Source organism: Toxotes jaculatrix, chromosome 6 (assembly GCF_017976425.1).
Source record: "Toxotes jaculatrix isolate fToxJac2 chromosome 6, fToxJac2.pri, whole genome shotgun sequence".
In the NCBI taxonomy this organism is placed as follows: domain Eukaryota; kingdom Metazoa; phylum Chordata; class Actinopteri; family Toxotidae; genus Toxotes; species Toxotes jaculatrix.
Window position 1 is genome coordinate 28,377,015 of NC_054399.1, and position 288,358 is coordinate 28,665,372.

At 41.3% G+C, this 288,358-nt stretch overlaps 14 protein-coding genes across 26 annotated transcripts; 6 read left to right on the forward strand and 8 right to left on the reverse strand.

Moving 5' to 3' along the window:
• Positions 1-2,511: 2,511 nt before the first annotated feature.
• ect2 (epithelial cell transforming 2) lies at positions 2,512-42,695 on the reverse strand. 4 transcript variants are annotated; one of them, XM_041041212.1, is made up of 26 exons: positions 42,385-42,695; positions 41,485-41,651; positions 40,932-41,011; positions 37,557-37,649; positions 35,020-35,202; positions 34,311-34,400; positions 33,145-33,252; positions 31,398-31,471; positions 29,389-29,519; positions 28,204-28,319; positions 27,810-27,872; positions 26,959-27,184; positions 25,847-25,971; positions 24,109-24,228; positions 23,942-24,010; positions 23,249-23,359; positions 20,942-21,038; positions 20,601-20,682; positions 19,361-19,439; positions 17,813-17,932; positions 14,952-15,090; positions 13,139-13,293; positions 11,949-12,056; positions 9,604-9,738; positions 7,006-7,600; positions 2,512-4,103 (listed from the first exon to the last, which is right to left on the reverse strand). In XM_041041212.1, exons 2-25 carry the CDS (start codon positions 41,615-41,617, stop codon positions 7,037-7,039), a joined length of 3,201 nt encoding a protein of 1,066 aa, XP_040897146.1. In that variant the 5' UTR covers positions 41,618-41,651; positions 42,385-42,695; the 3' UTR covers positions 2,512-4,103; positions 7,006-7,036. The 4 variants fall into 4 exon arrangements, with proteins under 4 accessions (XP_040897146.1, XP_040897147.1, XP_040897148.1 ...); XM_041041213.1 differs by lacking the exon at positions 37,557-37,649; XM_041041214.1 differs by lacking the exon at positions 7,006-7,600.
• An 8,950-nt stretch (positions 42,696-51,645) lies between these two features.
• On the reverse strand, positions 51,646-151,662 carry mcf2l2 (MCF.2 cell line derived transforming sequence-like 2). Of its 3 annotated transcripts, none has more exons than XM_041040195.1 (31): positions 151,529-151,662; positions 135,033-135,116; positions 131,542-131,656; positions 130,575-130,665; positions 129,178-129,291; positions 128,749-128,865; positions 128,448-128,597; positions 127,698-127,822; positions 127,460-127,574; positions 126,874-126,993; positions 125,794-125,985; positions 124,296-124,487; positions 124,013-124,199; positions 123,718-123,821; positions 121,360-121,448; positions 103,567-103,633; positions 101,928-102,043; positions 98,374-98,443; positions 97,493-97,585; positions 97,018-97,110; positions 95,034-95,156; positions 90,671-90,751; positions 90,199-90,339; positions 86,668-86,760; positions 85,727-85,805; positions 82,733-82,769; positions 82,415-82,512; positions 66,343-66,452; positions 65,097-65,212; positions 57,420-57,493; positions 51,646-54,862 (listed from the first exon to the last, which is right to left on the reverse strand). In XM_041040195.1, the coding sequence occupies exons 1-31, from the start codon at positions 151,542-151,544 to the stop codon at positions 54,771-54,773; spliced, it is 3,294 nt and encodes a 1,097-aa protein (XP_040896129.1). In that variant the 5' UTR covers positions 151,545-151,662; the 3' UTR covers positions 51,646-54,770. The 3 variants fall into 3 exon arrangements, with proteins under 3 accessions (XP_040896129.1, XP_040896128.1, XP_040896130.1); XM_041040194.1 differs by lacking the exon at positions 151,529-151,662 and adding an exon at positions 141,505-141,701; XM_041040196.1 differs by lacking the exons at positions 57,420-57,493; positions 151,529-151,662 and adding an exon at positions 141,505-141,701 and having other exon boundaries at positions 54,744-54,862.
• b3gnt5a (UDP-GlcNAc:betaGal beta-1,3-N-acetylglucosaminyltransferase 5a) lies at positions 106,955-116,949 on the forward strand. Its single transcript, XM_041040198.1, has 2 exons — positions 106,955-107,206; positions 115,089-116,949. The coding sequence occupies exon 2, from the start codon at positions 115,618-115,620 to the stop codon at positions 116,803-116,805; it is 1,188 nt and encodes a 395-aa protein (XP_040896132.1). The 5' UTR covers positions 106,955-107,206; positions 115,089-115,617; the 3' UTR covers positions 116,806-116,949.
• Positions 151,663-166,019: 14,357 nt separating the features above from the next.
• On the forward strand, positions 166,020-171,388 carry rfc4 (replication factor C (activator 1) 4). 2 transcript variants are annotated; one of them, XM_041040476.1, is made up of 11 exons: positions 166,020-166,174; positions 166,907-167,034; positions 167,809-167,887; positions 168,908-168,987; positions 169,137-169,256; positions 169,419-169,562; positions 169,649-169,769; positions 170,197-170,322; positions 170,431-170,511; positions 170,632-170,745; positions 170,918-171,388. In XM_041040476.1, the coding sequence occupies exons 2-11, from the start codon at positions 166,919-166,921 to the stop codon at positions 171,014-171,016; spliced, it is 1,080 nt and encodes a 359-aa protein (XP_040896410.1). In that variant the 5' UTR covers positions 166,020-166,174; positions 166,907-166,918; the 3' UTR covers positions 171,017-171,388. The 2 variants fall into 2 exon arrangements, with proteins under 2 accessions (XP_040896410.1, XP_040896409.1); XM_041040475.1 differs by having other exon boundaries at positions 166,910-167,034.
• A 968-nt stretch (positions 171,389-172,356) lies between these two features.
• On the reverse strand, positions 172,357-185,833 carry slc5a9 (solute carrier family 5 member 9). 2 transcript variants are annotated; one of them, XM_041040535.1, is made up of 14 exons: positions 185,802-185,833; positions 183,751-183,817; positions 183,541-183,612; positions 180,977-181,081; positions 180,076-180,240; positions 179,873-179,978; positions 178,844-178,924; positions 178,523-178,728; positions 177,155-177,290; positions 175,192-175,299; positions 174,623-174,773; positions 174,244-174,412; positions 173,260-173,475; positions 172,357-172,668 (listed from the first exon to the last, which is right to left on the reverse strand). In XM_041040535.1, exons 1-14 carry the CDS (start codon positions 185,831-185,833, stop codon positions 172,357-172,359), a joined length of 1,926 nt encoding a protein of 641 aa, XP_040896469.1. The 2 variants fall into 2 exon arrangements, with proteins under 2 accessions (XP_040896469.1, XP_040896468.1); XM_041040534.1 differs by lacking the exon at positions 185,802-185,833 and adding an exon at positions 185,223-185,244 and having other exon boundaries at positions 183,751-183,869.
• A 1,618-nt stretch (positions 185,834-187,451) lies between these two features.
• On the reverse strand, positions 187,452-189,804 carry ndufa11 (NADH:ubiquinone oxidoreductase subunit A11). The gene is made up of 4 exons (XM_041040537.1): positions 189,681-189,804; positions 188,823-188,915; positions 188,531-188,653; positions 187,452-187,634 (listed from the first exon to the last, which is right to left on the reverse strand). Exons 1-4 carry the CDS (start codon positions 189,757-189,759, stop codon positions 187,522-187,524), a joined length of 408 nt encoding a protein of 135 aa, XP_040896471.1. The 5' UTR covers positions 189,760-189,804; the 3' UTR covers positions 187,452-187,521.
• A 213-nt stretch (positions 189,805-190,017) lies between these two features.
• mrpl55 (mitochondrial ribosomal protein L55) lies at positions 190,018-191,774 on the reverse strand. The gene is made up of 3 exons (XM_041040536.1): positions 191,646-191,774; positions 191,176-191,416; positions 190,018-190,485 (listed from the first exon to the last, which is right to left on the reverse strand). Exons 1-3 carry the CDS (start codon positions 191,699-191,701, stop codon positions 190,336-190,338), a joined length of 447 nt encoding a protein of 148 aa, XP_040896470.1. The 5' UTR covers positions 191,702-191,774; the 3' UTR covers positions 190,018-190,335.
• A 1,397-nt stretch (positions 191,775-193,171) lies between these two features.
• ctns (cystinosin, lysosomal cystine transporter) lies at positions 193,172-198,797 on the forward strand. 2 transcript variants are annotated; one of them, XM_041040110.1, is made up of 11 exons: positions 193,172-193,238; positions 194,164-194,266; positions 194,534-194,612; positions 195,625-195,715; positions 196,029-196,132; positions 196,382-196,519; positions 196,611-196,710; positions 196,963-197,082; positions 197,494-197,664; positions 197,944-198,061; positions 198,263-198,797. In XM_041040110.1, exons 2-11 carry the CDS (start codon positions 194,191-194,193, stop codon positions 198,406-198,408), a joined length of 1,143 nt encoding a protein of 380 aa, XP_040896044.1. In that variant the 5' UTR covers positions 193,172-193,238; positions 194,164-194,190; the 3' UTR covers positions 198,409-198,797. The 2 variants fall into 2 exon arrangements, with proteins under 2 accessions (XP_040896044.1, XP_040896045.1); XM_041040111.1 differs by having other exon boundaries at positions 196,385-196,519.
• Positions 198,798-199,264: 467 nt separating this feature from the next.
• On the reverse strand, positions 199,265-224,746 carry trappc8 (trafficking protein particle complex subunit 8). 2 transcript variants are annotated; one of them, XM_041040108.1, is made up of 30 exons: positions 224,427-224,746; positions 219,761-219,970; positions 217,152-217,235; positions 215,837-215,926; positions 215,543-215,717; positions 215,221-215,374; positions 214,465-214,555; positions 213,397-213,659; positions 212,835-212,950; positions 211,594-211,744; positions 211,346-211,446; positions 210,947-211,052; positions 210,377-210,508; positions 209,712-209,936; positions 208,811-208,916; positions 208,482-208,676; positions 208,053-208,225; positions 207,856-207,930; positions 207,418-207,523; positions 206,263-206,420; positions 205,595-206,028; positions 205,180-205,336; positions 204,981-205,077; positions 204,257-204,325; positions 204,101-204,159; positions 203,640-203,846; positions 203,135-203,236; positions 201,583-201,722; positions 201,358-201,447; positions 199,265-201,014 (listed from the first exon to the last, which is right to left on the reverse strand). In XM_041040108.1, the coding sequence occupies exons 1-30, from the start codon at positions 224,581-224,583 to the stop codon at positions 200,780-200,782; spliced, it is 4,458 nt and encodes a 1,485-aa protein (XP_040896042.1). In that variant the 5' UTR covers positions 224,584-224,746; the 3' UTR covers positions 199,265-200,779. The 2 variants fall into 2 exon arrangements, with proteins under 2 accessions (XP_040896042.1, XP_040896043.1); XM_041040109.1 differs by lacking the exon at positions 217,152-217,235 and having other exon boundaries at positions 224,427-224,745.
• Positions 224,747-227,196: 2,450 nt separating this feature from the next.
• On the reverse strand, positions 227,197-229,528 carry commd2 (COMM domain containing 2). The gene is made up of 6 exons (XM_041040500.1): positions 229,340-229,528; positions 228,766-228,843; positions 228,566-228,648; positions 228,023-228,097; positions 227,799-227,897; positions 227,197-227,645 (listed from the first exon to the last, which is right to left on the reverse strand). Exons 1-6 carry the CDS (start codon positions 229,404-229,406, stop codon positions 227,436-227,438), a joined length of 612 nt encoding a protein of 203 aa, XP_040896434.1. The 5' UTR covers positions 229,407-229,528; the 3' UTR covers positions 227,197-227,435.
• Positions 229,529-231,182: 1,654 nt separating this feature from the next.
• lmnb2 (lamin B2) lies at positions 231,183-242,506 on the reverse strand. Its single transcript, XM_041040228.1, has 13 exons — positions 242,094-242,506; positions 240,270-240,406; positions 239,956-240,112; positions 238,941-239,066; positions 238,411-238,509; positions 238,145-238,216; positions 237,930-238,055; positions 237,618-237,838; positions 236,991-237,222; positions 236,694-236,801; positions 235,854-235,973; positions 235,636-235,713; positions 231,183-234,341 (listed from the first exon to the last, which is right to left on the reverse strand). The coding sequence occupies exons 1-13, from the start codon at positions 242,304-242,306 to the stop codon at positions 234,306-234,308; spliced, it is 1,725 nt and encodes a 574-aa protein (XP_040896162.1). The 5' UTR covers positions 242,307-242,506; the 3' UTR covers positions 231,183-234,305.
• A 12,582-nt stretch (positions 242,507-255,088) lies between these two features.
• On the forward strand, positions 255,089-257,252 carry rpl36 (ribosomal protein L36). Its single transcript, XM_041039505.1, has 4 exons — positions 255,089-255,178; positions 256,071-256,165; positions 256,627-256,761; positions 257,128-257,252. Exons 2-4 carry the CDS (start codon positions 256,073-256,075, stop codon positions 257,215-257,217), a joined length of 318 nt encoding a protein of 105 aa, XP_040895439.1. The 5' UTR covers positions 255,089-255,178; positions 256,071-256,072; the 3' UTR covers positions 257,218-257,252.
• A 3,829-nt stretch (positions 257,253-261,081) lies between these two features.
• pde6d (phosphodiesterase 6D, cGMP-specific, rod, delta) lies at positions 261,082-272,611 on the forward strand. 4 transcript variants are annotated; one of them, XR_005894243.1, is made up of 6 exons: positions 261,082-261,324; positions 268,460-268,548; positions 269,100-269,225; positions 270,670-270,775; positions 271,085-271,230; positions 271,376-271,868. XR_005894243.1 is itself a non-coding variant. In XM_041041281.1 (6 exons), the coding sequence occupies exons 1-6, from the start codon at positions 261,275-261,277 to the stop codon at positions 271,897-271,899; spliced, it is 603 nt and encodes a 200-aa protein (XP_040897215.1). In that variant the 5' UTR covers positions 261,082-261,274; the 3' UTR covers positions 271,900-272,611. The 4 variants fall into 4 exon arrangements, 2 of the variants coding, with proteins under 2 accessions (XP_040897215.1, XP_040897216.1); XR_005894242.1 differs by having other exon boundaries at positions 271,729-271,865; XM_041041281.1 differs by having other exon boundaries at positions 271,085-271,145; positions 271,729-272,611.
• A 2,312-nt stretch (positions 272,612-274,923) lies between these two features.
• Positions 274,924-282,153, forward strand: LOC121183784 (prohibitin-2-like). Its single transcript, XM_041041030.1, has 10 exons — positions 274,924-274,990; positions 276,190-276,322; positions 276,600-276,684; positions 277,373-277,452; positions 278,654-278,838; positions 279,042-279,171; positions 279,718-279,821; positions 280,118-280,195; positions 280,379-280,458; positions 281,473-282,153. The coding sequence occupies exons 1-10, from the start codon at positions 274,970-274,972 to the stop codon at positions 281,495-281,497; spliced, it is 921 nt and encodes a 306-aa protein (XP_040896964.1). The 5' UTR covers positions 274,924-274,969; the 3' UTR covers positions 281,498-282,153.
• Positions 282,154-288,358: the final 6,205 nt, after the last annotated feature.

Genomic DNA, 288,358 nt, shown 5'->3' on the forward strand with positions numbered 1-288,358 from the left:
ACCCTCACTCCCCACTGAGGGATTTCAATGTCAGGCTGCCCTCTCTTTCTCGTCGTGTCTCCTCTGTGTAATCCGTTTGAGGAGGGGGAATGAATTTTTCTCATGCACAGAGTATCTGCATGAAGACATCTTCCTCAATTACAGTATTTAGTGAGAGTCTGCTGTATAATGCTGCTTCTCTTTACTTAGGTTGAATGTTTTTGGACTGTCCTTCTTCATGATGGTACTTTGGAGTCAGCAGACCCATACCGCTCCAGCTCCAGCCCCCCTACCTTCTCCTTTTAGCGCATTTCCCTTTTCATTTCACCCCTAAACAGCCAGTCAGAGGCACTTTGAAGTGAAGGCAAAGGCAAATATGAAAAGAGCGAGTGTCCTCCGTGAAGAGGTGCCTTTTCAGCGCGGCTATTCCCCAGTCTCGCCTTGCCTCGGGCCCGCATGCCACTCTACCTCCAGGTGCTAGCTGGCAGCCTGGCACGTCCTGTGCTACATCCAGGAGGCGTAGATTATTTTATAAAGCTTTGAAGGGGTTGCAAGTGAAGAGGACAACACAGGAGCGCTTCCCTTCCCAGCCAAGCCATGACACAAATACTAATGTGGCTCAAATTAATTACAGGCTCACCATTCAAAACACACCTTGACTCGATGTGAGGAAGTCAGCTGGCTCCGGGTTGGCTAATGTGATTATAGTTAAGCTAAGGGTAGGAGGACACAGAGCAGAGGTCTGGCTGTGCAGGAGGTGTATGAACTCACTGTACAGAAATTGAACTCCTTTATAATTACAGCTGTACCTCGTTTGACTCCTTTCAGTTGTGTCAAAGTTCAGAAAACAACTTTTTTTATTCTCCCCTATTTCATTTACCCCTAATTCCCCTAATTCTTTAGTAATTAAGTACATTTACTTAACAATAATCCAGGCAATTTACTTCAACTTACTTGACAGTTAATATGCTCAGATTATGACTGTACATACATTCACTCTCCAAGCACGTATCCATGCATGATCATGCAGTTATCCAATCATGAGGCAGCAGGGAAATGCATAAGATCCTGCAGATACAGGTCAGCTTCAGTTCACCAAACATCACTGTGAGAAACAAAATGTGATCTCAGAAAGGCTCCTGTAACTCAGACAACCACTCTGTACAACTGTGGTGAACAGAGAAGCTCCTCAGAATGAACAACACGTCCAACCATGAGGAGGATGGACGACAACAGCAGAGACCATGTCAGGTTCCAGTCCTGTCAGCCAAGAACAGAGACCTGAGGCTGCAGTGGACACAGACTCACCAACACTGAACAGTTGAAGAATTTGGAGTCAACAGCATGAATCCATGGACCCAACCTGAGAGCCTTAATACCAATCAGTCATGGTCTGAATGTCAGAGTCTGTTTGAGTATTGTTGCTGACCATGTTCATCCCTTCATGGCCACAGTTCACCATCTTCTAATGGCTACTTCCAGCAGGATAATGCTTCATGTCACAAAGCTAATGTCTCAAACTGGTTTCATGAACATGACAGTGAGTTCAGTGTCACCAAATCTGAATGCTAGGCAACTGATTTACATCAGCAACCAGTTTTTTAAATGAACTGGTCAAAAACACAACTTGATGGAACCTGTTTTTGCAGCAATAACCTAAAACAAGTTCTTCCATTAGACGCAGATCAGACCTGCACAGTATTCAGAAGGAATTTTGGACCATTGCTCCTGCACAACTACGTCAGCTCATCCATATTCTTCATGTCTGCTACTGAGAATTAATAGTAATATCTGATATACTGATAACTGGTACAATTACTTTTGTTAGCTGCACCAGTTCTCAGTACAAGCTTCCATGGTGAGAAACTTCTCTGCTCTGTGAATCACTCTGACCCCCCCCCCCCCCCCCCCCCCGAAGAGGGCAAGCTAAAGACTTTACTCTGCAGTGATCAATAAAAGATCACATTATAAAGAGATTCGCTCTGGTACCTTTGTGCTGCAGTCTGCTCTCATTGTTACGACATTATACAGGCAAAACTTATCCCAGTCAAAAGTTTGCCTTAAACCAAATAACAGCTGGTTACCCACTTTCTCTCATTTGTCAATTTTTCTCAACTGGGTTTTACGTTCTTCAAAGTCCCACGTGAGTCTGTTGGTTCAAAGGTGAATCTGAAACAGCAGCTCTGATTTATGAAGGAAGGGAAACTCACATGAGCACTGAGGATCATTCACAATCTCCTTTCAAAGCAAGATGCAAATTACAAAACGTGGACGCTCCAAGAATACTTAGCTAAATCAGACATTTCAGGCCCAAGTGACGCAGTTTAATTTGTTAATGATCGATTATTTGTAAGACTGAAAATAAAGCTCACTGTGGCAGAATTTCCATTTCCTTATATCACAGTGCACCTTTTGGCCTTTGGTTGTGTTTGACTTTGCACACACATACACACAAACACAACAGAAAACCTAACTCCAGGACGAAAAGAGGAAATGAAAGAATTTATTTTTACACAAATGACTTGGCACGTTTAGTCAGCTCCCCCCACAAATGAACAGAGTGAGTATATATATATATATTTTTTTTTAGATTTGATGAAAGACAAAGAGTCAAAAAAAAAAAAAAAAAGGCTTAAATCTTCAAGTGCATTTAATACAGAGATGAAAGCTCAATGAAAACAGCATTAGCTAAAGGACAGTTACAGAAGTGGGGAAAAAAACATAAATAACAAAAGAAAAAAGAAAACGGGTATAAAATGTATTCGTCAGGAATAAATATGTACAGTGGTGCAGCATCCCTTCTCCAACACAGACACAGACACACAGACACAAAGTGGACACACTGTAAAAACCTCTTTTAAAACATGGACGGGCGCACAGGAAACACTTTTATTCTTCTCAACCGAATCTCTTAAATGTTAAAATAGAAGCTTTATAAAAGCTGGAAGCTATCACAAGTTTACTTTAGGAAGGTGGGTTAATTAGTATTGTTATATAAGGTGAAATCAAGTCTACCCCCATTACAATAAAACAACATTAAATGTAAGTTAATATTAAGGTCTCTCACAAAGTAAATTAATTAAAGAAAACCATGACACAGTAAAGAGGAAGAGAAGTCAGTTTTAAGTAGTGCACCCAGCACACAGAGGTTAACAACCTGCCCGTGTTATCTGTCACCTTCACAGAAATACCTCAACATCTACAGTTAAACGTTAATTTACTTTACCACAGCACAGCGAAATAAAACGAGCGTCCAGGGCATCTGAGGACAGCATGAAGTCTCCATTTAATCCACAAGATGAGACATGCTGTTCACTTGGTCTATAGTTAGTGTTTAACATTCGACTGAACAATGGCGACAAATCGGGAATCTGAACAGACGACGTATGTACACACGTAAATAACAATGTGTGTCTGGTAAAGTATATCAGCTAAAAATGATTGATGATTGAAATAATCTATTAACGAATGCAGACAAAAAGCAGTAATTCCTTCATTTTTAAGGCAAACCTCCCCAGAACCAGTGTTAGCCACACACCTGTAGCCCCTGGTGTAGTACCGTTTCAGTTAGCTCAGTCTAAGTGCAAGCATTGTGTATGTATGTTTGGAAAGGCGCACCAATCCGCCCTCCTGTCAGATCAGGAACGGTTTGATCTTTACCTTGTGAGTTCTCAGTAACACAGACCAGTTTTAGCTGAATGCATCACATGATAGGCTTCAGGCTGATGAAAAGTCGGTTACTGTTTCAACCCTACGTGGCTGAAGTTCCAGTTAGGCAGCACTCTGAGCACGAGCTGCACTATTCTGATACTGCCACATATCAGATTCATGTCCCTTGCTTCAGTGCATTGTTCCAAACGTGGCTACATGTAGTTTCTTCTGGGTGTGTTTGTCAGAGCTTCTGTATGGACAAATACTACTTTGTCATACGCAACTTTAACTTTGTACACATAGGACTGTGCGGTCAGACCTTGCACTTAGCAGCAGTCAAGGCAAAGGAGGTGAAAAGATGGGCTGACCATGGCAGGTGCATCTCAGATGAGGTGGGTGGTGGAACGGCTGAATGTGTGGTACTTCCTCTCAAACATGGTCGGCAGATTGACCATGGAGGGGGAATGGTGCGCCTGTAAACAGAAAAGACAGGACAGAATAAGAGGAGGGAAACTGAAGGAGAAGTGAGATAAAATGTTAATACGCAGTTGTGTTGTTAAAGGATCATAACAGTTTATTAAAACGTGGTTCTCATTTATGTTTTTGGCCAGATAAAATCCAGTCAAGTTCAGTTCTGAAGATCCAGAGCTGCTGTGACATACACTACATTACTACAAGTAGTAATCACCACAAGTCTGATTTGGATGGAAACATGAGCAGTCCGATGATCACGTTAACGATCTTCTACATTTAGTTAAACACAGGTGAAGTGTAAAACTCTCCCCTGTAAATATCCACCCCAGTTTACAGATCCACTTCCTGCTTTGACAAGTGTAGGTGTTATACTAAATATACAATCTGAATAAATGTGAACTCACATATAACATATTGCATTTAAACAACGTAAACTTTAAATTCATAACATTATACACATTAACATTATGCACTGATGATGTGTACTTAGCAATCCGCTGCTATTATTTTAGATGTGCTTACCTTTGCTTTTATCTCCCAATAATCTGGCTAAACCTGTCTGACTGTGACTGCTCCTGTTTGCTGTCCCACCAGATTTGTTGTAACAACACTGCCATGTTTCCAGATCTCAGAGATTTTTTTGGTAATCAAAACTGAAAGCCAAAACAAACCAAAAGGAGATAAAAATAGCTTGTAATAAACTAAAATATCCTTTAAACAACCTTGAATTACACCCAAGCAGTTAGCAGGAGGACAAGGTTTTACTATTTGGAAAAGAGGGAAGAAGAAAGCACAGGTGCAAATGTGAATATATGTTTAGTAACTGTTCACTCAGCCATTCAACTCAGTACCAGCATCCCAACTACCAACCCATTCGGTGTGCACTTGTAGAAGCCCTGTGCAACAAGGTTGTGTATGGAGTGTGTATGTGTAAATGTGTTATGAAGGCATGTGAAGAACAAGGCTGGTTTATGTGCTTCAGCCTCCTTTTAATTACTGAGCGCACAAAGACAAACACTGTTACCAGCGCCTCCCTGCCTTTCAAGCCAAACCTTGGCAATGAACTAATCGAGACAAGCAACCTTTGCCAACACCATCACACTTCAGTAGCTTTCCACCTGGCTGTTACACACACACACACACACACACACACACACACCTTGAGTGCTCTCTATGAGCCTATGGACAGAGACACAGTTTTTCGCCTTCCCTCAGCAGATGAACAGTAACTAGTGAATGTTGGCCTTGATTACATGTTAGTAAGTGTTGCTGGAGGGCCTCACAAACAGAATGAGAGGGGTTGAATGAATCAAGGGATTAACAGGCTGTTTTCACTGAAGAGGAAAGCCAGGGTCAGGGTCAGCACTGGTTACAATGTAAACACATCTGACCCTCATCACACACTTTCCATTAACTAAACTCACAGCTAATGAACGCTCGTTTTGTGCATGAAAACACTCGCCTCAACAAACTGTCCCTGCTTCCAGTGATGTGCAGCCAGTGTACATCAAACCTGGGAGACTACAGGAGGAAAGCAGTGTGGAAATGCCATGTGAGAAGGAAGGTACGGCCCATGTGGCATCATTACCACAGTACCACCAGTTATGTTTTTGATTCTAGCACAGAGAAGCTGAGTGGAGCTCACATTTGTCGCTCACTGATTAGCAGCATCGGTCACTCACGGATGTATGCTGCACGACGACATGAAGCCAATGAAAACACTTCTCTCTACTTAACTGTGCAATAGTAATGGTGGTCCTACAGTACAATGCGCTTTACAGAAGAATTTGGACTGAAAACAGGAGGCACGAAACATGGAGTATAGCCAATTAAAATTTTTTTGAAGGGAGTCTTTTCTTTCCAAGTGACAAAGGAGTATATTACAGTTATTGTTTACTCTTTTTTTTATTCCCCCCTATTCTATTACATCAAACCCAATTTCTTATGAATGAATACCTTTAAGGCTGGTAGAGCAGTGTTCATATGACTGGGTGGTGGTTAAATGGCTGAGGTGCAACACAACCGTCACAAGTGGTTAAAATGGTGACAGGTGACATTGGAGCTCTGATGAGAAGCCAGCCTGATTCCCACAAATACACTAACATTTTCATTCTAGTGAGCTGTTTTTGTGTAAACGAGCCAAAACACACAAAGAGTAACCATCCTTAAAGGCATGCCTTGACATTTGGATTTTTACTACAACTGGCACTTAACATTATTCATTCAAGTTCTTTCTAAAAGGACTGCTTAGATTGAAACAAAGATCTCTAAAAGCTAAGTTAAATCTTTTAACACTTTAGAATAATTTGAATAATTAATAGTCAAAACAACACTTAATAATAATGTTCATGGATCAGCCCGTACTCACTACTGTGAGGAAAATAAAATATTCTATATGCGACGGCATGCTGTAAATGAGCCTTTTCCCCTGAGGAAAAGCAGGCTTCCACATGGACAAAACTCTTTTATGTCCCAGCTCTATCACACCCTTTTGCATACAGCCCACTATTAATAGCAGCCACCTTGTGAATATCCACATCCACCACCAGTTAGCAACCCGGGTGATTCACAGGAAAAGAGCTATTCCAAATCAACCCTTAAAATCTCTGCCCTTTACACTTCTGCCAATCTCAAGTGGGGAGAAGTATGACACCCCCAGCACTGCAGTGTGTCTAACTCCCCTTGTATCTAATCATTGGAGTTTAAAGTTCAGCTGCTGAGCAGACCTTTATTAATCTGATCTATCACTGTCGCAGAGTCTCAGCTTCTAAGGAGTTGATTTGGGACAAGAAATGCACCAGTGGTGTATGGATGTTAGGAGCAGGAAGGAAGGTTAAATTTAAATCAAAATGGTACTGCTGTACCCGTGGTTGAGACTAGACAACAATAATGTTTGCTCACATGAAGCTCCAGGATTGAGTTTAGTGAAGGTTTAGAGCAGAGTCTCCCTGCGATGACTGGTCAGGACAGCCTTGTGTGGGTCCAAGGGGACTTGGGGATCCCTGCATGACTCAGAAAAGGTCCTGCCTTTGACATTAACAGGCTGAGGAGCCAGAGACCCTAGCTGGATGCCTACTGAGGGTAGATGTCTAGACACATGTTGGGTAGATTTTGGCTGGGACTTTCTGGAGCTGAGCTGAGCAGAGTGTCGGGCAGCTGGAACGGAGGTGGAGGTATAGTGGGTAGAAAGGGTAGACGGCTGGGAAATGGGGAGGCTTGAATGAGGTTGTGCTGGTTGGGTCAGTAATGGAGCATGAAGGATGGACTTGGGTTCTTGGGTGCTAGGGCAGTGGTTGGGGCAGGGGTTTTGAATGAACTTGGGGGCGGTGCTGGGACCAGGGCTACGGGCAGGGTTTTGGCCTGGGCTGCAAGGGGTACGGATACAGACAGGGACCCTGGCTCTGACAGGAGGGTGGTCGAGAGAGTTTGAGCGCTGCACCGCAGCACTGCTCTTGGTCGAATCACTCAAACTGAACGTAGAGGCAGAGCGAGACATCTAGAGTATATAATAGAGGGCAGACACATAGCAGGGATTTTACATATCATGAAGAAAAACAAGATGAGCCAGAGAGAAAAGACATGCTGAAACACAAGGAGAGAGGAAATCCTCAGAAGGTAAAATAAAACACAAACACTTTATCATCATCTTCATCTGGAGGAAAGGGTCGCATAGTGAGACAGAAATGTCAGGGTTGACTGTCAAATAACAGTCTACACTGTTATAATGTTAAAGACAGGTTTAAAAGAAAGCTCTGATAATCAAATTAGCAAGTGTCTTGTTTCAGTTAGCAAGTGCTACTACTTTACTAAACCCTTCCCCCAAGCAGGCGTTTTCCACTCTGTGTACGTCCTTCCAATTTGTGTTCGTTTTTTTCTTTGCTAATGCCTGTAGTATCAGAGAGAGGGGCAAGAGCCTAACTACACGCAGTGTGTTAATGAAAAATTTAATAAGGGATTTGTTGAATCTTTCATTAAGAACCTTTGCTGCATGTCATTCTGGTCCCTGTCCTGAGAGGAAAAAGAGGAATGCATATGCTATTTCCCTTAATATAAACTAGTATGAGAGAAGTGAGGAGGTTTAAAAGCGGAAATGAAAGTAAAGCGAGAGATGGAATCAAACATTCATTAGCCAGTTTCACCAGCTGTGTATGCTTTCTGAGTCCTACACACCAATCGATGATGTGGTGATTGATTTTTAAATCAATTACTTTTGTATTTTCAGTTCTATTATTCTATTCCATTCTAGTCCATTTTCCACATTTTATCCTTTATCATGAAGTAGCCAGTAAAGTCTTCTTAGATATACACTCAGTAGGCAGTTCATTAGGTAAACCTGCAATAAATCCTACCCTCGGTTATAATGTTCAGTCTGTGTTGAAACTGTTCTGTTGATTCAACTTCATGGTCATTATGGAGGCTGCAGTTTGCGGTGCTGTTGAATCGTGTGGCATATTAAAAACAGGTGTTTCTATTATTTTGTCCACCCCATTTTTATCACTGAGGGGAAGCTAAATAACAGAAACACCCCTCTGTATAAGGCCCCATCACTCCCTAATCTTAACTGATATGGACAAAATGTTTATGATAAAATATGTGAAATAAAATGTTTAATATTTATTCTTAAATTAGTTTTTCCAATACTGCTGACACACTGCTTTTACATTCTGGAGCCACTGGCAGCAAGGAAATAAATTAACTGAGTGATTTCTCAAAAGTGTGTCAATATAATGAATATAATGGAATGATGTTGGAGTTTGATTTCTTCTTTTAGCATTTCCTCCTTCTCTCCTTCTTCACTCCCACTTATCACATGAAAATACAGTATTATGAAATAAACCATTCAAATATTAGCCACAACAGAAAAAGTGTGAGAAAAGAAGAAAATGGAATTTCTATAATAAAACAGTCCTACAAAAGAGCAGAAAAAGTCCCAGCACATTTAACCACACAAGCTTTTTTCTTGCTTTTTAAATCAAGTTAGATCAAAGCAACTGACACCAGCTGAAAGCTGTTCCGTCGTGGACTGATGGAGAAGTCAGCTGACTGTTTCTCAGCAAAAGGACAAAGAGATTGAGAGAATAGTAAGGGGATTAGGAACAGATGGACAGATAGATGGACAGAGAGACAGCCAATAGTCCCACAGTATTGTGTTATGCTGTTGAAATAAAGGAAACAACATAGACACACTGTGGAAACACATATGGAAATACTGGCAATCAATTATTGAAGATGGTATGTATGTTGTTATAAACCAAAACACACACTGGTTTTAAACCAAAAAGAATGAGTCATGTCATCATGTCCTTTTCTACAAAGTGTGAATGAGAAATCTAATATTAAATGTCACAGCAAAATACCTACATTTGTGTATTAGTTAGGTGCTAATCAAGACAAACAGATAAAAGAAATAAGACACTTTAACTTAGTGCGGCTATTTCATTTGAGCTCATGTTGTCTTGCCATTAACAAATGACGATTTCTTTAAGCAAATAGACTTACAGCCAGTGTGGAGCTGCTGCCGATACGGTTTTCACAACTCAGCCTCTGGGTTTTCTCATCTGGAGTACTGTTGGCCATGAACGCCCTCTGGATCGCACGCTTTGGGGTCTTTGTGAAGGAGAACGCCCTCGTCACCTAGCACACATATACCCAGGGAATGTCAGGAACTCACATGTTTCTGTTTTGTTTTGCAGTCTCTTTGTATCCATCACTGCTGAGGCCAATGACACATCTTTTACTTTACACAGTAAAATAACACATCACTTACAGCTCGTTTTGGCAGCAAACCATCATCTGTACCAGGCATTACATGATTAGAACAAGTTATGACATGTTGTGAGTATGAACATAAGAGATTATTTTAAATTAAAAAGTAACGTAGTTACCCTGTAGTTTACAGGACTGTTGTGGCTCGGGATGGTTATTTATTTAGCGAATCTACAGCTCAAATCTAAAAGAATGACCCTATGCACTGATCTGAAGTCTTGGTTGGTGTTCGTTGAAGAGATAATATCTCCAGTTTCGAGATGTGAAGCCACGGAAGTGGAGTGTACAGTGTGTGGACTCTTACTTTATTCGGTCTGTCCCTGCCACAGTGAACACTAGCTAACAGCTGTCTGGAGATATCAGGCTGCTGTCTTGTCAACACAAAGAGTGGAGATGAATTAGTGAGCAGACTTTCACTTTCTTTCCCGTCTGTGCACAAAGTGATAATTAAATCACTCACTCATCTGCTGCTGACAGTCCATGTGTAGCTGTATGGGACAGTATTTATATTATTTAAATATGCACCCTTATAAGTGGTGCAGGTTTTTCATTATTCTTCCTCAACTGTTTTGCAAATGTAGGCCTCAAACATATTGATGTGTCATGTTTTAGTCAGTCATTTGGCATTTGCTAAATGAAGTAAATCCTGGTCCACAGTTTCACGGTTGGTAAATGTGTTTACCAGCCTAATTTGCACTTTACAGAATTTTATACTCAGGGAAGCAAGTTTGCTCCTTTACTGAATGTCGAAGTTTAGGTTCTCAGTTTTCTTTGAAGACAACAGCTGCTGCCCCCCACCCACATGTGGCTGTTTTTTTAAAGTCACCAAACTGTGGATCAGAATAAGCAGATAACTTTGTAACATCACCAATAAGTCAAACTGGTAGCATGATTGGCAGGGAATCATGCCCCAAAGGCCTTCTTTAACTTCTTATACGTCACTGCACTCAGTTGTTGTTCCCTTAAATATTTCCTTAAGGAGCTGTAAAGTCAGATAAACACTGGCTGTTTGATAGCGTCATATCTTTATCTGCTTGTTCCAAAGATTCTTTCAGGCAGCAAGCATCACGCTTATATTCAGTTAAATATTCAAATCCTTTACCTGCCCTCTGTGGATAAGCTGGAAAGAGAAGCTAAAAAAAAAAAAAAAAAAAAAAAAATACTCTAAGGCAGATTTCAATCCCAGCACATTACTTTATGACTGCACAATCCCATCAAAGACAAAAGTCTACACTAGACGTTTTGTGAATAATTTCATTGACATTTCCGTGTGATTCAGCATGAAATTGTTTTCATATTTAGAAACCTAATGATCTGGACCACAATTTATGAAGTTCTGTCAGTCTGAATTAGGAATGTACCCAAATAAGGACATTCAGAGTCTACACAGAGTGAGCACTGTGGTTTTCCTTTACTTCTTATGTGCTTGTGGTTCATGCTCTTATTGACTTAATAGGTTTTATGTATTCATAAAGATTATTACTGATGTTTTTGATGAGTCTCCTCTGCATGGCAGCTCTGTCAGCTGAAGAGTCAGTCATACTGGACTGCTGCAGAGGCAGCTGTAACAACATCTGGTTTCATACTAGGTTAGCAGGCTTTGCTGTTTTCAGTGCCGGAGTTGAAAACATCGCAGCAGCGAACCAATCGAAAAAACAAGTCGTGCTGTTTTTCCATCACGCTGCCCTCCATTTTAATCACCCCTCCCCATTTCCTTCAGTTAGTTTTGTAGTTAAATAATTTTGAGACCTGATTTAATTTAATTAAAAGTTTACAGCTATCATTCTGCATTTCTCTGTGAGAAAATGACCCAGCTATACAATATATAAAACAAGAAAAAATATGTTTTTATTTCAATTTAATAATTTATGAAATACAGTGATTCAACTGACAGAATATGAGAGCGCTTGAGGGATTCTCCTCTGATGATTTGAATTGTCAATATTTAGGGGACACCGCTAATCTGAACAATACTTGGCTGCTCTTCTATATATATATATATATGGTATAATGACCAACCCCTGGAAGAGGTGCAGTTGGGAGGGTTAATCATGAGACATGGATTCGTCTGGATTTACCTTTTTAGAGGTCTTCTTAATGGCCCTGGAGGCTTTGCTCAGGGTGCTGTCCATATCCTTGGTGCTGACCTGTAGTGAGTCTGGGTCTGTGCACTGAATCATGTCCTCCTGGTCACAAACAGATACAGCCTCAAACTCAATATGATTAATCATGACCACAAGTGTGTAATCCATGTAATCAGCCACTATGCATACATTACACTTTACTGTCAAAACAGTTGCAGGAGGGGATGAGTAGGATTCACACACACAGTCTTTATTTCGCTCTCCTCCTCATCCTGCAGTTCTTTTTAACAAGCAGGGCTCTGTCTCGTTGGTATTCACATTGCAGCGCTGACCCAGTGAAAACAGCATTAGGAATGCAGCTGTGAGGCAGAGACCAGAGGCCTACGTCGCCCCCTGCTGCTGACTTCCCTAAATACAGCTTACAGCCTCACCTCCATGTCTTCCACTGGGCTCTATGATCATTAAGCTTAATCAACTCATAACAACTCAGCTTTCCATAATTTCCCTAAGCTATTTAAAGGTTAGCAATATTCTATGTTAGTCCTACTCTCAAGAAATCCCATAAAAAGACCAAAACCAATAAGGAACTGGTAAAACTAACAACTATTAAAACACATCAATGAGCTACACGGTCACAGTGTGACATGCACCTTTATTACCATGAACAAACACACTGTAGTTCACTTTGACTAAATCCTAAATACACCATCCTTCTACTGGAAACACTCACTCAAGCACAAGATGTATATTAATTCACAGCTGAAAACAGTCACCAATAAATAGATAGATAGGGATACTTTATTAATCCCCGTGGGGAAATTCGTTTAAGATTCGAACCCGACTCATGGTTTCCAACCCTCTACCTAACCGCCTGAGCTCACTCAAATGTACTATTTCCTCCTGCTTGAGCAATGTTTGCTAAAAAATACAGGAAAAATCTAAATCCACTTTTTTAACTAGATAAATAATACGCAGACTTACTATATTATTGTTAGTATTACTACCATGGTAGTGACTTACAGTGTTAATAATCAGACTGGACCAATCTGTTTGTGAGGAGGAAAAAAGTTTGATCTTCCAGTGTAAAAGTGAAGGGAGCGGAGCTGTCATGGCTTCCTTCACTGCCTGCTGATCTGTCAAACTACCTACTATTTTTCTTTGTGTGCGAGTGCGTGGCTTCTTACCGCATCAGCCCTGCAGATGGTGTTGGCAACATGGCGGCAAAGTGTTCGCAGCCAGGCGCTTTTAACCGTTTCCTCTCCGGCCAGTTGGAAGCTGAACAACAAGTTCTCCTGTTCAGTCGGAGGCCGAACCACCAAGGCAAATGCATTCACACACTCTGAAGGGAGGAAGTGTAAGAGCAAGAAGGACAGACAGTGAGAGAGAGGGAGAGGGAGAGAGAGGATAATGAAGAGTGACAAAAATAAGGGAGGAGGGAAATCAGCCAGTGGAGAGATTGAGATGAAGAGAAAGACAGAAAAGCATGAGGATGATTGAAGGAGGGTGTTGGATGGGGGAGAAAGGGAAGAGAAGCAGATGGAAAGAACAAAAAACACAGAAGAAAAATCAACTTCAGTGTTTTATCCAAACTCCTAATACATCAATCATTACTGTTGCCTGTGTAAAGACTCCATTTGTCTGTGAACAGTGTGTGCTCACTTGAAACTACGGGGATGGACAAAATAAAGGATTCACCAAAGTATGCAAGAAAGACTTGCTTTTGGACCTCCTTCACTTACTGCTGTCAGTGTGTCATACTCTATCCTGAAACGTGGGATCCCAGAGCTGTATTTAAGCAGGAAAAACTCTATGACTTAGCAGAGGAAAGGAGGGAGAAATGAGCTTGACAGAAATGTGTTACTATTTAACCTTGCAGATTAGGAAGTACATAATATCATCAAAATATTACCTCTGCCTCACTTTGGTTAGCTGTCCTGTGCCTTTTTGCAGATCCACTTATCCTCCCACTTATCATCAGTATTCATATTTCTGTTGTTGGTTATTCTATGATGCTGATGGGTTTTAGTAAAATATTGAGACAGAAGCACTATTATCCAGGCAGAAGGCAGTACATTAGAGATACGGTATATCTGAAACAAACTTAAATAAAATAAAAAAAACCAAAATCCGGCTAAAAAGGAAAACCAGATTTCTGTCAGGCCCTGCTTGTGGTTTAAGTTAAACAGGGAATGAGGGCTGTTCAGTGATTTTTATTGCTTAATATAATTCTAAGAGGAAACTAATATGATTGAGGGAATGAGAGGGAATGTGTGTGGATTTAAAGAGTATTATATTCATGAAGGTCTGAAATAAGTGTCTTTAGTATACAGAGAAGACAAGAAGTGTCCATACTACATACACTTCTTCCTGCTAACAATATGTCACTGCAATGTGTCACATTTTGCAGATGCTAAAGTGAATGAGGAAGTGATTCTGGACACAGTCCAAGGAGGTGGTCAGCTCAGTGTCATTCATTGTGTTCATCATGTGGAGGGATGCTTGTGTGAAATTTAAGTGACCACAAAGAAGTCAAAGGACACCAAATAGAAATTGGACAAAACTTGACCACTTTACCACTATTCTGTTGCCATGGCATTTGGAAATCAAAGCACAATAAATCAAGTCATGTTTGTGCCTCAGTCTCTAATAATTTGACCAGAATGAATGATTACAGTATGTAAAATCTGTTTCAATGTTCAAATGGGTACCAGACTTTAAAACTGTGATCTGACTCAGATCTTGTGTAGAGCATCCCTTAAAGAGCATACTGGGGAAACAGCATCTGCTGTTAACTGTGTTTAAATAGATGCATGAAGATCTTAGAGCTGGTTTGTCATTGTGCTAAATCACAGGGACACTCCAAAACTGTTCAGCCACTTTTGGGTATTACAATGGGGTACGGATTGAAACAATAAAAGACCCTCAAATGACATGCAAACAGAGTAATGAGCAGTAACTTGGTGAGTTTGCAGTGTGTGCATGTTGACACTGTGTTACCCTCTGTGTCCTGCAGGTCCAGCACTCTTCGAATCTGGGACAGCGGCATCAGTGCAATGTGTTTGAGTGGTGGCGGTGGTCTTGTCTGTCCCAGTGGACTCTTAAATGTATTGATCACCTTGTGCCGTTTCCTGGCAATCTGCAGAGACGCACACATACACGAGCACAAAATGAAACACCAGCTCTGGAAGTAAATGTGAACAAAAGCAACTTCCAAATCACATCCTGTGTGCATCTGTGTGTGTCCTTGTGATTTGGAGTTGTTGGTGCATTTTGCAGCGCGCAGGTGAAGCTGCTATCGTTTACTTGGCAATAAATCAATGAGGCATTCGTAGAGGTAAACGATGCAACTCATTAATGTCACATTAATTAGGAGCTGAGAAAGATGAAAGAGAAAGGCGGGAAGGAGGAAGAGCAAGAGATGGGAGAGAAGATAAAATAGGACACTACATTATAGGTCATTGTTATTTTGGCAGTGTGAGTGAAGAGGGTGAGTGTGATTATATGAATGTAAGAGTTAATCAATGACTACTGATGATGGAGGGGAATAATGAGGCCACCCACTCTAACACAACATTCACTCAATACACATAAAGGGCTGCATAGCAAACTGTCAGAAATCCATGTGTGTGTCTGTTCAGCACACACAGAGGCTCATTAGGAGGTGTCGCCAACACTCCTGAATCAGCGCTGCCACCCACCTCGCCTCCTTCATGATTGCCTGCCCTGTTCTTATGCTGCCCCGTTGCTAATTAACGCACACACTGACTGTGTCAGCAATGATAAACTGCACACACATGCACTGATCACCTTTTCAGTCTTGTTACTTCCCTAAAGGTTCCTTTCCTCCTCAATACTGAATGTGCACAAGAACCTCAGCATTTGTTTAAGAACGTGGTCCAAACTGAAACCTGTCATGGGATCTGTGCTGAGTTTCCCTTTACAGACAATGTCCAGAGAAAGAAAGACAGAGAAGATGGAGGATTTTACAGAGAACTTTTTCTAACATCACTGGTTCAATGATACCAGAGTTTAAAATAATGAAATTAGAAAGGTCTTTCAGGTTATGCAGCTATTTATGGTTAAACGTGATGGATGAACTCTTAATTCTAAATACCACACTGCAGCCAACATACCAAATTTGTATCATGTATACAAATTTGGGAACATTTTTTTTTAGGAACACCATACTTTGGCCTCCCTTTGTTCTTAAAACTGACTATGCTTTTTGCTGTCCTCTATAATTGTACATTTCTTGCTGTACATGGCTTTAAAGCGCACATCTACGGTAAATAGCAAGTAGTTGCTTAGATTACTGCTCTAGGGATTTGTTTATGTCACTGAATCTGTCCTTCCAAAGATCTGAAATTGCACTGAACACAGTTGTTCACTGGTCTCAAATATACTCAGCAAGCATTTGTTTAGAAACACCATACAAATACTGCGTAGTTCACCCATTTGCTCTCAAACAGCCTCTGTTCTTCCTGCACTGATTCCGCAGGATGTTAGAAACTTTCCTTTCAGACTCTGCTCCGTGTTGACATGATTGCATCACATCATGTCTTCAGATATGTCATGTGCACATTCAAGCTGCCAATCTCCTGTTCTACCACATCCCAAATGATTTCTGTTACGGTACAATGGTGAAAGTTACTGAGATTACATCTTTTCTCCATTCTGAGGTTTGACGTGAACATTAACTGAAGCTCCTGACCTGTATCTGCAGTATTTTATACACTGCACTGCTGTCACATGACTGGCTGATTGAATAATTGTATGAATAAGCAGTTGTACAGGTGTTCCTTATAAAGTGTTCGAGTTGAAGCGGACATAAAAGTATGACAGCTAAAAGTATTACTGGGTAACACTGAAACATGCTGGTATAACTTGGTAGTCAGTGGGTGTGGAGTTATGTACAAATGTGGATGCTTTCAAAAACCTTTAACTAAATAATGAATAATGAAAAATAAATGAAAAATGTTCATCTATGTTCACATATGACATGAAGACAACCTCTTAACTAGACATGCTGTATGGCTGGTAAGCTTTAATGCAACTCCGTTATTACAAACTGAGCTTAAAATGCAGAATTCAGGCATGGTCACACCAGAAAGTGGCACAGCAAAATTTATTTGGGTATGTTTGGAAAAGATGTCTCTAGAAGACTGGTAATGAAGAAGATGTAGCGACTACTCACAGAGCTATCTGGTGAACAAGCTTTGTGAACTATTAAGCTTACAAGTAGAAGAGGTCATATTTCTACTACTGTTTATGTCAGTTGCATGTTCGCAATCTTTCATACTCTATACTGTCCACACTGTGGACAGCTGATTGCTATGTTTATATGTCAGGGAATGGGGATGTGTAGGGTGTGTGAGGTTGCCCTGGATATGTCATAAATATTTCTCTGATTTTTATTTTTTTTTCTTGGGGGGCTAGAAGAAAGAATTGCTGGATTTTCTCTTGAAATTGCAATGAAGATCATTTAGCAACTCAAAAAAGTGGGTTTGGTATGAAGTTCTACCAAAGCATTCATTTCTTTTAGCATATAAGCTGTAATGGAAACTGAAATCTGAGGCTCGAAGATAACAAAGCTCAACTCACAGTGAGGGTGTCATTCACGTTTACTCTGTTCCTGTGAGTGGATCAATTAATTGATTTTGCAGTGAAGTCTGACTGTTTTAAATGTTGAGTGACCAGGTCTTCAAAGAACAACTTCATATTTATAGTTGAAAGAAGGTGAGGAATCAAGTAGAGGCTAAAGATCACATCACATGACTGTGGTAAAACAGGTGAGTTATGTGTAAATATATTCTGTGCCAGATGGTCAAAAGTTTATTAGTGTTCATGTGCATTCATACCTCAAGGCAGTCATTGAAGAGGAAGAGCGTGACATGTTCTCCGCGGTCACATGGCTGGTCTCCCAGGGCGATTGTTTCTACTCGGCAAACCAGACTGCGATGTGAGGACAGCAAGTTGGCCTGCACAGCAGAAAGCAGACAAAGCCAGTCATATTACGTTTTGCTGTTTCTAATGAAGTTAACACCTTTCTGTCAGTACTCAGTATGTCAACCCTTCCATTGTTCTGATGTTTCTCTGTGGGAAAAGTACATCAAATTATACTGATTATATATTTAATTTAAACTTGATTGTGCTGTTTATCCATATATTTGTAGTGTTGCTACATGATGTACATGAAAAAATTCTGCAAGATTTGATTTATTTTGATTGTTCTTTAGCCACAGACTCTCTTCTACTTCCAGGTGCCACAGAAACTTGTATATAATGTGATATGTTTTGCTCTTTAAGGTCTGGAGAAGGCGCACATGTTGAAAGGTCATCTCATGGAATAAAGTCTGTGCTGCGAAACTGTCAAAGTGCTCCCACATCTTTAGAAGTATTTTAGCTTGTTCTCTGACTAAAATGGCTTCAGAAAGTATTCAGACCCCTTCACCTTTCCCGAACATTCATCTGTTGTACATTTAATTGTAAATGGAAACAAATTTAATTCAATTTAATTTTAAAATCTACAAGCTCTGCACCCAGCTCTATCTGATTGCAGGGGAAGCACCTGTGTACTGCCTTCTTAAAGTCTCTGCACAGTGGGACTGTCACTTCTTATTCACACATTCATTCAAATGTGGGAGAGAAAAGTAAATTTTCAAACTTTGGAATTGTTTCTCTTGTGATCCAACAGAAGGTGCTCTGAAATCATTCCAATAAACTGTGTCATTTCAAATTTGTTGGAACTTAAATTTTGGAGACTGCCCTACTCCACAGATGTTCTATGGGGTTAAAATCTGGGCTTCAGCTGAGCCACTTCAAGGACAGTCAGAGACCTGTCTCCAAGCCACTCCACTGTTTTCTTGGCTTTGTGAACTGGGTCATTGTCATGCTGAAAGGTGAACAGTCGCCCCAGGCTCAGGTCAGAATGCGCTCTGGAGCAGATTTTCTTCAAGGACTTCTCTGTATTTGGAGAAGCACCCCCACTGCATGATGCTGCCACCACCATGGTTCATCAGAGGAATGGTATTAGCCAGGTGTTTCCCTGACAAAGTGCTTCACGCAGGACTTCACGGCCTTGTGTCCTGACATTCAGTGTGTGTGCCTTTCTAAACTATGTTCAATCATTTCAATTTGTCACAGGTGGACAAGGATAACTAAAGCAAAAAGGATGCCCCTGAGCACAGCAAGGGGTCTGAATACTGCTGTACAGATAAGATTTTAGTTTTCAACTATGGTATGACTGATCTGTAAACAGTCTATAGTAGGTCTATTTTAATGGACAACGTGCAGAGCCTTGTCATTTCAGTTAGTTTTGTCATGTAGGATAGCATGAATAAAACCTACACACACACATCTACACAACCACAGACAGCAGTTACAACAATTGTAGTCCTCAAACTTACAGGACAGCCATCAACTTCATAGACAACATCAAAGATCTGCTTCTGGCCTTCAGTCTTCCTCTTGTCTTCATTGATGTGACTGGTTGGGAAGAAAGGAGAGGGGACATTAGGGACTGGAAGAAAATAATGTTGTTGTTCATCTCAGTACTGCTGTTACAACTGGCCAATAAATCAGTTCATTGACCTACAAGAAAAACAACAACAATTTCAATAATAATAAGCGGCCTCAGTTGTTTGTAAACCACAGGGTTACTGCTGTTTATTACCCCTAACATATTTTATGTATTTCCAATGTGTTTAGTTATTTGAGATGTAATGCAGTGTTCATTATCAAACTTTTACACACACAGCACACAACCAGAGATTGTTTGTGAGAGACATGTTTACAGTTTGGTTTAGGAGAGGGGTGGTGCCTGGGTAGAGCATGCAGGAGGCAGGATAGTCATCAACACACCCCCTCACCTGCTATGAATTCTTCATGACAATAACCTGCTCTATTTACACACTGGTTCAATAAGACATTACATGGACTTCGCACTAAGGACCTGGTAGGGCAAAGTCCATTTAGTGTCCAGTTCAAGTGATTTGGACATTTGTGTTCACAAATACAGCTCCTCTGGGTAATATTTAGAAAGGTTCAGGGCACATGTGTGAAAGCATCAGCCTGTAACATTTTATACTGAGTCATGTAATTATCTGAAGATCATTAATGGAGCAAGTAGCCATTAGAAGATGGTGAACTGTGGCCATGAAGGGATGAACATGGTCAGCAACAATACTCAGACACACTGTGACATTCAGACCATGACTGATTGGTATTCAGGTCCAATGTGAACCAAGGAATCATTCCTCACACCATCACACCACCACCACCAGCCTGGACTGTTGACACAAGGCAGGTTGGGACCATGGATTCATGCTGTTGACTCCAAACTCTGACCCTACCATCTGCAGCCTCAGCAGAAATCTAGATCCATCAGACCAGGCTACGTTTTTCCAGTCTTCAACTGTCCAGAATAAGCAGGTGTTCGGGTTCGTGGTGAGTGTTTGACAAGCCTTAAAAATCCTTTTGCTAAATCTTGGCCCAACTCACTATGAATGTGTCAATCATTCCAAGTTGAACCCACATAATGGTCGAGGCTTAGGACGATGGGCGAGAGTTCACATGAAATGATCGTTTGATCATTTCCAACACCTGTTTGATCATCGCAATAGAAAGGGTAAGGTCACACCAACTCACGTCATGACTTCTTTCAGAGAATCAATTGCTTTCTCCAGTGTTATCTTGTCAGGGTTGTCATCTGATGTATGTTTCTTTATGTCTGCAATGGTGGAAGAAAGGGAAAGTTTGGAAGAAAGCACACAGGCGGGAAGAGATGAAAATCATGTAGAGAAAGGTGAGCAGAAAAGAAGAGAGGAGAGAGGAAATTACAGACATGTATTGACAGGACATAGGAGGCAGATATGGAAGGAGAAAGATAAGGAGAAAAAGACAAGGTGAGCTGTAATTAGAACAAGAAATGGTTTCTCTCTTTGCTGTTTTAACAATCGGGTGTGTGTGTGAGAGTAAGTGTGTGTTACCGTTAAGAAGAAGGGCCACACTAGGCAGTCTCTGTACTGGTCTGATGAGCAGCTCCACCAGTGTCTGCCTACCACACTCTGGCTTGGCTTGGTTGATCTGTAAAATGAAAGCATTGGTGTGAAGTGTTTGTGTTTGCACTGCATTCCCACCACTTTACTCACTTTATCACTACTTAATGCTAACCACTATCAGGAAAACCATACTAATACTGGGTAATTCCCCGTCTGCTTTCAGTTCTTCATGTCATTGATTCCAAGATGTTGGAAACCTTCCTTTGAGATTCTGCTGCATGTTGACATGATTCATCAGATCATTTCTGCAGATTCATCACCTGCACATTCAAGCTGCCAATCTCCTGTTGTACCACATCCCAAAGATGTTCTACTGGATTCTGGTCTGGAGACTGGGGGAGGTCACTGAAGTTCACTGAACTCACTGTCATGTTCATGAAACCAGTTTGAGACATTAGCTTTGTGCCATGGAGCATTATCCTGCTGGAAGTAGCCATTAGAAGATGGTGAACTGTGGCCATGAAGGGATGAACATGGCTGAGACTGTGGCATTCAGATAAACATGACCACATTACAGGTTTTTTTTTTTGTTTGTTTGTTTTGTTTTGTTTTTTTGCACCATTCTGAGTAAAATCAGAACAACATATAGTTGTGTGTGAAAATCTCAGGAGATCAGCAGTTTCAGAAAGACTCAAACCAAAACACCTGACACCAACAATCATGTCACGGCCAAAGTCTCCTGCCCTGTATCTGAATGACTGCACACACAGCACTGCTGTCACTGTTTATTGGCTAATTGGATAATTGCATAAATACGCAGGTGTGCCTAATAAAGTGCTTAGTGAGTGTATGATGAACAAAATACAGCATAACATATGGTACTGTATCAGCCCTGCAAAAGATGCTGTAAAACCGGGTTACTATGATTATGCAGGTAATTTGAGCAAACATTCACACGCACTGTAGTAACTTAGTTACTGTAAATATCAGTATACATGCAGCAGGTCAGTAGTCAGACCTACTGCATGTATACTGCAGCAGGTCAGTAATCAGATTTCCGCCCAACTCCAAGCCCATTAAGAACTTACTTCCTTCCATCCCACTGATCAGCTATCGCAGCATTACTCCCCCTGCCTGAAATCTTTTGTCCCACATATGCGAACTTATAAAAAGCCCATTACAAACCAAAGCCTAAAAATCAGCTTTCTCCAGGAGAAATCCAGTTGGGAAATCAGGTTCGTCCAACCCTTGCCCAGATTATGGAAACGAGGTTTCTTATTTACATGACATCTAAGAAATCCTCTTGCTTGAGTATGCTGACTGTACCACTGTATCTAAACTGCATGTAAAGGCACTGATGCATAAACTTTCCAATAGTAGAGGGCCAACAGTTCTGAACGCTGGGGTCATGACCCCCCAGGAGGAGATAAATGAGGGGTCACATAAAGCGATAAGAAAGAAAAACATATTTCTGTCACATACAACTAGGTTTATTGTTCTGACTTTAGCCATTTTTTTTGTAAAATACAGCTTAGATTCCCCTCTGAAAGGCCTTCAAATGAAATTCTGCCAAACTGTCCAAAGTAATGCCAAACCTGGGGCATAGGGATGTCACAAAAACTGATACTTGGGAACCAAGATGCCAAAAATCCGGAAAAAGAAAGTGTCATTAATTTTATATCAACACTATGTTGTCATAATTTTCAAATCCTGAAACGTTAACATTAGTGGCTGCGAAATGCGACAGCTGGCATCTGTTGTGACAATGTTCCCCAAACAATGTTCACAAAGACAAACATATCGAGTTCATGAGCTGGACAGGCGACAGGCATTACTGTTCAGTCTGTCAAAACAGAACGCTGACCTTTTAAATGAACACTTACAGTGTGTGTGCGTGTGTGTGTGTTAGCACATTGTGTGTGCAGCAGTCTGTTATTACCTGCCTTTATCTGTGGTGTCAGATTTGATTGAGAATCATGGAATATGAATAGCATCGGTAGCGACTACTAAATTTCTGTTATGGTGACATGCTTACTGCAACAAGTGAGTTATTTCATTTTTAAGGGATCAACCACTGTTCTAAACTGTGTCGCAGAGTTAATGTACATTGTCTTATGCTGACTGACAAAGCTGCAGTTTGTGGTGTTGCTGTGAAGTACTGTTATATTTCAAAAGGTTTTCCCGTTTTTGTTTTTCTTAGTCACCGCTTGCAGGTCTCTTATTAAAAATGTATCTGTGCGTGAAATTCAACAGCCAGGCAAACACACACATGCAGTAGAAATGCAAAGGTCATACCTTCAGAAAAGCATGAAAGCGTGGCTTTTGTTTCTCACACCGAACAACGGTCTCCTTGCTCATTTCAAAGAAGTTGATAAAGGGTGGGTAGGCCTTCACCAGCTCTTTAGACTGGAAAGAGAAGATGAAGACAGGTCAGAGGCATCAAGAGGAAGTTCCACACAGATAAAACACCCAGTCTTGTATAAATGGATGATAAATAAAAACAACCCAACCAATGATGATATTCAATAGAGCATAATGCAAAATGTCCCTGAAAACTGATCATAAGCCATTCAGGCACTGTTTTAGTCCTGCATGTAAAGACCTGCCCAGTTTAGTAATTTACATGTGCTGGTCAAAAAACTGTAGGCACAGAGACACATTTCAGTCCCCATAAGCATGTAGTGGTCCACTCAGGTAGACACAGGGATACCATACTTAATCAATGGCTTTGACCTACTACAGCTGTCAAAACTGACTACTTCTAATACTAATCTGACTCCACTTTTATGCTAATTTTATTTCAGCAAAGCAGAACAACTTCTAAATTACATACTGAACAACAGTGTTATCCTAAGAGTCTCCTACAGATAAGTGTGTAACAGCGACAGCATGAATAACCATGTATGTATGTACATTCTTGTATAAACATGCAAATATCTATGGAAAAAACATCAACAACTGCATATTAACGGATTTGTTTGAACTCACGTATTTGAGAATGATGTCTCCGACGCTCTTCTCCTCTAACCAGTCAGTCAGGAGTTCCTCAAGGTCACTCTGATGAACGAAGCATCATGCATAGAAAATAAGAGGTCAACAACACCAGTGCAAAAAAATTACGCCTACACAATCATTTGGTCATTTGGACATAATACCTTTATTCTGGTGTGAACCTCGTAGATGTCTGGGATGCTGCCAAATATCGTCTTAAGTTCTTCCTGAGCCAGGATGGGTCCGCCCACCTGCCCCTCCTTTTCCAGTGGATGTTTGAAGAGCTTCACATACAAACAGATATGAGAGAAGTGCACAAACATACATACAGACAGAACTAACATGTTACACAAAGTCGCACAAAAATCTAAACATTAAAAAGAAATACTCTCTAAATGCTTTCAAAGCGAGTTTGCTTAAACCAAAACAAACAGGTTAGATGTCAAAGCACCATAACGCAGAGCCACTTAAGAAGAAAAAAAAAATAAAACAGCTAAACTGAGACCATGACCTTAAACTACAAAGTACAGATCTTCACAGGTCCCATTAGCATATAGTAGTAACAGAGAACTAACCAGGGCCATGTCCAGATTCTATTCTAAATCATAATAAATTGGATCAGGCTCAGTCTACTACAGTGTGGTGAGTTAGTGTTTAAATCTTATTATTATTTGCATTTACAGATGCAAATCAATAAATAAAACAATGTCACATATAGTGTGGAAAACATGGATTATGTAAACCCAGGATTACACAAGTAATGATTATTTTTGCAAAAAGGAGTGAATTAACATGAATCATGATCACATACTGTACTATGTTAATATTCATAATGACAGGGAAATCTTTCAGGATATTCTGAATTTTTAACAGCATTTATTATACTATTAATATAAATAGCCGCTGCTACATAACTAGCCAAATAAATAGCCTATAAGTAGCCTAAAAATTATAAAAGTTTTTGGGCTCTTTTTCAACATCACAATTGATTATTTATTTTTGACAAGCACCATTTGTGGGAGAAAGCAGAAAAAGCCATAATACCACAATTTTAATTTAACCTAAATTCAACCTGCGTAATGTTGTGTCATGTTGAAAAATGAAGTCTAATTAATCTACCAAGTGCTGCCCATCTGAACATGGGCTGAAACTATCTGTGTAACTGTGAAAGTGATAAAGGAGCATGGATTGTCTATGAAATAGGCAGTAATCAACAGCACTACAGCTCATGCCAAGCAATGTCTGGTTTATGGAGTCAGCCTCAACTGTGTTTTCTTTTGATAAATGGCACAGTAGTGGACCCACAGCAGAATTATTAAGGTGATTTTAGCAGCATGCCATGAGGTAGTTTTTAGATTCAAGGCAGAGAGCACCAAGGAGCTAACCTTATATTCCCAGATTTAGTTAACCAGTCAGCTTTTTATGAGGACAAAGAACAGTTAAACCCAGTAGAATACAACAGAGAAGACAGATTACAAGAGAGGCAGATGGCAAAAAAAAGAGGAAAGATGTTTGAGGCAGAAAAAGACAGACAGGGAAAGAAAGAATGAATGACTGAATGAAGCAACAACAAAATGGAGGAAGCTTAAGAAAAACAGCAACGAAGAGAAGCAAAAAGAGTGAAAGACTTTGAAGGGGAGGGAGACAGAGAGAAATGGTCAGGCAGGTCGTTTTCTCCCTCACTGGTCAGCTGTCTGACTCTCTGCTGGGACCAACTGATAAGACGGGCCAAGTAAGAACAAGCTTGAGCACGCACACACACGCGCACACCCACACGCACACACCCTTAATGGTTGTAGCTTAGCCTGAGACTGATGTCAGAGGCAACCGACAGGCCAACCTGTGAGGGAGTGTTAGAAATGTGCACATCGTGCAAACACACACACAGACACACACAGCTACCTGTAGGATGGTGCTTAAAATGTCTACATAGTTGCACTCAGTCTGGTAGAGCTCCTTGGAGACCTGCCACCTGGCTGACTGCTTGGACACAACCGGAGTCGAGATCCTGGAAGGTTTCGCGCTCTCTGGAGTAACAAGACAGGCAGAGAAGACAGAGAGCTTTTAATACTGCATTGAAGCACGGGCACTGCCAGGTGTCCGTCAACAGGCTGAATCAAAACAGCTAACTATACTGAATTTTCTGGAGTCTTCCATCATCTGTGCAAGATGTAGGAAGACGTCGTCTGGGCTAAAATGGAACCATCAGAGCCCAACCCAAATCAACAGTCTCTCCTGTCTACTACGTCACTGTGGTAGACATTTTTAACATAAGGTCACAAGGAAAAACATAAAATAGGAAATAAAACATGTAGCATAGTGAGAAACAAAGAAAAACAACAACACCAGCTGCAAATGTCAGATATAACTAAAATTAAACAACAACAAAAAGTTACACAGAAATCCATGTTTTATATTAAGCCCCCTTTAGTAAGCATTTTCATAGTAGGCAAACGCGTAAATTATTTTCAAGGTGCTTCGTTTTCAGCACACTGAATACAGCACCTGTGCTGTCAGGACAGGTGACACTCTTGTCTGAACTAGTCCATGTTCATGCTTGAACTTCACAACACTCACAAAACAAAAACTAAATTGTGAAAGTTTCCTGGGTAAAACTGATGTGACTTAACAATATCAGCACACTCCTACTATTAAAGCAAACACTGACCTGCAGAAGTTCTTGGCTGCTGCTGCCCTTCGTCTGGCTGCTTAAGGGTTCTTGTACTCAGGTATGACCTTTTCCTCCACTCTTCCCTGTCTGTCCTAACCCTCCTTTTCCTGTTTTTCTTCCTGCTTACCATCCTGTTCCCGGTAACTGTATTGTCTCCTTCGCTCTCTGAACCATTTCCTATTCTGTGTTCTTGAATGAAGAAGGGTTAAACTTGTTACTATTCTCTTATAAAGAGGAGGGAATTAACCATAACACACTGCAGAAGAGAATATCCTTTAAGGAAAATGGGTTTTTTGGTTGTATCAAGCATGTGTTTTCCAGTCCCCCATTATTTTCCTCTCACCTGTCAAGGCCTTGCATGTCTCAGGCGTGTTAGAGATGTCAAGCAGAGAGCCCATGGACAGGGAGTGCTCTGCTGATGGCCTTTTGCGTGGTGGAGGGAAGGGGGAGATCTCTGTCTCTTTGGTGAGCTGAGCCAGAGTGTCCCTCAGACGCCGACGCTTACGATTACTGTTGGGGGTCGTGAGGGACAGGAGGGACACTGCCTTCTTCATGGCTGGACTGTCATTCTGAAGTACCAAGGGACAAAAAGAAATATATGAGGACAATATCAATACAAGATTTAAAAAAAAGGAAAAAAGAAAAACCTTTTGTTTAAAAGTGAGGAAGATACATTGGAAATGTCATACTATATTTATATACTGTATTGATATATAAATCTTGATGCCGGGTTGTGTGATACTGTTGCTCCGATTAAACTGGATCTTGAGCTCAAGTGTGCTGTGCAACAGATGCAGCAATTCCAAAATGTTTAAAATATGTTTTACGGGTACGGTAACTTGATAAAGACGTCCACTAGGAAAAGTCCCTCAAGGCACCTTTGGAAAACAACAATGATGGAGTGAGTTTACTGGAGAAGCAGGTTTTTCTTTTTGCCCGAGTTACACCAACTTTTTCTTTTCCTCCCGACACTTCCATCATTTTGGTCTGTGTGCACACACTGAGAATTGGTTCCTGTATTTCTGACACTGTCTGAATTTTGCTGCAGGCTGCTTTTGGTTCAAAGCTCAAAATCAGAATTCCCTGTTTGGAAACAGGGAGGACACTCCAAGAGAAACCTATCTCAGTTTTATTCAACACCTGAAATCAGTGTTTTTGATCATACTATACTGACATCACCCATCATACTCTCACCTTTTCGTAGAGGTACATGGACTCTCCAGCCCGAGCGTCCATCTGAATGCTTCCCCAGAACCACTGCCACAGAAAAGAGAAAGGTGTTTTCACTGACCACTGGACCAGAAAAAAAAAAGATTTCTGATAATATAATGGCTAAACCACCACTCCATCTTAGAGTTTATTCATATGCTAGAAGAGGAAATCTATAATTGATAGCCCTCTCTGACAGCACAGGGAGAAAGAGAGGGAGAGCAGAGACTGTATCGACTGAGGTTTAACCTAAAAGAAATCCTGATCAGATGATCATTAGGCATTCTGTTTAGGAGGAAAACACTGACAGGAATCATTATTTTTTCCTCTTGTACCCATTGTGTGTGAACAGAGAACATGAAAAAACCTGAAGGCCTACCTCCTGTTTGACCACAAAGAGTCTCTTGGAGGGAGTAAATGGCAGCTCCTTTACCGAGTTCTCCTCCACCACCATGTGTGTACAGCTTTCATCTCCAACCTCAAGATAACGGCCACCTTAGACACAGAAAGACAGGGAGATGATTTTCAAAAAACTACATATATATGCACACACATTCAGTCCAGACAGAAAGTGTTTAGTTACACATTTGTGTGAACTTCAGACTCAGTATGAAATTAAACAATGGATACTGTCCAGGTTAAGTAAATATAAACAGAGCAGTATGCAACCTTTTAAAACATAGTGCCTAAAGTTTAGGGGTTCACAAGTAGTTGAACAGTTACACATGAAGCGAATCAATATCATCACAGTTAATATTTAGAGGAAAATCCTCTGCAGTCAATAACTGCATAAAGTCACTGCATGCTTTATATCTTCCCCAGTGATGCTCTACCAGACCTTTACTGCAGCCACCTGCAGCTTTTTTTTTTTGTGGGGTCTCTGCTTTCAGTATGGTCTTCAGCAGGTGGAACACATGCTCAGTAAAACTGAGTATAACTGAGTATGACTTTTTTTGGTTTTGGTTGCCATGTGACACATGCAGACACAGCAGTATCTCATTTCCATTTTTCATCATTGCTGGGGACTTCAATCATGCAAATTTAGACTGTTTTGCCAAGAATTCCACCAACATATCAAGTTTGCTACAAGAGAAGAAAATAGGCTGTGTAACTGCCCAAATACTGGGTCTGGAATATATACACACACACACAACTATTTTCAAAATGGATCAGCTTTCCTTATGTCTGTGTTGAAGTGAGAATTGACCATTAACTAAACCCGTTCCCCAAACATCAACTGTCCAATTATAGCTTAGCAAACATAAGTGCAGAGCAGGTCAAACTGTGGGTTTCCCTGCATGATGAAACCATCCAATAGATCTCTAGTAAGAATGCTACTCATTATGTGGTGCTATTTTTTTTTTAACCACTGTTCTAAACCCACAAGAATTCAAGTGTAAACTCAATAAATAAACAGTGTCTCTGTCTGCTGTAGCATAAGTAGCCAGGTCTGCATGCGTGGCTAACTAGCTGACTACAGGTGATTTAAACCAAAACCAAATTAAGAAAAAAAAGAACTACAACAGAGATACTAAAACAGATCCCTGTGTGCTGCAGCACTGACCGTGTTTAAGAGTCCTCTCCTCCATGTTGGCCTTCTCTTCCTCTGAGAAACCCAGAAAACTGAGGATGCAGTCCTGGAAGGGAGGAACTTTGAACTCCATTCGAAATTCCTCTTCTCCTGCATGGAAGTGCCTTAACACATGAGGGTGAGAGAAACAAGGTTATCTCAAACCGCACCATCATTTCTACAACTGGGATTGTGTTGCTTTTAAGATTCCCACACACAAAAAACCCTGGTAAATATGCGAGGTCATACCATTGTTTGTAATTGTTGGATGCAAAATAAATATTATTTACTGTAATTTAATATTAAAGAGAAAACCTATAATTTAGTAAATATCCTAGAGGGAGTAAAAATGAACAAGCTATACAAAAACTATTAAATTGCAATTTAATAATAGTGTGCAATTGAATCAATAATTCTAAACATGTAATAACTCCAACAATAATAAAATGATCTAATGTTATCATGACTGAGAACCATATGAATTAAAACATCTTATGTATAACATGAAGATCCCTTCAATGTTTTACTTATGTAAAATTACCAGTTTGCCCCTCAAACTGTGCTCAATAATCCATAATGAAACAGTCAAAACATGTTTTTAGAATTTTTTCAAAATTTGTTAAAAATACAAAACTTAAATCTGTTACATAGAGACAAGTCAAAATATGTTCAGTGTCGTGGTCTAAACATGAAATATCTCAGCTCTTTTTTCACTTGAGGGACCTTTCACCCTGTAACGTGGGGCTTCACAAAAATTCATTAATAAGAATTACAACCTCGTGATTGTACACCCACACCAAGCAGTCATGTTGCAGTTTACATCCATGTCCGTCCAGACTTGTACAACATATCTAGTGAAAACTTTGAAGGAATTTAATAAAAGATTTAAAAAAAGGATTAAAAAAATCAAGACTATTTGGTCATACTCAGTGTATTAATTCTTTAGTTATGGCCAAGAGCATGTCCATGACCTCTGACCTCCAAAATCGTATCAGCTCATCCTTGAGTCCACATAAGTGTTTGAGCCAAATTTGAAGAAATTCCTTCAAGGCGTTACTGAAATACTGGAGCAAGCACAAGCCTAATGGTGGCAAAAAAACATTGTCCAGCCTCTTCAGAGTTTTTCTTTGGCTGTGTATGGAACCGTCTACTAACATACTACCTTCAATATACTGAGCGAGTATACACTACTTAGTGAGTACGTACTGCATTCTTCCTACTAAATGAAGGATTAAGTATGCCATTACCATGCTGCCCATTCACACTGAAGTATACAGCCAATATCCCAAAATGCATTTCACACCAACAACTGGCGGGGATTTTAAAGCAGGCTAAAAGCTGTTTTAATTTTTGCTCATTTTACATTTTGTAGCACAACTTACATTTACGTAGTAACAGAATATGTGTTAACTAGATCTATATTTGAAGCCTGCTAAATTCAGCACAAATTATTTTTCCTGAGGTACTTAGTCCGTGCATGAAAGTTCAGCTTCCATCACTGAAATCGACCTGTAACGGCGTTATCAGCTAAAGAGAAGACGTCTCACTCTGCTGGAGTTGCTGGAAGTACAGCTTGTGATTTTCCGCAGTCCACCTGCAGCTGCACAGCAGTGTTAGGTGTGAAGTTACTTTCCTCACAGACGATCTTTCACTGAATACAGATACTGTACACAAAGCACACAACAGCTAAGTTTGACTTTGGCATACAGCAACAGCTGATATAACCTGCTTCTGCTTGTCACTATGACGAGCAAGGCAGGTTAACAATGAGAAGCTGCTGCCTGAATGTTTTATTCACTGCTCTTTGCTAAAGATAAAGAGAGTTCAAGTCAGAGCTTAGAGAATCTCTGTATTTTGTTACCAACGTGGACATCAAAATTCCTCACACCGGTGCACCCAATTAACTTTTCACATTCACACACTCTAATTTTCATTTGCATATAAAACGCAAGTTTCAACAGCACAATGGTTCACAGACGTTCCTTAAAAGATTTTCAACTCACACGTCATCTCTTCTCTCCCAGGCCTTATGGATCCATGATGGAGTGAGGATGGGCGTCCCCAGGGACACTGCCAGCTGAGAGATGAGGGCACAATAAGACACAGCAAAGACAGAGGAGGGAAACAGAACACGAATGAGTAAATGTGCAACCAAGAGATGAGGTAGACAGAGGGAGACATAATAACACAAAGAAGGGCCTGACATTTATCTCAGCACAAATTTATCACAATAAGACCTTCAAATAGTTCCACTGTCAACACTCAGGCTGTTTTTATTACTCCTGATTACCCTGTCACTCACTACCAACAAACAGTTTCCACTTTAGACACAAACAGTGTGTAGGCTCCGTGGAAACAGATTCTCCTCTCTGCTTTTTTAGTCAGCATCACACTTTCAAATGGAAAACAGCCTTGACTGCATGTCACAAAGCCAACAAGTTCTTGCTGCTTTTTGTCTTGTTCTGCTAGAACAAAATATACACGCCACAAGACTCTGAGGAGGAAAAGGGGAGGAGGTGGTGAGGTGAAAAAAACTGAGAGAAGTGAAAGACTTCCACAAGACTTTCAAGAGGAAAAGGGGAGGTGGTGAGGTAAAAGAAAAAGGGAAGGCAGAGACTGAGAGGAGGGAGAGAGAAAGGGAAAAAAAATAGTGAATATCATTGCCATAGATGATTGAAAGAAGTACAGCATCAATCATCTGTTCATCCATGTGGAGAAAAGCCATGAGAAAGATGAGTGCCAATCCATTCATCCATCCATCCCTTTATCTCTATGTATCCATATGGATGAGGCCATGTGCCGAACCCAGTTTTAAAAAAAGATCCAACTGGGAATTAAATTACCCCTCATCACTAATAAATCACTGGGTTTGTGACGGAAACTTTCTTAACATGACAAAGTGCTGCTTCCCTATTGATTTGTTGTATTTTGAGTTGGTGATGTTTCAGGTTTTGGCATCTTCATTTCGGTTTCACACTGATCTCTGTTTCAACTTCTAGTATGTGTTTCTGCGTCAGCACTATTCTGATCTTGATGGATTGTTAAGATTTTGGGCAGTGCTGCCATTATTTTCTATACGCCGGCCTGCCACCAAGAGTGAATACAAACACGACAAACATTTATTTTGCTATTTTCCATTCTTTTTTTTCTGCCAGTGTCCTGATTAAGAGCTCTTTTTTGTATTTTAGCTGTCAAATGTACTGAATAGAAATGGAACACACACACACACACGCATGCACACATACACACAGACACTAGGATAAATGAATAATCCTGACAAAAGAGAAAGGGCTTTAATTATTCCACTAATTTCATAGAATATTGGACTATTCCTTCTCAGCAGTTGTCCACATTGGGGTTAGGGGAATAAATATCAAATATTGATGATTTATTCATGATAGTTTTGTTTGCCATACAAAAGCTGGAAACAATATTATGATTGCAATTATCTTCATATGTCGCAATGTGCATTTTAGGTCTTATGCCTTAATGTCTAAACATTTCCAGAGATTTAACAATTCAAAATAAAGTATTAATTAATTGCTATTATTACAATTACACATTCTATATAAAAGATTTAAAAACAGATATAAATATTGAACAATATTGCTCTGCCCTACTGCACCGTGGAAGTAATGTCAGATAAAGAGAGTACAATGACTGCAGGATCAGCATAAACAAACAAAATAAAACAAAGTAAAGTAAAGTAAAGTAAAGTAAAGTAAAGTAAAGTAAAGTGAGTAAACATACTTTGTATTTCTCCCCATGAGTGGAGTAGGCGATGAGATGAGTGACCTTGGTGCTGAAGTCTTTCCGGATGGTCCCACCCATGTGATGAACCAGATTCACCAAGTTCTTCTACATGAACAACAAGAAAGACCACACGTGAGCTCAGCGCAAACACAGAAAATAATTAGTCACTGTATACCTGATACTATAACAGTCCCTGATCAGATGATGTTAGCAAGCATGGTAGATGATTTCCACATACTATGTGTGCCATGTATATGAGGTATCACCTGTAAGTGTAACATTATACAGTAATAAGCAGCAGAAGTATGACCTGCACTGAGCTACTTTGTGCTGGCAGAAACATTCTGACTGTGTCCCCCATCGATAGTGGATTTTTAAGGCAGGTAACATTATATTGATATTTCAGACTTTGCAAAGTTTTTTTTTGTTTGTTTTTATATAAACAATTAACTTCTTATTATGGATTTGTGACCAAGAGACATACCGAGCAGAGCTGCATAATTATAGATAAAATGATATAGTGAATCATGGTCAGCATTGAGATCACAATTCTCTCATCATTCGTGAGCCACATATTCTTTTTTCTTCATGATTATAAGAGCATTACATGTTTTCTTTAGGAAGATGGAAAAGCACTGTGATCATTACTGAAATGTGAGGCCCATCAGCTTTGCACAGCCAGGGTACCTGTTTCTCACAATGTAAGTGATAAATGTAAACATTATGTAATATGCAGTATCATCTAACATGACAGTGCAGACTGAGGTCATTGTAAGCCTCGATTATAATCCTTTTTCAGTAGCCAGCTGTCTAATAAATCAACCTTTTGAGGCTTCAAACAGGAATGGAGGCGTGTTTATTTATTCCTCCCCCGGACTACAAAGACTGTGCTGCAACCAAAAATAAGCCGGAGACAGTAAAAGAAAAAAATGAGTGACAAACTGTTTAAAAGTTGCAGACAGCAGCTGCATTTCATAATCTATATGACTCATTTTGCTTTTTATTTTTACCAGGACACACACTTTAGATTTGTTTTCAAATCTTCCCTATCTTCCTGTGAACACACCACCATGTGGTGTAACGCAGTTCTGTCATTTGTCGAAACGGCTTATGGAGAAAAGGAAACACTTGGTTTAAGTTAATTATTAAGTTAACAAACTCACCATTTCCTCTTTGTTCCTGAAGCCGGTGAAACACAGCGACAGGTTGAGCATGGTGGTGGAATAGAGAGGACGGCATGAAAATTGCAGAGGCTGTGGTGAAGGGGAAGGCAAATTCAATAGCAATTAATATGCTGAAATAAATACAATTTTCCATTTTAATGTCATTTTGTCCTTTAAATACAACTGCAGTTTATGACATGTATTAATAACTTGTTGGCACACCATGATGCTCTGCATTATAAGTCTAAACCTGCATATATGTGTGTGCCGTCTTCAGCGGACAAGTATGCAGAGTGCTGTCTTGTTGATAGCATCCACAGTCAGGACATACTGTTCATGTCCAACATTAGCATCCTACGTGACGTCTCTATCAGACAGTTCAGCAGTCAAAGGCAGCTTCTCTTCAGCATCCCCTTCAGAGCCATAATGCATTTTCTGCATCCTGCTTTCTGAAATCAAGGTTCATCTCAGGCCTGCCTCTTGGTGGGTCCTCCCCACATGACAGACAGACAACCATATTTCCCTGAGCTAATAATTTCAGGGTGAAGCTAAAAATGTTGCTACTGAATTCCATGTTAAAAACACTGAGGAGGCCACACTTTGGAAAAAGGTGGAGAAATTTAATTACTTCTAAACTTCATAATTTCTGTGAATCTGGTCTGGGACAGACCTTGACTTAAAATAAATATGCTACGACTCAGTAACTTACTTCTTCCTTTGCAGCACAACGCAGAACAACCGGAGGTCCAATGATGCGATTGTCACGTTTGTAGAGGTAGCTGTAGTCAGGAGAATCAAAGTTCGTGAGGACAAACACTGTCTCAAAATCAGTGTTCTCTTCATCTCCAAACTCCTGGACGTTGTCTGTCATTATGCACGGGGTGTTGATGTCCTGAACAGGAAGAATACAACAACATGGAGTAATGGAGCAATGCAACATTTAGAAGTGCACAATTTTTACATTACAGAGGCTTTCTAGGCTTGTTAGAGAGGCTGTCAGTGATTAGTTAGTTAATTTCATTTTAAGTAGATTTTCTCTGTAATGAGAATAAAATAAAAAACTTTTTCCCCACTGAGACTCACAAATCTGTAGTTTTCATTTTCATTTTCAAAACTGCATTAGGCAGCCACTTTGAGGGAGAACTCTACCTCAATCAAACCATCACACACGTTTGATATATTAAGGCCTTACTGAGTTGTTATATTGGCAAACGCAAGTCCAATATTGACTTTGTTTCTGTTTTGATCCACAAGTGGAAACACTCCATGTTCTCCATGTGGATTTTCTAAAACCGCTGAGCACCACTTCCTGTAGTTCATTAAACAGTGCATATGTTGAGGACCATTGTCATCCATGAAATAGGCAAGTTAGTGTATTTGGGGTTGAGTCAGCATACAATAGCAATTGCAGTGTTTTTCAGACAATAATGGAGTTCTATGGAACAGAGAACTAAGATATATCAGGCCTTGAATACATAGTTCTGTACTTTTAAATAGGATCACCCTTGATATTTTCATAGCACTGTTGTCAATAAGAAAAATACTGAATCACCAAGTTTTCATGGTGTTCAAAACTATTTTAAAACCAAATATTTGTATCATTCTAATGACCTCGTTTCTCGCTGAAATGTAAGCCAGTAAATACACAAATATATACAAATCACAAGAGGCAGTAACCAAACCATGACTGATTCCAATTAGACAATTTGGCACCGGGAAGCTGCTTTTAAAGAATTTCAGTGAAGTGAATTTTCTCCCTGTCAGTGTACCGAGGTTGGGGGAGCTCTTAATACTGCAGACATCGAATATCCATGAAAAGAACTGCAGACAAAACTGCAGTACACAATTATTCACTCTTATATACAGTGAACACAATCATATTCTCTCTCTCTACCATACAGCAGAAAAATGCTCAGTGCTGCATGGAAACAATCACTTCTGCCCTCTCAGATGAGAAAACGTGTTACTCTGACTCGGGGTAGAGTTGTTTGAATAAATGGCTTTGATACCAGAGCGCAAAAAATGAAATCACAGACTAGCTGCTGGGCTGGAAGTGCAGGAGAAGTGAAATTACTGTAAACCCACCGTAAAAACAAACTACCTCAGAGAAATGTGTTCCAGGACACAGGTACAAGAAGTGAAGAGGCAACAACAGAGTGACACACACAGAGTTAGAAACCATGTTTGTTATTACAATGTTAGGATCCACACTGCTTTGGACACCTGTGTGTTAGAGGAATAATTTAACATTTTGGGAAATATTCTTATTTGCTTTCTTTCTAAAGAAGAGACAAGCAGACCAACACTAATATAAGGTCTGTGTTTTAAATTCAAAGCTGGAGTCACTGGCCTGAAGCGGGGGGGGGGGGGGGGGGGGGCAGCTTGTCTGTCCACAATTAAAAAAATACACCAATTCTACAGATCACGACTGAACGCATTAAATCTCATTTGTGCAACCCACCGTATTTCCTCATATAAACACTGGCAGTCAATTAAAAGCAAGATTGTGGCTTTTAATAGCTAGCTGCACAAAGGCCAGCCCCCATATACAAGCCTGGGAAAAAATAATGTGTCATATAATATGCATGCCAGTTAATAATATACATTTCTACCACTTTCATTTGATACATTCAACAATATTATCATGCTCTTTTCAACACTTTGTTGTTCTGGATTACTCATCTAAAGCACATACAGGTGTTGAATGTACTACAGGTGTATTTTTGAATTCTAAATTAAGACATAAGCCTTTACTGATCTTCTAATCTCACTCCCAGAGAGAAAGCAAATTTTAATATTCCACAAAATGTTCAACTATTTCTTTAAGAGGAAATGTCACTCAAAAATCAAAGCTTCTCAGATGCATTGCTATTGATCACACTTCAAGCCCTACTTAATGAACAAACAGATTTTAGTGGGACTGTTTGCAACTCTAACCTTGGTATTAGCAGCTGGAAGTTGGCCATTTTTAAATGCCATGAAATCCTTTGAAATGACTTTTAATATTACACCTCAGCCTAGAAAGCTGCATTGACATTTGAGTGCAAATCTCTGTTAAAGAGCGAGCATCAAGTATCACATCACTTAAATTCACATATTCACCCACAAATCAAGCCATCATCAGTGAGCTGGCCATGCACAGTAATTGAGTAAGTACCCAGAGTGAATTAAGACTCATGCAGCACCTCCCAAATTTTCTATCAAAGTGACAGACAGTCATACACACAGGCAGACACTGTACTGTACCATAATGACTATAGATTTTATCATCATTTTCTCTTCGGCACCCGCCTCGCCTTCTCTTATCTTTACCACCGGTACCTCCATTACTCTGATGGCCTGTAAAAACCAACCAGGATGAAGTTCATGTTAAACACTGGTAAGCAAAAGAGGATTGAGAGAGAATGAGAAACAAAGAAAGAGTAAAAAGAGAAAGCCAGAGACAAATTCATACAAGTTCACCTCACATGAGGACAGAAGTGAGGATGGCTAGGTTTAGGGATGAAGGAAGGAGGAGGCAAGGAAGAGATGGGGTGGGGCCGGTGTCCTTGCAAAGTCTAAAGACTGTGACTTCAAACAACTATCAGGCTCCAGAGGAGGTAGGCTGGGGAGGAGAAGAATTTTCTGTTAAAAATTAATATAAAAGTTCAAAGCTGTTGGGAAGGAGGAGAGGAGGAAAAGAACAGGACAGGACAAAAAGGCAAGGGGACGTGAAGAAATGGTGGGGGGGCCTCCTTTTCTGTGGGCTGACTGAGCGATGGCGGTGGGCGGTCAGGCAGACAATCGGGAGCTCTCTGATGGAGCTGTCGGCAGATGTCTTTGGATGTGGCTGTGCTGCAGATTGGCAGGGAGAAACAGATGATTTAAGCAGGAAGCCTTCAGAAGTGACAGGGGCTCAGGAGACCTGGGAAGGAAGTCATTCTAGCAGCACTTAATCTGCTGCCACACCTCCAAATCACCTTCACATGGCACCACTCAAAGACACAAAACTAGATGCTGCTTACTGGAGCACAAACACGAATGCACTGATAGATACGTAAATATCCTCATGAAAATGCAACACATTTTGACACAGTGTTATGCTGCGGGTTTCAACAGCCTGATCAGGTGCACTGTTGTTTGTTAAAAGGAAATATAATATTATCCCAGGGTTTTCTTGGTTCTATAGTGAGCTCCAGTCCTCACTAGCAGTGTTTTTTCTGTTCACAAAAAAAAAATACACAAATTTGCACCTGGGTTAACAATGATCATGGTATTAGCTCAAAATAAGAGTTGACAATTCTAAGAGAATAATAGTGGTCAATCAAAAACCCTAGACCTGTGTCCACTTATGGCCGATTTAAAGCTTTGGACAGGGAAGACAGCCTGTGTCAAAATCCTGACAGTGTCAATGTGAATACTGCTACAACTCAAATCTACGCACCACCAGTTACACCAGACCAGAAATAACACACACACTGGTGAGCTGGTGTAAATCTAAACATATTCAGCAGCTTGAAAAAGTGAGTCCGCTCGCAGTTTATTGGTTGGAGGTTCTATCCTGGGCTCCTTAGGCAAAACACCAGTGTGTGAGTGAAAAGCCAATTATAAAGCACTTTGTCCATTAAGGCAATAAAGTGCCACATAAGTGCAGTCCATTTACCATTTATATCAGTAATTCAATCTTAACTTGATAATTGTGAATTGGAGCCAGCAGTATTTGGATCAAGTATCTAATGAAAAAGAAGGTGCATCAGATTAAAAGATTCCCTTTGGAGTTTTCTTGTGAACAAACAGAAGTTACATTTACATTCAGTGTTGTTCACTACAACACATTGTGTGTCTCTAACAAATGTACTGCATGCGTTTCTTTCTCGCAAAACATTTGCTAAGCCAGTTTTTTGAAAGCCAGCATTGTTCTCATGTTTGTTTCGCTGCTTTTCCCCTGTCTTTGCTCAAGCAGTGCTACACATGTTGACGTGTTACCGCCAAAATGAATGTGAATCGCATCCCACGTGATGCCTGTGCTTGCATAGACCAAAGCTAGTGATGCATTCAGGCACCCCACAAGTTCTTTTTCCTCTCGGTTGTTAAACACATGCAAACAGTTTGTGAAAAGATCTCTAAGCTTTGTGGAGTTATGTAGAGAGCTCACAATTATGTTGCCGTTATGTTGTGTTGCTGATATCATAGTCAGGAAGGGGAGAATGGCTAGAATGTAAACACACCAGCCACAGCCAGCAGTTCACAAAAATCAGAAGTCACTTATTTCTGTGCAGAAGCTACACCTAAATAAGGTAGGTTGTGAGGGCAGCCAAATATTACGCCCAAACACCCCTGTATTAGCATGCCTTATCTCCACAGACAGACAGGTGTGTGTGTTTGAGAGAGAAAGAGATTAGAGGAAAGTGTGTGCACTTTTCCATTAAATAAACTTACTCGAGCACGCACCTTGACAATGTTACTAAATGAAGAAATAAAGCCTGGTTTCTTTTGTAGGCTTAACAAGCTTCCAAGTGCGGCAATTTATGTTGACTGGCTATTAACAGATTAATATGCATACACAATATGTATATACATTATAAATGAGAGGGAAAACCCCACATTTCCCCAAACATTTAACTGCAACTGGGTCTGGAAATGACTTAACAACAAACAAGCAGCTATGATGTCCGTGTGGAATTTCTCAATTGGAAACTGAAAAAAGCCCAATAACAATAGTTGCTGCAATCAAACATCTTGTTTTTTCCAAAATTCAATGGTGTTCACTTCAGTATCATATAAAACTAAGGAAAAGTAGCACATTAGCACAACTTAAAAGATAAGAGCCCAAGGCCATAACTCTTATTTTATTTTAGCAACAGTTAAAAAAACATAACTGAATAAATAAATGAATGAATAAATAAATAACTGATTATGTGGGGGTTATTGACTTTTCTTTTAACCGATCTGCTGACTAATTATCACAGCGCTGGTTTAAATAAATAAATATCTATTAATGTCTATGAATTATCTGTTTATTATTAGTGTTTTACTGTTTCACATCTGTGTTGCTATATTTGAATGAGCTCTTGCTGTTTATCTTTCATAGTTTTGATTGTTCATTGTGTAATGTACATGAAATGTCCATATTGTGGGGGAGGACGTCTTATCTGGAGAAACTAAAGACTGACTACTGACCAGTTAGTTCCTCTGACACAGGACCTTTTCTTAACATTAGCCATTGTCAGAAAATGAAAAAAACATAACATCATAATTTGTGTAACCATCCACCTCATTTCAGACATTGCAGCTGCCTGAGATAACAATCATGCTCTGAGATATACTACACTAAGTAGAAAGTCGTATTCTATAGACGCAATAGCCAAAAAAATGTGAAACAGAAACCATTCAACAATATCATCAATTTTCCAACCAGTCACAGGCACCCAGCTTTGTCAGTAATGTTTGTATGATTATATAAAAAAAAAATTAAATTAAATACATGTATACATTATTTTACTATCACAATTATTTGTATTCATGTCTTAGTTATCAAATGGAGAAAAGCAATGATGTTAACTTAGATTGTGGAGGCTTGCCACCTTAAAAGAAGCCAGTGGACCACAATGGACCTTCAGGGTTAGCAGAGGAATGATGTACCTGCAGTGCTTTGACCAGTGCTCCATTTCTGCCTGCTTCTCCCACCAGAACAACCCTGGTCTCCACTTTTGGCAGCATATCTGAGAAATCAACGGAGAGACAGAGTGAAAAAGGAGGAAAAGGGAGAAGGCAATGAGACAGAGGTACACAAAGAAGAATTGGGAAAGAGATAAATCAAGGAGCAAGTCATCTCCTGGAGGTGATGCAAGTTTTCTCATTTTTACTGATAGTCTGGGCTAACAGGCAGACAATACACCTTTAGACCTGATTAAGAGCAGAGTGGAAAAAAATGGTTGCATTGAAATTGGGTAATGAATACGCAGGTAACAGAAAAAGCCAATATATGAGCTAACTGAATAAAAAGTTCCTAGCTTTGTGGCTGATTTTTTTTTCACACAGGTATTACCTACACTGAAATTAAAAGTCACATATGGTATATCTGCATTTCTTTTTAGTAACAGAAGAAGCTTGTTTTGGGCATTTAGAGATTACACAGATTTAGAGAAGTAAGATGAAAGGACAGAACAAAAAACAGTGACCCCTGTAGACTGACCTTCCCCATCTTCACATGCCATGCCCAGAAATACATGGTCCTTGGTGGTTTCGGCGATCCTTGAATCATAAACCGAAGAATCCACCAACAGACTCCGGGTTGTCCCTGAAGTCACTATGCTGCTGTCAGCCATGGCAGGAACCTAAGGAGGCACCAAACTGTCCAAACTATCAAAAGTTACAGGGAATGAACAGAGAGAGAAACAGAGGGAGAACACGGTGAGAGGAGGGAGAACATATAGCAACAAGGAAGAAAAGGAGAAGGGTGACAACTGTCAAATAAAGGCAAGAGACAACACTTGGCATGACTTCAAACACAATACTGAGCCTGGCAATTCAACTGGAGAGAAAGCAACATGTTTGTGAGCTGTGAGAACTTTGGTAAAACTAGGCAAGGTGGATAAAAAGTTAACACTGAAACTTTCAAGTTGTTAGGTGGTTTACTTTGGCAGCTGCCATAAAACAGCTTCTGCAAGGCTCGATGAAAAGTAGTTGTCAGTGCAGATTAGTTGCATATGTACAAAAATCTCTGTGTAAACAAAAACAGTAAAACTGATGGGTACAGATTTTTAAAAAGAGCAGAGAAAAGTATAGTGGCAGACACGTCAAAGAAACAATGAACGACTATTTATCCTAACTAAACAAACTAATTAAGCTAGACGACTTATGGATACAAATGAAGTAATGTTACCTTTCTTTTTCTTATGTTGTCCTAGGCTTCGTAAATGTAAAACACTAAATTAATAAGTCAACTGGAGAATTAGCTTTAACGCTAGGTCAGTTAACGTTAGCTGTTTTCACCACGGCACCAAATTTCCTTTACATAACATCACCGGAGGTTAACTAACGTTAAGTGCTTAGTATGATACGGAAAAAGAAGCTTAAAGTAGAACAAACTTACCGACTGCTTTGGAGTCTAGTACTTAAAAGGATAAAATTGAAAAGAAAACGGAGCTATCGGAGCTAAACTGGCTTCTGGACCAGTCGAATTTAACAAGCACTCCAGCTAACTTAGCTAGCTACCGAGCTAGTAAGTCAACAGCACAATGAAGTTTTCCTGGTAATTCCTCTTCAGTCAGAACACTCTTCAAAAGTATGTAACATGTCCCCGTTAAATGTCAAGTCTGGTATCAATGCATGTTGCCCTCTATACGTGAAAACAGTCCAAATTCCCGAAATGTAGCTGCAGCTTTAGTTTGTTGATAGCAAACAACTTCATAATCGCAACGAGAAGGTGTCAGCCTGCTGTTAGAGCTCAATTCAAAAAGCAAGGACAACAACGGAGCCGCGCGCTGATTGGGCAAGAGTGACGGAAAGCCAGCGGCTTCCGCCCGTCGAGGCCGCTGATTGGTCCAGTTATTCAAATTTCAATGCACATTTGGTATGGGACCTTCAGGTACTGTCGGAAATATTTTATCACCTTGTAGGTAGACTGTGTTTATAAGACGAAAACAGCAACTCATATTTTTTTGGGCTGGGGGGCATTTTACTTTATTTTAATTCAATTCTGAGAGAATAATTTATTTAAAAATAGCCCAAGGATGTACAGAGAAGGATATTTTTTAGCTTCATCACTTCATTTATAATGCAACTCAAAGGTTTATTTTATTTAGGGTTTTATTTTGCCGCTGCCCCTGTGAAAGCAACATTTACCAAAAATGCTTATGTCCATTTTCTCTAACAAAAGCACCTGACCTGAGGAGGCTTGGCAAGTTGCATTTAGTTAAGTCATATGGTGTAATTGACAAGGAGTAAATGAAAGCAAGATATGTGCAACCTGGGTTCAGGCTACTTCACATAGAAAAAAAAGGACGTGTAAAAACCTACTGGTATTGTTTATTACTAAGAAAAGGCAGATTCCTGATTTCATTAGTCAGTCTGAATCACTGCTTTCCAAAAAAACAAAAAAAAAAAAAAAAAACGATATTTCCTCTGCAGACCCAAATCATTTCGTTTGTTCATTCCACTGTAGAACGAACCATGTATAATATTTCTAACACTGAAAATCAATCAATCAATAAAATATCATAACAAATATATCATAAATTTTCCAGTGATAATGCATACTTTTGGTTAATACGTTGAATACCTGCCTTTACGTTGATTTCATATTTGCACATTGTGCTACTGTATCTATAATATTCCTATAGAGACTTGTGGTGTTTAATGAGCATTATAATGCCTGTGCGGTACTTTAATCTTTTGTCTCCTAGTCGTCCTAAAATAGGAGGATGTATGTATATGTTTTTAAGTTCACTATGAACATTGAAATACACAACTTTGTTACAGAATCACTATAGTCTTTGCCTAATACTTACAAACCCCTTTTTTGCTGTTCCTGAAACGACACACCCAGTTACATTTGTGCAGGTGATGCTTCTTGGAAGCAGTTGTATCTGTACACTAACCTTATCCATAATAAAATATGCGTGAGATGTTTGGATTTCACCTCTCAGACAAAGGGGAGATGAAGAGCATATTTCCACAGGGGTTTTATTTGAAAGTGTAAAGCATGATTTCTAAAAGCCCTGGAGCTATGTGAACTGGCTTTTGTGTCTCCAGGATTGTAAAACAGAAGTGTGTTCAGCACACCAACCGATGATGAATTCCAGGCAGACAGCAGCCCCTCTGTTTTTGGTAAGGCACATACACATGCAGAACCCATCCTTTATATTGCCACATTAGGCAAACAAAATCCAACCTTTTCTCTCCAGATATTTTTTGTAATATTTATCAGTACAGGTACAAAAGTATGAACCAGTGCCTTGTACAACAGTACTTATAGCCTAAGCTACTTTGCAATGCCTGTCTGATATTGATAACCCAGGTCAGGCTATCTGCTGATATCAATTCCCAATCCAATACCAACACTCTCTTCTCCCCACATTTAATATCTGTATACCTGACTGCATGGACGTCATTCAAGCATTTTTAGAAAGTACTTAAATCTGAGTCAGCAGCCCCACATGACTGAATCATTTTTACACATGGACTTTATATGGGGAAACAAAATGTCATTCATCATGGACCAAAGTGTAACATAGAACAGACATTAAATATGAAGTATATTTTTTTAATAATCACAAAAAATGTGCATAATAGGACAAGTGGGAAAAAAAACCCCAAAATAACTGTAAACTAAAACTCAAAACTGTAAAGTTAAGTTATAAGAGATACAAATGTCCTTAGGGGAAGAGTGAACTGTAAAAGGCAGCTGGCTGAGTGGCGGAGGAAGGACATTTGGATGAAATTATCCACAGAATTGTGAAAACTAGTGTGTGCTATGTCCTAATTGGGCACGACTTAGCAACATGTCAAGCACTGTTACATTAGCAGCAACAGCTTGTCACATTAGCAGCTGACTCAGCTGTAAATAAGGTGCAACAAGGTGCTTGCTGTAAACATAACTTTAAACAAATGACTGGTAGTTTATTTTGCACAGTGCAGATTATTTAGCACAGGGGGTTAAAATGATGTGTACAGTTATAACTGTGCATGTGGTGGATGCAGGTCTAAGGTATTGTCTGTGGGAAATAATGACTTGGTCTGGGTGTTATAGTTCATGGGAGGGGATCAGGGGTGTTGGCCTGGATGTGCAAGCTGTTCTTCACAGCTTGAAGAAGCTATTGAAAAGCCTGTGCACAGCCTCTGCAGTGTGTTCACAGGTGTCTTGTATGGAGGGGAGAGAAGTATTGATGCTCTTTTCAGCTGTTTTCATTGTCCTTTGTGAGGCCTTACAGTCAGAAACCTTGCAGTTGAGATACCAGTGAATCAAGTAGTCAAGATGCTTTAAACAGCAAGTCTGTAGAATGTAGTGAGAATGGGGGGAGAAAGGCTCACCTTCTTCAACAATGCAAACTGAGTCTAATCCTTGGAGTGTTCCAAAATAAATTGCCTTATATGTTTTTACATGGTGGACAAACCCAGAGAAACTGACTGAATGAGTACTGAATGAATACATACTTCCACTTATCCAGAAGACGTCAGTCTGTAAGCTATTTCGTCACAGTCACTGATAAGGCCCACCACAGTTATGTTAAACCTAATAATGTAGTTGTAGCTGGATAATGAGGTGCAGTCGACTGTCAGCAGTGTGAACAGGAGTGGGCTGAACACACAGTCCTGGGGAGTGCTGATGATCAGAGTGGTGGTTCTGTCGGCGTAGAGGACTGACTGTGGCCTACCAGTGAGGAAAACTAGGAACTAGCTACAGAAGGAGGCGTTGAGGCCCAGCTGGGTCAGCTTCACAATGAGGTGTTGAGGGATGACTGTGTTGAAGGCTGAACTGAAGTCATTGTATTGCATCCTGACATAAGTGTTCTTCCTCTCTTAAGTGGGACATTGCTGGACCTGGAGGGCAGATGTTACCATATCATCAGTCTCTCTCTCTCAAATTGAATCGGACTAGTGCGGACTAGAAAGACCGATGCATAGGAACTGATGAAGCCCCTTGGATAAGAGGCGAAACGTCAGTTAGAGAAAGAGAGAACAATGACCTGGATGAATGAGAACATTCACAGACACATATCATCAGTAAATAAAAAAAAAAACTTTCTTTTGCAGTTAAATGCAAAAAGAGCAACATAAAATACATATTTTAAAAAATACTCTTATTACTAGGGGTGTTAAAACAAGGTTCTTGTTCCATTTACATCCCTCATGTACGAAAAGTACAACATGCAGGACAAGGGTGACCGGACTGACATGTTTGCTGTGCTGGCATTCCTGCCAACAAGTTTCTCCACTGGCTGATGACATTTTTTTTCTACAGTAGAGGTAGCATTTACCTAGCTGTCAAAACTCCCAAAATGTAGCTTACAGATGCCTTTGTGGGTTACATGGTCTCTCAAGAATGTCATGCTTCCTTTAACCTCAGATACATTGCATTTACAAGTGAACAATAATTTTATTAGTTATTAATACCAGATGTAATGAGGTCTTACTTTCACTGCAGCAACATACTACTCAGTAAACCATTAGGTTAACATGGTTGTGTACCAGTGGCTGGTTTAGGTACAATCATTATCTGATTTTCTATCTTCTGACTTAAGATTCTGTGAAAGCATGTGTGATCTTGTTACAATTTGCAATAAAATCCTGTTTCAACCACAAAAATGTCTAATTAGAGAAGCAAGACAGCATCAAAATGCTATGCCTGTATAAGACTTTGACCCTGATTTAATCTCAATTCTCAGACCAAACCTGAGGCCGAAGATAGCTGCATGATGATGCAACACCTGGCTGGAGTTTGGAGCATGTTCCTCAACTTTCTGTGCTTTGTGAAGGCATCGGTTTTAACAACAGAAATACAACAATCTGTCACGTTGTACGTTCAAACACACACAAAAGCATGTAGACACATACACAATGATGCAATCAGACAGACACAAAGTTAAAAAGACAAATACACACACACACACACACACACACACACACAGTGGCCTTTTGGGAAGCAGCATGCAGCCTGGAGGATAGCGAAGACATTCACTTCCAGCAATTCCTTTGTTTTTCTTCTTCAGTGTTGACTTTTGTTGTGAAATCCTTAGTATGCTTGTCGTATTCCTGGGGCTGTTGGACAGCTCCTCCACTCATCTTACTGACACACGCACACACAGTCTCTGTCTGTCTTTCTACATTCAGCCCTCAGGAGGTTCACTGTGTGGAACAAAGCTTTGTCAAGATATCATCCTTCTATCCAGGTTTGTCCTCTCTCACTTCCTCAAACCTTTATATTTCTCGCTCAGTCCTCTGCTCTTTGACGCTCAGTCACCAAACACACACAAACATGAATAGACACAAAGAGTGTGTGAGATGCAAGCAGGCCACCATGCAGATATAAAACCAACCTTGTAAAACTTATTTTTTACATGCCATTTATGAGGGTGTCTTTATGGTGTAAACTTTTAGTATACAGCAAAGTAAGAAAACTGATTTCCAAAATACAAATTTCAGGATGAAGATGTTCATGCTATAACTTCCATCTTGTAACATGTAAAATGTGAAAGTGAGAGAACACTAACCCTCACAGATGTTTATTCATCCATGAAAGATGGACCTTCAACTTACCCCTCAGTAGCATATTGTTTAGATGCTGCTGACTCATGGGATGCACCAGTTTGAAGCCATTTTGGAGTAGAAGCTGAATAAAATATTGCAAATGACTGCAATGCAGTACTGAATATATATTTGGAGTGAAAATTTGAGTAGACAGACAGTGTTCTGACCTCTGAATATGAAGTGGACAATCAGTGGATCAGTCCATGCTGATAGAAGTAGCCATTAACTGCACAACAAGCGAAGGCACTTGATGACCACTAAAAGGCACGAAAAGTTTCTAGCTAAGAGTTTACTTTTAAGATCTTTTCAGAACTGCCAGCAGAGAGTCTGTCACAGACTTCATACAAGAAACAAAGTAAAATATGAAATATATATACAAGGAATCGCACACAGCATCAAACACTATCTGCATGTTGAGGCTGTGATATTATTTTCCATTTGAACAGGCAAATTTTCATCCTGTGATGTGGTAATTCTGGTTTTAATGGCCATGAAATCAGGGTTATATATTTTAGTGATTATTAAAAATATACTTCAGTGTGCACAAGTGGCGTCTGAAGAGCACATTTATAGTTTGATGAGTAATTCTGTCAGAAGGCTGAGATATTCAAAGTAGCAGAACTGCAAACTGAACTTTTCCAGTGTCCAAGTTGTGGAGAGTTGTTGAAAACATAATGCCCTGTATTACTGGGTTGTTTTGATTCGAATCTCCTCTGGTCTACCTCTGACTTAGGCTAGTTTTAGTGCTACAATGATTTGTGAATTACTCTTACACCAAAAACATAGTCTGTAAAATAAAGATATGATGCAGAGCTTCTCTTAACTCTGCCAGTTCGGAAACACATTTAGCTTTAAGGCCACAGCCACACCAAAGAGGAGCACAAGTTAACTGCACATCTTTGTGGTGTCAGAAGCTTTGTTTTGTACAGTAGTGACTACTGGCGAGGCTATTCAACTACTGTAGCTGGTAAACTAAGCACAAACATGTTTGAGAACAGGGAACTCCTTAAAAAAATGTAAGGATGTCCTCAAAAATGCTCCTGTGGCATCCCTACAGTATGATGTTTCAGTACCACACAAAAATACTGTGCTAATGTATCACAGGCCCTGTGGTAATGTACCATAGATTTATCACAGACTTGATCTGTGATAAATCTATGTATCACACAGCCTTTACAATGATCTACCAGAGATGTAACACACACTGCAGCCTTTTAGATGATGCACCAGACTGTAAACTGTAGACCACCTAAGAGTAGAGTAAATGGTAAAAATATGATAATTGATACACACACATACAATCATTAACATAATGCAATCCCTTGCCCCTTAACCTTCAAACAGCCATTTAAACCTGTGGGCTCCAGCATTTTTTCCCCACAAGTACTGTAGGCTATAGTGGGCTCCTGGTTTTTGGAATCCACAAGTTTCAGCATGTTTGTGTCCTGTCCACAAAAGTCAGTGTGTACATATTCACACGAGCCACACTCTCTTCCGTGCAAACACTGACGATAACGGATTATCAGCGCATTTTGAATGGAGGAGGAGAGGGTGGTTGGGTCAGGGTTCCCACAGATGAATGAGCCAATCATCAACGAGGAACATCAGTGTGGTCATAAACCTTGTTTTTTTCGAATTTGATGAGGCAAACACTGGGCCCACAGACCAGCTGCAATTGTGCAAAGGTTTGTGGGTGTTTGCGCAGCCCATTGCAAGGAGCATATTCCGCTTTAGGGTTTTAGCATGCTAACGCGCTAAAGCACCATGGATATAAGAACTAAAGTATAGCTGAGGTTGATGGGAAAGTCATTATACTTGCAGTATTTAATCATAAACCAATGTATTGGATTAAAAAAAATTGACCTTATTACAGTTTATCTCGAGATAGATGGGAATGATGGGACAACCACAAGTGTCAACTCATTTGTGGCACTAGAGGAAAAGTCATGGGATTAACAACAACAGTAGGATTCATCCTAGCAGCATTCAGTAGATACTTCAGTCAAACCCAGAGTGGTGCACTGACAAATCCTCATTAAGTCTGAGCTAAGCTGCTAGCATGGCTAAAAATCTTTATTGTGCACAGGTTGTTAGCAGCAGACATTGAGAGGAAAACCAATAAAATATGTTGACACACTGCTTCGCAAATACTATAAGTTTAATATAAATGTTTCCTTTTCATCATAAAAGATGTAATTGGGGTGGACATAATTTTGAGGAGATGGTGTGAAAAGTAAGCAGCTGTGAGCATCCTGATACAAACGGCAGCCTTAACTCATCTTCACGTCAGCGTCTGAGGCCAGACAGACAATCTGGAACTTTTTAAGACTTTATAACACCCAAGTCCTCTCTTTAAATTATGGTTTCATCTGGGTTCAGTGGAAAGCAGATAAAAACGTTAGCACCAGTCACAGACAGAGAGAATACATTATGCTTTAAGTTTAACATTAATAGCCCTTTCTCTTCTCCTTGAGGGGGGGAGCAGAGGCCTGGCTGGAATGGTAATGACGCAGAGGCACCGCTGCATCATACCCAAGAAGCCATTGATCACTGACAAAATAACAGAAATACACCAGGGCTTTTCATGATGCCTGTATTTCATCACATACTTCAACGTAAGGAAAAGCTATTTGCACTTATCACCTTGATAGCCATGTCTGCAGCAAAAGCACACAGACGCACAACAGTTTCTACCAGCTCCCCTCCTATTTGTCTTTTTCACTATCCTACCTAGAATAATTACATTTGATTTTAATACACTTTAAATCAAAATAAAACAAACTCCAACAACATGCAGGATTCTTCACCACCTGCTGGCACAGACTGAAATAACATTTGAACACAGAGATAGAGAACACTGTGAGAGATGTTGGAAAAGCATCACCTCTTCCATTCTCTTTATGTTCTATGCACAGTATTCTCCCTCAGTCTCAGGGCTTCTGCTTGTTATGTGCTGTTACAACGCAAGTGAAATGCTTGTGTTTTCCTCTTGTTCGTGGTTCTGCAATGACTATAGATGCACAGAGAAAGTCAGGGATGATGTAAAGAAATTTTTGTGTGATTGTGTGTTTGATGACTGGAAAAGAAAGCCTGTAAAAAGAAAGATGAGTTTTTGCAGCAACCACATGAATGTTAATGATTTTAGCAGCATTTTCTCTTTTTTTTGTCAAGCAGCAAATGGATGTGACTGGGACTAGAAAAAGGTGATATCTTCACCACAAATAATAGTTTTCAAGAAGGGACAACAGACGGGAAACCATGATACTTTATTGCTCTGCTGAATGTGGATTTCCCAGTTGTACTAACTTGTCTCTAAGACATACAGAGCCTGGGGACTGAGCTTTGGGCTTAGAAGTAATCTGTACCCTTCAATTATCCTTGAGTTTGTATCAAAGGAAATAAAAGGCTTATTAACATTTGGGTTTCATATTTGTAGTTCTGTTCCTTTGTTCTGTTGGTTCTAATAATAATCTTGGATTTTTTTTAAATCTCTCACCTGTTGTTCTTATGGTTGTTCTGCTTCCTCTCCTTGTGTGCTTTCCCGCCTTTGTGATCGTCTGCCCCGCCCTGATTAGTTTCACCTGTGTCTCGTTGTCTTCACCTCACTAGAGGATTCAGCCTCTGTGTTCCCTTCACTCTGTCAGTTTGTCTGCGTTGTTCCTGGTAATGTTCCCTCATGCTCCTGGTGTGAAGACTCCTGTTGTTCCTGTTCCTGTTTGTTTGCCGACCAATGCATCGATCCATCTGCCTTCTGGCTCTTCCTCTGACCTGTAAACCTGCCATTTGTCATTAACAGTTACTTCACTGCATCAGCTGGCCTGTGTGTCTGCCTTTGGGTCCTCTGCCTGTGCATTCCCTGCACCTTTTTATCAGATTAGCTCAACTGGTTATTGGTTAGTGGCTGATATCAAAGCCTGTTGACTTCTTGCTTTGATAGGATCTTTCTTTTTTTCAGAAGGAAGTAACATGGTCTATAAGAACTGTGGTCTAAAATGCTACATCTAGCACTTCTATGTACCAAGTTACATGTATTTTTAAGCTTGGAATAATAAATAATAGAATAAAAAACAGAGTGACAAACATCATATTGTAAATGCATATTATTACAATGAAGCAATATGTACATTACAATGACAGATACAATATACAGACTTCATACATTCTATAATATTGGTAAATTGCAATTAAATTGCAGCAGGATGCAGTACAACTGAAATATTTTTCTTACAAAGATACAATATTTTTCATTTAACATAAGATAAACATAATATACAGCATGTTCAAGAGGAGTCTTCTTCTTTACAATTAGACTGATATCAATGTAAATGACCTTTAATAGAGTTCTGCCCTCTGTTACAGATGGTAACCCAGTTAGCATCAAAGATTTTATGTCAGTCCATCTGACCACCTATCCATCCATCCATCCATCCATCCATTCACCCATCCATCAACTACCCATATGCATCAATGCATCATTCATCCATCCATCCACCACCCATCAGTCTACCTAGCTATCCAGTCATCCATCCCTCTTCGACCAGCCAACCCCCATCAGTTGAATCATCCATGCATCCATTCATCCGTCCACGAATCCGGCATCCATCCATCCACCCTCCTAACCAATCACCAGTCCATCCATTCACCACCCACTTACCTACCTACTCATCCCCTTCCTCCCTCCATCCAGCCATACACCCAGCCATCCACTCATCCACTCATCCACTCTCTCATGTACCTATCCTTCTAAGCATCATCTAGCCATTCATTTTTTGATTACTGAATACAGAGCTCAGGGTGCTTAAACTCTGACTGATCACAGTTACTTTCTGTAGCTTTCTGACAGAGTAACTAAGTCTTACACTGAGACATGTATTCAGACATCAGATGAATCATTAGCCTTTTGATATCCTTTTGGTTTCCACTTTCCATTTCTAATAAGTACAGACTGATTGTATATCAAAGGAGCTGTCATTTAAACTGTAACGAATATGAACTGTCTGGGCTCCATCCTGTGATGACAGGCCATCTCTTTGTAAATACAGTGGTGCTGGATGTTTCAGTGAATAGTCCACAGAACTCCATATGTCAGTAGAAACGCAATACAATGGCAAAAAGCCTCTGACGGAGAATGATGTAAAACAATACAGCAGTGATACAGAAAAATGATCTTTACACAAACAAATATGCAATATTAGACTGCACTGCAAATGTAAATAAACACTGATGTTTATTTACATTTACCGTAATCCCCAGCTGGCATTCAGTGTACAGTGTTATTTCCCTCTTTGAACAGGTGAAGCCTATGCAACTGATGTTAGGAAACAACCCAGGTGCTGCTCGCTAAAGAGCATTTCCCTGAAAAATCACTTGCAGGAAATAGCCAAACAGTTCCCTGACTCACAACATATGTTCTCAAAAAGCTTGCTAGTGAATATCCCATTATGTGGAGATGAGTCCAAGTAGCATAAAATGTCAGAGAGATAAATCTGTTTCCTAAAACATGATTTACACCAGCACCCCATCCATCTAGAGAGAAGATGTGCTGCAGCGATGCTTAATTTGCATCAACAGCCATTTGGCTTCTTCCGTCTGCTATTCACATGTATAAAGAATAAACTGAAGACATTATGATGGATTTATCTCTCACGTGTATTTTCTGCTGGAAGGTAATTTAGCTGTCATAAGCTAATAAGGGAAATTCTTTTAGAATTCTATTTTCTCACCTTTTGCACCCCTGGTAACAAACTTTCTTTTTTGTTTGTATTTTTTTCCCAGCTGGACCAACCAATACATTTATATGAACAATGAGTTAAATGACTGTTTAATGTAAAAGGGTTGCTTGTAGTAACAACTCCACAGAGAATTAGCACCCTGCTCTACAGCTCAGCTCATCTCTACAGGTAATGCTAGCCTCTTTTAGCTCATTGTTTTGGTTGTTTTGGTCTTGTTATTCTCATCGGCCTTGTTTCTGGATGCAGCAGAAAGATGCTTTAGGCAAACAAGATACTATACACATGCTCCACAGTATCCTGTTTGGCACCAGAAGGCAGACAAACAAAGTTAGTAACTGTTGATTTTCTATGTCTCTACATAGAGAATTTACCCAGTTATATTTCTCATAAGTTGGTGAAGGCCAAAACCCAGCTAAGGAGAGTTAACATGAGACTTACACTGGTCAGGTTTCTAGAAACAAATTATTTCCAATGTAACACCATGTCTGCTTGTTGTCTACTGAGGCAAGTGTTTGCTAATGTGTTTAGATATGTTGCCATATCAACTTTATAAGGCAGTTTCTGCCCCATGTGACTACAAACAAATAAACAGGATATAATACAAGTTCATTCCAGTCAGAGCAAACTATATGTTGTTTCGCTCCTTCAGTGCACAGAGAAGAACATATGGATTATAAATTCATATATGAAAGGGAGATATCTTTCAGCCTTTTAGAGCAATTTATATAGATAATCTGCAGGTCTACAGGGTGTGAGAGCTGGCACATTGAGAGATTATATCTGATATGACGTAACATTATGCAGGTACTCTACCAGGGCGAGGAAAGGCAAGCAAGATAACTTCTAAGTTCTTCTGGAGACTACAGCTACTGCGGAGCGTCTGCAGCTTGAACCTGAAAAGCTGAAGCAGCTGAAACGAGGCAGCAGAGGCAGAAGCTGGTCTTTAAAAGTTTTGCTTCAGCGCAGTGTAGCAGCAAAACAGGGCACCTTATCAAGGCCTGCTCACAACCAGCACATGGAATTTATCACTTTTTTATCCTATGGTTATCCAAGTCAAAAATGGGATTTGAGTTCAGGTATCCAGCCCAACCACAATGGAATTCTATTTTCTACAGTATGGAATCTGAATTCACCCACCGTTGGAAGTTCAGTGTCCACATCTCCCAGTCTTCAGTTTCCCAGAGACGACAGCTGGCTGAATGTAAAGTTTTAGGGGATACGCCTTTCCCATGGTGGCATTCAGTCATGTTAAGGTTCCAGCTTTTTCCACAGGCTTCACTGAGAATCTTCAGTGAATCAGACGTGAAAAACTTTAAAAAACAGGAACAGGCCGTATTTGTAGTCCAACAGAAGAACTACAAGTAGAAAACTAATAGTCATGGATATTTAAAGTCCAGCTTAGGAAATTACAGTTGAAAAACTAGTTAGAGTTATCAGTTATTTTTGTGATCCAATAAAACTGTGGTCCAACATAATGAACCACAATGGTCAGCTATGTTTATCTGCTGTCCTGAGACACACTTCCCCACGTACTGGCCTCAGTTTCGTCCGAGTCGGAGAGAGCTGCTGTACACAAATCAGTGAAGATATCTGGAAAAACAAGAGAGATGCATGTCAGCTTCCACTTTAAATACAATCTCTTGTCTTAGATTATATATTATACAAAACAAGAACAGGGAAATATGGACAAACTGTGGCATTCAAGCACAGTGTTTAGGAACGGGGATGCACAGCCTGGACTACAGAGCCAATAAAACATCAAACACCAAACGACAAAGCGTACAGTATACAAGACATATAGTATACATCAAAGCTGAGTACTTGGATGAATGGATGCATGGTACACCTTACAATATTTGTATTACTTCAAAGATGAAGTGTAGGGTATTTGACCTACAGGCCCCCTGTAGGTAAAGTAAAACCTCAGTGCAACAAAGGTGAGCACACCTGTGATTCCCAATCAACTTTAACTGCATGAACAAGGCTGAATGAGTAAGAAACCAGACTGTGAGGCTTCACAAAGATCAGAGATGTTACGAGAGCATCAGCAGGCTACTGAGCATGAGCTGAAACACAGCTGCAGCAGTGTTCACGAGGTGGAGGTCAGGACCACCACAGTGATACAGATAATGATAAACATAGTGAAGCCGTGAAGCATAGAGGTGGGAGTGTGTTGATATGGAGCTGGATGAGTGCAAAAGGTGTCAGGGAGATGATATTTATTGATATACATTATTATACATTTAATGTGTCTAACAGAACAACTCTGGAGTATTTTAACACAGAAGGTAAACTACTCCAGCAAAGAGCCGCTGAAAGGAATCATCTCTCACAGATCTGTGCCAGACTGATATCATTAACAATAAACGATGGACATTCACAGTATGAAAAACATAAAAGAACTAAAGAGTGGAATCTCACTAATGAAGGATGTGCTGACTTTTGTTGCAGTTGGTTCTTTAATGTGGACCTTTCATTGGTCAAACAGGTTTGACAGGTTTTGTAATTACTCAACATTGTAGTTATATGGACGAGGCGTGTACTCAGTTTTGTGGGATACTGTAATAGTGAGGCGTTCAATAGCTGCAACAATGTCAGGCAGTGAAGTGCATGAAGAATTATAGGGAAGGCAGACATGGGCAATCACACAGACAGGTGAAGAGGGCTTTTCATAGATGGGCTCCACTTAAGCAAAATACTGAAGGGTAACTGCTAGCGTGTGGAAATCTGTTCTCCTCATGTATTAAACAAAAAAAACAAAAAAAGGAGAGCAAGTGAGGAGAAAGGACGGACAGTTGTTTCAAAGAGGGATGGACAGAGTTTCATTAAAAAAACAAGCAAGGCCATGACAAACACTTCAAGGATCAGCCGTCAAGCTGGCGTGAAAGGGAGGAGATGATGGAGAGATGGGCTGAGAATGGAGGGGGCAATGAAGAGAGAGAGAACAGAGAGGCAGAACCAGTACAGAGCCCAGGAGTGGCTGTCCTGTATGGAAAGGTAGATTTCGTGGCACCAGACCATTAACTCATCAACACAGTATTGTGATATAGAATCTGGGCTCAAGCTTCATGTAAGGTCCAGGTTTTGTTATTGTGTGTGAGTAGCTCTCAGTTATTTGAGGTCGTTTTGAAGAAGAAAAGAGTTTTGAGAAGAGCTGTGAAGTGAGAGGAGTCACAGGTTCAGTATTTTACCCACTGTGAATTCCTATTTTACAGCTGTTATTTTAAAGACATCCTCACAGAGTAACTGAGCTCCTACTCTATAAAAGTGAAAAAAGGACACTGGAGTAATGATGTGACAGAGCTTTAATCAGTTAGTATGTCAGTGGTAACACCGCATTCATGTCATATGGGATGGATGGTAGAGACAGGGGACATTCCCTGGGTGTCTGGGCTTGAATGCATTTTTTTTGTTTTCAATATGTGACTATTCAAGCTAAAATAAAGTGTTAAGTTACTCTCTGACTATACAATAGTTTTATGTCATGGTCACCAGTTAGAATTTTTACAGCTGTCTTTTCTGAGAAATCATAAAGGACGCCTACTGTCCTTATGTTTTACTAATATGGTTCTTATTTATTGTACTGATGATTAAACCAGGAAATCATTAATTTCATGTCATCCATCCACATCAGGGTCTTCCATTGATATGAGAAAATCATATTTTTGAGCACATTTTTTCAAAATGAAGAGAAGATGCATGACATGTACAATCTTGCACTACTTAGATAATAAATCTTATAAAAAATATTTTTCTTTCTTTCTACGTCCACTCCTAGGCATCTACAAGAGAGAGAGAGAGGAATCATGGGAGAGTGCAGTAAAGGGAACTTGCTGCAATCAGTGACATCATGCTCTGATTATTCAACTAAACAAGCCAAAGCTCTTCCAGCCCGATCCGTTCCATCCTTCCATCCAGCCTGAACCCTATCCAACAGTCCCTCCCTCTCCCAGAGCAGCAGCTCACCCGAACCCACCCAATCCCTTGGCACATGGACCAACGGCCAAGCGAGAGAGTGAGGGAGCGATTGACGAAGTTTGAGTAAAGGAGGGGAGGGAGGAGTGAGTGGGGTGGGTGAGCGAGTGTGTTACAGCGAGGCGGCCAGTGAGATAGTCAGAAGCATCAGCGTTGTAAGTTAATGAGTGACCTCTGTCAGCTGTTGTTTGCAGTATACTGGATGGGACCAGCCCTGTCTTCTCTGTTAAAAGGTTCTTGACTAACCTAGAACATGAGACACAATGCAGGGCAGGGTCTTCACTCACTCACAGGAGGAAAGTAAAAACAGTAACACTTTATTTTCCAGGTTACATAGGTTCTGTATTTTACTGGATGGGAACTGTGATGTAAAAAATTCAGTTCACATTAGCATTATTTGATAATTCAAGAAGCAAAAAATAAATAAATAAATAAATCAAGAAGACTGAATTTTTACATTCTTATTAGCTATAGAAACTTTTGAACAGCACGTATGAAATAACAGTAAAATACACGGAATAAGACAGAATCAAGAATACTGATGATACAGATTTCACTAAATCACCAAAGTATCTTTTGGTGATTGAAAGGTACACGTGTAAAAATACTAATTTCTTCTTCTGTCTAGCTGTAAATCACAGGCAGGCATACAATTCAAACAACAGGGAGAATAATGTTTCCAACAGATAAATGAACATTTGTATGAATGTAAAAGACTCCCCATCAGTCATTGTTTCCAGTCACTGAGGTTTTATGTAGCTGGGCTCCAGACTTCTGAATCAATACCCACATCTCAAATTTGTTCAGTGGATCAAAAACTATGGTTGCGGTGTTGAGCCAACTGACAGCTGTTTTAGCCGGTCGTTAAAACAACTAATCAATAGAAGGCCTGTAGGCTGGGTTAAGAATGAGAACTTCATCTTCCAAAAAAGTTTTTGTTTTTTATGCATCTTCTTTTTTTTACATTGTTATAATCCTTAATAGTGTTAAACATTGTTTCTAAATAATGTAAAGTTACTGTACTGGCTATATAAGTATAATGATGTCTGTGTGCTTCTGTTAGATTTTAAGGGGCCCCTGTGGAATAAAGATATGGGACTCACTTTCTATAAAAGTAAGCAAATCTGTCTTGATCTCCCTGGTAAAAATGCACGGTGTGCACCTGCCTAGATGCTGCGCAGGAATGTTGTGAGGAGATACCATCAAGACGAGTGAGAATAATGTCAGGCATCAATCGAATCGACATGGAGTTTGTGTAGTGTTCATAAATATAGAACAAGAAAAAAAGAAAGCATTAAATATGCATTTAAGAGTAGATGGAAGCTACAACTCTCAACTGCGGGAGATTGAAAGTAATTCTCCGTGCAACGCCCACATCTGCAGCTGGAACTTGATGTCATGTTAAATGAATGGAGTAAATGAAAATGGCAGTGATTACCGCCTCAGATAACCAGCTTCCTGTGGGAAAGCCTGATCTACACAACTATGTAATTACTTTATAACTTCTTTCATCAAAAAACTCTAATTAAGAAGTGGGTATATATAATATGTACTGTCTCAGAGCTTTGTCCCCCCCCGCCCCCCCCCCCCCCCCTCCTCCATTTCATTCATTCATCTGAGAGGCTTTGTTGGAAAATATCATACATTACAAGATAAAAGTATGAATAAAGTTTTGCTTTGAACTGCACACTTTCTGAAGAAGACAACAATATTTTAGGAATCTACATTACACAGCACTTTTGAGACCAGTAATCAGTGTTAGGCACGTTACCTGAAAACTGTAATCAGTTACTTATCACACATCACTAAGTGAAAAAGTAATTACTTCAGTAATCACAAAGCAGCAACATCACACCTTTTCTATTTAATACTTGTAGAAACAGAAATCAATGCAATGCAGTTTAACAAGCAGACAATACTGAGCAACACTGTCTGTAAAGAAGGTGACAATGTGCCATCACTTAGCTCATCTACTAATCTTGCAAAGTGATGAGTGCATTTCTCTGACACCGACAGATAACGGACTAAAGCTTCTTAAGTAGACTAAAAACATGAGACAGAATGTAAATAACTACCATCACAGCCTGAAACAGAGAACACATTTCTTTCTGGGGAGTGTGACAGAATAACCACCGGTTTTAAACGGTAAAATACAAGCCTGAGATAAGACAGGGAAATGTGTTTGTGACTGTTTTAGAGCATCTTAAATGAGCGTTCGTGTGAGTGGTTTGTCAGTTAGATGGTGGGAAGCATCTTATTGAGCGGCATAACTGGTTTTACAGAGCTGGGTTCCAGACCACACACAGTCAGGGAGAGAGAGGGAGTGAAGGGAACATTTGTCCAGTAACACAGAATGACAAAGTGAGAACGTGCTTTTAGAAATGTTTGAGTATTTAATAAAATCAAAAATTGAAATCTCTTATTTCCAAAAGTATTTAGACACTTAATTCAGTACTTTGTGGAAACCTCCTAACACACATACGTCCTGGTTATGAGCTGCTGAGTGTATATTTATAGGCAGTAAATGTAAATTTTATCTACTTTTCACCATCCTCTCTCTAACCACAGCCAACAGTGATGCCATGCTATCCTGGAATACACCTGTAAGCTACTGCAGCGAGGTGTGAGCAGCTGTTACACGCTGCTCTCAAGGCTGAGAAGCACATCTTGAACAACTGAGTAAATACACCGACAAAAATCAAACAAACAACAGGTGCACTCTTTACGGAGTCGCATCCCCAGAGAAGGCCCCGCAAAAATACAAAATCTCATGTGCGACTGTTCCAAAACACTAATTAACATCTTAAGATACAATTTGATTTACTGGCACTAAATATGTGGTGCCATCCTAGAAGCAGAGATCCTGACAAACCAGATTAGAAAACAGAATTCCCTAAAACTGCTTGACTGTTTCCTTCTCATTTTTCCCAAAAGCAAACAATTATAATTTAAACACATTTGCCAAGCAAAGAGTTAAAATGGGACAAGTCTCTGAAACTAAGGAATCACATTCAGTGACAACATGTTGTAATGTACGATACCAACGCTCATTCCAAACGTTTCTTATTATACTAAAGATAAGGTCATGGACAGTTGTTTGTCATCTCTGGTTATAAAGAGCTTGTGGTTCATTTGTTCATAACTTTAATTATTTTATACTTATTCACACATTATTACTGATGTCTTTACTAAATTCCACCTTATGTAGTGTCACTTCAGAGCCCCCACACCACTCTCCTCTGCATGACTCTCACGTTTTACATAAAAACACAGAGTCTGAGTCTAGTTTGAGTCTTTGTTCATCATCTGGGATGTGAACGCATCAGCTTTCCACTCACACAGACAAAGTTTACACTGGCGTCTTGGTCACACAGCTCAGCTATGGAATCCTACTGCACTGCGGTGTGTGTCTCCTGCCAGGGTACTGACAGCGCTTCAGCCGGATACTAGAGAGAGCTGAGAGTATTGGAGCAGCTGTTTTCCATCACCCGTCTCTACTTCAATTACACTTAGTTTAGTGATTCAGTCATTCGATCAGCTAATATGAGCACAACTCTTAGGTTGGTATGTTTGATCCCTTAACTTTATCAGCAGCAGTAGCTGTTGGCTCAGACTGGAATGGGCTCGGCTCTGTCCAGCTCTGTCTGTTCAGTCATGATTCCCAAACCTTACCTGTAATCTGCCTCTCTCTAGCTGAGCTGCCAGCACGACTTCACCTTCTGAAAAGTTGACTCTGAGGATGTAGCAGGTTGCTGCCAGACTCTGGCATTACACACCAGCATGATGTAATTCCTTCTTTATTCTGCTCGTACTGTGACTTGGTGTTGACAGGATGTGGCCGGATGTGCTAATGTGTTCTCAGCCCGTATACAAATATACCACACATTGCCAACAGTTAGCCCACAGGGGCTGGGACAGGGACAGTGTGTGTGTGTGTATGTGTGTGTGTTGTGGGTGTGAAATGAAAGCCTAAATCTGGAAAGGTGCAACACACTTGTGGGAGGGGTAAGCATATTACTGCTTGTGATGGGAAAAAGTCACACACACACACACACACACACGCACATGCACACGCACACACACACACACACACACACACACACACACACACACAAACTTCTCTGTCCCAGAAGTTGGTCTGTACACCTTAATCCACAAAGACATGCATGCATGAGCACACACCCATGCACATGCATCCAGCACACATGACATACACAGCAGCACACACTTCATCAGTCACATCCTGTAAAGCTCTGTGCGGCTGCACATTAACTTTGATCCAAAGAAAAAAGAGAGGACTTATAAATTCTTCATTTTCCTCAAGTGAGGCAGAGAGTCAACTTTGAGTGAGACTTTTTAGCAGCAAAAACCCATAGATGCAGTTGACGGGAGACTTTTTTAAGGACTGAAATATGTATGAGCTGATGAAAAATTTGAATATTCAAAGCAAGTCAAGCTTTTATCTAACAGAGTATTAGTCACTTCCAAATGTAGAGAGCTTGCACGAGATGAAAACACTCTTTCAGCGATGGATTCCAGGAAGCTGTTTCTCCGTAAAGGCAGAGGGCACTTTTTTTTTTTTTTTTTTTTTCTGGCAAGCCAAAAGGATAGATGGTGATGGTGTGGGGAATGAAACAGTGATGTATTATTCATCTGAAGCCATTGTGTTTTCAGCCGTCTCCCTTGATTTCGCAATAGGCCATTAGTCACACGTTTTGTTGTCGTATCTGCCGCTGCTTCATCAGGGTAATGTTAAAGTGAAAACAAACTTAATTCCAAATGAGCCACACTGAGCCTTTAATCCTTGTAGAAAGAGAACATAGCAGCAGAGGAGCAGCTGTTGCACTGGTCTCATTTCCTTTCTCTGGCCTGGTTGATTATTGTGGACAAAACTCAAGATAGATTTTTGACCAAGGAAGCCATGGTATGGGTAATAATTACAGATAATTACATAGTAATTACATATAGCAGCAGCGTAAGTAGACAAGCTTCCCTTATGCAACACTACATAATATCATTAACACTGATTTCAATCCAAAACAAATAACTGCCAACATAATAACTGTACCTTTCTGAAGCTCAGTGTTTCATATTTCTTGATGTATTGCTTCACATTGTATTGTAACATCCATCCACTTTCTATATCAGTTTTTGCTCTTCGGGGTCATGGGAGGCTGGAGTCCTGCTAGGAGCAGGATACACCATGGACAGGTTGGCACCCCCCACACCAATACACCAAAACCACCAGCCTGGACTGTTGACACAAGGCAGGTTGGGTCCATACATACTGTGGACACCTAATGAATCTAAACTAAACCTTGCTAAACAAGCTGTCCATCACAAAACAAAATAAAGACTACAAAATACTGTAACTGTAATAACAAATTGAAATAAATGTGTAATTGGCCCATGGTCAGTGCCATGGTCAGGTTAGAGTATGTTCATTCAAGAAAACAATAGGATTTAACAGTAAATCTTGATTTACTGGTTCTATTTATTTTAATTTAACTGTAAAATACTTGAAGTAACATTGACCTTGTTTTACCTAGAATTAGTCTTGTATATAAAAAAGAAACTGGTAAAACAGAAGGAGGCAGCAATGACAAAGACCAACTTACTCTGCCATCAGTGACAGTGAAAACCATAAGAAACATAATTACTGGCAAATCACCACTGCAGCCATAAAGTAAGAAAACATAGACCCAGGCAGTCCAAAGTCTGCTCTGCAAGGGTTCAGTCACGCTCCAAAAAACAGTGCTGGAGGATCAGAATGAACCTTAGGGAGACTTCTTCAGTCACATAGATGCAAATAAGTTTGCACATTTCATTCTTACAAATCGAATCATCCTGCAACGCTGACTGCTCTTGGTGCAGATAGTTTGACACCAAAAATTCATCCTGAATCAGGCACACAATCACATTTGTGTCAGTTCCTGCACAGACTACAGACAATCAAAGACAGCCATTGCTGAGGGAGGAAAAAAAAGCCTTAATGTCAGAATTTATGCTGGCATTGCTACAGTTTGTTCATTTTATTTCAAACTTAGTTATGTAGAAAAGGGTTGGCACCAAGATTGTTGGAATCCACTGCATCGTTTCAGTGCCAAATGCTGCATGAATAAAAACACACAATGATGCAGTTTTTCAGTGAGTTAATAGCTGAGTGATTAGCACATTGGAAACAGCAGAGCAGCAGGTAGCATACGGTACTATTAGGGTCATTTGAGAGGGGTTTGTGGTGAAACACTGACACCATCATGGTCCACTGAGATGTCCCATAGAGGAAAATGACCATAACAAAGCTGCAGGTGGTTGATAAGGCAGCCGATGAATGACAGGGAGTCAGTGATTACTGCGACCCGTGCAACTTTTAAAACGCGTGGCCTGTGCTTTCTTTTGGAACAACAGCTCACCCAACAATCAGCCACCTCCCCTTAGAAGTGGTAGGAAACTTGAACATAATCACAATTACAGCCCAGCTACTGGCATTTTTAGCAGCTCAGAAGAGGGCCTATTTTTCTGTGAGTGACAGACCAATATGCAGTGCTTTGCATGGTGATACGCACTTACTACCTCTCTGCATCAGATTTAAAGATCAAGCAATTCATCATTTCACTAGAGCACAAATAATGCACTTAAGTGAACTGTAAACCATCTTGAGGTACTAAACATTAATAATGCGCTGTGATGAACATTTTAGATACACGCATTTGCACAACTGCTGCGCCAGCTGTTCCAAGAATACACTCAAGTCATTGTTTCTGAGAATATGCAAAGGTCCCCGCAACCAAATCGTGATTCAGTTTCAGGGACCTGGTAATGTGCACGTTGTTATTATTATAAAACAAAATGTTTGCTGTGAAAAAGGCCTATCATGGTCACAAGAGCTCTCTGATCCACCTAACTTGCTAACTATCTGTTAATGGAATTCAACCATCTGCTGTGTCTGTGCTCTGTTCATTCAGTTTAAAACACACAGGTTCCTGTGCAGCCATGAATCGGGTTTACCACCAAAAAAATGCCACGCATGATGAACGGTAAAGATCTGGAGCTTTGATTGGGACTTAAAGTCCGTAAGCCTGCCTCTGGTGCCGCCTTTGCTTTCCAAGGGACAAACTTCGTCATGTCCAGAGCAGCTCTACAATTACATGATACTGGAATATTTGTGGATACTACAGCTCAGCGTAATACTACCTGAACACTACATTTTCCTGCTGCTCACAACTCTTGTTGTCTCTTGATCCACTCCATTTTCATAACAAGATATAAAACAATCATAAGAGTAAAGTATGCAGACATTAACAAGCCGAGTTTTTAAACAATGAAATGCTGAGCATTCAGGGATTTAAGAACTAATCTTAAAGTAAACAGAAAACACAATAAAAAGACTCAGTAATAGGCAAACTATGGTCCTTTTATTGCCGTGGAGAATGTGCTTCAACAATATAAGTCTTCTGCAAAGAATGCTGAGCCAAATTTCTAAACTCCTTAAGAGAAATGAAAAAAATCACATTCCACAAATGAGAGTGGAAACAAGGGATTTACACTGCAATTATAGTTTATTGAGGGCACACAGAGTGAATGAGATGCTCAGCACGAGTGCCCTAAATAAAGTATAATGCAATGTCAGTTTATTTTTGCCTCATTTGTGAGATTCTTGCTTTTGCACTGGGAGCAGACTGGTAAGTTTGTGTTCTCACACCTTTAAATGGGAACAAAACGTGTTTGAACTGGCAGATGGGGACCCACTTAGCCAGAGATTTCAAATACAGCGCTAAGTCACGAGGAGCGGGCAGGAACAAGCTGACTGATTTCCCACAGTGCAACAGTGCTGACAATTGGAACTCACCAGTGTCCGTTCTCTGCTTCCTCCAGAAACTGGACCAGGTCACCCGTCTCCAGCGAGAGGTCCCGTGCGTCACGGGACTCATAAGTCAGCTGCACCCGGAAACGACTGCTGTCAGCCTGCAGAAAGTAAACGACTGAGTCAAACTCTGAATTCAGCCAGTTCCAGTTTGGATATGGTGTGGAACTGTTAAACCTCAGTACTAACAAACAGCTCCTCAATGAAAGACAGATAGACCAGAGACAGATTATATGGGCTAACACTAATTAACGCTAATTAAGTAACCTTCTAATCAGCCACATATATATATATATATATTCACAAATATGGAATGGACTGGGTGTCTCTTTGTTTATATAAAAATACTGATCAATGCAACTTTAAGGGATTCAGAGGGATTTGTATACAACAGGCTACCTGCAAACTGACTGATGATTTTAGACTGTACTGTAGTCCTGAACAGTCTAGACGAGTATGAGGTTTTGATCACATCCAGACAAACCAAAGGGTGTCTCGCTTCTTCTTTGTTGTCTCCACAGGAATGAATCACACTTTTCTTCCTGCTGATAAATTGCCATCTATCGCATGGCGCAAAAATGTCAATTCCTTGAAAGAGTGTGTGCATGTGTGCACCACTAATAAGCTCAGTGTGTGTGTTGCTTGTGTGCCTGTGTGGCTTTCTACTGTACATCACACAGATTGTAATGAATCTGGAAAGCCTGCCATACCCAGTAGACCTGCGCAGCTATAATCCTCCCCCTCTTTTGTCTCTCCTCCCTTGCTTCTTAAATGTCAAGTCATCAGCGCCCGCTGCTAATGAGACACACGTCCATGGGACACAATTAAGCAGCGGAGGGGTCCTCTTTAAGGGGGATTGAGGGGGATTTAGTAGAAAAGAGCAGAAAGTGAAGAATGAGTGGAGTGGAAACGAAGGGTGAGAGGAGACCTGCCGGGGGATGGTGAGTGTTCGTAGACTGCCATGATTTATGCCAGAAGCTGATGTGACCCAGAAGGACGGGAATGGGTGGGGTCGAGCTGCAGTTTTCACTTGGGCCAAAGTTTGATAACGTTGACTGGGACTGAAACCATGTCTTGTTTTAAATCAAATTATTTGCAACTTTGGGTTTTGTTCAGTTTAACTATTAAATTCATTTTAGAAAGTAAGCCCAGTAATTCTCCAGGGGATATTAGGGTTACATTTTCTTACATGTCCTGGCCAAAGTGAGCTGCGATCTTGAGCTTTACCTACATTTTTATTGTTGCCTTCCTCCTCTGAAGAGTTGGAGGATTCCTCTGCACTGGAGGGGATCGTCTCAAAGTCCTCTGTGTCCATGGAAGGGAGACGTCGCTGTGTCCAGCCTGAGGAGGAGAATACATGCACATTATTCACCACTAAAATGTACTGTAAAACAGGGGGCTTCATCGGTCGTTTGATCAAAACAACCCATCTTATCATGACAAGTGACCTTTTGTGGTCATCTGAATCGAAAGCGGAAGTAGTGTGATGTAGTTTTCTGAAGGAGGAGCTCAGGGTTGATCAGTGGATGGTTTATAGCAGGGTCCAGTGGCAGAAGCACAGAATCAACGAGCTTGGTTTTTACTTTTGAAGCCTTTTGATGCAGCAGACATGGCTGCTGATACCCTTCCACTGACATAAGCTGAACCTGCAAAGAATAATTGTCGTCCACTATTCTATCTTTCAATATCACATATAATTTCAAACAATACAACAGATGAAAATGGCATGGACAAAAATGTTGAGACACTTAGCCTAATACTTTGTGGCACACCCCTTTAGGCAATCACTGCAATCAAATGCTTTGTGTAGCACCTTAATGAGACTTCTACACTTCTCAGCTGGGGGTTTAGTCCACTTTTCCTGAGCAAACTGCTCCACTTCTCTCAGGTCTGATGGGTGCCTTCTCCCCAGCTGTGAGTTTCACATCTTCCCATAGATGTTCAGTTGGATTAAGATCAGGACTCACAGCAGGACACTTCAGAACGCTCCAGGGTTTTCTTCTCATCCATTCTTGGGTGTTCATTATCCAGTTGGAGGAGCCATGACCTGCAGCTGAGACAGAGCTCTGCGGCGATGAGCAGTATGTTCCTCTCCAGAACGGTTTGATAATCCTCTGACTTCATTGGTCCCTGCACAGATTCAAGGCTCCCTGTGCCAGACGCTGCAAAGCAACCCCATAATATAACAAAGCCTCCTCCATGTTTCACAGTGGGGATGTAGGGTGTATTTTTTTCCTCTGAAAGCTTCATATTTTCCTCTGTGGCCATGGAGCTGATGTGACCAAAAAGCTCAAATTTTATTTCATCTGTCTAAAAGGACAGTGTTTTATGTTTCTCTTTCAAAAGTGGGGTCTTCCTGGGTCTTCGTACATGGAGATCACTGTCATTCAGAAAGCAACATGTGGTACAGACAGTGCTGTACCTTGATCTTGGAGGTCAGCTTGTGCGAAATTTCCCTTGGTTCTTTCTAAGCCAATTGAATTATTCCTCTGTTCAATCTGGGATCAATTTTCCACCTGCACCCACATCCAGACAGGTTGGCTGTGGTCCCACACACCTTAAACTTTTAAATAATATGAGCAGCTGTGATCACAGGAACATCGGGCTGGTTGGAGAAGATCTTGCAGCCTTTACCTTGACCATGTTTGGCTGTTATTTCCTACCGTATCTCCTCAGACTGCTCTCTTTTTTCTCTCGCCCATGTTTCAATGAGAACTTTTCTCCATTTAAAGAGGCTGAATGAGATGATTATAAGGTTGAAGACACCTGTGATAGTTTGTCTTCTTCCTGTTTACATCTGGCTGTAGTATGGTAGCCTTGTAGGACATACTTAAGTAGGAGTGGTCAAAAGCAAGATGGCATGGTAGGCTAAACCGTAGGCTGTTATCACTTTGTATATTCACTATTGCATATTTGCATTGCTGTAATTATCAAAGAAGCAGTAGACCTTAGAAGTAGTAGAAGTAGAAAAGCAGAAGATGACAAGTCAAGAGAATTTTTACTGTGATTATGGAAATCAATAATTAATGTATATTCAATCTTAAGTTTGAATTTAAATTCCACCCATCCATTCGGGGTGGTGGCCCTATGTAATTTTTTTTCGGGCAGTGTCTGACCACGCCCCATGGCTCAAGGCCCGACCACCCGATGCCCCTCCAAGGTCTGGCTCCAGGTAGGGGCCTTGGTTTCCCTGACATGCGTGAGGTGACATATTTCCGAAAACATCCATCAGGCCTGTATGAATGGGTTTGGGTCTGGACCCCCACCTGGGACCAATTTGCCTTGGGAGACCCTACAAGTGGCTGTTGCCCTTGACTACACCACTCCCACAATCATCAGGACATGCACACAAACCCCTCCACCACATTATGGTGTTTTTTTGTTGTTGTTGTTGTTCTTTTGTGGAGAACCCATCAGCTTGGTGAGAAAAGACACACATTAAGTCGTGAAGCTGAGCTGTTGGATGGAGCATGCTGTGTTTCTGATTAAACTGTTGAATAAGTGTAAGACTCTTGTAGTACAGTCTCAACTTAGCACACCCAGCTTGACAACAACATTACTAGTACTGTACTGTGCTCCTCAATCTGTATGGAGCCGTTTGAAGGACAAGGCTGGTAGAAGGCTGAGATGTTCTATTCCAGCTGAGTTTTTTGAGAACTACTTCTTTAAGACCAGTCTGTTGGGTAGAAATCAATGTGCTACAGACAGAATATGAAGTTGTACATCAGAAGCTCTGGTAAAATAAAACACATCAAATAAAAGACAGACCAAAACCAAATAACCAAGACAAAGTCAGTTTTCTCACCAACCTATCAACATATAACACAAGAACACAATCACACAAATCACTGTTAGAGAAGAGCCCTCCTCTTCAGTTACCTGGTTGGGAGGTGGATCTAGGGACAGCTGAGGTGCCGCCAGCAGCAGAAGCAGTGCTGCTAGTCATGCTCTGACGTTTCCCAGCTGCAGCCATAGCACCACGCAAAGTATCTGGAGGGAAGCCAAATGCTTTTTTACCATGCTCTTTATCATGATCACTCAACGACCACTCAACACTGTCAACGCCAACCAAAATTTAAAACGTGAAGGTCTTAAAAACTAAAACGTGAGATAAAATGAAATTCAGTCCATCTGGTCACAACATAGACTCATGCAGAAATCAACTAAATTAAATGGTCAGCAGGCCTACAAACCAACAAAGCCCCCACCACACCAAAACTACAGACACACACAACTAAATAAATATTCTATCTGATACACTTGTTTTTGTTTTGATTCACATGCATTTTGAACTTTCACGTCACAAATCACAACACAAGTCATTACAACAGGCAAGAAACGGAAATACAGAAAGTGAACAAGCACAAAAATGCGTGCAAACGTACCACACATCATCCAGAAATAAAGAAAAAAAGTCACAAAAATAAATCGGCCCTAATTAACCAAACAACAAGCTTAAGGGCCCAGCATGCTCAGAGCCTGTACAGTACATACAGCAGCTCCAGGAAGGAAGACCCCTTCACTTTTTGCAAACTTTGTTGTGTTGTAGATTTAATTTTAACTGCACAAAATCACTATTTTTGCTCATCAATCTACACTCAGTAACCCATAATGACAAACTGAAAATATGCTTTTAGAAATTTTTGCAAATTTATTAAAAATGAAAAATTGCAAACTGTCATTTACAAAAGAATTCAGAGCCTTGAATCAGTACTTTGTAGAAGCCCTTTCAACAGTTACAGCTTTGAGTCTTCCTGGGTGCATCTCTACACCTGCACACCTGGATTTGGACAGTTTATCACATTCTTCCTGACAGATCCTCTCAAGCTCCATCAGATCATATGGGAAGTGTCTATGAACTGCCATCCACAGGCTGTGGGTTATTGAGTGTAGGCTGACAGACAATAATGGCAATTTAATCCATTTAAAATTAAATCTACTCATGTCCAAAAAGTCGAGGGGTCTGAAGATACTTTCTGAAGCCACTGTACATGACATATCTTTGCATGTTCGTATACCTTCATAACCAAAAGGAGTGGGATCACTCTTTATCTCGTGTCTCTTGCTCTTGGTAGTAGAAAGGGGACCTGGTCAGGGAAAATAACATGCAGCCACAGGCTTAATTATATACTAACATTTTAAAAAGCAAAGCTGTCTCAAAAAAAAAAAAAAACTTTTATATACAACTAAATTGCAACAGCAAATATGTTTTTATAGAATGTAATTGTGACTGGATTGCATTTTCTATAAACAGAATGAAGATATGTTGTTAGAAACAAATACACTGACACATCAGTAAACTGTTCAGTATATTTGTTTTCTCCCAAAATATCTGACCTTGCAGTACAACATCTACTTGTAGGGATGACAGCATTATTTTTATACGTTTTATGGTTATATTTAAACTCTTGGATAAAGTCAGGAGGTTAGGTCAGATCTTGGTCTGTTCATTTACATTAAACCAAAAATCACATCTTTCGCTTACTTAAATCAAAGTGCTTTTGTGTCCTAGAGCATTGTCCTGGATGGGTCTCCGGATGTGAACACTGGTCTCTGGAGCAACAGTCGTGCCCCTTGTATGACCTATATCCACCCCAGCTCTACTCTCTTTAATAAATGTAGCGATTCACTCATTCACAAATGATGCTGCCTCTGAACATAATCCAGCCTGTCATTACATTTTGTACAAAGCATATTTTTTGCTGCAGTTTAGGTGTTTTGTTGTTGAAAAAAGAAATCTAAAGTAAAGGCTTTTAGTTCAGACGTAGCTGTCCATTTTGTGTGGTCAACATTTGTTATTATTTTATTCACACCCTTATGAAAAAAGCCACAGTGCTCACGCTTTAATTACCATCTGGTACACAGAGGAAATAGTGGCTCTGTAGGAGATTCAGTGAGGAGTGATTTTAAAACATGTCTGCATGATGATTTTACAGCTTGTCTCTGTGACTTACTTCACCACCACCAGAGGTGTTGGAAGACTGTAGCTCACCAGCAGTTCTCTAAGCAGCTCTATTCTGATTCCTCGCACAAAAAAAAATCTAAAATTAAAAATGTTTCTGATTTGATTGCATGTTAAATTGCACAGGAGGTGCTATGTATATATTCCTTGGTCCTACCTGTCATCACTTTTATGTGTAAGTGGCACAAGGTGTGTGTTTCACCAGTGTAGCATTACATTTCTTCCTGATATTAGTCCATAAGGTGGATGACCAATTAAAATCAGAGGCCTACAGCTGAAGCAGAAAACAGTGTGAAGTGGAAACAGTTGAGAGGAAACCTTCGGTATCTCTCCTCCAGTGTTTTTAATTCCTGCCATGCCTCTGCCTTGTTGAAAATGAACTTCTCATCTGTATTCCTACGGTAAATTGCACTTGTACTGCCACTTTGAATGTCACCCTACCGTTCCAAATGTCAGCTTATCAAAATTCTTATTTCCTGACGCTTTTTAAAAAAAGAATATGTATGTCTACTCATTTGCAGTTTTCTTCTCTCCTGTAACATTGTTTTGATTTTCAGCAAAGGCATGACTTTCTCTATGCATCTCATAAATTTCAAGTGAGCAGTAAATGGGGAGAAGGTAATAAGAAAATGGCTTTTTTTTTTTTTTTTTTTTTGCCCCCCATTCTATATATGTGCACACATACACACAATGCTCTCTCCTCACATTCAATTTGACTCTGTGTTATGGTCATGACTGACTTGAGAATTAATGAAATTGCTAACTTTTAAAAAAATGATAACCTGGGATGAAGTGAAGGGCAAACCCTCCAAAACACTGTTTTCTCATCGTATGTTTGGTTGTATCACATTGTTTTTCTACCTCAAACTTATTATGTATCAATTCTAAGCATCCAGCCCACTGAGGTGTACTGCATACAGTATACTGTACGAATGGAAACTGTATGAGGATGTCCTCTATAAAGAAAGGGAAAAAAATAGAGAAAGCGTTTTCGAAAGAAATATCAGAAATGCTCCTTTAACCTCCGATCCTCTAAGTGGGTGGGTCAATGTACTTTTGATTGACAGCTGAGACAGCAGGGGCCATAATATAAACAAACTTGCTGTTAGTTTACAGTCCAAGTGTGAAAAGAAAGACCACATCATTTACCATCTAAACTGGCTGATGCTGACATTTGGCTGTTTACCACCAGTGTTAGCACCAGTTACAACCAGCTAATTAGATATTTAGTCTGCAAAGTGACATTAGCAGTGCTCTTCTCCCCCCTGTGGATTGTTGTTTTGTTAGCTACGGTACAGGACAACACACTTGAGACATCAGAAAGAAAGCGAATGTGGGTTGAGGCTGAAAGTCTGCAGCTCTTCTTGTGTCTGGCTCAGTGCTTGTAGTATTGCCAGGTTTACGAATTCTTGTATTTGTGTGATAATTTTAAACCCGTTTCCGTTCTGAGACTCATGAAACAGCCACTGTCACCTCTCACAATTTTTCCACAGAGGCTGTATTTCACAACTTTGGTTTTCAAATGGTTTAACTATCAAACTGCTGTGTTTGTATGGATCTCCTCATATTTCATTCGTTTACAAAAAAGGACACACCTGCATACCTGTACCCTATTTTCTTACATGGCAGGATGCAGAGTGTGTCCTTTACCCTGCACAATAAACACTGGCCTTTAGCTTGAGTCCACTGCAGGCTGCTGGATGAACTGTTGGATTTATATTGTAGATTGAATGTACAATAGTTTACAATTAAACATAATAATTCAGGTACAGCTGGTGTGCAGAACCACTGGAACAACACCATTCTGGTACATGCACAGACATGGGATGTTGTCACGAAACCAAAACATGTAAAATATTTAATTTCTCCCTTTTGAATAAAGACTTTTACTTGCAGCGTGTAATTTACAGAGACGTGTCTGATGTAACAGAAAGAAAATATGCAATTTAATTACAGATGGATTTTAAAGTAACAGCACAGGATAATTCTGTTTATAATAATCTTTCTGAAGGTCTTAATTTGCCCACCTTTTCATTCAGCACTGAGCCACTTTATGAGCCTATAAAGCAATGCAGTGTAATAATTACACTTCCTCCTGCTGAGCTGCACAGCTCTGTGAATATGTACGTTCATTAGTTTGCTGTGTGACTGACTGTGTAAGAGTCGTGGATGTGAACACAAGAGAAAAATGATTGCAAAAGCAAGAAAAATACAGAAAGAGCAAAATGTGGAGGCAGGAACGCCTTGGACAGCTAATCAGGTACCTTTTGTACGTCGCGTCGCGAAGGAGGAGGAAGAGGAGGAGGCAAGAGAGGAGGTGAGAGAGAAGCGGCGGGGGACCTCTGCCTCCTTAGCAGCAGGCTCTACAGCCGGAGAGGGGTCAGGAAGCAGGGGGAGTCATGGAAAGAGACAAGCAAGAAGAGACAGAGACAGAGAGAGCAAAGTGGAATAAAGGGAGGGAGAGGAAGAAAAAATGAAGAAGCAGAGGAGGATGGATGGAGAGATGAGGGCGTAACAGAATATAGAGGTAAAAAAAAAAACAAGGTGACAGCGAGAATAGAATAAAAGAGGGGAAGAGGTTATTGGTTTAATATTCAACACCCAGTTTGTTGACACATCAAAACACATGGCTTTTAACCTCTTACTATAATTATAAAGATGATACTACCACTAACACTGTAAGCATCACATCAGTTACTTAGAACAACAATAAATCTGCTGAGCAGTTATCAAATGTCAAATCAAATGTTCTTTAAAAGAGTCTTACAAGTGAAATCCGTTAAAAGTGAGTTCAAGCAAATGGAAAGAGGGCGACAGATGAAATAATGTGAAGAAAAACACACAAAGACACAAACTGACCAAACTGACAAACTGACAAACTGAAAAAACAGGTGGTCAACAGGTGCTTTTCTGAAAGGAAGGCTGTATTGTGAAATCCAAAGCAAAACCAGTTGAAACGACAAGCGTCACATTTGGCCTCAGTACAGGATCAACACATGTGCCTGTGTTTGAACTTCACACTTTTCAACAAAGCAAACTGTGATGTTGTACTTTTAGTCTCGTAGATCACAGTATGTGTTTTACTTTGAATTTAAGAAAAAGGGTTAAAAGATTGGAACCAGACCGAATCAAGCAGATGACTGCATGAAGACAGCTCAAGAAAAATGACATTCTACCACAAACAACAATAACTGGCAGCAGTTGTTCAGATTTTACTTCCTGTGTGCCGTTCAGGAATGTCAAAGAATGAGTCACATTAGACTGACAAATTACGGGGCTTCACATAAACAGCTGTTTGCCATTGCAAACCGAATAAATGTCTTTTCAGTATGAACGTCTCATTATACCTGATGCAACACATCAGTGGAAAAACTTATTTCAAAAGAACGAACGAGCCATGTGCCTTGATGTCAGTGCCTTCAGTGTGGATGACTGAGGTTAACTGCAGGTTGAACTCCAACTCTTTCTCACTGCTGAGTTGGAGCACAGTGATAAAGTGTAATAAAACAGCCAAGGTATGGTGGGAGTGTCCGAGCGCTTGCAAGTCTCAGGACGCAGCAGGCAGAGTGGACCTCGAGTCTCAGTGATCTAACATGTTGGACTTAGTGAATGGACATACGACACAGTGAAGCACAGGAAGCTGCAGAGAGCACTCCTGTTAACGGTGAGTCTACTCAGCGGGGGGTGGGGGGGGGGACCACCTGCCATCGATTCAGCATTGATTTCCATCTCATACAGCAGACTGCACATTCATCACTGAGTGTAGACCTCAGGAGTGTGCATATGTTGTATGACTGTGTATGTGGCTATTGTACATGTTGTATGCAGTGTAAAATTAAAGACTGGGCATGAGCAGTACTCAGGTTTATATCCTCTGGTTATTGACTGTTATAGTACAACACCACCAGTAGATGGTAGTGTCGTGAATTATTTCTCTAGTCATTTAGGCCAGTATAAAAGGAGAGGGGCCTTGAAATCAGCCTTGCAGACCACATTTCCCATAAACCCACTGCTTCCTGCACAGGAGTCTGGTGTCATAAGCTGCTAGGATGCCATGACTAGACTATCTTTCCAAAACCATCAGCATTACTTTGCTCACATGTCCCTAATAAAAGCCATGTAAGAACCAGGGGAGGGTCAGGGACATTACCTGTACTCTAATGGCTCACATGATAAATTCAGCCTCATGTACATTTACATCAGTTCCATTAGTACAACAGTCATGTCACACCGCTAAACAGCCGCTAAACCATTCTGCAGATGATTCATAGAAAAACCAAGACAAAAGCAGGGGAGTCAGGGAGGGAGTCAGAACTAAACTGCAGATGTTAAGTTTACATGGTATGTGTCATATCCTACATAGTATTTCTAAAGAAACACTATATTTCCAAAGCAACTGAGCTTTTGCTTTGGTTGGAATGACGTAACTCAAAGCTGTGGTTATACTGACATAATTCATGGTGTGGAAATCACCTCACACGGAAAACAGCTAAATAAAACAGGAGCAGGTCGGACACAGGGAGGATTCTCACTAAAATATACTGATGAAACAGGAAGTCAGTGATAAAGGCCTGTAACATAAGCAAGATTCCAACAAAGGCCTGGTCTGTGTCTGAAATCACTTCCTGTGGACCATGCAGTGCATCACATTCACTGCCTGCTATCTTATATGAGTGTCTGAATTCAGAGTGTGCACATTTATCCACTGTATAATGCCCTCAAAACCCCACTTTCTGCTAACAATCCCACAATGCAGTGCATTTTGTAGAAAATTACAGTTGCATAACTCAACGGCTGTGAGCTGTAAAATCACACAGAATTTATGATGAGTCAACTTCCAATTTCTTAGGAGTAGTAGCAGCTAAAACACACTTCAACATTTGACTTTCACTTCCTCTGATTGCTGTGGGTTTTTCGGATGTCTCTGCTCGACTGGCTCCTGTACCTGACTCCCCACCTCACTAATCAGCCTCATTAGGCGCATGTGTGGCCTGAAGACTGACCGCTGCTGCTGCTGACATGGGAAAGCACATCCTGGAAGGTTCATCCTCCTCCAAAAATGTTAATACGCTTCCAAATGTCAAGAGGGCTCAAATATTACAGGGTGGCATTTAGCGCAGCGCTGCCCCACAGAATTTAGCCACTGCCTGTCTGTCTATCACATGCTGTCTCCCTGTCTTAAAATTCTGTCTCTTCCACAGTACACTGTCCCTCTCTTTCCTAAATCACAGTTTCCTTGTTGTTGTGTGGGCAGATGCAGATGATGCTGACATGAGCAGATAAAAGCAGAGAGAGCGGAGCAGAGGAAGATGACGTGGCCTTTATTATTCTGAAACACCGCAGGCGCTGGGAAGCGTGGAGAGATCCACCCGACAACGAGATACACACTGACACAGAAATTTATATAACATTTTGAGAAGAAAAAAAATAAGAGGAAAGGACAAGAGCAGTTGTGAGACAGAAAAGTGGAGAGTGAACTAAAAAAGGACTGAGGCAGAATAGACGCTGCTGCTGTCCAGGGTGATGATGACTGTCATCATGATGAAGATTATCGTGACAGCAGTAACAGATAAAGAGAACAAAGAACAGACAATGGGGACGATGGCGCTGACAAAAGATGCCGAGTCATGAAGGTGGCATAAGCGAGCACGCCGTGTGCCAAACGTCATACTGTTACCTGCTGGAAGAGACCTCCTGTTGGAAAGTCCCTGCAACGTGAAGCGTTTCCTAGCGTTAGCGACCGAGTGGCCTGATTGGCTGGAGGAAACATCAACTGAGTGGGAAAGCAAGAGGGAGCTGTAGTTAGTAAAGCAGGCAAAGGTGAATAAGAGCAGGCCTTGAGGGTTGTTTGAAAATGTTAAAATGCTTTATTGATAGAAATATGATAACTGAGTTTTGGTATCAACAACAAAATAAATAAATACCCCAGTTTTGTATGTTGTTGGTGTGTAGTTCACCATTTTGTCAGATTTAATATTGTAAAACTCACACTGTGAACTGTTTCCAGTCAGTGAGCTTCATGTCAGTAATCCGCTATTTCCTGGCTGTGTACTGGCACCACGTCTAGCATGTGTAATGTGTTTTTAACACAGGAAACAGAATTTAGTAAAGTTGCAGTCTGTTGCTGGAATGTTTCTCCGAGTGCCTCAGAGCTTGTTCCAGTGGATGGGTCTAATTACTGGTGTTACTGAAACTGTGAGAACGCACTCTGCATGCTTTATTGGGTGAGGTGATGAACTTATTTTGTGTTGTTTCAGATATTTACCGTTAAATGCCATCATCAGAGTTAGAGACACACATCACCACTTTGTTTCAGGTCAGATTTTAAGTAGCCTGAGTCTTATCCACTTTGTAGCCAAACAGTGCTTTTAGTAGCCACTCACCAAACCAGCAACGTTATGTTACCTTGTTCATGCACAACACTAACCTCTGAAGGAGCACTTCAGATCAGCCAACCCTGCTTTAGGGAAATCTGTTACTAACGAACTGCCATGTGTTTGATTTGAAATAGGAATAAAGAAAGTTTCTGTGAGCCGTTAACATTGTCCACCCCTAATAAAACACAGTCTTAAATTTGCAAGATTTCTCATTTAGATCAAGAAATATCTGATCAAAGAAAAAGTAAACAAGCTTGTTTGGATGCTCAGTGGTAAGAACACATTTTGGTTCCATATCAAGTCCTAAAGAAAAGGGAAACATAAGAAAAAAAAAAGAAAAAAAATCAGAAAAAAAACTTTATTCTCTATCTAATCTCTATTAAAAGTGCATTTACTAGATTTTCTGGCGTGAGTGGAGCTGCTCAATAATGGCCAACTGTTAAAGAATATGAGAAAGAATGAGCCAGGGCTTTGGTGGAAAAACAAAAAAAAACATATTATATAAAAAGGAATATATATGAAAAGAAGCAGAAGTAGCAGCCTGTCTCCAGAAAAAGTCAGCAGCTCAGAAGAGACATAATAACTCAAATCACTCATCCACTTAAACCTGTTCCCTCTGTTCATCCTTGAAAAAGTTATTTAATATGAAGCCACTGCAAAAAAAACAAAAAAAAAAAAACACTTTCTCAGCCTTCCAGTTTTCTGATCGGTGTATAAGAGAGAAACTCATCTGTTCCTGCTCCATCTCTACATCTACAGTGGCTTCAGAGAGACACGTGCACTTTATTGTGTTGTAAATTTCATTCTGAATTGATGAAATTGGGTTTTTTTCCCCATAAGTCTACAATCAATAAACAACAATGACACAGTTAGATATTTCTCATTTACTAAAGTATTCAGACCCTGTGCTTTGGGTTTGGACATAGTTTAGAAGGGCACACGCTTGTGTATATAAGGTCCTACATATCACATCTCATGTCAGGACAGAAACCAAACCATGAAGTGCAAGGAACTCTCTGTCCCCATGATAAAATTGTGGTGAAGTATAGATCAGGGCAAGGGTATAAAACCATCTCTCAAGCTTTGAGTATTTCCAGGCCTCAGTGATTGAGATGTGGAAGAAGTCTGGAACCACCTGAACTCTCGTAGACTAACAGGGAAAGAAGGACCTTGGAGAGGGACGTGACCAAGTGTCACTCTAACAGAGCTTCAGAAGTCCTCCGCAGACATGGGAGAAACTACTGAAAAGATGACCTTCTCAGCTGTACTCCATCAGTCAGACCTTTATGGTAGAGTGGATAGATGGAAACCACTTTGAGTAAAAGGCCTATGACAGCCTGATTGGAGTCTATCAAACGACATTTAAAGGTCTCTGAGAGCAGGAGGAAAACAATTCTCAGATCTGATGAGACAAAAATTGAAGCCTCTGGGGAGAACTCCAAACACTATGTCTGGTAAACACCGACCACTGCTCAACACCTTAGATAATAGCTTCCCTACAGTAAAGCATGGTGGCGGCAGCATCATGCTACGGGGGGTGTTCAGAGGCTGCAGGGGACAGGGAGACTGGTCAGAATTGCAGGAAGGGTGAATGCAGCCAAGACCTGAGACTGGGGCAACGGTTCACCTTTCAGCGAGACAATGACCTGAAGCAAACAGCTAAGAAAATGCTGGAGTCTGAGAGCTTAAAGTGTGTAAATAAGTGAAGGTGTCCGAATACTTTCTGAAGCCACTGTATGTGTCTGTGTGTCTGGGCTGAAGGGCACAGTGTTCAAGCAAGTTTTATCTGCCTTGTCCTTAGCCAAAGGCGCAAACACTCGCTCTCACACAGTCATGCATAGACAAATATGTTTGTCTATGCATGCGTGTCCATGTGTTCAGTGTCATTTCCCTTACAAAGAGGGGAGTGAGTAAACACAAGCCATATGTGTAAAAGTTAAGCATACTGCATGTCCAAGCCACAACTCCTCATTCTTTTCATCATGATGAAAGCCTACATGACAAGTTCACTACAGAGCAGTAGAGACCATAGACTGTTTATTACTGAGGGTTTGGATGGATTGAAGGCAGGACCAGGTAAAATCCAGGTAAGACCAGGTACAAACAGGCTATTGGAAGTTTAATGTCAGTTATTTGTCCCATTTGCATGGCAATGGCATGGTTCTGGCTTGGTAATGAACCAAGCCAGAACAACTGCATGGCTACGCATCACATTTGTGTGATTTCTGTTTGAGAAGGACGACACACGACAACACGCCATCACCATTAACTCACTAACACACACACACAGATTGTGTTAATGTTACTAATGTTTTCTGGGAGTTTTTCTCATCTGCTTAATAGAAGTATTGAAGGTTGTAATAAAATGTGAATTAAAGTGAAAAAGTAGGATACTGCATGAGCTGAGAGGGGCAGGTTCTTGGTTGTGCTCTAAAAACAACAGAAAAATTAGTAACTGTAATTTGTCCTGATTTGGTCTGTCTACTAATACAGCCAATAGCTGCAGCAGCAGTGTCTGTGACACACACACACAGCTCAGGGAGCTCACACCTCCTCTCAGAGCCATAACAGAGTCAAATCTGAACTCAAAGGCATGATACACATATGTTTAGATTCAGTTTGACTTATATTTTTAAAGGATGTCATCATCTCCAGCTACGAGATGTCCATCATGAATAAAAACATATAAATCATATTAAAAAGACTCTCCTTAAAACTCCTGAGAATTTTTTTTAAAGTTTTCTTTTGTTTCACAGTATTATAGTGAATCCATTGAATCCATGGCAACATTATACTTCCTGCTTACATCTCCCAAAGCTGGAGTTCCCAAACCTAAAGTAAGAGCCCCCATCCCACCCCCCTTCCATGTTGCGCTATAAATTGGAAATTAGGAGATTTATTTAAGGAGAGAATGACAAAGAGGAGAAATAGAAACACAGAGCAGTGGGTGAAGCAGAGAGAGAGAATGGGAAGAATAAAAGTGAGAAGAAGGGTGACAGAAGGAGAGGTAAACAAAGCACAACTGAAAGAGACAGAGGAGGAAGAGAAAAGAGTGGGAGGTGTGAATGGATGCCAGGAGACAGGTAAGAGTTTGGACAGTTGGTTCTGTAATAGCGGCCACACACTGATTCAGTGTGCCACATTCAAACGTCCCTAACCTTTACTTTTTATACTAGCTGTGGTGATTGACAGAGGGATGTGTGTGTGTGTGTGTGTATACCTTTAATTTTGATGGTTAAGTTTAGGTTAAGGGGCAGATCCGCATCCATTTTGAGAAATGTATGAATGAAAGTTTCTCCCGCCCAAAAACAGAGCTGCAGAGTGTATTAAGTCATAACCTGCTGGCTTGGAGGTAGTATTTGTGGGACATGATTAAATCACTCTTTCATACTTTGTTTCATTATCTGACAACAAAAACATGTAAATGGGAACAACTTCATCATGAACTGGGTTGTAATAAAACAGTAGAAGTGAACACAGAGAGCAAAAGGTGACTGATTAGTGACTAAACCACAGATAAAAAACATGTGACTGTGAGTTTTGAACCCGGTTCATGTCTGACCTTGACCTGACTTGTTTCCCATCTCTTTCATCCTCATTTCCTGCACGTCATCTCTCCACTGTTGCTATTCAGTAAAACTAAAACTGGTGTCTCTATGGTTGTGGACTTCTATATCTATATCTGTAATGACTGGTCAAGCCCTACTTTCACAAATTAGTCTCAGTTGGCCTTACAGTCTGTGCAGTTTATGACACCCTGTGTCTGGAGAAAAATCCCTTAAGGAATGATGAGAGAAAATAAAATGCTAGGAGACAAGGTGAATCCCTGGAGAGGACTGTGGAGGACTGCTTCCTGGTTCTTTGACTTAGTCTTGGACAACATATTCATTAAAAAGTTGCTATAGCTTCCACTGATCTGGACTCTCTAAGTTCAGCACTGTTATGACAGTTTGCTGTTGGTCAATGGGGCTAATTTGCAGGTCAGGGTTCACCAAAGTTAAACTTGATGCACAAAATTCACGTAGATTTAATTTGCCCATATACTATATATATATAATGTCACTGTGATTGCACTGGAATCAGTAGATTTTGCTGTGAAATTTGTTGCTGTGACCAGCATTAACCACAACATTAACTGAGAACAACTCTCTAATGATGAAAGTCACACAAACATAAGTGATTTCTAACTTGATTTTATGGGGGACAGTTGGGTGCAGGGGGGTTTGGGGGCCTGGGTCAAACTCTGCTAATAAAACTGGCAACTGTGTAAATTTTGGGGCTAAAGTATCCTTTGGCTTTCCTCTCATTATGCTAACTACATTAGCCCTAAAATAGTTTGCTGTCTCTGATGCCTGTGTGAAATAATGAAAATGTATTTGCAAAGCTCAAAGGTGTTTTAATCCTCTGGTAGCAGTAGCTAATGGGCTATTTCCAAATGTAACAAGGACCCATATCACCTTTTTTTATGTGGGCACTTAAATGAGCTCTTATGTTCTACTATGGGGAACATGTATTGGCTTCTTCTGTTACTTGTATATTAATTACCCCATTTCCATGCAACCTTTTTTTTCTTCACTCTTAATAAGTGATATAAGATGTATTGTCTGACTGTTACCTCCGGCCATTAGTCAAAAAAAGGAAAACACTCCACCTCCCAGTTCACCTCCCAGACTCTGTCCCAATTCTTCTTTCTGTGTGTGTGTGTGTGTGTGTGTGTGTGTGTGTGTGTGCTGTCTCATCTCACCTGGCCTTTTCTAACTTGTTACACTATGTTATCACAGTAAACTCAACAATCCTCAGCCTAAGCTTCACATTTCATTTCCCATTTACAGTTTATTTCATTTACCCCAGAAGGTTATAAGAGAAGAGATTTTTGCTTTTGCAGGACAAAAAAATAAAAATGATAAAGAATAAAAATTAATTTATTTTTGTTGTCTGTTCTAAGTCAACCAGTGAGTTCTCACCTCTCTTCTGTCTCATGTTGGGGCTGGGGTTGGTCCTCCTGAAGCCTGACTCTGGACTTGATGAATCCGACTGTCTCAGGGCCAGTTTCCGCACATTCCTGTTGGAGTCGAATAGACAGACCGGTGTAAGCTCATGAAGTCAGAAACTTCATTTCACACTATCCCCAACTCCTCCACCTGATGTTCTAATATTATGACTTTTCTCACAACACAGTGTAAGGCTTCAGATCTTGTGCACAATCTGTATTATGGTCTGTGTTTAATGCTTTAGCTCTTATTTTAGCTGTTGTGTGTGTCACTTCATAGCTGGCTGCTCACCTCATGGGTGCTCCATAGATGTTGTGCTGGCTGGCTTCTGTGAACACAACAGAGAAAAGTGAATTTTACTTTTCGAGTTACTTCCATGTTTAAAATCTCCCAAACTGCTGAATCAGCTGTGTGAGCTGCTTTTTATTGGCCTGACAGAAATCACTTTGTGACAGAGACAGAGACATCACAGCACTGAAGTCGCTGGGGATACAGATTCAGAGACCGATGCATATGTTGCCACAGGATTCTGCTGTGTGACGAGAAATCTCTGGAGGAGAATCTAGTGACATAACAGCAGACAGCGAGGCACAGACTTGCCCAAATGCACAGCTCACATAATTGAAAAACAGAGCTCAGTGAATGATCTGGCTTGACACCTCAATGTTTCAAGAAACCAATCAACCTGTTGCAGAAATGCAGAGTCAGCGTGGAACCATTCAACATGCTCCACATACTGTATTCAGCAAAAAGGATGTATGTTTTCATCATGGACCCAGTGATGTTTTATTTATAAAGGCTGCTCACACTGAGCCGTGTGCAGCTGCTTTCACTACACATTTTCTTGAAACAAATAGTGCTCACAGTTTCGTCTGTGTTGGGTGGCTCACCTGTATCATCACGTCTGAATCCCACCCCCCAAAAAAAACACACACAAAAAAAACTTATATCCTTCATTTAAAGTAAAAATTGAACTGTGCCTCTTATTTCAGTGTGTAATAACTTTGAATCTTGATTCATTACAAATACAGGAAGTTTCAAGTTGAAATTGTTTAATTATCACGTTTAGAACTAACAGTCATGAGCTCAGTGGACAAAATGTCGATGATGATTTAGAAACACTGTTCCCTTATTTGCATATACTTCCCAGCATGCATTTAGAAATTCTTCTGTTTTCTAATATGGAAAAAAAGGCACATGATGGAGGCTTCTACACGTGTGTTGGTCCTCTCACCTGCGTCACCATCTTTTTCAGCTCAGCTGTACTTTTTGACAAGTAGTATCCATTATTGTGTGTTATTCATAGTGATGCAAGAGTAAATAAATATATAAATAATAATGTTCTAATTCTGAACAACAGAATACACAATCTTCGGTGTGATCACAGTGCTCCAAGGGTCAGTTCACCAAACTTCCATAAAAACACACTGAGTGTTGTGTTGGGGGTTTAATTTGTTCTGATTTTAAGATGTCTGCATCTGAGATCTCTGCCTCTACCCCAACACAATGGAACTAAATGGTCCTATTTATATGAGACAGGCTGTCACAACTGAATCTCTGGGTTTCACCGTTTAGCATAGATGCTAGTTTGCTTTGGAGTTCCATACAATTAAGTGGTAAATCACAGAATTGCACAGAATTATATTAGAAGCTGAGATGGAGCACACAGAGCTGAAATGACCGCTGTTCCTCTTTGTCGTCCTTTCCTCCACCCTCCTCTCTCTTCACACTCACCCCTCCATCCTTTCATGTTCATCACTTCAAGCCTCCCTTCATTCCCTGTGTGCTGCCTCTCAGCCTCCATCTCCACCCTGAAAATCTCCTCTCCTCTCCTCTCCTCTCTGCCCATCAGGTCCAATCTCCTCCCTCTCCTTTTCCCAGTCCAATTTCATTCTCTCTCTCTCTCTGTCTTTCCTCTGCCCTCCTCACATGGAATCACAGTTGTAAATCACACTCTCACGCGCACACACACAGTCTAAGTACACACACACACACACACACTCACTGCACTGGACCATCAGAGCTTCCTACAGCCTCAGCTTTTGAGGCTTCATGACATGGCTGCTGTGTTATTAGTCAGTCTGCTCTCTCTCTCTCTCTCTCTCTCTCTCTCTCTCTCTCTCTCTCTCTCTCTCTCTCTCTCTCTCTCTCACACACACACACACACACACACACACACACACACACACACACACACACACACACACACACACACAGAGGGATGGGTTGTCAGGCAGAGTGTGTGGCGCACAGAGGGTGGTTTTCCTGTCAGTCAGGACCACAGAGTGGAACTGTGAACGACTGATGCTTGTTGGTCTCTGGCTCAGAGAGGTAGAGACACACAGAGGGAGAGAGGGTTACAGAAGCCAGAGGACACAGAGGGACATGCAGAAAGGTGTGTGCTGCTGTCTGTTTGTAAGTGCACACATGTTCCAGCATTTGTACACGTGTGTGTTTATGCATTATCTTCACATAGGGTGTAATAATTCTTTTCATCATTGGGAGGAAAAATTAACACACCTGACAGACAGCGTGTTTCATTCCTTCATCACCAAAATATCCAGTCTTGCAGCACAGTGTCCACTCATATCAGCCACAGCATTATTAAATGTTTTCATGGTTATTTAGTCATTCACAGCATTTGGTTAAGCTTAGGGCAAGATTGTGCTCTTGGTTTAATACAGAAAGTCTATGTGGACAGAAACCAGGCAGTGACTGCATTTCTTACACATCGTGACTGTTTAAATAAATTAATTCTATATAAATGTATTTTCTAAGAGATGGGGGTGGCTCCTGTACATGTTGTATACACTCATGTAGCAATATTGCAGAGTTGGAAATCTTCCTCCTGTCAGTGATTCTCTAAGTTCACTGTACATTAAAGTTACAATCAAAACAGAAATGTAAGTGCATCACTTCCTGCGTGTGGAACAGTGATTTGTGAGACCAGAACTCTAACAGAGAGACTGCTTCAAGGCACAGAGGGAAAGACTTTAAAGACTTTCTTAAACCTGTATACTGATGTTTGAGTTACAGTACATACTATGTACACTGTGTATGTACTGTAAGTACAAATTATACTGTGTATACTGGTTCTACCAGAAAATAAAGTCTGTCCTTCAGCTACAAATTGGAAGTGAAGTAAATTCAATAAAAGGGGTGAAAAATCCACAAGGAAGCATATATTCTCAAACACTTAGTGTGTGTGTGTGTGTGTGCGCATGGATGCATGTGTTTGTTTATGCGTTTGTTTGTGTCTCTGTGTGTGTTTGTGTTTGTGCATACCTCTGCATGCCTCTAGCTGGCCTGTAAGAACTTTACGAATCTCTGACACCCACATATTTTTCACATCCATGGAAGGAGCCTGGGGAAGAATACACACACAGACACGCAGACACGCAGACACACACACAGACACACACACACACACACAAATGAAGCAACATGTACAACAAAAGCATCCTAACACTTATGCAGTTTTTCTCAGTGAGAAAGTGCTCAGTGTGGAAGCTGTGTGGTGCAACACTGTCCCCGAGAGGAGAAGTGTGGAAAAGAGCACTCGTCTGCAACAATATGAAATATGAAGTGGATCTTCATACTAATATCATAGCAATGAAAATAATACGCTTACTCTTAAATAATGATGCTAATTTACCGTCATGTATCACCAGGCGTGATAAAAACATTTTTTTTCTGTTTTATTTGCATATGTAAAATAAATATATTACCACTGAGAGGAGCAGATTACAAATGACATTACAGATTTAATTACACAGGGACACAGCATAAGACTTTATCAGCAAAACATACTTAAAGCATCAAAACTAAGTGTATCCTGCTACTGACATATTACTACATATGTCAGATTGTAGTCGTTGATGTATCAGTGTATAAGCAGGTGTTGTTGTCACTGGTCATAGATTGTAGTTTTATCCAGTGGTTTCTAGAGGTCGGGCTCCTTCCAAAGCCCAGCTGATTTTTGACTTTTGCTGCCGAAGTAACAAGTAACGTTTTGAACATATCTGTCAATCTTGGTGGCTGCAGGTCGCATGGTTTATGAGACACTTTTAGTAGTAATAATGATAATGATAATGATAATCCTCACACTTCCAAAATAGTCAAAGCACCTGCTGTGTTTAGACCACTAATAATCCAAGAGGGAAAAGTAAAAAGGAAAGTGGGTGGAGTTGAAGATGAAGCACAGAGGAAAGGTTTGTCTGACATACCTGGATGATGTAGACCTCCTCTCTGCCGTTATACCACACTTCGAACTTCTTGTTGTCTCCTTTGACGTTCTCTGTGATTCCCACAGCGCTCATCTGGACAGACAGTAAAGACAGAGGTGTTGTGAGATGCAGCAGCAACTGAGGCTGTGTTTGAGATCATCATCAGCTACTGAAAGTATAAGAAATGAACACAATCCATGTGTTACTGGACACTCACTGACTTGACCAAAAACACACTTCAGAAGAAGATTAAACATGATCAATTATTTTCCAAACCCCAGGAACCAATCAGGAATGTGCAGACATACTCCCTACACCCTGGATGTGCTGTTTGTCAGATAATGTGTGGTAACATGTTGATCTTTAGTTAGGAACAGGTGAAAAAGAATATATCACACACAAAGTAATTGATCTTGCCAACAGCTATTACCTGTATGTCCAAAACACTTGAATGAACCACACTGGGTCACATGTTCCTTCATCGCCATGAGCAACCTCACTGAAGTTTATCTTGACTCATTCTCACATATACAGGAAATGACCACAACACCACTACATATGTATCAGTCCACTGCTGAATGGAATTTCTTGTATGGAAATTAGCAAAGCATCCAGGGCAGAAGCCTCTGCACGCAAACATATTTGTTTTTCATGTGCATGAAGCATCATGGCATCTGTTGGTATTTTTTGCTTTGGTACACAAGCAGCCACCGTGTTGGCTGATATGAAACTATAATAATAAAGCCCATGCATATACAAGAGAACAGCTTTTGAATAGCTGTCCACTGTAGTCACCACTATGCATGAAGGGGTTAAATGTGTAAAATAAGCTTTCACCAAACACTGTAAAGTCTTTTCCGATCTTATTTATGAGTCCTGCTCATTGTCATAACCAGCTCCACACTCAAACACAAGACGCTGCATTTTATTGAGTTGCTCTGCCTCCTCTCATTGACAAATATGACTGATTGTCAAAGAAAAACTGTATCATTTATCACAGGATGTAGTTTAGGGCAAAACAGAATCAGCCAACTCGAACGGGAGGTAAGAATGCGAAAGGAGCTTCACCAGACACTCAGCAGTTTCATTACTGCATCATTTGGGGCCATGCAGTGTGAATTACAGCCCATATGAACGAAATCCTGCTGATAGACATACAGGCATTTTGTCCTGAGCTGGTCTGCTGAGTGAGAAGGAAATGCCGAAACTTGCTTTCTGTGGACTTGTTTGGACAGGAACCTGACCAATATCAATACCAGAGAAATGCCAGCACGGCTGATGAAAAAGAAGATTTGTTTGCATGCCATAAGAAACAGCTCGTACTGCTCTGGGGAATCTAAATGTTTCTTCTTTTCTTTTTTTTTTTCTTTTTTTTGCTGGGCAGGCAGTGCAAAGTTGGTTTAACCATCGTTTTAACCACACTCACTTTCCGGAGGTGGCTTTTTTCCCTTTGTTGCTCACAGGAAGTGACAAAAGCTGAAACACAACATTGTCAACAACTTTAGCACCTGAGTTTTTGAGACTAAGGTGTTAGATGACAGTTGCCTATTTATACCATCCAGTTGACTCAGAACGACACTAGCAAGTTGTGTTTCTGTCCACCGTCCTTTCAGTTCTCCTGAGAAAAGATATCTGTCTCTCAACTGCTAAATATTTGACTTTCTTCACCAGTTAGCCACTGACTCTGTCTGTCTGCTGTTTGGAACTGGGCAGGTAGTGTCCTGCTGCTGGGAATGAGGAAGAGCAAATGAAACCAAAAGTCGAGTGACAGCTCTCTATGAATGTACCACTTCTAATAATGTACTTCACAATAAATACAGCAATTTTATCACTAGACAACATACCAGTACTGATAAGTACAGCTTTAACTCTCTGGCTGACAACACAGAGGAGATCTCAGACTCATCTGCCCAGTGATAACCATTTCTCAGGGATAACACACATTAATTAACATCAACATGATGTTAATGTGTTAGATTTTACCAAAAGATGAAACTTTTCCACATTGATATGACACAGTCACCTCACTCAGCAGCTCTGATGTGGCTGCTTTGTAATCTTCTTCACAGATTCAGTCAAAATGGAAGGAGCAAGGCCGTTCTATCTTCAACACTATCACTGCATCTACATATTTTACCAAATTCTCCCAACTTAAAAGTTCATGTCATATTGATTGTGACAATTGAAAAGGACCTTCGAGGCTTGCTTGCATACTCTCTCTTTAGGCTTGAGGATGGTTTTAAATATCTGAGACAAACTAGTCAAACAGTATGAAATATGAGGGAGAATCATTAATCATTAATTAAGCTGCATTAATAAAAATGCAGCTTCCATTGTCAAATGATTTCTTATGAACATAAAGTTGGCCAAGTTAAATTTGACAGAATTCACAACGTTGTTTTTTTTTTTTCTTGTTAAATAAAGCTGTGAATCCCAAGAATTTGAACTTGTCTTCAAATCTTTCTGGGTTTTTAGAAAGACAGAGTCTATTCCATGTGGACTCAGAAATAATATAGGTAAAGTTGTATTAATAGGTTCGACTGAACATTGTATTTCTAAGGCTTCTAAAAGCACACCTGTGTTCTAATCGGGATTTAAGATATCCTTTTAAAACATTGTCTCTTTTTGTTCATAAGGGACCATGTTTCCCCCTTTGACATAGGAAGAGAGTTTTATCAGTGAGATTTTACTTTCACTTTCCTCATAAACCCATTGGCATCATTCTCTGCACTGTCCTTGGAGGGAAACTCTGTCAAATTAATCTCCAAATGTTTTTTTTTCTAGTGGTGATGCTAAATCTTAGGTATTCTAAACTGATTAAAGGCTTAATTTGATGAACACTTTTTTCTTTTTTTTCTTTTTTTTTACTTTTTTCTTTTTTTCTTAGCTATGAGAGTTGAATTATAATCAGCCAGTCCAGTGACCATGTTCAAGGACTTTAATCAGGCTTATTGCTGAAAATCAGGTCAATCTGAATTTGAGAAGATCTGGTAATTCCTGTAGGGCCTTTAATAAGCTGTGTCAGACCAAGACTGTTTTTTGTTTTTTTTTAAGATTTTTCCTGTTTACTTAATTAAGCCAGTTTATGTTAAAATCAACCAACGGTCTCTCTGTCACACCCCTTGAACAAGCTATACGATTAATCATTAAGTACAATATTTGATGAAGGTGGAGGATGTACTCCAGTAATTACAAAAGGCAGCTGTGGTGACAGAGGAATATCCAGCATCCAGTCCAACACATGGTTCAACTGTAACTGTGCATTTAATACTGTCCTTGATTGTGTTAACTGTTTGAAACCATTTTAAATGTTACTGTTTGATTATTGCTGGATTCACAGTATGTAGTTTATATCAAGAAGTTGTTTTTAGACAGGTTTTTAAACACATTTCGGCTTGCAGACATTCTGAAAATGAGAAGATAGGAGTTTAGTACTTAGCTGAAAGACAAATTCTACTTTAGCTGTTGCTGTTACAGACCTTCAGATTACAGTGGGCTTTTTTTCCACATATGTCATCATCTGAGTCTGACCTTGAGCGAGTGTTTGAAGCTGTAGGATGGCGTCTTCTCGTGTCCGTCTGAAGTCTCCTCCCGCTTCTTACAAAACAGCAGCATCTTGTCGTACAGGAAGAGGTGCCTCTGCATGGGCTTAAACCTGGCCAGGTCCTTCACCTGGAACCAGGTCAGTCAGTCATTCTGTCTGTCTGTATGCTTGTCCAGCTATCATTCCACAGTTCAATTCTAATCTTCAGTCTGAAAAGTGCGACTGTATCGTTGTCAAATTGGAACAGCAGGAAAAACACTCAAACATCTAAAAATGTGCAGCATGCATCTGTATATGTGATTTGTAGCTGAGGAACTAAAACTTGGAAAAACACAGTTTCTTTAAAGCTGCTCTGATTGGCTGAGGGTAAGAAGGAAGGCATGGCATCCTAAAGTTTATCTTCAGCATCTCTCATGATGTAAGGACAGCAATGCTATCTGAGGGAGTGTGGGGTTTTACCTTGCTGTGGCCTTTCTTGTGGTCAGTCCACACATTGAAGGATCCCTGCATCAGCAGCTTCCCCAGTTCACTCAGGTTTCCCTGTGAACATCAACAAACACACTCAGACATTTCATTATAGTTACAGCAGCTTTTGACCAGAGAGGAGAGGGAGTCGTTTCAGCTGCACAGTCCTGCTTCAGTTTCTTCAGCTATCGCACATCAAGTAGGGTTAAAGAAGAAATAAAGGAATATCTGTAATTCATAAAAGAAGACAAAAGCTAAATATTTTGATATTTTTGTTAACAGAGCAGCTTCTTATCCACACAGCATTTATTATAGTATAGCAATAGTATCAGCTGTATTCAAAGATAGTTCTCAGGTTATATAGCACATTATATTCACCAGACATGATACGACAACAACAATTCATGAACATGAACACACAGTCAGACGAGCTGTCTCGTCTTAAACCAGGTGGCGTTTGATAAATTTTGTCACTGTCAACTGAAACACGTATCCTTTTATAAAAGACTTTGAGAAATAGGTTGCATGCTTTAAAATTTCATCAGACTGAAACCATCAAAATACTATAATGTTATGTCTCTCTCATGTACAGCAAACCTGCGTGCTCCTACATATCTCCATTTAATCGCTTTAATAATTGCATTCCTCCTCTCAGCTCAGTGTTTTTACTATCATCTGATAATAACTGTTACACTGAAAGATGATCTGACAATAAATCATCAGAGCTATGTCACGCCATGTGCAGCATTTGTATCTGTCTTAAAGTCATAAAAGGGAAAGAGTTATAACCAAACAGGGACCATTTATTTATAAAGTTTTATCAATTAGATTTTTTTTGTTTTGCTTGGTATATTTTGGGGGATTTTTCTGTCTTTTGTGTGCATGCAGATTTGGTTTGGATCCTGTTCCTGTAAATGAGGCCTCAGGGCTCTCTCAGCACAGGAGGTATTTCATGCCTTGCTTGCCTGAACCCATCCTCTGCTAAAACGGCTCCATTCATGATACAGTCACCACTACAGGTGGTCTTATTCCACACCTGAAAAACTCAGCAACAGCAGGTGCTTGGTGTGCAATCAGACTACAGCAGAGAGTGAGTTGAACAGAGTGGGTGTGGGAGTGGCAAACATTAGATTCCAAGGCTAAGGAGTAGGCGTAAATAACTGGTCAGGGTTAGAGGTAAGGTTAGGTTCAGGTTAAGATAAGGGGAAACACATATCGACAGATAAAATGACTTAACTTCCCTCAGAATGTACCCCCGAGCCTGACACCACATTCAAAGAGGCTGCCATAGTTACTCCTATGAAAGTTGGTCACTTTGCATGTACTCCATGTTTCCACAGGTTTCCCCATGCTTCATTGTTTTCTGGGGAGAACACTTGTTTAGGTAAAAAAATTATACCTTTGGCTGAAATTGGTATAATTACAAATCCAAAAACATGTTCACCATGGATGCCATAGTGTGATGTGTTTCATGGTTTGGCACTTTACTGGTTTGGCACGACAACTTATACAATTCAGCAACTGCTAGGAAAATAACCACACTCAGATTGCTGCAGGGCACCATCCAGGAGAACACCCTCTATTATAACATCTAACAATGTAAAATCACCTGGAACAGGTGCCACAGTCAGTACACTCATGTACTGTACGTCATTAGAGCTTCAGTAAAACTTGTTTTTGGCATCTTACTTCCTGTTGACCCATTTGTCCTTTATTTCTGTCTCTCTGTGGCTCTGTGATGACACAGTATTGATAAAAGTAGTAATAGTTTCACATTTTCTGCCTGTAGTACCACTGCCACTGTACCACCGAAACTTCCAACAGCTGGTCTTCAGTCCAGTACCACTGCTACTGTACCACTGAAACTTCCAACAGCTGGTCTTCAGTCTCTGCTGTGTTAAGTTCCTCTTTTTATTCCTGTGTGACATTTTTGGGAATGAAACTTGCCCTCGAACCATTAAGCTGAAACAAGCAAGTGAGGACAAGTTTGTCCAAATAGGCTGTTTTATCTGATTTGGAGCATTCATACAATGAAAAAAATTCCACATAGGAATATGAAAATATGCATGATGCCCAATATCTGCTGTTGTGATCACATGCAGTACATACACGCAGTCTCGTCCCCCACTTTACAACTCCTATATAGCCTATGTATATGTAATGATCTGATATTCAGCCCAGTGATACAAATTCTTGACACATGGGTTTGCATTGCAAATAAATGAAAATACCTGATTCCATCTGATCTAAACAGGAGACTGAATGTCACAGTGTGTCTGAGCATTGTTGCTGACCATGTTCATCCCTTCATGGCCACAGTTCACCATCTTCTAATGGCTACTTCCAGCAGGATAATGCTGCATGTCACAAAGCTAAAGTCTCACACTGGTTTCATGAACATGACAGTGAGTTCAGTGAACTTCAGTGACCTTCCCCAGTCTCCAGGCAATCATGTCAACTTGGAGCAGAATCTCAGGAATGTTGACCAAAGGGTCACAAATTCTTAAAACACAGGTTTACACTGAAAACAAATTAAAATATCTGATTCCTTTTTATCTAAACAGAAGAGTGGACATGTTAACATTCATATTTCTGCTGTGTGGTGTGGCTCCATAAATGAGGGAGCTTTTGTCCCTTTGGAAATCAGGAAACCATGTGACAGACTTTTCTAACATCTTGTGGAATCAAAGCCACAAAGAACTGAGGAGAGCAAAGGGAGGAACTACCCAGTGTTAGTGGGGTGTTCCTAATAGAGTGCTCAGTGAGTGTATTTTCACACACTTTAAATTCATGTAAGTTATTGCAATAAAGTAAATGTAGTAAATCAATTTTTCTAAAACAATCAGCTTCCTTTTGTGTCATGATGAAATCACAATCTTTCCTTAAAGTTTAAGCACATCTTTCCAACCAAACCTGAACCATGACACTGTCACATCATTAAACTGATTCGTTTTTCAACAATGATTTGAAACAGTTTAGGAAAAGCACAGAAGAGTGTGATGAAATCCTAGAAATGTTTGCATAGTAAGAAACATAAAATACACACACCCAAAACAAATTACAACCTCCCCTCACCTTCCCCTCCTCAACTTCCCCTCACCTTTCAATAATTTATTAACTGAGTATAGTTTCTGCTCGCTGACCTTCAGAAGAATGGCAGGTCACCTCTAAGACTGATGGTGGTTAATGAATTATCTGGAGCTGAGTTTAAGTTTTGTGGTCAGACTTTCTCAGTGTTTTCAAGGGATCCTTAGTTCAGTGGTTCTCAAACTGGGGCAGGCCCTCTTCAGGGGACCATAGAGCCACTGCAGGAGGGGTGAGGACAACTAGGGGGGAAATATGGAGTGAAACTAAGCTGGATGAATATTATTAAAAATCCGGATTCTTTTATTTTTGTTTTTGTTGTTAGAAAAAAAAAACAGCGTAGGTTTTCGAATATATGACACACCAAGACCAAGACTTTTCACTAATCATCAAAATCACACACCGGTGCCAAAAAACTCCTCACTCAAGACAGCACAAAGATAAAAATATTTTGTTTTTCAACAGAGTATGTCACGTCAAGTGCTCACATGCAGTCACAGAGTGGTGCAACAAAAATCAGTAATAAAACTGAAGACACTGCACCATGAGAAATTTAAATATGACACTGATGAAATGATTCCAACAACAAATCCTGTTTCAGTACAGCTGAGTGCACTAAATCTTATTCAAATGTAGGAAGATGTCATATCATATCAAGAAAATGTTTAGCATTAAAACCCTGAGGTTGTGAGCCAAAACACACACATCATGCACAAAAGTTTTGCCCTTGTCATTATAGATTACTGAGTGTAGACTGATGGTAAAAAAAAAAAATCTGCTTTCAGGTTCCAAATTATCTAAATTAAAAAGACATCAGTCGACTTAAGTTAGTTAAACCAAACTTCACTTATTGTGAGTTTATGACTTCTCACTAGTTCAGATATGTTTTTTTCTCTTCTTTTTATGTATATGTGGAAAATAATTTGATTACACACGTCACAGTCAATGATTGAGAGACACTCCCATGGGAGGATCATTGTCCCACACCTGTGCACACAAGAAGGGTGGAGGATTATCTATTTAAGATCGCTGTTGTAAAAATACTCTTGACAAAGTCCAGAGCGACTGATGCTGAGAAGGAGCAGTGTGAGGGATCATCTTTTTTTCAACACTGACGTCTGATAAAAAGTAGAACTTTTACACTGAGCAGACACAACTATCTGCACAACAGTTGGCTCATGTCAAAGAGACATTGCTGCCTGTTGCCTCTCAGCTTCTTTATTTTCATAGTACACACGATGATGATGATGATGAAGTAATTCTACACACTGACCTCAAAGCCAGTGATGGCTATCTGGTGCATGGAGTCATTGACAGACTTGATGATGTCCAGCATAGTAGCTAACGCCTCCTCCAGCTCAGCCATCCCCTCATTCTTACTGCATTTCAACATTTCCTGCAAAACATGAAGGAGGACGGGGGTTAGGAAAAAAGAAAGAAAGAAGGCAGAGTTAAGGGATCATGGGCTGACGATGTTAGAGTTAATCAGTAACACTGATGACTGGGGTAACAGGGTTATCAGGCTGAGGATACCAGGTTATCGTCCAGGCAACGGCTTCTCTACACTGTAAAACATCATAATGCAAGAAATTAGTGGAATCAACAAATCTTTTCACATTAATGTAAAGATTTTATCAATTTCAAGTTAATTCAACTTAGAATGTCTAGTTTTCATTTTCAGATCACTTTAGAATTTATAAACCTAAGATGTTCTTACTTGAGGTCTTTTGATTTGAAATGATGAGTTGAATAAGTGTCTTTAATACATGTTAAATTCAGTCATGGCTGTTTTTCCTAATGATAAACGCTATCCATGATGAAGGTTAATACTGAATTCAGTCCCTACCTCCGTACACAGCTCGTTTAACGAAGGCTGGTACAAAATGGCTTCTGTAGCTGCAGCTTTAAGTTCTTCATGTCAAATGAAGATACTCAGAAAATGTAAAAGGAAAGTAAATCTGTCTGTGTCGACTGTCACTGCAACCGACACTCGAGTCAACTTAAAATCAAATATCCGACATGTGGAACAGTGATCTGCTGAGGCGACATTTAACGGGACGACAGCAACAACGACAGCAACAATGATATAAGGATCTTCAACCAGCAGCCAAAATGAAGATTATGTCATAGCATTATAGCTGAGTGTCAGCACATTCAGCTGTGTCCTCAGACTTGTCTGTATGTAAACAGCTCATTCCTGGTGCTTTTTGGTTCTTTATGACCTCAACTGAAAAATTAGTTTAGTCCTACAGCCTTCATCTTTCTTTCTTTTTTTTTTCATTTTTTGTTCTGGGACACCTATCTTCCTTTATTTAAGATGGAGCAGTGAGTAAACCACTAGTAACTGAAAATTAAAAAAAAACAGGAAGTTCCAGCTGGCACAAAAGTCAAGAAGAAGACAGTGGAAAGTTCCAGATCCTCAGCTCACCCACAAAGCCGAACCTGTGGAGAACCTGAAGGTCAGGTCATCAGAGCAGCTGTGAGTCAAGACCTGTACATCCTCCATCAGACTTAGTTCAGATGCTTTTGCCATATAATTGAGCAAATCAATCAAACAATTTTTGTTTAGTTTAGTTTATAATCTGCAGATTGGAACAGAATGGATCTTTAGATGTTTATGACTCTGGGAACCACAGTGAAAGACTAAAGCCTCGCTGTGACTCCAGACTCAAAAAGAGCTTTTGGTAACTCCTGAGGGGGATTACATAGAGCTGGCTGAATTAATGAGCCGTATAATAGCATGAAATGTTGTCCTATTATTAATGTACTGACTTATTAGTCAAACAAAATTTGGATAATTTATATTGAAATACATCCATCCACTCATTACCCAAACTTTTTATCCTCTTAAAGACCACGGAGGAAGGGGGGGCTGGAGCCAATCCCAGCTGACTCTGGGCGAGAGGTGGGGGTACACTCTGAACAGGTTGCCAGTCTGTCACAGGACTGACAGACAGACACAAACAACCGTTCATGCTCACATTCACACACATGGACAATTTACAGTCACCAATGAAGCTAACATGCACATCTTTGGACAATGGGAGGAAGCCTGAGTATCCGGAGGAAACCCACGCAAGCACGGGGGTGAACGTGCTCCACACAGAAAAGCAGATTTGAGGCCTGTTGCTGTGAGGCAACAGCGCTAACCACTGCACCACCCTGCCGCCCTTTTATTGAGATCTTGTAACTAAATTAAATATTTTAATGTGTGTGTGTCTGTGTGTGCGTGCGTGTGTGTGTATTTAGATAGTTACCTTGAGCATGAGTTGGTATTTGGTGATCCTCTGAACAGGCTTCAGCAGGTAGGCATCCAGAGACAGCTTGTGGTCCAGTTTCTTCTGGCACTCCTGTTGTCATCACATCCCAGACCATAATTAACTTAGTGTTAAAGCTGTATTAGCCAAAAAATTTCATGCCAAAACACACCTGCCCTGTTAGGTTAAGTCACAAAATGGGACAGCAACAGTTTGTTGGTGTTGCCGTCAAGAGATTTAAATTCTAGAATCGGGTTGGACAATGTTTTCCTGATGTATGAGAAGCAGTGGAACGAAGACTGAAGTTCTAACAGCATAAACAGCACAATAAGGTCTTCATGGCTCAGCTTACACATGACTTCCATCCCCACCACTCACTCAGAGGATATTTGACTAACCAAATCCTACAGTTAGATACTTACTATATGAGGCCTGGAATAAAGAAAGTTAATGTGTGTGTGTGTGTGTGTGTTACCTGAAAGAAAAGGCTGTCTCCACACTGTCTCCACAGGAGTTCAGAGCGGGGTTTATTCTGACAGTACTTCTCGTACACCTGAAGTTCTTCTTTCTGACAACACAAAGACATTTCAACTGTGATATGAAGTTTGTCAGTTCTACACATCACTGACTGGTAGACCTCATTGACTCATCCTGTACCTTTGACTAAATGAGTCCATGATGGTTGGACATACAGAGCACAGGACTTTGACACCAAGAACCAAGATGAATAATTGTAAAAAAAAAAAAAAAAAAAAAGTCTCACCATCATAATTACTTCAAATCATACTTGACCATGCAAACCGGCGGCAGGGTTGTCTGTTCTTACCCTCTTACCTCTTTATGTACACCTGTAAAATCTAATACAATCCACTACACAGCCATGAATTGTATCTTCACAAACATAACGAAGCTCAGTTCAGACTGACACTGTCAGACAGGGTTTTATATTAATTGTAATTGTATTTATTACAATTACAATTACAATTACAATTACAATTGTAATTGTATTTATTACTGAGGCTCCAGTTTGCAATGGACTGCACAGTATTGATACTGAGGTCTTAAGGTCTTTTACCAATACTGTATAAGTATTAAAGTATATTAATTGATGAAATATTGTCAGTAAAATTTACTTTGAGCACTTTAATTCCATTATTTGTAAACTAATAAAGCAGGAATACTCATGCATAATATAAGCATTATATTTATATATATATATATATATATATATATATATATATATATATATATATATATATATATATATATATATATATATATATATATATATATATATATATATATATATATATATATATATATAGTACTTTTCACCACTGTTTCTAAAGCACTCACCCTTTTCAGAAAGCAGGTTCCCACCAGCTCTGGTTTCTCTGAACAGTTCTCCAACTCTCTCAGAAACGTCCTGCAGGTAATTTATGGATAAACAGAATAAGAACACAACGTATATTGTAAATATTCCTCTGACAAGCGGGATACCAAAGTACTTAGTGCTTTAAGTGACTGAGACTTTGTGTAAGTAGTAAGTAAGTAAGTTTTTAGCTTCAGCAGCTTGGATGAAAATCCCTGGAATACTCCTTTAAATTGGAGTGCTAAAGTAGACAAGGAGTGAGAAACACATAGGGGGGTAGAAAAAAGAGGCAAGAAAACAGGAAGAAAGACAGGAAAGGAAGAGCAAGAAGAAAGAGAGTGGATGGAGAAAAAGCAGGGAAGGGAAAGGAGGAACAAATCTATGGTTCAGGCCTTCAGGGAGTCTGTAATCTGCCTGGATGGCCTGTGATGTCTGAATTTTCTTCTTGTTGACAGTTGCCTTGAATAACCATCTTGTTGGCACAGACACTTTTGTTTATACGTGAAACACATGCATATATGCTGAGGATACACACAGGTCTATAAATTACAGTGGGACACTATGGTGTAGGGAAGTAAACACAAATCAGTGCTCTACCGCTGAAATGTGTGCATGCTCTGGCTGCAGTGTCACAGAAGTTTAATATTTCTTTCTACAGAATTTGCTTAATTGTTAAATACTGTTTGCACAATTTTTGACAAATCGCAAAGAGGATGAAATTTCACAAAACTGCTCCAATGAACAGCAACTGTCCAATCACAGCTAAGCAACCGCAACTAAGAACAACCCTACAATATTAACTAAATCCTGTTTTGTCATTACAGGTGATACTAGAAAGGTTCTGCTTCAGGACTGGAACATCCACTGTGGGTGATACTATATCAGGGTTTAGGCCATTGTTAGCAACTATTGTCCTGCTCTTTATATGTTTGATGACGTTTACATACTGTGTCTTTTCCAGAGGCAGCATTCGCAAACATATCAGCTTGTCCTCATCCTCATTGTGTTTTCAGTGCGTTTGTAAAAGTGAAATATATTTTTTGAAAATACAAATAATAAAGTCTGAATATAACTTTTTTTTTTGCTATGGTAAGCATGCAAACAGGATTATATTAGAGCAAATAACACATTCACTAAATCTTTATTTATAATACTAAGTCATTTGATTTTTGTTTGTCTAGTTTTCGTTAGCAAAACCTAATGACATCTTAGTTTAGTTTTTGTCAGAGACTTATTTGTCTCATTTTCATCACCCTTTTAATTTTTATATCATCAGCACATTTTGAGGCCAGAGCTGTCTGTCACCATCTTAGCATACAGTTACCATGCTTACAAGTGACTCTTGCAAGGTATCTCTGCTCAGTAAATCCAGTTAGCATTTCCAAACTGTTTGAAGAGAACCGCTCGCCTTAATCTAATCTAACACCTAACCCAGCATTACTGCAGCTACCTGAGCTGTGAATCACTCAGAAGCTGGATTCACTCACCTGTTCACTAAAGTACTGATTATTGTCTGGGTTTAGTTATATCGTCAGATGACATCAGTTGGAGACATAGATTTATACGGTTACATTCAACGTTAATCTTGGAATTTACTAATTCCTTTTGAGAGCAACACTAAGGATAATCTACTGAAAGGAACATTAGTATTACATGCACAGTACCTGATAGTTACGTTATCTTATCTCTTTAGAAATGTCGGTGCACTGCTTCCTACATGTTTTTGTAGTTTGTCTCAGCTGTCGTGTTGCTGCTTCTTGTGTAATTCTTAGAAGATTGTAGATGAAATTAGTTCATAAATCTGTTTCTTCCAAGAGCAGGTAACATCAGTTAACATTACTGACAGAGGCATAACTTTGGAAGGTGTTCCTTGTGAATGGTTTTGCAGCAGGTGAAGCAGAGAACAGATGGAGGTTTATGAATCAGACTTTGCATTAAAACATCCTTTTGTCTGACTCTCACATTATTTTTCAGTTTTAATTTGCTAACAAAAAATAGTAGTAACAGAGTTCTGGTTTTCAGAGGTTACTCTTTATTTAATTTTTGTCTTGTTTTCATCATGAAAATATATTAAAAAAAAAAATCATTATTTTTCATAATGAAATTCCCACTTACATCTCAACACATTTCATGGTGGTCGTCATGGAAGCACCATTGACACTGTTGCTACAGTAAAGGCGAAGTAAGATATAGTATGACTGTCTGTCATCCTGACTGATAGTCCTGAACTTAAAAGGTGATTATATCATGTAAAAGGTGTGACAGTTAATGCTGGAGTCACAGTTATGGACAGATTGATTGGACAGATCACTTAGAGAGAAGAAGTTTCAAACTAGTGCTCAGATCCTTCCTGCTGGAAAATCTGTGAGCAGGATGGAAACTGAACCAGCTAACACACTTGACCACCACACCAACGACAGCTGATAATGGGAACACTGGATAAAGGAAACACTACAATTTAGTCAGTTTATGATACATTATCAGTGCTCTTAGGTGTGGTTCCAGGGCCACAAAACACTTTGTCTGCAGGGTGTTCATGTGACTACAACTGGAGGTCACACAGATGCCTATTTTATTTGCTGTACCTCCCTAGAAAGACACTGAGATCTCACTACACCAGTATGCATTGTGTGTGTGTGTGTGTGTGTGTGTGTGTGTGTGTGTGTGTGTGTGTGTGTGTGTGTGTGTGTGTGTGTGTGTGTGTGTGTGTGTGTGTGTGTGTGTGTGTGTGTGTGTGTGTGTGTCTGCCTTTAGCAAACAGAGAAGATGGACTGCAGACTGTGGATTGATGGATGTGGGAATGAGTGGGAAGACAAGAGTCTCTCTAAAGCGCTTGTGTCTTTAAGACAATTTCGATTGTGGAAGGCGCTATATAAATAAAATTGAATTGAAAATTGAAAAAAGAGTGGAGGACAGTGGACGACAACCCACTTTTGCATTTGTTTCACAAGCACCAAAGCAGCCAGTTAATGTCTGTGTGAACTACTGCTTCACCTTTACCTGGATAACTATTTCAAATAAGGACAATGACTACAAAATAGTCATAAATGTTTAGAATATAAATGAGACGACAGATCTCATATTAATAGACACTGACAGTAAATGACTATGTCATGTGTAATCACCCAACTGTGTAGTTCCCCTCGGCTCTATAGAACGTTTTAGCATTTTTTAGCTAATTGTTTCGGCTTTAGGACAAATGTTCATTTCTCACTGCTCGAATCAACCTCCTTCCTCAGCTGCAGCAAAAAGTTCTTTTCAATTAAAATGTAGTGATGAACTCGCACCAAGCAGCAGACACATAAAGTTAGCACCTAGTTGGGGTAGATAGTGGACCATTTAGCAGTGAAACAGCCAGATATTTTTCGTTAAAAATAGGTTTGGGCCAAAAATTAAGCTAAAATTAGAGAAAACAGTGGACTTACTTCCAATTCTTATCTGCTATGGCATGGTTTTATCCTTTTTTGTTTGTCGCTGATAGTGTTTAAGATACAGAAGAGTATGTGGCAGGGCAATGTACAAAATGCATTCCACCAACCTGTTGTGAAATTCATATATCTCTGGAAGGTTTCCAAACAGCACATCCCTTTTATTCTCCAGGGAGGGAGGGGTGAGGTGGCTGAGCTCTGAGTTATCCAGCTCTGCAAAATAACCCTGGGGAGGAGAACAGAAAGATGAGACGGTGAAGAAGAAAAAGAAAACATGAATTAGCAAGAGAGATCATATTACTCCTGTATTAGCTTCAGTTTTAGTTATTATGACTAAACATACAGTTAGTCACAATTATCTCTATAGACACTGTTACAGTTAAGGATATAGCCCTTAGTAGGGCTGGCTCAGGCAACTGAATCATCCCTTAGTTATGCTGCTATAGGCCTAGGCTACTGGGGGACATCCCATGATTTACTGCACACTCTTCTCTCCATCTCTCCTCAGACCCACTCTCACATGTATTAGCCTTTATTACATGTCATTAACTCTGTGTCCTCTCTGTCCCGTAGTCCTGTGTTTGTTTCTCTCTGGCTCTCTTTCTCTGTACCTTTCTGCAGGTACCTCTGGCTCCGGAGCTGCATGTCCTATGGTCCTGGCTCCACCCACCTGCTGCTGTTTATTGTCTACAATTATCCATTTCTAATAAATTCCTATGTTTAATGTTCCACTCTGCTACAGATACATGTTGGATTAATATTCTATGCCAGCTGTAATGTAAATAATTACCAATTGTGACAGCTTTTTGCTTCTGTGCTCTGTCTCCTATCATAACTGTAATCTGCTGAGCACACAGTATCCACTAACTGTTCTGAATGCTGGCCCTCTAACATTGTTCACTGCCAACCCTGTTTGTATCATGTTTTATATGCTGCATGTCTTTCTCCCCCTCTCCTCCATTCCTAGCTGTCCTATCTTCCTCCTTTTCCTCCTTTCACCCAGCCCGGCCATCGGCAGGAGGGTCCCCCATCTGAGCCAGGCTCTGCTCAAGGTTTCTTCCTGTTAAAAGGGAGTTTTTTCTTGCCACTGTCGCCATTAATGCTTGGTTCTGGGTCTCTGTAAAGCGCTTTGAGACAATTTTGATTGTGGAAGGAGCTATATAAATAAAACTGAACTGAACTGAACTGAAAACAGAGCAGGCAAATCAGCAAAACATCACAGCTAATCATTTCAACCAGAGACATCAGAGAGACAGAGATCCTTAACCTCGGCCCAACTCAGTCCACAGATCCACACCGGTAGGTGATGAGAATGAATTACAGACTAATATCCTTTACCATGCTAGTTTCCTATAATAAATATACAGTGTAGTCAGAATCAATCCATCCTTGCTGTTCAACCTTTGGTGCATGAGTATGCTGTTTTCTTTCTGACAAATGGCAATCAGTGCATTCACTGAATTCAGGAACACACCAGTAGTGCTTTTCCATATCTGGATTGGACTATTTTATATTAAGGATTAACCCCATTCTGAAATGATAAAATCCAACGGCAAGAGCTACAATGGGAGTTAGAAATTAAAGACAAGCCCTTTAACAGTCTTCTATCGTCCATAAATTTTTCTGTTGAGGAAAAACTAAAATGCATCTTACTTTTTTTTTAAATAACTCTAAATTAATGGTGCAAGAGTATTGATCACTAATAAAAGTAACAGATCCCACTGGCCCTAATAGCCAGCAGTGCCATACCTCCATGATGCTCTGCAGTTCCTCCACATACAGCCTCTCTGTTTCAATCAGCTCAGTCATGATGTGTCTGTAGAAAAAGAGGAAAGAGAGGCTCATATCTAACATGGAGCTATTCATAATGAAATACTTCTCACAAACTTTCCCCCCAAAAAGCATTAATGGAATCATCCACCCAGTGCTGCTCTTTTGGGGACTAATTGCAAGCTCACAAAAAAAAAAATCAGTGCCCACTAATAAATAAATAAATAAGTCAGTGAAGTGCTCTTTGGTCACGAGACCAGCATTGTGCTTCCCGAGCCAGTCTGCTGAGAGGTTCATCTATTGTTAACTAAATTTGTCCAATTGCACCTGCTAGCTAGCTAATGACAACACATGAAAACACAATAATTGCTTTTCAATCTTGGCTCTTCAAGAAGAGTGTTTTGGATGAGACTTCATTACAATCTGCCTCCCAACTGACAAAAGTGGAACCATTACATGTTACCATTGTATCTATGTCTTGATGCAAAACAAATACAAATCCATTTGAAAGGTGAGGTTCGAGTTATAGTAAATCTGCTTCACAACAATTTAGAGGGAAATATTGTACCTTTTATTAAACTATATTTGACTATTTTCTTCACACATTAACATTTTTACATACAAAAAAAATGATGAGCTGATAAAATATGGTGCACTGCTACAGATTGCACTGCCCAACATTAGGCTATATGAAATCATTACAGCTCCAACTACAAAAGTTCCTCTTATTGATGACCTTCTGGAGCTGCTTCTCTGTCCAGCTCCTGACTGTGACAGGTGTAATTATTGTCAGATGGTTTGAAATTGTTTGCTTCACATTTGTAGTTGTGTGAACTGTGGAGCTCACGGTTTATAAAACCTCAGTGAGAGAGTCATTGCTGTTGACAGGGCTGCATACCTATGTTGCCTTAAAGTCAGGGAGCAAAAGTCTCCTGTTCGCAGTGGCAGTAAGAGACACAGATTACTGTACATTACAGACTGCACCATGGTTGTCTGTAGTCTGGAAGCAATGATACTTATCTGTAGCTAATTTCAGGTTTACTCAATTCACCGGCCTATGTGCACTACTGCAGCTCTGGGTTTAGGCTGAGAGTGAAACTTGACTTCTTGACTTTGAAGTAATTTCAGAAAAGGAAAAACAACGTTAAGGTCAACTCAAACTTTCGACCACATGGGATCCATCCTGAGATAGATGTGTTTGAAAGCTCCAGAAAAAGCTTGTCAGTGAGTTGAGTTGAAACTTTTTTTAAAGCCTTTATTGTACCCCTAAAACAAAACCAACCTGGGAAAAACAAACACAAGCAATTATGGTCCATTTTCATCCCACTGAAATGGGCTAAAAGGCTGTTTGGTGTTCACTATAATCTTATAGATCAATAAAGCTCAAAGCAACTGCATTAGATGTTCTCATCTGTCATAACATATGTCTCACAGAAGAATTAAAAGAAATGTCTGTCTGTGTGCCAACACTTGACCGTTGAGAAACCACAGCCTTTTCCTGTTCTTGCTACACGTTGGAAACCCCTCAGCAAGACGCAGACTGTAACTGCAGTGCCTCTCTCTAACCTCATTAGAACTAAGAATGTGCATAAGTACAAGGACACAATGGGCTAGTCTTGTGTACTCATTACCTATCTGTGTATGGCTACTATCTCAGAAATCGCTTACAACATAAGTGCAGGCACTGATTTGTACAATTTCACACGTGCTTGTGCACAAAGACACAGACTTATACTCCTGTTGACGTACAGCTATAATTGGGTTTGTCGCACATGATGTGTCTTAAGGGTTGATTGAAGGCAACTGGACTTCTTGCTCTCATCCGAGAAGCTTCTTCAGTTCAGACTGGTTAGAGAGTTCATTTAAACTCATCCCTATCCCACCTAGTGGGTGGTACCTCTGAAACCACTTGGTGGAACATTCACACCACCTAAAACTGCGTTATAGGTGGGTGACAATGAGAACGGAATAAGAACTTGCACAGACATGATGTGTGTATCAGCTGATGTGACTGTGAGGACATGCATTCTACATATTGCCAAACATTACCAAACGTTAAATGGATATTCTTTGCCAACAGAAATAGCTCCAGTCAAATAAATCCATCAGCTTTTTGACTAACCACAAATCGATCTCCCACTACAGGGTTTGGCTACTGAACCCCGGCACCATTTTGGTACGAGTCCATTCATCCTCCGATCATGTAAAACATGCAAATGTAAAAACATAAAAAAGATCATAGAAACATAAGGAGTATTTGCTCACACAAATGCTCTGTGTGGACTTTTCCCCTGTTACCTCTATAAGCCCGTTTTTGTACATACTGGCAAGCCTGCTCTTCAGTTGCACTGTTAGGTCGTAATGAGGCCTCTTATTGAGGATTATTAATTGTAAATCATAAAATAAACAGAGTTCATTTTGGGTGTAAATGGTGTTGAATGAGTTTGAGCAGTTTCCTGTTTAAGGCTTTTGGTTTTACTGGGGTTTCAGTCTGTGACAGTAGGCAATAGTTTGTCTCTTTGTCTGGGGTTAGGAGAGGAAGGTGAGCAGGACTTTCAGAAACTATTCAGACACCTAAACTTTCTGTACACCTTATACTGAGTGTTCCCAGGAGCACAGTGGCCTCAATAACTGTGAAATGGAGGAAGGCTGGAACCACCAGGACTCCAAGATTTGGCTGCCCAGCCAAACGGAGTAACCGAGCAGGAAGAGTCTTGGTCAGGAACTTGACCAAGGACCCAACAGTCACTTGAACAGAGGACAACCACCACAGCAGCAAAATACATAGAGGTTCTTGAAGAACACCTAAATACTTCTGTCAATGAGAGACTTCAGTTTTTGTTTTGTTTTTTTATCAATTTGCTGCATGTTTTCACTTTGTCATTATGAGTCATTAAGTGTACACTGATGCACAAATATGGTAATTTGATCAATTTACACTTATCATAATATAGTTAACAATTAAAAAAGAAAGGGTCTGAATACTTTCTAAAACCACTGCTCATGTTAATAAAGTGTCTGTGGGGTGACCCAGGTTTGTTTTATTTTGGTGGCTCATATTTGGGACTGCGTTTCTGGGACAGTAATAAATTCAAATGTTGTGTTGTGTTTCTTTGCAGCTGCTGTTTGTGTCTGTGGTGAAGCTACTAACTTACACATTCATTCATCCACAACTTAAACTCCTCCCATGCTCCCTGATTCCACACAAAACTACAGGCACATCTCTAGAAAGCACAAGATGAGGGGGAGGTGGGGCAAAGGGAAAGAGGTCTCCCCCTTCTGCTCAGTAGTTCCTCCCCTTTTACAACATGCACCCACCCACCACATAACACAGTGAGCCTCTCTCACACGCATGTTCAGACTGGGACCGTTACCAGTAATCAGAGAACACATCTGACGCTCAGCTGGACTACCACATTTGACAGGGGAAAAAGCAGAGGAATATCTGGCAAAGTGGTAGCAAGCAGAGAGGTTGAAAGAAAAAAACAGAGAAGCAGCTGGAGAGAGTGTGTCAGGTGGACAAATACAAAGAGACAGTGAGTTTTACAGGAGCTGAGCAGAGCAGAGGAAGAGGATTTATCTGTACTTTAACACATGCACTGGACTCAAAAACAGCCCGGTAAGTCAGGAACCCTGTGTGTATGAGCATGTTTGTGTGCTGAAGGGTGTTGCTCTAAATGAAGTCTATATAACCAGTTCAAGGCTAATGGTGTCGTCTTGTGGTCGCACACTGATGGAGTTAGAGAGGGAAAAGTGGGAAAAAAACAAACTGGATGTGACAAGAGGATGAAGTCAGACGAGTAAATGATGCTAGAGCTCAAAACACATGTTCACTGCAACATCCCAACAGAGGCTGTCATGTTGCTGACCATATCCAGAGTTTACAAGAGTTAATACCACGTACAACAACCTCTGGCAGAAATACCAAAAAAAATTTCCTCGACCTATCTGAACACCTGAGAGAGCAGGAGCTGTAGGCAGTCATTCATTTTTCCCATTTTTTTTTTTTTTTTTTTGTTTTCATTTGTAGTGCTGTAGGACCAGCAGCAGGCGTAGCCTCTAATAGTGATAAGACAAAAAGCAAATACTGCTCCCTTTTTTTGGACTGTGCTGCCCTAAACGCATATCTCACAAAAGAAGACTGGCAGGAAGATTAATTTATTTTAGTAAGTTTCACTTTAGGAATGTGACAGGTTTTTTTTATAATACTGAAAAGTAAAAATAAATGTGTGTGTGTGTGTGTGTGTGTGCATGCGTGTGTGTGTGTGTGTGTGTGTGTGTATGTGTGTGTGTGTGTGTGTGTGTGTGTGTGTGTGTGTGTGTGTGTGTGTGTGTGTGTGCGTGTGTTGACATTTATGTAGCGGTTGTGGTGATAGTGACACTTTCACACACCCTCAGGTCTGTAGAGCAGGTTGCCTCAGCAGATCCTCCTTTGTCTGTCACACCTTCCTCTATTTGGATTAGTAAGGACACAGTTTCTGAAGTTGGATCCTGGTTGCCTGTGGCAACCAGGATGCCTTGGCTTCTGCTTTCATTCCAAACTGTTACAGAGAAGGTGTGTGGTCACACCTGATGTTTGATACAATATTCATATGACAGTTGATATTAACTGACAGGCTATTGCTTGTCAACAATGGCATTCTGCAACTTTGACTTGCTGTAGTGCACATGTCATTTGACAGGACAAGCCTTACTTCCTGACAGAAGTGACAAGCTGATGTTCAGTAAGATCGGTCTGATCAAGTTTGTGATTCCTGTAGTTTAGACTCACCACTGACACGTGAGAAAAACAAAGGGGAAATGAAACTGAATGGAAACCTTTACAGAAGCAGTTCTTAGTTCACCTTTGACCAACACGTTGGTCCTTTATGAAATAATGCTCAAACAGAAAAGATGCTACAGTAGACATTTTTAACCCACCTGTATCAGAGCCAACAGACTCATATCAGATCAAACTCACACTGAACAAGCATGCGTGACCAGAAGCTAAATAAGAGAAATATTACACATTCCTGTAATATTTCACCTCAATGACCAATACCACTGCTCATTTAGAGAAAAGAACTATGTCAAACTATGTTACACTGCATGACGGTTAATTACAGAGTGCTCTAATTTTGCTGGGTGGATAGTACATCTAACTCTCAGCTCCAATCCACAGTGGAACATTTGCTTAAATTCAAAACTGCTTATTTTCAGGCAAAGCAGGGCTTGTAAACAAAGGTCATACAAGACTTCTGAGTTATATCCTGCTCCTCGTCCCTGCTGGTTAGAGACAAACTCATCTGCATTGTCTGCTTTAATATAGGAAATACACAGGCCGGCTCGACAACTGAGCTCTAAGCAGTATTAAAAGCTGCTTGGTGTCAAACATCAGCACCTGATGTCCATTAATGTCTGCAGTTGAGATTGTGTGACTCACAGCTCCTGACAAAGAGTCTCGAATTTTAACCCGCTTGACTTTACCTATTTGGAACCACATGAGTTCACCTGCTATTGTTCTCATCTGGCCATCTGAAAGTAAAAGGATGAAACCAACCACTCAGAACACACTTAAAGTGAAATCACCACAAGAAAATGAACCAGTAGCTCCTGGTCCATGTCACACTACATACTGGAATGAAGTTGAGCGCCCGGCTCAACTTTCCTGTCTGATTTGCCACCATGGCAGGTAGGTAAAAAATGAATTGTGTTTTTAGCTCGTGTGGTTTCGGAAGTTTGTGGCGAAAATGCAAAAAGTTGTTACTATAGTGCCACCATGAGGTCAGTGGATGTGAATTTCATGGCCTGAATAATAATAAGTAACTTCTTAAACCTATGTGTGGTTTGTTAAGTGCTGTGTCTGCATGTCTCACTGTTTCTGAGATCCAGACACTTGAAACAAAAAGTAATAATAATGATTCAAAGAGGTCTCCATCACTTGCAGTGCTTGGACCCCTAATATAAAATAGCAAAACACTGGCTGCCATTTTTCTGTATTACAAATACTTTTGCCTTTCATACTCCAAGTACATTTTGCTGATAATCTGTACATACTTTTTTTTCAGTATACTGAATACTTTCACCACTGCTTATAGCATCAGTCATAAAGAAGTCATTTACTATAGTGTGAACTGAACAGTATTTTTTATTTAACTTGCTACAGTATGCATACAAGGTAGTTTATAAACTTAAAAAATCAGTCTTTCAGAATCACCTGAAAATTCAAATACAATTTGACTAACAATGTAAGTGTACAGGATAGAGTTGGACCAGTTTATGCAAAATCAAACCTTTTTGAAGTCCATGTGATCAGGATATTAATAGAAGCATTCTGATTTGTTTGTACAGGAAAAATAAAAATTTGTCCTCAAAGTGTTTTGGAGAAATTAAACATTTGATTTTTAAGCCCAGGCCTCAGGACTCCATTAACGTCAAAATGACTCCAGAGTGGTGACTCATTCATTTGCACATCATTGGTTGTTCAAGCAAAACAAACATTAATTCTCAAGTTATGAGCTTTATATGTCAGAAAAATAAACTTTAAATAACTTGAGAAAAAAGAATCAAAGATGTTTGTTTTACTTTCAAAAATTTGTGTTCTGTGTGCACAAACCTGCACAGTTCAAATAGTTTAGTTGAGAATAGATCACCTGAGCTTCCAACCTCACAGAAGTGCAATGTTCGAATAAAGTTCATTCCCAACACACATCGGTAATTTAATACACCTTCATACTTCATACTGTTGGATACTGTTTAATTAGACGCCCAACCTGTAATGTGAATTGTGCAGGTATTATGGCAGCAAACGGTTTAGGCTGCACAACAGGGTTACAACTAGTAACCTTTCAGCTTGTCCTGTAACAATCACTTCTCCAGGTGCTACATTCTGAGACAATTATGTTGTTTAACTCAGTTCTGGTACTTCTGTGTTATTTCTACTACCTTTGTCAAAGAAGTTAAAGACATCCTGTTAGAAGAGGTAGGTAGGTGGGTCTAATTTGTTTGCTCATGCTGGTTCTCCCAATTGGCCAGATGCTGCACATGCACGGTGGACACTTGAGTGTGGCTCCTGTGCCCCACTGACACTGTGCAAGAATAAATTATTTTATTAAATCATATGAACAAGACATGGCTACAGAGAACACTGTGACAGAAACTTGTGTCTGCTGTCCAATGTAACCTATGAATGAAGTTTTTCACTTTCATAAGTATTCAGATGTGTGATACCACACTGTGTGATACCACACTGTAAAACTACAAGTAAACTGTTCCACATAAAACTCTTGCATTCAAAGTCTGACTGAAACAAAAGTACAGAAGTAACAGTAAGATGGATTTAAAGTTACAAAAGTAGTACTTTTTATACGGCAGACTGGCACTTGTCAGTATTATATTGTAAAATATTTATTACTGCTCATTTTAATGTTGTGACTGTTTGAGGTGGAATGTTTTAATGGTACCTTCCTTTGACAGACAGGTTTACAATGTAAAAAATACCTAAAACCTGGACATACAATTTGTACTTGAGTAAATGCAAATCTCCCTAATCTCAACACGCAGTTTCCAGCAAGCTGACTGATCTAATATCCTGTCTTGAAGTTATCTTTGTGTACTCCTTTAGAGTTCACTTCACTTGTATCAGCATAGTACTGATACAAGTGATCTTCTGGCAGAGCATAGAAAATAAATACTTCCTGTGTTGTTGTCCCACCTCATTTTTTTTAACAAGTCTTTAATGATGTGTTGAAACTGTCACTAAAATTTCTTTCACATTCTCTTAAGATTGTGGTTTGGTTAGGGCGACACAGCTTCCTTCAAAGTTACACCCAACTTAACAATACATCAGAAAGTGTTTCAGATTCTATTAATGTCTGTGTAAATACTAAAAACTAGACAGAGCATAACTTGGTTGGATAAAACTTTAGGTGTTTGTCCCCTACCCTTGTCATACCCCCCAGCCCCTCCACTTGACTTAAAGCGACAAGAAACAGAAAATGACTCGCTGTCTATGTAACAGGAGGTTTTCCCCTCAAAGTATAGGAAAACTTACAGATTAGTACTTGAAGGGTCAAATACAAAGTCTAGAAAGTGGATCCTCTCATGGTCTGTTCAGTCACACCTCTGGATATCAAGGCTCGGCCATGTGTTGTCAGACCTCTCTATTGTTGGTTGACCCCAGTGTTCAGTCAAAATATGCTGCTGTGGAAATATGTGTTCAGCCTATTATGTGGCAGCATTGCACAGACGTCGGCAGCTTCTCTGCTCAGGGGCTCTGTTGGGCTAAAGCCCCTCTATTATACTTCTTTGTGCTAGGTCAGCACTTACATTCACAGAGTCCTCCATAGAGTTGAAGGCAGTTAGTCAACATGGTGGACAGGCAGTTCGGGGGTGTTTACAATATACAATGGTGTTTTCCGTGTTGGGGAGACAGTCTGTTTCTATCCACGCCCTTCCTTGTTTTGGTGAATAATTGTGATGAGGGAGATGCATACTAAGGTGTATCTATCTAGTGATATACTTGACAATACTCAGTCATGACAGTAAAAATATCAGACTAAATCATTTCTATGAACAAAATAATAATAATAATACATCAGATTTATATAGCACAATTCAAAGGCTGATGAAAGTATCAACAGAAACTCTGCTGTTTCACTATATTAATAGGTAATATAGTGAGTATTTACTGTGTTGTATTAATTTGTATCTCTGTTATTAGAATTCTTATTCTTCTTCTTTCTGAGGAAACCAAAGATGATGATGAAGCTATACAACATCTTCCCACTAAACTCAAACTAGCTTCCTGCTGTCTTCTGCCTATGGCTTATGCTGTAATACCTCACTTTTGTTTGAACTGGACTCACTGGGAGCTGTGGTCCTGAACCCACTCTGCTGCTCTGCTGCTCCTCTCTGTCGGCTGCAGAATTTCTGCTGATAGATAAACAACTATTTGATTCTCAGAGGTTTTTTTCAGTCACAGCTTGGCAGTTTTTTTTGTTTTTTTTTTTTAACTTTTCATGTATCAGCAACGATCCACTGCAGGCTGCCCCAGTGTTTGAACAATGATAAAGATACAAACACATAAATGGGCAGGTGGGCAACGCCACGGGGCTGAAATGAGCATAGTTTGCCGGGGAGGGGGACAGATGTGAGGGAAAGGACGCCCACACAGATGCACAGTGGACCACACAGCCTGCTGAACTGGACTACCTCTTTCTTTGTTTCTCTGTGATGTTTCATATTTTTCACAGTGAGCCACTGGCCCAATTTTTGTAGTGACCCACCAGGAAAAGTTCCAGTTCTATGGGCTTAAAATAGGGTCAATAAGATTCTGAGCTCGTAAAGTGATGTTCACAAATAATTCCAGAGGTTGTAGTAAATCAACCTTTTTTAAATCTGAAAGAGAAATTCAAGTTTGTGCATATGTGGAAAAGATTTGTATTCATATAAAAAAAAATGAGACTGTGTGAATAAGATCAAAACCAATTATAATAGTGGCAAAGACACTGCGTACAAAGAAGTACTTTAGTGAACATGTGTGTACAGGTACGAGTATGAAAACTGTGTTCAAGCTCATTGCTCGAAGCTCCTTCACTGCCTGAAGTCACAAGGACAATTTTGTCCCTGTTTTTACTCCTGAATCTGATTGGACAATGTCCAGTACTGTATCCAGTGCTGGACTGGATTCAGTAGGAGTTCAGTGGGGTTGACCCTTCACTGTGTGTCCGATATGAGCTGTTTTTAACATTCGGACCAACAGTGGTAGAAAGGCAGGATAAATATTAGGCTCAAAGAGGGAAATGGGAAGAGAGCAGGGGGTGACAGCCCAAATCTACAGGAATTCACAACACATCCCACAGCCAAGACGCAGCAAACAAGACACTCTTCACTACTGCTATATGAACAGCAAATTGCTTAATCAGCTGTATCACATGCAAGTGACACAGCTCTGTTGGGCACTGTTTGCTCACACTGAGTTTGATTCCTTAACTGTGTAGTTTATGGGCATTTTTGGTTAACTGGACACTAGTCTGTATCATACTGAGTGAATGACTGAGTGACAGAGTGTGTAATCAGAAGGACGCCTGTGAGCATAGTGTTATGAGTTTCACAGAGACATGGCTACAGGAAGACACAGTGCACAGTAGAGCTGTGGACGGAAACTTGCCATTATCACTACAGTCTGGTTAACCAAATATAACCATACAACAAAGAGTGTTTTGTTTGTGTGTGTGTGTGTGTGTGTGTGTGTGGGTGTGGGTGTGGGTGTGCAAGTCAGAGATTTACCCCACAGAGTGTGATACAGTTAGTATAAACTCATAATTGAGAAGCCGGCCACAAAGTCCATATTACATACTCATAAAGCCATTACCATATTTCCTGATATGAATATTAGAGCAATGCTAAAAGGAAAGAAAAATACAAGTACAAATACAAGGTACACTAAACTCTAATATAATGAAACTACACATAGAAATGCACTATAAACAAAGAGGGTCTCTGTAAGAGCAAAGAGGGGCATGTGACCACCTGTGTAGATAACAGGTGATGGAGCACACAGGATCACATCCAGTGTTGAGGCTCTCATTCTTGACCTGATATGGCTTGGGTTGTACTTCATTTGTGCACTGACAAAAGTGTGTGCCAAATGAATACATGTAAATGTAAATGTAAATGTAAACAAATATGTAAAAACTGGCTGCAGGTGTTTTTTCCAATGGCTTCTCCAGCAGTGGCCTAGCACAACCAGTGAGTCCACTGCACCAGTCAGCTGTTTGATGTAGTGTTCAGGAAATCCTCATCAACTTGTAAAGTCAGAAAATGTCACGCCATGTCACGTGACTTCATTACTGTTTGTAACTATTAATAGAACACACCTTCCTCATGTAACTGAAATCACATGGTCTCAACTCTTTACTCATTTTGCCTTTATTTATAACATGAGAGCAAGACAACTTCCTCCAGGACGAACAAACCAACCAACCAACCCTCAAACTGCCTTTTCTAGTCTTCTCAACCGCTCAAAATGCTTTTACACTACAGGTCACATTCACCCATTCACACACACATTCATACATACACTTTTTACTCTAAGCATACAGCGCTTTTAACTAACACACACACTCACATTCACACACCAATGGGCACATCAGGGGCAATTAGTGGACGACCCGCTCTACCTCCTGAGCCACAGCCATCCACTCATCATTTTAGGTCTGCCTGGAATGATGTGCCAAATGGGAATTACTGGCCTGAGTTAGTAGCGCTATCCATAGACCTTAAAATGTGACAATTAAGAAAGATGTAAAAACCTGTAAAACCTTAAATAGATCGTTTGGTCTATAAAATGTGAGAAAATTCATCTTTCTTTCCCAGATCCCAAGGTGACGGCCAACAGGCCGAAACACAAATGATACAAAACCAGTGAAAAACAATGTGTAGACCAAGCATGCAAAATCTTATCAATATGACCCTGATTTTAATTATTTTTCTTTTTGTTTTTTTGTTTACTTTTTCAGGTGCCAGGTTTTCTTATGGCATGTTGATGTTACAGTAACCAGAGAGACGGAGGGAGGTGAAACTCACTAGGAGTTCCCAGGATGGAAGGAAGAAGAAGCACGTGAGCCGTCTGATCACTATGAGGGACTGGAACGTTTGCTTCACACGGCGGAGAACGTTCAGTGACCGAACACCCAGACTGACGAAGAACCTGACAAAGGCCTACTGGACTTGACAGCATCAAAAAGAGAAGCCAGTCGGCAGGAGAAGGAGGAGGGAAAGAGGACAGATGAGGTGAGACAGAAGACAGGAGATTATGCCAAGGATAAGAAAGAAGACTTCACAGATGAAAGGAGGTGAGAAGTGAGAGTCAAATGAGAAGTCGAGCTAGAGAATTGAAGAAGGCTGAGATGAAATCTGATATTAGATTCTGATATTAGACATCCTCTAATATCAGAAAGAGAACATCAGACAGAGGAAGATACAGCTCCAGGGGAGTAGAAGTCTAGAGGGCAGTCAGTGTTCAGACAGAAATAACTAGTTGTCGCAATGTTCATGAACTTCCGTCGTATCCACAAGTGCCAGTGTGTGCAGCTGCTGACCACAGGCCTGGTGCTGTGTATGGTGATGGTGTGTTGGGAGGAGCTGGACCACCACGTAGTCAGCCACATGAGGTCTTATACGTACCGCTACCTGGTCAACCGCTACGACTTCCTCAATTCTTCCTTCACCGTCTCCTCCAAGCATCACCACAGAAATGATGGTTCTGGCAGTGTGGATGGTGGATTAGGGAACTATCCATACCTCATTAACCACCCAAGTAAATGTAGAGGAAGCCATGGTGATGGAAAAAGCTGGGATGACGTCCTCCTGCTTCTGTTTGTGAAATCATCGCCGGAGAACTTCGAGCGGCGGCAGGCCATCAGGGACACGTGGGGGAACGAGAGCTTTGTTTGGTCAGAACTGGGGGAGAGCGTGAGGGTGGTGTTTGCCCTCGGCACGCACCCGGATGTCAGTCAGAGGTCCAGGGTGCAGACCGCACTGCTGAAGGAGGACCAGGCCTATGGAGACCTGATCCAGCAGAACTTTGTGGACACTTTCCATAACCTGACTACCAAACTGATCCTGCAGTTCCACTGGGGCCACAGGTACTGTCCTCAGGCACGCTTCCTCATGTCTGCGGATGACGATATCTTCGTCCACATGCCCAATTTAGTGAGGTACCTGCAGCAGCTCATGAGCAGTCCATCAGGGGGTAAAGACCTGTGGGTGGGGCACGTACACAGAGGAGCCCCTCCAGTTCGCCGTAAGGGCAGCAAGTATCACGTTCCGTATAATCTGTACCCCTGGCCTTCCTACCCAGACTACACTGCTGGAGCAGGGTACGTGGTTTCAGGGGACGTGGCTGCTAAGATCTACCATGCAACTCTGGTGCTTAACTCCTCCATGTACATCGACGATGTATTCATGGGGATTTGTGCCAAGGCCATGGGGGTTTCTCCCCAGGAGCACGTATACTTTTCAGGGGAAGGCAAGGCTCCTTACCACCCCTGCATCTATGATCATATGATCACATCACATGGTCATGCCACTGACGTGCGCTCACTATGGCAGGCAGCAGTGTACGGCAGCTACAGAGGACATATGGGTGATCTGTACTGCAGGGCAGTGAGAGTGATGCTGCTGTGTCTGCCATATTACCACAACACATACTCCTGTATGGCTGCTTTTTCATGAATGGTCTTTAAATGATGCGAGGACCACTGAATGCTAAATGTACCACACAAACAAATGACAGTACCTCACACACACACACACAGACCTGTTGTATTTCTTGTTTGCTGGCTATACTGTGTGTTTGCTATCTTCCAATAAAGATCAAAGCTGTTCTGTTAAGCAAGCACATACATTTGTTCTTCAGTCATCAGCAGGATCATTCCGTTTCACTTTGTTTAAACCAAAGAGATAGAAGAAGAAAAACACATAAAACCCACCCCTAGTTCTGTTTACATGAGGGTTTGTTGTCTCTGTGTACACACATCCACGGCACTTCACATTGTTATTCACCTGCCGACTCCAGAAGAGCTTCAGCTCTATCTAACTTCTAAAGCAGACGTTAAATATTATGAATCCTTGAGTCACTGAGGCCACTGACAAAGTTAATTTAATGCTCTGAATACACGTCACATTAAGAGCTAAATGCAAGTCCCTGCATAATTAAGGTGAATTTGTTCAAATATTCCCCTCAAATCAAATCCCCTATATATATATATATATATATATATATATATATATATTTCAAGGACTTTCCTGGTTTTCACTGTTACATTACTGTAACCTGAGCAGCTTTGGGTTTTAAACTGTTGGTCAGACAAAACATTCAAAGACGTCACCTCGGAAGGTCCTTTCAGGCATTTCATCATCTAAACGATTTATTGATCAAACAAGAGAATAAATACGAGTCTTAAAAACAACATGCACAACACAAAACAAACCTATCACCAGACAAGAACTTCAAAATTAGATGTCAGCACTAGATGCAAATTGTAAGGTGCAGAGCATCCAATGTAAATGTGGTTCCAAAGACGCTGAGCTGGAGCAAAGAAAGGGGCTGCTTGTTAAGGGATTACTTTGGTAGCCTCTGTCATTAGCCTGCCTCTTCTTGGACCAGTGAACTTTTGCATTTGTTTTCAGTTCTGCCATGAATGACTCACTGGCATCAGGTTGACAAAGTGCATCAGACATTTCCTATTGAGACACCAGCCAGCCAGTAGGGGAAAAGCTACGTTCAGCCAATAGACATGAGCTAATAATCATGTCCCATGAATAAATTCCCCCACCAAATTACTGAAGGAAGAAGGCAGAGTTGCAGGTTCATTTATTTACCTGTGTGCTATTGCTGTGCGCTGTATTCTCACTGTAAAAGGAGTTTTAAGTTTTAGATCAGTGGTTCTCAAACTGATCGGTTGGGACAGAAGAAAGAAGCTTACCTGGATAGGAAAGTGGTAAAAAAAAAAATAAAATTGGGGGATCGTGATATAACACACACTAAACTCTCTCTTTTCCGGTCTCTACCAGCCCCTGAGGGAAATGTCTAGATCTTTAGCTACTAAAGTCTCGTGTTCACCTGCTAGTCACTAAGTGTGTGTGTCTGCTGTTTGGTGCTGAGCAGGTAGTGTACAGGATGTTTTTAGAGTTGTTTCTCTGAAAACAGCTGCAGCAGCTGAAAACAAAGCTATGAAATGGTGACAAAATGAATTGTAACAGTAACACTGCAGGTGGTGAGAGCAAAACAATGGGCCTCATGCAAGGACAATTTCATATCTGCTTTGTTTGTGGGAAACTTTCCTCCACAAAAGGGTCGTACAAGAGCAGAAAGTCACTCCGCCAGCTGCTGTCAGAGATCAGTACATAAAAAATTAAGCAGAATCAGTAATGATATTGGAGGACCCAAAAACAATTAGAAAATTTTAATTATAAATAAAAATAATAATAATAATAATAATTCCATTGATGACGTGTCATCGGAGCAGCTGTACTGTGACAGAAATAAAGAGGAAATGGTTTAGGCTACATGAAGTTACAATACATGAAGATAAGATAAGATACACCTTTATTAGTCCCACAATGGGGAAATTTCTATGGTAAATCTTATCTTGAGTGTTTATATTTTTGATTTTTTTGTCTCTTTGCTGATGTGACGGATGCAATTTCCCCATTGTGGGACTAATAAAGGTGTATCTTATCTTATGAAAAAAAAAGGCTAAGGAAAGCAAAGCAAAGTGGTCCAGGACTAGTATGCAAGGTGGTGAATATTACAGTCTACAGCCTTCAGTATGTGATGATACAGTGTCAGGTGTTATAACACTTACTGCACAGCGGCCTGCGTAGAGACCCTGAGGCAGCTGCCGGACTGAAAGAAAATTTTCCGACCACTAACTACTAAAATTTAAGAACAAATCTGTTCGTAAATACAAAAAAGGCCACTTCCAATGCTGCATGTCAGCACTGCAGCATGCATCAAATCTAAATGATGCACTGCACTATCATCACACACCATCATCTTAAGGGAGAATTTACCCCGCCAGGACCATTATAAATACAGTCTGTTCTCTACTCCTGCTCCCCTCTCCTCCTGTTACCCTTCCTTTCTCTCCCATGCCTGCTGTTTTCCTACATCCTGTGGCCTTGTTAAAAAAAAAAATGCTGATACAGGCTGAATCACCAGGAGCATGCAGGGTTGTCTCATGACTGTCTTGTGCTCACTACTGAGCCTCCCAATAAGATCATGTATTCAATACATGATGTTCTGTGTTTGTTTTTCATTCCAGAGACACTTTCATTTCATTTGATGCACCAAACCCTGACACCCTGCCATATGTAAACATGACAGCAAAGTTCATTCATTCATCAACAACAGAACAGGCCGATTGTTAGTATCTTCCAGAACAACCCATGTGACCAATTCCAAAAGTGGTCAGTCGGCAGTTTTATCTGATTTGCAGTCTGACACCAGGCTGTTTTGACGCGTGTTGTGCATGTCGGGAAAGCTATGCAGCACAAGAGGAAGTTTTCTGTTGCTGACTCTGGACATTGGTTGGAGAGAGGACAGATTTGAAGGAAAAAATAAAAAATAACGCAGCAGACCTGTTTCACAGTGTTTCACAGTGGTACTAGATGATTCAAAGAGGACACACTGGACTGAACCTGCTGTGTCTCATTGAAAGTCAGGAGAAATTCATATTCAAGCAGGAGGCCACTGAGAAATGTGAAGCTGTTGCTGCTGAAGCTGCTGCTGTCTTGTCTTGTGTGAACTCCTGCACAGTAACTTTACATTGCTTCTGCTGCATACAGCCACGTTACTGTGAACTGTTAAGGTGCTGTTTATCAGCCTCTCACTTCTGAAGTGCGCTTCTGGAAAATGGCGGCAGATGAAAAGATAAGGTCTGTGTGAGAAGTGAGGGGACGTTCCTCAACTGAATATGTAAAACAAACATAAAGGACATATTTAAATCACACTTTCCACCTTGTTTGCTGTTTGGTTAGGAGCTGACAGGCACTCTCTTAATGACATCTTCTTCTGCAGTAGTTTAAAGTCACCTGATTCCTAATGTCTGCATAACAGCAGTGGATGGAAACGCAAACGAATACACTTTTTTTTTTTTTTTTTGCAGGCTGAACTAAGCTGGAAACCTGACTAATGTTGTGAGTCGCCTCTCTCTTTCTCTGTCCGCGTCCGGTTGTACAATCACATGGATTTCACTCCTCCCTTCCTCTGATGCAGTGTCTGTCCGCGGTGATAAATCATGTGCAGAGGTGATTTGTGTATATTTGCATTCTCTTATCCTATATTTTCCTCGTTCAAGCAGGAAGGCCTTAAGCCAGATATTGCGTGAAACTAAACACACATGCCCTGTTTAGTGCCCCACATTTATCGTAAAGATCCCCCTAAGAATATTCTTGTGAAAAAGGATGTTGTGACTCACTAACCACGACCCAGGAAATGAAAGTAACAAAACCTTTGCTTCATATATCACACACGTATATAACACATATGCACAGTAGTCTGAAAGTCAACAAACAAAGGCTATAATGTGAAACCTGCTCACTCTCACTCATAGCAGTGTTTAAAAATCACTGAGGGAATATAATATATATATTCTCTAACCCTAACCCGTCAAAAGATAAATGAGTTTAACTGTTTGATATGAAAATGGTTATACCATAAGTGTATTCAACTGTAAAGTCCACCTGCAGTCAAACATGTGTTTTAACTATTGTTATTTGACACAGATGTTGGAGCTTCACAGTGCAGAATCGTGTATGTGCACACGGATATACAAACATGATTTTATCACATCACATCTAAGTTTACACAAACATGATGTGGAAACCTGAATCCTTTGGTGCATGTATACTGAAAATTTTCATTGAGAGCTGAAACAGTTTTTCAAAGAGGGAGGGTGTGGATCTGATGTGATCTGAAGAATTTTTTATAAAGTTAAAACAACAAAAACAACATCTGACTCAAACTATTGTTCCAAGCAGAAAGTGTTGCCTCCATACAACACAGAGTTCAATTAAACATCAGTTAACTCAACACTGAAGTCCTATATCAAACTATACACAATTATGGCAGCTAATGCTGTAGCAGTGCTGTTTTTTGGAAACTGTGAATTCAGGCCATGCTGTTGATGATAACTGTGCTGTCTCTTCAGTATAGTGATGTTACGTGAAGCACGTCAACACTCAGCCATTGTAGTGAACCACAGCTGTGTGTTCTGTCCTTACCTGCGTCTGTTGGACAAACTCTCCTCTGTCTCATTGGTGGTAACGACATGGGTGGAACCTCCTTGGCTTTCCTCGTGCATCACCTCAATCTGTGACACACAAACACACATTTATAAGTACATTATTTAATTATTAGGACGTTAGGATTTGTAGATTATTACAAAAATGCAAATGTAAACTCCACTACAACATAAATTAAAAACTTTTCTCAATCTCTTATTTTTTCCTTTTAACCTTTTAAAGTCAGTTTGCATTCAGATGGTCATCAGATGGTCATCAGTTAATATTTAACTGGACAAACAGTCAGGCCATTACAGAATCCATAGATTACCTGCTGCTCTTTGATCCTGTCAGCAGCCTGGATGCGTAGGCTTCACTGAACAGGCTGCTGTAATGACTTACTGTGTTTTTGTTGTAATGCAGATAAGGGAAGTTACAGTATATAGATGTATTAAACTCATACATTGTTTGCAAATTGCATGAACTGAAATATGCAACTTGTCCATTTTCCATCTTCCACTTGTCTTTTCAAGCATCTGACGTTGTGATGTTTTAGTCTTTTACGTCTTAGTCTTAAGTATATAAAGTCTCAGCACGGTTTTTGAAGGGAGTCTGGGGACTTGTCTCTGGATGATAACAGAGTATACTCTGGTTACTGTTTACTGTATTTGTAAAATTTGACGTTTACTGTCACAAACATTTGTTGGCTGTTAGCACTGCTTCCTTGTTTAGTGCAGCTTGCACAGTTCTCATAAAACTCTTAATGTGCTCCAGTGCAAAACTGAAACTAGCACAGTTGAAATGTGTCTGGCACACAGATAGCTGATAGCTGAAGCATGGTGCTGCAGCAGCCAGTTATAATTATGCAAACTCTGCATAGGCTGATTTATATCTTTGTGTCTTTAATTCTTGTTGCCTCTGCCAATAAGTTGGTCTGAACAGGAGGAAACACAAGTAAACTTCATCACTAAAAACGTGGAGGGTGCAAACTGCATGTGTCACTGTATTTTATCTCTAAAGTAAAAACATTTATTACAAGACAAATTATTGCAAAACTAAAACTGAAATCTGTCTTTTACCAAAGTATTCAGAGCCTTTATTCAGTAGATGCCCATTTGTCAACAATTACAGCTTTTAGTTTCCTTAGGTAAGTCTCTACAAGCTTTGCACTGACAGATGCTCTCAAGCTCCATCAGATTGGAGGGGAAAAGGTTGTTACTGAAGAAGTAATTATTTATTGTAGAATCAGTGTCAGTGATTTAATAAGTGTCTGACTTAATGCTCCTATAAGAAAGAATTCAGAAAACCAGAGATGTCCCATATTTAACGCCAAATGTCTCATCAAAGTGTGTTTTGTTTTTTCAGGTGCAGATTTTGATGAATAAGAGCACATTGATTTAATTTGAAATTTTAGCACCATCTTCTAATTTGCTGGATGATTTTGTTCATCTATGTCCAGTCAATGTACAAATATATTATTCTCTGTCTCGTTTTGTGTTATTACCCATGATTCCTTCAGAATAACATTAGAACTTTCATTCCAACTAAAACATACCGGGAAAACTCGCTGAAAAGCCCCCGAACATTTAATGTACTCCAGCAGAGTCTTTCCCGTAATACTAACTTTTCATCAGCAAAGGTTTATTAAGGGAAGTGTGCATTTTTTTGTTTTGTTGCTCTGTGCAGCGGTACATTGGAATGAAATGAAACCATGACTATGTGGTTAATATTTCCACTTTAATCTGAAAGCGTTTACATCCACAGATGAACAGGATGAAGTTGTAGGTGTAGTTTCTACTTGTAACTGTACTGCCCTACGAAGGCAGAGTGCAGTAACTACAGAAGATGTGAAGTTGGGGGGGGGGTTAAAGTTTTCAACTGTAAAACAGACAGAAAAGTAGTGAACTGCCTGTTTAAACATGTATAATTCATTTTTAAAGCATGTTCAAGGAACTTGAACTAACACGGTGGAGGCTAGTTATTGGCTGACTTATTTATTTTTGTAGGTTTTTTTTTGTTTGTTTGTTTTTTTCACTTTACATTTTCCGTTTAACTGAGCCTTCTCTATCTGTTTCTTGCAGTGCTGCGGTGAAGCTACTGGGAAATGATTATGAAATAAAATAAAGTAATGTAGATTTAATTTTTCTCTGCACAGAATTCGTGTATAATGATGCTTTAGTCACTTCTGGGGCTGCTGAAACACAGGAACCCACTGGCTCAGTGCTAATAAGACACCTACAGTTTGCCGCTTTATAGATTTTTAGGCGAGATGAGAAAGACTTTAAAATCATTAAAATCACTTGTTGAAGGGGCTTTACTGATGCCGTGAGATTTCAGGGTGGGACTGGAGGAGGGTACCTTGATGCCTCCCTTGGCCCGTCGTATGTTCTTCTTCTTGTTGGGATCAGCTTCGACTGGCTGCTTGCCGCTGTTGGAGTTATCAGAAGCTCTGCGAGCCAGAGCTGAAATGAATTGAAACGACACAGTGTAAATGACTTTGATCATTTCATTCATATCACAGCTTGTGTTACATTACACGCATGAGGCCTGTGTCAGTCGTATCAATTGACAGTAAAGAGTTTAAACAGTCTGAACCTGTTACACCAGGTTCAACCTTTGCTGAATGAATTAGTTATAACAATATCCAACTCACGCTGCTGGCTCCCTGTAGTCCTGGCAGGGTTCTTCAGTGAGGGCCGTTTGGGAGAGGACTCAGGACGCGGGGCAACAGGCTGGACGGGCCTCGTCTGTTTAGCTGACAGTCTCTTCAGACTGATGTGCCGCTTCTCAAACATCTCCTGGACATCTTCCAGCCGCTTCAGTGCCTTCTGGACACTGATCTGCAGGCAGAGGGCTCGCTATCAAACCATGCCCTCATTATTTGTGTAACAGTATATTCAGTTGTCCTGTAAACTCATGTTTTTGTGCATCCATACCTTGATATCCTCAGACAGGACAACTTCATACTGGTTGTGGAGGTTCCTCAGTTCGGTCAGTTGGTTCTTTTCTGCTGACTCCAGAAAGCGTTCGATGTCGGTCAGTGCTGACTCCGCCCCTTCCTGTGACTGACACTTATCCACAGCCTGGGAGGCTAGCAGGTAGATGCCAGACTCACACCACTGGTTGACCTGTACACAGCAGAAATTCAGGTTAAACAGCAGGTTAAATCTAGGCAAGATTTCGATGTAACAGAGAGTGGGAGAATAAAGCTGCTTTTCACCACCTCCATTATTTCACCCCATTTCACATTAGAAAAGATATTCAGTCTATAGAGATTGCCTTAATAAAATATCTGGACAATAAACTCCTCAGAAGTCATTCAGCTGTGTCTAACTGCCATTTGGTTTGCCAGTGTACAAATGTAACTCCACTGTAACTCTGTAAATTATGGGCCATTTTTTTAACAAAGAGTGGGTCTCCATACTTATAAGAACATTCATTACACTCATTACAAGCAGGGGTGTTATTTTTCTAGTTCAGCTCTTCATTTCTATCAGTTATGACGAGGCTGTGTCTTTCCGGTGCGAGTGCACCCAAAATGTAGGTAACAATCCTTCATTTTACAGGATAACTGCGTTAGCAAATAGTTCTTAACATCAAGCAGAAAATAACATTAGCATGTAGTTATGTTTCTGACCACCTGATGAATCTAAATCCAATATTCTCTCTTCTATTAGCTCTGTTTTTCTGAGGGGTTGATGCATGTTGAGTGATGTTTTCTGTGGGTTGGTCACTGCGAATGACCCCTCTCACATGTTAAATATTACATTCTTTTTTGAAATATGAATTAGTGCGGCTTTAAAAAAAAACTATTAGCTCACTTTATTCAAAAGTGTAAGAGTGTTATGACATTCTGAATTAAACAGGGATCTTTCTAAGCTGGTCTGATATGCATGCACACAACATCCCAGGGTTTTGTTTTAGGAACACGGAATCACAAGTAACACAACAATATACGGTGCAGTCAACCCATGCTAACATTCACAGGTTAAACATGCACAAGAGTTCACACTTTGTCTTACACTGAGTTTTATATGAGTATATCCATTTCCAAATAATGCTCACTAGCTGGTGGTGATCACATGGCAATTAATATATCTGCTAAACTCTGACTGACATAGTGATCATTTTAACATGTTGACTGTAGCCCCAACAAAAGGAATTAAAGGTCAGAAATATAAAAACAAGGCAAGAATTTGACTGAGGGCAAATCAAGCACCATGACTTAAAAGTAAGGCTGAAAAAGGGATAATCAGAGTGAGCAGCCTTCAAGAACTTAAGACGAATTCAAGGCTGAGTCAAGGTCAGTCTTTGGATTGTTTGGACTTGTTCATCTACACATGCAGTGACAGGTGATCCTGGTGCAGGGAATCTAACTTGTGTTTCCGGGGTGTTGATGCCTGTAGATGTGTATGAGTCGGACCATGTCCTCACCTTTTCAATGCCCATGTGTATCTGCAGGGATTTGGACAAGACATCCATCTTTTTCTTGGACTCGTTGCTGAAGTCATCGCAGACCCGCCGGAGCTCTACACATTTGGGTCGAATAGAGTCCACAGCGTAGTGGTTGCTCTGGATCAGCTGGTCGCCGTGCAGGGCATGGAGCTGAGCCTTCTCTAGTGTTGGCTAGAAGAATAACAATTCAGAAGACGTTATGGCAGTTTACGTTGTGCAAACAAAATCTTCAGAGTGTTCACAGTCTTTCTGAAATACAATCTATAATAATCTGTGATTATTGCTTTCTGGTCAAGGGTCTCTATTTTAGAACCTACACAAAGTGGCCATCATGAGTTTTTATGTAATGGAGCACAGCTTGGACATTGAAGGCCTCTTTTCTTTCAGATTTCAATGTAGCAACGTCCCAGTTACAGCATGAGAGAGTCTGTCACTTCCTATGAAGCCATCAGATCAACAGTTATAAATGTTAATCATCTATTGATAAAGTGCAATAACCATTAAGGTTGCAGTTATAAACATGAACAACCAGCTGATACTGATGTTAAATATAGTAAGGTTGTTATTCATGCCAGCAGTAATGACACCTGATTACAGCAACTGCAGGTCACTGAAATTAATGTGGAATCTGTGTGCAGTGACGACAGATATGATACCCGCGTGTAGCCCACATTTGTCGGACTCCAGCTTGATGGTTGAATGATGACATGCGTCACTGCACACAGATTCACAGATTCACTTAGTTTGCAAAAGCATTTTCAAGGACTTGGTTGGATATAGGCCTATAGGTGGCTAAAGCATCTGGATCAAGAGTAGGCTTTTTAAGTAGTTTGAATATGCTTTTGCAAACTAAGTGAATCACCATGTGATTATTAGCATAGGGATGGCATGTTTGAAGATTGGAGGGTTTCGCTTATTGATGAAAGAACTAAAACCAAAGCAAGTGTGATGCTGGAGCAGCAAAAGCATCAGCCATAAGGATTGTTTACAACCTCACAGCACCAGTGTGTGTGTGTGTGTGTGTGTGTGTGTGTGTGTGTGTGTGTGTGTGTGGCTGACCTGAGCCTTCTCCTCCAGTGTTTTCAGTTCCTTCAGCAGCTGTTCAACTCTGGCCAGACAATCCCCGACGACTGATAAGCTGGTTAGACTGTCCTTCAAACTGTCTAGAGACACTTTGACCTGAAGCGACAAAGAGGGGACAGAGACAGACTCAGAAAAAAAAGAGAAAATCCTTATACTGTCTAATTTGACTCAGTGTGACTTCTTTCCACAAATACTGTATTAACGAAATAAGAGATCATGTTAAGGCAGAGCCACTTTTTTCACTTCAAACTCTTGAAATGATACAGAGAGATGTTTGTTTCTTCATGTTCAGTGTTGTATGTGAAATATGGAGGTTATATATTCACTGAAACACACCGCAACATGACACCAAACACAGAACACAGAAGTAAATTTAGAGCATGAAGTGTCAGACAGGACATAAAGCAGAGTCACTGTATTTACAACTTCCAAACTGATTCCTTGTGAAGTATGTTTTTGAAAGTATGATTTTATCTCTGGAGTCTTTTGAAGCTGTGTGGAGAGGAGACACGTGATGTCCAAAGGTTGCAGGCCAGAGAGACAGACTGGTCCACAGACATACCTCTCTGAAGTCCTGTTCAAAGTGGCGTAGCTGCAGGCACTGCTCCAGTTTCAGATGGTGCTTACACCAGAACTGTTCAAAGGCATTCTCTGTCTCATCCAGCTGAGCTAGGAGCCTGAAACACACAATAGGAACTCCATTACACACACACTGAGAGTTTCTATAGGACTGCATGGACATACTATAGGCAGAGACACATTAAATAATAACATATAAGAAAAGCTTTGGCGACTGTCACCTTTCCACAGTAGTTTGGTTCTCCATCTCATCTGGGTTGAGTTTGTGATTCTCTGACTTTGCTGCCTGCTCCTTGATACAACCTAACAAGGTGGTGCCCTGCTTCAAAGCTATCTTCAGTTCATCCTGGTACAGAGACACAGAGGCATTAGAAATAACATTAATATCATCTGTGTGTGTGTGTGTGTGTGTGTGTGTGTGTGTGTGTGTGTGTGTGTGTGTACATTTATACCTGGTATATGTTAATTAGGCAGGTGGACACAGCAGGCTTGTAAACAGGGGGAGTGATGCAAGGTGTTCTCCGGGGCGATGCTACAACCTTCTAGGTGAGAGTGTCACCTATGCACTACTTTTCTGCAGGCTTACTAATAAGTTTAAGGTTGCTTATGTTATACACATACAGGCTCAAACACTGAAGATGTGACAGGATGTGGACTTTTTGTTATTTCGAATTTTGGTATTCTGAAGTGTCAGCACTGAGGGACTCCTCACTGAGGAAACCTCGTAAACTCTGGCTGGCAAATTTGCCCCACTGATCAAAAGCAAACTATTTTGCCTGTGCTCACCCTAGAGGGAATGAGAGAGAGTCCTAAATATGAGGAAGCTGTATTATTAGCTGTGTGACACCATCAAACCCTGCTTTGCCAAAAGAGAGGCAATGAGAGAAGCTTTCCTCTTCCTATCTAATTTGCAAACTATTCATGGACTGTGTGTGGCAGTATGAGCTGGTGCATTAAATGTGCCAAATCACCTTGAGGTTGTTGTGTTTGTCCGTGTGTGCTGTCAGCAGGTCTTTGGTGCACTGGACGTCATTGGGCAGCTCCGTCTCTGCCAGGTCTGTTCCAAACTTCTGTAACATCTGGGCTGTGGTTTTCACAGTCATGGCAAAGTTCTCTATGGCCTAGGAAAAAAGACCCACACATGACTCTGAGGCGTTCTGGAATGTAACTGACCAAAGTCAAGTCTGTCACGTCTCCACAACTATCACAAATTCCCATATCATCTGTGTAACAGTTTAGGTTTACAGTGTTCAGTACTGTATGGTTACTCACAGTTCGGTGGTGTATCCACTGACTGTGACAGTACTCCAGGCTTCCTCCTAGCTCCCGGGTCAGCTGACCTTTATCCACATAGCCATGTAGGTCCGATAGGGAGTTCAGCATCACAATCTGCAAACACATTCAGTACAATACAGTACCATCATCATCATGACCTACATTCTCCCTTAAATCTTTCTCTTGTGAGTCCCCAACTTTAAAATGGTGAAATACTAAATCCATTGGGTACGGATTTAAATTCAATACATTTGAGTTATGTTATATTTTTATATTCTGTTTCATTGATTGTGAGTTTTCAGCATAGGTAAAGGTTGTGTATCATTATCTGAATGTTTGCTGAGGAGCATTACCGGTTTGATCCTTGACACAAGCAGTGCCAAATCCAGCTGAGTTTGGTGGTAATTGAAACTTGATTGTCTGTACCTTCATTTTAAAATCATCCTTGTGCAGCTTGATCCCGATGTCTGCTATAGCCCTTTGGAAGAACCTGGACGGCCTCAGCACCAACACCAGCTGCAGGTTTCCAGGAAACGCCCCCTAGATAACACAACAACAACATATGCACATGTCTAAGCCATTCACTCATTCATTCAGTCATTTTCCTTAACTAGGTTACACCAGTCAGAAGGTAAATCCTGGGACCACAATGACCGTAGCATACATGGGAATATGCTTATCTGTGTCTTGTTGGTATAAATTTATTAAAGCAGCTTATTATAAAAAATCTGACTCAGTGACGGGTCAGTGGAGTTCAGCTTAGCTCCACGTGTCTGTGAGTCAGTTCACACTCCTGACTCAGAAGTCATAAACAGCCCAAGCCAAAAATCATACTGTTTGTCTATTCTCATTAAAAAGCACATGAAGTGGGAGTCAGTGAACTAACTGCTCATGGTAAACTTGTATTTTAGAAATGGAAATGCATACTCATCAGCACAGTGACTCATTTTTAAAACTGTCACCCTTTTATTGGCATAGTTGTGGCATCTAAAAAGGACATGCTTATTAATAGAGATTAATATCTGGTCTTAGATATTGCAAACCAGCAAAAATACGCACAGTTAGCAAACTCAACAGATACTGCAAAGCAGCAGGATGTAGCTCAACTAAGAGGAGCATGATTTCTCCTTACTATCACTCTCTGTACACTCAGGGTTGACATAAGTTCCAAATGTCCAGCTGGGTAAAGATTTCCTCACAAACATGCAAGTACTAGTGTCAGCCTCAGAAATGTACTTTAAAAAAACAACTTCCAAATATTTCTCCACAATCTTCTAAACCTTTGGGGATTATCTTGATAACTCGTTGGTCCAGGGTCAGCAGGCACTGACCAGGGGTCATGATTCCCAGTAGGAATGTAAGAGAAGTGTACTGTTAGGAGTCATCAGATTACTGGAGAAGTAAATAATAACAAAAAATATCAGCTGGACAATAAAACAAAACGATCTAGACCACAACAGCACACAGAGTCGCTTGACCTTAATATTTGTGGTGTAACGGCAGGATCACTGTGGCTGCAGTATAGACTGACAAATCCATTCTGACTCATACAGAGCACAGTTATTTATTATAATACGAGGTGTCAGTTAAAAGTTTCCTATCCATAACCTGCTTTTAACAATCAAGTGCACATAGAAAATGCAGAAATATGGGATTTATAGCTCCAATGTGTTTAATTGTTTTCTGCAATTGTCCTTTGTTGGTAATTTTTTGGTTACACTCAAAATGGTGCTTGTTTACAGTATTCGATTTAACTATCTTTACTGATATGTACGTGTATGTAGGCATTTATGTAGCCACTTGAAAACTAGGTGGGAACTTACAGCGATCCTTGACAGAGAGGCCTTTACTGAGCTCCATTTGTCCTTCCGCCGGTCGATGATGATGATGAAGCCGATACTGGCAGCATCCAGACTGGAGAAAGGAGGTAGACGTAAACTGCACTGCTGCTTTGTGCTTGTGTGTAAGCCGTGCCAATCAAATTCCCAAAAAATTTGAGGCTTACTGCTCCTGAACACACCAGTTTCACACAATCAAAAGGATCTTGCACATTTTAAGAAATGCACCAACAGGTTCACTGCACTGTAGGAATTTTCAGAACTGGTAAACCATTGCAGTATAACAAGAGGAAGTGAAACTGTGCTCCACAGCTAAAACAGAGACAAGCCTTAAAAAATGACAAACTGTTGTATAGTCCTGTCGGTTCATCTTACTGCTGCTGACACTTTAATATAAGCTTCAATTTAAAATATACTGATTCCATGCTAACAGTGAATTAACCAGTAAGCCAGTTCACACAGTATACACTAGCTCACAGTTTTGGGAGGCTTTAGAGAAGGCTTTTCGACTGGAAGGAAGTTCAGGCAAACAATCAGACGACTTAGGACAGTATTTCCATATACACAATAGAAGGCAGAATAGCAGGATAATCTATTATGATGCTGGAGTACAATAAATCTTGATTTTATGTGGCTTCGTTCCTTCTGTTAAGCTGTAATTAGATGACTGGGAAAAAAAAAAACCATCAGTGTAAATGGAATCATCACATCCTGAGCTGGCTGCCATGTCCATCCCTCAAAGTAAAATACAATAAAATCTGTTCAGTGGGATTCTGTAATCCTGTAGAGTCTGAGAGGTTAAATGGAGGTCTTACACAAAGTCTTTCACTGATGCCCAATAAGCAGAGTGGGGCTTTCCTTTGGCTAACAGGTGACATGAAGAGCAAGAGTCTGATTCTGTGAGGATAACCACAGTGAAAATAAAGTTTTCTGTGTATGAGAGTGTGTGTACCTGGGAATGCTGGTCAGGTAAGTGACTACATTGAGGAAGTCGTCGTCTGGCACTTCGCTGAAGCCTGAGTACTCTGGGAAGGTGATGATGGGGGCGCCATCTTTCCCTCGGCCTCCTGCAACATAAAACCACCACACGCAACATTTACTATCCATATAATACACATATTCATACACATACAGTACCAGTCAAAAGTTTGGACACACCTTCTTATTCAGTGGTGGCTACTTCGAAGAATCTAAAATATTAAAAAAAAATTCTGGTTGGTTTAACACTCTTTTTTTTTTAACTACATAATTCCATATGTGTTCCCTCATACGAGGAGGTGTGTCCAAACTTTTGACTGGTACTGTATATTCTGTATCAGATTGTTCCAGTTCTTCACTGAAGCTATATGATGTTATACTCTGTTATATACTGTCATAATATACACATTTCCTGCTAATTCAGCTTGACTGTAATTATTGTATTGTGTGGAACAGTGGGCTCTGCGCTTGATTTTAGTAAAAGCATGAGTTTATACTGACTGTCTTGTCAGTGGGACAGTGGGGTTGAGGAGGATGAACGAGGTTCCTGGAATTCGGAGTTTACCAGGAACTTAAATTTGAACTTTAATTATTTTACAATGCCTTTTAATACCAGTTGTAGAGAAAATAAAATGTTCATCTCTTAAAAAAAAAAAAAAAAAACAGCATTTAAAGCCAGGAGGAAGACACAGAGGTTAAATAACTTAGTCATGGAAAATCTTGGAAAACATTTTTTTTTTGTCACCAATGTTCCCATCTAAGACTTCTTCCACAAAAAGTCACAAGATGGCGACCTTGAGCTAAAAATTCTCTGACAACTCAAATATCACAGTATCTGAGACGTGAAGCACAGAAGTGTATCTAAGTTTGACATAAAACATAAAAATAGTCCTCCTTTTTTGGTCTCTCTCTCTCTCTCTCTCTCTCTCTCTCTCTCTCTCTCTCTCTCTCTCTCTCTCTCTCTCTCTCTCTCTCTCTCTCCCTCTCTCACACACAAACACACACACATTTCACACTTCTATTTTCTCTGCTCTGTCACCTACAGTCTCACCAGTCAACTTTCAAACACACACATCCAATTAACCTGCCGAAGGTGAGAAGTCTGTACCTGTCATGCTGCAGTGAGTCATGTGCTCTCACATGTGTCGTATAGGCGCGGGATAGGCTTGGTAGGAAAGTGTTGCATAGTGTGTCACATCGACCTGGTCCCAGCAGTAATACAGTGAATCCACTGTTCATCCTGCCATGACTAATATTTGAACACCAGCTTTTATTGATTTATGATCACAGTCAGACATAATAATTATGATGTCAGAACATTTATATGGCTAAATATTACTTGTGTCCTGGCTGATCGGTGTCTGCTTGCTTAACCTGTGCACAGTTGCAGATTGCAATGCAGGTGGTGACAACGGCAACCACTGAACCACCGTGCTGCTCTTCACCGTATGAGTACTACAATAGAAAATGCCTGCTGATGATTCACTTCATGCTTTCAGTTGTTTGCTCAGACATTAGCCATATCAGACACAGAAAACAGCCACAAATCCATTAAAGTGAGATCACGTTGCCTGGTGTACTGGTTAGCAAGAGGAGAATTCACTTTACCACTGAAAGTGAAGAGCGATTTGAGCTCACATGTGAGAAAGTTGCATATGAAGAAAAAGACCAAAGCATCAAGCCAGAGGATCATACCACACCAGTCCACATCCTACTGAGAAGGCACACACACTCACAATAGACACACACATGTGGTGAAAGCCATAAAACAGGCATGTGTTAAACTTATGTAACTCTAGAGGCGAGTAATGCTGAGAAAGGGATTTCTGGAAACAGTTGTTATTATGGCTGTTGTGAGAGGACTGAGAGAGGGAATGAGAAGCATCCCTGGAAAAACCACACGGGCTGCTGTGCCACCGGTAACGACACATCTGGAAAGTCTGAGGGCACCCCGCATGAATGCTGGGAGGTGGCAAAACAATGTTTCTGTCTAAACTTTTATAAACAAAACGATGTGACTTTCCACGAGCTGGATTCCACTGAAGAAACAGGCTTCCCAATGTAAGAATGTTTATTTTGCTCTAAAGACTTTAAGCATAATAATACTTTAAAGACCATTTAAAGTATTATTTTATATTTTATCAAAAACAAACCTATGTATCTATCTTAACTAGTAGCCATGTTGTGTCAGAAGGTCTTAACTCAACTGTTAGCCATTCATTAATCCAATAATCCCATGTTGACAATAATAATCCATTCAACAAATGCTTTTACACTCTAATGTAATGCATTGAATAGTGTATACAGTACAGAGAGTTCATCAACTTTGACTAGCAAAACACTTGATATGACATTAAACATAAGAAATGGACACAGGCTGTGTAGAACCTAGTGTGGTTCACATCAGCCTGTGAGCAGCCAAGCAAGGGTGCATGTGTGGTTTCAGAGGTGGGACCATGCTATTTCCTGCATTTATGGACTTTTAAATTCTATGTAGCAAAAAGTAGAACATGATAAAAACTGGTCACTGTGCTTTCTATAATAATGGTACAATAAAACAAACAGAAGTGGTTTGTAAATGTCTGTCTTGTTAATGCACCAACTTTGCTTAAAGTAACCTGAAAGTTTTTATGGAGCGAAGGGGACAAACACACAGCACAGACTGGGAAAGAATTAAGTTATTGGCACTTTACTGTCAAAAATAGGGAAGAGTGGTGTAACATACAGCATGAGATTGAGTAGAGTAGGGTCTTATTAGTCTACAATACGGTACGGGGAACATCCTAGTGCAACTGTGATGATGAATAACATGATGGAGAAACTACTGTAAAATGGAGTGACTTCTATATAGCAGGGAAAGCATGGGGTGTGTGGTAACTTCCAGAATAAACTAGGTTCAGTGGACTGCAGATTAGATGTGGACAGTGTGTGTTTTAAGGGTGAACACAGTCGTATAATGTCCTCTGTCGTCTCTGGAGGAGCTTTGTTGAGAAAAAAACCCAGATGATGTCCTCAGGGTTATCTTTCCTTGGGTGCTAAGGGTTGCATTTCACTTATTTCCACAAAAAAGTGAAAAAAATAATCAGTTTAAAGTAATTTTCACATGGATTTTATAGCCGCATTCACATTAATGTGGTTTTAAGGACAGGTCACCGTATGCTTAAGTGAAGAAAAAAAAGGAGCGAAAACACAAACAGGCTGCAGATCAGCACACAGACATTTCCTCCAGGTTTGATGTACCACACAGTAGAGTGCTCTTAAATTTTTGGAACTTGATGTGATCTCTTTTATTTTGCCAGTTTGCATGTAACATCTTGTTTTGTAATAATAACTTGCTATTATGATAGAAGTTTGATTATTAATGTCTCCCAGCCTCTCACTTAAATACACAGAGTCAAAGCCTCTAGGTTGGACACTCGCTGTGTGGATGTGCGGACGGCGGGACAGTGGAGTCTTGTTACATACCTGAGAGCAAGGCAAACTGGCGATGAAGCTGCTCTATGATGTCTACAGCCAGGAGAGGCCTGATCTCCTGCTGCATGATCTCATCTGTAAGGAGACACACAGTAAAACATCCATGAATTCCAGACAGTCAGCAAAGGCAAACGCACACACACACACACACACACACACACACACACACACACACACACACACACACACACACACACACACACACACACACACACACACACACACACACACACACAGTGAGAGTTATCCTTCCAAAGAATGCTGAAGAATCTACTTTAAAATGAAGCAATATGATAAGATACAGGTCAGACACATACAGTATGACACATAATGTATAACTGAGCCATAAATAAATTCAAAGATTAGAAATAACAGTCAGGGAGAAAGGAAACCTACAGACTAGTGCTTTAGGTCAATCATACGCTCGGTTATTTGACTGTAGCCAGTCTGATCAGAGATCAAAGAATTCATCCAGTACAGACGGCAACAGCATTTCTTCTCATGTCATCTGTTTAAGATTCTCCACAACTAAAACCAGCTCTAACTCAGTGCCTCACATTATCTCAAATTCAGTAAAAAAGGAAAACAGCTGTACTGTAAAATAGCTGTTTCATAGTGTTAAAAACACACCACAGTACTAAAGTATTGGACAGACTGAACATAGAAAATATGTAGCATCAATTAGAGCCTTACAGGGATCCTCTGGGGGTCATGATTACTCATACCAGAGCTGTAAGATGTAAGTTTAGAAAATTGCTGAGCTTTAGAGTCAATTTAAGAGCTGTTTCCACCTCATTTAGAAAATATTCTTTAGTCATATCCTGTCATCACATAGCCTATTCTGTGACTAGCTCTTTCTGACTCGCTTTGATATGAGATATATAGGGAAAACCAGAACAAAGCATTCTCAGAAATGTCTTTAAGAGTATGCATATGTCTCCATGAACTAGATCCTTCCCTGCTCTGGTGTAATGATTATTATGGTTCCCCTGCAGCCTGAAGCTCTAAGTGCAATGTATGGTGAACAAACCTTTCTCTGTCACAGAGAATAAAGACATGCACTAACACTGAGTGTACTGTATTACTCTGAAACATGCTGGGTTGCGCGTTGGTGGGGCGAGGGACAGGGCAAAGGAGAGCACAATGGCTGGTAGTGAGTCTGGTCTTTAACTGAGCCAATATCAATGCACCTCTGTTCTTAGTATGTGAGTCTGCTGACTTACCAAGGATAATAAAAAAAAAATGCTTCCATTACAGATTGTTCCACTCACTCAAATGATTGGTAATTTTGCTGATTCATTCACTGAAGATCACACACACCAATACACACTCTACTCAAAACTGTCCTTTAAGTATCCAGTGTTTACCATAATGAACCACACAAGTTTTACCAGCATGTGCTTCACCTTGAAAACAGCTGTACAGCCAAAAAATCTTAACTCCTAGCTTTTGTCCAGAACCTTAAACTGCTTACTCACTTGTAAATGGTAAATGCACATTCTATATATTGAAATTCATGTTTAAAGATGTAGCAAACTGGGAAAAACATGCAAAAAACAATGTGTACAAAAAGAGGGATATGGAAGAGGATTTAGGGAATGTTCTGGAGCTGTCCATGAATATATGGAACAGCAGGATTATGCAACCGGAGCCCTGCACTTCAGCAGGGAGGATGTTCTGTATTGTTGGAACATCAAAGTAGAGAGGAGAGGTGGAGGCAGACGTGATGTATGACCACTTCAAGTCTAGACAGAAACACTCTGTTTTTAGAAACTGACGGAGGACTGAAGAGACAGAGGGTAAGTGCAGGAAGCACATGTATAAGCACATGTCAGGTGGCGTTACACAGGTTAAACACGTTAAGGGGACCAGTGGAATTCTTGATTTTGGAGATTAAGATTACAGACAAGAACTGAGGGAGTTAGCTGTCATTAGTGTCTATGTTGGGCAGCTAGTCCTGTTCTGTCTAACCAAAATTATGGTTCCGTGAGGAAAGCTGCCTCAGACATTCCTCAGTTTGACAAAGGCAGTTCCTGCTCAGTAGCAAGTAGGAGAACGCTCAGAGATGAATGAGGAAAAATAAGGTGTAGGTGCTAAAACTGAATGTAAGATACTGTAGGTTTTCATACTGGCAATGAACAGCCCAATATTCACTGGGAGTTACATTCATACTGGATGAGTCTGCAGTGCACAGTTTGCATCCAGTATTCAACAGACAGCTAGAGATCTTACAAAAACAGGGAACACAGACTTGAACTTGTCCATGATGTGGCAGCACCAGGAAGTTCAAGTGTTGTGTTGCCTCAGTTCACCAACTTCCAGACCTGTAAATATATCAAACTTTTCAAATGTCTTGAGCCATCAAGTATTAAAGTGTAGCACTCTCAGATTACTAACTCATGCTCTAGTTCTAATTCATGCTCTCAAATGAGTAATTTGTGTTCTTGGTGTAATAACTTGTGTGCATAGATTACTTAACCCTAACCCTCTTGCTCTGGATTTCATTATTTGATCACAGATTGTTTTTGCTGTGAGACACCTGCTTTCAGGCTCTGTCTCTCTCTCTCCAAGACAAAAGGCACAAAGTCACTCCTTAATGAAAAATATAGCTGTAGTAGCTCTGTGGGTTAGGTGTCTCCACAGGACAACGTCTGATTGTCAGGCTTTTTTTTTTTTTTTTCCCCACATTCCAGCTCCGAGACATGAGCCGTGGTTTGTGTGGCTTCAGCTGGTGGAAGCTCACACGCACACCAGCCTCTCCAAAATCACTCAGTACCTTTCTTTCATGTACTGTGAGTTTAGCCTCTTTCAATTTGCTCTTCAAGTTTATATGTCACTGAATATTCTTTTTATTTATACTAAATAACTGTGGGCATTACACAGCAGCAAGCGTTTCCAATTTCTATCACGTGACAGTGGAGCATAACTGTATTAACTGCATAAAATTACACTGTGGACTTTCAACCTGTTCTTATTCCCGGGTCATCAAATTGTCCATTGATATTTTGTCAAACCTGCTGGTATAGATACACGAAAGGTACCCCTGGCTGTTTGTCTACTGACACACAGGGTTTTCCATTGACTCCACAGTTACTGTGTTTACATGGTTTAAATCTGACCTCACTATAAATGTACTGAACCTGTGAGACTCAGATTTGAACGTATTATTTCTGGTCTCCAAACTCAATTTGTTTTCATAACGCCACTTCATGTAAGGGCAGCCATGATGCTGTGAAGACCAATGTGTGCTGTGTTCATAAGTTAGTTAAAACTGTTGTATTACACTGTTAATTGTAGACTGGCTTTTAGACCAAATGATGACTGTTCTGACTGTGGATAATTACTGTGAATATATTATATTATGTGTATTGTGTTGTAATAAACATCCCAGCATCACTGGTTAAAAGATGCTTTACAGAAAAACACATTTTGTTATTTATAAGCTGCTTCTCCTACTTGCACCACACTAATATCAGTACATTATCAATGGCAAATAGAAACCCTTTAAATCAGTTCTATAGCAAACAGTAACTACTCATTTTTCAATGACAGCATGGACTTTAAAGTCTCAATTTCACTTGTTTTAGTCAAGAAGAAGAAACGTGTAGATGCCAACAAGGCTCAGCAGCTCAACAGCTCAATCCACTTCCCATGGTTTTGGTCCTCTGAACTCATGAACACATCGTGTGTCCCAGAGACAGCCAAACTCATGGGCATACAGTCTCTTGGTCGACACAGTTACAGAAAGCTGCTGTGTGTTTATCCCTGACACATGGCAGCAGAGCCATGGACGGGTGGTGGATGGTGGACGTGACCATGGCTGAGACAGGTGAGGTATAGAGTTGCTTTTATGCGATGGTGCAAAAAAGCAGACCCGGAAAATGGTTTAAACACTGAGGCAGCCGGCAGTGGACTGTGGCTAACACGCCTTAGATGAATAATAAAGTTTTTAAAAAATGTAAATGTCTGGCTGAAAAGATCTGAGAAAAGATCAAAAATCAAAATCCAGAAAAATCCAATTACTTCAAATTGTTGCATGTCTAGCAGCAGGAACTTCAGACAACAGAGCAGCAGAGTGGGTTCAGGACCACAGCTCCCAGTGAGTCCAGCTCAAACACCAGTCGGGTTTTACAGCTGGAACAGGTGAAAGACAGCAGGATGCTAGTCTATTTAGCGGGAAGATGTTGTATAGCTCCATTTTCTGCTTTGGTTTCATGAGAAATTCTAACACAATGAGAGTATGTGTGATCAGCTCAGATTGGAAGAAAAGCAAATTAATACAACAAACAGCAGTAAATACTCACTATACTACCTATTAATATAGTTAAACAGCATAGTTTCTGTTGATACTTGTTAGTATGGTCAGTTTCCAGGCTGTAGCTACTTTGCTGTTCTTGTGTTTCTGATCCAGTTTTTCTTCACAAACTACAGTAAATCATAAAATCATCACAGACTCAGTCTTGTGTAAATAAGAATTAGACTACAACATTACACAGTGACATCAACATAATTCATATAGAGGGGTGTTGTTCTACAAGTCGCCAGTTTATTTAACCTCTGTTTCCTACATGATTCTTGTAAAGTGTGACAGGGGCTGTATGTGATGGTGTGTCTCCAGACGGGTTTTGGTGGGACAGTCTGAGTCAAAAGTCCCAGGCCAATTTTTTTATTCCCACTCCGCCCCTGTCTGTGTGTGCACCCCTGACAACTACAGCAACACACAAAGTCTGACTTTTACACTCTGTAATATTTACGGCCCGATCTCAGAGCTGGAATGTGGAAAAAAAGAAGAAGAAAAAAAAAAGCCTGACATCGTCCTGTGTGTGTGGAGACAGGCTAACACCAGGACTAAAATACAGCAGTGCATCATTTTTTCCCTTGATCCTGACCAAAAGAACCAAACTACAGGCATGAAGGAGATGGTGCAACAACACAATACAACACAGCACATGAGCCAAAGAAGCAGGAGAAGCACTGAAACATCAGCTCTGCAGCAGGTGGATCACATAAAGCAGCTCAAAGAATCTGGTGACAGACTGACTGAGCTGTAACACACATGGCTGAATCTCTGCCAAGCTGTCAGGTGTCTAAACTCCATGGCAACCAACTGATGGTGCCAACACTACCTCACCACCTGTCTACACACACACATACACACAAATACCAACACACACACACACCTTGGTTAACACCTACCTTCATCCATCTGGTCTAAATTTAAAAGGATTAAGCAGCATGCTCTCTCACACTGTCTCTGGTATTCACAGACTGACTGAGCTCAGCATTTGGGCATTAACCTAATCAGAAACACAGCGTGGTTCATGGCAAAGACTAAAATCATCTGAGCTTAAATATAGTAACACAATGACAATGTCTCATTGGAGCTCTGTTGCTCGTAATCCATGTTAGTGATCATATCACAGACCCACACACAGTTACAGAGGGAGCAGGCCTTTGAGCACTGAGTAGAAAAGCAATTATCTGACAACCACAATCAGTCAGGATGTACATTCAGCATTTATGTTGAATTCAAATGTTCAGATCTTCAAGTCCAAAGTTGATTTTGTATTCTCTAAGACGTTTGTCATCTCCCAGATTCTTGTGGCCTGTTAATGTCACACCTAACTGACTGAAAACAAACTATTAACACGGCTTTATATTGTAGTTAGTAATAAAATGTCCCTGATATCATTCTGTATGACATTCTCCGAATTAAATATCATATTTACATATAGGAGATATTTTATGTTGTGTTTTTTGCACATTTGACTGATTGACTGATTGCTTGTACAGTCTTCACAGTGACACGATGAGCTCAGCACACAGCAAATTAAAAAACACATGCTATCCCTCTATCTCCTACACATCTGCACTGAACATCACAACCACACACACCCATACCTCTTAGGGGATATAGGTAATACAGGTGTATATAGATAAGTATTAAGTATATACTTTATATGACTGAAACACAAAGGCCTTATCATGCCTTGAGAAAACCCTTTAAAGAGTCTTTGAATTTAAATGAACCAACCGAAGAAAGATCCACAAGCATCTCTTTCTACCTTGGGAGCAACCTAACAATAATCATGTGCAGACTAAACTAGAATTCTGTCATCAGCCTTTTAAAGTAAAAGGAATTCATTTACAAACTCAATCACTTAACCAGCAGACTATAATGGAAAAGACTGGTGAAATGGAAAAATGACGACACCAAGCAGACAGAGAGAAGCGTGGCTGGCAACAGATGAGTGTGTGTGTGTTCCTGACCGACAGTCTGCCGTCTGAACGCAGCTCGCAGCTCACAGAACAAGGCAGGGTGTGTGTGTATCATAAAACACATGAATGTTTACACTCTAAATCTACAGCTATACACAGCTTTTCAACTGTAAATGTATGAAGCAACAAACTGAGACCAAACTTCTGAAGTTTCAGTCTGTGTGTGTGTGTGCGTGAACATTACCTATAACGTGTCTGACACTCTTCATCTTAACACCTTCCTGGCTTGAACAAATACACCGGCGTAAATGTAAATCCCTCCAAAAAAAGCAGTAATCCCATTAAATGTCAGTAATCTCATGGTATCTGAATCCAGTGAAGACAACACAGCAACATCAGTCCATCAGCAACAGCTGCTTCTTCATCACTATCACCGGCTCCTGACATCCAAACCAACAAGCTTGTTGTTGTTGTTGTTTTTGTTTGTGCTCTCCCTTTTACTTCTCCAGCTTCACACACACAAGAACACACAAACAGCTGGAGCACAGCCCTGAACTGTGTGTGTGTGTGTGTTATGGTTGTTACATGCATCTGTGGTCACTTTTTCCAGCTACAGCTGTCGTGAAACAGCTTTTCTCTGAGCAGTGAACAGCCAATCAGAGCAGAGAGGGCAGGGTGTGCATGCATGTGAAAGAGAAAAAGACAAGAGGGGGAGGGGGAAGGAGAGAGAGAGAAAACTACAGAATGGTGCTGATCTGCAGTGAGTGAGCAAGTGAGTGAGTATGTGTGGGGGCGCGTGCGCGCCCATAGCGTCACAGTACCTGTGTGATGTTATGTTTATGTGTCTGCAGTGTTTTTATGAGGTCCATGCTGTCTGCCAAATGTGAACAGCCTGTGGAACCTTTACAGACCAGATGACGGACTGAAGTGCATCTCCACTGGGTAACTTAACACTAAATCCACTTATTTAGGTCTCTAAGCTAACATTAAGCTAAGAGTTAAAATGCCTCTGAATGTGATGTTACTGGCCAGTACAGACATTAAAACCTCAGTCAAATATGTAATTATGGCTGTATGAATTAAAACTGCAAGATGTTTCTGTTTTGTTTGCTGTCTACAAGGAAATGAAGGAACACTGGAGAATCGATCAGACGGAGCTGTGAAGTGGATCTTCAGTGGTTGCAGGGTCTCTGAGGTGGGACTGCAGTAGGTGTGAGCCAGGGCGTATTCACCTGCCACCTGGTGTCTGAACTGTGTACAGAGCAGATGTTGAGTTCTTTAGCTTGAACAGGTTTAAGACCAAGTCCAAGGTCTTTGCCCTTATAGAAGATCTTAAATACATCTTTGATATCTTTACTCAGCCATACAGGCTGTTGGGACTGACCCTGAATATCAGGAAGACACAAGCTCTCCATTAGCTGCCATTGTTTCCTCATCAGTAATACACATCAACAACATGAGTGTGGAAAATGTGGACCATTTTCCCTGCTTTGGCAGCCTCCTTTCCTCCAGAGCTGACAACAGCAAAAAGCATACATCAGGACTGTTTGAGAACCCAGACACACAGGTGAGAACTCTGCAGAGACATGGACCACCTACTCAAGACTGAGCATCAGTTAGGAAGACAAATGCACAAACATCATTGTGTTGACTGCACCAATGACACTGTCACCACCACCTCAGATGGACTGAACTCACGCCTTCCTAAACACATCCTCTAAACGAGCAGGCACCTGAAGGCCCGAAGAAAAGTTCCACATTGACTTCACAAACTGGGAGGGTATGACTCAAACTTAAATATTACTCTATCTGTAACAGTAAATAAGAAAGTAATAATCCACTGACAAGAGTCATTCTGTAGTTTACTGTAGTTTAGTATGTTTATTTTTGATACTTGAAGTATATTCTACTGTAACTACGTCTGTATTTTGACATTTCTGAACATACAACTTTTACCTCTATTGTAAGACAGGGCATCCTATATTTTTCTGTAATCACTTTTCAGATATACACACTTGTCCAAAGCAGGGTTAATGGTTAATGATATTTATAACACATTAATCTACCAATTACTTCATTGAATTGTTTAAAAGGATAAGGCTAGCATTACTTTATTTATTTATTTATGTCAATAAATCCCAAGAAAAGATCAAAACCCAACAATGTAAAATATGAAATATCAGCAGAGTTATCCATGAAGTAATGTTTACAGTAATTTAAAGTAATGCCCTGTTTTTTATGAATAACCATATACACAGGCCCTGCAAACCTGAGCTGATTATGCAAGTATACACAGGTATAAAACAGTTGTTTTATACCTATAAAATACCTATTTGCACATTTGTGTGTTTGTGCTTGTGTGTATGTGAACTTATTTGTCACACAAATACTGAAGGTTCCTTACACCACCACCACTCTTCTACTGTTGTCATATCTTTTAATAGAACAGTACACACTGATAGATTTATATGTAAACACACACCCATGCACGCACACACACACACACACACAATGACCTCTAGGGCACAGACACAAACATGGAAACACATGGACTGTAGATACTGACATACACATACAGTAGGCACATACAAAACTGTACACACGCACGCACACACACACATGTGGACACAGGCACACACATTGTTTTCAACACAATGCTTATCGAGTCATCAGATGTGTTTTGGGAACCACTTCCTGCAAGAGCCTGAACACTACTGTATTCCCAGAGAAGTAATGTGTGTGTGTTTATGACTTTCTCGCACTATCCAAAAGCAAAGGAAGTGCAGAGAATACCTGTGGTCACATAATGAGACCAGATTCTTTCATCTACTAACACACACTATCATTTTAATAAAACCACATCAAGCTCTGTGATTCTCACAGGTCGATACTTGTTTGTCCACAACTATGTGTTAAAAATTCGGTTTCTAATTTTCTCCGCAAACTGTGTTTTGGAGGAAATGTGACTTCTTATCTTTTATAACTGCATGTTTACTGGCAACATGTTCTGTCTCCCATCCAGGTTCTGTGCCATTATAATTCTACACAGGAGCTGTAGTAAGGGGATCAGAGTGGATGGCTGAATGTACAGAGTGTAGGGTTTGGACAGGCTGGGGTTCAAATCTTGCATCCTACACAGGTTTAGGCAACCTGGTTAAAGTTAGGAAAACATGGTGGTTTGGGTTAAATGTTATGAAAGTCAGCATTAAGGTTTTTTAATACTTAACAAAGATGACAATATTTCTCTAACCTTAACCAAGTTCTTCAAGTTAGTTAAATAAAACAATAAAAAAAAAACATTTATTGTTGCCAGGAGAAGGTACAAAACATTGAGATCTTAAGACCCAGTACAACCACACTAACTGATGAGACACATGGTTGCACACGAACACACCATTACACTCTTTTAATCCAAATTACAAATGACAAAAAATTATTTAATTTCCTTGTACTTCAATCTCTCTCTTATAAACAAAATAATAAATTAAAGTTTATATTATTAATATGACCAATTTGTCAATATCTAATTCTTAAGAATGATGAGCAGTTGTGTTTCCTTCCCTCTGCTCTGTCACACCATGCAATCTGTGCAGGAACAGTTCTGGTTTTATTTTATTTTATTTAAAGTTCAAAATTTGGGTACATTGTTAAGGTGTTTTCACAGTAAGCCCTTCTCTCTAAGAACGATTTTAAGTCCAAGAGATACAAAAGGCCCTTGTCTTTCTTCTCAGCAGACCTACAGTCTCCTGTTAGAGTCAACATGTGACCAGTGCACCCTGAGCCTGCAGGACCTGAACATCCCATGACCTGCAAGGGCAGGAACAACAGCAGGCCAGACTGCAGAGACTGCACTCTCACAGCAGGTAAACACACACTCACATATATACAGACACGCACACAGACATGCACACATCTGTAAATGTGCACAATTGTACATAAAACATTAAACTAAACACACATACATACATTAACTAATCCTCATAAGTCTGCAGAGGTCATTAAGCAAATATCAAGTGTGAAATGTGTATTTTAGTCAGCATTTGAAATGATGTGGCAAGAATGATTTTTGAAAATGTTCATTTTGTTTATTTACTTAAGACCCCAACTCCTACTAATTGCCCCTGTACCCCGTACTCCCACAGTGCTCCCCACAAGACCGATGTGGTCGTAAGCTGTTTATAAGTCCACAAAACACATGTAGACTGGATGAACAAACTCCTACAACCCTTCCAGGGACCCTGCAAGAATAAAGAGTTGTTCTCCTTTCCTGCACCCTGACACAAGCCTTCCTGGGAAGGCTGAGCAGTGTGATACCCCTCACAACTGGAACCACCACCTTGGTCTGCCAGTCCACAGGCACTGTCCTCAACCTTCATGCAGCATGGAAGAGCCGTGCCAACCGAGACTGCCAAACAATGTCCAGAGCCTTCAGAACCTCAGGGCAAGTCTCATCCACACCTAGCATCTTGCTGCTGAGGAGCTTTTTAACTCCCTCAGTTCAGGACTTCCTCAAAGTAGTTTTTCTACTGCTGGGTGATATACCCAGTCAGAGTCTGCAGTCCTCCTCCCCCACTGAACACAGCTTGGGTCAAGCTTTGGTCTGACGGTTTGCACAGAAGTGAGGCCAACTGAAAGAATTTCTCTTCCCACACCAGGGTTTTTCTGTCTGGTGACCACTGCAGCTGCAGCCCTGCATCTGCATCTGAAATCCCTGAGCCAACCCTATCCCGAAAGGGCTCCTTCTTCAGCCCGCTGGCCTCGATCACCACTGGAGTCCACCAGCAGGTTCTTAGGTTGACCACAACGCTGAACAATCGCCTCGACAATAGAGGCCCTCAACATGGCCCCACTCGGATTTCATGTTCCCAGTCTGCCCCTAGATGCATGAGAAGTTCTTCCACAGATGGGAGTTGACAGGTGTCTCAGCCAGGCGTCCTCAGTCTATCCTCACTATACATTTGGGTTCACCAGGTCTGTCCGTCAGACTCCCCTGCCATCTGATCAAACTCACCACCAGGTGGTGACGAGTTGACAGCTCTGCTCCTCTCTTAACCTCAGTGTCCAAGACATATAGCTGCAAATCTGATATGACAACAAAGTCAATCATCAGTCTTAGGCCCAGGGTGTTCTGGTACCAGGTACACATATGAACCACCCAATGCTCAAGCATCCATGATGAACACATAAGTCCAATTACATGAGACGTTTGTGTGTAGAGGTGACGTCAGTTTGGCTCCTTTCAGTAAGAAATCTGAACATGAAGGTCAGCAGTAAAAAAGGGGTTAAAGATTCAGTCAACACTCCTCTGGATTTGCTTATGTTTTAATCATTAGAACTGAAATGAATGAAATGAATAAGAGCAAGCACTGAAAAATGAAATGCATTTATCCATTTATCTTACATAAACTATCCTTCTAAATGTGACTTTGTTGTGTGAACTCCTCAGATAATCTGTTGGCCAGTTCGAGCTGTTTCTGCTATCTGACTCTCACATGTTCATAGATCTTACTGCCTGAAGGACGAGTGCAGAAAATGCTTGGCCTGCTTTACATAAAAAACATTAACCTCTGCTTCTCTCTGTGATAGCGTCAGATAGTGAGTCACTGCAGAGCTCTCTTTCTCTCTCTCTCTCTCTCTCTCTCTCTCTCTCTCTCTCTCTCTCTCTCTCTCTCTCTCTCTCTCTCCCTCCCTCTCTCTCTCTCTCTCTCTCTCTGTCTCTGTCCCTCCAGCTGAGCTTCATCCTTTGTCCTGTGCCACTGGATTTCAACTACTGTGATTCTGACTGAGGTTAAAGGCCGGTATTTTTAAATATTTGTAATATTCATTTGATTCAACAGATTTTTTGCCATTATTAAACACATAATTGAAGATAAACCTAACTTTTATCTTTGTATCCACTTTGTTGTCTTAAATATAAGCAGTTTCTCAAATGTGGGAGAATTATAATGAGGAATGCATCAGCAGCAAATAGACATTCTTCACACACACAGACACACACGCATACATTGTGCAAAGGTTGTGTTATTTTTGGGTGGTCGTTCCTCAAACTCCAGGAGAAGGGGGGGTTTCCTACTGCTTCTCAGGAAGAAGGCGTCAGCGCAAGAAGACAATCAGAGGATGTCTAATGACAGGATCTGCTGATAACAGGCCTCTCTTTCGCACATACACGCACACACAAACACACACAGTATCACACCATCATTATCACCACATGGAATATACACTACTGACAAACAGGCATGGGCCTGACAATGTCTTGACACCAAACACAAGGGTTGACTCACTACAGACACAAAAAAATGCGATTATCCCTTTGTGGCGAAAGAATATGTGCACTTATGCATGTGTGGTTGTCTTTGTTGTTGTCACCATAAACCTATTCATGAAGCTCGACATGACAAAGCAAGATTTTGGGAGGTCTTCCCATTATTCAACAGAATAAGTGATGAGAACTCAGAACACCTAAAACGTGTCATTTTTAGCAAACCTTACTCAAACGGGGAAATGTCCATATTATAAACTACAATGTGTCTGTTCATGGTAATTAATGAACATGTCACCCAGTGCCACGGTGTGGTTCACTGATGTGTTTTTTTAATAATATTTAGACAACAATGTAGATCTATGACGGAGAGGAAGAAGATTTATGAGGCTTTGGATCCACACACAATACTTGTCAGGCAGTTTTTGTTCTTCTGTGGAATTTGTTGTCAGTTTGAAACATGTAGAATATCATCATCAATTGGTTTTTTGTTGTTACTTTTTATCTATTCATTTGTTCTGAATCTTGTGTATCATATGCAGAAGAGACGTTGATATCACTGGCACTTCCTGAAAAACTGACTAAACATCATCATACACATCCTCTCACTGATCTGATTGTAATACAATCAATTACTTGTTAGATAACAATTACCTGAGAACCCGCTCCCCCACACCCCCACACCCCCAGACTGTTTTCTGAGCTCCTCATCCTGACATACTGTGACAGAAACTATTTGTGAACACCACGCTGACATGTGGCACAGTTAGTTATCTGCACAGATCAGATAGCTCCGTACACTGTATTTATACTCTGTCTCATCACTGAACATTAGTGAGCACTGGTGAAAAATGGGCCACCATATTCACATTCCTTTTACAGGGATAAACATGTATCATTAACATGTGTTTACTCCACTTCACCTCCAGACACACAAAGGGATCTCAACACACTCAATACTGCGTGTACAATGCAGAGTCTGTACAACTATTGTGGCTTTGTGGGGGCTTCTGGTATTAACCTTTACTGAAAATACTGCTGATGCACCACAGGCTCTGAATACGTCTTCAGACAGTGTTGTGTTTATGATGAACTTGCTTATTTTGTGTATTTGTAAAAATGCAGCCAGACTGCACAAGTGGTTGCAATTGTACTTTACTTACAGGGAGATGTCTTCACCCCTGCTGACGGCCAGCTAATGACAGCAAACCAAACTGCTCAGGACCAAAACAAACCTGACCTTGACTTTTGTTCTGGATGTTTGTGTGTGTGTGCAGGATGTTGTCATTGTCACTGAGAATTTGTAGCTCAGAGAAAAAAGCATTAACTGCAGTGTTTGTTTGGCACAAAACAATTAATGCACCAGATAATTAATCTGCCTTTTCAGTTTATTTAAACTGCTTAAGCACATTTTCTGAAACACTGATGCAGTTCTCAAAACATTAGGCACAATCACATCATTTCACACTGTGCAGCACAACACTTCTTTTGTCCTGCAAAGGCCTGTTGCTGCAAACGTTTTACCCAAGTCACATCACTGCCATTCAAATAACATGTTGCTCTTTCACTGCTTAAGCCAAGACAATCAAATGTCTAAGTGTGCCATTACAATCTACTGAATTTGTGTTTGGTTGATCACGTGTAATACATCTGTCCAGTGTTTTGATGGTGGATGAAATGATGCTTAACTATGAACTAAGATCCAAAGAAGCCAACCTGGACTCTGCTTGTCAATTAGGTCATGATAATTGAAGTAAATCATCATCACATGACCAGGAACACCAAGGCCCAACTACAAGACAGGGCCTCAGACAAAAGACTGACCAATAACACAACTGTGACACTGTGCAAGGACATTTGTGATGCACCTGCAAAGCTTGTATTAGGTCTCAAACACAAATAGGGTCTAGACACTAGAACAATACAGAAATGGACGTGTTGAAGGGAAGCATGGAATGAAGAGTGGAGGGATGTATAGACCTACTTTTTAGTGTGGCTGACTCAGTCTCCTGACACACCCCCAGGAAGTGGAAGTAAGACTCCATCTCAGCAACAGAGATCCGTACAGTGGAATAGGCTTGTCCATATTTACCACAGTGTGGACAATTAGACGGGAGGGTCTGGTACTGCAGCCTACCTAAAGCGTCCATCTCCGGTCATCGATCCACTTGATTTCATCTGGGGTGAGAGTGTGTGTGTGTTTTCCTGCCTACTGTAATCTACCCATCAAGCCTGCCCACTGGCTCTGCAGCAGAGACAATGTCTCCTCGATGCTTCTGCTGTCTGTTCCCCACACACACTCACACAAACACAGCTTCTTTCCCCTAAAGCAATGCTACTGCAGCTGTTCTTGCATGTGTCCCTACAGAGCCAGCAAGGTGCCTCTAACATCCTTGCTTCTCTCTGTCTGTCTCCCTCTGTGTCTCTCAGTGTGTCTCTCTGTCATAATCTCGGCATTAGAAAGTAAAGCCTATTACAGAACATTTGCATATGCCCGTCCCTGTGTCTACCACAAACACAAACAACTAACCTGCTCTGAGGGAGTGACTCCACACTCAGGAGGTTGATTTCACCTCTGTCAGCTGTGTCCCATTAATGAGGTGTTATCGTAAGTGAAAATGAAACTGGATTACACTATTGCAGCTGATGTTGACTCACACACTCAAGTCTTCTCAGCTTTTTCAGAATTCCTCACATTAAGCAACTAAAAAGTGTGAAATCACACTTTTGTGAAGCACTAACATGAACCTAATTTCTCAAACCAACAAAATCTCTTTCCATAAATTCAACTTCTGTCTCCATTTTCAGGATAGAGTAACTGAGCAAAAAGCCAAATTATCCCATATGATATGGTTTGATTAGTGGTAATTCCATTGACTAAAGCAAAGAACCTGAGGCCCCTGTATAAATATCCATCTATATTATATATTATATATATGTATCTAAGACAGATAGATAGATAGATAGATAGGTAGGAAGGTAGACAGATAGATTTTATATACAGACTCATATCTGAAAAGAGTATATATATACTTTTTTTACTTTAAATATATATCACTAGGGCGGCACAGTGGTGTAATGGTTAGCGCTGTCGCCTCACAGCAAGAGGGTTCCAGGTCCGAACCCCGGTCTGGGCTCCTCTGTGCGGAGTTTGCATGTTCTCCCTGTGCCCGGTTCTCTCCTCCCACAATCACCACATTAGGTTAATTGGCTACTCTAAATTGCCCGTAGGTGTGAGTGTGTGTGTGCGTGTGTGGTTGTCTGTCGTTGTGTGTCAGCCCTGCGGTTGACTGGTGACCAGTCCAGGGTGTACCCTGCCTCTCTCTCTACCCAGCTGGGATAGGCTCCAGCTCCCCACGGATTAAGCGGTAGAAAATGGATGGCTGGATGGATATATATCACTTGATATTTTTTTTAATGCATCACATTTTATAAATGACATGAAATGCAATGGGGCAGGTAGAGTCCCTGATGCAACCTCTACCACACTGTTACTATATCAACTGACCTGTCATCGCTGCTGAAGTAAATATACTGTTAATGACAGCAGTTCACTTGAGACATGAAAAATAATGAGACCAAATACAAATAACATCATTTGATTCTGTGTCCTGGGTTCAACAGTTTACAGTTCTCACTGCAGAGATACAGAAGGACCAGAAGCTATTTTGTCTTTTTTCCTAGGGCCACTGGACCAACTGAAGGGTCCCTGAGTGTCACCGAACGCCACACTAAACTCCAGTTAAAACAACGTCCACATCACATAAGATGGATCCTGACACACACACTAATGGGTGACTGGTTGTTGAAAGGTTCAGGGTCTCGACCCCAGGTCCCGACCCCATCACTGACAGTGCCAAAGTGGTACCAAGCAAGCAGGAGTACATCATGTCTCAACTAGTTCCAGGTGCTGACCCTTCGTCAGACAAGTTACAGAGTATGTCAACCACACACAACACACACACACTGATAACACTGTAAAAGAGTTGATATGTACATCACTTACACATTACAGATCCCATGTCGCTGCTGTTCTTGGTCTGAAACAATCCACAAATGTTCCAAATAGACAGAAGGGGCCGAGCCGTGCAGCTTAGAGCGGCATCCAGTCCAACGTTCACAGCAACATAACACACAACACACACACACACACACACATTACAGTCCAGTGACACTACAGTCCAGTCCTAAGGACTGTCAGCTCTCCCACAATACCGCATGAGAAGCCCTCCTCTTTTGTGTGTAAGAGAGCAAGAGAGACAGAGTGAGAGAGGCAGGGGAATGTGTGTGTGTGTGTGTGTGTCTGCATTTTTTACCTCTCTGGGACCTTTTCCTGTATAAACACCGACCTTGTTGGGACTAGTAGTCCTCATGGGGACCAAAGCCTGGTCCTAATGAGGCAAAAGGTCATTTCAGAGGTCCTGGTTAAGGTTAGGTGTAAGGTGTGAACTGAACTTAAGTTAAGGTTGGGGTTAGGCATGAATTGGTTATGATTAAGGTTAGAGGCTAGGGTTAGACCGCCCACAATTAATGGAAGTAAATACAATGTCCTAACAAGAATAGCTGTGCAAACTTGTGTGTGTGTTTGTCGGAGCAGGGGTTTGAGCCTCTCCTGGCAGCCTTGTGACCAGCTGAGCGGCTCAGCTCTTAACACAGTTTAAACAATTATTCTGAACAATACTCTCATCAGGCAGCAGGGACCTCCCTTCCCCTCTGCATCCTTCCCCTGTATTTTTTTTTTAATGTGTCCCTTTATACTTTGTCTGGTCATGTGTAGCAGAAGAAGAACAACAGAGGCAGCTCCGGTCAAAGTCTACACTGGATGCATTCAGCCACAGCATTGCTGTGTAAGTAAAAATAGAAAAATATGCTTTGGGTTGGAAGTTTGTAAGTAAAACACAAGGTGTTACGTGGCCTGTGAAGACAGTTATATTGATTAGAATTCAAAGGCCTTGTCTACACTGGCCATGTAGCAAAGAAACAGCAGCAGCGTCTGACTTCTGTCAGTAGCATCTACCTGTTTTTATGCACATATTCAATTTGTCCAGTAGCCTGAGAGAAAACACTGCAAATTTAAAAAAAAGTCACAAAAAAGTCCAAAGGTTTTTATGCTTGGCTTGGATAGAAAAGTTGCTGCATCAATAAAAATGTAACGTGCAACGGAAACAGGCTTAATTACGATGTACATGAAGTGTTTGACTTCACGTCACTCAAGCTGAAAGATGAAAACATCAGATCTGTGTCAACTGATGAGGAGATGAAATGTTTCTTCAAATTAATCCATGGAACAAAAATAAAGGACACTATGTTCAGTTTTCCAATGGATCCACAGTTATTTATGTGTTAAGTTGCTCACTGGGAGCATACACTGAAAATGTGTCCATGGGGCTTCCTCACGTTTCCATGTTTTTAAATGGAACAGAATCATTTAATCACATGGCTCACAACCCAGCGCTGCTTCTACAGGCTTGGGTTTTCCATCATGTGCTGTTAGCCTGTGCCATTAACTGTTCAGGAATGTGAACACGCTTCTGTAACAAGTCCTAGGAAAACAAAGCTTTCTGCACCGCAGTTACAAAGAATGTTAAAAAGAGTTTGTAGAGATTGTAGCTTTGACCTATTTAAGTTCCTTCAAAACACAAATGACCATAATGCATCTCTTTCCATTAACTGGAGACACGCTGACAACTCACTGTTATGTGTCCTACCATAACAACAGGTGGTTTGAATGATCAAATCCTCAGTAAATATTGAGAATTTTTTCATCAGCATCTCGCTAAACAATAAGGTAAATAACAGCAAAAATCATAAAGCTGTGGTCTCACAGTCCCAGCTTTCCTCCTTAAGGTTCGTGTATGAATCTAGTGTCTCCGTCCTTCCCAATAACCCCCCCCTACCACCACCGCCACAAAGCTGTCCCCTCTCTTCCTTCCACCTCTTCCTCCTCCTCCTCCCCTGTCGCAGTAGCCACTCTGAAAGGCCAGTACTCCTGAGGTAAACATACGTCAGAGGCCAGCTGAAAATAGAACATTTGCTTCAATAAATCACCAGTCAGCTGTCAGCCTGTGTTGTTGAGGTGAGCTGTGTGCGTACTGTATGTGTGGAGCCAAAGAGTAAAGGATGCACACAGGTAATCAGATTTTCTCCACCTGATCTTCCCACAAGTCACTGTCTCCAGTTAATCCTCTTACTGCAGTATGTAAGGTTATACAGTCAGCCATGTTACTGAAGCTGCTCCACAAATCCAGTCTACACTGAATCGCATAGACAGTATGTACATGGGCTGGAACACAGTTAGTGCTGTCTGGCATAAAGCAAGGCTAACATCATCAACATGTTACCGCACGTTCCAAGCGACTGTCACGCACAGGTGAGGTAAGCAGTGTGGCTCAGGCTTTAATCATACAACCTATCATTTTGTGGCTCATTCTAGTTTTCTTTTAGCCCTAAAATCAGTTGGATTATTTCTTATTTTACCAGTTTGCTGAGGTTTGACTAAAACGCTCATTCTCTACACTGAAACTACACTAAAATATTTAAAACATTTTTGTCGACTAATCTTCTGGCAACCAAAAAAAAAAAACAGACTAAAATGTTTAGTTTTCATAAGCTGAAATCTGACTAAAAATAAAAAGGATTAACAGGGTTTATCTCAGGACTCAAACTAAGACTAAATCTAAAAGTGTGACAGGAGTCCCCACTGCATTTGGAGGTAAAACTGAAATGTTGGTAGCAATCTCTCTGCACTTTTACAACAGATAGACGCTACAAGGGTTCAGGCACTTGGTATTAAAACTATGAAAATAAGACAGTAAGCTGTAATAAACCAGAAGTGTCCTTTAGGAGACAAAGCACTCAGGACTCCTGTGTCTGAGTCATGTTCTGAGGCAATGTGTTTGAAATTCATCAGCAAGAGAGACACACGTCCAAGACACTGAAGGGTGGAGGGAGAAGAACAGGGTGGACCTTTTCTTACTTCTGATTATTTCATAACCCTTAACCCTTAGTGTGTCATGGCTGACCACAACATGACATCAAGACAGGGGAGAATGACAAAAGTCAACTGAGGAGCATTGTAGAGAAACCCTATCTTGTAGAAATGACATTTCTATACAGCTAAACTGCAACAGCAAAAACACATTGTAGGAAAGATTATCACTGACTGGATTATGTTCAGTTTTAGGAGGCAGGATTTCCTGGAGTCATCATTTCAAAAATTAAGAATATAAATTAAAGTCAGCGATCAGGAGCAACCAATAAGGATTGAGTGCACACAGCTCCTCTCTCCCTGCTGTTGTATGATGACCACAGCTGTTCAATAAAGTCAAAGAAAAGCCTACTGCACTTGTTGGTTTGTTTGTTTGTCAGTGTGAGGTGGTGTCTGAAAGCAGATGCCTGAAGCCAAAAGCGTCACAGAGCTGTGAATATGTGAACAGCTCAAAGATTTTTGTTAGGCAAAGTAGAAAAACTGCACTGAGGAAGTGATCTGTAGAGGCCAGTCACACACACCTCACATGTGTGCACACAAACATAGGCATACATGCCATAAAACACAGGGTCACTCAGTTCAAGTTGACAACAGAGGAAAAAACAACATCACAACACACACACACATAAACATTACATCAGATTCAAGAAAAAAGATTCTGCCCTCAGCTCATGTTACGCTCAGTTGCTGGCAGTGTTACAGCAGCTTCGTAGACAGTCTTTATGTCAAAGTGTATTTTAATCCTTTAGCGCAGATTTGTTTACTAGAGCCTTCAATTATTAGATTATGTGTTAAAAATCAATCAGATCTGTGTACAGCATCCATAATATCCAACCATGATACCTGATCTTAGAGTATGGTGACGTCTTTATCAGTTTCACAACGTACTACGCTGAGATCTGTACAGCTGAATTTCTCCCAGAGGCTCAGCAGCTTATTTGAAGGATATATTTCTGCAGGCTAAACTGTGATTACAGTTTAACCACCAGTTAGGTGAAGATGTTCACAATGATCTTTCATATATTATAAGCAGTGTAGCAGGATTGTCTTCTGCCCTCAACAGTAACACGCTTCCCTCAGTCAAGCACTTTTCGTCAACCCTGAGTCGATCTGCAGCTCACTTGACCTTGGCTCAGTCTGTGCAGTGAGAAGTGAGAAGATCAGCCCAGACTGTCAAGTCAAAGTTCTCTTGTGGCCCCTGTGGATCAGTTCCATTGTTCAGCTGTGTTGTTGTAAACAGGGCTGGTCAGCTGGCCTCAGTCCAGCTGACAGAAAGAAAGACAAAGGATATGGTAACCCACCCCTCTCCACCACCACCACCCCCCCGGCATCAGAGACAGGAAGAGGAAGCAGAGAGAATGCAGTTCTGACGTCATGACAACAAAGGTTGGGGGCTGGTGGGGGGGGGGGGGGGGGCTCTGGGTAATACCACAGAGCCGGAGCAGCTATCAGCTATCAGACAGTAGCACTGGAGACAGTAGCTGTTCATGGTGAGAAAATCTTCCTCAGTTTGTTATTTCCTACCCGTGACCAGGCCAGTGTTTTACAGTCAGCTCTGAGAGCTTCCATGATGACGCACAAAGTCACATCTACCAGATACAGTAGATCCTGCTGGGTTTAGAAATGTAATACTTTAAAGGAGTAATTTAACTAAATTATTTCTAAGCATGACAACAGGAAATAGAAATCAATTTCATGTCTACATTAAGCATGGAGCTGGAATAAAAATGTAGATATCATAGCTTAGCACAGATGTGTTTCATTTATTTACGCCTTGCACTAATTTAAATGACAGTGTTATGTGTTGGAACTATTTCTTGGTGAACAACGTCCTGACGTCTGGTGACGTCTGGTCATCACAGTGAGGTCAATTGACTGGTCCAACACTCTCAGCTCCAAAGCTGAATGCAAGCTATGTTTATTGTTGAAAATATGAAAATGTTCTGGTTGCACGTCTGCTCCTGTTGTTCAAAGCCAAAAATTTCCTTCATCATGATGTAACCGGTAAAGCAGGAAGTGTGCAGGAAGGAAACCATATGAATAAAAATGAAACCATCTGTCCCCTGTGACCTCTGACCTTCCCATTCTTCACCTCACTGTGTGCAGGGACACAAGTTATTCACCTTTCTTTGTTCCAGGCCACAACATCTTCACTTCTGAGGGACTGAGACTGAACGTGCAGTCAACTTTCAGCACTTCAGTGCCCTTTGGCTCTTTTGTGTCATGGACAAAAAGAAAAGCTCGGGCATCCAGCTGGAGCTACTGTATTATCACAACTGGAGCTATTTAAGGCTGTGACAGGATGCTGCGTATTTCATTATCTACCATCAGTGTACAGGTCCTGTATCACTGTGATTGGCACAGCTGCTTCAGAGCTATGAGACCACTTTTGTGATTGGCTGAGAGTGCACTTATTAAACACTACACCCTCTGATCTACAGTGCGGTTCCACTGCACCCAGCCTTTTTGAAGTTTGTGCTGCTGCACAGTCATGAACCAAAACAGCAGGTGGGGATGTCCAGCATCAATTTCAGCATAATTTAGCAGCTGATTCAGGTCTATGATGCAAGCTAGCACATCATTTGCAGACATGCTTCCAGCCTTATCCGAACACAAAGATGACAAAGCCATAGCAACATTTAAATTGTGATGGATTAAACGTTCGATAAAACTAATAATTAAATAAATGCATTCTTTGGAAAATGATTGGCATTCATCTTATAGTAGCTGACTGGTACTTGATCTTATCCAGTCTGTGATCTTAATTGCGGTGCTTTCAGAGTAACTGTATTATGTGCTCAGACTGAGCCCACATAAGACCTGTCCACACAAACGTAATTTTTATCAGGCAAAAACAATGAGGAAAAACAAGTAGAGAAAATAATCAGTAATCAATAATGGATTAAAAACATAATAAAACTGAATCTGTCATCATATTTTCACTGGTGTTATGTGTGAAGCTCACCATCACCATGAATGGCTCTAACTTCTTCTCATATTAACCACCTGCACTGACATGTATATTAACCATGATCACCAATTTTCTCTAACCACCCGTGTGAGGTCTTAAACTTAAACATAACTAACCAAGTGTTTTTATTTGTCAAAATTCCTAATAGGCCTTCTTTAACCAACTCAAAACACTTCAGATACTGTACTTGTATGAGTATATAGTCTAACATAAGGTGGCTTGCATTTTGTTTGATGTTAACGACTAAATTATTTCCATAATTTCCATTCAAAGAGAACGATAGAGAGGATTTGAGTGGTTGTAAAATGAGAAATGCATTGAGCACAATAAACCCACTGCTGTCTCTTTCTCTGTGAGCTTCTGTGTCGCCAAGGGTATCAAGATGTCGTCTGATCCTGCCAACAATACGTCAGAGCAGAGGACAGACACTGCCACTCTCTCCTATCAACATCAACTTCCGAACACATGTGAAAATCATGTTTAGTACTCGAAGCCTTTAAAGGCAACATATTGCAGCCATTACCCTGACATGTTAATGTTTTATTCAGCTCTTTGATCCTCCCTCCCCTTTATAGCCTCCTCTCGCTGTCTATTTCACACAGATGTTAAATATGTTCTCCAATGCAACGTTCCAGCAGCTAATTACTAAGTACTGAACTATTTTGGTGAAATATGCAAAGAAAAACTATCCCCTTTAAGAATTTGCCCCAGTAATTCCATCCACACTCAGCTGTGGCTGTCATGCTAATCCTCTTAGCCCCTTTACCAACAGATGACTGAAACACTCCACAGCAGTAAACAGTACACCAAATTTCAGACAGAAATTGTGGTACTTCATGCATTCTGCCAATGCTAGGAGGTAGGTAGATTTCCTAATTAATTCATTTAATTTATTAATTAAATTAATCCCTTACCTTAAATGCCAGTAATTCACCTTGATAATGGTACTTAAAAAACCACTGTCACCAAACAGCCCTACTTCATACCTTAAAACGGTCTTAATAAGGTGAAAACTCAGGGTTGACTTTTGAGCCATTCAATTTTAAGGGGTTTTAAAGAATTCATTAAACTCACATCATGGAGATATTTGATCACAATCACTTAATCTATTGTAATCTTTAATTTAAAAATCAAGGACATTTAAAGGGACCTTTGGCTGTACAGCGGTGATATAGAGTGAAGGTTCTTCCCTCACAAATGATATTTGACGGACAGCAGCGTGCAGAGAGCACACAAATCAACTACAGCTTAGTCCTGTCATCAAGTTACAGAATTAACATTAATTAGTGACAGCCACCAGTTTGTCATTTTAACCACCGAAACTGATGGTCAGCACGGGCTAAAAATGAGAAGCGGCAGTCGAATGTTTTCTACACTGCTCTGCTAATCATTTTTATTATTAGCGTCAGAGCTTTGAGAACCTGAGTCTCTTTCCAATATCTCATTGTATGAACTCAGAGTGATTCACTGCAGTACCCAATTAATATTTCACATTCACATGCTTATTTTCTCTGGCTTTATGCAGCAGGATTCTGCACTGTAGAGTATGAACACCTCTGAAGTAAGGTACCATAGAAGACAGTACCTACAAGATAGTGTAAGAAGGTTGTTCTAAATGCCAAAAAAAAAAAGTCTGTTTTGTCTCTTTAGACACAAGCATATGACTGATCTAGCAGCTTTAGTAAGCAGGTTGTCCAGCTTGCTTTGAGCACAACCAGCCAATAATACTTTCAATGGACAGTGTCATCAACCTTTTTTATTGAAAATAAAATAGAGGCTGCTTGGGCTGAGTTTTCTTATACTTCCTACACATTTATTTTTATTCACAAATGAAAGTGAAACACTCACACTGTCCCTGTAGTCCCTGAGCCCTGTAGCAGGTTGAGGCTGGACATAATGCACATAATATCATCAGTCTCTAAAATGTCACAAAGAGAATAAACATCCTCTACATTGTTATCAGTCCACAGGCTGTTAAGGTCATCAACCAAATGATAAATGGCTTCACATTCTGACAGGATCTTTAAGGATCTTATAAATTAGGTGTTCTTGAGATCTTCTTTCTGCTGAATGAATAAAAAACTAATGTTTTCAGAGGGAATCCATTGAGAGCATTTTAAAGAACAGCCTTTTCACAGCTCAACTGCTGATGTGAGCGATGACCCAGATGCTCCCAAATCTCAGCAATTACTTTGACGAGTACAGCGTTATTATTAAAATTGGAACCGCAGTGAATGAAATCAGAATTATCCTTTAAGTAAGTTACATGTCTTTGAGCACAGAACTGAACCCGTGTTCTGAGATAGTGTCAAAGATGAGTATGAATGGGTATGAAGTTCTTATAATCAAACACAGTTAGTTCTGCCAGAACTTGTATCAGAATCAATCAGAAGCACTACTCAGCTTTCTACAATTATATTGCTGCAAAGCACCCAGAATCAAAGAGATATTGTCCTCATTTCTACTCTCCGTTGCTTGGAGCAACAAAACATGGCAACATGCAGCATCATCCCTCCCTACAGCCTGACCTTTTCTCTAGAAAGTCTGAACGTTGCCCACAGGGTCCCTTTAACACAGCCTCCTTTAATAAACCGCCGGTTTAGGAGGAGCTCACAGACTGAGCAGGGCTGACAGGGGGGGCAGGGGATTCGGTTTGCGGTAGCTTTAAATCAAATAATTTTCTGTCTGAGCAGCAAGCTCTTATCTGCTCACACCTCAGTACCACACATGCTGACAGCGCGCTTCAGTGGGACACGAGAAGCCATTTTAGATCGGGCATCCGAAGAGCAGCATGCACAGACATGAATTATGCATGAGGGGACCACAGGCGTTATTACACATCCTGGTGCTGCTGTGACATCACTGGCCACCAATAGGGGATTTTGCTGTGAGTCATGCTATTGTGTGGTCTATCAGCAATGACAAAGAGTGTGTATAGGTGTGGATGTGTGTAAGATGGTGTAGCACTGATCACAATCACACCCAAGGAGCAGATTATTACTTTGAATAATATGAATAAAATACTAAGCCAAGTCTAAATCACCAGAAACCCTGCGATTCTCCCTCGTGGACTTAGAACTGTTTAAATCACACACACACACACCAAAAAACTTAATACATTGAACTGAGCAAAACTGTGATATTTTCACTTTGCGTTTTCTGTTAATGTTATTTCCAAATCCCCATGTCTGCAATCACAAAAAGGAAAATTCAGATCCATGTATATGTACATTTGTCACAATTGTCATTTTAAGGGGAGCTATATGATACTGTGGTGGTATACTATTTCTCAACAAATGAGTTAACCATGTCCAAAAGTGAATAACCATATTTCCCAACATGATGAAAATCGAACTATTCTAACTGCTCTTTTAATGAAGTACTACAGTAGCTCTCTACTTATTTAAGAAGATGCAACCTTTATGAATCAAAACTGTACATTAAAATTCCACCAGCCAGTCAATCAAAACCAGAGAAGCTGACTGAAACTGACAAGAGGTGATTATTGGCTTAATGCAGTGGTTTTAACAGCAGCATCAGATGACTATGATGTGACAGTCATACGACACAGCCATTTAACCCACAGCGAGGAGAGATGAGGTCAGCTTAGATCAGTTATGTCTCATCATTTGAGCTTCTTTCTTCTTCTGCTCTGTCTGTTCTACATTCAACACTAATGAAGGGTCAACATGACAGTCAGACAGTGGGCTGTCAAAACGACTGGAAGAGGATGAGCTCTCATTGCTTTAAAAGAGGTGGAACTCCATTTTAAAGATCCCTTGTAGTTTGTTCCATTTATATTCTCAAAGGATGCAAGTGTACGGTCATCTGTAAAGTTACAGAAAAGACACGCATATACAGTATGAGGTCATCCCATATAATAATATAGTCACTGCATGAAGCTGTGCTGTGGTCCCACAAACAGCTGTGTGGTTCAAACAGGAACAAGTGAGCTCCCTGCTGGTCAATGAATAACACTGGAAATAAACAGAGAAACAGCACAGAGGGAACTGTCAAACAAGTCCTCCATACTAAACAAGAAGATATGCTTGGCTAAAAACCTGATAAACCTCAGCTTTAAAACTCATGCTGTGTAGCCACCACTCTTCCAACCCAGAGAACTTCATCTCAAATGATAGTTTCCAAACATCTCAGGCCAAATTTTGGGGGGGAATTTTTCTAAAATGAAGCAAAACAGAATATTTACATTTCCTTTTCATTCAGGGCAGTCAAAAAAATGATGGACTCTTTGGCGTAAATATTTCATTTAGAGTAAACATGAGATAATTTCAAACAAGTGTTGTAAAAAGCTGATCACAATGTATGACACCATTAGACACTGTGGGAAAAGATACTTTTTTTCCAAACTTAAAGCAACTTCAGGGCAGGAGAGAGACACAGCAGTATGATAAATCAATGCAGGGTCCCTTGGTTAGCAGAAGCTAGCTCAGTTTCCATGGTAACAATCAATGCCCCCAGCCCCCACCACCCACCCCCGGATGGCTGCAGCGCAATATAGGAAGTGCAGTGATGGAGGATGCTGTGCGATAGTCTCCAGCGTGGCACATTAACCTACTTCCCCAACAGCCGGGAAATAACCCGGACACAGAACAGGAGAGGAGGAGGAGGAAAAAGGATGGAAGGAGGAGAAGAAAATGAAGAGAAGGGAGGGAAGGGAGAGGACGGGGAGGCAGAAAGAAAGGGCAGAAAGGATGGAGAAGGATGGGTGGGAGGGAGTGAGGAATGGTGGAGAAAGGAGGGAAAAGGAAAAAATGAGCAGGGGAGAGAAGTGAGGAGGAAAAGAAAAAGAGCGAAGGAGAGATGGCAGGAGAAAAGAAAGGTGGAGAAAAGGCGACAGGATTTAGGATGAAATTAAAGTAGCTAATAGCAATGTAAGATTGTAAATCCATAATACTGATGCTATCAATTTTGAAAATAAAAATGTGTGAATATGATTTCTAGCCATTCTCCAGCATAAAATATTTACACATAATTACTCTAAAACCCTAAGGAAAAAATGAGCAGGTACAGGACGTTTGCTGTGATTCACTCAGAAAATCTCATCCTATGCAAACATTCACTCAGATAATCAAACGTTAACAGCAGCAAATCTAATGTATGCTGCAAAATAGGTAATCACCTGATAGATTAAATACAGTGAAATGCTGATAACCACAAAAAAATCCAGCACCGATCAAACTCAGTGACTGCCCTGTTGTATCCTGATGACATTCTTTCACCCTCTGCCCATGTGCAGAGCATCTCTCTGCATCCCTCTTCACTCAGTGGTCCTGATGAGAGGATGGCGATTCCCTGCCTCTCTTTCATCTGCTCTGCTCCTCTTCACATTTTCAACCATTTCAAGGATTTCCAGAAAAAAAAAACACACACACACAACCTTGCACCACATCTTACACCAGAAAAAATCTACTAACAGCAGGGGGATAGATCTAGAGAAGCGGTCTCTCCTGACTATTTTCCATTTCCCACAGAGGAAACGCTCCTGAAAACGAAACCTGTCTCGGGTCTGACCATCTGAAAATGTGAAATATACAGAGGAAGATGAGGAAAAAAAGAAGGGAATGTAAAGACTTACCAACATGAGTGATGACACACTGCACCCTCTGTAGCAGCTCCTGGACCGACATCTCGTCTTCTCTCAGCCAGCACAGCATCTCAGGGTGTGGGTTGCATCCACTCTCCTCTCCTTCTCTCTCTCCGCTGCCACGCCTCCTCTTGTTACCCGTCCTTCCCTCGACAGTCTCCCCTGCTTTTGCTCCGTAATCCAGTTTTCTCCTCCCAAGTTTTCTTCTCTGCTCTGCTGCTTCTTGCTTGTCGCGCTTCCTTTTTTATTGTTATTTTTCTTCCATCGAGCCTCTCCTCTCCTTTATCACACGTCCTCCAAATCCAAACAGTCACAAATCCTGAGGCTGGTAATGATGATGCCACTCCCAGCCATTCAGCAAAATAGTTAGTCCCAGAATCAAATAATCAGCTTGTAAACAAGGCACAGCTGAAATGACCAAGACAGCCAGTCAGGGAACAAAACAACAAGAGGCTCAGCCAGTCAGTGAATAAGATAAACATTCAGATCAAAACAGCAAGTTAATTTATCAGCCAGTCAACCAGAAAATAAACACCACAGTCAGTCAGTCTCTGAACAAAAGAGACAGTTTGTCAGTCAGCAAACGGCGCAGTTACTGAAAAAAACAGTCAGAAAATCATGAAAGAAATGAACCAATTTGTCAGTAAATTGGCAAGTCACAGAACAAACTAACTAGTTTTTAAAAAAAAAACTAATTAGTCAGTAAAACATCAGCTACTCAGACAGTTATTCGGACCTTTTCATGATGCTGGCAAATCTGTTCTCCAAGTCAAAAACACAATAATCCTCACAGCCAAAAAAATAAAAATGTTTAAAACATGACAGACCCAGAAAAAGGCAGCGATGCTCCTATATGTATTTCTAACAGGAACACTCTTCAGGCTCTGGGTAGGAAAGCACCGCTTTCCTGCTTTGATGATGCTCTGTTTGCTATAATAAAGAAGATGAGTCATGAAGACAGAAAACGAATCAGAGGGCTGCTATACCTGCCTCCAGGGCGGAGGGAGAGAGGCACTGAAACGGAGGGGAGGGTGGATGGACGGGGTGGGGGTTAATAGGTCCAAGAGAGAAATCCTGGTGCCTGGAGCTGGGCTGTACGTGGATTGGAGCTACTGGAATAGACTGGTCCTAAAACTGGTTTTATTATTTCCAGGTTTTATTAGACTTAAGGTAGGGAAAATAACACAGGATTTTTTTTTTAAATTAACACGACAATATCATTGTTAAGCAGCTCAGATTTCACCATCATTAAATGATTAGGGTTTAAACAAAACAAATAGCCTCCACTCATCATTCGTCATTCATGCCTGGGTTTATTCAAGTGCTACCAGAAAACCCTGCTGATCCAGCTCCCCATTTTCATTGACACAATGCCAGGCAGGAGCATTAGCATCCCTCCACGAGTCTGTGTCTCCTGGGACCGTGGAGATTGCTGGGAGACAACCATTAGCCAGAGACATCTGCGCACAGCCTCACCCTGCCATTGACTAATCTGCCAGCCAATTAGAGGCCCTACTGAAGGCTTTTAAACAATAGAAACACGAGGCATCAGTGGCACAGCAGCAGGCAGACAACGCAGACCATGTAATCCTGGACAATGTGAGCTGTATGCAATGTGTCTGTTCATCTATTAAAGCACTACTGTGCGCATATGTGCAACTTTTGGAATACAACACAAAGTACTGTGCGTTAACAAAGCAGAGTAATGTAAGATGAGCCTGAGCGGACTCACCATTACAACCATGTACAAACCTGTGCACTCGGCTGTTGCTGATACCAGCTCTCGGTGCCTTCGATATTTCTCGTACGAAATCGTTTAAACTACAGCCCGTGAGTCGAAGTGACCGCCTGGTGTTTACGGGCTCAGCAGGTGTCGACCAGCCTTGTTAGCTAATTAACCTAAAGCCACCTGATTCCTGCCGCCTGTGAACAAACTGCTACTGCTGCTTTGGTTAAGTTGCGCAACTTTTTTTTTTTTTTTTTTTTTTTTTTTGAATATTTTTATCGTCTTCACGTCCTTGGCCACTTTTCATAAAAAAATGCGTATGAAAAAAATTAATTACAAAATTAAAAATATCTGTGATTTAACTTAGGATCGTGATAACAAAGCGTCTAAAGACTGGCCCAGATGAAATCATTCACGAATACCAATGTGGATTCACAAGTGGCCCTCATATGGCCAATAATACTCGTCTATAATAATTGTTTTATTATTTTTTTTAGGCAGTCAAAACCTTAGACAGTGGTAACAACTCAGTCAAACTGCCCTATGGTACACCACCCAGATTTGACATACTGAGAGTAATTCACCAGGACTGGCCGATCACAACTTTCCTTTTTTTTACTGGTAGGCCAAGTTTGTTTGTTTATTGATAACCAAACATCATTTTAAATGCATTAACTTTTATGGAATAATATGGCTACTAGCGGATGATTTTACTTTTAGAAAATAAAACTGAAGTCTCCCAAGCCTTATCTAAAGCGGAAGTCCGCCTGATGGCAATACGGAGGGGACACATTATACACACAATAAACAGCACAGTCTGTTCCACTATAAAAAAAAAAATACGGATGGTACCAATACAGTATTATCACAGTAGGTTAATTAAAAACACGTCTTGATGACATAATTGATGAGTTTTATATGACCAGCGTTATATTTTGGGCGGATAATAAAGCATATTGTTTACTTTCCACTGGTTACCATGATACCGTGTGAGTGTGTGTGTAGCACACTGAATGGTGCACAGTAGTCATGAACTGGAAATACTGGACAAGCACCCAGTTTTTACTGAGTGAAAACCACTCGAGCATCCCGGCGCTAGGAGGCGTGAGAGAGTAAAGGAAGGACAGGACCATCTCCAGCATCCGCAGCATTTGATTGGAAGCCACGAAATGTCGTCGGCGGAAGTAACTTTTTGCCGCCAGAGCGGGAAGAGCTTTCTGCTGGTTCACATGTCAGCATCTGGGCTCTCCGTGATCCTGAGAGACTTTGTTATGAGCCTTACCAGAGTTAGACTTTAACACGTAGTAACTCCGACTGTGGGATATTTAGGTCAGTTTGTCTTAACAGCAGCTGATATATACGGTAAGGTCACCGTGTATCTGCAGAATCAACAGCTAACAGTTAGCTAATACCACTAGCTAAGCACTAGTAAACATGCAAGCACCAGCTAATTGTTGTTAGCGGGTTAGTTGCTATTATAGCTATAGTTAGTTGCTAGAGCTAGCTATAGCTATGATTTATTCCATTGCAAGTGAATTATCTAACGTTAATAGCTGTCATTTGGTATGCTAAAACGATATTTGTACACATCGTCGGTTTAGCAGCTAACAGGTCTTAACCTCAAAACATTGCTAGTACGGTCTTCTGCCAAACTTCATTCAGAAATCTGTTAATTTGATTTTCATTATTCTCACGTCTGATAAAGTTATACACGTCAGAGAGACTGAGCTGCAGATTATATTGACTCCTTTAATCCTACTGTCCAGTATCAACCACTAACTTTACTAAATGACTAACAAACTAGGTAACTGGTCAAATTTAGCTCGTTGAATATCACTTGCAGTTGAGCTACAGCACACTAACGTTACAGTGTTGAATTTCTGAATTGCATAATGCAGTGGGGGAATTGTTTATTCCCTGGTGGTACAGGTGGTAGATTGACCCTCATGAATATCCATCAGACATTCTAGACATGATGCATCTTCTATCTAAGGGAATGCTTGTGCTGTAGCTTTGTTTCTGTGTCATATTTATCTATGTGTGAGTCTGTTTCTGCATCTGTATGTTTGCTTATTCCTGCATGTTTTGCTGAAGAAGTCAGGAGTCATGCAGGCCTTTTTGAAAGGAGCAACTGTTCAGACTACCAGACCTCAGAAAGACAAGGCAGCAGCAGGACCCAGTTCAGAGAAGAAAGCCAAGGCTGTTCCATGGGTAGAAAAATAGTAAGTGTGAACCCTAAAGGTGTACTGTACACCACCTCTGTTTAAACGTACTACACCTGAAGTCTCTCCCTCTCATAAATGTGACAGTTTAAAAGTCACCTAGAGTCTGCAGACACCTGAAGCCACAACAGTCCTGTAAAGTGTGAAAGATCTGCACATAGTGTAACTGTTCACATCAATGTTTGTGCATCTGTCGTGACTCAAAACAGCTCGTGTAGCCGGCTATCATCTATGTTGCTTTTTTAAAATAACCTTTTTGTGCGTGGTTAATAACTCATATTTCACAATGTAGACATATCGTCCAAAAACAAGAATTTCTGGACGATTTTAATTAATGGACACTGAGTGTCCACTTTATCAGGTGCGCATGTATGTTCTAATGCAATCCAGTACAACTGTTTTACTCCATACTGTTTAGATATAATGGCTATAATGTTCAGCTTTTGTTGACATTGTCCTAAATGAGTTAATTCAATGATGTTTTAGCTCTGAGGTCATATTTAATAGTGGCGTTGTACTGGACTGCATTATTTTGAGAAGTTTAGCTAATATTCTGCCTTCCTTGTGTTTGTAACTGGGAAAGACAAAAAATAGGAAACATCTGTCAGTATAATTTGCTCCATTACAACTCCACCTTTAACTATGACCTGAAAAAACATAGAATTTACTCCATTACTCCTACAGTGTCACCACAAACTGAACATTATGGGCTTTGCAAAGACTGATGTTTGATGGTAAATACATATTAACAGGCTCTGTTTTTGCAAACCTCAGCAGGCCAAAGTCTGTTGATGAGGTGGCCTTTCAGGAGGAGGTGGTAGCAGTGCTGAAGAAGTCTCTAGAAGGAGCAGATGTAAGTATCCAGCTCTTACTCGAACCATCATTTTATTAGGAACACCATACTAATACCGGGTAAGGCCTCCCTTTGCTCTCACAACGCCCTCAATTCTCCACATCTCAGACATGAGGACAAGCTTGTTGGTGGTAAAAAGACAATACTGGATCCAAGCGCAGGAAGCACATGATCTCCTGAAACTTTCAGTGTCAGTGTCCTTGCCACAGTACACTTTCCTTACACCTCTCTGCACAATTCTACCACTGTGCGTTCTCAGATGTGCTGCAACATCACTCCATCACACATAAAAATATAAACATGCTGTTCCTTGGTCGTGAAAGTTGCACCTTCCGAGTCTGTCACAATATTTTAGACCTACTGTCTGCTGGTGTCTCCTCCTGGCTCGATGACAGTCCATGCTGCCCCAACTTTCCCCCACCTCTTGGACCAGTGGTGATGGCTCCACTGCTCACACTTAAAATTAGGTTTCAGAAATGCTCATACATTTCATTATTCATTTTCATTATTAGTACTTTGCATGTCATGCATGCTTACCTGCTGCAAGTGCTGGTAGACCTGTTTTGCAGTGGATGGTCAGGCGGCCTCACCTTTCTCTGAGGCTCTGGATCGCTGTCAGATAAAGGATAGATAAAGGATAAATCTTCCTCTCTGGTGCTTGTAGAAATAAATGCCCACGTTTCTGGTTTTATCTGAACTAATTTCAACAGTAGGGGGCACTGTCTAACATAATTTTAGGAAAAGTCAAAGACTGTTACTTGAGTATTTAATTTGAACACAGTAATGTACAAAAGAAAAACAGTCATGGCTTTACCCTGTATGTGTTTTCTTAATAATAATATTATGATGAAGCACCAATATTGCAACAATATTAACGCAAACAGCAAATAAAAGGAATTAAATCAGTATGCTAAAAAAAAAAAAAAAAAAAAAACACAGAGTCAAACAGGCAGTCTTTCTGTGTTGTCCTTTCAAAGCCAGGAAGACAAAGTCTCATTGGGGTCTGTGTTTTAATTGCAGCTTCCCAACTTGCTTTTCTACGGACCTCCTGGAACAGGAAAGACCTCCACCATCTTAGCTGCTGCCAGAGAACTTTATGGGTAAGTGAACTGTTCATTTTGTTGTGGGTAAGAGGCAGAGGCTTCATCTCTTTGCATTTTCTGTGTTAGTTTGATTGTTCACCTGTTTTCTGCTCACCTGGATTTCCCTCCTGTATGAATCCCGTCCTCCTCCACTGTGTCTCCTCCAGTCCAGAGCTGTACAGACAGAGGGTGCTGGAGCTCAACGCCTCCGATGAACGAGGCATCCAGGTCATCAGAGAGAAGGTCAAGACCTTTGCCCAGCTCACCGTGGCTGGGACCCGCCCAGAGTGAGTCCACACTGGCTGCGTCACATGCATACTCAGATACAGGGCAATTTTCCTGATGGTTTATTTTGTTAAACCTCCATTTTTTGAAAATTGTATCTCTCAATCAGTGAATCCCAATGTAAAGCTAAAACCTTGAGTCGCCGTGTTCTTCTGTGTTTGTAGTGGGAAGTCATGTCCTCCTTTTAAGATCATCATCCTGGATGAGGCAGACTCCATGACAGCACCGGCTCAGGCCGCTCTCCGACGGACCATGGAGAAGGAATCGCGCACCACCCGCTTCTGTCTCATCTGTAACTACATCAGCAGGTCAGCTGACTGATCACAGTCATCCGTACAGAAACACACACGCTGTGTGGCTGATCCTGACCCTGCTGTGCGTCTTTGCTCTCTAGGATTATTGAACCTCTGACCTCCAGATGTTCCAAGTTTCGCTTCAAACCTCTAGCCAATCAGATCCAAGAAGAGCGCCTGCTGCTGATCTGTGAAAAGGAGAACCTCAAGTACACCAAAGAGGTACAACAGAGAGAATGTCAGTGTGGATCTGAACTGTGATTTGTAAGATAGAGCTGTAATTATGAATCGTTTTTTTATGTTGGTGGTTCAGTTTATTTGGTCCAGACCAAGAAAAAAAAGTTTTCTCTAAGTTTTCATTTTTTATGAACCTGTGCTACAGCCCTCTCTTTTAGGTTTAACATGCCGCTAACATAAAGCGGCTTCAGAAGAGTTTGAGACTAGCCTGCCTGTAACATGTTTGAGATGACATGTGTTTTAAAGTGCATGCTGCCTAGTTGATTTGATCTTTTAGAACAGATCTTTCCTCACGTATGTAACTGCAACCTGAAGAATCTCGTTAGGCATCAGGTCTGACAGAGAACTCACTCACTGCTTTCTTTGCACAGCCGTTGTGGCGGAGGTGTGATGGTTGTTTCTGTTCATGTAGAGTATCGCAGCACTGGTGAGAGTGTCTGAGGGAGACCTGCGGAAAGCCATCACCTTCCTCCAGAGCGCCGCACGTCTCAGCGTCGACAAAGAGGTCACAGAGCGAGCTGTCATTGAAATAGCCGGGGTGAGACGCACTTCTTCCTTTTCAACAGGAGACTGGAGGAGCTGATGATGCAATGTTTTTATTTACTTACATAAAACTTCCTTTGTACTGCACTGTGTTCTCTTATAGGTCGTCCCTCCCAAGATGATCGACGGCTTGCTCCAGATCTGCTTCAGAGGAACATTTGAGAAATTAGAGGTTGCAGTCAAGGTAGGTGCTGTGACATGTCAGCGCTCTGTCCCCTGCGTTTGTGTCCCAGCACTTTGTCTCATTCGTTTTTCTCGCTCCCTGTTCATCACATTCTGACATGTTCAACGTCTCCTCTGTCAGAACATGGTGGATGAAGGCTACGCAGCCACTCAGATCCTGAGTCAGCTCCATGACTCTGTCATAGAGCAGGACCTGAGCGACAAGGACAAGTCCATTATCACAGAGAAGATGGCGGTGAGTGACCTGGTGCAGCACTCGCTCTGGTGGAGCTCCTGCAGTTGGGGAAAATAGATAATCAGTTATATTCAGGTGGAATTTGTCATCACAGTATGACCACAATGAGAACTGGTTTTATAAATCTGGTTTATCATCCTGCCTGTTGGTGCTTGTTTCCTCTCTGGTTCAGGTTGTGAGTAAGTGCCTGGCAGATGGAGCAGATGAATACCTGCAGATGTTGAGTCTCTGTTCAGCCATCATGCAGCAGGCCTCTGCTCAGAACCACTGAATCTCCACAAAGCAGCGTCTCCTCCCCGGGGACAGTGCTTTCATCTGCTGCCAGCAGGACCAGTGGCCACACTGAGACGTGAGCACTTCACTCAGATTGAACGGACTTTGTTCAGAGCTGCAGTTTGGGACTGCAGTTCCACCAGTGGACACCGGATGATAGAGGCATTGTTTAATGTCAGAAGCTCCACTCAGCGTACTGTCTCCCTCCACTCTACAGAGATCACTTCAACAAATTATTCACAACCATGGGGACATGCTTTCCAAATCTCTGTTCCTGTTAAACCACCATTCAGATCTCTCTCTTTATTCCATTTCTGTCTTGTAAAGTACACTTTTTGTATTTCGGAGAGTAATAAATAGTTTTTCTTTATCTGCTCAGTGTTTGTTTCCTTGAAGTCATTAAGACATAAAATATATCCACAGCAAGGGTAACGTCAGATTGATAAATATGTTGCTTAAGGTGGAAGGAGATGAATCGTCAGAAGTTGTTCATCTGAATAACACTTAACAGTTTACAAAGTTCTGAGAAGCTCTTATGGAGCGAGTGAGGAACCACCTGCCTTCTTCAGTGTGTCTCAACTTGATTGTATATGGAGCAAGCAAAACATACTGGTAAGCACTGGTGTATTTTGGAATGTATCAGCCCATATTTATTAAATAAATGAAGGCTTTTTATTTTGAATAAATTATTCTTAAAACAAATGGCAGATAATGTTGAGTCACTAGAGAACAGACTCAGACTATTTATCAATCATTAAAAAATGATTCATTTATGGAAATTTGATAATCAGCATACAGACGGCTTCCTTTGTGTGGCATTCCTAATTCATTTAAAAGCGTAATTAACCATAAGATAATCACAACATAATGGGGGATAACTTTGTCCGTTACTTTGATAATGAGCTCAGTAGAGGCTGTGAGTTGCAGGGAAGTATGTTCAGGACAACATTTATGTTTTATGTTCCATAATTATCCATTTATTGTAGTTAACCTACATATCACACACACACACCTCTGAGGGGGGTGTCAGAACAAGTGTGTGAATGTCCCTCAGACAGGGCTCTCTCAGCTTCCCTGTTTAAAAAAGTGATTGCAGAGCTTTTAACTCAGTTACAGATCCTGTCAGTGGTCAGATCAGACTGTACCATGGTCATTATTAGACACCAAACATCTTTGCTGATGAGACCAACAGTCTGCATATAAAACAGATCCAGCACAGAAACTGAATGGTTTAGATACTGGACCAAGGCTTTCACTTCATCTAACATTTCTAACATGGGACCAAATGCCAGTGCGCCAGTCCAACCTTACTGATAACATCTCCATTCCACCTGCACATTAAGCCATGTAGCCCCAGAGGAACACATTAACAGCCAGCAGCAGCAGAGCATTAATGTTGCAGACTCTTCTCCACAGAGAATCCTCCTGCAGGGAGTTGAGTTCACTGATTTCAGTCACTGGAGGTGCAGAGCCAGGCCCGGCACCAGTCAGACCGCAGAGCCAGAGAGCAGCTCTCCGCCACCAGGAAGCTGGCAAACGGTCAGAGTCGCTGCTGAGGTCAGAGTTCACCGGGTCAGAAATCACCTGGGGACTGGTGAGGTCAATCCGAGGCTCCTGGCTGTATCTGGACCACCAGGTCAGCCTGTACAGCTGGACAGGAGAGGAAGAGATCCAGCTCAAACAAAATCTGTCAGTGCCATGGTCCACCTTCCAGCTGAGGACACGTAATACAGGTTCACTGCTTTTCCACCAAGCCTGATTAGTGGTTGTTAAAAAATATTGTACACCCGGTCACAAACGGAGGTGTTTTCCTCTGCAGTGTTTCCACAAACACGGTCACAGACTCACAATTTTCTTTGCTGTGTTTGTGATACAGCTGAGTGTTGGCTTTGAATTATCCAGTATGAATGTTCTGCTCTGTCATCTTTGACTGACGCTGTCTCACAGCCTGGAGAGCAGTGCTGAATGCTTACTTATATTTGGCAGTCTGAGTACTGTTCACCGATTGTTGATGGGGATTGTAAACAAAGAATAAAGAACTCACAGGGTTCTCTCTGCCTCTGCAGAGCTGAAGAAGGCACAGACACCTGCAGCCTTCGTTTAAGATCACGTGCGGTACAGCATTACAAACACCACAGAGCATTAATTGTAAATATCAGAGTTCCTACGTCCGGGATTCATCCTCTGTTTCTCCTTTGACAGCTGAGAATAAATAAAATGAATGTGTGACGGGTTCCTTACATGTTCTTTAGGTATTGGAGCAGTGGCCAAGCTGACAGCAACAATGACGAGGCAGGTGAGAGCCAACAGGATGAGAGCAAAGTACAGGTAGTGGACATCGGCCAGGAGAGCAGGCCGACGATCAGGCTGACCACAGGAGGGAGCTGTGTAGGAGAACTCCAGAACCATACGGATCAGTCCCACCACTAGTCCAACCATCAGACCCCAGAATGCACCCTGAGACACACATGCACATAATATTAAATACAAAGTCATATGGAACGAATGAAAAGATCTTAAGGTTTTAACCTTGTGGTCCTGTCATCTAGAGAATTCTCTAGCTTAATACCTTTAGTAAACTTGATGTATAGTTATATGTTAGGGGCTTAGAGCATAGCAATGAAGCCTCCACCACAACAGAGGTCTAACTACATGACAGTGCTATAAAGTGGACTGTAACTGAGTGCTTGTATTGTCTCCTTGTAGATAGTGAGGACAAAGTTAAGGAAGTTATTAAATGCTCAGCAGTCTGTCACAATACTAGTGTGCTATGAAGGGCTGAAATCCAGCATTTATATCCAGTGAAATAACAGTATAATGAAGGGTAGGTTGTTGGCAGATCATAGTATGTTACGGTAAAAACAACTGACACAGCCATTTATTGAACTATAAAAGGGTGTATTACACTCTAAAAGCATCAACCATATTGTTTAACCACGTTTGTGGGGTCCCAAAACAGGAGCCTAATTTACTTGTGGGGTCCAAAACACTGGGCCCACAAATTTAAATGGCTGTTTGAGGGTTAGAACCTGGTTTTAGGGTTCAGGTTAGAATCAGGTTTAGGTTAGTGTTAGGGATGGGTTAAGGTAAAATGGGTTAAGATTAGGGTTAGAGTAATTAAGGGAAGTCAATGTGATCACCTCTGGAGTGATGGAAACATTACTCTGTGAGTGTGTTTGTGTTTGTGTCTGTGTCTGTGTCTGTGTCAGAGAGACAGAGACCCACCTGCTCATTGGCTCGTGGCCAGAAGATAGCCATTAGGAACACAGCGGTGATGGGTGGAGCTAGAAAGCTAGTCACTGACTGGATGTAATCAAAGAGCTGTCCACTATTGGCTGTTTGGATAATTGGAATCCACAACAGACTAACACACACCAAGACCAGGATGAACACCCTGAAAATACACACAGTATCACTATATGCAGATCACACACAACAACACTCTCACAAAGGCCACAGGCACAGGCGTGCAGGGAGGGAGAACTAGAGAGAGTACTGTGGCAGGTTTGGTCTTTGGTTGTGTATTTCTGAAGCTGAAGCTGAATCAGTCTGATTTATTTTAGTGTATCTGTGGTTAATGTGTGGTTAATCTTTACACCCCTACCTTCCAACAATCATGAGCTCCATCTCAGAGGCTTTGGGCCTGGCTCTGTGGTAGAGGTCCAGAGTGAACAGAGTGGAGCTGCTGTTAAAGATGGAGGTCAGAGATGACATCAGAGCGGCTAACATCACTGCTAACATCAGACCACGAAGACCTGCACCGAGAGGACGACCAAAAAGATGGCACACTGGTGAAATGTCACATATCACTATTCTAGTTCTAAAGCTTTATCAGTCTATTATTAAATAATCCATTTACTCCAGGAAAATAATAATAATGCACTGAGGATTAACAGAGAGAGCCCAGGAAACTGAGTGAAGGTGCAACATTTAAGGTAGAAAAACAACAAAAAAATCAAATTCTTTAATAATGTTCAACGCAAGTATTTCATTTTAATACCAAGCTTTAAGTAACAGGGAGTCTCTTTTACCAAACATGGTTGGTTGCATTTGCAACCAGAAGCTTGGTTTCATCATGAAACACTTGCTCTAAACATGAGTGCGCTGCCTTCTTGTTTCCAAACTCAGATTACTGCATTGGTCCATCTCTGACCTGGACTGAAAAAAACTCACCCACAGGCATCAGCTCCACCACCAGTTTAGGGTAGGCGATGTTGGAGCAGCCAACTGAAGCTCCACACACGCTCTGACACACCACTGGATCCACACAACCCACCTCATCTACAAACACACAGAGAAGAGGAGAAAATAAAAAGTTGTAAAACCTTAGCTAGATCCAGAAAGTATTTATACTACTACTACTAGTTCTACTTCACAGTTTTATGCTGTTGTAGATTTTGTTTTAAATAGGTGAATTGTCATTTTTGCTCATCAGTCTACCCTCAGGAAGAGAGAGAAAACATGTTTTTAGAAATTTTATGAAAAGTTAAACCCCTTCTGTTACTCAGTTTGGTCAGACTGACACATCTATGAAGAGGTGATGGTTTTATACCACTGCTCCGGTCTGTGCCTCACCACAATTTAATCACAGAGCTCTACAGAGACTTTGTTGGACTTGATGGTTTGGTTTCTGTCCTGACATTCAGTGTAAATTGTGGGACCTTATGTACACAAGTGTGTGTCCTTCTAAACTATGTTCAATCAATTCACTTTTCATTTCTCCAGTCAAGCTCTAGATACATGTTAAGGATAATTAATGCAAAGAGGAAGCGCCCTGACCAGAGTGGCTAAGAAATAAGACAAGGGACCAATTATAAAGTTTTTCCTGTGACAAAAATACACCAAATGACCAGAATGTATCTTCATTTGTTAGTGATTCATTTACAGTCATTCATCTTTACTTCACTACTTCATCATGACTGGTATTTTATGGACTTAACCCCAGTTAAAGCTGTATAATAACTAATGTGTTTTAAACAGAAGGATCAGATTGAATCTCTGCCCTGCACATACAGCTTCAATAAGCCCAGAGGAGAAATCTTCATTTAGTCAGTCACAACCTGCACTGCTTAAGGCAAGTTACACTTTGTCACACAGTACTTAAGTGAGTTTGTAACACTCTTTAAGGTTGTAATACTTTAAATTATGTGGCTGGCAGTTAGTTTGGTAACATATTAAAGCCAAGTAGGCAGAAAGTGAAAGTTCTTGTCAGTGTCTATTTCAGCATGCCAGCATATGACTATTTCCTGGAGGGAGTCTGTACCGGTACACTCACTCGTATAAAACTCACAAAATCACTAGAAAAGGTTGCTGATTTTTGACAGTACTATGGTGCAGTGGCCTGTTTTTATGCCTTAACAGCCAGGACAATAAAAATGAAGCAAATGAACATTTCTATTTCCTCTCTGACTTCAGTTGGGAATGCTTTAAAAAGTATTCAGTCAAACTGATAACTTCACCATAGTGTTATGTGCATTTCGTGTGCACAGACTCGGTGTGTGTCTACATGAACATGCAGACGGATTTTTTTTTTTAAACGTTAAACACAAAAGCAAGTCCTGCATAAAAGCTGTCTTAGAAAGCCACACAACATAACAGACAGCACCTTGTCCCTGTTAATGAGGATAATGATGACAGTGAATTGTTGAGGTCTCGCTCAGCCTCACTTCTCCTGCCACATCCGAGTCCAACCTGCAGACCACCTGACTTGCCCCTCCCCCAAATCACATTAAAGTACAGGTGCTGTCAGATGACAGAGCCCCTCCTGTGTGCCTGAATACATGATGATATGTGAATTTATTGTTACATATGGAAAACCACCTGAAATATTTCACATTGTTTACTTACTTCCATGTACACTCAGTGGCCACTGTATTAGAGATGCACCTATGAACACCAATTCACATATAGCTGAATAATTGAAAATTCGCATTGTTTACTGATTGACTGGTGACCCCAGACTCTGACCACAGAACCTCTAAACCACCCCACTCATGGAGGGACATTTACGTGGGTAAATGACGGTCTCTGAAAGCCTGGTTTGATGAGGTAGTAATCAAATAAAAATGGTGGACGTACTTCAACATGAAAAAGCTTTGGGGATGACAGCCCAGCAGAGAGAGGTAGACGCACTGACCTGGGAACAGTGCTCGGCTGATCATGCCTGGCATGACAATGAAGAACATGGGCAGCAGTTTGAGGTATCCTCCCAGCACACTGCCTCCTTTGGCATGAGACAAAGACTTGGCTGACAGAGATCTCTGGACTATAACCTGCACACACACACACACACACACACACATTTGTGTTTTTGTACTTGTGAGGACTTTTACATATTTTGGCACTGCATTCCCTTGACTAACTTCAACAATCACAAATAAATAGCTGACCCCTGTAGTGGAAATTTACTAACCAACTAACCTCTTTCCTCATATGTCAGCAGCATAAATACACTGTTGCCCATAAAGTGGGAATAAAATATATCTTACCTCTTTTGACTGATTTATTCTTGATAGATAAAGTGTATCTTCTCAAAACTTTATTGATTAGTCTCTCATATAAAGAATAAAGAGAGGAATGTGTCTGAAAACAGAATTATTCCAACTTTATGGGCAACAGGGTAGAATTGTTAAACTATGTATTATGCTGTAGCTGAGATGTAGCTCAGGGAACAGTTTTACAACATCTTATCAAGCATCAGCTAAAAGCTGAGAGATCTGACTGATGTGTGGGAGAAGAGCCACACAAGTTTTCAAGCTTCAGGTTCTTTGAACCTTGTGTGTATGTCCTGCCTCCCATACTGCATGTAATAAAAGGAGTCTTAAAGTCAGAGGTCTGGATTGCGACTTTTGTTAAACTGAAGATTTCCATTACACTGGGTGACAAGGACGGGATGGACGTGTCCCTGGGTGAATCCATAGACTGACCTACAGGACAAAGACAGTGCGCCTGGATGGGAAAATATGAACTCAGACAAATCAAGATTGGTCCCCAGTCGTCCTAGAGGGCATAGATGGGGACGCTCCATTCCCAAGCCTGGGCAATTATCTCCAGATTCTGTTTTCATAAGTCATAAGTCCTACTTGTGTGAGGGAAAGCTGTGACAAATGAACAGGTAACAAGAAGTAAAGTGCTCTGTAAGGAAGGAAATACACTGCCTCCTTTCCATTACGTGCAAAAACATGTGCACTGTTTTGTACTGACCCTGATAACCTGATAACCATGTGTGGAAGGTGAACACACAGCAGCACAGATCTGCAGCCAGAAGCAGATGGTGTGGTTTCTTAATGACTTTGTACAATGATGATAGAAATAAATAATCAATGAAGGCATTTATGTGACTGCATTAATCTGATCTGAGTTATAACCAACCAGTCTGTTGTGCGAAGGTGTGTGTGTGCTTATTTTGTAGCAGCCGTGTTATTTGCATGTGATTTAACCAAGGTAGCCCCCAACCCAGTTCAAATGTTCTGTGGACTACATGTATTAGTGAAGGCAAAATCACCTGATCTGTGCACCAGACCCATGTAGCCAGTACCGTGAGCCCAAACACCAGACCTGGCCAGGGTAAATCCCCTGACACGGGGTCTCTGAACATGCGGAAGGCATCACTACGAGGTAGGTGGCAGGTGGTGTTGGCGACTGTCACTGAGGGAACAGCTGACATGTAATGGTTCACAAGACCCTCGTACCAGCCAACTTTGGAGAATGCTGGGAAAAAACACACACACACACGCACACACTCATACTCATTTCTGGCACAATATATCAGCGACACAACACAGCCGTTTCAAAATAACATGCTGATGCCGTGTAATCTACTTACCTATGAACATTAGTGCAAAGGCTCCTCCAACCATGATCAAAGTCTGTAGAGCATCAGTGTAGATCACTGCTGTCAAACCACCTACACACACATGCAGACACACAAACACTTATGGACCACGGCTGAAATGATGGTTATCAACCAGCGGTCAGAGGACGGCCACAGAGAGGTCAAGGAGCACATTCACACCCGAGACAGAGGCTACCATCTCCCACCATGTACAAAAAAAAAACCATGTGACATGTCATGTGACCAAAGTTCTACACTTCCAGCATCAGGGCCTCTGATTTGCCTGGAAACAGATGACCCAGAAACTGATCTGGTGTGCCACAGTGAGGGAGGTCACAATTCCTCTATCTGTATGGAGGAGCAGGGAGGCTGCCCAGAGGACACCTGAGCAAGGACAGAGGAAAGCAGCCTTCTTGGTTAGTCCTTTATCAGACTGACACATGAGATCAGACTGCTTTGATAGTACAAATAACAGATTCATCTGTTCAAACTGCGGTTTGATGCATCTGTTCACAATATAAATTAACTGTTTTTGTGTTGAAGGACATCACTGATTGTCAGCTCTGAGTTGACCCTTAATGTCCTGATACAGCTATGATAACCCTAACAAGTACACTAGGTCAGTTGATGACAACTGAGCCATCTCCATGACAACTGAATAATGCAGACAGAAAGATAAGCTTGAAGTCCTCCCCTTCACTAGTAAGCGGGTTTTTGAGATTAGTTCGTTTTGTTAAATTACTGATTCCAAAGTCAAGATTAATCTTTTATGCTCACTGATATGATTTCATTGATATGATTCCTCCACATATCCACAATCACACCACAAAAACCAACACCATCAAATTTTACCATTAAATAGCCGATCATTTACAACGCAAATGAAAAACAAATAAATAAACATGAAATAAACATCAGCAGGTCGGACATGTCACTCACTACTAACTGGTAAGAGCAAACTTACAACCCCTGCCAGCTGACTGGATTTGGACTGAATGAATAAGGTGTGTGTGTGTTCACCTGCCACAGTGTAAGCAGCAGTTACCAGCAGCAGTATGCCTGTGGACAGATAGAGATCCCAGCCCAGCGACACCTGGATGAACAATGCACCCGAAAATATATCTGTCTGGGTAACACACACACACACACACACACATTGGATTGTGCCTCATTAGTATAAAATAATCTGAATAAAAGTAAAAGTGTGTGTCTGTGTGTCTTACAGATATCTTGGTGAAAATGTAGAGGATGAGTGACAGAACAGACATGTAGATGCGAATCCTCTGGCCTCCAAAGCGTTTGCCCAGGTATTCAGGCATGGTCACCACTCCAGCAGCGATGTACACAGGGATAAAGATCCAACCCAGAGCCACCAGGACCCAGGCTGCCTACACAAACACACACACACACACACACATACACATATATTCAGGTTACAAAAAACCCTCTGTTGTCTGCTAATGTACTGCTGTCTCCTGTTTTTTATTAATACATTTTAATACATTGAATGCAGAACATGAAGGATAACAAAATGTTGACACTACACAAATGTTTATTCACCTACTTAATTGTAAAATCATCACTGGTGTAGCCAGTAGCCAGTCACATAACTGGTTGAATGGAGATCACCTGTGTGTAGTCAAGGGGTTTAAATGATTCCGTGAAGACAGTAAAAACCTACACCAAGAAGACAGAGACATTCCAAGCAGCTCTGAAACGGTGATTGAAAAGCACAAGTCAGGGGATTTTAACAAAGAACATGCAGTACAGTTAAATCAATCAGTGAGAAATAGAAACGGTGGGGCACAGCTGTAAACCAGCATGGATCAGGTCAGCATCAAAAACTAACTGAGCGTGCATGAAGGAGACAAGTGAGGGAAGTTACAAAGAGACCTATAAAGACTCTGAAGCTTCAGAGTCTGGGACTGGAAGAGACTGTGTAGCTCATGCCAGCTAAGCTACAGTTTGTCAGAAGGTCAACACTTTACAATATAATACTGTAGAGTGTTAGTTCCAGAAAATGCATGGGAGACTCTGAAGTGAGCTGGAACAAGGTTCTGTGGTCTGATGAGACCGAAACTGAGCTGTCAGGTTAAATGTCATGTCCTGGACCATGTTTCTTACATTCCATTCAAATCCCCCAACAGCGATGCCTCCAGATGCTCCTGTCCCTGCTAGACCAATAAACAAACCGCTGCCAACATTACTGGACATGAGTGAGGCTCCAATCTGTAAACACACACAGATACGCAAAACACAATAACAACAACATTTCAAATTTGGTCAGGAGAATGGTCAGACTCATCAGATAACTCTCTTTACGGCTGTTTCCATGTTGCTGTCTGTAAATCCTTCACTGAATTTGTCAGTAATGTCCTTCCTAAGTCCCAGGTTTTTTTTTTTATTAAACTAGTAATTAAGTGAACTGAGATGCACCAATCAAATTCAAGTCATGTCTTAACTAGTACAGACTTAAGTAATGTATCAGATCATTGATTGATGCAGTGTAAAGACAAATAAGAACACAAGCAATGACTGCAGCCTTTAAATGCAAAGGAAATGAAGTTGGTGAAATGCACAAGGTGAAAAGAAATGGAGTGATCTAATGAGCCAGGTGACAGATCTCTTCCCCAGGTCAAAACACTGTCCACCTGGTGGCTGTCCTAAGATAAAGGTGGGACCAAACATCCCTGGTCCTTAACATAATTGGACATCTGGAGTTACAGGTGTTGCCTCTCGTGCAGAAAGTGGGTTGCAAGACCAGCTACTGTTCTCTGAAGACCATCAGCCTGCCATGTTAGACGCCCAGCCCTCCACACAACCAGTGGGTCAGACAGTCAGTCTACCATCCTGAGGGTCTCTGGCTTTATACTGAGCTGCATAAAGCATGAAGCTCTAACATTATCATGAAGCTACAAGAGGGGCTGAAACCACTTGGATACACATTTAACACAAATGAAACACGGGCTAATAAATAATAATCAAAACTCTAAAATTAATCAAATGTACAATTATTCAAACCACATTGTTCTGACTCTATATAACTCACATTTGTGAGATTAAATGATTTATAAAATAACATTTCATAACATTTTAAAAAGTATATAAAAAGTATATAATATTTAACATTGAAAATATTTTACTTTTTTGTTCCTATTCATGATTCATTCACTGTGTAATGTCTGGAAGCAACTGGAAGTTGATTTGAACTCATTTACTTCAGGACCTTGGACAGCAACTGGCAGGCCAGAGCCACACACAGTGAATCTATCTCCACATCGGTTTATTGATTTATCTATTTATTATATATCATCATCATCATCATCATCATAGCATTTAGTCTAATTGAATAATAAATGACATTTATGGGTGAACATTAATGTATGTGCTCTGAATATGATAATTAAAAAGAATCTGAGAATCTCTGCTGTCTCGGGTTTGTTATTAAGGAGCGATTTCTAAACTGCTCAGTTAAAAAAAAAAAAAAAAAAACAATCTCCACTTGCTACTTTTTTTATGATGATAACTGGCAACTACTGACTAGATTCTGAGAAATCTGTTTCCCTGTTGATGTAATTGCTGTTACCTTAACCTGAACCTAACATTAACCCTAACTAGTTTTTCCTTATGATGCTTAATCTAACCCTGACCCAGGGGACACACAGAGGTGTCCAAACTGTTCCACAAAGGGCCGGTGTGACTGCAGGTTTTTGTTCCAACCAATGAAGAGCTCACAGTTCGATCAATCAACTGTCTGAAGACTGAGATCAGTTGATTAAATGAGTCAAGTCTGGTGTGCTGGTGGTTGGTTGGAACAAAAACCTGCAGCCACACCGGCCCTTTGTGGAACAGTTTGGACACCCCTGCCCTAACACTAAGCCACAGTTACCTGTGGCCACTCCCATGGCATGGATGTTTACCACCATTTAACTTTAGAGGCACTAAAAGGAAAAGTAATGGGCTGATTATCATGAAGTAATGAGGGACTACTCAGTAAGCACTGAGTATAATGTATGAGCACAAAGGGAGTATTTATTGATCATGAACAATGAGTGAGTTGTTACTAGTTTGTGCTCCGATCATCAGCAGCTGGTTCAGAGTGAACCAGGCACAACAAAGTGGTTGTTGTTCTGTTTCACAGATACTTGAACTAATCATTACCTGATGATTCACTAATGTGGAATCTCCCACTCTGTCCTACTGTCCAGTCCTCCATTCAGGAAGTTGTTCAGGAACTACTTGTTGAAAATCAGCTCGTTCCTGAAGAAACCTCAGATATTTATTTTGTGTACTCTGCACTGCTGAGGCTTGCTACCACTCTGCTCTCTCTCTGGTCAAGAAACGCTGTTGGTATAATGGTATTTTGTGTGCCACATTGTTTATGGAAAACAAGAATGTGTGGACGGTGAAAGTCAAAATATATCACATAGCACATTAAAGCTTATAGTCTGGCTCCTTTTGTTGTTACCTATTCATGAATATCTATTCTGTTACTTATACTGTTCCTACAGCCCAAGAATGAACTTCCATACTAAAACACAACAATACTGAGTGTGTCAGAGTAACTGCTCTGTAATGAAAGATGTGAATGCAGACAGTAGAACGGTGTGTTGACAGTATATAGCATGTAGCACATTAACAGGGAACTGAGAGCTAAATCTCATGCAACCAGTATGACAGGTACTCACAGGCCACCAGGTCATTGAACGGCCAGCCAAGAAGTAGCCCCCTACTGTGCTGCGATTGGCTCGGACTGATGACTGAAGAAGAGACAGAGGTAAAGATCAGGTCAGCAGAAGACTGAACTAAGGCTAACTGGCTCTTTATTTCAGCACATTTCCCCTGATCATACTTTAACAGAGAAAAATCATGAACATGTGCGTTGAGCCACTTCTTACCCAGATTCCAACCACCATGACAAAGATAAAATAGAGGACAACCACAGCGATGTCCACAGCATCCAGACTGAGACCTGTGCTGGGAGCTGCTGCAGTGGTGAACACAGAGGAGCTGCTGCCTGCAAAGATAGAAAAGAAACTTCACTATAGAAGCATTTTCTCTTTGATAGACACACTATACACAACTGTTACAAAATAATCCAAACACACATAAGAAACAAAAGAACAATAACTTCCTCAGACAGATGAGTACAGTGAGAACCCCTGTAACCAGGCTTACATAGCTTCATCCACTCATCCATCTCATCAGCCATGTATGCGTTTTTATTTTTGTTTTCCATTATCTCCCCCATCTCCCTCTCCCCCATCACTGCCTTGTACATCTTCCCTCAGTCACAATCACAACAGACTGGGGTGGAAACACCAGTCTGAATGAAACCATCATCAATGACGGTGATGGTTTCATTCATAATTTCTCACTCACACACACACACACACCTCCGCGTCTCCTTTCATCAAATTGAGTGAGACGCACTGCGTGCACCGCAGTGGGGAAGAACGAGCAGAGCCAGACGATGGGTCTCTGAGGGATCAGGTAATTTTCCCTTGGATCAACATGAAAACAGAGCAAACCATGATGGAGACAGGTCAGCACATCACACACGTCCTGCAGCTCCATCCTGTCCCACATAAAAGACACAGTGAGAGCACTACTGCTGCTGGACTACATGGTCCACAAGCAACACCACAAAGACTGTGCTACCTATATTATATTATTATTACTCATTATATTATTATGAGTAATAATAAGTGGCCCATTGTAATGGGCTGAAGTGTTGTCTGCCACTAGTAACACTGTAGGGCCAGCCAGTCAGTCAATATCAGACATCTAACTGCATTAACATCCATATAACAAAAAACAGAAACAAAAATCTCACACAGAAACTCAGCTGGTTGCAGGAAAACATTCTTGGGTCTGTGGATTCAGTGGACAAAGCTGATGAGACTGAAACATCAGAGCTACATCAGTTTTCCTGAATTTTCCCAAACCCACCATACACACCACAGACTGTGTGTGTGTAAACATGGATGACACATCTCCACTTCCTGCCACTTTGCAAAAACTGAAGCCAAAATATTGCAACAACAGCAGCTGACAAGCAGCTTTCATACACTTAGATTTGGGGTTAGCTGCTAAACGAGGGCAGAAAAATGATATATAATAATATTCACTCATGTAGCCTTAGTTAGCATCACCTCTGTTGTATTGGAAAAAACTGACAAATGTAATTGAAACTGTCTGAATACTGTAGATGGCACATGGGTCTGCTTTCCCCTGGATTCCTGCCTCACGTGATCTGGAAAGCTGTCTGTAAAATCAGCTTTTCGCACACCATAAAAACACAGCTTGTTGCAGGAGCATTCATACACAGAGTGTGTGAGCATTACACAGAGTTAAAGAAGCCTCAGACCTGTGGTGAGACTGGCAGACATGTTGATTCCAGTCTTCCAGATCGTGCTGCCTTCTTCTCAGTCCTCCAGTGTTTCTCCTATTAAGGAGCGATCCTGACTGTGTGTAACAGATTCAGTCCGTCCTGCTGGTAAAGCTAGAGGTGTGTGAATCTGTGAAGTCAATCTTTAGCTTAATTATTAATCATTTTGTTACTGAGACAGTTCAAACTTCACAGGCTAGCTATAATCTCCTGGCAAAGACTGACATATAGTGCCTTACAAAAGTATTCATACCCCTTGAACTTCTCCACATTTTGTCACGTTACAACCACAAACTCAAATGTATTTTATTGGGATTTTATGTGATAGTCCAACACAAAGTGGCGCATAATTGTGAAGTGGAAGGAAAGTGATAGTTTGTGTTTAAGAATTTTTACAAATAAAAATCTGAAAAGTGTGGTGTGCATATGTACTCAGCCCCCTGAGTCAGTTACAGCTGCAAGTATTTTGGGTCTCTACCAGCTTTGCACATCTAGAGACTGTCATTTCTGCCCATTCTTCTTTGCAAAATATCTCCAGTTCAGTCAGATGATTCTAACACATGAATATGCTTTGATGTAAACCATTCCATTGTAGCTCTGGCTGTATGTTTAGGTTTGTTATCCTGCTGGAAGGTTTAACCCCCCCCCCCCCCCCCCCAGACAAGTTTTCTTCCAGGATTGCCCTGTCTTTAGCTCCACCCATCTTCACATCAACTCTGACCAGCTTCCCTGTCCCTGCTGGGAAAAAAGCACCCCTCCCCCCAGAAAGTTCAATTTTGGTCTCATCTGACCACAGCACCTTCTTCCACATGTATCCTGTGTCCCCTACATGGTTTGTGGCAAACTGCAAACAGGACGTTTTATTGCTTTCTTCTTGCTGCTCTTCCATGAAAGCCAGATTTGTGGAGTTTACGACTAATTGTTGTCCTGTGGACAGATTCTCCCCACCTGAGCTGTGGGTCTCTGCAGCTCCTTCATGGTTACCATGGGCCTCTCGGCTGCTTCTCTCATTAATGCCCTCGTTGCCCGGCCTGTCAGTTTAGGTGGACGTCCATGTCTCGGTAGGTTTGCAGTTGTGCCATACGCTTTCCATTTTCAAACGATGGATTGAACCGTGCTCCATGAGATGTTCAGAGCTTGGGATATGCTTTCATAACCTAACCCTGCTTTAAACTTCTCCACAACTTTATCCCTGACCTGTCTGATGTGTTCGTCGTCATGATGCCGTTTGTTCACTAATGTTCTCTAACAAGCCTCTGAGGCCTTCACACAACAGCTGTATTTATACTGAGACTGAAGTACACACAGGTGGAACCTATTTGCTAGTTAGGTGACTTCTGAAGGCAGTTGGTTGCATTGGATTTTATTTAGGGGTATCAGAGTAAAGGCGGCTGAATACGCACACCACAATGGAAAAGTTCAAGGGGTATGAATGCTTTTGCAAGGCACTGTAAACTACATATTTAAAAAGGGATCCACAGATTGTTCCAGTATGTATGTACTTTGAGTCCATATTAAACTGATCAATGCCAAACTCTCTCTTCCCTTCTGGAATTTCTGATTCCAGTCTGAATACAAATGGGATGCTGACTGGTCAGGCTGTCGATATACAGCCCAGCTGCTGATGCTGCTGTGGCAGAACATTATCCATAACTTATACAGGTTTCTATACTTATACTGAACTCACACATGCACTGAACCCCACAGTCTATTCCCCTGACCCCCCGGACTTCCTTCCTTCTATCCACTCACTGTGCAATATCCGTATTCTGTGCAATAACCCATACTTCTTGAACTGTGCACCTTACCCCCCCCCCTTGTATTTTGTTTTTTTCTCTTCATATTGTTGTATAGCTTTCCTTTTACATTTTGACTTGCCCTAAACTTATTTAATTTAATCTTATTTTATTTTATTTTATTTTATTCTATTCTATGTTGTATATTTATACATGTTGCACTGGAGAAGGAGATGCTTTCCATCTCGTTGTACATGTAAAAGATGTCCAATGACAATAAAAGGCATTCTATTCTATTCTAAGACCAGGGGCACTGAAACACATCACTGGAATACTCTGAAAACCTAATCATAACCAAATGCATTGATGATAAAATCATTAAAAGAAGAATGCACTCCTGGAATTAAAATTCCTGGAGTATTTTCAACAACTGAGATGGAATCAAGGGAACTGACTCACAGCTCATTTAGTTGTTTTCACAAGAACTTTATTAAATTAACTCTTTTTACAACACACAGTTAATCTGACAGCCATCTTCCTCCTCATAGTTTGGGTGGTCCAGTTATCCTCCATCCCTCCATCTTGCCGACTTTTGTGAAGAAGGCCAGCGTTCCCAGACCCAGACACGCTGACGTACCTGTCACAGCACTATGGGCTGGGGGTGGACAGACACACACACAGAGCATACAGTATGGGTTAATTTAGGCAAACTGTTTTACCCTTTACCTGCTGCCTGATTTTCACCATGACAATGAGACTAAAACCTACAAATACAAACTCAATCATGATGTGAAAGATGGACAAACAGGCAAGTGAATCATTTCTGTGTCAACACAAAGTCTTATTAAACGACCTGCATGTTCCTTGATTAATAAACCAGTGTCCTCACCTGCCCAAATACAGAACTTGTTCAGAGGCTGATTCACAGTCAAAATCAACACTGAAGAAGAGAACACACAGTCTAACAGCTGGTGAAGATACAATGCTTTCTGTTTGGCTAATATAGCTCCTCACATCCCTCACTCAGCTGAAAAAACAGTACAAAGGAGGCAGCTCGTCCTCCTATTGTTCAGAAATCATTCAGCAACAGTTTAGGAGAAAAACACCTGGGAGCTGATAACACTGATAGGTTGTGTGTTAACTTCAGTGATGTTTAGTGTCTTTATGATTAAGTCATAGTTCAGATTCTACACACATCTTATTTTTATTTTATTAATAAACATATTTATTAGATTAATATTGCAGAGTTCCTGTTCCCACAGCAACCCAACTGATCAGAAGATCAATAAATATGTTATAATCAAAGGGGTGATGCTGTATGACAGCAGAACCTTGCACACATACACCTGTTCACCCTCCTCGCTCTACACTCCTTCAGGAGCCTCCTCTCTCCTCATCCTCTCTGAGACACAGTTAAGGGACTGGAACGTCCTCAATGATGGTGGATCTCAACTGATTTCTGGCTGAGGGACAGAGGAGCGAGTTTGGGAGGACACAGAATCAGTTGAATAGAAAGCACCTGCTGTTTCCTCTGAGGGGACTGACACTTACTTCTGGCTCCCAGGAAGATCCCAGAGGCGCAGCCTCCAATGAAGTAATTCATTGGGTCATCTGGAGCTTCACGAGCCTGAGCACTGAGACACGTCGCCATGCCAAAGATGGCTCCCATGGTGGCTGATGCGAAACAGACAGACACCCATATCAGCGTTAATAACGTGTATAGTTTATATTAATAATGTTTACCTATATACTGTCATAATCAGTCAACCTTGTGATGACACTCTAGACCAGACGACTATTTACTTGTGGATTTTTGAGTGATAATATGAAGATGAAACTTTACCCAGGGTAACAGTTGTGCTGGTCGCCCTCTGCAGTGCTGCCATTGCCGAATCAGGCTGGAATGCCACTATGTGGTAGGCTGAACCAACCAGGCCTGAAAACACACACACACACACACACATACATACATACATACATACACACACACACGCCATTCAAAAACAATGAGCAACCTGGGGAGGCTAAAGGTCAGGGTGTTCACGAAGAAACAAAACTGTCTGGTTTGGCAAATTGCATTAGCTCTGGTTTTCCCTGCCTATGACAGTAAGCAGCACACAGCCGCCTCCTGCTGCAGGAAATCATCTGAGACTGTGTCCTAAAGCAGTCAGGGTCTACACCTCTCTAACCACCTTCTCCCGCTAACTGTGCGCTCTCTGCAGCCGTGCAAAATCCGCTACGATCACTTTACACCAGTCTGCTAATATCAACCAGACACAGACTCAAGACTAAGACAGTATTAGATTAGATTATGACTATCGTAAATGAGTAAAACCACTGGACTTTTACTGGCAATTATCTTTACATTAGTTCAGTCAACTTGAGATGCTAAACTGTTCAAACATCTATACAAGTCTGTCTACGTGCTGGATTCATAGATTGGCTGCCTGTAGCTTAAGAAAACACTGAATGCAAAAAAAACCAAAGCAACCAAATTCGCGCAAATAAAGTAAAACAGAATTGGTTCAGTTCAGTGTTTGTGTTATCAGGCAGCAGCTGATGAACCCTGTACTGGGCTAACCCGCTAGCTCGAAGGCGTTAGCATTAGCTGAAACAGTTTGCCTTCACGGCCCCGCACAACAACAATCTGCATCTACAGACAGGGCGACTCGGAACTGTTTTTATCAGTGCTGATATTTACCCAATGCTGTGCCCAGTTTGGTGGTGATCCATGTTTTTTCGACGCAGTCCGTGCCCTCTGGTACGTCCCAGTACCCCATTTTCGGACTTAGCAAGGACACACTCTGAAGAACAGATTTCTCGCGAGAAATAGTCCTCGCGTGTTTTTGTCTGACAACCCAATTTACGGTGCATTACCGCCACCTACTGGAGTGGAGGACTCTCTGTAACACGTTAGTACGTTTCCTTCACTTAATGTATTATAAATAGAATATTTGACTTGGTCCTGGTTTGCGTGTTTATGAAGTGCATCATTGAGTTGTATGTTTTTTTTAAATAAAACTCATCACATGTATACGCAACTTTAAAACAATTTATTAACTTAACACTGTTACAGTTTACAGCTTTAATAGGTCATTTACACTTCTTAGAAAGTAACCCCAAAGAGTCAGAGTAAAACTCAGCAGCAGACCCAGCTACACATGGTGTTCAGTAAGTCATCCTGCCATGAAAATGTCAGTCTGGGAGTGTCCCCATTTGAATTTTTTGGAGGAATCACTTTTTTTGGAATGAAAAAGACCCAATTTAAATATACTCTGTATGGACAAATGGAAGCTTCAGGCAACAGTTTGATTTTTGGTGCTTAACATGCACATATATATATTAAAAAAAAAAACTCATTTATTCTTCCAGAACTGGCTGTATTTGTCAACTTCGAAGTCATCTTCATACTCGACCACCGTTTCTTTTTTCGTCTTCCCGACTTCTCTCTTTTTCAGTCGAGCTCGACGCTCCTCTTCAGACAGAGTGGACAGATTGATTGGCATCTTTCAAAAACACAAAGAGACAACCAATAAACAACGTGAAATATGAATTAACATGATCACTCATGTTCCTGTCATGTACCGCTCCTCACAGACATGTGTCCATTCACACTGGCACGTGCCACTGCTTATTTTGATATGCGAACGCTGTGTGCAGATTATAACTGGTTTATCACTCCGTTGCACTGGTAGATACCTCTTTAAGCAGCTGAGCACAGTGAGGAAAATTCTGATTATCAAGTTCAAATTATCAGCCACGTGCTAATCTCAGCACTGCTGTAGATTTATGGAAGTGCAGTGCTAATGCTGGAGCCCCCTTTAAGGGCCTTATCGCTGTAAGACTTATTTACTGCATCTGCTTAAATGAAGACAACAAGTGTATTTATCTCGTGACTGACTATCAATGTGTGTATTCTGATGCTGATCCAGATCATGTCTCCAGAGCTGTCTGGAGTCTGGATCTGCAGCTGCAGACCACCTACTGCCCCCATTATTAGTTTCATTGATAATCATTATTAGTCCTGTTAATGCTCTCTGACTTTGCTACTAATACAACTGCTTGAAATAAAAAATAAAACCCATATTGAAAGTTTCCTTTAACTGGAATTTATTCCAATGAGATTTCGACTTTATTTCTCACAAACCAGTGGTTATCAAAATGGAAGCAGAGAGTGAAGCAGGTGAAGTACTAACCACGAGGATGCGTCTGGGTTCCTTGTATCTGATGTTGATTGTGGATCCATCAGGCCGGACCAGCATCACAGGGTACAGCCTCTCATATTTCTGCCGACCGTAGCGCGCTATGGACGCCCTGTTGGAGCTGAGCTGGGCGGGCTGAGTGTGGAACAGAGACGTCGGACCGGACCAGGGGGTGTGTGCAGGGAGGGGTGCCACTGACCGGAAACCTGTCCGGGTGAGCACAGGGCAAACACACCTGTACGAACACACACACACGACCACCATTTACACACGCGTACAAAATGCACTGTAAATGTCGGATGTACCGTTTCCTGCCATGTAGCAGTTTAGCTAACTTGTGTTTTCTGAAAATCACCAATTACAACATTAGAGTTAAGCTACATTTGACCTGACTCTTTATCTCCGGTCACTTACAGGATGTTTGACAACAAACTAACATTCAGACGTTACCGTGCGAGGCTTACCGTGATAACAGACTCTGTGGAGGACAAAGCTTCATCAAAAACATGTTCGTCGTCATGAAAACAGTCACAACCACAGCAGTCGGGTGGCGGTGCACTCACCTACCCACACAGGAAGCACTTACCTAAAAGGTCAAACACACGGCGTTCACAGAGTAAATGTCCCGCTGAAACAATGTACAGCGCGGGTTTGTTCCGGTAAATTCAAGTGGTGCAGAACCATGAAGGAGAGGCCTGTTTGAAATGTTGGTCCAGGTTTTTTTTAAGGTTTATTAATGGGATGAATGAAGATTTCTAACTCTGAATCACAGTGAGACAATCGTATTAAAAATGGTTCAATGTTTTCAAGCGTTTGATGCTCAAGAGTGGCGACACCTGCTGGATAACTCACTGGTAACTCGAGTCAGTGTACTGTCTGACCTTTGACTTTTCACCTGTAAATTTACAATAATGAATATGGAATATAGACAATGAAATTGGTTTAGATTTTTTTTTTGTTAATAATAATTAATTAATAAATAATTAAATGATTAATTAATTTAGTCTCTGTGGATCTACAACAGAATGTGTAATGAATAAAAAAGCTTACATCTTTGATGTAAGCTTGAAAGTTCCCTTGATTTTGTTAGTGATCAAATACAAATAATCAACCTCATATTATTTGTAATAGCCTAAATCTAATTCTCATAAAGCCAAACTGTGTTTCTTCAAAAACAGAATCACATTTCAGTCATTTAGCAATAATTATGTCTACTGCTGATAATTTATCACTATTCTGCAAAAATGTTGAACCCCAATTATCAATAAGACCAAAATCATCTTTTTTTCAGTTGATGAATTAGAGTAGTTCATCCATTATTCTTGAATTAACATAAGTGGAGGATAGATCTTTTTTTATACTTATTTTATATACTATAAAAACCTCAAATAAAACAGGGGCTAATTCTGTAGAGAAGGGTTTATTCAATTCTGCTGTCACCGGGTGACTTGTTAGTTTTAAGCAGACTAACTGTATCTGCAGCATCTGTGGTTTAGTCAAGAATGACGGAAAGAAACGGTTCCATTTATTCTAGCAATGTTTATTTGTTTATTTATTTAATTTCCCTCAGACCACATCTTCATACACATGCAGTGTTATTACTGTGTGTACCCTGTGCAGTCCAAGGGGTCTGCAGACTACCTGAACCAGTCCTGAACACGCAGCCCTTAATGTAACTGTTCAGTAAAACATGTAAAAAAAAGTTTCCTCATTAAAGCAGCACATTGTTTAAGATGGGGAAACACAACACAAGAGGATTTGACTTTGGTGGACAAGGTCATGTGATGTTTCACTGTCTGAACAATTTCCCTCTGAGGGATGAATAAAGAATATCTATCTAGGAGAGAAGAGGCCTGATCCAGAGCCCTTATGTATTGAAGGTTTAGATTCACACTCCACACCAGTTGGTGGCGGTACTGCACTATCTTCGTTGTTTGAGAACCTTCAAAAAAATACACACACACAGCAGAAGTGAAGAAGACGTGTTGAGCGCCGTTTGTTAGGTTTGTCTTGTGACCAGCTGATGAGGAAGCAGCGGCAGACACGCAGCAGCAGCGGTAAGTCTGCACTCTTTCCACCTGCTCAGCCTCGGGAAGTATCGGGGGCGGGGGTCTGAGGGTCTGACCTGCTCTCTGAGAGCAGAGGGCTGAGAAAACGCTGCTCTCTTATTGTTTGTTGATCCGTTTATTCAGACATCACGTTTCTTTAACACAGTGAGTTTGGAGCCAGCGACCTGCAGATGTTATAACAAGATCCCATCTCTAAAACCAACAGCAGAGAGGCTTAGAGTCTGACTGTTCGGTTAAACAGTTAATAAAGCTTTATATTGTTCAGCAGTAACTTGTATAAACTACCATTGTTAGTTCTTCTGATGATTTATTTACTGACGAGAGATTTAGATTCGATTTTTACATTTTGATCGAGATGAATATTTTGGGTTTGCCAACTTCCTGAAATGGAAATAAGGAACGCGGATCTCTCTCTCTCTCTCTCTCTCTCTCTCTCTCTCTCTCTCTCTCTCTCTCTCTCTCTGTGTGTGTGTGTGTGTGTGTGTGTGTGTGTGTGTGTGTGTGTGTGTGAGTGAGGGGGGATCCCAGCTCCTTGACAGCTGCATTACTCAGACCTGTCTGTAGGCTCATGTATTAACACACCAGCAAACAGACAAACCTGAATTTGACCAGTTGACCAGTGTATTTTTGTGCGACAGGAACACACATGTAACTTATTATCATTCAACACACACACATAGAGACAGTGAGCAGGTCCTCAGATTCTGGTTTCAACTCATTCTGCTGTATGTGTTTGTGTATCCAGTGTATTATAGAATATTGTATTAGCACACAGCACAGTTATGGCTCCATCTTTGTCTCTATTAAATTTAATTATCTTTGCTTATATTTTTCTACTTTACTCAGTCTATTTATTTATTTATTTCTGTGTGTGTTGCTGAGATGCTGAGATGATGTGCCTCATGTCCGTTAGGTTGGCAGCATCCATCATTTTGCAGAGATGGCTGGTCTGGGCTTGACCAAGAGATGGCTGCCTGCTCAGCTGCTGCTCCTGTGGACACTGTCCAACATCTCTGGTAACTGACTGTTAAATCCGGTTTGTCCACCAGCTTCACTGTAAAAATGTATTTCAGTGAGGTTCCTGTGCTGACACAGAGGAGCTGACCCTTGGTGTATTTTGATGTTTTCTGACCTGTTATTGTTTGATTCAGAAAAAACATGTTGGATGTGTTCTGAAAAAGTTAAACCTTTTCAGTCACCACTGAAGCATGGAGGAACCTCACGATGATTTGATGATTCTTTACAGTTTAATTAAATATGACATTTCTCTGTTTGTCCTTCAGACTCCACAGTGCACTTGTTTGCTCCTGATGCTGTTACACTTGAGCAGTACTCTAAGGCCAACATCACCATTACGTCCAGGTAACCACACAAACACAACCTGTACGAGGGTCTCGGAAAAGCTGTGTTCACATTATAGCAAAAAAAAAAAACAACTTTTGAAACTATTGAGAGTGAAAGACACCGGGTGACTTGTCAGTGTGCTCTGTGGCTCAGATGTGATAAAAATAAAGCAGCACTCTGAGTGTTAATGCAGCCATGCAGAACACATTAGCATAATGTTGTTTTCTCAGTAGATCCTGCCCTAAATCATGTCAGAGAGTTAGAGATACATCTACATTCACACATATTCTTTCACCCACACCAGCTGACTGTGTTGTAGGCAGGTGAGAATTAGCTGAGAATTGAACAGAAACAGGTAAAGAGACTGCAGGGGGATTGGAATGTGCCCAGTTTCTGTTGGACTGGCTGCATCTGTCTTTGCTTAACAAGGTAAATTAACACCAAACTTGTTCTACGGTGTCTGCACAACAGGTTTCACTTTGTTAATTATACATTAAAATGTTGGGGAAAGCTGTGCTGGTTTTTTTTTTTTTTGTCTGTAAAGCACAGTAAGTTCCAGTCCAGGACTCTGCTCACTGTGGTTTTCTGTTTTAGTTTGCTGAGGCAGATGTTATGTAATGTTTAACATCTTAAAAGCTAACCTGGCTCAGACCTCTGCACGGCCATAAAATAAAAGTGTGTTGGGGAATGGGAGTTTTACTGTGGGAGCTTCAGCTGGAAAACAGACATGACTCAGCTGCGTTTCGCTTCTTAATTCTCTGAAAGCTCTGGACTTGTCTACACCGATCATGTAACATGTTACACAACACCCACACTTTACACAGTACTACAGCACTGACGGAACTCAGCTGCACTGAATCTGCTGATGCTGCTGCTTTTACATTTTTACAGAGAAGAACTAAAAAAAAAAAAAACCCAACATGATCAGCAGGTTAAAGAAGTAAAACCAGATCCTGGAAGCTCTTAATGCTCCTGCAGATTGTGGGGATCGTTGTTGTTCTGAATCAGTGTTTTTGTGTCTTTTCTCTAGTTCCCCTGTCAACCAGTCAACTGTGATTCAGTTAAATGTCACCTACAGCTCCAAGAGGAACTACTCGTCTATAATCACACTCCCTGAGCAGGTAACACATGAGACCAAGTACAAACCACCTCGTAAGTATAGAGGTGTGTTACAGTTACGTTATCATTTAAATAGAAGCAACAGTTAATTTATCTTAAGAAACATAATCTGTTACCAAAGCCTGATCTAACTTATTCCTCTGTGCCATGGAGCTAAATATATCAAGAGGCCAACACCAACATCAGCAGACAGATAGGGACCATATTTATCTCTGTGTGATCACACTGATTTGAGGAGGGGACACATGGAACTGTCCACCAAAAAGCTGTTGACTTAAACCTCTTGACTTTGTGTTGTTGCTCCTTTTTGTTTAGGTGTTGCTGCCAGAGGCAGCGACCTCAGTCAGTTTCAATGTGACCGCCCATGATGTCGGTCAGGTGACCACATACCTGCTTAGCAACAACACAGACTTCGACAGGTGGGTCTCAGTACAGAAGCAGCATGCAGTGACACGAGACCTGAAGGACATGTGGGCATTGAGCATATGTCCATTTGAAGAGACAAAGTCCACAGTCGTATGTTTCTGTAAAAGTTAATTCTAGAGTTCAGAAGAACTGTTCGATCAGTCCAGTGTGTCCAAAACAACCACCTTGTCTTCTGTTTATGCTACAGTCATGGTACATCGCCACTGTTTCTTTGTCTGTAAGCCTGATTCTCTCTCCTCTAGTAGTTCCGTCAGGATCCGCTTCATGGTGATCCACAGCAACGTGGTGTCAGTAATCAGTCAGGTGATTGGCTGGATTTACTTTCTGGCCTGGTCGGTGTCCTTCTATCCACAAGTATGGGAAAACTGGAGGAGGAAGAGGTAGCTGTCCTCTGCCTACAATGTTTTTTTTTTTACACTCTCAGAAATTAATATCATGATCTACACCATGATCTAACATGTTTGTTTTCAGTGTTGTAGGTCTCAACTTTGACTTCCTGGCTCTGAACCTAACCGGCTTCATCGCTTACAGTGTCTTCAACATTGGGCTGTTTTGGATTCCACAAATAAAGGTAACTTCCTCCTTTAAAGGGGAGCTCCCCTGTCCTTGTCTGGCTTCAGTTACAGTCATGATTTCCTAATCAGATACAATGGGGACAAAAGTTCAGAAACACAGTGTTTGTCTGTAAATTTGAATCAGTGCAACTTGATGAAGTAGCAGATTATTTTGGGCATCTCTTGTTCCTGCAGCAGGTTTTCAGAGACGTATGTCCACTGTGTGTGGTGTCAGTTGTCTGTTACGTTGCTGTGTGCCTGCCCTGTAGGAGGAGTTTCTGAAGAGGAACCCAAATGGAATCAACCCTGTCAACGCGAATGATGTCTTCTTCAGTCTCCACGCTGCCCTGCTCTGTTTGGTCTACTTCAGCCAGGCTGCTGTATACGAGGTGTGTGTCTGTGACGTAGAGGAGTCTGTGATACAGGTGATGTTAGAAATATATCTCAGGTCCCAGGATTCAGAAAAGATCCTTCTTGGTGTGGTCTGTTGCACCTGTAACCACACACCCAGCACTGCTGCAGAGCTCAGGACTGAGATTCTTATTCACTTTGTTTGGTCAGGGTTAAAACAACCAGCTCTGCAGCAGTGGACCTCTTCAGTCCTGGTGGCTATGTCTGCACTGATACCAGGCTGTTCAATGAGTCTGAGTCACACAGACCTTTGGAAGCACCTTTCCACATCAAGACCTGTTGTGGAGAAAATGTCAATGAGAAAAATATGAGAATTGTGGAGGTGTAGACATGCGGTTTGTCTGACAAGATATCACCGACTCTGTGTCCCGGTGTCATGTCTCTTTCAGAGGGGGGGTCAGAAGGTCTCCCGGATGGCCTGTGGTTTGCTGCTGGTTGCCTGGACGTTTGCCCTGGTCAGCTTGTTCGTTGCTGTAGCCAAACAGATCACCTGGCTGGATTACCTCTACTATTTCTCCTACATTAAACTAGCAATCACTCTGATCAAATATGTGCCACAGGTAAACAACACACACATCACGTTTCCTGTCTTTTTCTCCTCCTGTATTTAAAATCCACTGATAAAACTCATGTACTGCAGTTTCACTGATTCCATTTTTTTACTGTGAGATAAACACAGCATCTTACTCAATAACTGTGGGCAGCAGGTTCAAAGCTGTTGCGGTAAATCCAGCCCAGGGTCATATTTCCTTGTGTTTTTTTTTATTTCTTGTTGTTGATTGGAGGAGTGATCTCTGACAGGTGGTTACAGTGCTGCTGCTTTCTGGCTGTGTTTCCAGGCGTACATGAACTACAGGAGGCAGAGCACGGAGGGGTGGAGTATTGGTAATGTGCTGCTGGACTTCACTGGTGGAATCTTCAGTATTCTTCAGATGATTTTACAGTCGTATAACAACGGTAAGTACTGAGGTACCGCTGATCCCTCTGCCGGTAGTAGTAGTTTCATGATCAGCATCATGAAGGTTCATCAGTATCAGTTTCCTGATTTTAATGAAAAGTGAGAACACATTTGACCTGCTGGTGATAACACGCAAACATCTGTCACAGAACACAGTCCACTGTGCATCAGACTGACAGAGCTGGTGTGTGTCTCCTCAGATGAGTGGCGGCTGATATTTGGAGATCCCACAAAGTTTGGTCTGGGTTTGTTCTCTGTGGTGTTTGACATCCTCTTCATGACTCAGCACTACTGTCTGTACAGACGGCACCCACAGTACGAAGCTGTTACAGGACAAGAGGACTGATGCTGACTCAGTGCTGTGTGGACAGACTGTCTGAAGACACTCAAGCACACAGGAGCACATCATCAATTTCTGTCGCTCAGAAACAAGAACGAGCACAGCTGATCGACCAATGGGTGGTCTGAAAGCTGCTGGTCTCGGTGGTTGTCTTCCACCATGGGATCATGTTACAGCAGAGTCCTCCAGAGCAGGTCTTACTCATCTGACTTCTATCCAGCAGCTCTGAACTCACAGGGTGCCTTCTTCTGAAAACATCTCAGGATCAGCACGCCTTTGTTTTTTTGGGGTTTTTTTTTTTTTTACCACTGTATAAATATTTCTGTTGATAGAATGTATAAGAAAAAACTGACCTATTGATATAAACACTTTTTATTAAATTCGGTATCACGTTTAAGCTTTGCTGTAGTGTCAGTGTTTGATAAAGGTCTGACTGTGTCAACTGAAACAGCTTCCTGTTGCACATTCTACTCTAACAACAACCCCACGTTTAGTTTGGAGGTTAGATACTAAAATACTCAATATCACCACTCAGATCATAGTCTACCACTATTGTGATACATTTTGGTTGGATAAGTAATAAGAAATGTATCTGAGGTCATTTACAGAGTGTTTCCGTGACACAAGTTTTTAAGTTAACGCTGTGTTTAAAGTTATTCTAGGTGACCACTTGCTTTTCACTTCCAAGATGACGTGGTGGCCTGACACCTGACTACGACCCTTACATTGGTTTCTCCTTGAATTTTTCACCCCTCTGGATGTATTGTTCTGCCACTATTTTTTTTTTTTGGTTCAGACACTCTCACATTTTGTTCTATTGCAACTTGTTTCCCTCCAACTTGAATCCCTCCCTCCCTCCCCATTAACACATCCTGTTAGCTCTCTCAGTGAGTGAGTGTGTCCCAGAATGTTCACTCATAACTGAGAACTGATTGGATCATTCCAGGAAGTGATCCAGTTATAAAGAGAAATTCTGCAAATTCTGCTTGAGCAATACAGAATCACATGATCTATATACTGAATACTAAACATTGCTGGTCTAGACATTAACAGTACAGTACAAGTTTGCTACTTTGTCGTTATTAGCCAGTAAAGTACCCGTGATGTGTGAGTATTAAATTCTGTAGTGTAGGACGCTGGAACCACCAGATTCCCAGAGAGAATACAAGTGTGGACACAGGTAAGTATCGACACCTGTAATGTTGTGAACTCTGTTGCCTGAGACAATAATTCCAACACACATTTGCTACCAGTGTCTTTTTTTTTTTTTTTTTTTCCACAGCATGTTTTCTGTTTATATACGTTACACGGATCTGACACTGTCACAGCACTATACTCCTGTTCAGATATCAGTCTCTCACAATACATACAGACTCATTAGTTACATTTTTATTTTCTATTTACATCCACTTTGTTATATAAATATAATACATAATTTTCAGAAAAGCTGTCAAGTCAATGCATACAAGAGCCTGATCACAATACGGTGAGGTTAAACAGAATGGGGGGGGGGGGGGGGGGGGGTAATGGGTTTAATGGGGGTATAATGCTGATTGGATTGGGTGGACTTTACAAAATCAACTGCGTGCACATGAGGACATGGTAGTGTCTGGTCCTGACAGAGTGAAAATCACACAGAGAACGGGCATTAAGCTGTCAGCCTTTCAGCTTAGCCAGGTCTTCAGGATTAGCTGGAGGCTTCACAGCAGCGGGCTCGATGAAAAGGCTGCTGGGTGGTGAGATGTACAATGCTGAGGATGTGAACAGCTCGTTACAGATGCTCAGGAATTCCACGTCTGATTTCTCCAGAGCTCAGGGTGATCTGCAGATGGAAGCTGTTAGACAGAGAGCAGGCAGCGTCATTCCACAGAGGGTGGAACTAAAGGCCAGTGTAATGCGACTGGACCAAACATACACAGACTGATGCTGATGCAAGCACCTGTGCTCGCATCAGCATCAAGGTTTTAGATCAGAGTCAACATTCTGGTCTAACACCAGCAAAACCCATTAGGATCCAAACACAGGTGGGTGTTTGAGATGCTGGTGACAGGGGGGAGCGGGCGGGGTGGGGGAGTGCATGGTAGAAGGGTGAACCTGTGTGATGATGATGATGATAGGTATAGAAAAACTAACGTGCAGGTGAGACTCTTTGATGCTTGGCTGATGAAACTCAGTAGTTCGGAGGTCCATGTACTGTCTGACCACTTCACCTGTAACGTCTACGAACTGTAGCTGTTTGCTTTAAATAAACGTTTTTCTATTGTACTAACTGATACAAAACACCTGCGTCCTGTTCAGAGTAGCTGGTGGACTCTGGTCATTGGTTTCTGTGTCCACAGAGTCCAGACCCTTCTGTCTGCCGGCCATGGCACTCCTCTCAGGCGTTGTTGATGATTATGAGAGCAGGACTAGCTGTCTGCTGACTCGTCTCACACATGTTCCCCTGCTTGGCCGGTTTGGCGAAGACTCGCGGCGTGTTAAGGTTGTAAACTCCTGCCTGGAGGAAACAGGCTCGCAGAGTCAGGCAGAGCACCTCCTGAGGCTTCAGCTGCAGCTTGTACTGGGTCTGACCCACCCAGGTGAACGAGCTGTGGACCTCCAGAGACTCTGAGCTGAAAGAGGCACGATGGAGGGTGATGTTAGAACAGATGTTTACTTAAAACTATTTAATGAATGAATATTTGATTGTGATTGTGTGTAACTGTATGTTGTTGATGGGGATGCCTCTGGTTCTGTGTGGAACAAATTCCCAAGAAAAAAAAAACCTGAAAGTAGAGTGGTTTTTTTCCCATCAGGTAATCACATCTCTTCATTTTGAAAGGCTGGATTTCAAGGTTCCACTGTAAGAGACGGGGATTTGTGTGGCTGTTCCCCGTCTCTTACGGATTCGTCTCTGGAACCGTGTCAGGAGGAATCACATTATACATCACATACATCATCTGTCCAGAAACGTACCTGTTGCTTTTGTGCCGTAAATCAATGATGACGTCCACCAGAGCCAACGAGCAGTTGGACAGAGTCAGAGTCACAGGAACCAGACAGAGACTGGAGACAGAGAGAGAACAAGCTTCACTAACCACTTCCTTACAGAGGTCACCTTCACTACCTTCAACCAAAGATGCTGACAGTTCCACTGAGTTAGAGCCACTCAAAGCTGTACTCTGAGGCTGAGGCTCTCACCTATTCTGGACAAACGGATGTGTGTAGGTCTCAGGGTAGTGCAGGTTGGTTTTGATGAGCTGGGACAGCTCTGCAGAGGGCAGGACGACAGGAAGAGGCAGCTCTGATTTAAACTTCAGCAGCACCATCTCCTGAGCTTCCTGAAACAAAAACACACACACTCAAAGTTACATCGCACAACACTTTAACTCTGACATCATCTCTTTTTTATGACTTCTTCAAGTCCCTTTTGAATCTGTACTGAGAGACAAAGCATCTCATCAGATGTTGAGTTTAAAGCATTTTAAATTTAAATGTACTCAGATAAACCAAACTATAATCAGAAGCAGGAAACTCAGTTCAGGGATCTGTCTATGCTTTGAAGGAATAAACTAGACCACGATCAGACCACAAGTGCCAAAGAGTGAAACGGCTCTTTTTATCAGCTGTGTGGTCACTGGGTGGCCATGGATGGAACAGGACATGTCTGTCCAACTGAATAGTTGGACAGTAAATTCATGTTATTTCAGTCATGCACTTTACTAAGGAGCATATCCCAATATATGTCCTTCAGCAATGATTCATGATCAGACTATGGCAGCTGCTTATCTCAGCAAGAAATTTCTGAAGACTTTTACCTTTTAGACCCATTTATCTGCTAGTGGAATTCAGAAAAGAAGGGATGTCCTCACAGCACCTCCTCTTTATTATTTGAAAGATTTCAGTGCCCAGCAATTATAGCAGGAATTCTTAATGTGGAAACATTACTATTATTTGTCTGGTCGCTGATTCCAAGTCTAACACCATGTCTACAGAGGAGGTGAAGCATGAGCAGCATGTTAGCAGAACAGCAGCAGCTTCAGTGCTCTGTGTGTGTGTGTGTCTGCACAGGATGTGTTCAGAGATATGTATCAAGTTGTAGGTCACCTGCGATACACAATCACTGCAGCTTTGCGAGCCTACATTTAAGAGCATATAGCACAAATAAAATCCCAACTGTTGAGACAGGTGGACTGATAAGAACAGAAGCATTTCTGTTCCACTAGATGTGAATGAGACAGAAGTCTGCAACTGAAACTCCTCCTATGTGGACACAACAGGAGTGCCTGCAGCAAACTATCTGTAAGGGAACTTGACCAGAGATCTGAAATGGTCCACACAGACAGACATCTTGGTAACAAAGCTGAGAAATCACCTCTCCATAGAGGTCCTAAAGACCTTCTACTCTGGTGCTGTGGAAACCATCCTAACAGTGAGCATCACCAACTGGTTTGGGACCATTGGAGCCCTACACCATCCTCTCCACCCTATTCCTGCTTCTACACCAAGGCAAACAAGAAACACTCATTTCCTAAGGATGGTGACCTCTGACCTCTTCCAGCATATTGTCCTCTGGCTTATTTACAATATCATTTCAGGGTATGCTGTCCAGTGTTGATTCCAACTTGTTTCTTTATGGACAACATGTTATGTAGGACCATGGACCATGTTCTGTATTTTAGATAACAAAACGGTGTCATCTCACCATTCAAGCATGTTAACTGAGCTGCAGAGAGTGTGTGTGATTACTGACCTCTTTGGGAGCCAGAGAAGTGGCCTCTTTGCCGATGGTCTGCAGAGCCACGTGGAGCTGACCCTCGAGGATCAGCTGCTTGTTGTCTTCAACCACATAGGCCTGTACAGACCCACAAATCACACACTGTCAGCTCAGGCACTAACAGTCCATTTTCAGTTTCTTTAAAGTTATTACATTTTTAACTGTGGACAGATTATCAGCATGTAGTTCATGTGTGAAACACTCGACCACAGGGCTGTATTTCTGTAATGCAACATGCTGGTTGAGGACTTTCATAGTGTCTTTTTCCCCAATGGCTAAAAATTTCAAGCAAGATTTGACTAACCTCTGAACTTTGTGGTGCTTTCTGTTTAGCTGAATTATGAATCATATTTTTTTTTTTGGATTGGTTTGGTTTGAATCTAACAAGTGTGTGTTGTCCATGGTCTATACCACATGATCAGGCTCTCTCAGCTTGAAATGTGTCATGGATTTGGTGATCATCTGGCTGCGCTACACGTACCTTCCAGATGACAATTATGTTGAGGTCCAGCTCATTACACTTCTTGACAATGCTTGTGATGTCCGAGGCTCTGTCCTCAGAGGGGACAGGGCCCTGACTCTTGCTGCTGGATGATGTCCTGGATGACGCCACATCCACTCGCTGAGACTCTGAGGTCCGACAGCAGCGGAAGAAGAAATCTCCACAGGGTGTGGAGGAACTGATGATCTGATGAAAGAACGCCAGGATGTTGTGTGAATGCCAACATGACTTAGTATAATTAGGTTATTTTTTTTGCGGTTACTTTGTGTAATTCTGAAGCTGCTACAATCAATATTTTCATATTAACAGTGCATCTTTATAGCATCTTCCAGCTCATTGTTCTGGTTTTAACCTACAACTTTACCTCTCTAGCTGGTGACGTGTTAATGGACAACAGCCTAAAATGTGGTGGCATGTCAGTGTCAGTGCTTTAAATTTACCCGCTCATTTCCCAGATTTAGGTCAGCAAACGTGTATTTCTCTACAGCGTCCGAGGTAGCTGCAGAAAGACAAAACGGGCAAATCAGCGCTTATTGACAACTGTAAATGGAATCAAAGCAGACGTGATGTTGGTTTGTTGTTTCTGTATGACTGACCTTGGTGGGGCTTGCATCGCGTGGCCCTGAAACACAGCTTGGCTCTTTCTCTGCTGGTGAGTTTACAGTCTGGAAGTGAAGAGAGCAGACAGAGAGAAGAGCTCATTCATACTGACATCCAACAGATGTGGCTGAAAGTTCAGAAAGAATAGTAAATAAGCGGACCTTTGAGTTTAGATTCATCTATCGTACATAGATTATGAAACGTATTATGGTGGTTTTCAGGATTTCAGTTGATCTGTGGTCATTCACTTCCCCCACCCAGACCCCTCGTGTCTGAACTATAGGCCATCACAGCCACCTTGAGAAGCTATGTGACATGTAAGTGATAGACTTCTGAGCTGATTTTGGAAGAGTTTTTTTTTTTTATGTAATGCTCTGTGTTGTTGAAATTTGTCAGGAAAAGACAGTACACGGGGAAAGCTTCCCTGTTCCTGATGTTCACGATACAACTGAGTTACAACAGCCATGGAGAAATGGTGAAAGACAAGAGTCGTCTAATATTAAAAACAAAAGGCAAAAGTCATGAATTTAGCACAGACTGCTGCTCATTTGTCACCTGGCTGTTCTTTTATGTGCTGGTCAGATATTTACTATTAAAACAGAGACCATAGCTGCATTCACCACTCCACACATAGCTGTGCACAATACAGAATAAAAGGATATACTGAAATAGAGCATGGAAGAAATAAAGCACAGATAACTCAGAGTGCCACACACACACCTTTATCCCTGGCTGGGTTGATGCACTTGTGGAGGCGCCAGTGTTGACTGCTGCTGGACACCTGGACAATGTGGAACTCACGCACCCCAGACTCACTCTGAGAGCCAAGAGGCAAATTAAAACACCGTTTGATTAGTGAGCAAAAACATGACGTACTCTAAGTGTGCACCGGAGGTGAAGGGCAGTCTGTGTATCTCACCGTATTGATGTTCTCCACATCAATGAAGACCAGCGTCCCAGCGCCGCCTTTATCATCCAGACTGTGATGTGGAGGGACGCTGCTGCGGGAGGCGGACGCCTGCACACTCAGAGACCGACTGGCACAGATGAACACCGTGTGACGTAACACCCGATGACTTCATGTGAAAGAGAGAAAGAGTAGGAGAGATGATGAAGATCAGGTGTCTAAACATGATGAGCAGACTGAGCTGCACTCACTGCTGGGTTAGTGCAGCATCAATGGAGACACCTCAGCTTACACCCAGTGCAGCACTAATGATTTTATCATTGAACTGTTATGTTAAGTTTACATTTTACGCTTTTTTTTTCTATTATAAATTCAAGTGTGTGTGCGTGCAATGACACACAGGGTCTCCATTTTGATCATGTTTTACCTGATTTTGAGTCCTTTCTCTGTGCTCTCATAGTAGAACAGGAAGTTGATTTCATGGACTCCCTCCTGGTCTGGTCCTCTGAGCCAGAGAGGCAGCTGGGTGGACTCCCCTGGTTGTAGTGTGTTGCCGTTTATTGGGATCTCCATGACACTGGACAGCTGGCTGAAATCATCAGCTGAAACCAACACCTCAGATGCCACTGAGCCCGGTTGGGTGGGAGTGGCCAAGGTTTTATAGGCCGAGCAGTTTTCAGCTGAGGTCGGGCTGAGCGGCGTACTGGGTGTCGTGGCCTGGCTGCCGAAGGTGAAGAAATCGGGGTGTGTGGACGCCACGCGCAGGCCGCACAGAGCAACACTGCTGACGTTACAGAATTCAACGTAGGCCTTCCTGATCTCACCGCACAGCAGAGCAGTGGGAAACTGAAGGAAAAAGACCTGACACACAGACACACACGCACAGACAAGTGGATAAACAAGGAGCACGGGCAGAACTGCATTACCTTTTATTTACCATTTTTCTATTTTGTTTTGGTGATGCCACAGAAGAATTTCTGGAAAGTCCAGAATTTGCTATCCAGGTAAAACTCCCATCAAATTCAAACTCAATTCAAGATTCTAGCGATGAGTTTTAGAGCACTGCAGGCTGAGGCACCATGCAGACAGTGGTACCTCCATCAGGGGCATGGATGGTATTATAATGGGATCCAGGCGTCGATCAGGACCGTGTCGAACCAACATCTTGTCCTCTTTGGTCTGGTTTAGTCGTGGACCCTGGATCTTCAGGTCCTGTCTTCCACGAACCACTATCATGTCCCTCATCTGCTGACCTGTAGGCAGGAGGAAACCCACACTGAGTGCTAGAGCGACGGCAAAACATGAAACAAATGCAACACAGTTTTTCTTCCTCATGCTCTGAGCTTCAGCACATGCCATCTGATATGAAATAATGGAAACTACAAGTGCCAAGAAACTGTAAGAGATACAGCCCTTTAAACACATAGTGTCCAATATGGACACATTGGACACATGGCTACTAAATGATTTTTGGGCAGTGGTGTGTTGTTTGGGTCATGAACAAAAGTGCTCACATGTGGCTGTCTGAGGTGACTGAGGTGGAGCTGTATAATATGAGGAGTACAAAGAGTTTGCCAAAATTCTGGTACAATCCAAAAAAAAAAAAAAAAACCACACACACACCACAGGTGAGCACAGGAAATCCAATCTGGTAGATGGAGCTCAAATCTTGGATGAGCAGAAAAACCATTTGCATGGTGAAGAGAAGCTCATTTATGATTGTACAACAAGTCAACAAATGCTCTCCAGGATGTAGGCGTACATGTTTCCTTGGCAACAACCAAAAGAAGACTTCATGTCCAAAACCTCAGAGGATTCACAGGCTGCAGATTCAAAAACAAAAACATCCACAAGGATAAAGGAGCAACTGTGATCCAAAGCCTGCACCTCATCTGTCAGACATGGTGGTTCTGTTATGGCTCAGTCAAGTTTGGTTGTTAATGGAACTGGCACACTGGCATTTATTAATAATTTCACTGCCGACAAAAGAAACAGGATGAACAACCAAATGCACCAAAACCCATTAGACATTTGATCATTCAGCAGGGCAATGATCCTAAATATACAACCAAAACAACCAAAGAACTTTTCTGATGATTTCTGACTGAATGTGTATCTGTCCAATTAGCTTTGAATCCCTAAACTTCAGGTACAATGAGTTAATAAGACTATATCTCCTACGCAGTTCTTTCTATATTGAAGTAAACCCACTCAGATAAAAGCTGAGACTTGGCACTTTGTGTGCATTACCATCTGTGCTGGGAGCCATCTCGCCGGAGGAGGCTTCAGCCAGGTTGTACACCACACCGACAATGTTCAGCTGCCCAGTTCTGTGTGGCAGCAGCCTGAGTCGGGCCTGAGATCAAACATCAGAATGACTGTTAATAACACAACATAGTTGGTGGAGATTTAAAAGACTTCAAATTTCACAGTCATTTTAATGGTCTTTATGCATTTTACTGGACAGCATGAGCAGGTTAACAAAATCTTTTGCTTGTATGGCAGCCTTAGCACATATGTATATGCACTGGAGTAATCAGGTTTACAGTCAGAGTGAAAGAACAGATCATTACATTTAACAGTATGTTCTTTAAGTCAAAATAACTTACTAAAAATGACTGCACATGTTTACTACAAATGATCAAACACTCCACAGTTCATCTTCAGAGAGTCGTGTGAGCACCTTACCATTTTGGTCTCCTCTGGACCCATATGAAAATCGAGGATGGTCTCAGTGGTGACAATGTCATCTTTCTGTGCCACCTGTAAGAGGAAAGAGGTATGAAAGAAGCCATGAACATCTTTTCATCATCAGTTTTGGTTTGCACTGCATCTATCCATCACACTGAACAACAAACACAGTATCTTGAGGGAAATGTGCCCACCCCAAGAGCCAGGGTCTCCTCATTGGTGACGGCCTCTCCTGCCTGCTCTTCAGTGGTCTTCTCCTTTGATGGAGACGCGCCATCGGTAGTGAACCTCCAGAGGAGCGAGAGGTTGGACAGAGCCAGAGAAACCTTCAAAGGGTTCCTGAATGTCACCTCCACTATGATTGGCTCTGCAGAGACAGGGGCAGAAAGACAGCTGCATGCTGAGCAGGCGCAATACACTGATAGGTTAACTCATGCTATGATTCTCTATACTACAACAAGACATGTCTAGTCTAAGGTAATCTTTACTATGGCAGCAGAACATATTAACTCCTGACTGGCTGTCAAGCATCCACTGAAACTGTAAGTCAGGTTACCTGGTACTTAGGTATAGACTACTAATAAATAATAGTCTAGGTACTGTGTCTGCTGAGAGCCTCTTACCCTCCACCACAGCCAGTGGGTGGCGCAGGTTGTCTGTCTGGCTGTTCAGGCAGCACTGGGTGGGCTGGAAGTTTACTGGGACAATGCCCCGGTTGGCAGCGGCCACAAGCTGCTCCTCTAGGTGGCACCACATGGATGCCAAATCCTGGTCATACTCCTGGTCCAGGGACACATGAGTGGCTGCCTGTTTTTCCCCTGCACATATCAGATAATCAGAATCAAAATCTGATTGTGTGTAAGAGTGTGAAAAACCCTGAGTGTGTGTTAGTCCTTTTGTTTAGATAAAGTCAGGTTTGGAAGAGATCAGAAGTTATGAATCAGGGCGTTACCTTCAGCAAGGCGGCGTTCGTGTCCGAAGTAGACCCTTGTGGCTGAGCTGTGGATGCAGGGCAGAGGCAGCTGAGGGAGGCTGACTTCATTTCCCCCTATCACGCTCTGAAAAACACACACAGAGCATAGGTACTTGTGTGTGAACTTGCTCTCGTTTGCTCCCTGAACTCACGTAAGAGGAAAAAAAATATATAACTATGTTACTGATATTACTGTGTAAAGGACTTGATATATTCTGGGATTTATTTACCACTATGCTGTGATTTAATTTGATATCTGGTTTCTTTGTGGTAAAAGTTGCATTTCGGTGGAGTAATGTACATTTCTGCATGTAAATATCTGCTAAAAGCACTAAAATCCAGTCTGTATAATATAAGTATATCCCAATATATTTTACCACATATAGTTTTTTCGTGATATGTGATTGACCAGCTCCAAATTCATGTTACCAGGTCACACTGTCATTGTTTTTACTTTGAGACTCATTAGCTTACACAGAGAGGTGATCTGCTTGTTAGGGATTTTACCTTTTGATACTATTGTCTAGTAAACAACACATCAACCTAAAGTGCTTTTCATAAGACATAAACAACTCAAGATGTAATTCATGGACATGTAATCAGGATATATATATAAAAAAAAAAAAAAAATACACACCACTTCTTTGACTCCAAAACTTCAATTTCATCAAACCACTTAGAGGCTGTAGATGACCTCAGTCACTGTATAAATCTGTGACTGGTCCACATAACTATCATGGTAAGATTTTTCATGACTTCCTTAATCTCAGCCGGAAGATGCATGTAGACGTTGAGCAGAAGAGGTTTGGGAAATGGAGCCAGTAGAGTCTATCCTGTGGTGAGAAGTAGTGAATGCACACAGGTTCCAGACTGTAGTTACCTTATAAACATAGAGATACTCTCTGAGAAAGGCGCCCTGCTGTGTGGCCGTCTGTCTGCTGTCATTGTTCAGGATCTGTCTGAAGGCTGTTACAGCGTTGTCTGGCTGGCGGAGTGTGAAAGACTGACGGCCGATTGTGAAGTTGATATGGTCCTCTGCCAGAGACCAGCCCCTGTCCTTGTACACCTGCATGGCTTGGCAGTAACAGCGCAGTGCGTGCCTCCTCTATTTGAAGGGACACCAGAAAGGACAAGGGACAGAGAGAAAGAAGAGGCTGTGAGGAACACAATGCAACCACCCTAGAGCCGACAGTGAGGAGGGAGAGGAGAAGAAGAACAGTTTTATTTGTCAGCCCATTGGTCAGATTTCATGACGGATCACTTAACCCACAACTCACCTTCTAGCTAAATAAGCTTGACCTGACCTGTGTTGATCCCACAGCCATAAAAGTGATATATAGATTAAAGATGTTACTAACATACACAAAAACAAGCACAGTTATGAGAATTGTGAAGTGTTAATGGGGACAAAAGGAGGGTTAACACCCACTTTGTCCCAGACAGGAACATCACCTCATACACAGGTATAAACTACAGCTCCAGCCATGGACCTGGGCACCAGTATTAAACCAGACCACATAGATGAGTGATGGTGGAAAGGCTCACCTGTCCCGCTTTGCTGAAACGATGACCAGCCAGGATCATATGGAAGGCAAACTTGCGCACCATGGGGTTACGCATGTTAATAAAGCAGTGGGCCGCCTGTTCCAACAGCAGAGCACTACGCAGGTCAGAGTCCTGGACAAGTAAAGTACAGGTGCAAGCAGAATGAATCCACTGCAGTTTCACATGATAATTTTACTTGTATGAATTAATCCACACAGCACTCTGGCCATTATTCTCATCTGCAATAAGTGCTAACAGGTATTTATCTCTTACTTGGTGACCATCAATTTTTACTTGTTGTGCAATGCATTGTGGGATATATTCTCAGTTGGACAACACTACAGAACTCCTAACGTGCTGCATAGTCTAATGGACTATTAAGTGCAAGTAAAAAAATGTGTGGAAAAAATACATCTATCACACAAGAAAATGCAAGTTTCACATGTGTACAAGAAAACTACTGTAGTATGGTGTGCATGTGTCCCTATTTCCATGAATGAGGAGACAAGCATGCACCCTGGGACATTTCCAGACATACAACAGGACTGAAAACGATGTGGGTTTCCTCACCTCGCTTGTCATCTTAATGAGGAGAGTCGCAGCCTCTGAGTATTTTCCTTGGCTCTTGAGTATTTCAGCGCTGAGTAAAGCACATCGCTCAGCCAGCACCATGTTCCTGTGGAGGTCAGAAGGAAGAGGAGCTGTCAGGTGAGCGAATGTTAACAAGCTGCCATGGACACAGAGAGGAATTTCTGAAAAGATAAGCTCTGTGTCTGTGGCACATGACAATAGATAATAATAAGCACCTGAAACTTTTGTGAGGGTGCACAAAGAAATATTTACTCTGGTGAGTCTCTAAGTTTTAGTGATAACAAAAGATCTGTTGGTTGCTGAAACCACAGAACAACAGCATATCTAAACAACTTCTTTAGACTGAAACAGCAGACAGAAAAAAAAAATATCTCATACTTGCAGACATCTCTGTACGTCTGTATTGCAGTGTCCATGTAGTGTGCTGGATATGGTCTGGGAGCTCCTGTCTGCAGAAAGGCCGCCACTGCTGCCATTTCCTACAGAAGATGGCAGGATGAACGGACAGAACATGTGGACAGATGTAAATAGGACAAGAGAAGGTGGGCAGAACAGAGGGACTGACGAAAATAAACAGCAAGTGAAACTCAACAAACAGAAGATTAAAAGAGTGTGATTGTTCTCACCAGTGCCCCTGCAGCATAGAGCATGGCCTGGTCTGACAGGAAGTCTTTCTTAGCAGTGTGGTAACAGCTGTAGGCCAGCTCGTAGTGCTGAACCAGGAAGCACAGGTCGGCCATCTTCCTGATTTGCAACTCAGGGGCTTCTGGGGGATATCTGACATCACAGATGTGAAACATCAAACCACCAATGTACAGCATATAGCATTTATGGTGCATGTGTGATTAGGGCTGAATGATTTTAGGATTTTAGGAAAAGATCTAATTGCAATGGTTTTCTGGCAGATATTGCGATTTCAATTTGATTCACGATTTATTTCAAACCGAGCTTCAGTGCAATATTCACAATGTACAGTAACATTTACAAACATGACAGAAAACTACATCATACCATTAAAAGATTAAACGCCATTACTCTAATGCAAGAAGAAAAACTAAAGTTAAGAATTTATTTCAAATACATTTGTTAACAAGAAACATGCAGGTGCATTCTCTAAAGTCCTTGACCAATGGCAGGTATTAAAAATGAAGAACTAAAAAAGCCATCTTTGACTGTCTTAACTTAAAGTAGTGCAAAAAAAAAAAAAAAAAAATCCTTAACTGTGTTAAGTTAAAAAAGTGAAACATCCCAGGCCACACTCTCCGGTGTGGTCAATGAGAAAGTATGCTGTCAGCATGCAACGACTTTTCAACTCAAAGTTGTGATTTACGAAATGCACAGTCAAACTAAGATACGGCTTGGTCATTCTGCTCGACCACATGTCAGTAGTTGTGGCATAATGCTCCACATTTTTCAGCTCCGTTACCACTTTTTCTTTACACTCACACGTACAGCTGTGGGATGGCAACCTGCAGCTTCAGACCCGAAATGCTCCCAAATGACCGACGTGCTGTTTTTCTTTGGGGATTAAATGCTGTAACTCCGCTTCTGGTCCAGCTGAAGCCATTTCGCTAATGAAGCAGCAGGTGGAGCAGGTTATACTGATTGCGTTAGCCTGACCTGTGCACGAGCAGCAATGCCGCTTCTGATTGGTGGGCTCGGCAGGTAGGGAGATGGCATGTATGTGTAAAATAGCTGTCACAGCAGATCCTGGGTCAGTCAGAAGCACTGCAAAAAACCTTTGGCGATCACATGATCATGTTGTCTGAAATCGCAATTTCTATCAGAAGACGATAAATCGTTCAGCCCTATGTGTGATGCACGTCTTATATAAAGTATGATGAGGGTGTAGTGGCAGGGAGCTTACAGAAGGCCACATGTGCTCTTTGGTTCACTGATGCTCTTCTCTGGAGCCTTCCCTCCCCCGAACCACTTCTTGGTCGCAGTGAACAGAGACCGACTCAGACCTTTCCTGGAGACCAGCTGTGGACAGACAGGCAGATCATGTGTCTCAGTGCTGGGAGGATGTTGGAGGTTGTCAGGCTAAAACAGCAGCAGTCCAGCTGAGTCCAGCTGAGCTGACTGTGCCACAGCTAGTTTTGCTCTCACAAGCCACTGATTTAGTCAGCTCCTTCTAATTATTGAAGCTCAGGGTTCTACTTCAATCACGATCTACATCAGTACTTCAATAAATCCTCCTTCATGAATGTTAGAATGAATGAAAGTTATAGCTATTTACAGCTGGACCAAACTATTTATTCTGTTATTGTTCTCTGTCTATCTCTGTGAATCACCATGGTAATAACTGAACATATTTCAGGAAAAGCTTTTTAAGTGTGGAGATAGTTTTAGTGATTCAGACACAACGCTCATTTATCACAGTCAAAAGTCGGTTTAAATGTATCCTGGGTCAAGACTGTGAGTTGTACCTGGTCGTTGAGCTGTCTGATGTTCTTCTCTATGTGCGGCAGGAGGCCTCTGAAGGTAAACTCCTGGACGAACTGTCTGATGTGGTCATGGTCATTCAGGGTCAGACACGCCCCGTGGCTCCCTGCTCCTCCCGCCGTACTCTCGGGGTCTCTCGCTCCTTTCTTCAGCTCGGTGTTAACAGCACTGAGGGTGTGCAGGCTCCCCGAGCTGCTTGCCGCGTCCAGCTTGAGAGGATGGCTTTCCAGGCTGTTGGACACTCCATCTGGGAGGAAACAGTGTCAAAACTAAGCACAACACAACACAGTGACCTTTGATCTTCACCTGCTTTATCAAAGCTTTAATTTGTCTCAGTAACCAAACAACTCTGTGCAGATGAATCAGAGGATTTGACACAAACCATTACGTGTTACTCAATGTTGTTAAGGGGCTCCTGGTGAGGCACCATATGATCATTTAGTCACTAAGGAAAGACAAGTGATGGACATCCATTTGCCGTCAACCTGACAGCTAATCAAGTCTCATCAAACAGCCTTGAGTATTGTGTGACTAACACCAACACATTTTTGGCTAAAAGCCTCCGTCAGTCTGTTGGTTTTGGTATCAGCCAAGAAATGTTACAGAGCCTTATTTTCTTGGCAGCACAATGATGAGTGCAATCAGCGCTCTGACAGTGTGGTCGTTTCCTGACTTTGAAAGCTGCTCTGTGTGTCCCTCTGGTATTTTGGTGCCAAGAACAAAGAGAGCACAGTGCACAGGTGGGAGGAGAGGCACAAACGTGGGGGGTTTATTCAAATGAGGCAGTGCGAGGACAGTCACTGGTGTTTTGGTGGAAAATGTGTCTTGGACTTTGTGCTGAGAACAGACATTTTTAAGACAGTTTTATTACTGTCATTGTCATTGTTAGTCATTTGTACCAGTGAATTAGGGATGGACAGATCAATACCGCAGGGTCAAAACGTTGATATTCGATCGACTTTTTTCAAAAAACAGATCATAAAATTGACTGCATATATATATATATTTAAATATAAATATTTCAAGTTATTAGGGCTGTAGGATTGACTGACCTTTCTCTGCTGAGTGATGGATGTCCCCTTCAGCTGCACTGATACTGTTCTCAACAGCAGCATTATTCACCGTCACATCATCCAGCATTTCCTGCAATAAAGGTCACAACTGTTAACACAACAAACATTTTTACCGGTCCACTTAACAGACTAACACTCTGGCTGATTCACCAACCCTGACATTACTGTTGTGACTGAGTCAAAGTACAGATGTTTGGCTTGATCATGGCTCAAACACAGTTGCCCCCTTCAAAATATGAAGGTAGTGTGTGTGTGCATGTGGAAGTTTTTCAGTCTCAAAACACAAGTGTAAAATACAGTGGCTTAGGAAATTATCCAGACCTTCACTTCACATTTTACTCTGCTGTAGATTCAATTTTAAATGAATAAAAGTGTCATTTTAGTCTATCTATATATATTAGTCTATCCATAAAGGCAATAGCAAAAGTCTACAAATTTCTGCACTTCAGCACAAAAAAAAAAAAACAGCCACTAAGTCCAAGGAGATCTCTGTAGCCCTCTGTGATAAAACTGTGGCACAGGCCACAGGCCATAACAGGCCTCAATAAAGAACTGAGTCGGAACTGGTCAGAGCTGAGCTAGAAAGACAGCAGCAGGTCACTGTAGGTAGGCTTTCTCACTATCGGTCCAACTTTAGCTCTTTAGTGGTTCTCAGCTTGTGAATTTTGTTGGTGTTAACCCATAACACTGGACCATGCTCAGTCACTACGTGTGTGAGGAAGCTGCAGTGCTTACCTGGTTATGCAGGTTGGTCCTGTGCAGGTACTGACTCCAGGGGTCTGGGATCTGTTCATCCTCTTCAGTTGAGAAGGTGCGAGAGTTCATTTTCAACAGATAGCAGCCCTGAGGACCATACCTCTGCTTCATTTCCTCATACACCGCATCCGCCCTGGAGAGGAAGGAGGAACACTGATCAAACATCTTGGCTAATGCCAAGAAAATAATGCTCATGTTACACAGTCTTAGATGGTGAAAGGTTATGTTGTAATACACCACAACACAAACTGGCAGCTCTGCACAAATCTGTACATGTGCTTAGTAAAGCTTCTTTCAGTACCTCTGTTCATCCCCCTCACTCATGTCATGCAGGAGGACGTAGTACTTGAGCGTGTTGGGGATAAACCACTTGGGGTTAGTGTATTCTCCACTGTGCTGAATCCTGTGCTGCTCCTGGGAAAGCTTGAGGAACTGCTCCACGGGGACTGCCTCAGTGGAGGACACCACCAGCAGGCCTGTCAGAAGCAAGGACGTCAAGGACACACAACTCTAAACCATGTGGATCCATCAGAGAACAGCAGATATGCTGAACTGACCCAGGTCTATGGAAGCAAAAAGACTACTACAAGGATACAGGCGAGGTAGTGATTGAGGAACTCGTGGTCGGAGGCAGGCATCGATTGCAGGAAGTTCTCCCTGTAGGCTTCAAACCAGGGCGTGGTTGCTGGAAACACAAAGACAAAATGAGAAAGAGGATTTCATCCAAGAAACATCCATCATTGTTTTAATAATGTCCTTCCTTGTCTAACAGGAAAAATTATTCAAAACCATTGTTTTAGTTTCTGATTGTGTTGAAAAAACACACATCTAAATGACACATACATTAAGTAGCTGTGTCACATTTTCACAACGTGTGTCTGCATCTTAGGATTTATTTGAATGGTTTTTGTTTGTTGAGAACTGACACACTTCCAGCTAAATTTGGTGCAGTGTATGTGTTGCTTCCTGCCCATTCATCTTGGTGTCCAAAAGTCAGAGGGGGGGATTTAACCAGCATGCATTGCTTATCTGGCACAGTGTCAGTCTTGATGCTAACACAGGATGGTGCCAAAGTAACACATTTTCAGATCCTCCAGACCTTGGCTGCGTGTCATTTCTCATATCTCTCTCCCTCTCTCTCTCTCTCTCCCCATTTCCTGTCCTCTCCACTTTCTACCTGATAAAGGCATAAAATGCCAAATAATAATATTGGCCATGATAATCTGCAGAGTAATGGGGGAGGTTTTGCTCATATGTGATCAAAACTACAATGAGAGATTTCTCATACGTCCCCCTTTCCTCTGTAATTGGTGACGCCAATACTGCATCTGCTTGATTTTGGACACGGGGAGCTGTCACAAACCTATACCCAGTTACAAAGAACTTAACAACTGAGGAGAAAATGAAAAGATCATCAACACGGGGAAATGATGAGTGATCAGTTATTTGAGATGAAGTTATAGACGGTGGAGTCAATGGGTCAATATAAAAAAATAATACAATCAGGTAAATTGTCAAACAACCTAAATATATTTTTTTCCATCACCTGATATTCAATCCAGAAAAGAGTGTGTGCGCCTGGTCAGAAGTATGCCTAGGGTGTGCATTTCCTCACTGCACATTCTTTTAGAGATACTAGTTGATGTGTGGGAAACAGCATATGCATGTTTTAGTGTGTAGGCATAGTTTGGACATCAGGCCACAGGCTGAAAATAACCTGTTATTATTTCATATTTCTTCATATATACAAAAAAAAAAAAAAAAAAAAAAAAGACCCCACCACCTTTTCACAAAAAGCAGAGACACCCACAAGACAGTGCAGCTACTGGAAACTAGAGGGAGAGGAGCAGGGCAGGTGTGGAGCTGAGAGGACTATGACTATCCACACATGAGCCATGAGACAGTGATACCTGTGCAGTGCTGGGAGGTGCTGACTTCCAACAGTGTTTCTCTCCAGGCACTGTACCATGGGGTGCTAGCTTTAAGAGAGTGATCTGATAGGTGGAAGCAGATAGCCAGGGCTAATGTTAGTAACATCTCATTTCTGTGAAGGTCTCCTCCAATGAGGTGTCCAAATGATGTCTTCTGTAGGAACCAAGTGGGCTTAGGGGTTGAGACCTACAGACAGGCTGGGGGAGTCAGTGTCTGATATAACTGATAATAAGCTGTTAGTGAATAAGCTGAGTTGTTATGGCTTTGGACCATCTGCAGCTGCATGAACAGAAAGTTGTGTTACTAACAGGATACACAGGGGATGTTAGTGACCGTTATTCTGATCCACGTGCAGTAAAGTGAGGTGTGCCTCAGGGAAACTTCAATGTTTACAAATGATTTGCTATTCATTTTGAATAATGCCAGAGCTGCAGTGTGCACATGATTCCACAATATACACACTATTAAACTATATACACCCACCACGAGAGAACTAGAAAAGGTCTTAAGTGAGGAAGTGACAATATGGTGTTTGGTTCAAAACACTATAAACCACTATAAAAAATTCATACCTAGCAATTGAGATAAAGAGCTGGTTCAAGCATAAGTCATCACGAGATCAGAAAAAAGCGAGGCTAGCTCTAATGAATAACTGTTTGTCCTGGTTAAGTAGAAAGAAATAAAACGTGCTGCTCCTTACTTTGTTTTCTAAGACATATCATCACAAACCAATCCCCAGAGGTACTCTGTAGGAACCGTTCTTTTCAGACAGACATCAATATTTTATGAGGCAGTCGTCTGAGGGCAGAACGGTAACTTATCAAGCAACGGAGGCAGAGAATTCACTGACAGGCTTTCTGACTGTGGAAAGCACAAAAACCTGCTTTAACAGAATGTTAAGAATGTATTTACACAGGCGATGAAACAGCCAAACACAGTCTTAGTGTTGGTCCTGAAGGTGTGATCTGATGGAGAGAGCTTTTCATTCCACCTTATTTTTGTTACAGGGGGTGTTTGTTGATTTATTGATTACTTCAGTTCTGTAAGGGGTGATAATATTATGTAGAGCTATCTATAGTCCTGGATAGATGTTTAAATTGTTGTTGTTACCATAGTTAAAGCAGACGTAAACAAATGTATAGAGTAATGCCAACCCAGGACTTTACAGCATTTGCAGACCAGCATTTGGACAGGTACACATTTGTGTTCTTCAGGCTCCGAGCTTCAGCATATTCCATTTGAAATAAATTGATGGAAACTAAATTAAAGTGCCAAGTCTCAGCTTTAATTTAAGTGGGTTTACTTCTATATAGAAAGAACTGTGTAGGAGATACAGCCCTTTTAACACCTAGTGCCCAAAGTTTAGGAGTTCAAAAGTAATTTAACAGATATGCATGAAGTCAAACAAAATCATCATATTTAATATTTTGTTTAAAATCCTTTACAGTCATTGACCATCTGAAGGTGTGTGATCTCCCAGGTCTTCACTTCATCCACCTTCAGGTCTTACTTGGTGTGGGGTCTCTCTGTCTTTAGTCTGGTCTTCAGCAGGTGACTGACTCAGTCAAAGAGTCATGATGATCCACCTCTTTATCCTGAATAGCTCTTTGGTAGTTTCGGTTGGATTAGAGTTGCTCCTTTTTCCATCATTTTGACAGAGGCTGATTTTTTTTTGTTTCATCAGTCCACAGAACTTTGTTCCTCAGCTCTTCAGGTTTCTTTTTGGATGTTTTTGAATCTGCAGCCTGTGAATCATCTGAGGTTTTGGACATGAAGTCTTCTTGTGGTTGTTGCCAAGGAAACGTACGCCTACATCTTGGAGAGCATTGTTGACTTGTTGTACAATCATGAATGAGTTTCTCTTCATCATGGCTCCTTTATCCACCAGCTTGTTCACAATGTTCTAGTTTTTAGCTTCTTTCAAATATTGAGTCCTAATTACCTAAATTAAAGCTGAGACTTGCAACTTTAATGTAGTATCCATTATTTTATTTCACAATAAATGTGCTGAAGCTCAGAGCCTGAAGTACAAAAGATGTTTAGCTGTCCATGTACTTACAGTCTGGACTCTTCACTTTACCCAGTAATGAAGCCCCAAGAAGATTACATTGCCTTTCACCATACAAACTAATTACAATTAGCTCCAACTCAACCTGCTACATCAGTAAAATGCTGCCTCCACATTAATGCATGAGTCGTAGTAACCCAAAACGATAACAGATCATCACATAGCATTCACAGGAGCCGGGTTTCTAAATTAAGAGTACATTTTTCTGACACTCTTGTATAATTTGGTTTTGTCTATAAAGGAGAAACCTTGCTGACTAGGCAATTACAATTAGCAACAAAAAGTTTAGTGTTACAGTTGCAGTTAGAATTGTCTTTTTGATCATCAAACATGTTTATTCTTCCAACTGCAATGTCCCTCAGTACATATCTTGGTCAGAACCCCTTAAAATCTAAAGAATCCTTATCTAAAATGTCTATATTAGGTGTACTAGTTAAAAAGTTAACACTGGCTATTATATTATCAGATTTCCTAAACCCTCACATATAGAATCAAACTTCTGTCTCTATCAGTCCTTACCACTGAAGTTGAGGTCATAGTCTCCTGCTGTGATCACATTAGTCGCAGCGCCCTCTTGTGGCTGACAGGATAACACCACTTCATTGAGCAGCTGGCGCTGGGTGGGGCTAAGTGCAGTAGACGCTGTGTTTGGGCTCGTCACCACATTGTTGACACAGATACGCAGGTTTTTCACGACCTGCACCTGGTTGTTCGGGTCCCGGATGTGACCTAGAGAAGACAAGAACAAAACTGTTCAGTCATTAAGAACAGTAAATGGCTGCAGTGCATCCACGCTGTCCCTAAAGCAGTCACACAGTGTGACTACATGGCTGTGGTCTGGACGACAAAGTAACAAAACAGTAAGAAACAGTATCAATAGGCAGGACCAGTATGTAATGCTGAAATGATGCTGATGACAGAAAATTATCGACAATAATTTGATAACCATTATCAAACCATCTGTCACATGACAGTTCCTTGCAAAGATCATAATAGCCAAGCAAACTCCATTCTCTGATGAAGAGTGTGAGATGCAGCTGAACGCTCAAGATAAAAGTCAGTACAATTTGCTGCTTTTTTCTAAATATTTTTCTAAAGCCACATTGGGCTTTGAGAAACTTCTATAGGCTAAATCATTAATAAATTAGCTGAAAAAAGAAACAGAACAGATGAAAATAAAATAACGTTAGTTAGGTTTAGGAACCTGCAGCAGAATGATAAAACCATTAAAAAGGCCATACCAAACAGCTTCACAGAACTACCCTGGATTATTCACAGTGATACAGGCCTTACCACTGCACGGTTATAATCATCAATATCCTTAAAATAACATTTTAATGCTCATTATGACCATTTAATATTTTCTCTGGTGAAAATTTGAGAACATGAGGACATTTACTTTTCAAAACTTATGAAATATGATTAATTGCAAATGAATATAGGGCCACATGGAGAACTGCCATGTCTGGCCAAGCACCCATAAGATGATGGGACAGACAGCAGAATGTCACAGACACAAATGAGTTATATTGTCAGTGTTATAGTTATTATCATCCACTATTATCTTACCACAGATGTATCAGTATTGATGTATGCAGTGTGCTGGTCAGTAACCACTAAGAAGTTGCAGTACAGAAATATTAAAGATATGTTTGAGGTCATTTGGAAACAGTTTATTATGGTACAATTAGCTAAAACTATCGCAGTCCAATGCAAGAGCATTGTAACAAATCCTACCTTCATGAAGGTTATAACGTTCAGTGGCTGTTTTAGGGACCTGACCATTCAACTATATGGTCCTTTGGAGGGTGTGGTTTGTGCTGCTGCTTATAAAAGAGGACAAAATATTTGAAACATCTCCTAGTATAACACAATAAAATTCAACAGCAGCACAAAATACAACCTCAAACTAGAACATTTCTGGAGCTTGGTGAGTATCCAGGATAATCAGCTGTCAGGTGCTGGGTATTTGTACAAGTGGGTGTGATGGAGCACTCCTCCAGAGGTACCTGTAGGACTATGGGTAATGTTATTTGTGGCACTGGAAGTCCTACTAACACCTCAGGCTGTGTTGTGGGTGATAATATAGCCAGTACCAGTACAAGTGCTGATGGCAGTAACTGAGGTTCAGAGACACACAGTCATGTTTAAATCACTACAGAGGACATCACAGGGACTTACACGTCCTGCAGACTCATCCTAACCCTGACTGTTCTATTACAGGTACCAAAGCTTTGTCAATATCATCATCAACAGCTGTGCTGATCTGCCTTAAAGCTGCTGTTTGGTATTTCCTGCTGAGAGAGGACAAGATGGCCAACAGTGAAAATGGACCCTGTGAGAGGAGGCCATGACTGCCATGAGACTAAGACTTAATTAATCTAATTAGCCAATCAGAGTCAGAATTATCCACTTCTGCCCAGAAACTGCTGAGCCAGTGGTTGCTATGGTGACTGGTGCCCCTGGACCAGAATCTTAATACACATACAAACCACTCTGTGTCCCGAGCGGACAACAGCATGCAAGCCACAACTTGTCATCAAAAATTCCCTGATAGATTGAAAACTACAAGTCCTATCAACAAAGTTTTTTCGGCATGAGCATCACAAGGCTTCAATGAAGACACTGATGTATTAAATATGTCCCTACTGTTTACAGTATAGGAGCTAAAGAGCTGAGTTTAACATGGCAGTCTATCGGTTTTAATCAGCGCACTCTGTGCTTGGAGGGGATTTATTTAAAAACCACAAGTCATGTGATAATGAGAGTAACATGGGGTGAGAGAGGACACACTTCTCTGAACAGTGTGAGCAATACACACCCATTATTAAGAAAAATTTGACAGTTAAAAAAAAAACTGAGATTTCATAAAAACCATGCTAGGTATCAAGTTTCAACCATGTTTCTATGTGATGGTATGACAAAGAAATATTGTTCCAAAAGGGGAGAATTGGATCATTTTCTCAATGACCTCCCACTGACAGCAAATTTTTCACAGTTTCACAGAGACCTTTAGTCTAATAACAGCTAATAAAAGAATAAATGTGTGGTCGAGGGTAACTTATCAGTCAGAGAGGCTGAATACATTCAGCTTTTATTACAGGTTGTTCTTATAGGCTGCAAACAATCTATAATAGATGTATCCACAATCAGGACATCACTTACTTAATTCTTTAGTGAATCAACACAAATGTTTTGCTAACAAGTGGAAAGTTAGCAAAAGATTTCATAGAATACCATCTGATGTGAAGCACTGATAGTCTAAATATCTGAAAGATTAATAATTAAAACTACTGTCCTGTTTTATTACTTTCCACTATTCCTATATTCGAAATATTCATCAATGTTTTGAATTTCTTTAGTTTGAAAGGAACAGACCCATTTTATATACAGCGGACTGATACGATGGCTGCCTTACATTATGAAAAATCTAGCATGTACATGTGTGTTTCTGTGACTTCCTGTACAGGCTAGCAGCGGGATGTTTGAGTCTTTATTTTTTCCTTTAGTATATAGAGCTGCGGACCTCTAAATGTATTTGGACTATTGGGTGTTAAGCACCAGAGGCCTCAAAAGTGCTGGGTGCAATAACATGTTATGCTCATATCAAGTGGATGAACATGATAAATTATGAAATCAATTTGTATTTTTACTAAACTGTGGTGATGCTACATGTGTATTATCACAGTCAAAAGACAAATGTATCCCTCCTCATATGTGAGTTGTAGCAGTGACAGCAGTAGGTACAAGATGTGAGATGATAAAAGTATTTAAATCACAAGGAACCATCTTACATGGGATCCCTCCAGCTGCAACACCCATCAACATGTTGACCTGCTGACCCATGAGTACTCAGTAGTCATTACTACATTATTACATAAGTACTCAGTACTCATGAGTTGGACCACACCCATCTTTGGACTCAGCCTTCATTGTGATTTCAACTACACACTTGTAAAGTTTTGTGTTAGTATCTTGCAAGGCTGTGATGCTACTGCAATGACAAGATCTGTCCATACTGGAAGACATACAAACGCCTGTCAAAGTACTCTGAACCACCTCTGTGGTAGTTCCTACTATAGGAGGTGTCTCCAGGACCACATATTGCCATGATGACATTCACACAGACTCACAAGGTGAAAACAACACCTGCCATTCTGCCGAAGCTGGTAGAAATGCAAAACAATGAATAAACTAAAAGAAAGCAAAAGTTGACTGCAGCTGCGAGTCTCTCCACATTCAGGAAATCAGGAGTAGCATCCACAGGCTAACAAGCGAGCAGTCTGCTGCCTGACTGTGGTACACGGACGAATGTGGCGAGAACCCAGGCTCGTATTCCCCAAGTAGGGCAAGTGTCGAGGGCAGCAAGTATGTAGGAGAGCTCAAGTCACTCCTGTCACCTCCTGAATTTCAAAGCTAAACTTTGTCTTGACTTTGCTTTCATTTATATGGCTGCAACCATTCAGAGTACGGATAGGAGAAAGAAGGTGAAAGGTGAAAGACTTTAGAGAATGAGGATATGGATATTTCCTGGAGGCAGCATGCACCAGTGTAAACTGGATTCATATCGAGCTCTCAGAAATACTAACAGAAAAGAGTAGTCTGTTCCTTGTGGACCAGCCCTGGTACAGACTGTAAAGGCTGTTGGAAAATGTCCGTCTTCTCTGCACCTCCCTGTCACAGTCCCCTGCTGCTGCCGCCTCCTGCTCTCGTCCACTAAGGCGCAGTGTTGACAGTGTTGACAGTGGTTTGTGACACGGTTTGCATCTTGGTCTCACTCGGCTAACAAGTTAACGTTACCCTTCGTGTGTGGACCGCAACTAAAGCCCATTAGCCGATTAGCTTGCTTACTACTTCAGCTATTTCTCGTTCGGTCTGATAATCCAGCAACAACAAAATTGTTAGCTGGGTGTCTGACAGTGTGCTGGAGACCAGCTTGCAAAGGCTAGGTGGTCAGGTGTCCCTCGGGCCTCTCAGGTGTCAGGTGCGGACCTCACATCCCCTCCTGTCGGCGCACAGCTGCTTAGTCACAGTCCAGTGTGCTAGCCGGCTGTTAGCGCGGAGCTCACGTCAACGGTAACACATCTCAGGCTAACGATGCTAGCCGCCTGACTAAAGCTCAGCGTGTGACAGCTGTAAGACTGACAGTCGAGGGACATGGTGTTTTCTGAATAGCTCCGCTTACCTTCGGACGTTAGTCTGCAGAAAGGCCTCAGCAGCTCAGCGAAACTCAGGTTGTTCTTACGAGTCACTCTCTCCGCTTCTTCACTACACAAGACGGCCACCATCGGGACAAACGAGTCCTGAACGAACTCCTGAACAGACTGAACACACTGGGCCATGTCGGACCAGCGTCGAAAGCACCCAACACACGGAAGCGAGTCAACTGTCCTGTAAATTTAAGAAACCCTCGCTATTTCATAGCTTAAGACAAGTCCTCCTCTATTTGCAGACAACAGCCATGTTGAATTCGCCAACCCACTTCCTGTGTGGAACTGAGACGGTCAGGTGATGCCTGACACCCAGCCTCGACGAATACTTCCTTTTCCGCTCCTGTGGTTTGGAAACCTGAAGTCGATGTCATCTGAGGCCTGGTGCACAACAAAGCTATAAGAGGTCGTGGTTTACAGTGATTTTAGCGGAGATGGGACGTTGTTAGGCTCGACGTCTGTCTGTTTTATTGCAGGTTTAACTAACTTTGACCCTAACTCTGACCTCTGAGGTGGGATACCCCTGATCAGATCAGCTCTGAGAGTGTTCCCTCTGAGATCAGTGTGTGTGTGTTGGGTGTGATGAATAAATAATAGCCATTATCAATGGAGCCCCGATACTACCATTCACCATGGCAACGGGTAAACAAAGAGCAGAGCCTCCATTTGAATCCAGTGGAGCTGTAAACATCAATGTGTGACAGTGTTCATTTATCTTTACAAAACACAGCAGCAGCAGTGAGAGAGCCTGAGCTGGAGAAAAGAGTCCTGTTATTGTTACCTTGTATTCAGAGTAGTCAACTCATTCATTATTCAGCACTTGAGCACTTGAATTTCCTTAACCTCACACAGATTTGTTATTATTTACAGTGGTAACAGTAAAGTAGGGTAAACATTTCAGTGCAGGCACACTGACAGACTGTCAGCTGTCTTAATGTCCATGGAGTCAAGGTGTTATAAGGACAGACAGTGTGTAGGTTTTATTCTAAGCTGCAGAGAGATCGTCGTCTCTGTCCTCACATGGATGACTGATTTGATTGAATTTAGGCCTTGGGTAACAAACCAATGGTCTATCCCACCGGAGTTCTGATTGTACACTGAGCACAGACTAAGTTAGCACAGTAACTGACCTAGAGTCAAAGTCATCTGTGTTTCTGGAACTGAAAACTCAAAGTTTACCTCGGCCCAGGGTTAACGAACGAGTTCTTACCTAACCTGCTTTCTGGAATACACCTCTCCTATAGAAGTACATGTAGCTCAGTGAAATATGTGATGAAACACAAATGCTACATTGCTCTCCACAATGTAATATATTGATATATATATTTTGGACCCTAGGATTATATTGATTGACTTTAGCTTTCATATTCCTCTTTTATATTTAGTATAGCCTATTTCTAAGGATTCTGTCTGAAAGATTTCCATATATATGGTATATGGTATGTATATATATATATATATATATATATATATATATATATATATATATGTATATGTATATGTATATGTATATGTATATGTGTATGTGTATATATGTGTGTGCTTCACACCTCTACAATGCTTTGAGTGATGTTCTTCAAACTTTGCACACATTATCACTGCTTGTCAAAGATTGAGTCCGTACATATTGGAGGTCAGGGGTCAGAGGTCAAGGCCACAGTGATCTTGTGTGAGTTTTGCTTGTGAACACCCAGCACTAACCTTCCCAAACATTGCCATTATCACTACAAAAACACCCATAACCTCTACCTCTACACCTGCAAAAAACAGGAACCAAACCGCACACAGACATACCACCGCCATGCAGTACTTAGCACAGTAGTGCTTCTTGTGTGAGTTTCAGTTATGTCTCTGAGCTGCGTGATTTACCATAGGAATCATAAGACCGTATCCCTGCTCTCCTGCAACAACACACAGGGTTACCATACACATTGGACAGTTTCTATATGTCAGTAATTGCATGCTTACCACTAAGCCAACCCAAGCATCTCCAACAGCAGCCTGCTGAAGTCACCATACTGACCTGAAAGATAACGAGTCTCACCCAGACAATTGGCCACGACAGTCAGCCAGTTTAAACACACATCACAGATGACCTGTACATTCACTGAGTGGTATCCTTTTCTATCACACACAGTCATTTTATTGTCACATGTACCGTCTGCTGTATGTCCGTCTGCTCCATGATGAAAATTCAGAAAATTATGGGATTAGCTCCTGTGCAACATGTTGGCCTCTCTAAAGCAGGGAAGTGCTGTTGGCACAGGTAAAGAACGGCTGGCCTCCGCCAATAAAATGTACTGATCAGCCTCTCATCACTCTCCAAGATGGCCCCACAGTCCCTGAAGATGCGCTGTCTCTGCAGCACTCCACTCACTCCCTCTATCAAACAGCAGAGCCACATTATTTGACATATCTGGATCACCGTTAGGATCCTTGCAAACAGTCCTCAGGATTTTACTTCTTTCACCTCTTCTCTCATCTGTGAATCTTATGTGGTAACACCAGTGTTGACCAGTTTATTTCAACAATAATGCTGAACAGGTTAACAGTTTACATTGTATTCCTGGAAACCTTCATGTCCACACTTTACACATAGAACTGATAAATGAGGCCCTTGATGATCTTCCTTTGACTGTGCAAAGATTTCTTTGATGTTCCTTTAAAAAACAGGCCTAAGGATCAGCCAGCACACTGAATACACTGCTGCAGAATTCAGACATGAACTCAAACCACATCACTGTCTTCTCTCTTCTTACACTTTAATACAAAATCAGCAGCACTGTAGAAACCTTATGTACAACAGCCAATACCATTTGGCACATATACACATCTGCCAATCAGATGGGCCAAAACATGGTTTAACATCCAGGACAGAATAAAAAAACACTCCACACTGCACCTGTTTTCCAGGTGTAAAGGCAGCACTGTGGTGTTTTACAGGTGGCAGGACACACACATATTAAACAGAAGGTGATCTGGGTTTATTTGATGTTGCGTAATATGCGCCGTGAGTGACTGGTTTTCATGGCGGCTAGAGCGGCCTCCAGCGTGGAGATGAGGTGCAGGAGGGTGCTGGGGTCTGTCTGGAGAACCCTGATGCTGTGGTCACTGTGGCTGTCGATGCCCTTTGTTAGGAGCAGACGCATCGTCAGCATGGGAATGACCTGCTGACGGACTGACCGGCTCGCCAACTGGTAGGAAGGAGAGAGCGTAACAGTGTTAAGAAGTGACAGAGAAGAAGTTAAAATCTGAATATTGATAAACTGAATCTTTACAACTTCCAAGAGCCAAAGACACAAACTGTGTGAGCATAGTTCAGAAGTATAAACCAAACATACACACACCTGTACATCCAGTCTCCATTCCAGGTTGTGGTAGGCAGGCAGGTTGGAGGGCAGCTGACTCAGGATGCTGCGGATCTGACTGTGGTGCTGCAGGTAGAGCTGTAACACAAACACCCACAAGCTCAGTCGGAGAGCAGTGAACTGTCCAACACACTGAACGAGTACAGCTCTGCTCCAATCAGCTCCTCACAGGAAAAAAACAAAGTAAAGAAATGAAAAGTCACCTGTAAGAGGATCTGGTTAAGCTCATCACCAAACCCCAACGCTAGCACCGAGTCCAGGAAATCCACCTCAGAGATCTACACACACACACACACACACACACACAGAGAAACGTGACACTGGGAACAGTTGATACAGTTGAAAATACCATTCACATTCATTACTAAATGTTACAGATGCATCATAAGTGGAAAATTGTTGTATTCCAGGCCCTTGGTCTGTGCTTCCAGGCTCACTGACAGGATCTACTGGGACTAAATGGAACAGGAAGCCATAATCAATGTTATTACAACTATGCAACTACTATGACAAGTCAGTCTGCTGTGAAAATAAAAAATGAAGGAAAAAAAGGTCTATTAACCTGTACACACACATCTGTGTTTTCTCTAAGCCTTCACCTTGTTCCTACTTGTTTTATATCATGACATACTGAGTATCTGAACGGTGATTAGATGATTGGTGCTGATCTGGTGGATGATTGTTGGACAGTGTTTCACAGCACAGAGAGAGAAGCATCAGAGTGTGTGTGTGTGTGTGTGAGTCACCATGTGTTTGGAGCTCTCCGTCATCAGGAACATCAGGCCTTCCACTCCATGCTGCACCATGTCCACAGGAACACACAGCTTCCCTGCAAAAGCAAAGGGAAAGAGAACTTCTGTGATGCTGTGTTAGTCCATAGTCCACAGCACTGACTGGCGCTTTCTGCAGTGTGTGTGTGTGTGTAATGAAAGGTGTGGAGTCTCACTGGCTGCTCCCTCATAGATCTTGGGGCTGCTTCCTCGCTTTAGGAATTCCAGTGCTATGCGACCAAACTCTGCAACCACTGAGGACAAAAACAACAACAACAAAAAACTTTGTGACTTCGTTGCTCCACGAGTCCAGAACATCTGCCTCAAATAAATAAATAAATAAACACTGTATGCCACAAATTCATAAAACAGTGAGCAATGGTTTGGTGTCCCTGACTCTTTCCAGACACCAAGAGGAAGATAAGAAAAAGGCTACAGCACACCAACTCTTTATTAGAAAGAGCGACTGGATGCATATCATGTCCCACCTCCTTAAAACAGCCCTACAATCTATCATTTTATTTCATACACACAACAGAACAAAAGCTGATCAATACGCCATGAAATAATGTGCCCAATTTGAAGTCGTGGATGGGATTTTGTGAGGCTTTTCACTCACGTTACTACACAGAAAATAATCGGATCTAAGCCTCACATCCCGTGTTCACAATCAGCTGACAGTCAGCAGGGAAAACCTCAGCTACAGGGTCCAGACCAGACTCTGTCAGACCAGAGACCACAGTGATTTACCTGCGGTGTCCACCTTGGGCAGGAAGGACAGATGTTCTTTATGGTCCTCAGACAAAACCAGCAGCATCCTGAACGACGGCGTCCTCTCCAACACCGGCGACGACAGCTTACACACAGCCGCCGACTATAATCTACCCGGAAAATGTTTTGGACCCTGGTTTGTCCTTCTTCGATGGTGTTTTCTCCTTCTTCTTCGTCCTGTGGATATCCGGCAGAATACATGCCTTGCGGCACATTGCTGCCTCCCTCAGGTCAGACGGAGATTGCAGCTTGTCTCTGCGCCGGTGCACGGTGTTAGTCTGTTCATAATAACTGTGCATCCTCCATAAAACACACATACCTGTAAACCTGGTCTCATCACGTCCTCTATCAAAGTAACGTCCCTCTGTCTAATTGGTGAAACTAATTAGGGCGGGGCAAACAATCACAAAGGCGGGGAAGCACACAAGGGCAGGAAGTAAAAATAACCACGAACACAAGAGGTAAAAGATTTCAAAATAAAACAGGAAACATTATAAATAACGTGAACACATTAGATATCCGGAAACAGTTTACGTTGAGCTTTGATGGAAAGTTCAGTTTGAGCATGCGCAGCAGACCTATGTTCAAAACCCATATGAGCATCTTCTCTGTGGACACGGAGCCGTGAGCCTCCTGTGAATGTGTCTGTGATTTAGCTGTGAGGTGACTCACACAGCAGCAATGAGCTCCATATCTTTCATCTCACTCTGTAACTCTCACACTCATACATCTGCCCTTTAATAGACAGTCTTGAATAGACAGCATTCAAGACTGTAGATCACACAGTCATATTCGAAAGACAGGACTCATGGGCTGTCTGACAGAGGGCCACATTGGTTTAAATCATATCTGCATGAGAGGAGCTCCATTGTTTCTATAGCTCCACAGCACAGTTTGTCTGGAAAACAATCAGCACATCATATGGAGTTCTCTATCCCCTTCTGTTTAGCCTTTATATGCTGCCCTCTGGACACAAAACACACTCGCCAACTGTATATTCCCATGTCCAGGAATGATCTCGGCCCTGTAACTATGTTTATGCTGATATATGTTTATACTGTCTTTGTAGTGAGGATTACATCAGAGGATAAGTCATAATTTCTTTATTTTTACTTCTAAATAAAGACAGTGAAACGGAAGTGGCGGTTGGAATAGAAGGTGAAGACAGGAAATGATGCATCATCTACAGTCCTTGCCTGTTAAAAGATGAAGTGAGAAATGAGGCCATAGATTCAACAAACACATAAACATCCCGACATACTGCTGCTACCTTGGTTGTGTTGTCCCTGTGTTTCAACACTGGCGTTTTTACCACTTTAAAAAAATAATGCAAAAGTAAGAAGCTGCCTATCAAAAACCCGACCATGAGAGACTGGTATGTGTACTGTGAAACTGAGTGCTGTAATGGCCTTCTCTGTGGCTGCAGCTCAGTCAGGGTGCTACAGCCGAGCTGACCTCAGATCCCTACACTGCAGACAACTAAAACTTTTAAACCAGTAAAAAATTCAGAGTTGGTGTCTGTAACAGTAAGGCCAGCACAAACACTGTAATGAGAGGCCTGTGCCTTAAAGTGCCAGAGGTTTACCATTTAAAAGTCATTCTAAGTATTGAACTGCACTCAAACCCTCACCTTCACTATAACTGAGAGGAGTAGTTTGGAATCATCACACTTTTTTTTTTTAATAATAACACTGCACCTGTACAGTGTTTGAGTCACATCTGATCCACTTGATGGATGGCTATACTATGAAGGCTATACAGTGGGTGATAGTAGGATGTAGCATCCATCAAGGTAGTAAAACTAACAAAAACACCACATGGGTATATGTAAAACATTTATTGTGTGTACAAAAAGTAGTTCAACAAGTTAATCATGAATGAAAAATGACATTTGGCATGCCCCCCTCCCCCCCCTCCCCATGAACAATACCAGGTCTCTGCTGTACTGATTAAAACCTGGATCTCAACAGAGCTATCACACAGTCACATCTATAGTGTCAGACCGAAGACAACAGCCCCTCCAGGATCTGAGCTGTTAAAACTCTACTGTCACTTCCATTAAATTTATAGTGTACAAATCAGGTGCAAAATGTGTGTGTTACTGTTTGGAGAGCAAAGTGACAATCATGCATACTAATACGCAGCAAATGCTTCAGAAAAACAAAAACTCTTTTTTTTTGCTTCTTAATTATTTGGCTTTGGCTTGTGAAGAAGGTTCTATATTAAATTAAATTCGACATGAAAAATGCAGTGATCGGTTAATTAAGTACTGGCAGTTAAACACATTTCTGTGAAAGAAGTAATTTTTAAAAAAAAAACGTTACCTCTTGCATGTTTCAGGGATCAGCTGAATTTGCAATAATTCTTGTGGCTGAACTAAAAGACTGAGAATTCCTGGAGGGACTGATTTTACCACCATATATCACAGACTTACAGTGTCTCTGCTCTGAAGAGCAATGGAAATCAGATCTGTATTCACTTCATAGTCACAGTTAGTCTAACACTGCCAGACTTCATCTAATTCGGATGCTCAAAGTCGGTCACTAATCTATTACCAGACAAGAAGCCGATGCTTCTGCCAATATGAAACGTATACACTCATTTTTTCACTTCCTTCAGTGAAGACTTTAGTAGTGTTCAGTATCGTTTTATCAAAATCCTGAAATACATCGGAATCCAAGATTCAGTTTCTACCCTTACACGTAGGTCATCCACACCCAACCTTGATCACCCCGAAATCCTAAACACACAACAATAAATGAAATAGTTCTTGTAAATAAACTGATTACATAGACAGTAACTATAGAAAAAGAACTAGCGATGTAAATCACAGCATACACACACAAAAAGTTTTTCAAGATGCACACAAGGTGCACCTTACAAGTGTTGTTTTCCACTGTGTCACCTTGTGTGGATACTTAAAGAAAACGGAGGCAATAATAATGTCAGTTTAATACTCCCAATTAAAGCCAGGTCACAGGGCTGTATTAACTCAGTGGCTCAACTGGGAACTCAAACCAGCAAAACCCACATCAACCAGTTCTATCTCCAACCACACTCTGCCTGCCTCGGTATTTTAAGAGCAGCAGAGAGAACCTGGGGCCACTCTGCCCTGAAAACCCTGTTATTAAAAAAAAAAAACAGAACTGACACATGAGCAACATTTTAACACAGATCCATGAGTTAACAAGTTACATGGTAGCAAACACATGTATTTATCTAACACAACCACCTTTCATACAGGAGATGGATCTACTCCTAAGAGACAGCTGTCACGGGACATCTCTGGCCATCACTGTTAGAGACTCCAGGCTGCAGTGTGGTTCCACACACTTCACTGCTAATGACACGATTTCCAGATTACATTTTAGTTTCATCTCTCTCCTGTCTGTGTGCGCACACACACACACTCCCTGTTACTGGTCTGGAGCTCTATGTTTAGCTTCAGCTCAACGTTTTAGTTGAGAGAGACTGAAAATCTGCTAATCTGAAGAGACTGAGAGCCACTTTGAGGGGTTTGTTGATCCGAAACATTAGTGAACACTGAACTCGCAACCAACAAGAGGCAAGACAGAAGACTAAAATAGGTTGTTCACAATAAGACACTTCAGCAAAACAAAACAAACAAAAAAAAAACCCTGATGAGCTTTAAGAGCAGGTTACCACTCCCCAACACTGCTGAGGATTGGATTAAAGTTCTATTTCATGTGTGCACATATTCGTTCCAGTATATCTGTCAAAATAATTCAATATTAACTGGTCACTGCAACTGACTAATGTCACCGAGAAAGCAAGATGTCAACCAAGAGCTCCAACACAACAGATCCCCTAACAGCTCACACGTTTTTGTTGGGCTTCCTGCAGGAGTCAGAGTTAGACAGCCTGATTTCAGTGACACAGCACATTCCCTGCCTGCTTCATATAACAGATATCAGAAGTCAAAGGTCCCTGGTCAAAATGAATCTGGAGTGTTTCTGCAGGGAGCCCCGACGGCTAACAGCTCCAGCTAACTGTGAAATACGCATGGCTCCCGAACCTTTCACCATCAACTTTCAAATGTTTGTCTTTACTTTTATTCACTTCTTCCAGGTAAGACTGAGCAGATGAACTATCATATTTTCACTGCTGTCTTTCAAGAAGCGAGGAGGAGTAAAGAAAAGGAGGACCGAGACAGAGCAGGGGGACGAGGGACCAGTTTCAGGAATGTGATCAGGACTCTGACAGCAGGTTGTGTGATGGCAAAGTGTGTCCAAGAGGTCTGGGTTTGATTTGAAGTGGTCTAAACTCTGAGGTCAAACACTTCAAACAGCTGGCTACAAACCAGCAGTGATGCTGTAAACTAATTTTCAACACAATCACACACGGAAGCAGAATAGCATTTTTATGCTAATCTTTCAAAGGGAGATGTGCAGAGGGGCAAAATCTGTCTGAGTCACCACACAAATAATAATGTTCGAGATGGGAAACACTTTAAGACCCTTTGGTCAGAAAAGTGTGTTGATTTTGGAGAAATAAAAATATCTTTATGGCTGTAGAGAAGAGGTCCTTATCTCCAAAACTCAAATCAAACAAGGTTCTTTTAGTTGATCTTACACTCTGTTGTTCTGCTCGTCATTAAGGATGAAACCAACATCCTTACAGCAGAAGAATGAGGGACAGTCAGTGGAATGATTCATTGACATGTTGAGTTTGATTAGTAGAAGCAGAAATATTCGGTTGCAACACCACAGTTTGACATATTAAAGCAGGCCCAGAAAAGTGGAGAGCGGTAAAAAAAAAAAAAAAACCAAAACAAAACAGACCCCGTTAGTCCAGAAGTTCTTACATTGTCTTGAACAATAAAAACACCAAATGATGAGGCAATGGACAGGATCACGTCTGAGAGGAGCGAGAGAAAAAAAAATTATAATGGGGAGGTCCAAGCCATCAACAGAACAGGAAGGATTCACATGATGGCACACTCTCTGGATGACACCTTGCCCTGAGGGAGAAACAGAAAGGTTATGAGGCATTTATATTATTTACTCATACTTAGATTCACTTCAAAAACAAACAGGCTAAAGAAAAGAGGAAATAATTAGACCAGCAGTGTAAAACTAAATGAGTTTTCATGACAGTTGGAGGATTTCAAAGCACTGGAAAGGAACATGCTTTTAATTTCATCTCCTTCCACATGTGATGTGGACAGTGCTTCTTCCAGTCATGTGAGGCTGGATCTCACTGATCTACAATCTGACACAGTGCTGGCAGAGACATCAGGACCAGGACCGGACCACTACTGAGACGCTACTGTTGTGTCAAAAAAAAAAACATTCCACATAAGAGGAGTCCACCTCAGATCCTGTCCTACAGAGGTGTTCATTCAACTCTATGCTCATTTTAGAGGCTGCAGATTGTGGTGCTGTTCATTCATCCAGCCGCACCTAGTGGACATCAGTGTCCCATTGAAAGCTTTTGGGCCACTTATAAGTATTAGCCTCTCAGTGTAACACTTGGATTACCAGGAAATCAACACTGATAATAAGCTGTATATATACTATATTTTATAACCATGATATATTAAGTATTGTTCATAATGAGTGGAGTCTAGAGTTTCCTGACTTTAAACGATATTTAAAGACCTCAAGGGGACCTTTAATCTTTCTAACGCCTCCTTTTATTCTGTTTACAATTACACACTGCGTCACGTGATTATAGATGATCAGGAGGAGGCAGCTTATCCTCTCATCCTCTTACCAAAATCCTTAAAGGAACAGTCTCAGGTCTTTCTGTTAGAACATAAGTGAACAGACCTGCCTTTAAAAACAGATGGACTGGCAGTCAGCAGCATGGTCGAACGGCATTCATTCATCTAGAAATCTGGACCATCAACTCATTTATTATGAATTCATTCATGGATTTTAGCTTTGCCTGAGGTGAACACATAGCAGCGAGGATGCATAAGCGGTGTGACTATGTATCTATGTACTGTCGAGGACTGAAAGAAGGTGTCATGGATCCTTGTTTCTTTTGTTTTTAAATAAACAAAAATTGATCACAAAGAGAAATGAGAGAGAGAAGAACAGAAGGCTGAAAATACAAAACGAGACTAATCACAAGAACATGTGTATGTTTCTGTGAAAACAGCTCCGTAATAGAAAAGTGTGTAACCAAAAGGACAAAACAAGTGAACATGTGCCGTGATACCAAAACTGAATATAAATATAAAATGGGGAAACGAGACAAAATGTAAAAAAAAAACAAAAAAGTCAGGTAAAGCTGACACGCATACTCACCGTTTGTTCCTCTTCCTCCTCTTCGTCTCCGTTCTCTACCTCCACCTGAGTCTTGGTCACAGTCCGTCTGGCCACCTCCTGCAGGACAGGCCACAGTCAGTCAGCCCACATGACTCAGGACAGACCCACACACACACACACACACACACACACACACACACACACACACACAGGTGCAGACAAAACAGGTATAATCAGTCATGCACGGACTTCTTTACCTCGCCATCAGCATTGATCAAAGAAGTAACTAAGTCATTTCCTGTGCCCCAGGAAGCCTGGCTCTTCCACAACAAGTCAGATGGTGGACTGTGGGCCACGCCAGCATCAGCAGACCACACCTGTATACAAGCAGAGCAAGTGAATACATCAGGTAGTCAAAAGTGTTCATGATGACAGTGTAGTAAGCCTTTCTTAGAAAGACTATCCAGCTTATTGAGTCTTTATTTTCAAAGACAACGCATGCAAGCTCAAATTAGCAATTGTCAATATTAAAGAACAACATTGTCTAAAACCACAATTAGTAAACAGAATCAATCACCACGGTTTGTAATTGTCTTACTTCAGTCTGGAATACAACATCATTCCTCTAATTCTCTTCTGTAAATTCTTCCAAAGGCCTCAAAGAAAACATGGACGCTTTCTTTCCTATTTCTGTCTGTACTCTAGGAACAGTCAGCAGATACGTGTGATCTACCATTATGACTGGAAGATGAAATATCCCTGCAAAGACATGAGGGAAGCTTGTCTACGAGGTGTTTTTATGACTTTGCCTTTGATCTCTGTTCACTTCTCTGACTCAGCCTCGGCTCATCACCTTCCCTGCTCCGAATCATCTCTGGGATTTTTCAGACTGCACAGCAGTTTGTCCCTCAGCCTGTCAAACTAAACTGAGCTCAGGAGCCAAAATGAAGACAGATTTGCCAACAATATCATTGAGAGCTCTGATCTTCATCTTTATTTTCATGGAACATTAAAAAAAAAGAAAGAAACACACACACACACAGCCTGTTCACTCTGCAGACAGAGCACACACACATTGTTTTCTACTCATATCTCACCGTCACTGACTGTCCAGCCTTGAGGACAAACTTTGGAGAGAACTTGTAGACGATCTCGTCCCCATCGTCAACCTGTCTCTTCAGCCTCCAGTTGCCCAAAGGCTGGTCCTGCGAAACACAACAAAGAATCTTTTCACTCTGAAAACCTAATCTATGGATCCACACATACACACCATCAATGCTGAGCTCTGACATGATCCGGATTTACTGTCGTCATGGTGACGGCCTTTCATATTCAGCTTCTGTTGTGACTATGTGATATTACTAATCACCAGCTGTTCGTCCAGCTTTACATACCTGCTCAGTATCATTGGTCAGTGTGACTGCGTTTCCATCCATGTCGGTGGGCGCTATGGTGACTGCTCCACTAGCTGTGGCCTCCTCTGACACCAGCAGCTGACCCTCTCCTCTTCCCGCCTCTGGCGCATCCTGAGCCTCCACCTCCACTCTCTTCCTCTTGGAGGAGTGGGAGGAGGAAGATCCGGTAATCCTGGAAACAGTGACTCGGCCTGTTGGGCTCAGCTTCAGTCTGAAAAAAAGCACAACAGCCACCAGAGAATTAACAGCTACCCACCACCACTCTGTGGCACAGCGGCTCTGAGCTCAGACTTGTGACTGCAGCCGTAACATGTACAGAAAAGGGATAACAGAAAGTGGTGCATGTCTGAAATAGGCTTAATTCCAGCGGCTCCATCCTAAATATACGGCACAAAGATGGACACACAGCCAGCCTACCACCACCAACTTTGTTTCAAGACATTCACAATAACTGGACACCTGAGGGAAACTCCAGAAAAACACCACTGTCACAGCCTCACTTCCCATCTGGAACTCACTTTCATTTGCAAAAACATTTACTTATTTCTCATAGTACGTAGTCGTATGTATCCTTGGCCTGCAAGTGTGTGTGTGTGTGTGTTGTACCTGTGCTCCTCTCCCTCCAGCAATTTCCTGTATGCATTGATCTCCATATCCAGGGCAAGTTTCACATCCAGCAGCTCCTGGTATTCACTGAGCTGAGCGTTCATCCTTTCTCTCAGGTCACTCATCTCTTGTTCCTTTCCTTCGATGGCATGGCGGTGCTTGTCTCGCTCCGCTGACAGGACTTCCTCCAGCTCTCGGATACGATCCTCTGAGGCAGCCAGCTTCAAACACACACACACAGTATAAACATATGTAGTTCTAAATGGCGAAAGTAGCTGATTTGTGTGTACATGTGTGGTCATAAGGCAGTACCTGTTTCTGCAGGCCACTCAGCTGATATCCAAGGCTCTCTATTCTCATACGGGACTCCTGCACCTCCTCCCTGGCTGTGCTCATTGCCTTGTCATTCATCTCTGAGGACACCTTGGCATTGTCCAACTAGGGGGAGGCCGAGACAGACTGTGTATGAGAATCAGAGCATTCCAAGGGCAAAAAAAAAAAAAAAGGAATAATAATTTGTTTCTCACCTTAGCCTGGAAGGTATGTTCCAGTTCTTCTTTGTAAAGAGAAACTTGCTCATCATGTTGCTTCCTTAGGTCCTGGTGGGATCACACAAACCTGATTACTGCTAAATCTCTAATAAAAGTGTGATCATAGATGCCATACATCTCTATCAACCACATACCAGCACCCTTTTTCACTGATATTACTATATTTTCATTTATATTGTTCCTATTGCACGCCACAGACACGACAACAGCCTTTCACTGCACATGCAACCCCCCCAGCATACCTGTAAAGCCTGTGCCAGTTTGAACTCATAGTCCTGCCTGACTCCAGAGTCCACCTCCACTATCCTCTGCTCCTGTCGGCGCCGGGACTCACGCACCTCCTGAACACAAAGAGGAAGATGGGAGTGCAACTGGGAAAAATGCTTACTGTCATAGAAATTTCTACAGGTTTGATCTATTAAAACAACCCTTCTGCTTCAGACACAGATGTGACTCTGTTAATGACTGGATTCCTTTCTAAAGAGTCTACATACACAAATGTTTTATGGTAAATATGCTTATAGTAGACAACTAAATTGTGACCTGCAGGATAAAAGTTAGTTTTCAACCCAAAACATTAAAATCTATTGAATTAATAGTTAATTAAGAGCAATATTTAATGTTTTTAACTTCTGACCAGTTTAAAAGTCAAACTAAATAAGCAGTTTCCTTGTGGTAACCTGAAATGAACATTCTATTTTCATTATTTTCTACATGCGTAATTGGAAAAAGATTATATGATTTGTGGCAGTCCTGTGCACACACCCCTTACCTCTTCAAACATGCTCTTCCTGAACTCCAGCTCCTCGCTCAGTGATTGACAGCGGTTCTCCAGGTCGACACGCATCAGAGTCTCTGCCTCCAGCTGGCGCTTGGCAACAACATGACTGTCCTCTGCCTAAAAACCATGAAACACCGTAAGAAATATTAACACATGAACTCTACAGAATAAGTTTAACTGACTAACTCATTCATCATGAGGAAGCGGTGGTAGAAAGGCTGAAAAGATTTACATCAGCTTAGAATGAATGAAGCCATCAACACAGTGCTCTCTGCCCTTTGATTGATTAGACTGGATTAACAATCATGTGACTTAACTGCATATCACACTGTGCAGGATGGGCCCAATATCTGCCATAAGTGGACAATGTCTCCCAGTCAGATGTGGGATCACTGTTTTTGGATTGATGACCACAGATTTTACCAAGTTTCTCCCACGACTGTTGATTTACATCTCAGACAGCCCAAAATCACAGAGTGCAAAGGAGTTTTAAGAATACACTGCCACACGTTGTCTACTCTTCTTCACAGTCTCAGATTGACACTGCTGTCACTATCATGCTGGGCTACACCTGCAGCATCTCGCCGTGTAAAAATCTAACAGCTAAAAGTCAAATGTTCTAACAATTCACTCTGGAATGAGTGGTGTACATTTCTCTCCTGACAACCACACTGCTTGTACAATGTATATAATGTTTGGCTAATTATACTTCTTCCCAAGGAAGCATGTGCTTGTGTGCAGATCAGTTGGCCAGGGTGGGTCAGTGGTTAGCCCCGCTGTCTTATATACGCCTTAAGATTCCTGGTGTGAACCACACAACGGCCAAGATAAAAATACTCGGAGTTAGTTAATCAGATTTTTAGCTTCTCTAAAGGGTAATGAAGCACTGTGTTTCAGTAAAAAGACACCCAGTGTCCCTCCAGACTATTAAATCCTTTCAAGTTTCTTTCGTCACTCTTTTTTTTTTTTTTTTTTTTTTTTAAACAGGAAGCCCTGCAGTACACACCTTAGCCAGCAGGCTCTTGACATCAGCCAGCTCAGAAGTCAGAGCAGCATTCTGGCTTAGAGCTGTAGAAAGAGCTGCTTCGCTCTTGTTCAGCTGGCCTTCCAAACTACTGGCCCTGGACAATGCTGCAGCAAGATCGCTGTCCTTCTTCTTGGCACTGGAAAACACAGACAGAGGAAGGAGAAGACAGTTATTGCCTCCAATGGGCCACGGACCGTAATGACTGAAGCTGTTTCCAAATGCTGACCTGCTCCCCAGACTAATCCCAAACAATGTGACCTGTGTGATGATTGGGTTTACTGTATCGTGTTTACCTGCGTGTGGCTTCCTCCAGCTCGGACTGAACTTTGCCAAGGTCTATCTGGAGCCTGGCTCTCTCTTTCGCAGTTTCATCCAAAACCCGTCGAGCATCAGCTAACTCCGCCTCATACAGAGCCTTCAGGCCTGTCACCTACAGGGAGCAACACAGAAATTCTTTGTTATTATGGGTGAAAAAAATAAAAATGACAATTTCATTCAATTTCCATTACAATTTTCAACCATAAATCAACTATATACAGCCATTTGAGCAGATTCTGCAAACTGAGTGTTATTTCTAATCCATTCAAACCTGATTCTACCTGACTCTGCCTTCCTGCTGTTACATCCTTGTTTACACATGCAACCTCAGAGTTGCAGGCCCCCCCTACACACAAGTGTGTTTAGTGTTTAACACATAATTGACACACCCAACTCTGAATGGACCGTTATTTTCTCCAATTGCACCTATACCTGCTCACAACAAAGCATTTCATTTTCTGAGCAATGTGTTTCCAAGCAATGCTTTCCAGGTCTCCTTCACAAATCCATATCACTTTGAATGGCTTTTCCCACAGTTTGAAGTGACTGGAGTTTAACTCAGCTGTGCTTTTGTATCCCACAGGAATGAAAACGAGGGAGATTTGTCGCCTCCAGGTTGTTGCTCTTGTTAGTTTATCCTTGTTGCACTACAGCTTTAGAATCCTGAAGCACTGCATCCAAATGAAACAGAGCTTCACTCAGTTTAAACTTGTTCTTTAAACTTGTCATTTATTCCCCTGAGGAACAGAATGAGGTGAGCGCTATCAGTTATGTCAGTGCATTATAAAGCACAATGGAGTAGGCAATAAATTCTCAAGATTTAGTGTGCAGCTCATCAGACAACTCAGTGATCTGATCCACTACTGTGATAACTGTCTGACATTTTGGAATAATGCTGCCTGCACCATACAGTCTCTCATAAATGGTACTTTGGTAAAAGGCTTCCTGGCTTTTGTCGTCAGCCCACTCACCACAGTGCTGGGCCCCGTTCTTTGTATGTGGATAACCAAGTTATCCAGACGAGAATGCTGACAGTTTGACACGAATCTGGACCTTTTGTCAAAGCAACAAGTCTTTAAGCTAAAAATCTGCAAAAGTGCAGGTTTACTGACAATTAGCTGAAATACAAGATACAAGTTTGTGCATAGAAAACAAGAAGCAATGTTGTTTGAGATAATGTGCGCATAAAACATCTGGAGCCGGAATAACTCTATTAAGTCTGAACACAAATATACAGGGGAATCTCGCACTCCAATTTTACAGGAACAGCCTGCAGTCTTTTTCCAAGACAGGATTTGACTGATATTCACAACGAAAGCTGAGATCGAGATCGAGATCATGTCACTTATACACGGCTGTCGTTAAGTGACGTACACAATGAAAAATCATGGGTAATATTTATAGATTGGCGCGCATAACCACCCGCGGAATACTCCCGGGCCCGTTACGTTTGAATAGAGCCTAGGAAATGCCGTAGCTTACGTACTATTGGACGTAAAAAAATGCTGATAAGCGAGTCTGTACAGCATTCTGCTGTGGACACTAGATATGTCCAGGAAAATTGTTTGTCAGTTTACACGTTTTAGGGTCAGTTGCCATAAAACGACATCGTTATTAATTAATATTGCTTTGTACTCATTTCTATCGGGACGTTAATAGCACGTGGGCATGTGTTGTTTATATAGATCCACAGTAACTTCAGACTTAATGCTGCGCCGCGTGATCCGAGTACCGTGAGGCTACAGAAAGAGGAGCGCAAACAGTTTAACCCGGTGTTTAAGTGTTTTAGTTGAACTCACCTCTCTAGTAGTCACCTCCTCTTTCTCGGACACTTTGACCATCAGCCGGTCGTTCTCCAGTTCCAAAGCCCGGACGCGGTCGATGTACACGGCCAGCCTATCGTTCAAGTGCTGCAAATCTTGTTTCTCTTGTAAGCGAGAGATCCGGGTCGGGGAAAGAGGTGTAGAGGCCGCCGGCCGGCCAGCTTCACGGCTTGGAGTAACAGTCGCCATAACGCTTCTTTCGATAATCCTGAGTTTGCTTCACCGCTGAGTGAGCAATAGAAAACAAACGTCTCGGCTGTTTTCGTTAAATAAGAACAAAAGAACAGTTTGTCTTCTTTACTAACGACACGATGTAAATCAATGAGTCGTATGGTCACGCAGTGTCTCAGACAATTGCCTGAAACCGTGCTATGATTCCAAGATGGCCGGCGCCGCTATCAAGACCGCGCCAAAAGCAGAGAGCTCTTCCTGTCTCGCAATGGATGATGGGAGACTGGGAATGAAAGGACACCATAAGCTGGAAATGAAGGAGAGAAGCTTTACATACCAGAGATGCTTTTTCTCTATTAGAAAACACAGGACATGTTTACAGGGGTGTGCTACACGAGACACTATAGTGTAAGGATCTATTAATAAATGAATAGAATAACATTATATTTATGCAAAGAGGGTGCAGTTTTTACCATTTTTTTGTTATTTTACCAATAAGGCACATAATTTAATAAAATATCAAAAGACATACGTTTTTAAACTTTTCTCTTGCACTGATCGAAAGTTTTAGTTTTTAATTTCATTAACCAGAGCAGGAAAATGGTTTACTATTACAATGCTTACACTTAAGGAGATGATTAAATAGAGCTGTACAGCTGTCTGCTACCAAAAGTTACACTTTTCCTAATGGAATAGAAGAAATATGCATGTGTGCCTGCAGCACTAACACCACTGAGAGACCACTGCATCTGCAGAGTTGAACTGAAAGTGTCCTGTGTCATTTAAAGTTTGAAAGAATCCCTGGAGGTATAATACTGTCAAAGTTACAGAGCATAGAGAAGAAGTAGGATCCAGTTCTGTGAAAAAAATTACACCCCATCATATTTGAACAAGCAAATATTTGATCCTCTTTGAAAAAGTTTCTACTAATTAAGGTAATACTCAAACAATATATTAACTTGACATTTTGTAAACATTTTCATAAGTTAAATAAAACAAAAAAAGTGTTCCAAATTAGGTGCTAATGATTAGAGCCACCCAAGGGGCTGCAGGTGAAGCTTGTCTTATTTAAAACCTTTGCTGATCAAAAAGAACATTAGAGCAAGACTGGAGTTGACACATGGTCTTGTCTAAGCCCCAGATTTGAATCCTATTTAAATGTTGTGGGGGGATTTGAAACAGACAGTACATGCAGGTAAACCCTCAAACATCTTGCAGCTGAAGGAATTTTACAGGGAAGCATGGTATAAAAAAGTGTACTTACATTTTTCACAGAAGATTGTTACATCTATTGATATTTATAATAAACTAAATGATTAAAAAAGCTAATTATCCTTGTGGATTCATTCAGGTTTATCAAATGTATCTGTAGCGATAACACATTCTCAAGCAAATTAGCAAATTTGCAGTGTTTTCCCCTTTAGTCTCCGGTTTGCAGGTGTTTGATTTCTGCAAACGGTAGATGTAAAGTTACACCCAAAAGGTTGCTTTAGTCTAAAATGTCCCGTCAAGTATGGACGTGGAGAAGAAGAGCAGCCATCAGAGGAAAAATGAAATTACTTTACATTATCTTGAAGGTTTACACTGACATCAGATCTCCCCATTCCACATTTATGTTCTTTTTGTTTTCCTTTTTTTTTCTAAGTCTACTCTTTTTGCTAATGACTGACTTTTTGGCTCCCAGTTTTGGCCACGAGGGGTACCAAAGTTATTGAATTTGAGGGGGGCACAAGGGTTAAGGACATTTACCCATTTATTAAGATCAATGAGGCAATTTAAGTCAATTGGGCTTTTACTCAAATGGAAAATATAAAGTTTTTAACACATTAGATTCATCACATCTCTCTTCTCATCTCTCCTTCATTTGCTGTCTTCTCTTTATAAGAAAAAAAAAACAAATGCAAAGAGGAACAGTTAAATCTTATAACAGAGTAATGATATGATATAATAAGATAAACTGATACCTACCTTTTTGATTGAGAGGGTTCTCTCTTTATAATGCCCTCCGCTCCCCCTCCTCTCCATCAATCCTCTACCTTCCCCCTCCATTTCTTCATTCTCTCTTCTCCTCCTACATCTCCTCTCCACTAGTAGTAGAAGGGGAGGAGAAAAGGGGAGAGGGGTGGTGGGAGTGGTGTGTTCTGGATGCTAGTCTGCTGTGGTGAGAGAGTGAGAGTAAAATCATCATCTGTCTGAACAGATTATTCATTTGCATTATTTACATCAAAGGAAATAAAGTGATATCCACCTGTTTGATTGACCAGGTTCTCTTTTCATGGTGCCTCCTCCTCCACAGGAGATGGAAGAAGAGAAGTAGGGGAGGAAAAAAACGAGGAAGAGAAGGGGGGGGTAGGGATGAGGAGGAGGGGATGGGTAGAAGAGGTGAGGAAGATGAGAGGAGGGGTGGAGGGGAGGAAGAAGAGGTGGAGGGAGAGGGGGAGAGGAAGAGGAGGAGGGGAGAAGGGTGATGGAGGTGGCTGCCTCCCCTTATTCCTCTCCTCACCTCACCTCTCCTCTCCCCTCCCACTACTACCCCCCCCCCCCCCCCCCCCCCCCCCCCAATGGGAGACAGGAGGAGAGCGGAGGGAGAGGAAAGGAGGAGCATGAGGAAAGAAGGAAGAAGAGGCTGAAGAAGGAGCAGTAGAGGGTGGGGAGAGGGAAAAGAGAAGAGAAGGAGGGGGAGAAGAGGGGGGGTAGAAGAGGAAAAGTGAGGAAGAGAAGGGGGAAGAGGAAGAGGAGAAGGAGAGGGAGGGAGAAAAGTAGGAATGAGGAGGGGATGGGGAGAAGAGGTGGAGGGGGAGAGAAGAGTGGAGGGAGAGGGGAAGAGGAAAACGAGGAGGGGAGAAGGGTGATGGAGGTGGTTGCCTCCCCTTGTTCCTCTCCTCCTCCCTTCCCAAACCTCACCCCTCCTCCTCCTCCCCTCTCCCCTACACTCCTACTAACCCCCCCCCCATGGGAGACATGAGGAGAGGAAAGGAGAAGCAGGGGGGAAAGAGGGAAGAAGAGGCTGAAGAGGGAGCAGGAGAGGGTGGGGACAGGTAGAAGAGAAGGAGGGGGAGTAGAAGGGGAGGAAAAGAGGGGAGAGGGGTGGTGTGTCCCGGATGCCAGTCTGCTGTGGTGAGAGAGTGAGAGTAAAAACATCATCTGTCTGAACAGATTATTCATTTACACTATTTACATCAAAGGAAATAAAGTGATCTCTACCTGTTTGATTGTTCGGGTTCTCTTTTCATGGTCCCTCCTCCTCCACAGGAGATGGAAGAAGAGCAGTAGGGGGAGTAGAAGAGGAAAAAACGAGGAAGAGAGGGGGGGATGAGAGGAGGAGAAGGAGCAGGAGGGAGATGAGGAGGAGAAAGAAATGATTCAAAGAAATCAATTCAACTCAAATCCAAAGAAATTTGATTCAAATAAAGTCAAAGATTCAAAGAAATCCAATTAATTTAATTCAAAGAAATCCACAGCAAGTCTCATGTTCATCGTCATTCTGGTTCCGGCCGGTCTCCAAACAACCAGGGCAGGTTAACTGAGTTCACCACTGTGGTGGGGTATCTGTGGGGATAGCTTAAGCGGGAGCAAGAGAAAGAACTAGACGGGGAGCTAGAAGAGGAGGAGCTAGAAGAGGAATGAGAGGGGGAGTTACAGGAAGAGAGGCATTTCTGGTGAGGAGGCACCGTGGGAGGCTGGCACTGGGACCTTCTGGAGGGTGCGCTGTGGGCTGGTTAGCTGGCTGGCTCCATGTGAAGGTGGAAACCAATTACAGCCTTTAGACCTCTGCTCCACATCACATGAACGAACCATAAACTGTTTTACCATAATAACTAATATATACTAATAATAATAAATTTACACAAAAGTCATCACATCATTGAATTAAAAGTATCACAATGCAGTACTGTTCCAATAAAATACTACAAATAAAATAAAACATACTGTACATTAAATTATACTTAACAAAAAGTACATGAGAATTTGCAGTAAATACCAATAGGTAAGTGTTACTAATGAAAGAGGACCTACACAGTATGGACACCAATGAAGTGTACAGAATACAGTTTGTTCTAACATTACTGAATACATGTTAATGGAAAACTAAGAAAATGTAATCAGAAGGACCCAAAGACAGTGTTATTCCATCATAAATACTGTATGGCTGCAAACAACAATTACTTTTATTCTGAATAAATGTGACAATTATTCTTCTTTAATAATCAGTTGATTGGTCAGTGCATGTAATGTCAGAAAATAGTAATAAATAAATAAATAAATAAATAAATAAATAAAATCCCTTAAGCCCAGGCTAACCTATTCTGATTTCTTTTCAATTGATCAACTAATAATTTCAGCTGTACAGCACTGGTTGGTTTCCGGGTGCCTGCGGAAATAAAAACTGCATCGTGTTGTGAGGTTGATCCAGCCTTCACTGGCCCACATACTGATACAGACGCCTCTTTATGCAGAGCGAAATTTTCGCCAGACATCATTTAAAGACATGTCATTTTAAAGTTCCCCGGCTGACTGATAAACACTCACACCTCATACAACACCAATTTTGACCCCTTTTCAATTAACGGAAAAGGTTTTGCAAATCGGCAGTAAATCACATTTAAAAACAGTTATTTGTAAGCATAACGGCCATATAAATGACTTTTTCACTACATGTAGTACTTACGGTGTATGTCACCAAGAAGTTGGACGATATGGAAGCAATTTTTATTGTAGGCTCAGCATTTAATCGTTTAAGGTGATTTTGTTTTCAATGGCAGTCAAAAGAGTTAAACATCAGTCTGCTAGGTTCATTTACATTGCTAAATGAAAATATTGTCAATATTGGGAGCTACATGGCTCGAATACGGGAGGTTCTGAAGGCCTCTACAGCAAAATACATTGAAAACAACATGAGTATAAAATGTGGAAAAAATCTCACATTTTCACGATGGAAGTCTTTATGTCAGTCACAGCAGGTCGTCAGAAGATGTTCAGATGCAAAAGGTTGCTTTTATAAACCATAATAATCTGCACTGAGCTGCCAGTGTTTGTCCAGATGTACACAAAGATGATGAGCAAATACACAAAAAGTTACCATCATAATTTTTTATTTTTCATGAAAATTTGACTGCTTTTCTTCTCCAGGGAGGGTGCAAATCTGTGTGTGGCCAAACCATCTGTGATGTTGAGTGGTTACACACAGAGCTGTCAAGTATTATTATACATTAAATTAGTGGATTAAGTGTCACAACTACATTTGCTAGTTAAATAATGTTAATAGTTCCCTATAAACGAGATTTTAATATTTGTCTCTCTTTGTATTTTTTTTTTCAGCCAGCTTAACATTTAACTGTGTCCTGGCTGTGAGTCTTCTGAGCTGAGGACTGACCTTGATCATTTAAAGGTCTGCTGCACAGTGTGCACAGCTACACCTGTGCAACAGAAGAAGTGGGCAGCAAAGGAACACAACTTGATATTAGCTTTAAACCTATAAGATGATTTATCTATCTCTTTATATTCACTGAACACGTTCATGTTTTTGTGAACTGTAGACTGAACGCATCATTTTCCCAACTGTGAGCGCAGACGTGAGTTTCGCTGCAGGGAAATAACGCCGTTCACCTCCATTCAGGGAAAAAAAAAACTTTTACGACAGCTGTCAGTCGACGTGTGATTTACGGCGTACAGCATGTCAGGTGCAGCTGAAAGAGAAGCCGCCTCCGGCACACTTGTATTAGACTGTATTTTAGGACATCTGCAGCCTTTCATCATATTAATAACTGGTTTGCAGCCGTCCAGGCGTGTGTCCTCAAGAAGACAGATATAGACCATAGACTCTATAAGACATGGGCGTAGCACCCGTAACGTCACCCATTGGTTTCGGGGAGTCGGTTTTGTGACCAAACCATGGGCATTCGAGCTGCGCCATCTTGGATTTTAGTGGGAGTGTACTTTCCATATTTGGCGGAGAGGCGGTTACTCTACGGGTCAGCCGGCCGAGAACACGGCCATTTAGCTCGGAGCAATATTTAATATTTACCAGCATTCACCGCTGCTTCCATCCACTATCCACTTACAGTTACAGCAGCACTCAAACAACAGCAACCACTTGCTGACGGAGCTGCTCTGTCCATGCAATGTCGGACTTTTTAAACAGAAAAGTGAGACGAAATAAAATTGTAGCCTAGTATTCCACACCGCAACAGCGTTTCTAACACTAGCTGCTCCGGTCCTCTAGCGACCACAAATCGGCAATTAAGTTATAAGCCAGCGGCAAAATATGCTAATACATGCTAATTAGCGCAAACATCTAGGTAAAATAGTGAGAAATTTACTTACCGAAAAAACTGCAACACAGACTCCTTCGCCAGTAGGTTAGTACAGTCTACACTACAACCAGCCGTATTGTCACAAAACCTATCCGAACATTGGCAAACAAACAAGGACACTGCATCCCCTGTTAACTGCTGGAGGTAGCCGGAGGTCTCTGGATGTAGCCGACTAGCCCAGCCGATGCTTTAGCAAAGAGCTAACTGCCAGTGCCTGTCTATGTGGCTGTCACTCAACATAACCACGCTCTAATTTTGTAAGAATTTTAAGCCCAAATAACACTAAAATGGTTGTGGTATAAAAAAAAAACTATCAAGAGAGACCAAAAACAATAAAAAATGTACCAGGCTGTAAATATGTTTTTTAGGCTGTAAAGTTGGCTATTTTAACATGGGGGTCAATGGAGAATCGCTCACTTGTGAAGCCAGCCCCCAGCGGCAGCCGAGGAACTGCAGCTTTTTGAACGCGGAAGTGATCCTCACTGCTGAAACCTACAACTCCCCCATTGGGACAGACACAGCTGAACAAGACATTCAAGTTCTGTCCAATATCACACATTGTTTAAGTGGTAAAACATATACTGCCATTGCTTTTTCTTGACTTTTAAAAGTAATCTTTTTCTATGATTCTATAGTAGTGTACAGTACAGTGAGTGGAGGCAGCTGGGGATGGATGGGCAGGTCAGTCAGAGATTCTATTGAACAAGAATAGCTTGAAGCTGCTCATTTAAAAAAAAGGAAAAATGTTTGGAGTCTATGGACTTAATTTAAATTTAAAAAATGTGAACTATGAACCTGAATTTGTTCACTTTAATCTGTACGAACTGAACTTTGAACCAGTTCTTGTTTAGTGTGAACTTGTGCACAACACTGTGAGGCTCTATAGTGATCCTGCCAATACACTCCTTATACAAACTGAACTGTGACAGGAACAGCTGTTTTGTTCAGAATTTAACACTTGAAGCCATGATGATCACTGCAGGACCATTCTGCTCATTACGGTATCAAACCCATAGGCTTCAACTTATTGAAAAACTGTTGCTCTCATTAGCTACTTTATTGTGCTGTGACAACACTGAGACATATAGGGGGATAAGATAATGAGAGCATTAATCTCTTGAGGAACAAGCTTGTGGGCTTAACAATGACCAAGCAGATGGTATGTACAGATGGTTGATACTTCTCAGGTTCATCAACTGGAAGAAAACAACTGCAAATTCTTCAGAATAGTGAGATGTTAAAGGGTTGGTTCCCCCAAATTAAAAAAAAAAGTTTTCATTTCATGTGCTGCTGATGTCAGATACAATCCAATATTTACACAACCTCTCTTCTGACTTTGCATAAGCATTATCTGTGGAAGCTGATGTTTCTGTGCAGAGGACATTGAATCAAATCATCCAGAGCATCCTGTCCTCAAAAATAAAGGTGGGAATACAAAATATATATTTAAAAATGTTTTTACTGGTGGTGGTTCCTACATGTGGACCTTTCATTGTAGTTTAATTTAACAAGCATTTCTGTTTTTTAAATGAATTGGCTTCATCTATACTCAAGTGAAAGTAGCGGAGTAGAAAGTACAGATATTTGCTGCAAAATGTAATGGAGTAAAATCAAAAGTATGCATTATTATTTTTACTTAAGTAAAGTACAGATATGTAAAAAGTCCAGTTTTTAAAGACAACCAAGCAGTGTGTTCAGGCTTGTTGTATCATGCAGTAAAAACTTCCTGTTCCTATTGTATTTTCACTCTTAGCAGTCACACAGTAACATGACAGTGAGATGTCAAAGGAAATAATATCAATTTGAATTAAGTGAAAATAATTGTAAAACATAAAAAGTATAAATAACAGAGAAACAAGGCCCCATATTTGTTAAGGGTTGTTTTCAACCCATTTTTTTTTTTTATTTAATTAATTTTTTTTTTTTTTTTGGCATCTTAATTCCCTCCCTTCACCCTTCTCCTTTTTTTTTTTTTTTTTAATGAAATCAGAGACCCAACATTACCCCCAGAGCAAGCACTTGGCAACAGTGGCAAGGAAAAACTTCCTTTAACAGGAAGAAACCTTGAGCAGAACCGGACTCTGGGTAGGTGGCCATCTGCTTCGACCGGTTGGGTTATCTGAAAAAGGTCTTTTTGTTTTTTTAGTGGGTGAGGGAGGGAAAGGCAGCCTAGAGGGTGCTGCTGCTGGATGCCGGCTCCTTTGACTTCTTAAACCTCTTTGGTTTCCTCAAGCCCAGAAAGTGGCGGACTCTCTTCCATGTAGAAGTTTTCTTTGTCTTCTTGGAGCCAATCTCCTCAGGCACCTCAGTCTCCTCCTGGCAGGTTTCCTCTTCGTGCACATCTTCTGACTCTTCCTTCTTCTCCTCCTCTGTGATGTTTTGTTGGAGAGACTGGTTGTCTTCTTCCTCAGCCTCAGGCTTTGTTGACAGCTCAAGGTTGAGAGAGAGCTGTGTTTTCAGTTCCTCCAGTTCTCTCCGCACAGCCATCTCTTGCTCAGTAGTTTTTTCTTGTGCACATCTCACCTCTTCTGCCATCTTTTCACATACAATGTCTTTCTCAGAGTTGATAGAGAGCTGAATGTTAGGTTTAGTTTTCAGCTCCTCCACTTCTCTCTGAAAAGCCATCTCTTGCTCAGTAGCTTTTTCTTGTGCACATCTCATCTCTTCTGCCATCTTTTCACATACAATGTCTTTCTCAGAGTTGATAGAGAGCTGAATGTTGAGTTTAGTTTTCAGCTCCTCCACTTCTCTCTGAAAAGCCATCTCTTGCTCAGTAGCTTTTTCTTGTGCACATCTCATCTCTTCTGCCATCTTTTCACATACAATGTCTTTCTCAGAGTTGATAGAGAGCTGAATGTTGAGTTTAGTTTTCAGCTCCTCCACTTCTCTCTGAAAAGCCATCTTTTGCTCAGTAGCTTTTTCTTGTGCAAGTCTCATCTCTTCTGCCATCTTTTCACATACAATGTCTTTCTCAGAGTTGATAGAGAGCTGAATGTTGAGTTTAGTTTTCAGCTCCTCCACTTCTCTCTGAAAAGCCATCTTTTGCTTAGTAGCTTTTTCTTGTTCCCATCTCATCTCTTCTGCCATCTTTTCACATACAATGTCTTTGTCAGAGTTGATAGAGAGCTGAATGTTGAGTTTAGTTTTCAGCTCCTCCACTTCTCTCTGAAAAGCCATCTTTTGCTCAGTAGCTTTTTCTTGTGCAAGTCTCATCTCTTCTGCCATCTTTTTACATGCATTGTCCTCAGAGTTTCGAGCGTGCTGAGCTTTGAGTTTAGCTTTCAGGTCCTGGGCAGCAATCTTGTTGGCGTTGTTGACCAATAACTCCATGTTTTTCCTCACGCCCTCCATGTCTGCTATTATCTGTTTCTCCCTGGCGATGGCCTGGTCTTTCAGGGATCTCTGCCTCCCCAGCTGTCTTGTGGTCTCAATTAGCTGTTGTTTGGTTGCATACAGCTCTTGTCTGCTCTCATGCAGCTGCTGGCTAAGTGCGATTCTCCATTGTCTCTCTCTCGAGAGGTTGGCGCTGTCCCTAGCTAGCTGGGTATTGCAGTTGGAAACTGCTTGCTGATGGGACCTAACAGGCATTCTGCCCACATTCGGGGGTTGACTGATCAGGGGTGGACGCCTGGGTGTTGAACTCTCCATTTCTTCAGATGGTAGAATAAGGTGGTAAAGTTGTTGATTTTCTTCAAACAGGTATTGTCACTATCAGTGGTCTTCCTTTGATAGATGCAAACTGTCGTCTTCCTCACGGTGCTGGATCACTTGCCAATAGGTCTGAAATGATCTGGCTGTCTGAAGAGCTGCAGTCTCGTTTTATATAGAGAATGATGATGACATCATCATCACAAGTGACATCATCATCGATCAGTGAAGGGCTCACAAACCCAGTGGCTATGATGCCTTTGATGTTGGCTTTGATCTTGAGGATCTGTTTCTTCTGCTTTTAACTTTTTTCTATGTGTTTAAGTTCAAATTCACAAAGTGTGATTAAAATATCTTTTGAGATTTGATTACAGTGCCATCAAGCCAGATAGTTTTGCTTGAGGTAGAGCTCCTCAGAGTCACCATTCTAATGTTTATTTATAAATAAATTTTTAATATTATCCAGTTTAAATGGGATGTTGGGGTGGAATGTTACCCAGGGAGCATTCATTCAAATGTTTATCAACAATATTAAGAGTTTATTTAGATTATTAAGAGAATATTAAGATTTTTTTTGACACTGTCGCAGAGATAATTAAATTCTATGCGTGTTATGGTGTTGTACTGGGCTGCATTATGTACACACGTTTTTTTCTAATATTCTGCCACCTTCATGTATGTAAATAAGGGTCAGAAACATGCCATATGTATAACACATACAGAGGATTGAATTTGTGTTTCACTCAGACCCATGGTGCAATAGAAAAATTGGACTACAGATGTTCATAACAAACTGGCTGGCTGTGTAAAGGAGAAAAACTGTACAGACTTCGTGTTTGAAGATTCAAACAAGAGCCCCATAGGATAACTATAACCTGGATGAATAAGAACCTACACAGACATATTTTTAATGTGATGGTTTTATTGGTTGTAGTTACAATTTTTTACTTTCCAATGCAGCTTTAAAAAAACCAAAGATCTAATCAAACATAATACAAAACGGCTAGATTTTTATTTGGCTTTTGCTGTTAAATTTATTCAAGTGATCAGATTTGAGTAATAGGATTTTAGTTAGTATAGGATTGTCTCATTTTTAGCACAGCCGTTATTTTATTACATTATGAAATGCCTAATTTTAAGTTAAAGTTTCATCATTGTTTTACAGCAGATCGCATGCAGGACAGTCTTTCTACCAAAAATAAATAACATACATTGAATGAAGAGAAATGTTTATTGTAACGTGTCCAAACTATATTTTACTATCTGTCAGCAAACACATCTTTATCTCCTGCAGTTCGGTGAGTTGCAGGTGAAAATGAAAGTCCATCAGTGCACAACTAAACACATTATCTGCAGATCTCCTTTTCCATTTGAAGTTTAGTACTTAAGTAAAAGTACAAATATCCCGCAAAAAATATACTCAAGTGAAAGTGGAAGTACTACATCAAGAATCTTACTTAAGTAAAAGTACTAAGTATGTACTTTTAAGTTTACTTTAAAGTATTTTTTAAAGTAAAAGTACTCACGCGATGGATTGTCTCAGTGTTGGGGCTGTGCCTTTTTAAAAAAAAAAAAAACTTTATTGATCCCTCCTGGGGAAATTACTCTCTGACAGTTCCAATTCCTGAAATTAATTAATGTTAGTGCTAGTACTCTAAGTTTGTTGTTTTTTTCATACCTTATCTGGTATGCACTCTATCCTAATCATCCAAGAACACACTGAATTTGTAATGAATTACAAGCCTATTTCTGTATTATCTTTAATTAACTACACAAATAATAGAAATGTTTATTTAATGTTGTTGTCTTCGAAATTTGACAAGGACCAGAAGACATACTCGAATGTGTGCTTTCCTTAGGTGTCTTTTGTATTTACCAATTTTAATGACACTGAAAACACTAAATCACCAAAGCAACCTGTTAGATTCATTATGAGATTTATGGTAAATTTTGGGGGGAAAAAAAAACCTGGTGAGTGCTCTGTGGTTAATAGAAAATGCACTCAGTAATATTACTTTACAGAAGGTTTATTTGAAATTCAACATTAAACACTGAACAATAACTGTAGTTAGGAATAAAAGTAATGTACATGAGCTGTACTACACTGACAGTCTGAGGTGTCCATCAAATGAAAAACATAGGACAAGGACAAGCAAAATCAACTACTTAAGCTAACTGCTCTGTACTTTGTCAGATCATCAGTACACAGAGTTTCTGCCTAAAACATACTTTTACAGTGGTTACAGCAGTAGACATCTATTACAGGAGTCACATTTGGCTGCTGTAATGCGCTTCTGCTGGGCCAGTTGCAGATGTCAAACTGGGAAATATTTTCACCTGTAAAGTTGGTGATTGTGCTAGAGCTGATTCAACACTCAATTTCAGTTTAATATTTTTTAAATCCTGTGGAGATGAAGTCCAAGGCATAAAATTGAACCTGTGAATACTAAGGACAGAGAACAATAAACTTCTAAAAAGTCGGTTTGTCCTTTGATCAGAGGAAGCTGATCTGGATCTGGTTTCTTGTCATCGTCATCATCATCATCATCATCATAACCCATTTAAAAACTAAAGATGCTGTCACTGCAGTCTCCCTTCTCCACAATCAGATGAATTGCACCAAATACAATGCTACATACATGAGGTCTTCACTCTCGTACTACTAATAATAATCTGACCCAAAACAATAGGGTTCAAACACTGATGGCGCTTAGAGTCCAAATAATCAAATCCATGACAAACAGGACGGTGCTTGGAAAGCTTTTCAGTCCGTGCCTGGAGCCCTGATTAACCAGCAGTACCCCTTCCACCCCGGCAGGGGCACTGCCGTGCTGACGTCTCAGATGTGTCTTCCGGGGTCAAACCTTCTACTACCCCGCTTCGCTCCCTCAACAGTCCTTCCGGCTTGACCGCCATCACAGAAAGCAGGTAAGATTGTGATGTTGGAAACTACGTGCTGAAACTCACGTTTAATCTTCGCCATCCGTTCATTTCATCCAAATAAACTGAAAGTGCCGCAGACTATTGACTTCACTAAACCTCTGTGTTTAGTATTGCTACACAGACACTAACTGAATAAATGAAAACCAGTAGCCGCGTCGGTGACTAACTAGCATCTCTTCTACTGTCAGTTTAATACACTGCAGAAGCTAATTGTTCTCGGAAATATGTACGAGTTATTACTTAAGACAACAAACAACATTTTGCTTTGTTATGTGAAGAGATTTGGGGAGAAATCAGAGCTGTAACGTTACCGACAGTACAACACGGTATGGTAGGAAACATCCTCGGGATTTGGACTCTGCCGGTTTCGGATAAACAGCACATGAATTTGCCTTCTAGGTGTTTGACTCGAACGATTTAAACCCGCCACACTGTTACTGAGAGCAGTCCATGTTAATGTAACTAGGAAACTCACTCATTTAGGTAGTGATATTGCAACGATAGGCCTTGTTGCACTATACCCTGGAAGGCTTTTACTTGTTGAAAACAAAACGGCTTTATTGTAGTAGAGGTTCAAAGATAATTTCTCAACATTAGCAGTGTATTCATGTGATAATTAAGAGGTTTTAAACAAGCATCTTAAATGTGCTGTGCTACTGTTGACAGTAGAGTATTAAAGTATCAACCCGTCAGGAGAAAATGGGGGTGGGCTCGGGGGAAGCTTTAGGGTGCTGCACCCAGCAGTCAACATGTGTCTTAACTTGAAAGTGAATGTGGCGTTTCCACATTGCATCTTTGCATCTGTCCAAGTAGCTTATTAAAAAAAATGTTGTTAACACTTGAACTGATGTTTGTGTGTGTTTGTGGTTTTCTACAGACATGGCTATTCGCTACCCTATGGCCGTAGGCCTTAACAAAGGCCATCCAGTTACCAAAAATGTAACTGCTCCCAAACACAGCCGTCGGCGTGGGGTGAGTATCTGCTGTTGAGTGACTGCAGTGACAGCTTGTGGAGAGCGTGTATCACTTTAAGCTTTTAAGGATTCGTGTATTTTTCTTGCTGCAAACATATACCATAAGAATACCTTTATACTGCCATATTTTTCATTTCACATTAAGGTCTCATGCAACAGCTCATATATTTAAACAAACAGAAGTGATAACAAGTTGCACTGTCAGTATTGTGTTGTCCATCACTAGTTTACTAGCAGGAAAAATCTCACAATAATCCCAAAAATAAATATCAGTGTGTCTACATCACATTGTTATGAAATGTTTTCTGGTGTTTTTAATATGCTAAGAATATGCCACTGACATATTTACTCTGATGTCCTGTTCTGTTGTTCAGATTTTTTGCTACTAAAGAATAAACGGTGGAAAAATGAGTCATGTTTTAAAAGCTTTGTGGTAATATTTGTGTCTTTCCTGTGCAGCGCCTGACCAAACACAGCAAGTTTGTTCGGGACATGATCCGCGAAGTGTGCGGTTTTGCTCCATATGAGAGGCGAGCCATGGAGCTGCTGAAGGTGTCTAAGGACAAGAGAGCTCTGAAGTTTATCAAGAAGAGGGTGAGTTTGTGTTTCTGTTATCTGTCAGTGTGTCTGTAGCATTTACCACTTGGTGGTCTCATTTATTGGTACTGGAGTAGTGAGAGACTTGTGGACATGCACACAGACTTTATATACTGAGCCACAGTTACTGTTTTTTTCAATCTAATACAGATTGTGTGTGTGTGTTTACAGAGTTGTAGCTGTCTGAGACTGGCAGGTTTTTGAATATGCTGAAGGCTAAAGCCTCATTCTGTGTCCTTTATGATTCCCTTATGTTGGACACGATGCACTGTGCTGATGCAATAACTCCACAGAGAAGAAGCTTAGAGTTTACACAGCGCTGAAGTGAGTCAGTCTGATGTTGATGTTGTGTTTCTTCCTCAGATTGGCACTCACATTCGGGCCAAGAGAAAGAGAGAGGAGCTGAGCAACGTACTGGCCGCCATGAGAAAGGCTGCTGCCAAGAAGGACTAATATGTCACTTAATAAACGTTCGCTAAACTACAAAACCATGTCTGATGGTGTGTATGTCCTCTTGCTTGTGCTAATTTGTTAGCAGTGATCAGGTGTGGTTTTGGTGGTCTACATCCAACAATCGTGTGACTGGCAGTAAGATCCACCTCTTCTCTGTTCCGTGTTGAGGATGTTGTGTTTTCTTTCTGGAAAAAAAAAAAGATTAAACATACTTCAGTATAACAACATGGCACACTGGAATTTACAGACAGCGCGTTGCAACATAAATTTCCTGAAGGCAGGTTTTATTGGGCGCTGTTTATAGAATTGCATTTGATTGTGTGTGTTTCTGGCATTTCAGTCACTCTACAGGTGTGTGTACATATCTAGTTTATAGTCTGTATTCCTCAGGCTAAAACTAGCACTTAACTGACTCAGCTAGGAGAGGCTCCTAAAAAGAGGTCTTTTAAGGTTCTTGAGTGATTCACAAAGCATTTTAGTGCAACTACCAGCTCCTAAGCCTGAGAGAAGCTGGAAGCAGTGCAGACGACTCCTAACACTGCTCCTCCTCACAGCCAGCCAAATCCAGGCAATGTGCCTCAGTGTGCATCAGTGACTGTGGCAAAAATAGAACAAGAATGAACCTTTTGAAGCACATTTCGACTGATGAATCAGTTCAGTAATACTGGAAACATAGTCTGCTGATGGCATATCAGTTAAATTATATCTAGAATTACTTCAGCAGAGAATTAAGATTGCTCAAGTAGGAAAAAGTCTTATTTTATTTCATGGGAAAGATGTGATTTGTGTTAATGAATACTTCATTCACTGACCCAGACCCAGCCACCTGCCACCCAGTCTTTGTAAAGGGAGTAAGTTTATTCCAACAGTTGAAGTCATGTCATGTCATCATCTGCCGCTTATCTGGATCCAGGCCCAGGTTGCGGGGGCGCCTGCCGTCCAGTCTACAATGCACAGAAGTCCTATGGCACTTCCAACAGGTGGTGGGCCCATGGGAGGCAGTGCCGCCCGGAGTGGGGCTCAAACCCACGACCCAGAGATTGAGTCACGTGTGCTACCAACTGAGCTAACCAGGTGGTACCAACAGTTAAAGTATTAGTAATAAAATACCTACCTACTCATGTGACATATTTCCAGTAACTGCCATAGACATGGGATACTGTCTGCTACCTGAGAGGGTGTGAACATAAAACATTTAACCTGCCAGCAGCTTTTGAAGTGCTCAGGACTGGTACTGGGACAGACCCATGATATCCACAGCGACAGGGTCAGTCCTTATGACAGTAGGCATATAAATGTATGCACACCTGCGCCCACAATGTGTTAGTCCAGTTGGTGGAGGCAGTGCACCTGTTTTAGGACCAACGATAATCAGAAAGTTTCACCTGCTCACATGTCCATGTTATGTCCCCTGTGGCAGAGGCAGCCAAGATCTCATAGCCAGCTCGTGATGACTGATAAATGATGAGACTTTAAAATCATCATAGAGCTAATCTGAGAGGAAGATGAAGAACATGTCACTTTAAGAATGAGGCTAATGATTTTCAGTATTTATCTAGTTGTCAGCAAATCAGTGACACGTTCATTACGTTGAACATAGTGTGGTTTATATTGAGTCAGTCCCACATACACCATCATACTCACCAAATGAATCTAATCATGAAAACAGCTCTCAACAAAGCCACTGCCTCCCACTGTTTGAGTTTGTTGTCGTTGTTCCTTTACACCTGATCAATGATACTTGTTTCCAGTCGTGCTAAAACTGTGTGTGCACAAATGAGGATTGTAAAAAAAAAAAAAAAAAGCATATGTCATATGTAATAGAGCAGAGGTTGGTAGTGTTTGTAATCTATGGATGTGTGTAAGGGAGGTGTATTGACTGTTGAGTGGTGCAGCAAACCAAACAAACAAAGGCAGGCAGACCGAAGACGATGCCCAGAAAAGCAGAAGTCCTTGATGTACCAGCTAACTCCACCTGCCAACTACAGGCAGGGAGGAAAGTCAGCAGAATGAGACAGATAGGTAGGACAGTGGGTGTCTCCATCTGCTGTAACGTTCTTGGCTCCCTTTAACATGTCGAATGTGTAAATGACACAGTTGAAGAAAGAGGCGCTATCACATAAGACTTCTGGACTAAGATTCTGGAGCCATGGAAGTCAGGCCCTGCACAAAGCATGAAGCAGGAATTAGCAGTTGAGCCATTACCTCAAGCAGATATGAGGGTTGTGTGTGAGCACCGCTAACACATTTACCATGTTATCATACCAGGGTTACTCACCTGTGTCCTCGTCCTCCAGCAAAGGTCTGCTGTGGACCCCAGAACAGTTCTTGCTTCCCTGACAGTTTCATGTGGGGGCAGCAGCGTCTCATACAGATAAGGGTTATTGCTCGATTGATTTATTATATGTAAATATTAATTTGCCCAAATAGCGTTCATGTGCATGTGCACAGTGAACTTAGCCACTGATGGTTCAGTTCTCCTGATCAATCAGTAGGTGGATATTTAAGGGACAGTCAATAAATGTCCACACAGGGGACGAAACTGACCTGAGACTCCTCACGCATTCACATTTAAAGCCAACATGACAATCACTTCCTGGACAGCAGTGAAGGAAGAGGCCATCCTCCTTTAATAGGTGCACACTTAACCATTCTGCTTCTCTATTTTAAGGCCATGTAGCTATCAATACTGCTGTGAGGGGCTTGTTTGTGACTGTGTTGATCAAAGTGTTCCCTGCCTGCTGCTCAACAACAACAGCTAACAGAGAAGGAGGTCACAAGGAGACGAGGAGTGTTCCTGGGATGATCACACGCAGCTAGCAGCCATACTGCCATAATGGGAAAACTGGCATTTGCCTGTTGGGGGGGTAGAGGCACATGCAGAGCTATTGGTGCCACCGTGTCTGCAACCAGTACACTTGAATTGGACACTGGAGTTGGAAGTGATAGCTAATCTTAACATGATGGCGTCAGAGTCGAAGGAAAATCTGATAAGGCAAGAAAAAGAGATAAAGAGCAGAGAGATTTCATATTTTTGAACCGAGGCCTGATCCCTTTGTGCTAAGGTTGGGCCACAGTGAGAGAGAACTCATGGAAAGAACTGCTTTCTCCAAACACACAATGAGAAAAATTAAACTTTGAACAGAAGAGCAAAGATCCCAGTAAGACTGAGAACAAAAAAAAAAGAAAAAAGAAAAAGAGGAAACAGTGTAAGAAAATACACACTGACAACAACCCAAACACGAGTGACATCCATCTCTCCACCACTTACGCCCAGGCTGAAACATCTCACTAGAATGGGCTGCCATGACATTAATGGTCCCTCAGAAGATGAAGCCCACTGACTTTTGTGATCCTCTGACTTTTCCTCCAGCATTGCCAGCATTTATTGGTGCATGATCTTTATTGCGCCAAGAAAACATTCCCCACACCACCACACCACCACCACCACCAGCCTGGACTCTTGACACAGGGCAGGTTGGGTCCATGGATTCATGCTTTTGACTCCAAACTCTGACCCTACCATCTGCAGCCTTAGCAGAAATCCAGATCCATCAGACCAGGCTATGTATTTTTATTTTTGTTTTTAACATCACTGTGACTAATTAAAACATGAAGATGTGTGGAACATGCATGTGCACTTTTTAAGTGAGTAAAGAAGTGGTACACTCACCGACCATCCAACCGTGGCCACGATCACCCTTCACAGAGTGTGTGTGTGTGGCGTTGCCCCTGGTGACGCGTCTCCATCCAGTGTAGCCCCACCCATGCTTCTCGTTCTCCAGCTGTGATTGGCTATTACGAGTAACCCTGTGCCTCTGACTGGCTAGGCTGGCTGTCAGTCAGGTAGCTGGGTATATTTAGCTGATTGCATTATCGGATCAGATTTAACCTGCAGTGCAACAATATAGAGTTAAGTACTCTTGTTTATGCTATTTTCAGGCGAACATTAGTTGCAGTGTAGTTAGATAACTAGTTAACCAAACATCAGCAGCAGCTTTGTTATTTCACTGGATCCTGGGTTTTCTGTGAGGAACGTAAACAGACGATTTCTGAAATGTCTTCAGACGAAGACAGGGCCAAGGAAATTTTGAAGGGCTTCAAACTGTATCCTTTTCGCTGTTTGTTTGGTGAAGTCCTGCGAAGGTTAGACACATAGCAATAGGCTAAATGGCCTGTCTCATGCTAGATAACGCCATCTAACATTAGCAAGATGGTAGTAACATCTTACGACTGTTGCTGTTGTTGTTTTACAGTAAGGTTAGCTGCAGTGGCTAACCTGTTAGTTCCCTCTCTCATTTGAAAACATAGGCTGCACAGCTGATATTTGCATTTATTTGATGCGATAAAATTTAAATGTTCCCGTGGTTACGAAGCTAACTAGTTCACATCGGACTGACGGCCTGTTAGCTGAAACAAGTGGCCCTGCCCTGTGGCTAACCTGCCCGGCTAACTGCTCAGTGTGGCAGCTGTAACGATGAATATCCTATTTGGTAACAGTGCCATGCGATGGAGATAAGGTTGAGACTCAGGCTGTCAGATACCGGTTGTTCCCTGTCAAAGTTGTGCTCAGTGTTAGTAGGTAGTAGTTAGTAAGTGTTACCTGTGTGAAGTAAAGCTGGTTTTCGGGTTGATGGTTCATGTGCGTGTTGGAAGTTGTCAAACGCACGTGCGTCCCTTTCATGATTGGAAGTGATGCCTTAAATATAAACAGTAATTTCAGCGTATGTTTAAAGTCACCTATACTTTATATCACTATCCACAATTTTATTGTAGTGTTTTAAGATTTTGAATGTTTTGGTTTTTCTGTTATTACTGTCAGAGTTGTACTGTTGTTGTGATCCAGTAAGTTTTCAGAATATAAGAGAAATGACTTTGGAATGAATATAATTTCTGTCCATTAGAACTGAACTAGGGTTTATTTTATACATATTCTCCTGCACATCCACAATAGGCACTTTTAATGTTCTATGTTGTTGTGGTATTTACCTGTATTAGATAGTACACAGAGGAGATGTTGACAGATAGCATGGGAAGACAGGGGTAATAGAGTATGGCATTTAACAAAGGTCCCTGTGATGCTGCATTTGTATGTAGACCACTGGGTCAACAGAAGACCCTGGCACTTATATCTGCAATGCTGTTAGTTAGCTGATATTCTCACCTTTCACTTCACGTTGTAGCACTTGTTCTCATTACACTTTGATGCTTCTGACTGTGTTTGCTTATAGTTATACTTACACTGCTTAGTGTAAGATCATCTACAAAACACTTCCGTTGTGTATTCATTTAAGTCTTGTTGAACATATTAATTCTCTCAAGATAAAGGTTTCTCTGTTTCATTAGTGTAAATGGAAGCACGAAGAGAAATGTTATTTTCTGTTCATGTTAATGTGTAGATTTACATTTTAAACTGTGAGGTATATGTAGCTAAATACACTAAAGTTTTCTTGATATTGGAACCTTCATCTTCTCAGTAATCGATCTGGGTTCTGTTTCAGATAACCGAAGGGTTACGTTTATCATAGTCCCATTATATAGTGATGGTCAGAGAACAACTTATTAAGATGCTTTTGGGAAACAGGACAGTGGCTTTTTACCCCTTCTTGTCAGTAGACACCATGGTACTCCATGGTACTTAGTCTAATGATGACAGTGCAGAATGACTTGGTGTGCATGATAGAGTAAACCACTTGTGTTGTCGGACAAATCCAATCAAGCTGGGGCCTCTGCCTCTTTGCAAAATGATAGAAATTAGTTGCAGCCCAGAAAATAAACAGCAGACATTTACTGCCAGGCTTCCTAAAATGACATCCATATTTGGAACAGCAAATCCTGTCAGTGGTGAATATTCTACACCGTCCGAGTTCTCAGCAGAAACCCTGCCTGTTAGTGAATCAGTGTCCTGCAGATCCAAGGTTCCTCACTTTGGCTGTGACACGCACAACCAAGCTTTTGAATCCATTGGTCCACAAGGTTTTGCATGACATGCATTTCATCATCTGTCCATGTCCAATATTTATGAACTTGCAGACCACATGTGCCAACAAATGTAAGTGAACACGTGTGTGTGTGTGTAAGCATACACTAAGTGTCCGTCCCTGTTTTGGAGTATATCCGGCCCTTTAAGCTGATCCACCTGATCTGAACCGGAAGGCAGTAGGCTGATCTACTGATAGTCTTAAACCTTCAACACAACATAATATAATTTTGCATCAGTTAAGCTTTGAGGTCACCTCAGCCTCGTTATGATCCACGCGTCTTCAGGCAGACACTCAAATTAACTTTAAGCCTTGCTGGAAAATTTAACCCCAAAGCATCAAGGAGGTCCAAGAGCTTGGAGCTGGCTCATCAATAGAATTTTGTTTTTGGTCATAGCAGTCTGCTAAAAGTTATTTCCTTGTGCATTAGAAGTTTCCACGCACTGTGTTCCACATTTTCAATTACCCTTTACCACCTTAAGTCACACATTTTTCAATTGCCATTAATCTGGTAAATTTGTGTTTTTAATCCTTGTAGAATACGTTATTTCTATGAAAGGAAACTTGAGCTCTGTATCTCGAATGCAGTAGTATGGGTGGAGCCATCATGGCAAGTTGATGCTTTCCATATTACTGCCTGGACTTCATGTGACCATGCAGGACTGAATTATCCTCAGTAATACCCTCTAGAACAAGCAGCAGAGCAGCACACAGCACGGTGCTCTTACTACAGCAGGCCCAGTGCTTTCCAGCCGGTGAAAACCTGCCCATGTAGCTTTTGTTAGTTTAGTTATTTAACTATGTATGAAATGTGCCCCCCTTACTTACCCCAGCATGTACAAAAGCTGAAGGTACGAGTGTTTGTGTATGTTTTCGTGGTAAGGACAGGCCTTTTGCTGTACTGTGGTAATGCCTAAATCCATGATTTAGTGGAACAGGGATTTACTACCTTCTGTCCTTACAGCCTTATTAAAGCCAGCACAGAGGCTAAACAGCATATCATTTTCTTTTATTCTTTTATAGTCTGAGTTTATTGTCATTCTGAGATAGTTGGGGAAAAAAAGTACCTCGGTTGTTTTTTTGTTTTTGTTTTTTTTTGTTTTTTTTAAGGAGAGAGGTGTGCACATCCAAACATCTTCAAAATAAGAAATATCACTAAAAATAACTGAACCTGCACACTCTGCTTTTGCTCCCATCATTTTCTTTTTCATTCATTGCTGCAACAGTGAAAAAACTATGGTGGAGTATGAACTAGTATTTTAGGCCTTCAGTTTCTAGAAAGCTTTCTGTCATTAGCGTACAGCTTGTTATTTAAGATATTAAGATTTAAGATGTTTAAGATGTTTCTTACTGAGAGTGACAGTGGAGAGGGAAGCAGCAGAAGTCACAAAGCAGCAGTCGAACCACAGAGTAAGACCTTTCACTTTCCTCTGGGGCTTTTTCCAAGAAGCATGTTCACTAAGTTACTTACAAAACTCTGCTGTGTAAAACCTGAAACATGGACTGAAATGGACTGCAAGTGAAAGCACCAAACATTTCATATATTTGTAAATGGAAGAGTGTGGTGATTTCCATGACTAATTAATCCGAAGCAATCGTCAGAGTAATTGATAACAAAGGTGTGAAACAGTAAGTCAGTACATTGTCGTTACAGCCCAACATGAGGTACAGTTTAGTAATAATGACCTATCAGAGCGCTCTGAATGCCAGGTACAGCTCGGTGCAGGTGATGGTGAGATGGGAGTCAGTGGAAATGTGTGTGTTGGTGATTAGACTGCTCTGTGCTCACCTTCTCCCCTGACTGTCTGTAGTGTGGCAGGGTTGGGCTCAGTTTGCTTTGTAGTTGCATGCTTTCTTTGTGTCTCATGCAAAAGGCAAAATTCATCACAAAACTGTACACATAGCAACATATTACTATAATGTTAAATAATAACAGTGAAGCTTTGGAAACCACAGGCGTGGATGATTGGATTATATTACACAGTTTACATGTGTTTGTGGACCAAGTCTCGCTGAGCTGTTGAAGTATTAATTGACAGAAATGAAAGCTGGTGTCTGTTCAGCAGAAGTGTGTTAGAGCTGTTGTTGTGTTGTGTTGTGTAAAGGCTGGGGTTAGGAAGCCACCTGTACTTTGAGCCATTAGTGCGTCTTTAAAAATAAATGCAGACTAAACAGTGACAGCAGCTTTTCACTGGGGGCTCATTAACGTGTGTGTGTTCTGACAGATTTGTGCAGGCACCCTGGTGGTTTGCTCACACACACACACACACACACACAGCCTGCAGCTGGGCCTGGGGAGGCTGTGGTACAACCTCGTTTGATGTTGCTGGAGCTTAAATCACCTGCTGCGTAAGATTTTCTTTTGTGTAGATTGAGAGGAAGTGATTTGGAGGGGAATGAAGGAAGGAATTCAGATGTGAACAGTACATGTGGGTGGACATGTTTCCCACTTCTTTTGTTGGTGTTACTGTAAGGCCACTGTCAGAAAGGACATCCAGCTAAAATGATGCATGCTTTTTTTTGTTTTGTTTTGTTTTGGTGACACGTTTAGAGATTACAGTACCCGACCTGGTGAAAGAGCATCAATGAGAAGGACATTGCAGTCTGGCCTGGATTATTCTGGAAGGTGTGGAGGATGATCAGTTAGATGTAGGAGATTGGATTTAGTAAGACTTGAGAGGATTAGAGAAACCATTCAACTCAGCACACTTTACTAAAAAGCCAGAGGAAGAGATGGGGGATGGTGGATGTGGTAGAGCTCTGCTCTTAGCGGGATCTGACCTCTGTAGGTCCCCGAAGGCCAGTACAGCTCTAACAGACATGGAGTGAAGCTCCCTGTAGGTGATATCAGAAGAGCATTAAATAATGATACAATATAATCATGTACATATTGATCATTGAATTACAACCAGCAGCAATCCAACTTTAATGACTCCATAAGTCAACGCTGTAAGAAGAAACTGATAGATGAAAGCTCTGATGTGGAGATGACTGAGACGGTGATTTGAAATAGTCACAACATTAACAGAATAAGGAAAGAAGATCCAGTGAAGTTGAGTATTTTGAGGCTTTTGTTGACTGAGATTCTGTGTCATGATCCTGATTCACACTGGCACTCGCACAAACTTCCCTTCAACATTCTTGAAGGAAACTTTTCTGTATCTTCTAAATCTTTTTCAAACATTTCCTCTACAACATCCTGACCAGCTGGGTTTATGACTGTCCAGCTCAGTAGTATGAGCTTAGGACGAGTCCCCGAATGCACCGGTACCCACCTGAAAGCTGATGTGCATAAGACATTTTGTCCTTTCTTTGTATTGATTATTTATCTGTATGAGTTATCACGTAAGAGTTTGAATGCTGAAAGTCAGAGACCTGGAGCTCTGGAGGCTGTGTGTTTTGAGACGGTTGATGGTTGTGTGGAGGTGGGATGAAGGGTTTCACAGATGGTGTGGAGTCGAGTGTGTGTGTGTGACACTAAGTAGTATCTGAGTGTGACAGGATGCTGAGTGGACGGTCTTCTAGAACAGAGGGCTGTAGGACGATGAGTCTTCACTGGTGTCCCTCAGTCTGATATCCAAAGATAAAATTAGCCTTTCTCAGCTTTAGGTGCTATCAGTGTGCTCTGCAGTCTCCCACACTTGTCTTCAGTCTACCACCAGCAGTCATCATGATCAACATAAAGTCAGACACTTTCAGGTGTTACACGTGCTTTAATCAAACCTCCAAACTACAGTATAGCGTATATAGTGAGCAGAAACCATTATGATTTACACAGTCAAAAAGCTGTGTGTACCTGGATACATCACCGACAGTAATAATATGTATGTTGATGCACTGGTGCCTCCAAATATGACCTGAGTTGTGTTGTTGACTGTGAAGACAACAGCATGAGAAGCTGTAGTGTAGAGTGGAGTCACTGACCAGGTCCTCACACGCTGTGACTGACAGCTGCATTGTGTTAGTAAGTGATTGCGGAGATCAGGAACAGCTGACCGACTGACAGACTGACGGGACAGCTCTCAGCCAGCACAAAGGCTGCTGCAGCGTCCTCTTCCCCTCTTACACTCAGTATTAGCATTGAACAGATAATAAATGATTAAATTATATGATTAAAGTGTGCATATGTTCTTTCAGCGTGCTCTGCATACCTCTGTTCTTTCAGACAGTTTAGTAGTTTGAAAGTAAGAAAGTGATGGTTTGCACATCAAAGGTCTTCTGGAGATTTCCTTTCTTGTCTTCTCGTGCATACAACAGTGGATAGAGAATATACGGTGTACAATCAATACAAGTTCTGTTCCTATGGAAACCCATTTTATTTGTCAGCCAGCTGACCACAGGATTTCAAAAAAGTTGCTTGTTGAGAATATTAGAAAGTAAAGTCAGTTAACAGAATTATTATAGTTCATGGCAACTCTGGGATCACTTTTAGGAAATTTTCTTTATAATTGAACAGAACAGAAACTAATGAGATAATATAGAATAGAAATTAGACAAGGCCATTTCAGAAGCTCATTAGATACAGTATTTAGTGCCAGTTGTTTTTTCATTTTAGCTCCACCAGTTGCCACTTCTTGTCTCCCCGCTCTGTCAAGCCGGTATTTACCCCCTCAGAGTTTGCACACTTTGGTTTCATTTACCAGTTTTTTTAGGAAGAGCCCTGCTGGTTCCAAACTTTTTCCTTTTCATTTCTGAGCTCACTGTGCTCCTGGGGGACTCTCAGAGCTTCAGAGGTGGTTTTATACTCTTGCTCTGATCTGTGCTTTGCTGCTATTTTGCCACAGAGGTCCACAGAGAGTTTGTTGGACTTTTTTTTTTGTGTTAAAAGTGAAAAGGACAGGGAGAGTTAAACATTTCCAGTGTTACAGAATCACTTGTACAGTGATGCCATTGTTATCACGGGCAGCATATTGTGATAGTTTTCCTCTGTGAGTTAAACTGTGATTGTCAGCCCTAATCTCCATCCTCCCCCTGTTATCCTGAACAAAGGTTCCTAATCTGCTTACTTCCTCCATCTGAACAACTCTGAGCTTACTGCTTTTCCACCACTGCCTCGTCTCACCTTTTTCAGATTGGATGTGATGACATTTCTTGGTTTTACTTTTAATTCTTAAAGTGCGAAGAGACGGATGAGTGCAGGCTGATAACACAGGAGGGGTGATAGGTGTTACAGGTGGAGTGTTTAAACTATTCCGTGAATATTTCACTTCAGTTTGTGTATTCTTTAGTTCGGTTGGTGTCTCTTAACCTTTTCCTGGCAGAAACTGGATGAATCTTCGGGATGCAGAAACGGGCAAGGTGCTGTGGCAGGGAACCGAGGACCTCTCTGTACCAGGAGTAGAACATGAAGGTACAATCACACACCAAACCTAAACTGGACACACACACATACACACAGAGTGTAGTGTATGTCTCATAGCAGAACAAGTTAAAAGCTTTTAGAAATTTTTATTTTTTCCAGCTTTCTTTCCTTCTTTCACAGCTTCAGCCAACATTCCCAGCAGCTTAGAACATCTGTAACATCTGCTCTTGAGCTACATTGCTGAGAGCTGTGGACATGTGGCCTTTGCGAGTCACAGCTTTACAGTGAAGAGCAGGGGAAGCCATATGAGCTGTCAAGCAATGTTTTTAACACTAAAGAGGGTTTCAGTGAGTGTGTAGCTACAGACCAAACACACTCTGCTTCAGTTTAATGGAAGCGGTCAAAGTTTAAAGGGGAAAAAGTCACTTGAAAACAAAGTGGTGCTCTTGTTCACTGAGGTTTACGATCAGTCACATTTCACAGCTGAATAAGATGCAGGTCTCGAATCCATGTTTTTGCCTCTGAATCTCTTCTGTATGCTTCCACAGCTTGATCTTGTTGTCAGCATAGTTAACTCTAGTCTCTCCCCGTCTCTCCAGCTCGCGTCCCGAAGAAGATCCTGAAGTGTAAAGCCGTGTCCAGAGAACTGAACTTTTCCTCCTCAGAGAAACTGGAGAAATTCAGGCTGGAGCAGAAAGTTTTCTTCAAAGGACAATGTCTAGAAGGTAATCAGGCAACACACTGGACAGATCTGCAGATGGTTTCAGGTTATTCCACTGATCTACAGGTGTCAGTGATGTGCCAGTGCCTTCGATGGTGGGACAGGTGGGACAGGTGGGAGTGGCAGGGGTCTGAAATGATAACAGAGGTTGTGACAGGGGGAAATAAGGCAGGAAGGGATGAATGAATGAACTGATGAAGAGAGAGAACTGTGACAGATACCTGAAGCAACACAAAGCTGACCCTCACTGCTGAACGAACCAGGTTATTTGAGTCACCTGTCCTACGTTGTTACTTAACAACAGTTATTGCAAATAGTACATGTATTTCATTAACATTTACTGCTGATGTGTGGTTTAACGCCTACTGCTCATGTAGTACCTCACTACAAGTACTATGTGGATGCAAAATACTCTAATATACTTGGTAAGAATAGGATGTAATATGGGTTTGTAAATTATTTTCAACATGGTTTTTAAACCTGAGCGGCCACATTGGAATGAACTGACTTTAAGCAGCAAAAGATGTGTTATGGATCCTTAGTCCACCATCGTTGCTCTGTGCTACATCCTGGAGCTCCTACTCTGAGCCGAAATAATCCAGCATTCAACAGAAAATCAGCTTTCCAGCATTATTTTTTTCTTCGTTGTAGAGCAAACAACCAATCAATGAATTGAGAGATCAATGATAACAGTTGTTAACTGCAGCCCTACTAACCACAGCAGATCAGGTATTGGCTGTGGATCACAAAGGAAAAGGAAAATGAAGGGAAGGATGGGGAAAAACCCCATCTGATGAACCTTACAGAGAAAATTAGATTATTTTACACATTCTAATAATAATCTACCAAAGTGATTTGAGAGCCATGTGTAGCTGTTAATGTTGAACACAAGGGAGGTTTTGCTTTGTTGTCTTTGAAGTCTTTACCAAAGCACCATGACCCTGCTCCTGCTTTTGGAAAGCACTAATATCATCCCTGAGGTGCCCTCAGACCTTCAACCTCCTGCTCCACCTCACTGTTCATAGTTCAAAGCATCATGTCCAACAGTCAGCTCAGTTAGCTGTGTTGTAACGTGTGTGTTGCTGTGTGTTTGAAGCACTGTCCCCTAGGGGGCCCTGCTGTACAGAGGTGAGCTTACAGAGAGCTCCCAGGGGACAACACACAATCCACACCAACACAACATGTTTATGTTGCTGGTTTCTACCAGAGGAAAAGGCTCTGAAACACCATTTAGACCATTATGGTACACTAACATACAGGCACACGCAAAGACCTGGAAATTTAAAAAGTCATTAAAAAGAAAATGAAATTAAACTAAATAGTTTGGAATGTGAGGTGTGTGTGAGTCAGCAACATCAGTACCTAGAGCACAACAAGCTCAGGAGCTGTGATGATGATATTGTGTCTCACTGAGTCTTTTCCCTGTCTGTGTCTCTCTCTCCGTCCAGAATGGTTCTTTGAGTTTGGTTTTGTTATCCCTAACTCCACCAACACGTGGCAGTCTCTGATAGAAGCGGCTCCAGAGTCCCAGATGATGCCGGCCAACGTTTTAACGTGAGTCTCTGCTCAGACGATCTTCGTCTTTTCTCTCTGTTACGTTTCCGTTGTGCCGACTCGTGCAGTACATCGTGACCTCGTCGCCACAGTTTCATCCCATGCAGCTGTGATGCTGTTTTAATTCAACCTTGAGCTACACAGAATGAGCTGAAGGTCTGGTAACACAGTGATATGACCACAGTGAACTCTGACAGGTTGTAACAGAAACAGTCAATTTAGAGTCAAACCAACAAGCTACATAAACGAATTTAAAAGAGAAAATAAAGGTGAACGGTGTCTGTGTGTGTGTGTGTCTCTGTATTCCAGTGGAAATGTGATCATAGAGACCAAGTTCTACGATGACGACCTCCACGTCAGCACCTCCAGGGTACGACTTTTCTACGTCTGACCTCTGAACCATGACTCTACCTTCCAAAATGCTGACGTCCTGCCAAGGTCTATAAATTACCAAGGTTAGCTACAATTTGCAGCCATTGTTCATTTTTGACTCGGGATCAGCACGTTTGGGTGAAACCCAGCTGTGGTCCCACAGTCAGTGAAGTGAGCTTTGTGTTTGGTTGGTCTTTTGTTTTGTGTTGACCTGAAAACTTCTTCTAGACCTTGGGAGGAGAGGGAAGAGGAGGAGAGAGGACTCTGTTGTCCCCCCCCCCTGTTCCAAGATCATCTCCCTCTGCACCCCCACCCCCCCCCCCCCCCCCTCCCCCCAAGACTTTTCCATTGTAAATACATTACCTCTGATCTCAAGTCAGCCAGGGAGCCACACTCTGATATGACACAATTTGTGCTTTTTTTTTTTTTTTTTTTTTTTTTTTTTTAAATTCTGCCCTCCCTCTCCAAGGTTGCATTTACTCAGGAACAGAACATTAGACTTGTGACCTTCTGTGATCTGATCTTCTTCTTTCTGTGTGAACGTGGAATCACTGCTGCCCCTGTGTCGTCCGTTTAAACAGGAGCTGAACATCCGTCTCAAATGGAAGCTGCAGCTCAGCGTCTCTCCTGAGCTTCTCTCGAGAAGTCTTCATCATAAAACACTAGATAACATGTCCTCCAGCTGTGTCCCATTCCAGAGGCCTCCTCCTGTGACTGCTCCTTTTCCTGACAGAGTACATCATCATTTATAGAACACGACAGGTGTAATGGTGTGTAGTTCTCAGTATCCCAAAATCCTTTGCACTAGTCAGTTTTGGTTTACCTGTCAGAAATTCAGAAAATTGTTCTGTTCTCAGAGAAATGGAGGTTATGTTGATTCATTTGGACACATTTACTTTGTCAGACCATCATGTCAACTCTGAAATTTCCTCTCTGATGAACTGATGAGGACTTCCTGAGTGCACTGGTTCATGGTGGTCTCTGTGAGGCCAAGTATTGGAACTGCTGATGTAGCTTTAGTCCTCTGTGGGGCACACCTTCGCAGGCAGCCTCTGAAGTCGGACACAGCTTCTACCAACCACACCTTTCCTGTTTTCTGTCTACACGGCCCAGTGTAGAGCAGCGTAGCGTGATGGAGGACCAAGCGCCTGTTTTCATTCCTGCCTAACACGAGAGCCGCTGGTTTAACTGGATCGCTTCTTGTCTTGTGTTGTTTGAAATGAAAACCTTGCACAATGTTATCATGATGACACCTGTGTGAAAAGCACTGTGTCTGAGGGACATTCATCAGCAAACACAAGGGGGGGGGGGGGCTTCAGTACGTACATTTATGTGCCCTTACTTGACTTTCAAAGGTACGCTTACTTAAAAGATTCAACTTTCGACTAACCGGTCATCAGGTGTAGACCGAGACGTGCATCATTTCTCCACAGTAGATCACCTGTCTATAATTTTATCCCAACTCGACCCAGATGTTAGCAGCTGCTTCAGATGTTTAACACAGCTCTGCTCCCTACATCCTGGCTAGATTTTTAACTTTGACTTCCGTCCAGTTCACTGCATTTCTGTCACTGTTTGTTTTCCTTAGCTGCTGACTGAGCTGTGTAAAATAGACTTGTTTTAATATGACAGGAGTAGTGGGATTAAAGTCATCCAATGTTGTAATAACATAATGTGTGTGTGTGTGGTCTTTATTGTATTGCTTTCAAATAAGGTGACATGCACCTTGTTTGAAAGCATGCGTTCGTTGGCTGATCGTGTTCGACGCCTCAAAACCCTTTAACAGAAAGATAAAAATGCTCTGATCGTCTCACAGAAACACTGCTATATTCTGAAAACCTGACAGGTTGGAAACATAAGAAGGCTGTTGTTCTCTCATAATGCTTGGTTTGTGTAGCAGCAGTATGAAGTTAGTTTAGCCAAACAGCCACCTCCAGGAGATAAATGCAGAGGCAGTGTGATTTCACTATCAAAATCAGGTCAGGCTCAGCTGAATTTTTGGAGACTTACTTGTACTGGTGATGTAAACTGATACAAGTAAGTAACCTCCCCAGTAGGACCTCTGTGAGGGAGCTGTTGTGTGTCAGTCAGGAGGGCAGCACGTCTGTGCCGCTGAGAGCACAGATTAGACACATATAGTTTGATATGAGCTCCATATTCATCAGTTCAAACAAGTTAACTGTTGAGTTGGTTGTTTTCTTTGCATTTGTGGAGTCACACGTGTATCATGGCTGCATGGTGTAAATAAACGACCTTTTTTTTGTAGTCTCTGACAACGTCTCTTGAATCTGTCTCCTATCACCATCTCCTTTTTACTCTGATCAGGCTTATGAGCCAGTTGTAAAATATCAGTGTACGCCTGTCAACTTTCATTTTTGATATATTAAGTATTGTTAGAACCATTTTTGTTAGTTGCAGAGTATAATTTTTGAAAAATAACATAATTATTGAAATAATGTCATAATTTTTAATCCTGTCATTAATAACTTTTATTTTTGGATTGATTAGGGATAATTAGATAACGATGATCACCTGCTGTAGAGGGACGGGTCAAGAGTTTACTCAGGATATGTGTTTTTAGAACAGAAGAAAGTGTTTTTAAAAGAATGAATGTGTGAAGAGGCACAAACTTAGCAGATTGTAGGAATACATCCAACTGTGTGATGTGAATGTGGAAGTCCTGAGACAGTCCAGCATATTGTGACATTGAAAGGGACACACTGTCTGAAAGATTATTATTGTACTCCTCTCTTTATTATTATTCTGATTATTATTATTTAGGTACTTCTTGTTTTTCAGTTAACACTTTGGCCAATATGAGCTCCAGCACCTGACTGCAAAGGCAGTTATTCAGCTTTGACACATTACGAGTTTCTATTCAGTATTGAACTGTGACTGATGTATAATTTTTCATCCTGTGGAGGACAGTAACACACTCAGCAGCACTGTCCAAAAACTGTCCAAAACCACAAAAGAATAAGATAGAAGATAGTTGAGGAAAATCGTGGAAGAAAGAATAAAAAAATATGTTACATCATGTTAGGACATCTTAGAAATGGGGCTTTAAGGAAGAAGAACTATAGATCCTCTGATATCTTTGGAAAATTAGATTGTTAAGTGTTTTCTGATGTAGAGACAGTTTATGATATGATGTGGAAGGAGGAAGTTCTGATGGAGTTAACGATGATGGGTGTAGGAGGGAAGGTATACAACTGTTTACAGGACTTTATGGAAGGTAGAACTATTCAAGTAAAAGAACTTGAAACAATTTGTTTTGGAAGATGGGACCCAACATGGTAGGGTAATAAGCTAATTATCTATTTACTACTAATCAATTATCAAGCTTTGTGTGGGTTTGTAAAATGTATAGAGAGGACATGGAGATTAAGATGATCCCAACAGAAGTAATTCCAGAGGTTGAGCAATGGATGTAAACTACACCCCAGACAGACCATTATCTGTTGGAGCTCAAGGAAGCAGAGAGGTAGAGAGGATCGATCCCTCAACTCCAGCCACAAAGAGTATTACAGGTACAGTCCAGACTCGCCCAGCAGGGTCTGTTCGCTGTGTTCATGTGGATTCTTGCACATATGCTGTAGGTCTGAGGGGAAAGGGGAAGAGATCACTCACCAAACCTGTTTTTGAAAATATAGGATAAACAGCAAATCCTTGTCTGTGGAGGGCAGTATCAGTGTATTTCAGTGTACAGTCTGCCGGAAATTTAGCAGAGGAAGAAGAACCACCACTACATGTCCCAGTAGACTTTGCGGTCCACGAGTAGGGGGGGTGTTGTCGCGACCTTGGAGTCTGACGTCCAACAGCATGGCGAGCAATGAGCCTAATGTAAGTTTTAGATGCTAAATTATTTTTAATTAAAGCGTTTTTTTTCTCTCACGGCGCTGCATGATGTGTTTATCTACCACTGAAGTAACAAAGGGTCTGTTCATGGGTTAACGTTAACATTTTGAATCAGCTAGCTGTTAGTAAAGAAAACGTTAGCCAGGTTACATCAGTTAGCATGTCGCATTAGTTGACTGTTCTGCTAGCTCGTGTCTGGGCTAAACTTTAGAATAAGCCGTCGTTATCAGCAAGGTCGTATCGTATAACCTGTCATATCGTATCACTGTTCACAAAGTAGTATTTTGCCCTGGTATACACTGAGACTGAATGGAACTGGTGTGTAGGCCTTGGCTTATTCATTCAGTTTGATCCGTCAGTTTCCAGGTATGTCCAGACCCGGTAAATCCTCCACAGTCATAGGTGCTGCTCATTTGTCTCAAATGTCTCCTCTTGTCATTCACTGGCGTCCTATTTTTCTCGTGACGCAAGGAAAAGATAAGAGGAACCGAGGAAACACGTTTTTATAGAAACGGGGGGATCCAGATCCACCCCTGCCCTCCCCGCGCGCTGAACGTTACCTGTGATGTGTGTCCTTCAAACTGCGTAATGATGTTTTACACAGTATATTATGGGAGTTCATTGGAGTACTTATTAGCTTTAAATGATTATATGTTGTACTATGCTATATGTTATACTAACTCGGCATGTTTTAAGTCACAGTCCTGCCATTATGACACACAGCTATACCACAAACACATAGTGTGAGTCAATAACGTGTGGTTATGGAGGTCTGGAGGGACAGACTGAGTAAAGTAGAGTCCACACACTGTTCACTTGACATTCATGGATTCACATCTTGAAATGTTGATGATATCTGACGTGATGAGTCATTTGTGTAGGTGTACGTCCCTAATCTCTAAAGTTAGGCCGCAGTTAATGATTTTTCTCATTATTAAGCAACATGTAGATTTCTTTTTTTTTTTTTTTTTTTCAAATCTTCAAACATATTCAGACAGTGTGAAACAGAGAAAAGCAGCAAACCGGAACTAGAATTGTTTTCTATGTACTTGCTTGATAAATGATCAGTTAATGAAATATCTGACCAGTCGTTGTAGTGCTGCATATTCACTGGAAGGACATGATCTAATTTTATTGTTTCTCTGTCACTCTCTCATTTCCACACACTCACATATGCACTGTAGCGTTTTGTCCAGCATCTGAGGGATCTGGCAGGCCGGATGTCTTCATCTGGTGGCAGAGGGGCAGGATTAGGACTGAAGCTGCTGCTCGGAGCTGGTGCTCTGGCATATGGCGTTAAAGAAGCCACCTACACAGGTAAACACACATGTACAGCGCTTTCACACCGAGCTCTCAGTATTTGACAGACAGAGGTGGCACAGGTCATGGAGGCTTCAGTCTAGAGACCCTTAGAAATGTCTTGTTTACATCAGTCAGGTAAATTCTGATTATATTGTTAATAATATAATTATTATAATTTGTCATTAACAGCAACATGTCCAAAGTTTTTTTTTTTTCAGAAAGCTGTGTTGCATGTTTCCCGGTGGTTACGTTTTACATATATTAATCTGATGTTCTTTGTGTGTGAGAACAGTGGAAGGTGGTCACAGAGCCGTCATCTTCAACAGGATTGGAGGGATGCAGATGGACACTGTTCTCTCTGAGGGGCTGCATTTCAGGTAGGATCAGTTGATTGATTAACTCATTTGTTCCAGTATCTATACCGGTCAGCCTGTTGTCTCTCATTTGCCATTTTTAAGTGGTTGCCAGCTTCAGGAGGGTCAGAGTCTTACGTAATATAAGCCAGTCAGAGGGCAGAGTAGAGCATGGTGTGGCGTGATGAGCAATTAATAACCATCCTCCTCTTCTGAGGTCTCAGTATAAAGGTCATCTCTCAGAACAACTTTATATTGATTTGCAGTGACCCCTCTCTCTGAGGGGACAAGTGGACCCAAACCATCACAGTAAAATGCCACCCACAGCATAACAGAGACACCAGATCCCCTCAGTGTAGGGGTCCAGCATTCAGGCCTGTGCTGTTTACTTGTTTACTACTACAATGTCCCTGTTATAGTCTTGTTGGCACAGTCTGATCACATCCTGCAGAAGCCTTCTCAGTCACCTGAGGAAGAGCTACTCTTCTGTTTGTCCTTCACGCTAATTCACGAGCATCGCAGTCATTCAATGTGAGCTGTCGACCACAGTCTCTGACCCCGTTTACTGACGCCTGTCCCATAGATCTAAATGCAGAGTCACTGCTCCTATTCAAACACCAGCCACATGGACAGTCTCTGTGACTGAAGGTAAACCCCTAGACCTGACTTTACCAGAACTACCTGTGCCATGACATTAGTGTCTGTGTTGTAGGATCCCTTGGTTCCAGTACCCTATCATCTATGATATCAGAGCGAAGCCCAGGAAGATCTCCTCTTTGACTGGCAGCAAAGGTAACAAACACTGAACACGTACACACATGTACACACACACATACACAAGCCAGTATACAGGTGTTCCTATAAAAGTGCTCAGTGAGTGTATTTATACCATATTAACCGTAGCCAAGTCCCAGAACTTTAAGTCAGTGTTTGTTAAAATGTTTCCTGTGAGACAAGGAGGAAGTCCATAAATGGATCACCACTTCTTCAGCTCCAGGTCCAGCACAGTCCAGCACCGGATTTCAGTGAGCAGCTCCACTTCACCGTTAGCCTGTAGCTGTTGATATCATCTGCAGAGTATCAGAGGTCAGAGTAGCTCTGATCCTGGGCTCTCATTCTAATGGTAGGGCCCTGAGAGCTGGGAAGTAGTGAGTGCTGTAGGAGCAGGAGACCTCAAGTGGTTAATGTGAAGTGGTCTGCACACATTTGTAAAGTGGTTGATGTGTTACTGTTCTTTCAGCTAATAATAGTGTGTTGCTGCTGATCCAGTTTCACTGCCATGATGTTTAACTCCTTGCGAGTCAGACAACACTGTCCAGCTGCATGTACTGATGGTAACTGCTGTAATGTTTTATCTGAAACAAGAGAGGTCTCACATCCACAGACGTTCTATCTTGCCGCTGACGATAAATTGAGGATAAAATTAGTCGGTTTCACACAAGTAAAAAGTAAAATACTGTTCATTGCATTGAAGAGCACCTGCTCCAGAGTGACCTGGGACTGGGGTGATGGTTATGATCACGACTATGATTCAAAGCATAGAGCCAGGACAACACTGGAGTGACCTCAGGACAAGTTTCTCACTGTTCTTGAGTGGGACGAGATAAACTGCCCAAATCCAGGTGTGCAAAGCTTGTAGAGACTCGAAGCTGTAAATGCTGCCAAAGAGGATTTTCAAAGTCCTGAATTAAGTAAATAATTTGTAAAAAAAAAAATTGTAAAATTTGTAAAAATAATACAGAGATCGCATTGATGACTTGTAAAGGAAATTATGGATGTAAACATTGTTTGCACCAGAAGAGGGCACTAATATGCAAAGAAACAGACCACAGAATAGTACATATCAGATGCTGTGTTCATGCTTTGTAGAAGTAACACACTGCAGCTCACAAAGAGCAGGAGGAGGCGGAGATCAGTCAGAGATAACTTGACTTCCTGTATAATATATAATATCTCCAGGGGGGTTTTCTAATATCTGTGCGTGTGTGTGTAGATCTACAGATGGTGAACATAGGGGTGCGAGTCTTGTCCAGGCCCATGGCGTCCAACCTGCCGGCCATGTACCAGCAGCTGGGGAAGGACTACGATGAGAGAGTCCTGCCCTCCATTGTCAATGAGGTCCTCAAGTCTGTGGTGGCAAAGTTCAACGCCTCTCAGCTCATCACACAGAGAGCACAGGTACTGCTGTCGCCACAGCCTAACACCTCTGCACACTCAGTGAGGATGGCCTGTGATATTTGTTTTATCCCCTTTATATCAGTTTTTCCCCTCAATGAATTCATGTTGTGTTTTAGACTTTAGTCTGCCTCAAGACTTGCCTCAGATCCCAGTCCATACCTGTTTGATATTATGTTGAGTGTTGGTCTCCTGTTGTTGTCTAGGTGTCCCTGCTGGTGCGCAGGGAGCTGTTTGAGAGAGCCAAAGACTTTAACATCATTCTTGACGATGTATCCATCACTGAGCTGAGCTTCAGCAGCCAGTACACCGCTGCTGTGGAGGCCAAGCAAGTTGGTAAGGCTCAGTATACCACACTCAACGCTGTCGTGTTTATGTTGCTCAACCGTCCCTTTTAATCTCCGACTATTTTCTGTGGCTCTTCCATTTAAACATGTCAGAAAATGTAACAGCTTATAAAGTGAAAGCTGCTGATTAGATCAGATTTAGAAGGGGCTCACGTTTAATGCCCGGATCAGCTTTTCATGAGCCAGGGCTTCAGTATTGAGACACCAGTTGTTGCTTCAGTCTAATTGAGCCAGCAGATAATCACAGCACCTTGCGAGTGCAGAGTAATCAAAACAGTAGACAGTTAATTGAGTCATAAATGGTGTTGGCTGCTGCTTGTTTGGCTCTTCTCACTGCAGCTGTTTAATTGGCTGAAACATGTAGTCAGTGTTCACAGGCAGCGTCAGAATATTCAATAAGAAGGGTAAATGTTTGCTTGTAGAAATGTTTCTTTCCTCTAAAATATTATTTTTTTTTCCGTTGGAAGTTTTTGAAGAATTGTTTGTACTAAGAAGAACCTTGTCAGTAATAATGTGTGTCTGTGTGTGTGTTTAGCCCAGCAAGAGGCCCAGAGAGCCCAGTTCTATGTGGAGAAAGCCAAACAGGATCAGAGACAGAAGATTATCCAGGCTGAGGGAGAGGCTCAGGCTGCCAAAATGGTGAGTGACTGATGGGACAGCTAACCTGGTTCTCGCCGTCAGATGGAAACAGCAGTGATCCACCTCAAAGCTGTCATCCTGCGGAGACAGTAACAGCTCTGCCAGTCTCTGTTTACATGTAAACTTGAGTCAGACACTGAACTATTGACTGTCAGGACTTAATAAATCTGCACACTGTGAATAGTAATCAGTGTCATTGTTTACCTCGTGTTACATTTCACGTCGTATTGTATGAATAACAATACCTTGACCAAATGAAAACTGTGTGTGTGTGTGTGTGTGTGTGTTTCTGGCAGTTGGGCCAAGCAGTGACTAAGAACCCAGGTTACCTGAAGCTGAGGCGAATTAGAGCAGCACAGAACATCGCTAAGACGGTCAGTACTGTTGTTAAATCCTGTGACTTCCTGTCTGTCTGTTCCACTTTGATTTTAACCCGAGTTTAAATCAAACTCACGGGATTTAAACTCTGTGTGAGTGCTGCAGGATCCCAGGATGAGCAGCGAAAAAAAGTTATTGATGAGGATGATGACGATAATGACTGTTGTGTCTGCTTCCAGGTGGCATCATCTCAGAACAAGGTGTACCTTAATGCTGACAGTCTGGTCCTGAACTTACAAGACCAGGCACTTTTTGACAAGTAGGTTTCCAATACACACACAAAACACACACACACTCACTCACTCACTCAAAACACTGCATATCCTGTGACGTGAGGTCAGTCGGTCTTAAGTTATTAAGCTGTGGGACAGGTGGTGACTGGCACAATACGGGATGTTTTCCACATCACAGAAAGTGAGGGGGAAGAAATGCGGTGAAACCCATCACATAGCTGATCAGCACGTTTTCAAAGTGCAGGGATGGAAACTGTCAGTACAGTACTGCCTCATTTGCTCTAAGCCGTCTTACCTGAAGGCCAACCTGGTCAGCTGCGACAGTAATGGGAGAACATGTGTTGTTGGTGTTCCTCTGTGACAGGACCAGAGAGCCCGAGCATGCTCAGTGGGAATTTCATGCTCATCAAATCAGGCCAAATACTTGTTATCCCCATCAGGAGTACAGCATTAGTCCCCTCCAAAGGTTCCTTGTATCCTTGTCTTTACTGGCAAATGCTCATTTCCTCCTATTAATACCGACTGTAGCTCCTTTGTAAACCATGGCTTGTCATTGTAAAAACATTTCACAGATTTATAAGGAACTACAGTCTACCCAGAAATATCTGCAGCTCCTTATTTTATCCCATACACTGTCAAAATTACTGTTCATAAAAAGATGGTCCAGTCAGTGTATGTATAAGATCCCCTCAGCCTCTCACAGGCATCATTAGACCAGTGTACGCTGTGGTCAGACAGGCTAGGTTGGGATCTGACTGCTGGAAAGGCAGTAGTGCAACACAACACAGTGGGACACATAGCTTGAGCAATGAGGTAAGTTATTTTGTGGCTCAGGATAAACCGTGGTCCTGTTCAGACCCGGCATTAACATGCGTCTTCTGTGATCGGATCCTAAGTGGACAGCTCTAAGTCCAGGTGTGAACATTGATAATGAATTCAAACTGCAGACTATAAGAAGTAGTTGGTTAAGTACATGTACACAAAAGCCTCAAAGCTACAGTAGCAAGAACAAACCTGATGAATGAACTGCTGTTTTTCAGCATGTCACTGGCCTCAAAGAAGTGATGAAGAGGACGTGAAGAGGGGCAGTGGAACTTCCCCTTGTCATCAAGTGGAATAGAGAATCAACACATAAGACTCTGTCCAAATTTGAATGAGAAAGAAGCATTTTGTTATGTTTTTTTTTTTTTTTTTTTAAACCTCTCTCAGACTGTTGGGAGTGGTCTGTATTATCCCTGAAGATTTGTCAATGAATTATTGAAGTGGAACAATGCCGTGATCTCATATCTCATTTCATTTCAGCTTCACCATGATTACATCAGACAAATAAGACGTTTGTCACATAGAAAGTATGTCCTGCTCATCCGCAACAGTACTTCCTCCTGTCGGGAAGAGCTTGATTGGTCCAAAATGTCAAATGAGATGTCATGTGTTAAATGACAGAATATTTCACTGCTGTATTCATCTCCCATAGTTAGTCCTAATCTGGCTGCTAATCTTTTCTCTGCTCTACTTCAGTAAAAATATTCCAGTCTTAATACTTAAAGACCTGATGGTCTTCACAGGATGTGAGAGACTGGAAAATTTGTCAGGGCTTCATTTGTCCACATCAGTGGAGGAGGTGTCACAGATGTCAGGTGATAACTGATAACACATCCACTCATGTTAGCAGACCAAGCTAACATTAATTTATCTGTTAATAAACTTTTGTTTTAAGTACACTCTCTTAAGTTCACTTTATGCTTTTCTCTTTTTATTGAATTTAACTTAGAACAACCACATTATTACAGTGACAATGATTCACTTTCAGCTGTTTATATATGTTTATAGAAATTATATCTATATTTTTACAGAAGAGTCTGATCATTGTCCTGAACTGCAGAGCTCAAGGGGGACATAGAGAGAAGTGATAAATTGAAGGGAAGACCTGAATACATAAGTAACCAAACCTAATGAGTGCAGAGCCTTTCACATAGGATGTATGGAGGGGGGGGGGGGGGGGGGGGTCACTGGATTGTTTGATGAGTATGAAAATTATGTGAATCATATGCTGTGGTCTTCACAGTCACCAGATCTGGACCCAGGACAGCACTCTCTCCAAATAGCCAAAATCATACTCGGACCAAAGGGATGGGGATGTCCACATACTTTTGGCCTGGGTCGGCTTTCCCCGGTGCGGTGAAGGCAGTTAAGGGAATCTTAATGCTACAGCACACAGTCATGCAAATTTAAAACAGTCAACAGTTTGTGCTCGGGTCCCTTAATGTTTGAACGTGACTGTGCCCTGTGCGCAGTGTCAGCTCCATGAAGACACGGTTTTAACAGTTTGGTGTTGAAGAGCAGAGCTCGAGTGCAGACTGCAAATCAGGCTTCATCACCCAGCATCAGAGTTTGACCTCATGATTTGGTAAATGGAAGCAGATCCCTGCAGTCGGCTTCCAGCATTTGGCGGGAAACCTGATACTAGAAGAGTGAAGGGTGTCCTGTTACTTTTGGCCAGTGCATGCCGTACCTGACATTATAATCAGCTATCAGGCTTTTATTTGTGTGAACCATCACAGTACACAGAGTTACATACACAACTATCATGACAAATAGATGCCTGGAACAGCAGGGAAACATCTGCATCACACACAGCAGTTTGCTGAATGTGGAGCTGTACTCTGAAGTGTTTTACTTTGTAGTAACTGGGATAAAAACAGGTTCTGCTGTTGGTCATTAACACTGAAAACTTCCACCATTACAATCAGAAATAGCTGACCGTGAGCACCCAGGCATTAGACAGCAACACCTGCCTGCCTCTTCACATAATGGTGTCTTGTGGTTGTCTGAGTTGTGTTGTCGCGGCTGAGTGCAGCCATTCATTCACTGTGAGCATGCCCAGGCTGTTACCTGTTACCAGCCTGTTACCTAACGTAAGGGTAAAGCTAATAATAAACTTGATGGCTGCATTCCATTTAGCTGCTTTCAGAGCTCTGGTTTTGTGTATGCTGGCTCACTGTCACTCGTCCATGGATCACAGGGATCCTTGAATAGACCAGTGCTCAGTGTGGGACAACTTTATGCTGGCAGCCCCTCAAACAGCCACAACAAGAAATATGACAAGAGTCATACTTCTTCATATGGCCCCAGGCTGACAAACTCTCTCACACTGAGTTGAATTTCCCTGCTCTCTGGCTCCAGCTCACGCAGTGGGCTTTGCTGATTAATACAACTATTTATTTTGTAGCTAGTTTCATTTTATTTGCATGGGTTAGGAGTTTTCTGCTGCTCCCAGTGCTGACTTGAAAAAACACTACACAGTCTGTGTCCAGCCATGTGTCCAACCAACTGTCTTAGTTGTGCTGGTTGTGGTCTCAGGTCTCCACAGTACTGTCAGTGGTCATGTCTGTGACTGTAGAGCTTAGTGGTGTATGGTTTTTACTGAGACACCTGCAACATCTGTAGTGAATTTCCCATCATCCAGCTCCTGAACGGGGGAGACAGCACCAGGTTAGAAACTGTGTGATTACATGAATATTAACCTGTGAGACAGTAACGACAAAGCAGTGATTAACACTTTAAGGCTGTGTGTGGCCCTAGCTAAGCTCTGAGTGCTTTCATCAGCTCAGGAGAAGGACTGATCTTTTTTTAGATCTCAGAAATTCAGATGTATCTTTGGTCGTTGGTTGCACACCGTCTCAGTTCAGGGTTTTTTTTTTCGGGAGGTTTTTCTAATCAAAGAATCACTTTAGAGTTCTTGTGCCTTCTGGAAGAAAACAAGGAGACTGTTCATTGGAGCTGTGGACGACCACAGTTGCGATAACGAAGAACCCGCATTTTCCCAGAGGTCAGTGCTGTTTCCATGTTCTGTGTTTTGGATGTGGACTCTTTACAGTGCTCTTCTACTGTCATGTTCTGCTGTACATGCAGTCTTTAAATCTCTCTCTCTGTCTGTCTCTCTCTCTTTCTCTCTCTGTCTCCTTCACTCTTTCTTACCATTTTAGCTGCTGTGTTTCCATGGTAATAGTGACATCATTAGTTAGGGTTCAGCCCTGCCATAGTGACAAGCCGTGACATCAGAGCCAGCAGTTGGTTTCACTCTGTAAAAACAAGGAAACAGCTGAATCCAAACATCTGGGTCCATCTGAACACATCCCTGTTCAGCTGCACTCCTGTTTGGAGGACACAACAACACAAAACCCTGAAGAACACAAACCACTGAGGGTGGTGCTGGAGGCCTGGTTGTGTGAACTGCTGAACTCTGGGTCACTAACAGGTCAGGATCTCCTGTCTCATCACTGATGCAGACCACGCTGCATCTCTTCATGGGCGTTATACTCCTGGACAGCAGGGTTAAATCTGGTCATTTGATAGCAGCCCCGCTCTGCATCTGTGCAGAAGTTTCACTTCATCTTCCTCAGGGTGAAAAGGTTCGTGTTTGTTCATCATCACAGCTGGATGTGCTCAGGTGAGATCTGTTGTACTTTTGTTCCAGCTGTGATGTAGAGTTAAACTACACAGGGTCTAATCAGCAGCCACAGTCTCCAGCCCCTGTAAACAGTATAATCCAATGTTTAAGTGGCCCTGTGAGGGCTTTATGTAACCAGTGAAATCACCCAGCTGATCAGCTGAATGTCACTGGATCTCTCCAGGTTTACCATGAAGCATGTTTAGACTAAGCCTTGAACTGACCCCTGACACTCACAGTGTGTCCAACACATTCATGAAAGGTACAACTACAGTGTGTTGTACAGTGATTCACTTCACTGAATAATAAATCACAGCTGTGAACAAGTAGGTACGTAACTACCCTGAAATCATGAGGTGTCACTCTTCAGGTGTTCGATCCAGGTAGAGAAGGCAAAACAAAGCGCAAGAGTACACCTGTGTCCCAATTTCATACTATATACAAATGCTGTACAGCGCACACTAACCATCTTAGTATACTGGTCATGTTCACAGAAAACAAAGCAATGTGATATTTTCATACAAATATGTGTGTTACAACAATACACAAATGAAAGTAAAAGCCAGCATAAAGTGTGTGTGTGTGTGTGTGTGTGGAATCTATGACAGTGCTTCACTGTCATAGATTCAGGAGGGATGAACATCATCTAAAGATATTCTCTCATTGGATGTTTTGGTAATGTTAGACGCTGTCTCACAAAATCTCCCATGGGTGCTCAGCTGGTTTGACATCAGGTAACTGAAGGACACAGTAGGTGATTCAGATTCATCAAACCACTCAGTCATTCAGTGACCCCTTGTGTTCTGTACTGAATAATACACTCACAGAGCACTTTATCAGGAACACCTGTACACCCTGCTTATTAATGCAAATATTCAATCAGCCAGTCATGTGGCAAGGCAACAGAAAACATGATAAACTCCTGCAGATACCTTTAATTCAAAATGTAAAACAGTTATTGATCCTCACAGACACTGAATCTTATGTAACTTAACCAAAGGCTAACAGGCTAACATTAACAGTATTCAGTGCCACAGTACTAAACACACACTGTGTATTGATGATAACAGTGAGCTTGATTGTAAGAAATTCCTATACAAAGTGGATATATAGGGACTTGCCACCACATGTCAGATGCACTGCAGCTTTGGAACAGCACTGCTGAGTTCATGTAGTCACACACTGAGCATGCGCTGTGCATGTAATTAAAAAAATAAAAACATGCACAAATACAAGACTTCTGTAGCATTCATTGTGTTCACACTTCCACAGAGGATGATTTTGATTTTGATCCCATGAGCCTTCCTCCAGTGCCCCCTACAGAAAGAGTTTGTTTTCAGCTTTAGGACTTTCAGAAAACCTCATGCTGTTCATTTGTCCAACACTCACATGCTGAGAGATGTAATGAAACTCTTGTTTGTACTGTTTCCTAATGCGGTACACAAATAACAGTGTGCTAACAACACTTTACTAACAGTTAAAGTCCAAATCCAGCTTAACCAGACGGTGGATGTTAAAAAGGTGCAGCATGAGTCCTGATCTTCAAACTCTGAAACTGAAAGTGAGACAAAAGGATGATGAATACATGAAGCCACTGACACACTCATTACGTTTACAGGTCTGCACACTGTTTATACACTGTATATACTGTATATACTGTATATACTGAGGGAAACTTCCTGACTTTAGCTGCAGCAGGTTTTTCAGGTGGAGTTCTCAGGAATTCAGTGGGCATGTTGAGACATCACCAACACCTCCTCACCCTCTCACCGCCCCCTGCTGACACCGCCTGCTCATGTCCGCTTTGCAGTTCATCTCCAAAGCAGCTAGTTTCTACTGCTGTTTTTGCAAGTTAAATATATATATATAAAAAAAAGAGTTTCAAAATACAAATCAAAATTGTGGGTCCAACATCAAACTCTGAGGTACAGAACAAGAAACATGAACGTGAGTGAGCTGTGGGAAAAGCAACACAAAGCCTCTGACGCAATGAATTAAATAATACATCTGCTTCCGTGGAGGAAGAGCAGCAGGCTCAAGACAAACTGATGAAACATCTGTCACTCAGCACTTTGTGTTGCTGATAAATGGATTCACTGCATCAGAAACCTTCAATGTCCACACACTGTCACCATCACACATACTGAAAGCTCTCCATCATCATCATCACCATCATTTATAGCTGCCACATGTTGGGTGAGCAAAGGTTATGGTTTCGGTCTCTGCACATGAACAATGATGACAGCACCCTGCTGTGCACAGCCTCTGGCCGTTCAAATATGTTTTTGCATGAAGTTGATTAAACCACCGTGTGCTGTCAGGTGCCACTGGTCAGGTTTGACTTATTTCTTAGAGTCTCTTTTGTTTTCCTGTTTAAAGTTTCACAATAAAACATTCAGCATTTGAATCAAAGCCTGAACCAGTTTGTTGTAACACCCAAGCAGCAGCTGCTGACTGTGACCGCTGCCTCTTCTCATCAAACCTGTCCAGTCAGTCCGGTTCCACCGTGCACTGCAGCTCCACCCTGGGTTTTCTCTGCAGCCATCTCTGCAGCTCTCCGGCTCTCCTCCTCTCTCCGCCATTTCAAACAGCTGCCTGCAGTCTGCCCTGTGATGGAGGAAGAGGGAGCAGAGCTGTGTTGACAGGAGAACACAGGAGGGAGGGAGGCAGTGGAAAGAGATCAGACAGGAGGAGGAGGAATAAGAGCAACACGGAGACCACGCTCCTGTGGAAAACTGGGAGAAATGGTTCTATTGGCAGAATCCTGTTTTTCAGTCAAAGACAAATAGACAGAGTTTGGTGAAATTTCGTTTTCCTTTAAAGCAAACAAAATCAGGAATACAAACATGTATTATTTGTCAAAATTACAACAGACAGACTTAAAAATCTGTTTTTTCCTTTACTTTCTTAAACAACGTAAAGTCCCATCTGTCTGATACATTTCACAGAGATTAATAAAGTATCAGGAACAAATCTTTACTAATCAATATTGCATTACATTACATGACAATGACATTTCATGTGAGAGGTGTGGGTGTCCCTGAGGCTTAGGGTTTAATACAGACCATGAACTCCAAAGTCCCTGGTCTGAGTCCAGGTGGGGACCCTTACTACATTTCAGTCTCACTTTTTTCATTCACCAAAGGCATAAAATATTCAACCAATCAATCAATAAAAATAAAGATTGGATAATAATGTGAAAGGTGATGTTCATAGTGTCAAACCCTCAGAAAACGATCACCAGCTCTGCTTGTCACTGGTTTGGTTTTATGGCTGTTAAATGTTGACACCACCTTAAAGCAGCCACCAGTCATGATACAAAGAAAACACCTTGTAAACAGTTACAAACAGGAGATGAAGGTGCACTGACCAGCACCCCATCCCTCCCTCTTTGGCTTCCCATACCTTGAAAACTGGTGGACACCAAAGAAAGCTAAAAACAGAGTGAATGGGCTTCAATTCATCAAGTGGACACA

Excerpts from the sequence above, each read along its gene's own strand:
- b3gnt5a (XM_041040198.1), top strand. The coding sequence starts at position 115,618 with ATGTTCATGAACTTCCGTCGTATCCACAAGTGCCAGTGTGTGCAGCTG.
- ndufa11 (XM_041040537.1), bottom strand. The coding sequence starts at position 189,759 with ATGGGGTACTGGGACGTACCAGAGGGCACGGACTGCGTCGAAAAAACA. Across the intron at positions 188,916-189,680 it reads CAAACTGGGCACAGCATTGG|GCCTGGTTGGTTCAGCCTAC; the intron begins GTAAATATCAGC and ends GTGTGTTTTCAG. Across the intron at positions 188,654-188,822 it reads CAGCACAACTGTTACCCTGG|CCACCATGGGAGCCATCTTT; the intron begins GTAAAGTTTCAT and ends GTTTCGCATCAG.
- slc5a9 (XM_041040534.1), bottom strand. The coding sequence starts at position 185,244 with ATGTCTGCCAGTCTCACCACAG. Across the intron at positions 179,979-180,075 it reads ACATTTTCACCAAGATATCT|ACAGATATATTTTCGGGTGC; the intron begins GTAAGACACACA and ends TGTGTTACCCAG. Across the intron at positions 172,669-173,259 it reads CTCCAATACCTAAAGAACAT|CTGTACAGGCTGACCTGGTG; the intron begins GTAAGGAACCCG and ends TCTCCTGTCCAG.
- LOC121183784 (XM_041041030.1), top strand. The coding sequence starts at position 274,970 with ATGGCGAGCAATGAGCCTAAT. Across the intron at positions 278,839-279,041 it reads TCATCACACAGAGAGCACAG|GTGTCCCTGCTGGTGCGCAG; the intron begins GTACTGCTGTCG and ends GTTGTTGTCTAG. Across the intron at positions 280,196-280,378 it reads CACAGAACATCGCTAAGACG|GTGGCATCATCTCAGAACAA; the intron begins GTCAGTACTGTT and ends GTCTGCTTCCAG.
- mcf2l2 (XM_041040194.1), bottom strand. The coding sequence starts at position 141,529 with ATGAAGAGTGTCAGACACGTTATAG. Across the intron at positions 128,866-129,177 it reads AGGATGATTTTAAAATGAAG|ATTGTGATGCTGAACTCCCT; the intron begins GTACAGACAATC and ends ATGTGTTTGCAG. Across the intron at positions 57,494-65,096 it reads GAAGCAGAGAACGGACACTG|GTTAGTCAAGAACCTTTTAA; the intron begins GTGAGTTCCAAT and ends CTCATGTTCTAG.
- commd2 (XM_041040500.1), bottom strand. The coding sequence starts at position 229,406 with ATGCTGCTGGTTTTGTCTGAGGACCATAAAGAACATCTGTCCTTCCTG. Across the intron at positions 228,098-228,565 it reads CGGAGAGCTCCAAACACATG|ATCTCTGAGGTGGATTTCCT; the intron begins GTGACTCACACA and ends GTGTGTGTGTAG. Across the intron at positions 227,898-228,022 it reads TTAACCAGATCCTCTTACAG|CTCTACCTGCAGCACCACAG; the intron begins GTGACTTTTCAT and ends TTTGTGTTACAG.
- ect2 (XM_041041212.1), bottom strand. The coding sequence starts at position 41,617 with ATGGCTGACAGCAGCATAGTGACTTCAGGGACAACCCGGAGTCTGTTG. Across the intron at positions 33,253-34,310 it reads TCAGGAACAAAGAGGAAATG|AAGAACTTGGTGAATCTGGT; the intron begins GTGAGTTTGTTA and ends TTGTTCATGTAG. Across the intron at positions 9,739-11,948 it reads TTAAGAAGACCTCTAAAAAG|GTGACGAGGGCGTTCTCCTT; the intron begins GTAAATCCAGAC and ends TATGTGTGCTAG.
- rfc4 (XM_041040476.1), top strand. The coding sequence starts at position 166,919 with ATGCAGGCCTTTTTGAAAGGAGCAACTGTTCAGACTACCAGACCTCAG. Across the intron at positions 168,988-169,136 it reads GCTGCCAGAGAACTTTATGG|TCCAGAGCTGTACAGACAGA; the intron begins GTAAGTGAACTG and ends TGTCTCCTCCAG. Across the intron at positions 170,746-170,917 it reads TTATCACAGAGAAGATGGCG|GTTGTGAGTAAGTGCCTGGC; the intron begins GTGAGTGACCTG and ends TCTCTGGTTCAG.
- ctns (XM_041040110.1), top strand. The coding sequence starts at position 194,191 with ATGGCTGGTCTGGGCTTGACCAAGAGATGGCTGCCTGCTCAGCTGCTG. Across the intron at positions 196,133-196,381 it reads AACAACACAGACTTCGACAG|TAGTTCCGTCAGGATCCGCT; the intron begins GTGGGTCTCAGT and ends TCTCTCCTCTAG. Across the intron at positions 198,062-198,262 it reads TTTACAGTCGTATAACAACG|ATGAGTGGCGGCTGATATTT; the intron begins GTAAGTACTGAG and ends GTGTCTCCTCAG.
- trappc8 (XM_041040108.1), bottom strand. The coding sequence starts at position 224,583 with ATGGCCCAGTGTGTTCAGTCTGTTCAGGAGTTCGTTCAGGACTCGTTT. Across the intron at positions 208,677-208,810 it reads CGAACGCCGCCTTGCTGAAG|GGGAAAAACAGGCAGCCACT; the intron begins GTAACGCCCTGA and ends TGATATGTGCAG. Across the intron at positions 208,226-208,481 it reads CCCACTGGCTGTGGTGGAGG|AGCCAATCATAGTGGAGGTG; the intron begins GTAAGAGGCTCT and ends CTGTCTCTGCAG.
- lmnb2 (XM_041040228.1), bottom strand. The coding sequence starts at position 242,306 with ATGGCGACTGTTACTCCAAGCCGTGAAGCTGGCCGGCCGGCGGCCTCT. Across the intron at positions 238,217-238,410 it reads AACTGGCACAGGCTTTACAG|GACCTAAGGAAGCAACATGA; the intron begins GTATGCTGGGGG and ends TGATCCCACCAG. Across the intron at positions 237,839-237,929 it reads TGAGTGGCCTGCAGAAACAG|CTGGCTGCCTCAGAGGATCG; the intron begins GTACTGCCTTAT and ends GTGTGTTTGAAG.
- mrpl55 (XM_041040536.1), bottom strand. The coding sequence starts at position 191,701 with ATGACGACGAACATGTTTTTGATGAAGCTTTGTCCTCCACAGAGTCTG. Across the intron at positions 191,417-191,645 it reads CCACAGAGTCTGTTATCACG|GTGTGTTTGCCCTGTGCTCA; the intron begins GTAAGCCTCGCA and ends GTGTTCGTACAG. Across the intron at positions 190,486-191,175 it reads AACCCAGACGCATCCTCGTG|ATGCCAATCAATCTGTCCAC; the intron begins GTTAGTACTTCA and ends TGTTTTTGAAAG.
- rpl36 (XM_041039505.1), top strand. The coding sequence starts at position 256,073 with ATGGCTATTCGCTACCCTATGGCCGTAGGCCTTAACAAAGGCCATCCA. Across the intron at positions 256,166-256,626 it reads AACACAGCCGTCGGCGTGGG|CGCCTGACCAAACACAGCAA; the intron begins GTGAGTATCTGC and ends TTTCCTGTGCAG. Across the intron at positions 256,762-257,127 it reads TGAAGTTTATCAAGAAGAGG|ATTGGCACTCACATTCGGGC; the intron begins GTGAGTTTGTGT and ends TTTCTTCCTCAG.
- pde6d (XM_041041281.1), top strand. The coding sequence starts at position 261,275 with ATGTCTTCAGACGAAGACAGGGCCAAGGAAATTTTGAAGGGCTTCAAA. Across the intron at positions 261,325-268,459 it reads ATTTTGAAGGGCTTCAAACT|AAACTGGATGAATCTTCGGG; the intron begins GTATCCTTTTCG and ends TTTTCCTGGCAG. Across the intron at positions 270,776-271,084 it reads ATGCCGGCCAACGTTTTAAC|TGGAAATGTGATCATAGAGA; the intron begins GTGAGTCTCTGC and ends TCTGTATTCCAG.